The following is a 288,358-nucleotide window of genomic DNA, read 5'->3' as shown; positions in this document are numbered from 1 at the left end:
CAATGTCTGTCAAGTCTTTGTAGAATTCTCACAGTGGTTTCCAAATTTCCCCTCAGTTTGCCCTGTAAAGTCTGAAATGGCACCCTATTCCCTATATAGTGCACTACTCTAGGGATCCCATAGGGCTCTGATTAAAAGTAGTGCACTATGTAGGGAATAGGATGCCATTTAGAACGCAGCCTCTGACTAAAAGCGGAAGTTGACAGAGAACTGACTAAGCACCAAAGTAGCAGTGTCAGTGATGCCTCTGTTGTGGTTATGGCACTAGTACACCACAAAGATACACAACATAGTGTAGAGAACTACCAAAGTATTTACTTTCTATTCTGATCAAAGAGGAAATAGGGACAGGGTATTTCAATCCATCAATACCAGGCTTTCACTTTTCTTTGGGTCATTTAAGGTCATTATTAACAGATGTACTGGAGAGTTGAGTCTGCTGCACTGCAAAATTATTTTTTTTAAACTAGCTGATAATGTTGACAGAAAATAATGACGTGTCGGCTGATAATGTTGACAGAAAATAATGATGCAGAGGGCTGATAATGTTGACAGAAAATCTGTCGCCACCTGAGGCCCCTGCTATTTCTATTTTCACAGAGCAGACTTTCTCTCTGAGACTTTATTTTCTTCTTCTCCTCTCTCTCTCTCTCTCTCTCTCTCTCTCTCTCTCTCTCTCTCTCTCTCTCTCTCTCTCTCTCTCTCTCTCTCTCTCTCTCTCTGTGTCTCTCTCTCTCTCTCTCTCTCTCTCTCTCTGTGTCTCTGTCTCTCTCTCTCTCTCTCTTCATCTCTCTCTCTCTCTCTGTCTCTTTCTCTCTCTCTCTCTATCTCTCTCTCTCTTGTGACACGGGAGGAGCAGTGGGTGGAATCTAGGGTGAGTCAGTCAAGTCTCTGGAGTGTGTGTGTGTGTGTGTGTGTGTGTGTGTGTGTGTGTGTGTGTGTGTGTGTGTGTGTGTGTGTGTGTGTGTGTGTGTGTGTGTGTGTGTGTGTTCATCTGTTGTGATATCTTGTATGCTCTTCTTTCATTTCCAGTTCGTTGTGCTATTCCGAGCCAGGGTCTTCATTACTCATAAGAGTGACTCCCTTTCTTGGGTGGCAAACCATCCCTTTATAAAGTATAAAACCCTTCATTCCATGGTAGTATTATTATCAGAATTGTTAGTTATTGAGAAATTCCCACTATAAACATTGCATTATTAGCTCGGAAGGGGTCAGTTTGAACATATCAAATCAAATCAAATTTTATTTGTCACATACACATAGTTAGCAGATGTTAATGCGAGTGTAGCGAAATGCTTGTGCTTCTAGTTCCGACAATGCAGTAATAACCAACGAGTAATCTAACCTAACAATTTCACAACAACTACCTCATACACACAAGTGTAAAGGGATGAAGAATATGTACATAAAAATATATGAATGAGTTATGGTACAGAACGGCATAGGCAAGTTGCAGTAGATGGTATCGAGTACAGTATATACATATGAGATGAGTAATGTACGGTATGTAAACATATATTAAGTGGCATTGTTTAAAGTGGCTAGTGAATTTTTTTTTTACATACAGTTTTCCATTATTAAAGTGGTTGGAGTTGAGCCAGTATGTTGGCAGCAGCCACTCAATGTTAGTGGTGGCTGTTTAACAGTCTGATGGCCTTGAGATAGAAGCTGTTTTTCAGTCTCTCGGTCCCTGCTTTGATGCACCTGTACTGACCTCGCCTTCTGGATGATAGCGGGGTGAACAGGCAGTGGCTCGGGTGGTTGTTGTCCTTGATGATCTTTATGGCCTTCCTGTGACATCGGGTGGTGTAGGTGTCCTGGAGGGCAGGTAGTTTTCCCCCAGTGATGCGTTGTGCAGACCTCACTACCCTCTGGAGAGCCTTACGGTTGTGGGCGGAGCAGTTGCCGTACCAGGCGGTGATACAGCCTGACAGGATGCTCTCGATTGTTAATCTGTAAAAGTTTGTGAGTGCTTTTGGTGACAAGCAGAATTTCTTCAGCCTCCTGAGGTTGAAGAGGCGCTGCTGCGCCTTCTTCACCACGCCGTCTGTGTGGGTGGACCAATTCAGTTTGTCCGTGATGTGTACGCCGAGGAACTTAAAACTTACTACCCTCTCCACTACTGTCCCGTCGATGTGGATAGGGGGGTGCTCCCTCTGCTGTTTCCTGAAGTCCGCGATCATCTCCTTTGTTTTGTTGACGTTGAGTGTGAGTTATATTGTGCAACAGTCGATGTCTCCATACTAGTTACTGTAGTCATAAAAATGGCTCCCCATTAATCCACATTGTTGGTCACGACCAACCCCTCTTAAAGAATGTATACAAACGTTCCTTGGAACCACTACCAACATTCCTTAGAATAGCTATTGTTAAAGGGCATCCAAATCAAGATAAAGAGAAAATGAGCCGAATTCCTTGGGACCACTGCCAGATTGGGAAGAAATTCTTTGTTATGATTGCGAAATCCCCATCAGCAATACATGACCATTTTTGGAAGGATTCATTTGGGACACACATTGTACAGCAGTCAGTGTCTGCGTCCCCAATTGCACTCTATTCCCTTTTTTGTAAGATTGTATTATTTTTTTATTTTTTTATTTTTTTAAACAATACAAGACATACATACACAAACAACAACGCCATCACACCTGCCCAGACCCACCTCCTCACACCCTCATCTCCAGCGCCCGCATCACTCTCCGCCACATGGCCTCAAACTGCACCATTTTGTTTCTCTCTGTCGCCTCACGTACTTTCAACATCTAGATAATAAAGCATTTGACCTTTCCATAGGGTTAACAATGGAGGATTAGTTGACTTCCTGTTTTTATGTATACGTTTTTTCAAGATGATTGACGAGAAAGGTATCGTCCAACCCATCGGGTATCTCACTGCACTCTCATACACCGTGTCTTGAAAAATGCAGACAGACGCTGGCTTTGTCCCAAATGGCACCCTATTCCCTATGGGCCCTGGTCAAAAGTAGTGCACATTAATGGGAAAAGGGTGCTATTTGGGATGAAGCCATTGTCTTCATAACTGTGGTTGTCCTTAGAGTCACACTCCCTTTGTTCTCTCTTCGTTGTATGTCACTGCCCACTGGGCAAAAACTGGTTGAGTCAACATTGTTTCCACGTCAATTCTCCCGAATCAATGTGGAAATCAAAGGTAACCAATCAGTCATCAACGTGAGGGCATTTCGTCTTTTTTTCACCCAACTTTTACCCTAGGTCTGATGAGACGGTGAAATGTTATGTTGATGTAACGTTGCATTCGAGTTAGTTGACAACAGTGGAGCTAAAGGAGGAGGGGCTTGTTGTAATGGAATAGTATCGATGGAACGGAGTCAAACGTGGTTCCCATATGTTTGATGTTCGATACCGTTCCATTTGTTCCATTACAATTAGCCCTTCCTCCTATAGCGTCTCCCACCAGTAAATCAAAACTAGACGTTGAACTGATGTCTGTGCCCTGTGTGTGACCATTAACCCCCACTGCTAAAGTATGTAACCAACATTCCTCTGAATTACTACCAGTATTCCTGGCAATGAGAAATTGAGATATTGAGAGGAATATAGGTAGACATTCCATAGCCGATAGTGTTATGATTGTGACATGGACGGAATGGGCCAGGAATTGGGCCGGACACTTCTAATACAGCCCCCGCTCAGGGCCCACATTATTAGAGAAATTACAGATGTAGGATCTTAATTTGAGCCAGGGAAATAATCATGCAGCAACAGGAAATGTGAATTATTATGTGGATTATAATTAATGGAAATTCTTTGTAGGGGCTGATACATTTTTCATTAGGGTAAATCAAGTCTGACATTTTAAAGTGGAAACTACAAACTTTAGTAGCCTTATTAAACCTTGAATACACTACAAGTTTTCATTTTCTGCTGTGCAGGAAAATTCTCAGCAACAAAAGAGTGATCAAATTAAAATCCTACATCTGTATGATAGTTTTTTACAAAGAAATCCCACACAGACAGCCCAAATGGACCAGCCCATCTGGCCTTTGCCCAAACTGCCCTATGACCAGTCGGCCCCTGGATTGTGAAATCCCCAACATCAGCAACACATTACCATTTTGGGAACAATCCTTTAGAACACACATTGTCCAACAGTCAGCTGAGGTGAGTAATCGTGTGTTCTTATTGGGGGAAATGGTGTTTTGCCATAGGAATTTGATGGGTTGTCAGAGAACCAGGAAGCACCTGTGTGTTGCACAGGGACCTGTCTATGTGGCGGCCATTGTGTGGGAATCTTTTTATAAACCCCATGATGGAAGTATCTATAGTTCTTCTTGAAAGAGGAAGCCACTGGATGCGTAGGCTACATACCACCACTGTGTATGTAAGTGTGTGAGCGTGTGTGCGTGTGTGTAAATGTATGTGTGTGTGGCTATATTCTTTCAGGAAGTCACTTGATGCGTAGGCTACACATACTACCACTCCAGAGAGAGAAGTGATTGTTTACTCTCCTGTAAATAAATAAACATCCGTAGCTTGAACAAATTCAGAGGAAGAGAGACCATGTGAGACGAATGATTTGGTTACATTGATTGAAATCTCAACCAAGTTACCCAGAAACCCAGTGCATTTTCATGGAATATTGTATGTCGGGACATTGACATGTCATTGAGCCTGTCTGGTGTGACAATGCTCCATGCAGGCATGCCTAATCAAACAAAGCCCAAGTGTTAGAGAAAACAAATACTATTTGAATCAACGTCTGCTTCCCGTATGTCCTGACATATGTGTTGTACATAAGTGAAGTATGTCTTGACATATGTGTTGTACATAAGTGAAGTATGTCTTGACATATGTGTTGTACATAAGTGAAGTATGTCTTGACATATGTGTTGTACATAAGTGAAGTATGTCCTGACATATGTGTTGTACATAAGTGAAGTATGTCCTGTGTTTTGGATTTTGTGTATGTGTGTGCCAGGAGCTGCAGTATGTTTCCAGAAAAATGTCAGCTAAAGGGACAATAAAGTATTCAATCAATAATTACCACTAGGCCTAAACGGTCCTTATCACTGTCAGACTGTCTGTAGCTTCAGTACAGTATATTTAGTGTATCAGTCATTCACAAAAACCTCCCTGTAAGAAGGATTAAGGCCTGCACAGGCTGCAGACAACATCCTAAACATATTAGCTACAACACTGCACTGAGGCATGAACAAAACCAAGGCAATCCATATTAGCTACAGCACGTGCACTGAGGCATGGGTGTGTGTGTGTGTGTGTGTGTGTGTGTGTGTGTGTGTGTGTGTGTGTGTGTGTGTGTGTGTGTGTGTGTGTGTGTGTGTGTGTGTGCCGAAGACTAGAGAAACGGATGGTGGATGGTGTGAGTGCTTCCCACTCTTCAGTAAGTGATGTCATGGCCCCAGATTAAGCAAATACTGCCTTACTGCCTGCGGTCTGTTCTGCTACGAATACTGCCTTACTGCCTGCTGTCTGTTCTGCTACTAATACTGCCTTACTGCCTGCTGTCTGTTCTGCTACTAATACTGCCTTACTGCCTACTGTCTGGTCTGCTACTAATACTGCCTTACTGCCTGCTGTCTGTTTTGCTACTAATACTGCCTTACTGCCTGCTGTCTGGTCTGCTACTAACACTGCCTTACTGCCTGCTGTCTGTTCTGCTACGAATACTGCCTTACTGCCTGCTGTCTGTTCTGCTACTAATACTGCCTTACTGCCTGCTGTCTGTTCTGCTACTAATACTGCCTTACTGCCTACTGTCTGTTCTGCTACTAATACTGCCTTACTGCCTGCTGTCTGTTCTGCTACTAATACTGCCTTACTGCCTGCTGTCTGTTCTGCTACTAATACTGCCTTACTGCCTGCTGTCTGGTCTGCTACTAACACTGCCTTACTGCCTGCTGTCTGTTCTGCTACTAATACTGCCTTACTGCCTGCTGTCTGTTCTGCTACTAATACTGCCTTACTGCCTGCTGTCTGTTCTGCTACTAATACTGCCTTACTGCCTGCTGTCTGTTTTGCTACTAATACTGCCTTACTGCCTGCTGTCTGGTCTGCTACTAATACTGCCTTACTGCCTGCTGTCTGTTCTGCTACTAATACTGCCTTACTGCCTGCTGTCTGTTCTGCTACTAATACTGCCTTACTGCCTGCTGTCTGTTCTGCTACTAATACTGCCTTACTGCCTACTGTCTGTTCTGCTACTAATACTGCCTTACTGCCTGCTGTCTGTTCTGCTACTAATACTGCCTTACTGCCTGCTGTCTGTTCTGCTACTAATACTGCCTTACTGCCTGCTGTCTGTTCTGCTACTAATACTGCCTTACTGCCTACTGTCTGTTCTGCTACTAATACTGCCTTACTGCCTACTGTCTGTTCTGCTACTAATACTGCCTTACTGCCTGCTGTCTGTTCTGCTACTAATACTGCCTTACTGCCTGCTGTCTGTTTTGCTACTAATACTGCCTTACTGCCTACTGTCTGTTCTGCTACTAATACTGCCTTACTGCCTACTGTCTGTTCTGCTACTAATACTGCCTTACTGCCTGCTGTCTGGTCTGCTACTAATACTGCCTTACTGCCTGCTGTCTGTTCTGCTACTAATACTGCCTTACTGCCTGCTGTCTGTTCTGCTACTAATACTGCCTTACTGCCTACTGTCTGTTCTGCTACTAATACTGCCTTACTGCCTGCTGTCTGTTCTGCTACTAATACTGCCTTACTGCCTACTGTCTGTTCTGCTACTAATACTGCCTTACTGCCTGCTGTCTGTTCTGCTACTAATACTACCTTACTGCCTACTGTCTGTTCTGCTACTAATACTGCCTTACTGCCTGCTGTCTGTTCTGCTACTAACACTGCCTTACTGCCTGCTGTCTGTTTTGCTACTAATCCACTGGCATCCACCTTCTTTCCTTCCTGTTATCCTGGCACCATGGATCCCTGTTTCACTTATGTCAAGCTCACATTTTGGACTAGCTAAGGAGCAGAGAAGATTGAAGTATTTTTTTCTCTCATTCTTTCTCTGTTTGTTTTTGTTCATTCTCTCTCTCTCTCTCTCTCTCACTCTGTCTCTGTGTGTGTCTGACAGAGAGAAAAATAGGTAGGCTACAAAGGAAGAGAGAGTAAAAGAGAGAGAGACTCTCGCTGTCTTGCTTATCTTGTAGCATTATTCACATCTATCCATTCCCATTCTAAGACACATACACAATGGCACAGTCTATCTAACTGTTGTCTATAGCCTAACATACAGTATTGCATGAGTCCAGTAGCATAACATTTAAGCCCCATTAGCCCATAATGAGATTACAACCAGCAGATATTGCCTAAAACAGCCGGCTAAACATGGAATAACAGACAGAGTTTACCTTGCTTTAGTCAATAGGCTACATAGTCCAATAGAGTCCTCTCTCTTTCTCAGACTATTCTGTCAATCATTGATTTAGTTTCCTGATTCATCGACCTATAGGCTATCAGTGGGCTGGTGGTGGTGAGGTCAGGTGTATAGAGTATAGAAATCGAATCTAAATTGTATTTCTATTGTATAGAGTCAATAGTCTCTATTGGGGCAGGGGGCATTTCAGATATTGTTAGTTCACGATAACACGGATAATATTCTAATGTCTACTCAGATATGAGAGGCGTTCATAGTATTTCGTTGAAGAATGCTGTTGTTGTGGTTCCTAGAATGGCCAGTATAAACATGAGAGCGAAAGGTTTGAATAGCCATGAGTAATAGTTAAGTCAAACTGAGAGCATAAATTCACTTCACCCCAGACAGAGCGGGGTTAGAACGGTTAGAACGTAGTCAACACTCCGGCGTGGGCAGGCTCTCTTTTGATCATACTTGTCGGTGTCCATATATGGTTCGTGATGTCACGAGCCGGAGGTTCCGTCGATATAAAACCGATCCGACGGTATCCCCTTGGAGGAAATCTAAGCAACTACCAGGTTCACTAGGGCGCGTTCAGTTTATTCGTCTCTGGCGGCCCGTAAACAGTAATTGCTTATAAAATAATTCCCACCGTTAGAGGCAAACATGAAAGTCTCAAGCATAGATTGCCGTCGTCTCAAAAAGATTATCAGGAAGGAATGTGGAACCTCTCTCATTGTGGATTGTCGACCTTATTTTTCGTTCTCGAACTCTAATATCAAAGGCTCTGTCAATGCCAACCTGAACTCGGTTGTTGTCCGGAGATCCAGAGGAGGGCCGGTACCTCTTCAGTTTGTGATCCCGGATGAGAAAGCCCTGTTACGGCTGCGAGAGGGGAGCATATCGGCAGTGGTGGTTCTTGATGACCGAGCTTCTCACTGGCAGAAACTGAAAAAGGACAGTATCGCACAGATAGTGATTAATACGCTCAATAATCTGGCGAGTGGGACAAACATCTGTTTCCTAAAAGGTGAGAATTGTTACAAAATTCTGAAATCATTGGACTATAAAACTCTAAATCCATTATAAGTTTGTCTGGGTAACTTTTTCACTAAGTGTCCAGGGCTATTACTAAGTGTCCACTGTCGGAAGCCACTTGAACACAATGTTTATTACAACCGATTGGCTTCGCTAATAAATTATGCTATTATAAAAACTATATTTTGGAGATAATAACATGAAATGGTTGACATTCAATATGCCTTATAACATCCTCCCCTTTTGTTTAGAAAACTATGTGTGTGACCCATATCCCCATATCTTCAAATCAACACATTTTTTAAAAGGCCTTCGTATAGTTTTCCATGGACTGACCTATGACGCAAAGTCATTGTTTTATTTGACCGTGTTGTAGCAACCCTCCCATTTGAGCATTACACTTCTCAGCTCGAGCTCTCGGTGAGATAAATGTAATGTGTGCGCCAAAGTAGTCCAGATGAGTCAGTGCGCGAAAGGCTTGTGAGAACTCGAGAACGTCATGACTGGTTGTTCTGAGAATGTTCTATGTGTGAAGGTTCACAAGGAAAGCATACATTTTCTATAATTCGTTTCGAACATTTATACCTCTTCCTTTCGACTATGTGTCAGAACCATTCATTTAAAGTCTGTCAGATTGTACTCATAGACCTAAATTGATTATTTTAATTGAAACGCAGATTAATTACTATGTTAGAATAAGGTTATATGACGTTATAATCCATTATAAGCACATCGTTTTCACGGCCTGGTATGAGACCTAAATCTAGTTGGCAAATGCTGACATTCATGACGCACAAATAAACATTTTATCATTTTTTTCAATATTTTATTTAACCTTTATTTAACTAGGCAAGTCAGACAAAGCTGTCTTGGGTGTATAATTTCTTTAAAAATGTCCCCTGGTGGAATACATTCAATTGTAGGCTATTGAATTTCATACAAATATTAAATGTATTGTTCTGTGTATTTACCAGGGGGGTTTGAGAACTTCCATGGCCAGTACCCTGAACTTTGCACTGAGGGCGTGAAGCCCGTCGGCGTCGACCAGAACAACGGAACCGAAACCGGGAAATGCAGGCCGAGTATCGCCCTATGCTGTGAGAAACTGGGCTCCAACCTCAAACCAGATTACGATCAGGTATGGAAACGAAAACAACTTCCTTTTTTAGCCTGCTGCCTATTCTTTCAGGGTTAGGTGGCTAGCCACTTCCCCTAGGTTGGGCTGGGGTTTAGGGTTGAGGCTGTGGCTGCAGGGTTTTTGACTGAGTGGAATATCCCTGTTAGATAAGAATGACTGTTCTGTACTCGGTTTAGTCATACTGTCTTCTTGGCAATTCAAAATAGATTTATATAGCTGAATGTACTGTATGTTCAGAGATATTTGTGGACTTGATAGAGCACATTTAGTTTCATTCAAGGAAAGACATAAAAAAAACAAAAAGCCTACTCATAGGATTATAAAAGGCACATATTGTCTAGCTGATCTTAAATGTACAGCTGTACATTCATAATGATATATTTTGTCTATGGAGTCAGATATGTTACTGACCATTCTCACAACAGTGGCCTCCACCATTCAACATTCTCTCCGACACACGCTTGATATTAGCTTTGACCTTCACTGCATCCCAGTCATCAAGAGAAGATGGCCACTAGTCAGAGACCCCCAGCTGACATCAGAAGTCCTTTTATAACCTTTTCATCCCTGACCTTTTCCCTACCTCTTACACCATCATGATAGGCTAACACAATCTGTTTACAGTACAGAAAATGTACTATTGCGTCTTGCACCGTACATGCCTCTCAGTATCTCCATTGATGTATGTACTAAAGGTGTAGGATCTTAATTTGATCACTCTGTTGCAGAATAGTAGTGTATTTGAGGTTTTAAAAAGGTTTCTGAAGTTTGTAATTTCCACTTTGAAATTTCAAACTTGATTTTCCCTTTTGAAAAATGTATCAACCCCTACAAAAAAGTCAATTTATAATAATCCACATTTCCTGTTGCTGCAGGATTATTTTCCTGCTGTAGAAAACTGGCTCAAATTAAGATCCTACATCTGTATTTGTTCTCTACCCCCTCCCCTACCCATTATTGTGTCTTTAGGGAAACCCTGTGTTTCATGTACTGTATCTCTGCCACACTCTGTCTCTACCGCTCACGGATTTAATATCACTTTGTTGTGTCTCCCCTCTATCTTGGCTCACACACTGTGGTTCTTATGTCTAATATCTCCCCCCTTTATTATCTACCCTCTCTCTTCAGGGCAAGCCGGTGGAGATCCTTCCTTTCCTGTACCTGGGCAGTGCCTACCATGCCTCCAGGCAGGACTATCTGAGTGACCTTGGAGTCACAGCCCTGCTGAACGTCTCCAGGAGGGACACCAGGCCCTCCAAGGGCCACTACGACTACAAGTGGATCCCGGTGGAGGACAACGTCACAGCAGATATCAGCTCACATTTCCAAGAGGCCTTCCAGTTCATTGGTGAGTGTCGTGGTCTGGACATTTTGTTCTCTCTTTTTTCCTGCTCTCTTCTCCTTTTTTTCAGATTTCTTCTCTGCTCTTTTCTTTTCTCTTTTCTTCTTCTCTCATGGAAAAGATAGGATTCCAAGTCCATTAACAAAGGGGATGGGGCAACTCAATTAAAATAGTTAATGGCTTCACCCCCCCCCCCCCCCCACTGCCAATCTAAAAGAAGGACAGGCAACAACCTCTCACTAATCTGTTAGCCTCATCTGCCTTCTCTCTCTCTCTCTCGAAATCCCCAGATTGGCTTCATTCAGAGAACAGCTTCTGTGTGCTCCCTCTCCTCACTCCCTCCCTCCACCTCTCTCTCATCCTCCCCCATTTTAAGTTTAAAAAGAGATTCTCTGCAATGCCGTCATTGCCTCCCGGCTCACAGTTAATCTCGGCTAGTGGCTTATTGCGGGTTATTACCGGGTGTGGTCAGTTCACTCAGTCAGTTTGTCAGTGTGACAAATGTTGTTAGTTAGTTCTACTTACTAATGGTGGGTGGAGGGTTTTTGAAGGAGAGAGGCTGTGTTCACAGACACAAAGGTACACAAAGGTTGTTTAGTTATTGTTTATCTGGGTCATATTCATTAGGGCAAACCGTAGCGAAATGTTTCGCAACAGAAAATGATAACAGGCATTTATTGGTCAACTTCAGGTAGTCACGCCCTCCCTGTTTCAGTCGTTTTTATTCTGTTTGGTACCAAAGTAACTCAACTATGGTGCATGTGTTCAGAGACAGAGCCTTGAGGGAACAGAGAGTGAATGTGTGATAGAAAGAGGCTTGAAGTGTTGGATAATAGCGCTCACAAAGATGTTGAGCAGCCTGCACTTCTATTTATAAATGTAGTATCCAGGCACAGCCGAGGACAAGCTTGAATCTCATTCTCACCCACCATGGAGGCCTCACCTGACCTGTATCAATGGTGGAGCTGTTGCTGTTCTTTGTTTTAAGCCCCCACATTTAAGCACCTTTGCCTAAAGCATGTAAGCATTACGTAAGACAAAGAGGTGTCCTTCTCCGCCCAGGGCTGAATCTTAACAGAGGATGTCTTCTTGAAAAAACATTATCTTCAATTAAATAAAATCCAACTGGATTTATCACATGCGCCAAATACGATTGGTGTATACTGTACGGTGAAATGCTTGCTTTCGAACCTTTCCCAACGACGCAGAGTTTGAAAAATAATTACACAAAATTAAGTAGTAACTAACACAAGAGGAATACAAATAAAATACACAAGAATGGAGCTATATACAGGGAGTGTTCAGATATTCACTCATTGCATCCAAATCTAAAACAATAGGCTTGTTTCTCTTTATGAAGACACATCTCAATTCCCCTAACCTCTGGATGAATTCAATGTGGTGGAGGTAGAATATTATTCTGTCAACCAACCATTTAGCTGGAAATAGAGGATAAAAACAGCAGTCAAAAACATCTTTAGGCACCCTATTCCCTAAATAGTGCACTACATTTAACCAGAGCCATATGGGTTCCAGTCAAAAGTAGTGCAATATGTAGGGAATAGGGTACCATTAGCCAGAGGATGGGTCATTAAAACACCCACAGGCTCTCTAGCTGCCTCTCAGAAAGCCTCCCAGCACTCCAGATGGGAGCAGCTTAATGATTCATTCATTTGGTTTTCACAGGATCGGAGCTGTCAGAAACTATCGCTGGCTGTTCCCCCCTGTGGCTCATACATGTGTGTGTGACACAGATAGAGATAATCTAGGTTTGTGTGTGTCTGTCAGATAGTGTGGAGGAAGTGCATGTAATACTGAAGTAGAATAAGTTCCCTCTCCCAGCCGTGGTGAACTTAGTATAGTACTGCTCAGCTCCCCCACAGGCACGTAGGAGAGAGAGACATGGTCTCGTGTGCAGCTGTGCAGGGTGAGTCAGTCAGCCCTGCCGCAGTGTGTGTTTCTAATGGGAGAGTGGTGACTGAGTGGCAGCAGGGCTCTTATAGGTTCTGTGTGGGCGAGAAGAGAGGAAGAGCGAAGGGGTGGGGAGGCAGGTGATGATTAGACACTGAAGAACGGGATTCAATCTCTGCGTTCACAAACTAAAATAGCTCTGACAGCACTCGTTTCCTGTGAGAATTTAGCCAGAGTGGTTCTATTCTAGGATGCAGTTATCCTATTCAATTCTTCTATATTTGAGTTACACAGTGTAAGTGGCTACGTGGCCATACTCCATTTCTGACCAAATGTAACAATGTATTATAGCTTATGTTTATCATGTCATTAACGTAAATGTTACCGTTTTGTCTCCTCTCCAGATGGTGTGAAGCAGACAGGGGGTAGAGTCTTGGTGCACTGTGAGGCCGGCATCTCCCGCTCCCCGACCATCTGTCTGGCCTATATCATGAGTACCAAGCGGCTACAGCTCGAAGAGGCCTTTGACATCATCAAACAGCGCCGCTCCCTCATCTCGCCCAACTTCAGCTTCATGGGCCAGCTGCTGCAGTTCGAGTCTGAGGTCCTGTCTTCGACACCTATTACCGTGGCAACGACCCCCGAAACCGCCACCGAACCCGCCACGCCCTGTTGCATCGGTAAAGAGACGGTCTCCTTCTTTGGGAGTTCGAAAGAGTACACATTCAACAACAATAACTTTGACTTTGAACCTTCCACAGTTTTCGCCCCCCTCCCTACCTCCTTCCTCACCCCCATGCCTCTTCAGACTCCTCCACTCCGCCATTTTAAATTGAGCCCTATAACTGCACTGCCTTAAGATGTTACTGTTTAGTAGGTCTCAGATTACTTGAAAAATAACAATAACAAAATACAAATAAAATGCTCTATTTGTCTGGTGCTGGCACAAGCCAGTAATGAAGTGGAACGGCTGGCTATACAGAAACAAAGACTGAGAGAAGATATTGCGTTGATCGTCTATATGGGATTTTTCATTCAAGTTGGGAAAAGTCCCTGAAATTCAGACTACAGTCTTTGTTTGAACTTTGAACTGCAGCGTGAAACCACAAAGACTACTGCAATACATGCCTTAGGTTGATAATGTGATGTTTTGCCTATTCACATGCCGCATCGAGGCATTTTAACCTAATTTATTTGATACATCTTGTCCGTCTGATTGTCTGTGTTTTTTCTAAATACAAATGTGGATGCCAATAAATGTTTCCACCAGAAAGTACCTTTGTGTTCATGTTCTCTTTTTCTCAAATATGAACCTTATAATAATAAAATTGTGATATATATATGAGGCCCTATAAAGCCATGTTATATATATATATATATATATAAGACAAGACAGGGAAACATTGGAGGAGGCTGGTGAGAGGAGTTATAGAAGGACAGGCTCATTGTAAAGGATATGGAAACCAGGTTTGACACCGTTCCATTAATTCCATTCCAGCCATTACAATGAGCCTGTCAAATCAAATCAACATTTATTTGTCACGTGCGCCGAATACAACAGGCAGGATACAATGCATAGTCCGGGTAGCCATTTGATTAGCTGTTCAGGAGTCTTATGGCTTGGGGGTAAAAGCTGTTGAGAAGCCTTTTGGTCCTAGACTTGGTGCTCGGATACCGTTTGCCATGCGGTAGCAGAGAGAATTTTTATGGCCTTCCTCTGACACCGCCTGGTATGGAGGTCCTGGATGGCAAGCAACTTAGCCCCAGTAATGTACTGGGCCGTACGCACTACCCTCTGTAGTACCAAGCGGTCGGAGGCTGGGCAGTTGCCGTACCAGGCAGTGATGCAACCAGTCAGGATGCTCTCGATGTTGCAGCTATAGAACTTTTTGAGGATCTGAGGAAACCATGCCAAATCTTTGTAGTTTCCTGAGGGGGAATAGGCTTTGTCGTGCCCTCTTCACAACTGTCTTGGTGTGTTTGGACCATTCTAGTTTGTTGGTGATGTGGACACCAAGGAATTTGAAGCTCTCAACCTGCTCCACTACAGCCTCGTTGATGAGAATGGGGGCATGCTCGGTCCTCCTTTTCCTGTAGTCCACAATCATCTCCTTTGATTACGTTGAGGGATAGGTTGTTATTCTGGCACCACCCGGCCAGTTCTCTGACCTCCTCCCTATAGGCTGTCTCGTCATTGTCAGTGATCAGGCCTACCATCAATCAATCAATCAAGTTTATTTTATATAGCCCTTCGTACATCAGCTAATATCTCGAAGTGCTGTACACTGTTGTGTTGTCTGCAAACTTAATGATGGTGTTGGAGTTGGGCCTGGCCATGCAGTCGTGGGTGAACAGGGAGTACAGGAGGGGACTGAGCACGCACCCCTGAGGGGCTCCAGTGTTGAGGATCAGCGTGGCAGATGTGTTGTTACCTACCCTTACCACCTGGGGGCGGCCCGTCAGGAAGTCCAGGATCCAGTTGCAGAGGGAGGTGTTTAGTCCTCCTATAGCTCCTCCCACAAGCCTCCACAGGGCAACATGTGCTACTACTTACAACTATTAAGCCTTTCTTTGTCCCGGGTGGGACATATAGGCCACAACAATCTTCTGCCACCGGAATCTGTCTTTGGCCACAGCAACATGCACAACACAACATACAACATCAAATATTGCCAATCAATAAACCCTCCCTAGGAGGGGTGCGTCACTTGAGTGGGTTGAGTCACTGACGTGATCTTCCTGTCAGTGACTCAACCCACTCAAGTGACGCACCCCTATACTCGCCCTCGTCTCAGGATGGTAAGTTGGTGGTTGAAGTTTTCCCTCTAGTGGTGTGGGGTCTGTGCTTTGGCACAGTGGGTGGGGTTATATCCTGCCTGTTTGGCCCTGTCCGGGGGTATCGTCGGACGGGGCCACAGTGTCTCCCGACCCCTCCTGTCTCAGCCTCCAGTATTTATGCTGCAGTAGTTTATGTGTCGGAGGGCTAGGGTCAGTCTGTTATATCTGGAGTATTTCTCCTGTCTTATCCAGTGTCCTGTGTGAATTTAAGTATGCTCTCTCTAATTCTCTCTCTCTCTCTCTTTCTCTCTCTTGGAGGACCACCGGACGTGCTACCTGTCCCAGACCTGCTGTTTTCAACTCTCTAGAGACAGCAGGAGCGGTAGAGATACTCTGAATGATTGGCTATGAAAAGCCAACTGACATTTACTCCTGAGGTGCTGACCCGTTGCACCCTCGACAACCACTGTGATTATGATTATTTGACCCTGCTGGTCATCTATGAACATTTGAACTTGGACATGTTCTGTTATAATCTCCACTCAGCACAGCCAGAAGAGGACTGGCCACCCCTCATAGCCTGGTTCCTCTCTAGGTTTCTTCCTAGGTTTTGGCCTTTCTAGGGAGTTTTTCCTAGCCACCGTGCTTCTACACCTGCATTGCTTGCTGTTTGGGGTTTTAGGCTGGGTTTCTGTACAGCACTTTGTGACATCAGCTGATGTAAGAAGGGCTTTATAAATACATTTGATTGATTGATCACAATCATTATTTGAACCGTATTTCAAACACAATAACAAAGTAATCAGTGGAAGTTGGTGGGAGGTGTTATAGGAGCACAGGCTCATTTTAAAGACTGGAATGGAATAAATGGAATCAAACATGTTTGATACCATTCCTTTGATTCCATTCCAGCCATTAAAATGAGCCCATCCTCCTATACCTCCTCATACCAGCCTCTTCTGACACATATGCATAATTAGGATAATGGATACATAACCATACAGTGGTAGGCTAGGCCAAGAGATTAACATTAGGCAACAGTGACACCTGCAGCGAACTAAAAACAGAGAGATCCAAACTAGAACACTCCACTGGCCACTGACTTTGAATGCATGCATGGACACTCCCACAAATGTAGTCTATGATTACTACATTGTAGCAATTTTGAGTTTATTAATGATACAGAAAGAAGCATTATTGACCATGCATGCTTAGACTTGCCTAGTTAAATTAAGGTAAAAAAAAAAAAATTACATAAAAAAATATATATACTCTGAGTGGAAATCATAGAACATCATTCAGTGTCACATTTAGGAAACGATTATAAGAATGGGTGGCCTGTTTCTTCTCTCTCGTGTTTAAATATCCCTCCCTCAGTCCTTCGTTAGGCGAAAAAAATACAGTTTTTCAAAATACAGTATTTCAGTTTTAAATACTGTACCAAAATATACTTTCTCAGTCAGCTCTTTGGCGCCCAACAATCGCACACATGAGGACCATACCAAGTACAAATAATGGGGATGTGATAAAACAGAATACTAATAATAAATATGTTGTATGTACTTGTATGAATCAAGTTCACATTTATACATATCCTTTGTAGATCGATATTTTAACGGGTAAACTAGTAACATTTTATATTTCGATTGTATCTAATATTCATTCATCTAAATATCTATGCTCCCCCTCTTTTCTCATTATTGACTGTTCCATTTCATCCCGCTCGTGACGCCATTTTCCTTGTTGTTTCTCTTTCGCCAGGATATTTCAACAAACTTGGATACATGCATTTTGAACAAATATTCACAATAATCACTTTAAAGGCCCACCTTCCCTTTATTGAAGGAGAAGGGATATTTATTTAAGTTGTTTGTTTCGCTTTCTGAGGAAAGTTCCTGATTAGGCGACCATGTACATCAAACAGGTAAACTAGCGGCGCGAGCTCCATGTCGTCGACCCGCTCTCTGAAAATGATGCTTGCGGCCTAGCCAGATAGCTAGCTTTAGCTAAGAAGTACTGTAAATAAATAAATATTTACATGTAGCTAGCTAGCTGGATATAGTCTACAATACTGCACTTAGAAAAGTAATCTACAAAAATTGTCATGTGCCGGATTGCAAACAATTCTGGACCATGTCTGTCAGTAGGCTAGTTAGCTCAGGTACTAGTAGTAGTGATGCTAGTCGCTAGCTAACGTTATAGTAGCTAGCAATATGTGGTAACTTTCTTCAATCCAGCTAACGTAACTAGTTAGGGCAGCTAACTATCTTGCCAGTTAGCTATCAAGACAAGCCATCCATAAAGTAGTCACATTAGCTAGCTATTAAGATAACGTTGTTTGTTATTAGCTAAGCTAGCTCGGAAGATACTGCCCCATCCAGCTTGCATACCATTAGTTTGCCTATTGACATAGCTAACAAGCTAGCTGGCTAGCAATTGTTGGCAGCTAATTTCAACATCCTGTGAAAATAAACTATTAATGGATGTCTGAATCGTTTATTCAATGCAATGGTGCTGTAACTAGCAAGCTTGGATCATTTCAGATTTGTGATAGCAGTTGCACTTCCCTTCTTATCCTCTCAGGTCATCATCCAGGGGTTCCGAAGTTACAGGGACCAGACTGTGGTGGATCCTTTCAGTCCAAAGTCCAATGTCATCGGTGAGATTCTGCAAAGTTTACTCTCTCCCAAAACCTCTAGCTGTCTTTAGTCATCAACAACACCTCACGATGTAGGTAGAGGAAACAATGGGCTGCTGCCTGTCCATCCATTGATTGATTGATTGATTGATTGATTGACATTTCCCCCCCTGTATGTTGTTTTCTCACAGTGGGAAGAAATGGATCTGGAAAAAGTAACTTTTTCTACGGTACGTGTGCGCTCTCCCCTGTCCTCTTCTGATGTTTTCTACCATATGAAATTAGAAGAATATAAAACATGGTGATGCATTTATTTGCTGTATATAACAAAAACAAATGTTTGTTTTTCTTTCAGCCATTCAGTTTGTGCTCAGCGATGAGTTCAGCCATCTTCGCCCCGAACAGCGCCTGGCCTTGCTCCATGTAAGTAGTGGAAGTTATACTAACAGTAATGGATATTATATAATCCTCAGTCTGTTGTTAACCCCATAACACTGTTATAACAATGTTATTCCCTGTCACTGCAGGAGGGAACTGGTCCTCGTGTCATCTCAGCTTTTGTGGAGATTATATTTGACAATTCTGACAACAGGTTGCCGGTAAGATTCTCACCAAACATGATTGTCACCTTTTTGACTATTTAGTCAGTCATGTTTAGTTTGATATCTCTCCGTTCGTTTGTCAATAAATTCACTCTCCCTCCAGATCGACAAAGAGGAGGTGTCCCTCCGCCGTGTCATCGGCGCCAAGAAGGACCAATACTTCTTAGACAAGAAGATGGTGACGTAAGTGTCTGTTGACTACACGTCTGTTGTGACTGAGCAAAGGTCGAAACTTGCCTCTGTTTGAATATGTAATCATCATGTAATCAGCAGTCATGTATGTTGATTTTGTTCCAGTAAAAATGACGTGATGAACCTCTTGGAGAGTGCTGGTTTCTCCCGTAGTAACCCCTACTACATCGTCAAGCAGGGGAAGGTAAGACGGCACTATGAACGTCTCATACAGTGATATCTTAGATAACATGTTTTTTCTTGTCAGTAATCTGTGTCTAGAACAACCATATAACTTTCTACATAAATTATACAAAGGATACCTTTAATATGTTTCATCTCTCAAATGGCTACCCAGACTATTTGCGCCCCCTCATCTTTATGCTGCTGCTACTCTGTTATTAACTCTACCTACATGTACTTATTACCTCGACTAACTGGTTACCTCGCACATTGATTCCTGTACCGGTACCCCCTGTATATAGCCTCGCTATTGTTATTTTACTGCTGCTCTTTAATTATTTGTTACTTTTATTTCTTATTTTTTGTAGGTTTTTTTCTTAACCTCATTGTTGGTTAAGGCCTTGTAAGTAAGCATTTCACTGTAAGGCCTGTTGTATTCGGCGCATGTGACAAATCAAATTTGATTCAACATGTATTCAGTTCAACCATATAACTATACATAGGATACCTTTCATATGTTTCCTCTCTTTATCCTGTATCCAGATCACTTTATACGTAAGTTATACATGGGTATCGTTCATGTGTGTTTCTTCTCTTTATCATGTATCCAGATTAACCAGATGGCTACAGCCCCTGATTCCCAGCGTCTGAAGCTGCTGCGTGAGGTGGCAGGAACCAGGGTGTACGACGAGCGCAAGGAGGAGTCCATCTCCCTCATGAAGGAAACGGGTACAGTAGAAGAACCAACGTCTCTCTATATGTCTACGGTGACACCATCTAAGACTCTGTTCACATGCATTCAGTCACCAGATCTAAGCAGAGATATTCTGACTCACTACCTAAGATGGGCTTTGATTTAAACAAATTCAAAGCGTGCAGTTATTTACGGAAAAAAACGGTAGACTTTCAAAATAAATGCTACTCTTTCAATTTCCAAATAATTTTCCAAGGAAAAGCTATATAATTTAGTTCCCAGAATAAGCATCTCCCTTTCCTATTACAAATGGCCCTTGGTTGGGCCACCACAGCTGTAGATATAACTGTAGACCTAAATAACATACTGGTGCACTGTTTTTGTGTTTCCCCCAGAGGGTAAGAGAGAGAAGATCAATGAGCTGCTAAAGTACATTGAAGAGCGTCTCCAGACCCTGGAGGATGAGAAGGAGGAGCTGGCTCAGTACCAGAAGTGGGACAAGATGAGGAGGGCTCTGGAGTACACTATCTATAACCAGGAGCTCAACGAGACACGCGCCAAGCTGGATGAGGTAATAAGAATAAAAAAATCAACAAAATGTGTTTATGGAGTTTGGGTCGAGAAATATATATCTATCAAATTGGGCACAGGATGTCTATCAAAAAGTAACTTTCAGTTGGTAAGGGTTTGCTTTTGTGGTCTGGCCTTTCAAATTCTTCCTTTTTTAAATGGCATTTGATTTTTTTGATTGCATAGTTAACTATTCTTTAAATTCTGTTTCCTCTTTCAGTTGTCCTCTAAGAGAGAGACCTGTGGAGACAAGTCCAGACATCTGAGAGATGCCCAGCAGGATGCCAGAGACAAAGTAGAGGTAAGTGATTCTGCATACATTATTTGCACAGAATGGCTTGGAGTGTAAATGGATCTGATCAGCTTTTCACACTACTGAGCCAAGCTGTACTGAGTTGTCCTGGTTACGCATCCATCCACCACAGTTCCTGTAACTGTGCTGAAAAGGACTAGGGGGGGGGTTGGGTTAGGGGAGGGTTTGGCCGGGGGGGGGGGCTCATCGCGCTCTAGCGACTCCTTGTGGCGGGCGCCTGCAGGCTGATTTTGGTCATCAGTTGAATGGTGTTTCCTCCGACACATTGGTGCAACTGGCTTCCGGGTTAAGCGGGCTGGTGTTAAGAAGCGCGGTTTGGCTGGTCATGTTTCAAGGGGGCGCATGAGTTGACCTTCGCCTCTCCCGAGCTCGTTGGGGAGTTGCAGCGACGAGACAAGATTGTAATTGGATCGCAATTGGATATCACGAAATTTAAGAGAAAAAGGGGGTAAAACAAAAAAAGGTTTGTATCTTAGGCTTAGGTTAGGCTCTTGTGTATGCTAACCTGACCAGCTTTTTTTCTATTTCCTCTACAGTCAGTGTCCATCTAGTCTACGTGTTATTACTCTCATTGCCTCCTCTCCTCTTCCTCCCACTGTAGGAGACGGAGCGTGTGGTGCGTGAGAAGAAGTCTAAGATCAGTGCCATGAAGGAGGAGAAGGAGCAGCTGAGCTCAGAGAGACAGGAGCAGATTAAACAGAGGACCAAGCTGGAGCTCAAATCCAAAGACCTGCAGGAGGAGCTGGCCGGCAACAGCGAACAGAAGGTAGGGGAGCACAGTGGATGGGGGGATGAGTGTGTGCGTGTCTGAGATAGAGAGTGGTGTGTGTGTGTAGTTGGCAACAGTGAACCGAAGAAACGGGGCGGTCAGAAACCTCCTCATCTGCGTCACTGTGTGTGGGTTTAGGTGTGTGTGTGAGACCCGCCATCCTTACCTACTACGTACCTACCTCTCCATCCTCAAACAGGAGCCTCTCCATCTGCGTCAGTGATAATCCCCCCCACACCTCCAACACCCCCTACCTCTTCTCCATCCCTCCCTCCCCCTTCTTTTCTCAGAGGGTAAGGACAGAAGCCTCCATCTGCGTCACTGATTCACCACACACCTCCATCCCTCTCCCCCTACTGCTAGTCTTAACCTCTCTTTCTCTCTCTCTGCATCCCTTCATTCTGGGCAGTGGCCCAAGGGAAGAGATCTGGCCCCAATCCCTGTGTGTGTTGCAGATTAGACAGCAGCATCTCAGCGAGGTTGGATTAGGCCCACCTGGCCGGGAGAATGTTGCAACAGCTTTCTTGTTAGCTTTGTTTTGTTGGGATGGATGGAGGGGGGCAGGAAGAGGGAAGTAGGGAGAAAGCGGGTGGGTGTACCTGCGTCATCTGCCTTTCTGACTGCTGTGAGTCACATGATCCTATCTGAGTGATATGGATCAAAGCAGACTTTAGGAAGCTCCCCGGGCGGCGACGACATCGATGAAGGCAGCTCCCGGCACCTCTCTTCTTCAGAGGGGTTGGGTTAAATGCAGAAGACGCATTTCAGTTGAATGCATTTTTGTGCAACTGACTAGGTATCCCCTTTCCCTTATGGTTGACATATCTAGAGTAATCACGTGTGTAGAGAAAAGATTATCTGCTGGCGTTTGAACTTATTTCAGTGATGACCCCACACACATATGAGTATCCTCAAATGCCTCTGAGTGTAACCCGTTGTCACCATTTGTTTCTATTTAATAATAATGAATTCCTCCTCCAGAAACGTCTGCTGAAGGAGCGGCAGAAGCTGCTAGAGAAGATAGAGGAGAAGCAGAAGGAGCTGCAGGAGACTGAGCCCAAGTTCAACACTGTGAAGGAGAGGGAGGAGAGGGGCATCGCCAGGTCTGTAGGAAAACCCTACACTGCTCAAGGCTCAACAATGAATTAATCGTTTAATAGGCAACAACTTTTTAATGTATTAGTGAAAGGATATTTACTCATTCCCCCACCCCCCATGTAATGTTAGTTACACCTGATGTTGAGCCACTAGAAAGTGAATGAAGTTGGTTCTCTCGTAATCCTCATTGGTGAAAGACTGGAGTGTGTCCAACATGGCACCTTATTAGTAGGCCACTAAATAAGGAATAAGCCCCCCCTTCCGAATTTTTTTCTGAACTTCCCTATGTACCTTTTAACACCTCCTGTCATTCCCCAGACTGGCCCAGGCCACCCAGGAGAGAACAGACCTGTACGCCAAGCAGGGCCGTGGCAGCCAGTTTACTTCTAAAGAGGAGAGGGACAAGTGGATCAAGAAGGAACTCAAGTCCCTGGACCAGGCCATCAACGACAAGAAGAGGCAGATTGCTGCCATCCATAAAGACCTGGAGGACACTGAGACCAACAAGGAGAAGAACCTGGAACAGTATAGTGTATGGAGCCTAACTCATGACTCATTATGCTATAGTTCAATTGGAACTATTATGGTTGATTATAATGCCTTATAAGAATGATTTTGTTTAAATAGAATGTTCGATTCTGTTCTAGATTTCACTCTGTTCTATAATTCTTGGGATCAAGTTTCTATCTGACTGGTCTGTTTTCCCCTGTAGAAACTGGACCAAGACCTGAATGAGGTGAAGACCAGGGTGGAAGAGCTGGACAAGAAATACTACGAAGTCAAGAATAAGAAGGACGAGCTGCAGAGCGAGAGAAAGTAAGATCACGATCCATATCTTAATCATTTGTTTGCTCCATCTTGTTTCTTGGGTTGAGTCATTGCACTGCTAGGCAAAGATATTGATTTGAACATGTAAATCTTTACTTCGTCTTCTCGCTTTTCTTTCTTCTTTACTGCTTTTTGGTCAATGTTCGTTGAGTCATCATTTGCGCTTTTATATATTGATTCTAACTTATAAATCGTAACTTTCTTTGCTCTTTTATTTTTTACTCTTTTCTCATTGAGTCATGGTTTGCACTTTAAATATACATCTACTTAGAAAATATGTATTTACTTTGTCTGGAATGCAAGACGAAGGCCTATTAGCCATGACTCGACTTCCACTGTGTTAAAGGTTGGATGGTTGTTCCCCCTTAAGACTTACATTCATCTTCCGCCTGGCAACCTTTATTTCCTTACCAGACTATGGTCTGCTCTGCTGTGAATGTCAGCATGCCTTTCCCCTCTCCTCTCCTTAACAATGGAGAGGTATTTATAACACTGTGAGATGGATGTTGGATGCTGCCTGGAGCTTTGCACTGTGTGCTGTAGAGAAGGGCCTTGAGATACTGAGTTGTGTGAGGAGGGAGAAGAACAGAGACGATGAATAGAATATGACATATGGGCCATTAAAGTTTACAATAGAGCTGCTCTAAAAATTAAGGCATTTTCCTGGAAATGATTCAACAAAATTAGCATCTACAATATTTGCCCTGGCTGCATAATTTGGTACAATGTCTTTTGGACTGAATGACAAGTTAATGCATTAAACTAGCAGTGTGCTTGTCTGTGCGCCTCCACCAGCTATCTGTGGCGGGAGGAGAACGCTGAGCAGCAGGCCCTGGCAGCCAAACGAGAGGAGCTGGAGAAGAAACAACAGCTCCTTAGAGCAGCCACCGGCAAGGTCAGTGTGACTTCCTACCCAACGAAACACACACACACTCGCACCTTAGCATGCATCGTCATATCATGCATATCATCATACTGCCACCGGCAAGGTCAAAATAACCTCCTCCCCCCTATGGTGTTAGATTGACCTATGAGTCATATTAATTATAGAAGACCCACTTTCACCTCTACATGAATGTCTATGTAATCCATATCATCCTACTAGCCTTATGCTAAACCGTGTGTGGAAGTTCCATTTATCTATGAATCAATGCCAGATTAGAAAGGACACACATCTTCCTCTTTACATGTAATCATACTAGCCATGTGGTAAATCTTCTGAGGCAATCATAGATTACAAAGGTCACACCTTTACACACACCCATCCATTTATATACTCCCTGCCCCACGGCCAAGGAGAAAGAATACACACACCTTCACACGGACACACATTTCCACACATTTCCTGTTTACTACCGGTCGTGTCATGGGCCTGGTGTTACAGATGAATTACTAAGTCCACACCATGAAATAAAGGCTGCACACACACGCCGTCACACTACCTACTCAACCGATGGTCGGTGGCTCGGCTTTAGCAACAATGAGTCACTGATGAAAGCAATCCCACCTGAACACTGAAGACTCACTTTGTGACTCCATTATTGGGGAAAGAGAGAGAGGTAGTGATTTTGTGACTCAACCAATTATTAGGGAAAGAAATTGCGTAGAGGTAAAGAGAGTCTAACAAAGAATCAGCCCACCCCTTTCTCCCCACTCTCCTAGAGATCTACAGTGTATGTCTGACTCAGCTGCTTATTACTTTTTCAGTTACACTCTAATCAGTCCTTTCTTCAATCAAATCTCCTCAAAATGACGTTCTATCAAAATTCCAGATGGTTACCTTGGTGATTGCCGTCTTTACTTAGCTTGAGTGGTCCGGTCGAAGCTGACTTATACCCGGGACGTCACAGAGAGAGTACTTATCTTTTGGACTACAGAATGTGGAAAATCACTATTTTCACCTACGTAGACTAGAGATGGGCATTATTATTATAAATATCCAAACGGACGTTAGTTTTCAACGACTTCCGAGAGTACATACAAAGATAGACCATGACGTTTTAATAAAACAACAGTTTGGCCGTTTTTATGACTGGGCCCCATAACAAACAAATAAAAGAGGTGCCGGTAGCCTACACACTTTACACGCATGTGCCTTATTGTGGGTCAATCAAAGCTTCACTACCATCAAAGGCTCCATGTGTAGCAAGTGAAGTGGGACATTTCTAATCCATGCTAAATGGATTTAGAATTACGGAATTAAATTGGCTAAATGATGAGGATTAGGCTACAATGAGCAACCAACAGGTAGGCTGTTTTAATATGAATTGAGTTGTAGACAAGGACGTGGGGATCAAAACAAGTGCTTTCTTTAAAACGCATCTATTTTGACTGTCCAAATATCTGAAAAAAATTCTGGATATTATTTGAAATCTTTTTAAATGCCCATCCCTAAGGAAGACACTTATATGACGCCACAGATAAATAAGCATTTAAAAAGTGTTGAAATGTTAAGGTAAATCTAGCTGTTTTTGTCCCCACTAGGCCATTCTGAACGGTATTGACAGCATCAACAAGGTGCTGGAGCATTTCCGCAGAAAGGGGATCAACCAGCACGTCATCAACGGTTACCATGGCATCGTCATGAACAACTTTGAGTGTGAGCCCGCCTTCTACACCTGTGTGGAGGTCACCGCGGGAACCAGGTGAGTGACGGGCTCTTTTTCAATAGTATTTTTTTGTATTCCTTATGTCGTTTCTTTTCTCCTGGATTGGAGAACACATTCGAGGAGAAGATCTGAGTTTCTTCCTCTCTGACCTCCGGTGTGTTTTGAGAAGGAGATGGGGAGAGGGGACACGGTGAATCGTGGAAAGACCATTGAGAAAGCCAGAGAGAAGCTTGTTTCCTCAATTTAAAAGTAACTGTTACTCAAACTTGTCGGCTCATACTCCTTCATGTCCCCCTTCCGACTAGGTTGTTCTACCACATAGTGGAGACAGACGAGGTGAGCACCAAGATCCTGACGGAGTTCAACAAGATGAACCTGCCTGGAGAGGTCACCTTCCTGCCCCTCAGCAAGCTGGACGTCAGGGACACCGCCTACCCTGAGACCAACGTAAGGGAATATTCTTGAATGGAATCGTCCTAAAAGTGTAACCAAGCAAAAAAATCAAACATACCTCAAATACTGTACTATGTATTTGACCCAGGCCTGCTATGACTTAGGGTCGTCAAAGAGCGTTAAACTGACCTATATTTCCTCTCGCTCTCCTTTAGGATGCCATCCCCATGATCAGCAAGCTGCGCTACAGCCAGCAGTTTGACAAGGCCTTCAAGCACGTGTTTGGAAAGACCCTGATCTGTCGTAGCATGGAGGTGTCCACCCAGCTGGCCAGGGCATTCACCATGGACTGTATAACTCTGGAGGGTAGGTATCGACTTACGTGATCAAGATGACAATTAATGTAAATGACACCAATTCTTGTCTGCCTTTTACAGTCTATGTTCAAGTAACTAGAGGTTTCTTGGTGTAGATATTGAAGTGTTTTGGTTTTTGTTGTTGTGTTTGTGAGTTAAGATCACGGGTGTTTTTCTGCTGGGGAGGTGACCAGCACAGTACCATACCAGTTAGTGTGGTGTGGGACAGTTTAGTTATTTTAATTGTAATTTAATTAGTTATTTTTATATATTTTTTGTAATTGTTTTGTTACTGTGTCTCTCAGGTGACCAGGTGTCCCACCGCGGGGCGCTGACAGGGGGTTACTATGACACCAGGAAGTCACGTCTGGAGCTGCAGAAGGACATGAGGAAGGCTGAGGAGGAGCTGGGAGAACTGGAGGCCAAACTCAACGAGAACCTCCGCAGGAACATCGAACATATCTTTTAACTCCATTGTTACTTTGTTGGTTCATTCATTCACACAGATCTTCCCCTAGTCCTAGAAATTAAACACCCAAACTGTTTTTTTTGTAGGGCCCTATAAAATTAGATTGTTTTTGTCTGATTTCCGTTTTGTTTTTCTCCAAATTCCGTTTTCTCCATTTTGTTTTTCCAGGTTTCTGTTTCCCCCTGTTTCTTCAGGTTTTCGTTCTCAAAATCACACACACACACACACACACACACACACACACACACACACACACACACACAAAAAAGGGAAAAACAACTTAATTGGAAATGTGTATTTTTGGGTGTAGTTACCCTTTTCATTCTAGTGCACACCAAGCACTTGGCTGTTGTTTAAATCAAATCAAATGTTATTAGTCACATGCGCTGAATACAGCAGGTGTAGACCTTACAGTGAAATGCTTACTTACGAGCCCCTAACCAACAACATTTACATTTACATTTAAGTCATTTAGCAGACGCTCTTATCCAGAGCGACTTACAAGTACATACATTCATACTTTTTTGTACTGTCCCCCCGTGGGAAACGAACCCACAACCCTGGCGTTGCAAGCGCCATGCTCTACCAACTGAGCCACACGGGGCCAACAACACTTTAAGAAGTAAAAAAATATATACAGGGGGGTGCCGGTTAGTTGGGGTAGTATGTACATGTAGGTAGAGTTAATTTGTGTTTTTGTAGTGCATGTGATGGTAGAGATTGCAAAACACATACTGATGCAAATAACCATATCATTCTGCCAGGTAAGCATAGGCTACTTTGTAGTTAACATTTAAATGAAAAGGTTTTTGGGAAAGCCTTTCCATCTAACAGAAGACTTTTCATTAGCATCATTGCTAACGGCTACACAAGGTGGTAGACGCGCAGTTTTAGGAAATACGAATAACTGATGCATTCTGTTAATTTATTATGGAAAACTTGGGCAAATTAATATTCAATACATTTAGTTGATTCCCTACTAAGTTCAGTGCGTTTTTATTTATTGTTGAATTCCGTTTTAATATCTGGATTCCATGATTCTGTCCGTGTTTTCCGCATCGGGATTTTATAGGCACTGTTTTTGTTTCTGATTAGTCAGGAATACAGGCATGTATGGATTTGTGATTTGACCCATTTACCATGGTCCTGTCTCAGTCTAGCTTGACGTACACTAACTCAACTCCCTACCCTACAGTGGACCTGAGTCAGACACCAGAGATACTAATATGCCATTTTAGTCCTAAATACAGGGGCTCAGTAGGTGATGGTGTGTTGTCGTCTCTCTTGCGCTAAGTTGGAGGAGACTTCATGTGTAAGAGATGAGCAGGTTTCGTATTGAAATGGATGGGATAGTGTGTGTGGTGTTTCATGTCATTTAGTTGTAAAACATGGGGATTAAGCAGGTAATGGAGTGTGTCATGTTTTCCTCTCCCCGGTTCTCAGGAGGTTGTGTGTGATTGGCTGGTTGGAGGGGATTTCATGCAGCCAGGTTATGTCTTGAACCCAGCAGGAGGGGGGAGGTGTGTGTAGGTGGATGTTGGAGGATTACATGTATAATATGAGTGTGTGTGATGGAGAGCCAAAGAGGATTAGCTAGAGTGTGAGAGAAAGAGGGAAAGCAGGAGCATTGCCCTCAGACCTCTGTCTCTGTGAGTCACTGGTAGCAGGCAGCACCAGTGCGTGTGCATGCTTGAGTTGATTGTTGACATGGCATCACTCCTGTAAGCCCCCAGCAATGAGTCAGGTTCAATCAATGATTTTAAAAGCATGTTTAAAAAAAAATATATATATTTTTTTATCTACACCACCTCTGGCCCTTAGCTAAGCTTGCCATTAGGGAGATGCCTGTCTGCCCCTTTAAAGACTGATTTAAAATAAAACAATCTGTAGTTGCTACATCATTTTTAGACTTAATTATGATATGGACCCATTTGATTCTTGAAGAATCAAATTTAGAAATGCCTGATGAGCTTAGTTCAGCTGTCATACCCCATCATACCCCAAAATATATACGCTTGTTTTACGCCAATGTTTGTAAACAAAGTAAATGTAAACTATATAGACTCAAAACATGGTTAAAACTATAATTTTGATATCATGGACGGTCAGTCCTTCTATGAATTTGAGAGCGGTTACATTTCTCCAGCCCTGTCCCTCAGCTTTTAACCAAAACGGGCAGGGAGTCCAATTTTTTGTTGTTTAAATTGCTGATGGCCACTTCAATTGTATGGAAAACGAAAGCTCTAGTTTTGGATGATTTGAGTTTAACCAATACAATGTTATATGCTTTGAGCCTCTCCAAAGTGTGTTATAAATCCCAAAAACAAACCAACCAATTGAACAATGATATCCATCATGTATGAAGTATGTTCCTTAACCCTCTCCTGTATGTATCAACAATGAGATCTATAGGTTATATAGGTCCTATTTGTTTATAAAGTATGTTCCTTAACCCTGCATCACGTATCAACAATGAGATCGACCAGCTGATGAACCAGATGCAGCAGATTGAGACCCAGCAGAGGAAGTTCAAGGCCTCCAGAGACTCCATCCTGTCTGAGATGAAGATGCTCAAGGAGAAGAGGCAGCAGTCCGAGAAGACTTTCATGCCGAAGGTGAGGTTGAGTTGGACTTCAATGTGTCTCTTGGTTTCTATCGGGCCCTATTCAAGGGAATCATGAATAAAATGTAGCCGTAGTTGACTGAATCAGACCTCGATCCAAAAAATGTCCGATTGTTTTGAGATTCAGAAAAGTACCGTAACATTCAGGAGGATGATAAGAAGGGTGTATTTTTATACCCTACAAACGTCATTATCATGCTACCATGGCAAGCACCCCGCCTTTTTACATTTGAGAAAATGCAGCAGTCTGAGAAGACATTCATGCCTAAGGTAGCCTACAGTTATATAGCTAACTTTATGATTGTTGCTGTCTTCTTCCGTCTAGACTTCTTGAATTATCTTGAACATGTAGTCCACCAGTTGAACACATGAACACATTGCTGCACTGTACTAGCATAAACTGTGCCTGCTGCTTGCAAACCAAATGTCATCTTTTGGGCATTGATTCAAGTAATTTCAACCCATTCAATCTCTCCTCACAGCAACGCTCTCTCCAGTCTCTAGAGGCCAGTCTCCATTCCATGGAGTCTACCCTGTAACTCTTCCTCTCTTAACTATCTCTCCTCCGTTCTCTCCTCACAGCAACGCTCTCTCCAGTCTCTAGAGGCCAGTCTCCATTCCATGGAGTCTACCCTGTAACTCTTCCTCTCTTAACTATCTCTCCTCTGTTCTCTCCTCACAGCAACGTTCACTGCAGTCTCTAGAGGCCAGTCTCCATTCCATGGAGTCTACCCTGTAACTCTTCCTCTCTTAACTATCTCTCCTCCGTTCTCTCCTCACAGCAACGTTCACTGCAGTCTCTAGAGGCCAGTCTCCATGCCATGGAGTCCACCAGGGAGTCTCTGAAGGCTGAGCTGGGGACAGACCTGCTCTCTCAGCTCAGTCTGGAGGACCAGAGACGTGTGGATGACCTCAACGACGAGATCAGACAGCTGCAGCAGGTAAGGAGACAGCTAATGAAAGACTACAGGGGGAACAAGTTTAAACGGGGCTCTGTGTGTGGATGTATGGTTGTATGTGGTGTTTGAATGGCTGGATAGCTGGATGGTTTTACCTGCTGTTAAGACCTTGATGTTGAAATCAGACCGCTCCAACATGTAAACATTACAGCTAGAGACGGGGAACACGTTTAAATGGGGCGCAGATTATATCTAGAATGAATGAATTACATTTTTATTTTTGTGTCAAATCGCTAATTGGCAAACCATTCCTTATGGATTAATTGACACATAAACAAACATTACAATAATTCACTGTGGTATTTCAATGATCATTCTTCTTCTGGTGTTCTGTGCATTGCGCATCGCATAAAGAGTGAAAAGAGATCAATCAATCATACATACAGATAAATAAATACAAAAAAATTAAACAGAAGGCATTTAAATCCAGTCTGGCACAAAGCGAAGATTCGTATGGGAGACAAGACTATACACAATCTATATACACACGTACAATTTACCACATAGAAGGTAAATATTTTTACAATTTAATTATAGGTAGTCCTTTTTCTTTTACTCCAGTCTTTATCTAAATTTTCAGCAAATGGAAATACACAATGGACCAATTTTTTTTTATTTCTCCTCATCGCTCAGCCACTTAATGCCAGGGTATATCTGGTGTGCTTTCTGGAATAAGACCATGCGTATATCGTGGTAGAATGGGCAATAGAGGATAAAATTAGTTTAATTCTCCATTTCTTCAAGGTCATAGTAGTTACATAGTGTTTCCTCTTCCATTTCACCACAATACCGACCTGTTTCAATACGCAGAGGCAATATCGCTGATCTTACCTGTGCACATAGTGAACTCTTGCTTTTAGGTAGGTTATACATAATATATCTCTCTCACACGAATTCACCCTTAATCAAACAAAAGGTTCTCAATTTGGGTTTATGATTCATCTCCACCCATTTTTTTTTTCAAATTGCATCAACAGTTGTTTTTTAATCGTATCTATGTCTCCCTTAATTTGGTTTTCGTACAGATGTTCACAGTCCAACTGTTGAAAAAGGTCGGACATTTCAGTTGCCCAGGCTCCCCCCATGGGTAGATCCCATTAAAAAACTTGACTAGCTATTCTGGCAGTTGGCATATCCAACATTCTATTCCAAAGTCTCAACTCACAGGGTTCCCAGCCCATGTCCACAGTTATTGCAAGTATAGATGAAAACTTGTGGATACCTAATAAGTAACATACTGCTCTGTTATGGACATGTTAGTTTTTAAAATGCCTCTTAGCAACCCACACTCCTGCTGAATAGTCCAGAACAGGACACTGTCTGACACAGTTTGGAATACGTAGCGTAACCAATATCGTTCAGTGGTTTGTTTTTCCTATAACTACCCCAAGAGTTCTACTTGCTGAGTCGGCCAGGGCAGATGTTCTGTATAGAAAGGTAATATGTTCATCAATAAAAATACCCAAATATTTATAATTGCTAGTAAACTCAAGAATGTCTTCACCAAAACTGAAAAACACTTCTCACTTTAGAAAACCAGGTATTATCTGTGTTTTTGTCTGGTTGATCATGAGTCTCCATCTTTTACTCCAATTGACTGCACATAATAACATGTTCTGCAGGTCTTGGTCGGTTTCTGCCATCACAGTAATATCATCAGCATATAAAAGGATACTTAGCATTTCATCATATCTTACTCTAATATTTAACTGTTTTAAATTATTTTGCCAAATAATTTGTAAACAGAGCAAACAAAGTCGGTGATAAGGCGTCTCCTTGTTTTACACCCGAGGGTGTGGGAAACCAATCTGTACCATAACATTTCCCATCAACCTCTGTCTTTAACAAACTATAGGCTAAAAGATCCCTATTTACAAAATCCATTTTTTAATTGTATTTAATCTAACCTTTTATTTAACTAGGCAATACAAAATCAAAAGCTTTCTGGAAATCAATGAAACATGCAATAGTAGGCTTCTCTTCGTGTAATCTATTTCTGATTATTGTACAGACCGAGAAGATATGAACTATACAGGCTGTGGACTTAGAAAACCATTTTGTTCTTCCACAAGAATGTTTTTATCCTCCAAAAAGGTCAATAGCCTATTGTTGAGGATGGATGAATATAATTTATAAACCGTACTTAATAAACTTATGCCTCTATAGTTCAGTGGCACTCTCGGGTAATTTTTTGGAAGATTTGGGGATGGGATTCACTATAGACTTGTATGACAGTATACTGTACCCAAAAACAAATTTGGCGCAAATTATATAGGACTTCAATTAATTATTATAATATATATTTTTTTTTAACCTTTATTTAACTAGGCAAGTCAGTTAAAAACAAATTATTTTTTACAATGACGGCCTACCGTCAATTTATGGTATTTTTAAACTTCATTAGGCCAAACACTTTCACATTTTTTTCAGCGTCAATCACTTTCTTAACTTTTGCAGACAGCTCCTCATTTAAGTACGGGTTACATATATATGAGGGTTCTGACATTTTATTTTCCATTTTAGTTCTCAGGGAACATATGTCTTTATAAAATGATTCCTCAAAATATGCTACATTTTCGATACCTGAGAACAGACTAGCAAACCCCTTCTCCCACTCCTTAAGAACCTGTGTAATATCAGAGTTCAGCCCCCCCCCCCCGCTCTTCCCTGACTTCCATTGGAATTTTCTTATGTCGTTTTGGTAACAACTTGTTTACTTGGCTCAAACTGTTGAGGATGTATTGCCTGTATCCCCTCAAGGTGTAATAACTGCCCTCTCTTATATCTCCGTTTAAATAGGTGCAGTCTTTTATCAAACACATGCTGATTTTTCTTAAATTCCTTCCTAAAATGTTCTCTTGTGTTCCTATCTTTACACTGTAAAAAATAAGTACTCAGCCTTGCGAATTACTGACCATAGATCCTTTAGCTTATCATTCCAATAAGACTTGTTCGGCTTGTAAACTTTCCTGGACTTCTTTATTCGCATTCTTTCTTTCCTATTTCAGAATATATAATATCACAATGTTTCATACCACACATCTAAATCAAATGTTGTTTCTTGGCAAGATATTGATGAGTTCCACCAGAGCTCTACATGCCAGTTCAGAACATAGAAAGTAATTTAGCACATTTATCTTCTTGTAATTAGGCCTGTACGGGGTATGTATCTTCTTGTAATTAGGCCTGTACGGGGTATGTATCTTCTTGTAATGAGGCCTATACGGGGTATGTATCTTCTCCCCCGAATGATGTAATACCTGGTTGAGAAAGTTTGTGGATATTATCAAGAATACAGTTGAGTGAATGAATACCGAAAGTTCACTTGATTCTAATTTATCACCCTGTCCCTGATGATAGAAGAACATTTTGGCTTATGATCATTTCACTGTCTTGTTCCTTCCGTTGTTATATCATACATGGATTGTTAACAGCTTTGTCTTTGCCTTTTTGATAAAAAAAAAACACACAAACACCCTCAGACTCGCAGTCGATTTTTAAGTGGCCTCGATGAGTTGAGCGCTAGCTAGCTGCGGTGGTGTGGGCACTGCATTCACAGCCAACCACACAGACACACTACCAGCTGCTCACAATGACCACCTCAGTAGCCACCTCAGCCGTTCTATCTGCTAACGTTATGCAATCGTCCCCGATCATAGAAATAGACTCATGTTCTGTACAGGAGTAGGTAGACGGGCTGTGACCCTCAGTCTCCTCTCTCTTTCTCTCCCCGCCTGCAGTTCTTTTCATAATTTTTTTTCCTCAATTCATTTTTCTTTCTTATGAAGGCTCCTTTGTTTGGGGTGTGAGTGAGGGGGGGTACGCTCTTTTTCTCTCATCTATTCTATTACGAACAGAGGGAGTCTCTCTGAAATGTGTTCTGTATTTTGTTATGAAAGATGAGGACATGAATGTAGAACAACAAACATGATTGTTGTGTTTGTGTGTGATGTATTGTTGTATGAAAGGAGTAATTCATCATGTTATCTTTGTGTGTAGGACAACAGGCAGCTGCTGAATGAGAGGATCAAGCTGGAGGGGATCATGACCAGGGTGGAGACGTACCTCAACGAGAACCTACGGAAACGCCTAGACCAAGTAGAACAGGTATGGTGTTACACAATGTTCAAACCTCAACCTAGAACAGGTCCGGTTCCACAGTAGAGGTACGGTTCCAGAATTTTCCAAACAGAAACTAGAACCGGTCCGGTTCCAGAATGTCTAGATGGGAACCTAGAACAGTTAGTATTCTAGAATATCACAATATCGACATTTTTATTTATTTATTTAATCTTTAACATTATTTCTGTCAGAATTTATTTCACAATGTCTCTTGACCCCACCCCAAATATTGACACAACCTTAAAATTGCAACATTAACATTTTTACATCAACTAATATCCTTCAATTCATTACATTTTAATCTGTTATCAAAATGAAAAGAAACCATTAAATAATTACTCAATAATTTTTTTTTTTTCCTAAATATCTTTCTCAAAAACATTTGTATGTTGTCCCATACAATAATCTGTACTCTTTATTTTTTGTTCCCGACTTTGAATACCACTGCTGTAGGCGATGTATGAGCTGAGAGAGACAGGGAAGTGCTTGTGAATGTGTTTGTTACTAACTAACTTATTTTCTCCTTGTGATCCTGTAGGAGTTGAATGAGCTGAGAGAGACTGAGGGAGGCACCATGCTCACAGCCACCTCCTCAGAGCTGGAGGGAATCAACAAACGCATCAAAGATACACTGGCACGCTCAGAGGGTAGATCTCGCACGCACACACACACACACACACACACACACACACACACACACACACACACACACACACACACACACACACACACACACACACACACACACACACACACACACATACACAGGCAATAGAAAGAAGGGAGCTCACAGGAAGTATTGTGTTGGTCTCTCTTGAACAGTAGTACGTTATTTGACCTGAATTGATGAAAACCTACACACAATCCTCAATATCAATAGAGGTACAACTCAAGTACAATTGTTACATCTTCAAAGTGCCAATTTTTTTTTTTTATATATAATTAAAAAATAAATAATAAAATGGTAACTGTCCCTGTTCATCCCCCAGACCTGGACGTGTTGATTGATAAGGCGGAGATTGAGGTCAAGGACCACGCCAAGAGCATGGACCGCTGGAAGAACGTAGAGAAGGAACAGAACGACGCCATCAACCATGACACCAAGGAGTTGGAGAAGATGACCAACCGACAGGTCCGCCTTTTGAATCTCCAGCTATATTAGAGTTCAGTGTTTCCATTATTTTGGATAGATTGGGGGTAAGGCCCTGCGATAGACTAGCATCCTGCCCCGTCGGTGTACAGAAACAGGAGGTGGGCTCCTGCTCCTATGAGCCGTTCTGGCTCGCACAAACCAAGGATACTTACTGTACCTGATTAGGATGCCCATTGACTGACGCCATGACAACCGCTAATCTTCCTGCGGTCCATACACATGACTAAAAATACATAAGACATAAGACTTGCCAATTTACATTGAAAGAGGACAGTAGGAGACATGAGAAACATTTGATAAGCAGATATTAGAATAGTTTAAAATACCTGACAGGTAACACCTGTTATTGCTCCTTGCGTCTCTGATCATTGCTGATGCTGTGTGGTAATAAAGTACTGTTACTACTCCTACTACAGGGCATGCTGCTGAAGAAGAAAGAGGAGTGCATGAAGAAGATCAGGGAGCTGGGGTCCTTACCACAGGAGGCCTTCGAGAAGTACCAGACCCTCACACTCAAACAGGTGAATTCTTTCTCTCTCGGGATAAACACACACACACACTCTCTCTCTCTCTAGGAGTACACACACACACTCCCTAGGGATAAACCTGCACACATACTCTGAACACACACTCTATAGGTAAACACACACTCTCTCTCTCTCTGGGCTCCCTGTCCTGTTTTTAACTTTCAGGACTTTGATTAGCAGCCAAAGCCAAACAGTCACGACGACAATAATCTCAGAGAGCCTCCTCAAGCCTCGACCGAGGGGCCAGGGCCTGGTCACATACACACGACTGAGACACCGCCCACCCACTCTCACACTTATGAAAGCAGCAGCAGCCACCTCACTGTGACTCAGACACCTAGTTAGCCGGCTCCCGCCGCCAGACGTCCCTGGGCACCTCGGTGTGTGTCGAGTGGGCTGCTGGCTCATCTCTCATAAGTGTGTGTCTCCTTGACAAGACTAGAAATATCCCATACTTCGTGAGGATGAAGGTTAGCTTCCTTAATCTTTCTCCCCAAGACATTGAGTCTTGATTAGCCGGCCAGGTCAGATAGTGGATTCTAGAAGTGGATGAAGCCAAAGGATGGTAGTCTACCTCTTATACAGCCTCTCTCTTTGATAGGTCTCTTGACTTGACATAGAAACTGAAGATTATTAATAGTTTTGAGTGTTTTGAAGGAATACGTGTCAGAGTTGGGATTATGGTTATTTCAACTCCTCTTCATACTCAAGTGATGATGATTAGAAATATCATCGTTGGCACTTTGCCATCGAGCTTTTCACTTGAAACGTGTATGTCTACAATACAGCATGCGTAGTAACGCGTTACCTCGCCTCTTCATCCAAATGTTCCTCCCCAGAAGTTGTTCTGTAAGCTGAAGAAGTACGGCCACGTGAACAAGACATTTTTAATGTTACCCTAACTCTATCTCTCTTCTTCCCCCTCCCTCTAGCTGTTCCGTAAGCTAGAGCAGTGCAACACAGAGCTGAAGAAGTACAGCCACGTGAACAAGAAGGCCCTGGACCAGTTTGTCAACTTCTCTGAGCAGAAGGAGAAGCTGATCAAGCGCCAGGACGAGCTAGAGCGAGGACACAAGTCCATCATGGAGCTCATGAACGTGCTGGAGCTCAGGAAGTACGAGGCCATCCAGCTCACATTCAAACAGGTACGTTGTCCTCACTGGGCAAGTACCCAACCCCTTCATTAGGTGACCGGTACGCTTCAACCCTTGAATCAAAACCTCAATCGAGTCTCAAAAAGGTCTCTAACAGATAGACTGTGATGCCTTCTGCACATACACCTGTACCTCTGAGCAAGGTCTCAATCAGAGACTTCAACACCCCGAATAAGTCATTATCCTTCAACAGAAATGTTCATGATTTTAACCATATGAAAGTCAAGACCCCAAATGAAGGACATCGTTGTTGTTGAGTTCTGTCAGCATGAGTTCAATCAAGCACATTCACATTGCTGGATTGATAATAGTCGTTTTTACTTACAAGCTCTTTTCATTTTACAGTAATAATCTCTGTTCCAAAGTGACTAACCATATCATGACAAATTCCATCTTTCCTCTCCTCAGGTGTCTAAGAACTTCAGTGAGGTGTTCCAGAAGCTGGTTCCAGGGGGCAAGGCCACCCTGGTGATGAAAAAGGGTGACACGGAGGGGGGTCAGTCCCAGGACGAGGGGGAGGGGGGCACCGACAGCGAGAAGGGCTCAGGCTCTCAGAGCAGTGTGCCCTCTGTAGACCAGTTCACCGGAGTCGGCATCAGGGTAAGAGTGTTTGTGCGGGTGGGTGGACCGGTGTGTGTGTTTGAGAGTGAACCCAAGAACCACGAGAGAGATTTGTGATAGTGAAAATGTCATATAGCTTTTTTAAGATATTTCTTTCTCCCAATTTTACACAAAGTAATCAAAACCCATGCATGGACAAGAAATGATTAGTTTCATTATTGACTCTATCACATTATCCTAGTTTGCTGTTGCTCATGTCACCTTTTCTTCCTAATGTTGAAAAAAGGTACGGTTCTGTCGTATTTCCAGGTTCATGTAGAACAGGGATGGGCAACCCTTTACCATTTTTTTTTTTTTTAAGAACTCAGTTGGGGTCTTAACCTAATGTTGGAAGGTAGAATACACAAGTTGAAATTTCTAAGTGTAGTTGAGCATCGTCTGTGTTTGCGCGCATCACCATATACCGCGGTGGCATCACCTTCATGTATGCGAGACTAGTCAAGTGGGCCATTGCTCAAGGAGAGAGACAGTCGGACATTGCAGCACCAGGTAGGCCTAGCCTATAAAATATGATAGAGAACGGACTAATAACTAGGTAGCCAATTCAAAACATATCTTGTACCCTCTAGTTAACTGTTTAGCTGTTATTAGCATGTGTTAATGTTTTCGGCATGACTCAAAAAAACGTTCCACCGACACAGGCGAATAAGGCCATACAAAGTTTATTGACTTTTTTGAATGATTCATATGATTAATTTAAAAGTTTTTGACAACACTTACGATTCACTTTGCCTTTGTATTAGTTGCGATTCTGTTCAATCGCAGTGAATCAAAATAATAATTTGTGAATCGTAAACAGTTATTTTAGGAAAAATATTTAATTTGCCGTTTCTTTTGGATTATGTGCCTTCAACTTGTTTTGTAGATACTTTCAGTTGATTTGAACATTCACTGTTTGGGACATTGCAACTCAATAGATGCTAGTCTGCCTGCAAAATAACCACTTCTAAAATAAAATGACTAATCTCGAAAAAGTACATTTCCTGAAAAAGATTTGTGGGATTGCTTCAGCTGAATAAAAAGATTTGTAGCCTACCATAGCCAATTGATCTTTTGATATATTGAATGAGCAAATTATTTTAAAAGGCATTAAAAAACGTATTTGCTTATAATGTCGCAATGTTATACATCAAGGGTGGTCAACCATACTCAAGGAGAGCTAATGGGTGTGCAGGCTTTTATTCCAGTCCCCCTCTAACAAACCACATTTTAGAAATGAGCTCCTCAACCGGACCTTGATAAACTGTCTCTGATGTTGGGGCTGCACATCCTGTAGCTCTCCAGACTGAGGGTTGACCACATGTGTTTTATACAGTTGCCTAAGTGCCTTGCACCACGACAGGAGATGTTATATGGGATCAGAGAGCAGTCTCCCAGTGTCGATACCACATTAGGCAGATTTTTTTTTATACGTACATAGAGACGACACCAATTGTTGGTCATGGAAATTTGTTAAAAAGTCATCGAATTCGATATGTCAATGTGTATGTAGAAAGTATTCATACCCACATTTTGTTGTGTTACGTCCTGAATTCAAAATAGATAAACATTTAAATACATATCACCCATCTACACACAATGCCCCATAAGGACAGTGTAAACATGTTTTCAGATTTTTAAAAACTACTTTATAGAACATTTTATACAGAAATATCTAATTTACATAAGTATTCACACCCCTGAGTCAATACATGTTACAATCATCTTTGGCAGTGATTACAGCTGTGAGTGTTTCTGGGTAAGTCTCTTAAGAGATTTGCACACCTGGATTGTATAATATTTGCCCATTATTCTTTTAAAGATTCTTCAAGCTCTGTCAACTGTTGTTGGTCATTGCTAGACAGCCATTTTCAAGTTTTGCAATAGATTTTCAAGCCAATTTAAGTAAAACTGTATTAGTCTTGGTAAGCAACTCCAGTGTATATTTGGCCTTGTATTTTTAGATTATTGTCCTGCTGAAAGGTTAATTTGTCTCTGTCGTTTGGAAAGCAGACTGGACCAGGTTTTCCTCTAAGATTGTGTTTTTAGATTATTGTCCTGCTGAAAGGTTAATTTGTCTCTGTCTTTTGGAAAGCAGACTGAACCAGGTTTTCCTCTAGCTCCATTCCATTTCTTTTTATCCTAAACTCCCTAGTCCTTGCCGACGACAAGCATACCCATTACATGATGCAGCCACCACTATGCTTGAAAATATGAAGAGTTGTACTCAGTGTTGTGTTGTTGGATTTGCCCCAAACATAAAGCTTTGTATTCAGGACAAAGTTCATTTCTTTGCCACATTTTTTACAGTTTTACTTTGGTGCCTTATTGCAAACAGGATGCATGTTTTTTTTCTTTTTTTTCTTACATGCTTGTTTTCACTCTGTCAATAAGGTTAGTATTATGGAGTAACTACAATGTTGTTGATCCATCCTCAGTTTTCTCCTACCACAGCCATTAAACTCTGTAACTGTTTTAAAGTCACCATTGGCCTCATGGTTTCCTTCCTCTCTGACAACTGAGTTAGGAAGGACGCCTGTATCTTTGTAGTGACTGGGTGTATTGATACACCATCCAAAGTGTCATTAATAACTTAGCCAAGCTCAAAGGGATACATTTTTACCCATCTGCCAATGGGTGCCCTTTGCGAGGTATTTGTGGTTGAATCTGTGTTTGCATTTCACTGCTCGACTGAGGGACCTTACAGATAATTGTATGTGTTGGGTACAGAGATGAGGTAGTCATTTATGTTAAACACTATTATTGCACACATAGTGAGTCCATGCAACTTACTTGTTAAGCAAATGTTTAGTCCTTAACATGTTTAGGTTTGCCATAACAAAGGGGTTGAATACTTACTGACTCAAGACATTTCAGCTTTTCATTTTCTATACATTTTTAAAACATAATTCCACTTTGGCATTATGGTGTATTGTGTGTAGGCCAGTGATACAACATCTCAATTGATTCCATTTTAAATTCAGGCAGTAACACAACAAAATGTGGGAAAAGTCAAGGGGTGTGAATTTCTTTTTGAAGGCACTGTATGTGTATATCCTTTTCAATAATATTCCACATTTGTTTCTCTGGTCTTGCCCCGTCCAGGTGTCGTTCACGGGGAAGCAGGGGGAGATGAGGGAGATGCAGCAGCTCTCTGGAGGTCAGAAGTCCCTGGTGGCCCTGGCCCTCATCTTCGCCATCCAGAAGTGTGACCCCGCTCCTTTCTACCTGTTTGATGAGATCGATCAGGCCCTGGACGCACAGCACAGAAAGGCTGTCTCGGGTAATAACACCATTCGTATCAAATAAATATATTATATTTTTATAGCATATTTTATACAACACAACCACTCAGACTGCCTTCCTTGGATAAGAAGAGATGGAATAAGTGTGTTGAATTTACAGCTAGCCTTTCTGTCTTGATTTTCAATGGGTGGCAGGTAGCTTAGCAGTTAAGAGCGTTGGGCCAGTAACTGAAAGGTCACTGTTTCAAATCCCCGAGACAAATCGGTCGATGTGACCTGGAGCAAGGCACTTAACCCTAATTGCTCCTGTTAGTCGCTCTGGAGCGTCTGCTGAATGACAAATGTATCTGTAAAATACATTTTCTGACTTTAATAAGTCTGTTGAATTTACAGCTAGCCTTTCTGTTTTGATTTTCAATGTTCGGTCATCCACAACCCTTGCCTGGCTGCCCGAACTCCTTGCTCCGGCCAAACGCTATGCCCATGGACGTTAGTTTCTTCTTCACAATGAGTTTGGATCTGAGTACCTCCCCAACGATTTCTAGAACACAAACACATTCTGATTGGTCCCAGAAACTGATGGGTTGGGCCAGAGCCTGAACACACATGGGCAAAGCAGCAATTTGAAAATTCTTCATTGGCTTTGATACTCTTGATTGGTTAGAAATGATCCAATCGCTGTTGACTTTGTTTTGTACAGCACCCATCATTTTGACGTCACCACAAACGGCTTAAATGATGGCAGTCTCAGACTGAAGTATATAGAGCAGTGGAAGAATTCAGTTTGAGTCGTCAGGCAACCACAATCCTTCAACATGCATGAAGAAATGTAAGCATTTTAACATATCTATAAATCTCTTATCCTTACCAGTGTGTAATGTGTGTTCCAGATATGATTGTAGAGCTGGCGGGCCATGCCCAGTTTATCACCACTACGTTCAGACCTGAGCTTCTGGAGTCAGCCGACAAGTTCTACGGAGTCAAGTTCAGAAACAAGGTGAAGTTCCTTAAAAGTTTATACGTTGGTCCACATCGGTATGAATGCGTGTGTACTGGTTACTCACTCACTGGCTAGTTTTAGACTAGTTTAATAACCTCTGGCTTTCAGAGATGTGAAAAGTATGTTTCATAAGATGGTTGTCTCAGTGGAACTCAGACACAGGCATTGGTGACTCACTGTGTGTGTTTCCAGGTGAGTCACATTGACGTGATCTCTGCAGAGCAGGCGAAAGACTTTGTGGAGGACGACACTACCCATGGTTAAGAATAAACAACTCTTCATCATCTTCCTCATCCACCTCCGTAGTGCACTGCCTAACTCTGAGCCTTCAGTCCTCTCCACTCCGACAGAACTCAACCAGAACTCTATGGTCAGCCATTATTGGAATCTATTCTCATTCTAGCGTCAGAACTCCCAGGTCCATCGTCTAGCGCTCAGTAGCTCCACCACTGTTCCCTCCTCTATGACATCGTTATGACGACATCCATCATCTAGCGCTCAGTAGCTCCACCACTGTTCCCTCCTCTATGACATCGTTATGACGACATCCATCATCTAGCGCTCAGCTCCACCACTGTTTCCTCCTCTATGACATCGTTATGACGACATCCATCATCTAGCGCTCAGCTCCACCACTGTTTCCTCCTCTATGACATCGTTATGACGACATCCATCATCTAGCGCTCAGCTCCACCACTGTTTCCTCCTCTATGACATCGTTATGACGACATCCATCATCTAGCGCTCAGCTCCACCACTGTTCCCTCCTCTATGACATCGTTATGACGACATCATCGTCTTAGCGGCCGAGGAGGGAAAATACAAGTTCATTTTGTTTTTTTCTGGACTGTTTTTATTTTATTTTTAACAACGTTTTCAAGTGGTCATGTTGATGTTTGAGATGAGGGTTGAATTTCAGTGCTGGCGCAGCCTTTGACCTCATTGTATGTAATGGAAAATTTAGAACTTTTCAGATTCAAATGCATGTTATTTTTTTCATTTGAAACTGTTGGTCTGTGCTGGTGTTGTGCTGATGATTTTTCATCATAAATTGGTTGGTCACTTTGAATCTCAAACTGTGAGGTAAAGTGAAAGACAGAAATAATAACCAGTTTGTCAGAATAATCTTCCATGTTTAAGATATGACATATTATTAACTTGTTGTAACGTCGTTACCAGAAAAATGGTTTGTAACATTCAGATTTTTTTTTAAATTCTTTCTTTTTGTTAACGGCGTCTTGGCATTCCCTGTTGTAGGTCATTGTCTTGTAACCAGTTAGTGCTTCACTGACTGCAGCATTTGAACTAGTTGTTCTCTCCCTGTTACTCTATTAGAAAACAATAAAAATCGTATAAGGACATTTCCTGAAGAGAAGTTGTGTGCATTTGTAGTGAAGTAAGTTGTAGTGTGACATGTGATCTGTATAGCATTATACCACTGGGTGGCGCTAGGTCACAACCTCTTCACCTGAACCATACATCTGTCTGGTAACGACATGGACCACGAATAAGATGAAGTTACACCACGAGGTGTAATGAGGGACCTATAATATACATAGTGAATGTCTAGAGGAGTGGCACAGAGAGTGATTTGAGATCATGACACTTGATATCACCAAATGAGCCTACTGGTGTTTCATACTGGAAGATGTAATATCAGACATGGGGATCATATCAGTGAAGAGGCTAGTTACCAGAAACCCAGTTCAACATTCAACGGCCACCATTGAATGAATTTCAATCTGCCATGTGGGACACCCAGAAGTTAATTGTGATCCTCTCGTCTCCTCACACTTTTTATTTTCTGTCCGATGAAATCCCCATGACCTAGCCTGGCCCAACGTCTGTTTGGGCTGTCTTGCCAGTTACGGTCTCTCTGGGACCAGGGTAACCCAGTGCCCTGTTAGTGAATGTGAAAGGGTGGGCCCCCCCCCCCAGCCCGTGTGCCCACAGTCAGCCAGACATCTGGGATTGATAGTCATATGCTTAATGACCCTACTGACTGTGACTACAGTACACTGATTACTGACCTAACTGACCACCAGACTAGTCTGCCAACAGAACACCTCATACCCCTGTGCCCTGCCAGGCCCAAGCCATTAGCCAGGGAACAGGCAATACTCCATACTCTCACTGTCCCTAGTCAGCTGATCTGAACTCGGTTTTTCATCCAAATGTCAAGTAATTGCTGTCATGATCTGACATCTATCCAAGACTACCCAAGCAATGTTGCCCCTCTCGTCAGCTGAAATGAACTCAGAACCCCTCCTCTTCCTACCATCCATTCCCTCTGCCTTCTCCCTTTCGACTAAACAATATATCTATCATATTAAAATACAGTACTCTTTTCCTGCCCTCCACCCTCACCTCTACAGAACATATAAAATCAAGTTTCCTACATCCCCCCCACTTCCTCTCTTCCTCCCCTGCAGGTTAGTGTTTTTTGTCATGAATCTTGTTCTGGAGGCAGCTCTGCACGGTGGTCACTAGCTGGCACAGCCACAAAGTCATAACATCGGATTTTAAACCTAAGCTTAACCACATTGCTAACCCTAATGCCTAAACCCAACCTTAAATTAAGACTTATATTTTTTTTATACAATAAAGCCAATTTTGACTTTGCAGCTGGCCTATCTAAGGGGAAGACTCATGACAAATGTCAACCTGCTCCTCCCCTCCATGCCCTCCCACTCATCTACCCCTCATATCCTGTGGAATCAGAGCTACATATTCTGCCCCCTATTCCCTTTATTGTGCACTACTTTTGACCAGGGTCCATAGGGCTTGGGTCTAAAGTAGTGCACTATATAGGGAATAAAGTGCCATTTGGGATGCACCCACAGTAATCAACAGATGATCCCAAGCCCATAATCAGGCCAGAGACATAAAGCGAGAGACTAACTTCAATAAACCACAACATAAATCTGTCCGGGATGTACAGCCATTCACAGCAACAAGTTAATTTGTTGTCCGACAGGTGCCGTTATACTGCTGGTACTGTACAAATCAGACCTGGGTTCAAATACTGTTTGGAATATTTCAAATGCCCGATCTGGGCTTGTCAGGTGCAATTGAACCAATAGAATAGCTACAAAATATCAAATCCCACCCATCTGGCACTCCAGGCAGGTTAAAGCAATCGCAAAAGGGATTTGAAATGTTTCTAATACTGTTTGAACCCAGGTCTGATTCTGTGGTGGTGGTGAGGGACCCGTTATTAACACTGGATGCCCTATCCTTGCACTGCGGGGGTCTGGTCTGACAGGATCTGTACAGTGTCACACATCCAATAAACATGTCATGGGGGAGAGGAGACGTCAGGGAGATGAGACAACAGTTGTTAGGCAGGCTACTAGATGAGAGTCATGTTCACAAGGGCACCTCATGTGCAACTCCAGGGTCATGTTCATTAGGGCAGGCAACAGAAAATGCTTTTTATGTTTTGTAATTGCAACAGAAAATGAAAATGAGAATGAGCAGATAGCGATCCCTCCCTGTTAAGTCAGTTTAGTTCCGTTTGGTGCCTAATGAACCCAGGGCTATGATTGTCTGTGTGGAACTGGGGCTGGACGACTGGGGTTGGGGCTGCCCTCCCCGTTGCCCTCGCAGGAGGCCAGTTTAGTGGTTCAGACACCATGGCGCCGGGGTCCCAATGGAGATGAGATGGATTTAACCTCTAATTCAATTACTGTAATATTATATCAGTAGCACTTTATTTGATGGGACTGGTATTAAACTAGTGTTTGTTTGGTAACTAACTACCCAGAACTAAATGGTGTTGGTTTCAATGTAGCCCTTAGAGAGTGAGACATAAAATAAAGCTACAATAAATCAAACTACAGTTTAATAATGGTTTTTTAACAAATGTGTTGAGTGAATGTTGGATTAAGCTACAGTTTAATAATGGTTCTTTAATAAATGTGTTGAGTGAATGTTGGATTAAGCTACAGTTTAATAATGGTTCTTTAATAAATGTGTTGAGTGAATGTTGGATTAAGCTACAGTTTAATAATGGTTCTTTAATAAATGTGTTGAGTGAATGGACCCCTACAAATCAGCCGGGCTCGACAATCTGGACCCTCTTACTAAAATTATCTGCCGAAATTGTTGCAACCCCTATTGTTGCAAGCCTGTTCAACCTCTCTTTCGTATCGTCTGAGATTCCCAAAGATTGGAAAGCTGCCGCGGTCATCCCCCTCTTCGATAGGGGGTGACACTCTAGACCCAAACTGCTACAGACCTATATCTATCCTACCCTGTCTTTCTAAGGTCTTCGAAAGCCAAATTAACAAACAGAATACCGACCATTTCGAATCCCACCGTACCTTCTCCGCTATGCAATCTGGTTTCAGAGCTGGTCATGGGTGCACCTCAGCCACGCTCAAGGTCCTAAACGACATCATAACCGCCATCGATGAGACATTACTGTGCAGCCGTATTCATCGACCTGGCCAAGGCTTCCGACTCTGTCAATCACCACATTCTTATTGGCAGACTCGACAGCCTTGGTTTCTCAAATTATTGCCTTGCTTGGTTTACCAACTACTTCTCTGATAGAGTTCAGTGTGTCAAATCGGAGGGCCTATTGTCCGGACCTCTGGCAGTCTCTATGGGGGTGCCACAGGGTTCAATCCTCGGGCCGACTCTCTTCTCTGTATACATCAATGATGTTGCTCTTGCTGCTGGTGATTCTCTGGTACACCTCTACGCAGACGACACCATTCTGTATACTTCTGGCCCCTCTTTGGACACTGTGTTAACTAACCTCCAGACGAGCTTCAATGCCATACAACTCTCCTTCCGTGGCCTCCAACTGCTCTTAAACGCAAGTTAAACTAAATGCATGCTATTCAACCGATCACTGCCCGCACCTGCTCGCCCGTCCAGCATCACTACTCTGGACGGCTCTGACTTAGAATACGTGGACAACTGCAAATACCTAGGTGTCTGGTTAGACTGTAAACTCTCCTTCCAGACTCACATTAAGCATCTCCAATCCAAAATTAAATCTAGAATTGGCTTCCTATATCGCAACAAAGCATCCTTCACTCATGCTGCCAAACATAACCTCGTAAAACTGACCATCCTACCGATCCTCGACTTTGGTGATGTCATCTATAAAATAGCCTCCAACACTCTACTCAAAAAACTGGATGCAGTCTATCACAGTGCCATCCGTTTTGTCACCAAAGCCCCATACACTACCCATCATTGCGACCTGTACGCTCTCGTTGGTTGGCCCTTGCTTCATACTCGTCGCCAAATCCACTGGCTACAGGTTATCTACAAGTCTCTGCTAGGTAAAGCCCCACCTTATCTCAGCTCACTGGTCACCATAGCAGCACCCACTTGTAGCACGCGCTCCAGCAGGTATATCTCACTGGTCACCCCCAAAGCCAATTCCTCCTTTGGTCGTCTTTCCTTCCAGTTCTCTGCTGCCAATGACTGGAACGAACTGCAAAAATCTCTGAAGCTGGAGACTCATATCTCCCTCACTAGCTTTAAGCACCAGCTGTCAGAGCAGCTCACAGATCACTGCACCTGTACATAGCCCATCTGTAAACAGCCCATCTATCTACCTACCTCATCCCCATACAGTATTTATTTATCTTGCTCCTTTGCACCCCAGTATCTGTACTTGCACATTCATCTTCTGCACATCTACCATTCCAGTGTTTAATTGCTATATTGTAATTACTTCGCCACCATGGTCTATTTTTTTGCCTTATCTTACCTCATTTGCACTCACTGTATATAGACTTTTTGTTTTCTCTTCTACTGTATTACTGACTGTTTTGTTTATTCCATGTGTAACTCTGTGTTGTTGTATGGGTTGAATTGCTATGCTTTATCTTGGTCAGGTCGCAGTTGCAAATGAGAACTTGTTCTCAACTAGCCTACCTGGTTAAATAAAGGTGAAATAAAAATGTTGGATTAAGCTACAGTTTAATAATGGTTATTTAATAAATGTTTTGAGTGAATGTTGTTGGATTAAACTACAGTTTAATAATGCTTCTTTAATACATGTGTTGAGTGAATGTTGTTCGATTCATTTTTGCTGTAGTTGGAAATGTGGTAATATAATTTTAAATCATAGCCAATGACCTATAGTATGTCTATGGGAATACATAACATCCACAGTTAGTAGTTTACAGCTGTTACCCTAGCCTGAACACCCTAACCCTAACCCTCAACTACAACCTAACCCTAGCTTCATGTCCACATCCCGGGTCGACCCTAACCCTAGCCTCAACCTTAACTCTTTACTCAGCATCAAACGTCATTAGAATGTCCATGACATTTGTTTTGCTACTTCAATCTTTTGGTTAGCAACACTAGGCTTGTTTCATCCTGTGCTTTTACAATCCCAACACCTCGTGTTAACTAAGTGTTGGTGTGTGAGTGCTGTTCAATTCCATAAAACGTTCTCAAGTCTTTTTTCACAACCATTTAAAACAGTCCTCTTTGTACCTCTTCCTCAAACCTAAAACCCCACTAATATAGCACAGGAGGCAGTGTATCTGAACCCAGTGCCATGCTCTGTCACTATGTAATTTTAGTTCTCCATAGAAAAAATGCATCTGCCATACCCGTGTGAACAATGGAATTTAGAGCTGTTGTCATCGGCGACGGCCGGTGCCTTCATTCCTTTTTTAAGCCTATTTTATGAGGTCAGGCGTTATCCGCATAGATATGGAGGTAGCAACAGGGACCAACGAACAACGTCCTCTGTGGATTGGGGGGCCGGCTCCAGGCATAAGCGACTTAGAGCCCCAGGCCCCAGTAGGGTTAGAGTGAGCATGAGAGGGAGAGAGAATGAAAGGGCAAGATAATGAGAGAACAGACAAGGCGAAATAGATACCTTCTTCTCACGCCATGGCCTTAGCCACAGCTGACCTGTGTGTGTGTGTGTGTGTGTGTGTGTGTGTGTGTGTGTGTGTGTGTGTGTGTGTGTGTGTGTGTGTGTGTGTGTGTGTGTGTGTGTGCGTGTGTGCGTGTGTGCGTGTGTGCGCGCGCGCATACGTCAAATACCCGCCGTCGAGTCCAAACACAGAGGGTTTAGCATAATCCTCGACTAACCGGTGCCGCTGCACATTGACTCTGTACCGGTACCCCCTGTATATAGCCTTGCTTGTGATTTTACTGCTGCTGTTTAAATTACTTGTTACTTTTATTTTCTACTTATTTATTTTTTCTTAACACTTCTTTTTTTACTTCTTAAAGCGTTGTTGGTTGAGGGCTTGTAAATCAGCATTTCACTGTAAGGTCTACACGGGTTGTATTCGGCGCATGTGACAAATAACATTTGATTTGGTAATGAGATAAAGGTAGCATATTCAAATGGTTTTCATTATAAAGCTAAGCCTAGATAATGACTTCACACATCTGGTTAAATCTCCCGCAAAATCAACATACCCAACCCCTTCATGGGAATGCCCTGCTGCCGTGTTCTGGGGAATGGAATTCTCAGCTGTATCCTCCGTGAACGTTTCTGTTCTGGAAAACTGATCGTATGGAGAGGGAAGGGAGCTGCTCTTAACCAAGCAGGCCCGGGTGGATTGTTATGGTTGTCTGTGTTTTGGTGAATTATTGTGACGAAGTGATGAGACTAAACCATAGTCTGACAGGGACACACAGAGCTTTTCGTTTCACTTTCATTTATTGTTTGTCAAAAATGGTTCCAATCCACAGGTTCCTCCCACCTCTCCCTCTAATCTACTGTTAAAACCAAAAACACACGTGTTGAAAAAAAAGACTGGAAAATGTGTTTATTTAATAAAGATGGGCAACTCTCAGTTTATTAAAAATGATTGGCATCTGTCAGTACTACGGCATGTTTCGTGCCATTTTTTTTATCGCTTTGGTGCAATTTTGTGGTACATTTTCACAACACTTAGTACGAAACTCAAAACACAATCAAAAAGACAGTTGCTTAATAACTCTAAGCACATTTTCAATCGACTAAGTACAACACACAAAATCATACAGTCACTTTTTCACCAAACTTAATCAGTGTTTCATTTAAAATACATGTTTCACATTGCAATATATGTTCATGTAAAGTAATTGCCTTTCGCAACGCCCACGTTACTTTTAATATGATTCTCTTCTCTTTTGTTGGAAGACATTTTACTATTACTTAATCGAACTGCTCTTAAATGATGATCACTTCAATGTTTGGTAAACCTGTACATTTTACATGTCAATTGGTTTGTCTACTACAGATTCTGAGAACTACATAATGATTATGTATGTCTGTAAAGTAGAAACATGAAGCTTATGATATACAGTTCATTCGGAAAGTATTCAGACATCTTGACCTTTTCCACATTTTGTTACGTTACAGCCTTATTCTAAAATGGATTAAATAAATAAAATCCTCATCAATCTACACACAATACCCCATAATGACAAAACGAGAACAGGTTTTTATAAATGTTAGCAAATTTATAACAAATAATAAACAGAAATAAGTTATTTACATAAGTATGAGACTCGAAATTGAGCTCAGGTGCATCTTGTTTCCATTGACCATCCTTGAGATGTTTCTACAACTTCATTGGAGTCCACCTGTGGTAAATTCAATTGATTGGACATGGCAAACTGATCCATCGGGGGAGAAGGGCCTTGGTCAGGGAGGTGACCAAGAACCCGATGGTCACTCTGACAGAGCTCTAGAGTTCCTCTGTGGAGATGGGAGAACCTTCCAGAAGGACAACCATCTCTGCAGCACTCCACCAATCAGCCCTTTATGGTAGAATGGCCTGACTGAAGGCTTCGGGATAAGTCTCTGAATGTTCTTGAGTGGCCCAGCCAGAGCCCGGACTTGAACCCGATCAAACATCTCTGGACAGACCTGAAAATAGCTGTGCAGCAACGCTCCCCATCCAACCTGACAGAGATTGAGAGGATCTGCAGAGAAGAATGGGAGAAATACAGGTGTGTCAAGCTTGTAGCATCATACCCAAGAAGACTCGATGCTGGAATCGCTGCCAAAGGTGCTTCAACAAAGTACTGAGGTAAGGGTCTGAATACTTATGTAAGTGTGATATTTCAGTTTTTTATTTTTTTATAAATTAGCAAACATTTCCAAAAATATTTTTTTGCTTTGTCATTATGGGGTATTGTGTGTAGATTGATGAGGGGAAAAAACGATTTAATATATTTTAGAATAAGGTTGCAACGTAACAAAATGTGGAAAAAGTCTGAATACATTCCGAAGGCAATTGTAACTCAAACGTACTACTATGATGATAACTATTATGATTTTACTTTACAGTCAATTTTTTACAAATCTGATATTGACAAGGTCAGAGATGTACTTTATGTAACAAATAAAATAAAACTTTATTGGTCGCGCATTAACATGTTACAGCAGGTGCAGCAGAATAATTGTGTTTTCTAGCTCTACGGTGCAGTAATACAATATCAATTCAATACGCAAATAATCCAGAAAGTCCAAAACAAGAAAGAAATGCATCCCTTATACAGTAAACATGTATCCAAAAGGAAGTTTCTGGGGTCTTTTTGATTGGTGGGGGTGGGGTCACACTGCTTTACAAAAATTGCATTGGCCAATACAGTACTGTAATACTGTAATATATGCCATTTACGTAGCAGACACTTTGATATAAAGTGACAACAGTCCACACATTTTGGTATGTGACCCCAGTGGGAATCGAACCCACAACTCTAGTGCCATGCTCTTATGAACTGAGCCACGTACAGGACCACTACAAAACATAAGTACAGTACAATACTGTAAAATACAATACATAATTGCAATACAGGTAGAAGATGTATGTTTGCCATCCCTAAGAGCGCACCAACCTCCTTCAGGCCATGGATGAAGCATGCAATGATTTCACTCCAGACATACAGTACCAGTCAAAAGTTTGGACAAACCTAATCATTCAAGGGTTTGTCTTTATTTTTGATATTTTCTTCATTGTAGAATAATAGTGAAGATATCAAAACAATGAAATAACACATATGGAATACTGTAGTAAAAAAGTGTTAAACAAATCAACATATATTTAGATTCTTCAAAGTAGCCACTCTTTGCCTTGATGACAGCTTTGCACACTTTTGGCATTCTCTCAACCAGCTTCACCTGGAATTGAACTCTCAACCACTGAACATTCCGAAATTAAACTTTCGAACACTAAACGTCCTAAAATAGAATTCTCAAACACTGAATATTCTTTTTGAAAGTTTCATTACTCTATTCATCAAGGAACAAGTCAACAGTAAACATGTCGTTTCCCACGAATGATGAGGGACCTATGTAACAAATTTCCCAACTCTTGGTTGAACGGGGTGAGGGCCATGACTTTTCAAAGTTTTCATGTTCAATCTCTTGTTATAGCGCCACCATCATCGACAATCAGTGTAATTTCGTAAATGCCAGATTTCTATGGCAAGATGCACCATTCACTCAAGTTTCGTAAAAATTGGACCAATGGTGTCTGAGATACCGCGTGGGGCGTACGAACGTACAGAGACAGATCCACAGTCCCCTCCCCGATTTCATCGCAGGGGACAAAAAGCACCTTTCTTCCTTCTGTCACAGGCTCAGTACAGTGGTAGTATCTCTCTCGCGGGCCAAAAATACACGCGTGTGTGTGCTCACACGCTTGAGTATGTACATGCCTGCATGCTCCCCCAGAGTTACCGGGGGTTGTCAACAAGAAATCTATCAACTTTGCCATCACTCATCAAAACAGATGATGTGTAGATGTAGAGTTGATGTCTCCTGTCCAGGACACTGGGCCCTGAGTGGCCTGTACTCTCTGCATTATCATGATTTATTTGTCTATCTAGTTAGAAGACATTTGTCTCCCTGTCCGTGGTTCTAGCACATTGGGGAGGCTGATCTGTCATCACACAGTCAAAAGCGTTATGGTTTGATTTAGAGACGTACATGTTTTCAGGGATACAGATGTTGTTACGAACATGACGCCGCTGAGTACACAATGGTTGAATCAACGTTGTCTCCACGTCTTTTCAATGAAATGACGTGGAACCAACGTTGAATAGACGTTCAATTGACGTCTGTGCCCAGTGGGAGATGACACATTTAACGAAGTGTTATACATGTGAGATTGTGAAGTCCATTATGTTCCATCAGTAGGGTTAGGTTACAACTGAATAATAGAAACAAGCTTTTCAGGGAGAAAAACATCCATTGATGAAACAGTGGTCACTACTAGTTTGAGACAGGTGATACATTGTACGGGTAATGCGGAGTCATACATGTGAAATTGTCCGTTATGTTCCATTGGTAGGCCACTATTACATAAGGTGTGTTTTTATTCTGTCTGAATGATGTGGCTATAACATCAAGCCAGCCAGGATTATCAAAGAAAACTGTTGTGCTTTTATACTATATCTGGCAACGAGAAGAGAGGAAATCCCAGCTTAGACAATCCTCTATTCTTGTCCTGTGGAAACAAGCCTAGGGTTGGTTGCCAGACATAATATTATGCCCCCGAATAACCGTTTCTTGAATCAACTCCTCTGTTTAACGTGCATTATTCCACAGTCTGCACTCACCACCATCCTGTCCCTTCAGGCAGTGATACCACAGTCTGCACCCACCACCACCCTGTCCCTTCAGGCAGTGATACCACAGTCTGATCCCACCACCACCCTGTCCCTTCAGGCAGTGATACCACAGTCTGATCCCACCACCACCCTGTCCCTTCAGGCAGTGATACCACATTCTGCACCCACCACCACCCTGTCCCTTCAGGCAGTGATACCACAGTCTGATCCCACCACCACCCTGTCCCTTCAGGCAGTGATACCACAGTCTGATCCCACCACCACCCTGTCCCTTCAGGCAGTGATACCACATTCTGCACCCACCACCACCCTGTCCCTTCAGGCAGTGATACCACAGTCTGCACCCACCACCGCCCTGTCCCTTCAGGCAGTGATACCACAGTCTGCACCCACCACCGCCCTGTCCCTTCAGGCAGTGATACCACAGTCTGCACCCACCACCACCCTGTCCCTTCAGGCAGTGATACCACAGTCTGATCCCACCACCACCCTGTCCCTTCAGGCAGTGATACCACAGTCTGATCCCACCACCACCCTGTCCCTTCAGGCAGTGATACCACATTCTGCACCCACCACCACCCTGTCCCTTCAGGCAGTGATACCACAGTCTGATCCCACCACCACCCTGTCCCTTCAGGCAGTGATACCACAGTCTGATCCCACCACCACCCTGTCCCTTCAGGCAGTGATACCACAGTCTGCACCCACCACCGCCCTGTCCCTTCAGGCAGTGATACCACAGTCTGCACCCACCACCACCCTGTCCCTTCAGGCAGTGATACCACAGTCTGATCCCACCACCACCCTGTCCCTTCAGGCAGTGATACCACAGTCTGATCCCACCACCACCCTGTCCCTTCAGGCAGTGATACCACATTCTGCACCCACCACCACCCTGTCCCTTCAGGCAGTGATACCACAGTCTGATCCCACCACCACCCTGTCCCTTCAGGCAGTGATACCACAGTCTGCACCCACCACCACCCTGTCCCTTCAGGCAGTGATACCACAGTCTGCGCCCACCACCACCCTGTCCCTTCAGGCAGTGATACCACATTCTGCACCCACCACCACCCTGTCCCTTCAGGCAGTGATACCACAGTCTGATCCCACCACCACCCTGTCCCTTCAGGCAGTGATACCACATTCTGCACCCACCACCACCCTGTCCCTTCAGGCAGTGATACCACAGTCTGATCCCACCACCACCCTGTCCCTTCAGGCAGTGATACCACAGTCTGCACCCACCACCACCCTGTCCCTTCAGGCAGTGATACCACATTCTGCACCCACCACCACCCTGTCCCTTCAGGCAGTGATACCACAGTCTGATCCCACCACCACCCTGTCCCTTCAGGCAGTGATACCACAGTCTGCACCCACCACCACCCTGTCCCTTCAGGCAGTGATACCACAGTCTGATCCCACCACCACCCTGTCCCTTCAGGCAGTGATACCACAGTCTGCACCCACCACCACCCTGTCCCTTCAGGCAGTGATACCACAGTCTGCACCCACCACCACCCTGTCCCTTCAGGCAGTGATACCACAGTCTGATCCCACCACCACCCTGTCCCTTCAGGCAGTGATACCACATTCTGCACCCACCACCACCCTGTCCCTTCAGGCAGTGATACCACAGTCTGCACCCACCACCACCCTGTCCCTTCAGGCAGTGATACCACAGTCTGATCCCACCACCACCCTGTCCCTTCAGGCAGTGATACCACAGTCTGCACCCACCACCACCCTGTCCCTTCAGGCAGTGATACCACAGTCTACACCCACCACCACCCTGTCCCTTCAGGCAGTGATACCACAGTCTGCACCCACCACCACCCTGTCCCTTCAGGCAGTGATACCACAGTCTGATCCCACCACCACCCTGTCCCTTCAGGCAGTGATACCACAGTCTGATCCCACCACCACCCTGTCCCTTCAGGCAGTGATACCACAGTCTGATCCCACCACCACCCTGTCCCTTCAGGCAGTGATACCACAGTCTGCACCCACCACCGCCCTGTCCCTTCAGGCAGTGATACCACAGTCTGATCCCACCACCACCCTGTCCCTTCAGGCAGTGATACCACAGTCTGATCCCACCACCACCCTGTCCCTTCAGGCAGTGATACCACAGTCTGATCCCACCACCACCCTGTCCCTTCAGGCAGTGATACCACAGTCTGATCCCACCACCACCCTGTCCCTTCAGGCAGTGATACCACAGTCTGATCCCACCACCACCCTGTCCCTTCAGGCAGTGATACCACAGTCTGCACCCACCACCACCCTGTCCCTTCAGGCAGTGATACCACAGTCTGATCCCACCACCACCCTGTCCCTTCAGGCAGTGATACCACATTCTGCACCCACCACCACCCTGTCCCTTCAGGCAGTGATACCACAGTCTGATCCCACCACCACCCTGTCCCTTCAGGCAGTGATACCACATTCTGCACCCACCACCACCCTGTCCCTTCAGGCAGTGATACCACATTCTGATCCCACCACCACCCTGTCCCTTCAGGCAGTGATACCACAGTCTGATCCCACCACCACCCTGTCCCTTCAGGCAGTGATACCACAGTCTGATCCCACCACCACCCTGTCCCTTCAGGCAGTGATACCACAGTCTGATCCCACCACCATCCTGTCCCTTCAGGCAGTGATACCACAGTCTGATCCCACCACCACCCTGTCCCTTCAGGCAGTGATACCACATTCTGCACCCACCACCACCCTGTCCCTTCAGGCAGTGATACCACAGTCTGATCCCACCACCACCCTGTCCCTTCAGGCAGTGATACCACAGTCTGCACCCACCACCACCCTGTCCCTTCAGGCAGTGATACCACATTCTGATCCCACCACCACCCTGTCCCTTCAGGCAGTGATACCACAGTCTGCACCCACCACCACCCTGTCCCTTCAGGCAGTGATACCACATTCTGCACCCACCACCGCCCTGTCCCTTCAGGCAGTGATACCACAGTCTGCACCCACCACCACCCTGTCCCTTCAGGCAGTGATACCACAGTCTGCACCCACCACCACCCTGTCCCTTCAGGCAGTGATACCACAGTCTGATCCCACCACCACCCTGTCCCTTCAGGCAGTGATACCACAGTCTGATCCCACCACCACCCTGTCCCTTCAGGCAGTGATACCACAGTCTGCACCCACCACCACCCTGTCCCTTCAGGCAGTGATACCACAGTCTGCACCCACCACCGCCCTGTCCCTTCAGGCAGTGATACCACAGTCTGCACCCACCACCACCCTGTCCCTTCAGGCAGTGATACCACAGTCTGCACCCACCACCACCCTGTCCCTTCAGGCAGTGATACCACAGTCTGATCCCACCACCACCCTGTCCCTTCAGGCAGTGATACCACATTCTGCACCCACCACCACCCTGTCCCTTCAGGCAGTGATACCACAGTCTGCACCCACCACCACCCTGTCCCTTCAGGCAGTGATACCACATTCTGCACCCACCACCACCCTGTCCCTTCAGGCAGTGATACCACAGTCTGATCCCACCACCACCCTGTCCCTTCAGGCAGTGATACCACAGTCTGATCCCACCACCACCCTGTCCCTTCAGGCAGTGATACCACAGTCTGCACCCACCACCACCCTGTCCCTTCAGGCAGTGATACCACAGTCTGATCCCACCACCACCCTGTCCCTTCAGGCAGTGATACCACATTCTGCACCCACCACCACCCTGTCCCTTCAGGCAGTGATACCACAGTCTGCACCCACCACCACCCTGTCCCTTCAGGCAGTGATACCACATTCTGCACTTTTAAGGACTTAAGGACACAGTCTGCACATTTAAGGACTGTCTTTTGTGTAAAGTAAGCAAGGGGAAGGGGCTGACACTCTCTCACTCCTCAGTCAGCCAGCACTATTCATCCTTTGGAAACCTGTAGAGAGGGTAGTAGCTGGCTCTTTAAGGGTGAAGTGAACTGGTAGAGAGGGTAGTAGCTGACTCTTTAAGGGTGAAGTGAACTGGTAGAGAGGGTAGTAGCTGACTCTTTAAGGGTGAAGTGAACTGGTAGAGAGGGTAGTAGCTGACTCTTTAAGGGTAAAGTGAACTGGTAGAGAGGGTAGTAGCTGACTCTTTAAGGGTAAAGTGAACTGGTAGAGAGGGTAGTAGCTGACTCTTTAAGGGTGAAGTGAACTGGTAGAGAGGGTAGTAGCTGACTCTTTAGAGGTAAAGTGAACCGGTAGAGAGGGTAGTTGCTAAATCTTCCACTCAGTACTTTTCTTCCCCAGTAGTGATTTATGATTGAAAGGGGTCCCAGGACTTTTGGCTCAGGCACAGATGTGTAACCCCAGACAGACAGGCCACCACAAAATGTGAATAATCTGACACTGTGTCCTAGGGAATTAGGGACTGGGAGCAGCCCCTACACACACGCATGCACACGCACACACGCCTGCATACACACACACTCACACATGCACACACATGTGTGTGCCTGCTTGCATGCGTGTGTGTGTCTGTGTATGTGTGTGTATGTGAGCATGAGGTGATAATCAACAGCGTGGCGTAAGGAGGACTCTTCCCCTGTTGTTACACACACCGTCCGAATATGATGCACACACTACCGCCACCGGGCCAGCAGGCAGGGACTCCCAATTTGGTCAAGAGCCTTTTAACTTACCACCCCCTCCCTCCCTCCCTATCCCTCCAAACCTCCCCACCTCTGTCGTTTCCTCAAACTCTTCATTCAACTGTGGTCGTTTACCTTTGAACACCCACCTCCCCTGGGGTTTTACTTTCTGTCACTGGGGAGAAGAGGAGGACGAGAGAAAGCAGAGAGAGAAGGAGAGAGAAAGCAGAGAGAGAGGGAGAGAGAGCTAAGGCCAGGGGCTTTGCTGACTGCCATTGTCGCTGTCTGTCAGGAGAAGCACTGGGGAGAAAGTGAGAGAGAGGGAAGAGAGAGGAAAAGTTCCTGCTGAGTTAAAGTAGTCCACAGGACCGCGCGTACAGTATTCAACAGCTTCCCTAGGCTATCGGTCGGCCATCGCAAGGGAGAGAGAGAGTTACACCAAAGGATTTTTTATTTATAGCCCCTCCAACGGCGACAGTCAGTAACAACTTTTCTGAGGGGTGTGTGTGGTTGGTTAGTGGAGATAAAGGACTAGTTAGTGATTTTGTTTGGCCATGCAACAGGCCTGGGATAAGGCTCTCTTTGAGGCTCACATCGAAGGTGTCAAGAACGGCCAGACTGGTGAAATGTCGGGGAAAAGCCAAGGAGGATATATGGGAGCCAAGACGTCCAACGAACACTTCCAGAGGTAAGGGAAATATTGCTGCAAATATATGCACATATACCGGTATGCTATGTGCCATAGACCGGCTATGTATGGGAAGACATATATGCCATGACTGTTATCCCAAAGGTATGTATGAAAATGAATTAGTTCCAAGGGGGATTTAGGAGGAATATATCAATTAATAAATGTCTCCTTAGCCGCATTGAGGGAATTCCAACTTCCGAGGAATAGGGATGGAAAATACATTTGTTGAAGGGAGATTTGGCAGGCTGGTATTCATGCATATATCTTTCTCTAACTAGCTACGGATGATGGAATTCAAACTTCTGAACAATAGTCTCAAGGAATACTGTAGTCGGATGGTGGCAGATGAGTTATAGTGTATACACGTTTTGTAAAAGCTGTGGAAAGAGGAAAAAAACACTTCCCAAAGCTCCTCAATGTCATCCCTGTGAGCAAGATGGATGAGGTGGAAGGGGTGGGCTCAATGGCCTACAGTGTTTCTGTACAATCATTTATTTCACTGTGGCTCACTAGTGTTCATTCTCCCATGGAGCGGAGTAGCACGGTCTCAAACAGAGTTTTACAGACAGTCTCACCATGGAAACAATCAGGAAGAGAGGAAAAAGAGAAAACAGAAAATATTAGAACAAAGATCTTTTATAGAAGAGCTGTCTCACTCAGTCTCAAACACACACACACACACTGTATATGTTTATAACAGACAGGAAGGTCTCATATTGAAACACAAGCAGTACTATGCTCTAAGTAAAGTAGGCAGGACGGACTAAAGGCAAAACTGAAAATAATTTTGTTGAAATTAAAATACATTTGCTAGTCATAGTTATATAGAACTTTAGTATGTTGAAGAATGTATTAGTCGTTTCTCATAATATTTGTGTTTCCTAAAACATTCCCTTTGTTTTGATGTTATTATACTTTTATTTGTTTGTTTTTTATTATTTCTACTTTAGAGAATATTAGCACAAAAATCAATTGGGTTCGACTGAAACCCGTGCTTATGTGAGTTGAGGAACTTTAGAAGTAAATGAAAGTATTAGATCTCCCTCTTAAATAATGAATACATCATTGTTTTTGTTAAGTAAATAAGCAATAAACAGCCCAAGAGATTCTACAGACGCCAGTAAATGAACGTGAGCTAAATACTAGACCTTTTATTAACAACTTGTAACAACCGTTATTTGAGACGTTGAATGGAGACCTTGTGATAACAACCTTATTGTTATTTATATAACTATAACGTTATGGAATATTCTGTTCTCAATATAGTGTATAATAAATCTAATATATTTGTTTTTAAGAGAAATCACAAATACAATGTTTACCACTTTTGTTATAGCTTTTAGCTTCTCCTGGGCCAAATTAACTTGCCATTCAAACACATTACACAAGTTGTTGTAAATAGATATTTTATTTATTTCACTAGTTTAAAATACAACAATATGTATTATCGATAATGAAGAGATGAATTGAGTTTATTGAAGACTATCTCATTCTATGAAAAGAAAACTGACAATTTCCTCTAATCCCCCTACAGTGTAGTTAGATATCCACTTCATTTTATTATAATGTCCCATCTTATGCTTACATTGTCAGTGGAACAAATGTCATAGCAACAATAAATCGTTATTTGATATCAGATTCAACATTTAACTTTGTAATCTTATGTAAAAAAGAATATGTAATAAATAATCTTATTTGTACAATGTAATAGCCTTTGGTGTCTTCTTCAAAAAGTACATTGGTGTCATACAATATTTACAGTAATGACACATACGGAATTTCCCAAACCATGATTATTTTCAGGTGTGTAAAGTTTACCAGCGTCAGTGTAATATAACTGATTACCTTTCTTGCATTATGCAACCTTGACCTTGACTTACATGTTGAAAAAAACAGGTATTATCTTATTTGCTAATCATTGACATATTTTCCACTGATTAAATATAACTTTGTGAATGTATATTAAGAAAGCTGTAATTATTGACTGTATTAACATTTTATTCAACATAGGTGTGAATACTTATGCATGGGTAGTTTATACTGGATTTAGTCTGGTTTATAATAGATTATCAATGTTAACTTCTCAATGTTGACTCTCATATAACATTGATTATCAGTGTTAACTTTTACAATAACAAAGTAAGCCTTTGTTTTGCTACTACTTGTAATAATAAAGTTGGCCCAACTGTTTACTGGCCTGAAGCCGCTGTACTGTCCATGTCTTTGTACACCTAGTGTACATGCAAAAGGGTACAAGCAGTATTTTAGTGCACTAATATGTACGATTTGATCATAGAAAACCCCACATTTTACCATGTAAACCAGTGAGCCGTGGTAAAGTAGGCTGTTTGAGGGAGGAATATTGCACAGTTTAAAGGGAGTTTATGGGGACTTATCATGATGGAGTAACTAGAAAAGGGGAGAGATCGTAGTTATGGGGACTTATCATGATGGAGTAACTAGAAAAGGGGAGAGATCGTAGTTATGGGGACTTATCATGATGGAGTAACTAGAAAAGGGGAGAGATCGTAGTTATGGGGACTTATCATGATGGAGTAACTAGAAAAGGGGAGAGATCGTAGTTATGGGGACTTATCATGATGGAGTAACTAGAAAAGGGGAGAGATCATAAGTAATATGTCATATTACATGTCTCGAGGCTTAAAATATATAAGACGTAATTCAGTATAAAAGTGGTGAGAGAAGCGATCTGCTCGATCAAGACAAGAGAATGCAGCACGGCACGGGCTCTTGACGTCTGTTTCTAAATCACTTTTTAAATGTCATTTTACCAACAAATGTACATTTATCGCCCTTATTGCAACCAAAATCTATATTTTTACAGTTACATTTAGAATTATAGCCCAGTGAAATGGCACAGGTAGGCGATTTTTCTTGACGTTTCGATTTTTGATCGTCGTCACAGAATATAATATGAGTCTATGAACTAGGCCTTATGTGTTTGAGTTTGAGACAGTAAATAGTAGAGTAAATATGTGCAATTTACACCCCTGTTTGACACGCCCTCTGATTAACGATAAGGATAAGAGTAAGGATTTGACCGGGGATGGAACGGAACAGAGTTAAATGTGTGTGTGTGTGCACACCCGTGTATGTTTGTGTGTGTATTTGCACACGTGTATGCACGCGTGCGTGTGCAGAGAGGCGTAGGATCAAGCGGCCATGTTTGTGTGTTGCTGAGCTAGAAAGTGAAATGTTAGAGCAGTCCTTATATGGCTTGCCTGCCCACTCATTCTATTTTAAAACAGCAACAATTTCTATATACGCAGACCCCTCACCTGACACACAACATGGTTTATAGCCGTCCATCAATTAGAAGAAGATAGAATGATTAACCTCTCTACACATGATTTATAGCCTACTCACCAGTCCTAACTAATAATACACATTCATTTTGGGTCACAGTACACTTAAAGGGATAGTTCAGGCTATTACAAGTGTAGACATTTGTAGTCTCTCCTTGACCATAAACTGCTTTAAAGATAAGAAAACAAATATGTACATTTGAAATTTGGTTGAACTATCAACTTGCAACCATTTCTTGAAATGTGTGTATTTACATGTCACTACATAGTAACCACAGTAGTAGCTAATTCAATGAAAAATGACCTCGACCAGTGAATTGTAAATAAATCATTGTTTCATGTAGTGAATCTGCTTTAACTGTGGACAGATGTGGAGATAACTGATTATTCGGATTATAGATCAAATGTCTTTTGTTAAAAGGAGAAGTCTTCAGTCGCGGTCTTTGTCAAAAACAATACTCCATTCATTTCTTGTATTTTTCTGGAGAAATTTGTCTAGGTAAAGCCACTGATGGAATTACTTCTACACATCAATATACGCTACTTGTCTGTATACAGTTAAGCAGTAGACCCTTATGTGCTCTCTCTCTCACTACTCTTTGTTGAGTCAGTTAAGTTTTGATGTAACCTAGTCTCAGTCCAGCTTTAGAGCACCTGTCACGCCTGTGTGAGTTATACTTTTACAGGACACAGGTTTTCTATCTTGGCGTAATGGGAATACCAGTTCCTGAGGCATCTTAACATATGTTAAGGCTTCACACAAGTAACCATAACATAACATAGCCCAGTACTGTAGTTTATGTACTATACATTACTACTACCGCAGGTTCTATACATTACGGGAATACCAGGCAGTTCCTCTCTTAGCTGTTCCTGAACCAGGAACCAGGAACCATATGTTAAGGTTTTACACCCAAGTAGCCATAACATAGTACAGTAGGGAAGTTTATGTATCGCCTTACACAGTGCTTCATTTATACTGATACCTCTCTGTCTTACACACTTTCCCCTTTCTCTCTCTCTCCCCCCTTTCTCTCTCTCCACTTTCTCACTCTCTCATCCCTCTTTTTCCCCAGCTGTGTGCTTTCTATCACCCTGCCCAGTTTGTCAGAGAAGGGGAAGTTGCCTCTGACCCCTCTTCTTAGGCAGCACTGATTAGCGCCACAAACACCATTCTAGGCCCACAACTCATCTGCAGCCTGAAGCGCAGGGCTGTTTTTCTTCTGCCATTTAGTTCTCTCTATCTCTCTCGCTCTCACTTCCCCCCTCTCTCTCTTGCTTTCTCCCCCCCCCCCTCACCTACAGCCCCTACAGAAGGCCTGCCTCCTCAGTGAATGTTCCTCTGAGGCTGTAGAACATTTTATTGTTGTGGATTATGTTGTTTTCTTTCTATTCTTCTCTAGCTGTTGTTGTTGTTGTGGATGTTGTTGTAATATTCCTGTTCTTCTCTAGCTGTTGTTGTTGTTATGGATGTTGTTGTAATATTCCTGTTCTTCTCTAGCTGTTGTTGTTGTTGTTATGGATGTTGTTGTAATATTCCTGTTCTTCTCTAGCTGTTGTTGTTGTTATGGATGTTGTTGTAATATTCCTGTTCTTCTCTAGCTGTTGTTGTTGTTATGGATGTTGTTGTTGTTGTTTTTCTATTCTTCTCTTGTTGTGATGTAGTAGTAGTAGTTGTTGCTTCAAACTTGAACGACGTGGTGAGACTCCTATTGCAGACACAGTATGTCCATACTGTAGTATGACTAAGGGTTTAGACTAGCTAGGGGATAGCTGTCCATACTGTAGTATGACTAAGGGTTTAGACTAGCTAGGGGATAGTTGTCCATACTGTAGTATGACTAAGGGTTTAGACTAGCTAGGGGATAGTTGTCCATACTGTAGTATGACTAAGGGTTTAGACTAGCTAGGGGATAGCTGTCCATACTGTAGTATGACTAAGGGTTTAGACTAGCTAGGGGATAGCTGTCCATACTGTAGTATGACTAAGGGTTTAGACTAGCTAGGGGATAGTTGTCCATACTGTAGTATGACTAAGGGTTTAGACTAGCTAGGGGATAGTTGTCCATACTGTAGTATGACTAAGGGTTTAGACTAGCTAGGGGATAGCTGTCCATACTGTAGTATGACTAAGGGTTTAGACTAGCTAGGGGATAGCTGTCCATACTGTAGTATGACTAAGGGTTTAGACTAGCTAGGGGATAGCTGTCCATACTGTAGTAGGACTAAGGGTTCAGCCTAGCTAGGGGATAGTTGTCCATACTGTAGTATGACTAAGGGTTTAGACTAGCTAGGGGATAGCTGTCCATACTGTAGTATGACTAAGGGTTTAGACTAGCTAGGGGATAGTTGTCCATACTGTAGTATGACTAAGGGTTTAGACTAGCTAGGGGATAGCTGTCCATACTGTAGTATGACTAAGGGTTTAGACTAGCTAGGGGATAGCTGTCCATACTGTAGTATGACTAAGGGTTTAGACTAGCTAGGGGATAGTTGTCCATACTGTAGTATGACTAAGGGTTTAGACTAGCGAGGGGATACCTGTCCGTACTGTAGTAGGACTAATGGTTTAGACTAGCGAGGGGATAGTTGTCCATACTGTAGTAGGACTAATGGTTTAGACTAGCTAGGGGATAGTTGTCCATACTGTAGTATGACTAAGGGTTTAGACTAGCTAGGGGATAGCTGTCCATACTGTAGTATGACTAAGGGTTTAGACTAGCTAGGGGATAGTTGTCCATACTGTAGTATGACTAAGGGTTTAGACTAGCTAGGGGATAGTTGTCCATACTGTAGTAGGACTAATGGTTTAGACTAGCGAGGGGATAGTTGTCCATACTGTAGTATGACTAAGGGTTTAGACTAGCTAGGGGATAGTTGTCCATACTGTAGTATGACTAATGGTTTAGCCTAGCTAGGGGATAGCTGTCCATACTGTAGTATGACTAAGGGTTTAGACTAGCTAGGGGATAGTTGTCCATACTGTAGTATGACTAAGGGTTTAGACTAGCTAGGGGATAGTTGTCCATACTGTAGTATGACTAAGGGTTTAGACTAGCGAGGGGATACCTGTCCGTACTGTAGTAGGACTAATGGTTTAGACTAGCGAGGGGATAGTTGTCCATACTGTAGTAGGACTAATGGTTTAGACTAGCTAGGGGATAGTTGTCCATACTGTAGTATGACTAAGGGTTTAGACTAGCTAGGGGATAGCTGTCCATACTGTAGTATGACTAAGGGTTTAGACTAGCTAGGGGATAGCTGTCCATACTGTAGTATGACTAAGGGTTTAGACTAGCTAGGGGATAGCTGTCCATACTGTAGTAGGACTAAGGGTTTAGACTAGCTTGGGGATAGCTGTCCATACTGTAGTATGACTAAGGGTTTAGACTAGCTAGGGGATAGCTGTCCATACTGTAGTAGGACTAAGGGTTTAGACTAGCTTGGGGATAGCTGTCCATACTGTAGTATGACTAAGGGTTTAGACTAGCTAGGGGATAGCTGTCCATACTGTAGTAGGACTTTAAGACTTATGGTTTAGCCTAGCGAGGGGATAGCTGTCCATACTGTAGTATGACTAAGGGTTTAGACTAGCTAGGGGATAGCTGTCCATACTGTAGTAGGACTAAGGGTTTAGACTAGCTAGGGGATAGTTGTCCATACTGTAGTATGACTAAGGGTTTAGACTAGCTAGGGGATAGCTGTCCATACTGTAGTAGGACTAAGGGTTTAGACTAGCTTGGGGATAGCTGTCCATACTGTAGTATGACTAAGGGTTTAGACTAGCTAGGGGATAGTTGTCCATACTGTAGTATGACTAAGGGTTTAGACTAGCTAGGGGATAGCTGTCCATACTGTAGTATGACTAATAGTTTAGCCTAGCTAGGGGATAGCTGTCCATACTGTAGTATGACTAAGGGTTTAGACTAGCTAGGGGATAGGTGTCCATACTGTAGTATGACTAAGGGTTTAGACTAGCTAGGGGATAGTTGTCCATACTGTAGTATGACTAAGGGTTTAGACTAGCTAGGGGATAGCTGTCCATACTGTAGTATGACTAAGGGTTTAGACTAGCTAGGGGATAGCTGTTCATACTGTAGTATGACTAAGGGTTTAGACTAGCTAGGGGATAGCTGTCCATACTGTAGTAGGACTAAGGGTTCAGCCTAGCTAGGGGATAGTTGTCCATACTGTAGTATGACTAAGGGTTTAGACTAGCTAGGGGATAGCTGTCCATACTGTAGTATGACTAAGGGTTTAGACTAGCTAGGGGATAGCTGTCCATACTGTAGTATGACTAAGGGTTTAGACTAGCTAGGGGATAGTTGTCCATACTGTAGTATGACTAAGGGTTTAGACTAGCGAGGGGATACCTGTCCGTACTGTAGTAGGACTAATGGTTTAGACTAGCGAGGGGATAGTTGTCCATACTGTAGTAGGACTAATGGTTTAGACTAGCTAGGGGATAGTTGTCCATACTGTAGTATGACTAAGGGTTTAGACTAGCTAGGGGATAGCTGTCCATACTGTAGTATGACTAAGGGTTTAGACTAGCTAGGGGATAGTTGTCCATACTGTAGTATGACTAAGGGTTTAGACTAGCTAGGGGATAGCTGTCCATACTGTAGTATGACTAAGGGTTTAGACTAGCTAGGGGATAGTTGTCCATACTGTAGTATGACTAATGGTTTAGTCTAGCTAGGGGATAGCTGTCCATACTGTAGTATGACTAAGGGTTTAGACTAGCTAGGGGATAGTTGTCCATACTGTAGTATGACTAAGGGTTTAGACTAGCTAGGGGATAGTTGTCCATACTGTAGTATGACTAAGGGTTTAGACTAGCGAGGGGATACCTGTCCGTACTGTAGTAGGACTAATGGTTTAGACTAGCGAGGGGATAGTTGTCCATACTGTAGTAGGACTAATGGTTTAGACTAGCTAGGGGATAGTTGTCCATACTGTAGTATGACTAAGGGTTTAGACTAGCTAGGGGATAGCTGTCCATACTGTAGTATGACTAAGGGTTTAGACTAGCTAGGGGATAGCTGTCCATACTGTAGTATGACTAAGGGTTTAGACTAGCTAGGGGATAGCTGTCCATACTGTAGTAGGACTAAGGGTTTAGACTAGCTTGGGGATAGCTGTCCATACTGTAGTGTGACTAAGGGTTTAGACTAGCTAGGGGATAGCTGTCCATACTGTAGTAGGACTAAGGGTTTAGACTAGCTTGGGGATAGCTGTCCATACTGTAGTATGACTAAGGGTTTAGACTAGCTAGGGGATAGCTGTCCATACTGTAGTAGGACTTTAAGACTCATGGTTTAGCCTAGCGAGGGGATAGCTGTCCATACTGTAGTATGACTAAGGGTTTAGACTAGCTAGGGGATAGCTGTCCATACTGTAGTAGGACTAAGGGTTTAGACTAGCTAGGGGATAGTTGTCCATACTGTAGTATGACTAAGGGTTTAGACTAGCTAGGGGATAGCTGTCCATACTGTAGTAGGACTAAGGGTTTAGACTAGCTTGGGGATAGCTGTCCATACTGTAGTATGACTAAGGGTTTAGACTAGCTAGGGGATAGCTGTCCATACTGTAGTAGGAATTTAAGACTTATGGTTTAGCCTAGTGAGGGGATAGCTGTCCATACTGTAGTATGACTAAGGGTTTAGACTAGCTAGGGGATAGCTGTCCATACTGTAGTATGACTAAGGGTTTAGACTAGCTAGGGGATAGCTGTCCATACTGTAGTATGACTAAGGGTTTAGACTAGCTAGGGGATAGCTGTCCATACTGTAATATGACTAAGGGTTTAGCCTAGCTAGGGGATAGCTGTCCATACTGTAGTATGACTAAGGGTTTAGACTAGCTAGGGGATAGCTGTCCATACTGTAGTAGGACTAAGGGTTTAGACTAGCTAGGGGATAGCTGTCCATACTGTAGTATGACTAATGGTTTAGCCTAGCTAGGGGATAGTTGTCCATACTGTAGTATGACTAAGGGTTTAGACTAGCTAGGGAATAGCTGTCCATACTGTAGTATGACTAATGGTTTAGACTAGCTAGGGGATAGTTGTCCATACTGTAGTATGACTAAGGGTTTAGCCTAGCGAGGGGATAGCTGTCCATACTGTAGTAGGACTAAGGGTTTAGACTAGCTAGGGGATAGCTGTCCATACTGTAGTATGACTAAGGGTTTAGCCTAGCGAGGGGATAGCTGTCCATACTGTAGTAGGACTTTAGGACTAATGGTTTAGCCTAGCGAGGGGATAGCTGTCCATACTGTAGTAGGACTTCAGGACTAATGGTTTAGCCTAGCGAGGGGATAGCTGTCCATACTGTAGTAGGACTTATGTTTTAGGGGGATAGCTGTCCCCAAAGAATGACTGTAAACATTTCTATTTCTCTGTTAAAGGTTCATAGTGCTGTTAATGCACTCTTAGAAGAAAAAGTGCTTTCTAGAACCTTGAAGGGTTTTTCGACTGTCCTCATAGGAGAAACTTTTGAAGAACTGTTTTTGGTTCCGGGTAAAACCCCTTTGGTTCCAAGTAGAACACTTTTGTGTTCCATGTAGAACGCTTTCCACAGAGGGCTCTACATGGAACCCAAAAGGGTTATACCTGGAACTAAAAAGGCTTGTACCAAGAACCAAAAATGGTTCTCTTATGGCGACAGCCGAAGAACCCTTTTGGAACCTTTTTTCTAAGAGTGTAGCATGCAGGATATGGTACTGGGGTGCAGCTGATGACGGGTAAAGACCTGTGGAAAACATGGAGAACATGTTCTGAATGCTTTTGTTATTTTGTTCTCTAAGCTTTGCTATCTGTCCCATGCCATGATGGTGTAGAGAACAATAGCTCACCATTGATGCTGGTGATCCCGCTGTAGGTCTCAGAAAGACAAATGGTTGAAGGTATGACATTCATGTTCTTTTGCAAAAAGCACTCAACTACTATTACAGCATGTTATTACAACATTGTTACCATAGTAGTTATATTGTTACTACACAAGTATTTGAACAAGATAATACAATAGTCATAAACACCATAAGGACCATAAATGTTAATTGCTGCAGTAAAGTGCTATAAAGTGAAGTAAAGTGCTGCAGTTGATGAGAAAGAAGGTGTCAGTAGGTCTGTCACACTGACCAGACAGATAGGGGGACATTAACCAAAGCTCTCTAATGTGTTTTCCCAGGTCCGACACGGCATAGTACCCCCTGCCAGGCAATAATAATGTCAGCCTTGACATTAATTAGTGGCTAGATGATTGATTAGTGGCTATATTAACTGCTCTGGGATTGTAGACTAACAGTAGAGGGGCTGCTTTGAAATCCCTCAGTTTACTTTAGGGGGACATCAAATTGAAATACCATTACCCAACTTTGTATTTGTTTATTCAGGGAAAGCCAGGTTTATTTATATTTTTATTTATATAACCTTTATTTAACTAGGCAAGTCAGTTAAGAACAAATTCTTATTTACAATGACGGCCTACCCCGGCTAAACCCGGACGACAGGTGCTTGTCCTAATCCTCGTGCCTCTGTGAAAGTAAACAGTTTACCGAGTCAAGCCGGGGCATGGCAGTAAGGAGAGCGATATAAAAACAATACTCCATGTGGCTGTTGCTCCTTATAAATGGATTTAGAAAATACCATTAGAAGGACGTTAGCAACATTAGCATGACACGCTAACTGCCTTGGTGCCAGGGGACAGATCTTACTTGCTCTGCCCAACCACAGTAGGTCAACAGGCTGCAACACACACAGACCACCGACTAAGGCCTATTTGTAGATAGGTGATTTTATTCTGTCATGGTCCCAGATCTGTTTGTCCAGTCTTGCCCATTCCTATGGTCAGCTGCCAGGATAGCACAAACTGATCTGGACAGGGGTCATTTAATTCCTCCCTTGCTACAGAAGTTGTGTATTTGGAGCAACACTCCCCCCCCCCCCCCTCTTCCTCCTCCTCCTCTTCCCCCTCCCCCTCTTCCTCCTCCTCCTCTTCCCTCACCTTCTTCCTCTCCACCCCCCATCTAACCCTGGACCCTGAGCATGTGTTCATTGCTGTGTTGACACATGGCAGCAACTGGGCTAATCCTTATGTTAAATGCCTGACAGGTTTTAGAAAAGTCATGTCAAGCGAAAATATGTTGATATTGGAAAGGTAGGCTTCCCCAGGTCAACCTTTCTAATGTTTGCATAGTGTAACCCAGTGGAATTAGTAGAAGGTGCCAGGCTGTGAGGTTGAGGTTTCTGAGGTCTTTGACACCTGTCTGACTATCTACTGTGTTGTTTCACAAAGTTATCTTCAGAAAAATTATAAACTGATATTGAAAAAGTACTCAGATATTTTGGTTGATAGTTGATACATGTGGAAGACCAAAGTTATCTTCTCTCTTTTGTTCAAATGAAACCCTCTCACAAATCTAGCAAGTGTGCCTGCGTCTGTAAAACAAAATCTACGCTTCTCAGGAATCTTTGTTACATCAGATAAATCATTGTTACTTAAGTTACAAAACTTTATGATTTGATTGGGGAAGTACAAAGTATGTGATGTCATAGAAACATTGCAAAGTAACAAAATATCCGTGGTTCAGAAGAATTAAGGCTGGTGATCCCAATCTAGCAGGGATCTCTCTTACAGGTGCTTGTGCCCAATTATTGATGCCTTACTCAGTTTCCCTATCAAAATCCTTCGAGCTGTACTTTACTGAAAGAGCCTTAAAGCAGCCAGATAGATTAAACATAACCTTTAATTACACCATTGATAATATATTCTCCTATAGTTACTGTTTATGACCCCTATGACACCAGAGCTACCCTACAAGGTACAGATGTAGGATCTTAATTTGATCACCCTTCTGTTGCTGAGAATTCTCCTGCACAGCAGTAAATGCAAACCTGTAGAGTATTTGAGGTTTAAAAAGGCTTCTAAAGTTTTTCATTTCAGACTTGATTTTCCCCTTACGAAAAATCTACAAAAAATGTCCATTAAGTATAATCCACAAAATAATTCACATTTCCTGTTGTGGCAGGATTATTTCCCTGCTGTAGAAAACTGCCTCCTACATCCGTAGACATCAGAGATTAAGAGAGATTTTGTTGGATATGGAAGAGTTTTTTTCCTTACGGCTTCAAGAGAATTCGTGGCCTGGTCCCAAAACTGTTTGTGCTGTTGCCAATGATCAGAGGAGTTGACAAGACACCACAAAATGATCTGCGACCAGGCTAGGAAATCCAGAGCATTTTATCGAAAGCATCTTATGAACAGGAGGGCTGAATAATAACTCCATGGTAAAACAAAACCAGAGTAGAGGTGTGGAGTGTCGACTTAACAGTACTAAGCATCTGGAACTTTGTTCAGAACGAGAGGATTCTGAAGGGGTTTAAACGTCTGTTTGATAAGTCAAGGTTGACAGGCGAGAGTTTAGGCGACTTTAGATAAGCGCTCAATGAAAGATTATCTCTCGGCTTGTTGTTTCTTACACAGCCAAGAGCTTTTCACACACAGAGATGGGAATCAGAGAGATATACTGTGTTCATTTCCACAGATCAGCACATTTTCAGCCTTTGTTGTGGAAGGCTCCTCTCTGGGAATTCTATTCCTTTACTACTACAGATATACGGTGGACATTTAGTGCTGTTTGCAGCTGGAAATATAACTAAATAGCCTATCTCCTTTAAAGTACTCATTTAAGGTATTAGATCATATGTCACCATAATGGGCCCATTTACTGGCAGGTCTTTGTCTTGTACTGTTATTTAGAAGGCCAATCTGGCAACATATAAACGTCCCAGTCAGTGTTAAACAGTATCTAAATGAAGAGCTGTTCATGTAGATCACACTAGGAATGGTCATGATGAATGTGGGACAGGCTGTCAACTTTATACAAAATCAGATATAGCCTTTATTTGACTGTAAAAAGACGCAGTGTACCATGGGTAACATATCAGAAAACATGTGTACTCTTTATGTAAGAGTTTTACATTCAGAGTGTACGTGTGCGTCAGCGAGTGTGTGATCGCGCACGTGTGTGTGTGGGCACTCAGTACTTTGTGTGTGTGTGTGTGTGGGCGGGCCGCAAGTACTGTGTGTTAGTGTGTGCGTGCAGTACTTTGTGTGGGTAAGTGCGCCTGTGTGTGTGTGTGTGTCACACACGTTAGTGAGTGTGTGTTTCAGCCTCAAATCTTTCCATCCTCCCTTAACATCAACACTTGTTGTACTTTATAAACCTTATGAACTTAGACATCTAAACGATGATTGAAAAAGTAATACGACCAGCTCAAGTGTGTGTGTGTGTGTGTGTGTGTGTGTGTGTGTGTGTGTGTGTGTGTGTGTGTGTGTGTGTGTGTGTGTGTGTGTGTGTGTGTGTGTGTGTGTGTGTGTGTGTGTGTGTGTGTGTGTGTGGACAATCCTATAATCCATGGTTTATATCAGAGGTCGTCAGGCTTGCGTAGGCATATCAAAAAAGAAAGGGTTTCTATCGACCGAGCATGTCACCAAAATTCACTTGGTTATTATTAGTGACAAAGAGATCAGGGCTTCAACGAAGTAATGCCTATTGACTTGCTCTCTCTCCGTCTCTCTCTCTCTGTATCGCTCTCTCTTCGTCTCGCTCTCTCTGTATCTCTCTCTCTCCGTCTCGCTCTCTCTGTATCTCTCTCTCTCCGTCTCTCTCTCTCCGTCTCCCTCTCTCTCTCTGTCTCTCTCATTGCCTTCTCTCCCTCAAATACGTACCAACCACCAGACCTGGGTTCAAACATTAGCCTTCCTGGAGTGCCAGATGGGCAGGGTTAACACTCTTGTGACTACTCTATTGATTGCAACAGGCAAGATCAATCAAGCACAGACAAAGTATTTGACAGGATTTCAAAATAGTATTTGAACCCAGGTATGCACCCAACCACGTGTGTGAAATGCTGAGGACATCCCCTGTGTGTTCTAATGTAGAGAATGTACTGTATGCATGTTGCTGCCCAGGTCTACCCAGTGGGGATCCTCCTAGCAGGGGTTAGCCTAGCAGGATAGCCTGTTTTAAAGAAGATAATACCCACCCTGTATGAAGTCCAGAGCCATGCTGTGTGTGTACGCGCGTGTGTTTGTGTGCGCATGCATGCACGTCTGTGTGTGAGCGTGTGCGCATGCGTCTGTTTGTGTGTGAACAGCTGAGGGACTGGTAGAGTGTGCAGCACGTGTGCTCACCCCAAAGGCATCCCTCTGCTTTCATCTACATGGGAACAGAACACAGGAAATCAAATATAAACCCTCACAAGTTTCACAATGGCAGCAGGCTAATGCTAGCAGGCTAATACGTCAACCAGTTGTTCATTGACGAATGGGAACTGCAGGACTGGAAGTGGGGTGCAGACACAAGTCCTACACACTTCTTTCTTCTACACCTATTTGATTGGTCTGCTCAAATGGGTCAAATTCCCATTTGTGGCAACAGTTTGGACTGTATAGAGTACATGTAGGTCTATAGCTGGAACAAACAGCCATAGCTGACTTCAGGAAGCTGGTCAAAATAATGTGCAAAATATCATATCATGTTTATGTAAATGCAGTCCCCCTCTACATACGAATATTAATAGCAGCCCATTCTAATTCAGTTACATCATCTTAGATGTCCTTACCGTGTTTAGGCTACCTCCTTTAGATGGACCTACCCCCTGAGAGCTTCCATTGGTGGGGGTAGTGTTTCTGACAGTGTGAGAGCCCAGAGCAGAATATAGCCTGGCCCCGCGCTCATCTGGCACACGCTATTACTTATAATGAATGTGTGTTATTGTCTAGTGCTAACCCCCTGTTAATACCACATTCTATTTTCAAAAACAGCCGCGTTAGAGAAGCTAATGGGGAGGCGGATGAAACTGGATATCTCACACTTGACAATGCAGACACAACATCACTTTTGAGTCAACGTTACAGTGTTTTAGTGTTCCAAAGTTGTGCTGTTAGTAGATTACGTGACAAAAGAGTGAGTGTTTTGAAGATTACAGAATTAAGGATTCAATTGTTTCATGGTCAGAGCCGTGGTGTGGTGCCCTCATCCTCTCCACAGGTGTCCTGCTATCTATAGCAACCCCTGCTGGCAGTGACACTGGGTTCAGACTTCTTGGCCGTGTAGAAGATTACTGAGGAGGGTGCGTGGATGTTTAGACTCGATGGGGAGCTAAAGATGGCGTGTTAATGAGCTGGTTAATTATTAGTAATCCACCAGATAAATTACAGACAAGTGAAACATGACTCATATTCCTGACGTCAATAGATGTCTAGATTTACGTCTCTAGATTCTAGATGTAACTTAAACTCACCCCATTCCGTACAAATGTGCGCAACCGCAACATTCAAACGAGGCTACAAAGAAAACTAATGGGACTGTAGCGACTGTGTTGACTTCAAAATCGAGTGTGTGAACTACGTTTCTATTCAAGCATTGATGACATGGCAATGGCTCTATAGTATTGGAGAAAAGTTGAAAAAACGGACCCTCCGTTACATCGTGACGTGTCATGTCGTAACGTACAGCACGCATAAAGCAACTATTTCTGTCTTACAATCTCTCTCCACCAGGTGTAGCACTTCTCTCATCGTTTAAAAACAAGAAATTGACAGTGACGGGGTAAGGGGGGGATACCTAGTCATTTTTTGCGTCATCATTGCATGCGATCATCATTCTCAAAGCAGCTGTTTACTTATAAGATCACTTTAGCACCGCTCTAAAAGCCCGATTCAAATTCGACACAAACCTTCAAATAGGTATGTAATGACACATTATATAAACTCTTTATAGTGTTTTATTTACAGGTGATAAGGTGATAAGGTGGACAGATCGAGTGTAATAAAGCAATTTTCCCACACAACATCTCTCCTTCTCACTATCACGCATTAGTTTCGCTTCCCCACCCGCCATTTTTAAAAAGACCCGACGGGGCTCATTGCCTGCTTGAATTATGCAGAAACAGGCAGTGTTTAGGTCATGTAATTGATTGTGTTGGAAAGAGGAGAAATTGTGCTTTACAATGGTATTGACATTACAGTTGATCTGGAAGTATTACGTTTTTGGGGCGCTAAAATAAGGGCAATTGTACGGACCAAGGCGATGTGCGAGTTTACGTGAGTTTACGTTATGTCTCTAGATTTGAGATGTATGTCTCTAGATTCTAGATTTACCTCTCTAGATTCAAGATGTACATCTCTAGATTCTAGATTTACGTTTCTAGATTCTAGATGGACTTAATGTCATTATTGTCATTATTTGATATTAGCCTGTCGTGTGTGTGTGTGTGTGTGTGTGTGTGTGTGTGTGTGTGTGTGTGTGTGTGTGTGTGTGTGTGTGCGTGTGCGTGTGCGTGTGTGTGTGCGTGTGTGTGTGTGTGTGTGCGTGCGTGTGTGTGTGTGTGTGTGTGAGCGTGTGTGTGTGAGCAAGTATGGCTTCTATAAGCTACCCTCGTGCCTTGATATAGTAGATAAAACGTCCTGTGGATCAAGTATAGCTTTATTGAATGTTTAAACTATAAATATGATGACAAGGAAACTCAAATATGATGTCAAGCAACCTCATAACTGTATGAAGCAGTGTTGTTAAGATCTAGGATGCTTTTCAGTGATGGTGTTATGTGTTTTGACATGTGGTGGGGTTCCTTCCTCCTCTGAAGGTTCTGGAATGCCCCAACTCATTAAATGCAAGCTGTAAGATGCGCCAGCCCTTAAATGTACCTTCCTGTGGAATTGTAAGGGCCGAAAAGCAGTTTTGACCCCTTAAGATAGTCGTTTTGACAGATTAGGCTACCTCAACAAAGCAGACAGACATGTTTAAATAAAGTCCTTACTTCCTTCCTGTCCTTTGATTATCTTGATCATATTTCATCATGTTTCAGTTCAATTACATTACTTTCTTCTCTTTTAATACATGCCACGTTATGTTTGGAGGAAAGATGAAGGCTGATACAATACTGGTATTTGACCAGAAGCTAACAGGGCAACGTGTGATGGTAAAACTACAAGGTTAATGGCTATAACAACAGTTCAGATGTAAGTGTAGAACCCAAAGTGCTGAAAGGTTTACAGTTAGACCTTGAATATTCAAGTTACAGTTCTACCCTGAAGATTCAAGTTACAGTTCTACCCTGAAGATTCAGTTCTACCCTGAAGATGAACGTTACAGTTCTACCCTGAAAATGAACGTTGCAGTTCTACCCTGAAGATGAACATTACAGTCCTACCCTGAAGATGAACATTACAGTTCTACCCTAATAATGAACGTTACAGTTCTACCCTGAATATTCAGTTCTACCCTGAAGATGAACGGTACAATTCTACCCTGAAAATGAACGTTACAGTTCTACCCTGAAGATGAATGTTGCAGTTCTACCCTGAAGATTAAAGTTACAGTTCTACCCTGAAGGTTCAGTTCTACCCTGAAGATTCAGTTCTACCCTGAAGATGAACATTACAGTTCTACCCTGAAGATGAAAGTTACAGTTCTACCCTGAAGATGAACGTTACAGTTCTACCCTGAAGATGAACGTTACAGTTCTATCCTGAAGATGAACGTTACAGTTCTACCCTGAAGATGAACGTTACAGTTCTACCCTGAAGATGAACGTTACAGTTCTACCCTGAAGATGAAAGTTACAGTTCTACCCTGAAGATGAACGTTACAGTTCTACCCTGAAGATGAACGTTACAGTTCTACCCTGAAGATTCAGTTCTACCCTAAAGATGAACGTTACAGTTCTACCCTGAAGATGAACGTTACAGTTCTACCCTGAAGATGAACGTTACAGTTCTACCTTGAAGATTCAGGTCTACCCTGAAGATGAAAGTTACAGTTCTACCCTGAAGATGAAAGTTACAGTTCTATCCTGAAGATGAACGTTACAGTTCTACCCTGAAGATGAATGTTACAGTTCTACCCTGAAGATGAACGTTACAGTTCTACCCTGAATATGAATATTACAGTTCTACCCTGAAGATGAACGTTACATTTCTACCCTGAAGATTCAGTTCTACCCTGAATATGAACGTTACAGTTCTACCCTGAAGATGAACGTTACAGTGCTACCCTGAAGATGAACGTTACATTTCTATCCTGAAGATGAACGTTACAGTCTACCTTGAATATTCAAGTTACAGTTCTACCCTGAAGGTTCAGTTCTACCCTGAAGATTCAGTTCTACCCTGAAGATGAACGTTACAGTTCTACCTTGAATATTCAAGTTACAGTTCTACCCTGAAGATGAACGTTACAGTTCTACCTTGAATATTCAAGTTACAGTTCTACCCTGAAGATTCAAGTTACAGTTCTACCCTGAAGATTCAAGTTACAGTTCTACCCTGAAGATGAACGTTACAGTTCTACCCTGAAGATTCAGTTCTACTCTGAAGATTCAGTTCTACCCTGAAGATTCAGTTCTACTCTGAAGATTCAGTTCTACCCTGAAGATTCAGTTCTACCCTGAAGATGAACGTTACAGTTCTACCCTGAAGATGAAAGTTACAGCTCTACCCTGAAGATGAACGTTACAGTTCTACCCTGAAGATGAACGTTACAGTTCTACCCTGAAGACGAACGTTACAGTTCTACCCTGAAGACGAACGTTACAGTTCTACCCTGAAGATGAACGTTACAGTTCTACCCTGAAGATGAACGTTACAGTTCTACCCTGAAGATGAACGTTACAGTTCTACCCTGAAGATGAACGTTAAAGTCCTACTCTGAAGATGAACGTTACAGTTCTACCCTGAAGATGAAAGTTACAGGTCTACCCTGAAGATTCAGTTCCACTCTGAAGATTCAGTTCTACCCTGAAGATTCAGTTCTACCCTGAAGATGAACGTTACAGTTCTACCCTGAATATGAATATTACAGTTCTACCCTGAATATGAATATTAAAGTTCTACCCTGAAGATGAACGTTACAGTTCTACCCTGAAGATTCAAGTTTCAAGTTGTATTAGTCGTATGCACAGGATACACTTTGTATAAATCATCCAACAAAATGCTTACTTGCAGGTTCCTTCTCGACAATGCATCAACAATAATAAATAATAAAAGATAAGAATACGATATAGTTATAGGTAACATTAGGGTTATACGTAACATTAGGGTAACATTAGGGTTACAGGTAACATTAGGGTAACATTAGGGTTATAGGTAACATTAGGGTAACATTAGGGTTATAGGTAACATTAGGGTTATAGGTACCATTAGGGTTATAGGTAACATTAGGGTTATAGATAACATTAGGGTTATATGTAACGTTAGGGTTATAGGCAACATTAGGGTTATATGTAACGTTAGGGTTATAGGTAACATTAGGGTTATAGATAACATTAGGGTAACATTAGGGTTATAGATAACATTAGGGTTATATGTAACGTTAGGGTTATAGGTAACATTAGGGTTATAGATAACATTATGGTAACATTAGGGTTATAGATAACATTAGGGTTATATATAACGTTAGGGTTATAGGTAACGTTAGGGTTATAGGTAACATTATGGTAACATTAGAGTTATAGGTAACATTAGGGTTATAGATAACATTATGGTAACATTAGGGTTATAGATAACATTAGGGTTATATATAACATTAGGGTTATATGTAACGTTAGGGTTATAGGTAACATTATACCCTGACCACACCGTATGCGACGCGAGCGTTGCAAAATACATTTTGGAATCTATGTTATTAAATTATTACACCCACACTGCTCGTGGGCGTCAACGAGCGTCAGCGTTGCCAAGGGCTAAAATAGAATTCCTTTCTATTTCTGACGCAGATCACGCCGCAAATCTTGCCTCTCCTATCTCCTCATTGGTATATAGAAGCATTGGTTATAACCACGTGGGTGATTGAAAGACGAACTGTGTTGCCGGTCGTCGTAGTAATACTATGAAAGTTTTGATGCCAATCACCATATAAGTTCAAAGAGGAGCCTGGAAGGAGGAGAGATGACTAGAAACGATTCGGTTGACCGTTTTAAGTGTGCATTAATTGTCGGAGTAGAGGACCTTGTGCATTTCAGGTAAAATAACAACTCAATGTTTATATCCCAGGACAAATTAGCTAGCAACACAAAGCAAGCTAAATAGGACAAATTAGCTAGCAAGTGCAAGCTAACTAGCTAAATTGCCATAAATGTTTAATGCTTTTCGACCTGTCCCCAAATTAATGTAATTGGTTCAGAGTTTGTTTTGATATTTTGTTTTGCACTTCCTAACCTCCTTCCAAATGTATGACCATATTAGAGACACATATTTCCCTCAGATTACACAGAACCACAAAGAATTCTAAAACAAATCCAATTTTGATAAACTCCCATATCTATTGGATGAAATTCCACAGTGTGCCATCACAGCAGCAATATTTGTGAACTGTTGTCCAAGAAAAGGGAAACCAGTGAAGAACAGACCATTGTAAATACAACCCATATTTATGTTTATTTATTTTCCCTTCTTTACTTGAACTATTTGCACACCGTTACAACACTATATAGAAATAATATGACATTTGAAATGTCTCTATTCCTTTTGGAACTTGTGTGAGTATAATATTTACTCTTCACTTTTTATTGTTTATTTCACTTTTGTTTATCCATTTCACTTGCTTTGGCAATGTAAACATATGTTTCCCATGCCAATAAAGCCCATCGAATTGAATAGAGAGAGAGAGAGAGAGAGAGAGAGAGAGAGAGAGAGAGAGAGAGAGAGAGAGAGAGAGAGAGAGAGAGAGAGAGAGAGAGAGAGAGAGAGAGAGAGAGAGAGAGAGAGAGAGAGAGAGAGAGAGAGAGAGAGAGAGAGAGAGATCGCGTGAGAGAGAGAAAGTATCATCATCCCATGTTCTCTCAGTCTACCCTTCTCTGGCTTCAGTCCCACAAATGGGAACCAACATGGGATTTCTCCCAAAGGAGTTGGGATGAAGGATGGGAATTAAATGGGGAAAGCCAGGTGGCAACAAAAACATTCTCGCTGTCCAATGGACACTGAGGGTTGGGAAAACCGACTCTGGCACAGCTTCGGAGAGAGAGAGAGAGACCCACAAAACACCTGGTGGTGTGTAAGTGATATTGAAAATTCACATGTGGAGCCTGATCACGAGGGGAAAGTGGGTGGAAGGGAGGGAGGAGGGGAGGGAGGGAGGGGTAAAGTGGGTGGAAGGGAGGGAGGAAGGGAGGGGTAAAACGGAGGAGTGTGTAGAGCATTCCTATGGCCTAACCTTTGAAAACTAGTGAAATCAGAGAGCCCTGTATGACACGACCATCGCCCTGTCAGCAGACCAATATGCCTGTCGCTCAGTGTCAATGGAGACAGAATGAGAGGGGGAGGACAATGGCAGGAGATAGGGGAGGAGGGGAAGGGCCTGTATGTGCTGTGTGTCTATCTGAAGAACCACATACAGTAGGTGTGTTTGACAACTTGGTGATCATGTAATCACGTTGGTAACCATGGAATGAAGTTGATAATCATTGTGTTCATTGGACAGGGGAGGTGCCATGTCAGTTTGTATTTTGGATCGTAGGTGAGTAAGTGTCTTGGCGGTGGGTCCAGGTGCTTAATGTTTGAAAGTAGTCCCTGTAGCCTACATGTATCCCATCTACCCAGACCTATGTCTCCCAGGGAGGTGCTGATGCATACCTAAGCGCTTCACTAACTGCATGTTTTTACCTGACACCAATGACACCAGTGACAGTGATTTGTGACGTATTAAGCTACACCAACGACACCAGTGACAGTGATTTGTGACGTATTAAGCTACACCAACGACACACTACAAGGAGATCGGTTGGGGCCTGAATAATGTAGACAGCCTGTCCCAGACCCAGACCTGGGTTCAAATACGTTCAATGTTTGCTGTAGCTTGCCTGGAGGCTGGGTTTCCACTTTCCTTCACTTTTGTACTTTTTCTTCTATTGGGTCCATTGTGGCAGGCAAGCTCATTCGAGCACAGCTGAAGTATTTGAAATGGTTTCGAATAGTATTTGAACCCAAGTCTGGCCTGTCTGAGTATAACACCAGATGGGATGTGTATAAATTATCTGTCACACCGAATCCTCCCCCCTCACACCCCTGTCCCCTCCACTGTGACCCTGATCAGATTGGCCAGCAGGTGTGTTAGAAGAGGGGGGGTAATAGAAAATGTTACACCTTACCATTTTGGTTATTTTAGATATGATACCCACCACCGCATCATAAATGAACAATGTGTGCTATTCGCCATGGAACTCTCCCCGGAGTGTCACAAGACCCGTCTCGGCCAATGAGGTACGTGTGGGTGGTGCTCAGCCAATGGGGGTTGAGTGAGGATCAAGGCCCCGGTGACGTTTTGTGGGACTTGTTGACAGTTGAAAACAGGTCACCATTCGTCTTGTGCCAAGGTGTCTAACAGCCAACACCTACTGTGCATTATGTTAAATAAATAAGGAGGGCTTAGCATGGCAATACTAATATTCTGTAATCCGCTCATTTCGACACTCGGGGGACTCTAATTCTACTGCTGATAGGCGATATAATTCATTTTTCGAAAAATAACTCTTACTATCAAGAAGAAATACAGTACAATTAGTTTGGCTTGGCTGCTTTGACAGGACATCTTAGAAGTCTCACAAAATAGAAAAATCTATTTTTAATTTGATTTATGATACCTTTATGTTTCTTATTGCAAGCAGATGTTAAATCCATGTAGAATCAAAAGCTCATGGCTTTCAGTGAATGTTACAGTATATTCATGGAGCATTAGATGAGTTCATGAGAAGAGGAGGCCTTGCATGGAGGTCTACGTGAACCAGTTATACTGTAGTCCGTATTCTCACACAGAGGAAACCACAGGAGTAGAATTAGAACAATTAGGATCACATGGGAGAAACTAGCTGCTAAAGATAAAGCTGCTACAGTATATCGTGAGAGAGAGAGTTCACTTTTGTTTATTATCGATTTCACTTGCTTTGGCAATGTAAACATATGTTTCCCATGCTAATAAAGCCCATTAAATTGAATTGAAATTGAATTGAGAGCGAGAGAGAGAGAGAGAGAGAGAGAGAGAGAGAGAGAGAGAGAGAGAGAGAGAGAGAGAGAGAGAGAGAGAGAGAGAGAGAGAGAGAGAGAATCATCATCCCATGTCCTCTCAGTCTCCCCCCTCTCTGGCTTCAGTCCCTTTTTGACACCTGGTTCAACACAAATGGGAACCAACATGGGATTTCTCCCAAAGGAGTTGGGATGAAGGATGGTAAGGAAATGGGACAAGCAACAGAAACGTTCACTCTGTCCAATGGATACTGAGGGTCGGGAAAATAGACTCCGGCCCAGCTCCGGAAATCCGACTCTGGCTGGTCAGCATGTCACTGGCACCGGCCAGGCCCTAGCCGTATTATCTTTCCATGTAATCAGAGACTTGGAGGGCCATGCCAAACTCTCCTCCCCTGCTCCACACCATATTAGCAATTTAATTAATGGCCCACACATTTTGTTTTCACAGAAACCTTAAACTGAAGTCATTTCAATGTGGAACAGTTGCATTTGTGCTTTTTCAGTCTATCTAGGTGGGTCCAGATGTGACATACCGTTAGACCCAGAGCCATATACACTCTATATACAAATGAGTGGATTCAGCTATTTTAGCCACACCCGTTGCTGACAGTTGTATAAAATTGAGCACACGGCCATGCAATCTCCATAGACAAACATTGGCATTAAAATGGCCTTACTGAAGAGCTCAGTGACTTTCAACGTGGCACCACCACCTTTCCAACAAGTCCTTTTGTCAAATTTCTACCCTGCTAGAGCTGCTACGGTCAACTGTAAGTGCTGTTATAGGAAACGTCTAGGAGCAACAACGGCTCAGCTGCAAAGTGGTAGGCCACACAAGCTCACAGAACGGGACCGCCGAGTGCTGATCGTCTGTCCTTGGTTGCAACACTCACTACCGAGTTCCAAACTGCCTCTGGAAGCAACAAACTTCCAAACTGCCTCTGGAAGCAACATCAGCACAAAATCTGTTCATAGGGAGCTTCATGAAATGGGTTTCCATGGCCGAGCAGCCGCACATAAGCCTAAGATCACCATGCGCAATGCCAAGCGTCGGCTGGAGTGGTGTAAAGCTCGCCGCCATTGGACTTTGAATCAGTGGAAACACATTCTCTGGTGTGATGAATCACGCTTCACCATCTGATAGTCCGACGGACGAATCTGGGTTTGGCGGATGCCAGGAGAACACTACCTGCTCCAATGCATAGGGGAGGAGGAATAATGGTCTGGGGCTGTGGTTCAGGCTAGGCCCCTTAGTTCCAGTGAAGGGAAATCTTAATGCTACAACAATGGCGGCGAGCTTTACACCACTCCAGCCGACGCTTGTCATTGCGCATAGTGTAGTGAGCGTTGTGAGTGTTGTGTTTAAATCCCATAACGTTCTAGACGATTCTGTGCTTCCAATGTTGTGGCAACAATTACATTTATTTAATTTTTTTACCTTTATTTAACTAGGCAAGTCAGTTAAGAACAAATTCTTATTTTCAATGATGGCCTAGGAACAGTGGGTTAACTGGCTTGTTCAGGGGCAGAACGACAGATTATTACCTTGTCAGCTCGGGGATTCAATCTTGCAACCTTTAGGTTACAAGTCCAACGCTCTAAGCACTAGGCTACCTGCCGCCCCGAGAAGAGAAGGCCCTTTCCTGTTTCAGCATAACAATGCCCCCTTGCACAAAACGAGGTCCATATAGAAATGGTTTGTTGAGATCAGTGTGGAAGAACTTGACTGGTCTGCACAGAGCCCTGACCTCAACCCCATCGAACACCTTTGGGATGAATTGGAACGCCGACTGCAAGCCAGGCCTAATCGCCCAACATCAGTGCCTGACCTCACTAATGCTCTTGTGGCTGAATGGAAGCAAGTCCCCGCAGCAATGTTCCAACATCTAGTGGAAAGCCTTCCCAGAAGAGTGGAGGCTGTTACAGCAGCAAAGGGGGACCAACTCCTTATTAATGCCCATGATTTTGGAATGAAATGTTTGACAGGCAGGTGTCCACATACCTTTGGTCATGTAGTGTATATAGAGAGTTAAGACATTGAGGTTTCTGCATTATGGTGGATTTACATGACACTACATTCCATGGCAGCCATGTTAGCTCTGCATGGGCAATATTGACCAATAGCAGTCCACTGAATTTTCTAAATTTTAAACAATGCTATGTACAAGAGTCAAAACTATCGTCATGAATGGATAAATAGAATGCTCAAAGGCGCTAACATGGCGTCCATTCTAAAAGTTGGCCCAGCTCTCTGGTTAGTTCTATTCACCACCCCATTACACTTTGGGTGTTAAAATCCCACAACTTTTTAACACATGAATCATCATTAGTCATGACCGGAACACGTGAAGACGATAAATATAATATGGTTGCTCATACAGTTAATTACATACATTATTATTTCCCTTGACATGGAGACATTTCTAATCAAATGTTGCTTTCTTCCTCTTCACGGGAGGTTATTAATAACTGAGCCCCTGCAAGTCCCTGGATGTGCCTACACTACCTTGAAACTATTAATTAAGTCAGACGTCGACGATTGTTCCTGATTTTTCCTCCCGAGTTTGATCACAGCAGGTGCAAAGTCAAGTGCAAATAACACTTTTGATATTTTTGTGGCTTCATTAATGTCTTTATTAATATCTTTATTTCATGTATTTATTTAATGTGTACCGTTTGAAATAGCAAGCGGGGGTCTGGAAATGTCACATAGCTGGTGTTGAACAGTGTTAGAGACCTGAGTCTATAGTGACTCATATGACAGGTTGGTTGGTGGGTCTGAGTGAGTCACGACTGACCGTCTATACTCCTACACGTTGCATAACACGCACGCACGCACGCACACACACACACACACACACACACACACACACACACACACACACACACACACACACACACACACACACACACACACACACACACACACACACACACACACACACACACACACACACACACACACACACACACTTTGGTAGTACTTTGATAACTGGTGCACCACTTCTAGGGGGGATGCAATGTGTTAGTTTGAAGCAGCAGGCCTATAGTACGTAAACCATAACAACACTGACTGAAGCCAGAGTCAGCCGTGTGGGTTATGAAATGTGTCACTTTGTGTTGTCGGTTATTAAATGTATTCTGAGGTAACCCAGTTTGGAAAGTTTGGAAATGGAAACGCCTCTATGGCTGTTTGAAGTTCTAAGGTCAGCCACAGGGAGGCTTTTATCTATTGTATGCTTTTGTATGTTGTTTGTCAAGTGTTCTATGCCTCCTCTGAATTGGGTGCTATGGACGAGTCTTTCATAACTTTCATAACTAACAATTCAACGTCTATTCCACGTTGGTTCAACATCATTTCATTGAAATTACGTGGAAACAACGTTGATTCAACCAGTGTGTGCCCAGAGGGAAGTGTCTTCCGGACATGTAGGATACCTTCATTACAGAACATACAGTATGACGTCATTAATCCTTCTCGGCTTAGACCAACTGCTGTGCCACCGGTGGCGTCACTGTGCGTCCCTTAAGCAAGGGCTTAATGAGATATCCTTCTATGAAGTGTCCTCCTCCCCTTGGCTCTAATGACGGCACCTGGCTCTGGAAAAAACTCCCCGGACCTCAGAACGCTATTCCGGACCACTGCTATCACCCCTTCCTCTACAGCTATCTGCTAACACAGACAGACGAGTGTCAGGGACGGACGTGGTGAGAGGGAGAGACAGAAAGATAGAGGCAGAGAGAGAGAGAGGATGGGGAGAGAGGGAGAGAGAGGGGGAGAGCGAGACTGAGAGAGTGAGAGAAAGAGCGACAGATATACACAGAGATAGAGACAGAACGATAGAGCAACAGAGCGTGACAGAGATTTAACATCAGGCATGTTAATGGCCTACCCCAAAACACCCATATAGGACAACAGTGAGGGCCTGGAAAATGTTGGTCTGTCAGTACAAGGTCGTGACTTCAGCTAAAGACTCTCCTGCTTATTAACTCTTAGCTAATCATTGGGCCCACAGGGAGAGGAGTCCAGGGAAGGGACTGGGGGAGGTAGCTGATGGAGACCTGATGATAGCTGCTATTAAGTAATTGGACCCTAGTTGTGAATGTATTCTCACTCTGCAAGACAGAGATGCCAACTTGACAAGTTTGATTGTGTGTGTGAGGAGAGAGAGCGAGAGAGAGAGAAAGAGAGAGAGAGACTTTCCATGGTGAAGATATATAGAGAGAGCGAGAGAGAGGGAGGGGTGGCCGTAACGTTTTAGCCCCTCCTGCAGCTTCCAGGCTAGCCAGCCCCTCATTCCAGGTTGTTAACTGAAGATAATAAACCCATGTTGCTTTAGTTTGAGATGTTCAACTACATCCGAAGTGGGTCAGTTCTTTATTCTGTACTATCCAGACCAGCATACCTGCAGAGTTGATCTGTAGGTTACAGAATGGGAGCTGAAATAAATATCAAGCTCTTGGCCTGTCTTGTTGCCCTCTCATCACCTATGGCTTTAAGCCATACATAGACTGTAGGCCTGGCCTGCACACACCTGGGAAATATTTTTGGTAATGTCTTGGCAACTTTGGAATCTTTTCCGATAACAACGTCTGGGCAACCTTTGGTGAAAAACGTCAGTGACAGTATATTATCTTACACAGGACCCCCTCTGGCATGACAATCATGTACCTGTGAAATATATCTGATCATTTCTGACAGTATATTGTCTTACATGGAACGTGACAATTCCTCACTCATCATCCACTCAAAACAGCAGCCAAGATCCGTTCTGGTAGCACCATCAATAAGCATAGCACCAGCTACCACAGTGACAGGAGAGTAGGAGGGAGGGAGGGGGGGGGGGGGGGGGGGGGGAGAGAGAGAGAGAGAGAGAGAGAGAGAGAGAGAGAGAGAGAGAGAGAGAGAGTGAGTGAGAGAGAGAGTGAAGCACCAGCTACCACAGTGACAGGAGAGTAGGAGGGAGGGAGGGGGAGGAGAGAGAGAGAAAGAGAGAGAGAGAGAGAGTGAGAGAGTGAAGCACCAGCTACCACAGTGACAGGAGAGTAGGAGGGAGGGGGGAGTGAGAGAGAGAGAGAGAGAGAGGGGTGAAGCACCAGCTACCACAGTGACAGGAGAGTAGGAGGGAGGGGGGAGTGAGAGAGAGAGAGAGAAAGAGAGAGCGAGTGAAGCACCAGCTACCACAGTGACAGGAGAGTAGGAGGGAGGGGAGGGAGAGAGAGAGAGAGAGAGAGAGTGAGAGAGTGAAGCACCAGCTACCACAGTGACAGGAGAGTAGGAGGGAGGGGGGAGTGAGAGAGAGAGAGAGAGAGAGAGAGAGAGAGGGTGAAGCACCAGCTACCACAGTGACAGGAGAGTAGGAGGGAGGGGGGAGTGAGAGAGAGAGAGAGAGAGAGAGAGAGAGAGAGAGAGAGAGAAGCACCAGCTACCACAGTGACAGGAGAGTAGGAGGGAGGGGAGAGAGAGAGAGAGAGAGAGAGAGAGAGAGAGAGAGAGAGAGAGAGAGAGAGAGAGAGAGAGAGAGAGAGAGAGAGAGAGAGAGAGAGAGAGAGAGAGAGAGAGTGAAGCACCAGCTACCACAGTGACAGGAGAGTAGGAGGGAGGGGGGAGTGAGAGAGAGAGAGAGAGAGAGAGAGAGAGAGAGAGAGGGTGAAGCACCAGCTACCACAGTGACAGGAGAGTAGGAGGGAGGGAGAGAGAGAGAGAGAGAGAGAGAGAGAGAGAGAGAGAGAGAGAGAGAGAGAGAGAGAGAGAGAGAGAGAGAGAGGGTGAAGCACCAGCTACCACAGTCACAGCGGCATGCTCTCCTGTCGATATAACTGGGGCCGTTCTGATTTGGGATCCAGTTTTGCCTTTTGGATCACAATTAATAAGATTATATGGACAAGGGGAGAACTGATCCTAGATCAGCACTACTCTGAGACTTGGCCGTGGTTGCCATTTTTCTTTGGACTTTGACAAGTTTGCATGTCTTCATCCACAAAGCGCTCTGATTTCCTCAAAGGTCCGTGTAGTGAATGAGGGATCATCACACTACCTTTGGGCCTGCATGGCTTTGATATCCAACTGGGTTCAAATAGTATTTGTTTTCTTTTAAATACTTTCAGCGTTTAATTGAGACTGCCTGGAGTGTGAAAGGAACGGAGTTTGTACTGTTGGGACTATTTAATTTGTTCCATTGCGCCAGGCAAGCTCAATGAAGCAGCAGCTAAATTATTTGAAAGAAAGCAAATACTATTTAAACCCAGGTCTTGATATCCAGCGCTAGATGGTGATTTATATCAGGGCAAATCCAACGCGCTCTGTCCACTGGCTTTCACTGAGCTGGCTTTCTTTCCTGTTGAAGTTCCATGGCAGCTGTTAGCGAGATCGCTTCGTTCTTCTCATTGTTTACGTTCATTTGTGCTAATGGCTATTTGGCTATTTATGTGGCCTGAAAATGATCCCAATGGCTTCTGGGAAGGAGACATATGGGACCACATGGCTTGGCTGTCAAAATCACATCTGCGTGTGTGTGTGTGTGTGTGTGTGTGTGTGTGTGTGTGTGTGTGTGTGTGTGTGTGTGTGTGTGTGTGTGTGTGTGTGTGTGTGTGTGTGTGTGTGTGTGTGTGTGTGTGTGTGTGTGTGTTATGCAAGGTTTTTCCTAAACTGTTTCTCATCCCATCTGTTCCTCTGTCTTAACTAGGAAGCTTAATCGATCTCCATTTCCCCTGTACATTTCCCCTGTATTTCTCCTGTACTGTACTGGCTTACAGTATGTGAAAAATGTACAATTATAACATTTCAATAGCTTTGACTTTCACACATTAGACACCCCATCAATCCACTCTTACTGGTGAGAGAGAGAGAGAGTACATGAGAAGACCACTGTGACTGACCCAAAGCTTTGACTATGTACAGACTCAGTGAGCATAGCCTTGCTATTGAGAAAGGCCGCCGTAGGCAGACCTGGCTCTCAAGAGAAGACAGGCTATGTGCACACTGCCCACAAAATGAGGTGGAAACTGAGCTGCACTTCCTAACCTCCTGCCAAATGTATGACCATATTAGAGACACATATTTCCCTCAGATTACACAGACCAACAAAGATTTCGAAAACGAACCCAATGTGTGCCATCACAGCAGCAATATTTGTGACCTGTTGTCACAAGAAAGGGGCAACCAGTGAAAAACAAACACCATTGTAAATACAACCCATATTTATGTTTACTTATTTTCCCTTTTGTTCTTTAACTATTTGCACATAATATGACATTTGAAATGTCTTTATTCTTTTGGAACTTTTGTAAGTGTAATGTGTACTGTCAATTTGTATTGTTAATTTCACTTTTGTTTATTATCTACTTCACTTGTTTTGGAAATGTAAACATGTGTTTCCGATGCCAATAAAGCCCTTATATTGAAATTGAGTAGACTTTTTTACCTTGCAGCAAGGTAGGGGTAGTTTGGTCTGTCTGTTTTGCCAACTCCTGTGGTCATAGTGTGTTGGCAAGACAACACAAAGAAATCTGGTACCAGGCTACCTCACAGCAGAAGGAATCCAATACAGTTGGAGTCAAATCCATCTCAGAAATATGAGTCATGAATTGAACCACTCCTGTGGAGAACGGCCATGTCTAATCTATCTGACAGAGATGGAAGGAGAGTGCTTATCTTACAACGTAACTTAACTTAAGTAGGCTCAACACTCCCTGTCAGGGTGGATACGAATGAGATGTGAAAAAATTGTCCCACAGGGTAGAGTGAGAGATCTAGAGATGTTTAGGCTATCTCTCTCTCTCTCTCTCTCTCTCTCTCTCTCTCTCTCTCTCTCTCTCTCTCTCTCTCTCTCTCTCTCTCTCCCCCTCTCTCTCCCCCTCTCTCTCTCGTTACCCCACTCTCTTCCCCGTTTGTCCCTTGCCTCAAACTGAATTCTTCCACTGATCTATGTTCCTTCAGTCTGAGACTGCCATCGTTGAAGTCATTTGTGGTGACGTCAAAATGAGGGGTGTTGTACAAAACAAAGACAATGACACATTTTCAAACGCCTCTGTACCCACGTGTGTTCTGACTCTGCTCTGGCCCAACCCATTGGTTTCTGGGACCAATCAGACGGTCTAGAATGGATTTCCATTCTATAAATCGTCTGGGAGGTATTCAGATCCAGACTCATTGCGGAGAAAAAACTAGCATCAGTGGGCGGGGCGTTTGGCCGGAGCAAAGAGTCTGGGTAGACAGGCAAGCCTTTTCCCTTTACTTCATCCTCTCTATACTCTACTTTTTCTTCCCCCTCTCCTTTCTCTCTCTCTCCTTTCTCTCTCTCCTTTCTCTCTCTCTCCTTTCTCTCTCTTCCTCTGCTCTGAACTGATATACACGGACTGCCATGGCAAAGGGATCCTACTCATCTGTGCCCAGGGCACTATCGCTTTCAAGGAGGGCATCTCGTCTTTAGCAATGAGAGTGCAGAGAGGTTTGCAGGCAGGCAGGCATGCAGGCAGGCCAGGGAGAGAGGCATGCAGGCAGGCAGGCATGCAGGCAGGCAGGCCAGGGAGAGAGGCTGGCAGGCAGGCAGGCAGGCATGCAGGCAGGCAGGCAGGCAGGCATGCAGGCAGGCCAGGGAGAGAGGCAGGCAGGCAGGCATGCAGGCAGGCCAGGGAGAGAGGCTGGCAGGCAGGCAGGCAGGCAGGCCAGGGAGAGAGGCAGGCAGGCTGGCAGGCAGGCCAGGGAGAGAGGCTGGCAGGCAGGCAGGCATGCAGGCAGGCCAGGGAGAGAGGCTGGCAGGCAGGCCAGGGAGAGAGGTTTGCAGGCAGGCAGGCTGGCAGGCAGGCCAGGGAGAGAGGCTGGCAGGCAGGCCAGGGAGAGAGGTTTGCAGGCAGGCAGGCTGGCAGGCAGGCCAGGGAGAGAGGCAGGCAGGCAGGCCAGGGAGAGAGGCAGGCAGGCCAGGGAGAGAGGCAGGCAGGCCAGGGAGAGAGGCAGGCAGGCCAGGGAGAGAGGCAGGCAGGCCAGGGAGAGAGGCAGGCAGGCCAGGGAGAGAGGCAGGCAGGCCAGGGAGAGAGGCAGGCAGGCCAGGGAGAGAGGCTGGAGAGGCCTTACCTCGCACCTCCTGTTGTGAGTGGCCATAGTTTTTCATGTGTGGACAGCAGGGGTGGTAGGGGTCAGGGCTGGGAGGGAGGGGGGGTGAGCAGGTGGAGGGGAAACTGCGTTCCGATTGGCTGATGAGGCACACGTTACCAGGGTGTGACAGGGTGTGATTGGCAGTCGCTGGCTGATGGCGCTGACAGATGGTTAAATGTTCCGCTTGCTTTGGATAGAGGGGCGAGGGAGGGAGAGGGAGAAGGAGAGCGATGGAAAGAGAGGGAAAAAGAGGGATGAGGGAGAGAAGGAGAGAGAGGGACAGAGGGGGAGATACGAATACGTCACCCTGTACTCCAAAAAAAGCTCCTGTGTTGCTGTCTGCAGAGAGGGAAGACTCCTGAGTGGCAAGGAGCTGCACTTCATTCTTCAAATTGTCCAAAATGTCAGTGGAACATTGGATTTCACTGTTGTTTTGACTGTGGAATTTCATCAGGAAAAAAGATGGCTTTTTAATCTGTTACAAGAACAGCTCAGCCAATGAAAATGGAGAATTGATTCTCTACAAGGGGACACTAGTAAAGCTATAAATATATTTTACAACAGAACAGGAAAATTGAATGTCAGACAGCTGTTATAGCAATTCTCCCTTGATATTATAGCCAAAACAATTCACTGTCTGCCAAAGAAACTAGTGATTCTCCTGGTGTAGATCTGAAAGCATTGGAGAGGTATGAGAAAATACCTCAATCGGAACTATCCTATCAGAAGCCAAGTTGGATCTACAATTATATTGCTTATACCTGTCCAATTCTTTCCGATCTACACAATTATTTCCGATCTAGTGCTAAATCCAGGAGGTAGGGGTTAGGTTTCGTTTTTGGGCAGGGTTGTAGTGTCGTCGACCTGATAGTGCAGCGAAGAATTGACCTATTGACCTGGAAGTGATCCCTAAGGCCACCCACTATAAGTTAGACATTCTCTGTCTCTCGTCTCCCATCTACAGTTCCTAGGGGGCTCCTGTGTCAATCTGTAGAAGGTCCAACCACCTTAGACACACACATGCAGAGCTCAATGCACACCTCACAACGCAAACCGCAGAGGAGCATTCGATACAGTGGATAAGTACTGACGAACAGTTTCAAAAACATTAGCTGTATTATGAGCTAGCTTCGTGCTCAGAAACACCAGCTGAAGAAATAACGCTCTCCTCAGAGACATTATCTAGCTACTGAAAAACATTAGCCGTAGGAATGTGTTGTATTCTCGCATTACATTTTTAAGTGTTGGTCCATTGAGAATCAATCAATTAGTCGTTTTTCTGAAATATGTTTTGGTTGATATTTTGTCTGGTTGAATTCAGACTATTTTTCTCTTAAATTGCCGTTAAAGTGAGCTTACTACTTACTACTGTATGGTTACAATGATTGATAGTTATAATGAAGGCAATGCTGGGTATAGATGAAGGTAAATCCATTGTTTATAACCTTAACTTCCTGTTTAAATAAATGTTTTACTTATTGCAACAGGTGTCACTGTATTTCCATAGTACTCTAATTCCTCACTTCCACTGGTAGTCAGTGTCAAACACTCATTTAGGTATTTACACTGTGTGTTTTAGCAGGAAGGCACGCACACACACACACACACACACACACACACACACACACACACACACACACACACACACACACACACACACACACACACACACACACACACACACACACACACACACACACACACACACACACACACACACACACACACACACACACACACCGAACAGCAGGAATGAGCACACACACGTATGATCATTTTAGCAGGAATGCTCTTAGTGCTGAAACATAGTTATGGTCCAGCTGTCTTCGACCAGAAGATTCCATTTGACCTGCGTGTTTCTCTGTGACCCCGATATCCTATGTTACACCTTCCTAATAGCTGGTGGCTGAAATAAGAGCTACGGTGTGTGTGTGTGTGAGAGAGAGAGAGAGAGAGAGAGAGAGCGAGAGGATTTGTGAGAGTATGTGTGTTTGCTACCATGTGACTCAACATTTATTTGACAGCAGAGGACAGAGGGGACGTGATGCTTTTAGTGTGTGTTACCCTAAAGTAAATGTTTTTTATTTTACTTAATAAAAACCCCACATTTAACCTGCAACATACATTTCCACCTTTTAAAAACGTCAGGTGGAATGTGCCAATCACTGCCATTATACTTAGACCACACACACACACACACACACACACACACACACACACACACACACACACACACACACACACACACACACACACACACACACACACACACACACACACACACACACACACACACACACACACACACACACACAGCTACCACCCATCAGCCTCATGGAGCTCCAGTCCTCCAGGCTCCTCAGGATCCTGCCCATGTGTCTGTGGCCAGGATTCCTCACCCGTTCCTGGGCAGCTATAAATCAGAGGCTCCCTCAGCTGTGCCATATACCATGTATTTGATCCCCTGGAGCTGCACTCAGGCTCAATCTAGCTGACCCAGACCCCCCGGACTCGTCCATACATACTTTACCCCTAGCCCAGGCCTCACCCCCCTCACCCTAACAAACATGTGGACCACATGATGAGTAATCTAGCTGACCCATCCATCCATAACTCACCCTCCCTCACCTCAGTGAACATGACAACCACGTGATGAGTAAGCAGTCGAGCGTTATGTGATGGATCTGTTGAAAACGTTCATTAGGGTTGTGGAATGTGATTGACTGGTTGTTCCGTATTGGATAAAGTCAAGGGGCACGGTTAGGGTTGATGGACTTGACAACCTGATCCGTGTCTTCTTCATGAGATTGGGGGTTTGGGTGGGTGCGTCACAGGAGGTTGTCGGCACCTTAATTGGGGAGGACAGGCTCGTGGTAATGGCTGGAGCGGAATAGGTGGGATGGTATGAAATACATGGTTTCCAGGATGCTAATTTCCAGACATTATTATAAGCCGTCCTCCCCTCAGCAGCCTCCACTGGTGTGCATTCGGGTGAGACAGACAGCGTAGCGGCGTACACCTGTGTTAGAGAGACGGTCATCATCCTAAATGCATTATTCTTTATTATATTAATTATCAACAGGCAGGTGCTTTTATTTACATGTTAGTCATTTAGCAGACACTCTTATCCAGAGTTACTTACAGTAGTGAGTGGATACATTTTCATACTGGTCCCCTGTGGGAATCAAACCGACAACCCTGGTGTTGCAAGCACCATGCTCTACTAACTGAGCCACACGGGACCATTTTATGACCTACTCTTTATCTTGCATTCTAATACTACTTATGGCTGCAGTTTTGAATAATATAATAACTATCCAAAGCAACTTAAAGTTATGCGCGCATACATTACGTATGGGTGGCCCCAGCTGGAAACATACATTACGTATGGGTGGCCCCAGCCGGAAACATACATTACGTATGGGTGGCCCCAGCCGGAAACATACATTACGTATGGGTGGCCCCAGCCGGAAACATACATTACGTATGGGTGGCCCCAGCTGGAAACATACATTACGTATGGGTGGCCCCAGCTGGAAACATACATTACGTATGGGTGGCCCCAGCTGGAAACATACATTACGTATGGGTGGCCCCAGCCGGAAACATACATTACGTATGGGTGGCCCCAGCCGGAAACATACATTACGTATGGGTGGCCCCAGCCGGAAACAAACCCATGACCCTTGTGTTGCACCATAAGCTACCGACTGAGCCACGTTTCTATCAATAATCGAACTCTTATAAGCGGTGAGGACAGACAGACAGACAGACATGATAGACAGACAGACAGAGACATGATAGACAGACATGACAGAGACATGATAGACAGACAGACAGAGACATGATAGGCAGACAGACAGAGACATGATAGACAGACATGACAGAGACATGATAGACAGACAGACAGAGACATGATAGACAGACAGACAGAGACATGATAGGCAGACAGACAGAGACATGATAGACAGACATGACAGAGACATGATAGACAGACATGACACAGTTTAGATCATAGATCTCCCACCCTGTTCCTGGAGAGCTACCGTCCTGTAGGTTTTCGATCCAACCCTAATATAGCACACCTGATTCTAATAATTAGCTGGTTGATAAACTGAACTAGGTTAGTTACAACTGGGGTTGGAGTGAAAACCTGCAGGAGGGTTTCTCTCTGGGAAAAGGCTTGGAGACCCCAGGTTTAGATTCATCAGAAAGAGAATGGTGCCCTCATATGGTTAAATCACATCTCCACAGGGACTCCTGGAGCCACAGAGCAACGCATTTAGTGCCATCTAGTGGGATTCAATTAGACTAGGTTCATTAAAGATTGTATTCATACAGAGGTGATGGGATGGTGGGGTTGCTTTGATTATGGGGCTTAATTGCTAATCTGTCAATTTCATTCGTGTGAACAGGTTTGTAGGTCATATGCATTAATTCTTCTTGTCAATTTTGCTTGTCACTTTTTTATATTAATGATGATTATTGTGATATTAATGTTGTACTTTTTAGGCAAACGTTCGTCCTCTGCAGGCACATTTCTTGGTAACTCAATATAAAACTTTTATATTGCGCAATCAAATTGATGCTCCCTGAATGATATTTACGGTCAGCGAGGTGGGGAGTTGACCTGTAGGCCACAGGCCTTGTAGGCTGCTGTCCTTAGAGGAACTCGGTGGAAAGAACCGTGTTGCACGGTGCACTGAATTTAGGGCCTAACATTTTGGCCCAGTCATGTCCTGTTCCCCGGACTTTTAAAATAAGTTGGAGATAGGCTCACTAAAAGCAGTTTGTTCTCTCTCTCCACCGGATGGACCGCCCCGAGCTAAACTGCAACAGATGGAGGGGATGTAAATCTGTTGCATTGGCACCTCACAGGGAATAGGATGCCTGGGAGTTTAGGTAAAATGCTTGTCTTTATGAGAGCTGGAAACCAATGCGCAAAAGTGGTGAGATGTCACCAAATTAACACTCCGCATGTTAATAAAGTAGGCCTACAGTTTATTGATTCGAAGTATGGCCCAATCATAATTTTTTATTAATGCATAATAAGGATATATTAACAGGATATTAGACATGGTCACCTTCACCAATTTTCTGGCATGTTAGGAATGTCGTCCGAAGTGGGTAGTGTTTCAAATATCGATCTAATTTAATTTAGATCTTTATGTTGAGTTTTGAGAATTACAGTGTTGACAAACATGAGGTAGAATGATGCTATCTGGTGACTAAAAGGCAGAATACAAATTGTACATTTTTTCTTCAAATAGATGAAAAAGTTGGAGAAAAGTTCATTGATTTAAATAGCCTATATTGTCCGCATTTGCTAACGTTGTATTATACATCTATGTCGTAGGCTTCTTATTAATTCTGTTTAGTCTTCTTCTTTGGTATAATAGCATAGGCTATGCATTTTACACAACAGACGATATCAAACATTATCCAAACATGCCATGAAACTTTACAACTTAACTAAAGTTTATGTAGGCCTATTAATTTACTTTCATTAATTTGTTTGTGGACATTTATCTAAATCTGATAAGCCTAGGAAAATTGATAAATCGAAATATCTTGATAAAACACATTTGAAGATGCAATAATATTCCTTCGTTGTCAAATTAAAATACACAATCTATACGACGTTGTGAACATTCGTTTTTGGGTGCAAACTGATAGATGAAGTAGTCCTATGTAGTTGTTACTAAAGCATTACTACATTGTCAGTAAACATACAGTTTTAACACCTAATAATTCATAAAGCCGCTCGAAATATTTTCTTAATGAAAAGGGGTTATTTGTAAAAAATAATAATAACAATAATAGGTAGAAGAATAGAAAGAAACAATTTATTCAAGCAAATTATCAGCTTACCTGCAGCTGTTTTTAATATGTGTGCAAAGAAAACGTTATGGGGGAAGAAATCTCTCATTACGGTCATTGGCGTGTGTTGCTAGATCCATTTACTTTGTGTTGTTAAACCTGTTGCTAAAAGTTTCCTATTATAAATGTACCATAGGGTAAAATATTAATATAATTCTCAATATAGTTGTCTGTGTGTGTGTGTGTGTGGGTTGAACATATCACCTAATAATTATTTTCATATACGTTATAAAGGTAATGCACCTTTATAAATACCATCTTTATCCGACCGGATATTCCAGCTTCTGTCTAAAATATCTACGTTATGATTTAGAAGAAGACATTTTTGTTTTTGTTTTATGTATTTAGATGTCTTATCGTTAACATTATATTAACTTGCAACAGCCAAGTAATTTAAATATAATTTATTTTAAACCTATAAAATATACATATTGTCTAAATACTGTATTTTTTTGTCATAGTGGAATCCTAGTAGAGTTGACCCTCAAAATGGCCCCCATCTCTCCCAAAACATCTGGTGGTAAATAATAAACCAGGTGGGCTGGGGTACCAGCTCAGGTAAGGAACGAGGGTAGTGGTATAGTGGTAAACTTAGCATGAACAACATTGGACTTGCATATGGGCAGGGGCACTCACATACAGGGACTCACAGGGCAGTGTGTTAGACTATAGCGTCAGTACACTCTCATACAGGGATTCACAGGGCAGTGTGTTAGACTATAGCGTCAGTACACTCTCATACAGGGACTCACAGGGCAGTGTGTTAGACTATAGCGTCAGTACACTCGCAAGGGCAGGGGTGTAGTGGTGGAGTTAACTTTAACTACATAGGAAAGGGTTGGGATGGTGGAGTTGACTTTAACTTCATAGGAAAGGGTTGGGATGGTGGAGTTGACTTTAACTTCATAGGAAAGGGTTGGGGTGGTGGAGTTAACTTTAACTACATAGGAAAGGGTTGGGATGGTGGAGTTGACTTTAACTACATAGGAAAGGGTTGGGGTGGTGGAGTTAACTTTAACTACATAGGAAAGGGTTGGGGTGGTGGAGTTAACTTTAACTACATAGGAAAGGGTTGGGGTGGTGGAGTTGGTGTACAGTTAGTCACAGTGCTAGTAGAGAGACGGGCAGTAAGCAAGTCTCATGCCTCCTCAGCCACTAGACATAGGTCATAACGTAACTACAGTAGCTGCTAGTGGGCTGTAACATAGAGAGGACTCCTACAGTGCAACCGCTGCTCCAGGTTGGTGTGACTTTTCTGTTTATCCGGGGGGGTTTCTAAGACGGGAGATGACTCTGTTGAGTATAGGAGTATAGGAGTATAGGGTCAAGGCTGGGTTGTACAGATTGATAGCTCTCTGTAGGCTCGCTGTGTTGTGCAGATTGATAGCTCTCTGTAGGTTCGCTGTGTTGTGCAGATTGATAGCTCTATGTAGGTTCGCTGTGTTGTACAGATTGATAGCTCACTGTGTTGTGCAGGGGTGTGTAGTGGTGGGTTGTAGCCTACGGCCACCTATAGAGCCATTGGCGTCGGCTAATGGGGATCTTAATTCATCAAATCCAAAAATCTAATTGATATCTCTCTGTAGGCTTGCTGTGTTTGGGCAGTGGTTCTACATCTACTTTGTGCTTCTACGTCTGCATTGTGTGTTTCTACGTCTGCATTGTGTTTCTACGTCTGCATTGTGTTTCTATGTCTGCATTGTGTTTCTATGTCTGCATTGTGCTTCTACATCTGCATTGTGTTTCTACGTCTGCATTGTGTTTCTACGTCTGCATTGTGTTTCTACGTCTGCATTGTGTTTCTACGTCTGCATTGTGTTTCTACGTCTGTATTGTGCTTCTACATCTGCATTGTGTTTCTACGTCTGCATTGTGTTTCTACGTCTGCATTGCTTGCTCTTTGTGGTTTTAGGATGGGTTTCTGTAAAAGCACTTTGTGTCAACTGCTGATGTAAAAAGGGCTTTATAAATACATTTGGTTTGGTTGGGAAAGCATGGGCCGTCTTGTTCCACACACTTTTCACTGTTGAACTGTGCTCCCTAAATTGCTTCACTCACTCGGCACCTTAGGGTCCAGTTAAGTAGTATATTTCCTCTCATAAAGCTAGCGGGACTTGGCCTATTCGGTGTGTAGAACTTTATGATGAAGAGTTCTCTTTGATGTCTTCAGAAGTGTTCTAAGTTCTAAGTGTTGTGTGGAAGGAACTATGGATCTCTACTTGAATGGGACTGGTTGAGTAACCCTGCTTATGTCCAAACAATATGGACTTATATCTGAATATTGGACTTGGTTTTTCCTATGTCTGATGACTTACTGGTAGACACTGGGGGTTTTGGGATTTGTTGGAAAGTGGGAGTGATTTTGAGTTTGTTTCAAATAGGTTTTGACTTTATTTAGCTAGTTTTACTTTTGTCCACAAATAATGTGTTCAAATGATTTAGTTTAGATTTATTCATCAAATTATGTAATTGGTGTCCTTTTTAATTATTCAATGAATCAACATGAAGCTTTATCCCTGGCATTTTCATTGCACTACTAATATAATCATTATTTAATTTGTTTGGACACGATTAATTCATATCATGTCTCCTTCTCCCTAAGTCTGTTCAATTTACCATTTCAGTTCTTACATATTCATTCAAGTTCAAATGCGTGTTAATAGCAGGAACACTCGGGTTACAGACACATCTTTCAGCGTGAGACTAAAATATAGTGTCAATAATATACTGAGCTAATTAATATATACTGTTTCTATTCATTTAGAATATGTATGTGCTATATCGATACTATGTTCCTAGAAATGCAATCCCCAACATGCAGGCTACATATAGTACGTCCGTGTAATGCGCCATACATGCACACACTCCATACATATAGCCATACACATATACTGTATTTACTAGCAATGTACCATATATGCATGTAGTGTAGGTTACAGAGTCCATTATGGAGACATGCTACACAGCTAAGCTACTCTGTCCTCATTTGTTATGGAGTCAACACTCATTGGGCTTTGAGACAGTCACATAACAGAAAAGGGTGATAATGGTTTGTACAGTCATCTATCAGGCTGCAGAGGAGAGGGGGACTGTGTGTTTGAATGTTGGTGAGAAGTCTGATCATGACAAATTGGTTATACACACAGAGGAGAGGGAACCAGCTGCTCCAAATAGTGTCTTGTGTTGCATGCGAGGAAAGAGGGAACAAGGGAGAGAGAGAAGGAAAGTCGGGAGCCGAGATAGAGGGACTTGCTTTTGCTGGATTGTGTTTGTGTTTGTTAATTTAGAATGATTCATTAAGAATTCGTTTGAATTTGTGAGTAGCATTTTTGTATACAGTATCTTTTACACAACAATATGCAATTTTGCTAGTAACACATTTGCTTGAAGCGTTGTTTGGACAAATAATTAGTGTTTCATAATAAACAAATACATTAAAATAATTTGTGTTTCATTATACATAAACTGTTCCTTGTGTAAATGTAAGTCATTGAATTAAGTAGAACCCAACAGTATGTGTGGGAAACATTAATAATCAACCAATTTGAATGCCTTTGCTCCTAGCATGCTTTTGCCCAAAACATATACTATTACAATTATACTTATAACATACACTGTGTAGAAAACATTAAGAACACGTTCCTAATATTGAGTTGCACCCCATTCATTTTGCGCTCAGAACAGCCTCAATCTGTCCGGGCATGGACTCTACAAGGTGTCAAAAGCGTTCCACAGGGAACATGGAAAGCAGGTGCTCCTAATGTTTTGAAACACACAGTGTATGCAGTAAGTATAAGTTAAATACATATAACTTAAGTATATGTTAACAAATGTGGACATATAATTAAATAAAATAGATAATAAAAAATATACTTTTATGTAAACTTTATAAAATGTATAATATTTGTGTCCTAGTAGCAGCACAAATACAAATATGTCTATCGTTCATTTATTTCAATTACTGCCCATTTTCTATTAATAAAATTGTAAACGGAAAATTAGCTAATAAATTATTGTTAGCTTAATTGTTTTCTGTTAGTAAAAGTTAGACAGCAATATGGTCTCTCTCAGCACGTTGAGAGAAACAACCTAATTCAAGTGAATAACAAAATAGTGACTATATTTTTGTTTTTGAACGCATACACTTTAAGGCAATTTGACATCATTAACATTATTAGTATCCTGTTTCTTTAAATGACTGCTTATATGAACTACATTTCCAACGTTTAACATATTATCACATATTACCATATACGTACAGATGTAGGATATTAATTTGATCACTCTTTTGTTGATGAGAATTTTCATGCACCTCAGGAAATGCAGATGAGCTTCATGACTGACATGAATTCACTGAAAACCCGCACCAACACATGGTTGGTTACACTAACAGTATTGCAGATTTCATGTAGCCTAATTTTGGCCAGCTAATAGCCTAACTGTCACGCCCTGACCTTAATTATCTTTGTTTTCTTTATTATTTTGGTTAGGTCATGGTGTGACGAGGGTGGTATGTGTGTTTTTGTCTTGTCTAGGGTTTTTTGTATATCTATGGGGTTTTGGTATTGTCTAGGTAAATGTAGGTCTATGGTGGCCTGAATTGGTTCCCAATCAGAGACAGCTGTTTATCGTTGTCTCTGATTGGGGATCCTATTTAGGTTGCCATTTTCCAGTTTGGTTTGTGGGTTATTGTCTATGTATAGTTGCCTGTTTCAGCACTCGTTGTTTATTTAGCGTTCTGTATAGTTTGTTTCGGTGTTTATTAAAAGAGAATGTATTCATATCACGCTGCGCCTTGGTCTCCTCCTTACGACGAACGTGACACTAACCAACGATCAAGCAACATTACGGACTAAATGTTCAAATTATTTTGCTGCAGGATTATTTTGCTTTGACAATACTGGTGAAATGAAGATCCAACACCTGTATGCAGCATAACAATGCCAGTGAGCTCTCCGCCCTTCCCTGTTAATAATAACTACTAATTAATGAAGCATGTGGCCATACCCACAACACAACACCGTCCCGTCCACATTGTTACACCATTAAAAACAGGAGCATGAAATAGTTTCACACGAGAACATGACAAATACCACAGTTAAAACGAGTCTGATGTGGTTGAATTATATGTATAGGATTGGATATTGCTAAGATTATTTTGGATGATTAATCATTTGTAATGTATTTCTGTATTATATTTATTCACAATGTTGTCTCTGATATAGTGATTTATGAGATCCTAATTCTATTTTAGCTGGTGTACAAATAGACATACCGGTATGTACCTGTTGGAAATATTAGCTCACTCCCTATGTCGTTGTTGTGTTTCTAAAACCGAACACCTCCAACTATACACTCAAGGTTGAACTTGTTGAACCGTGGCGACATAAGCTAAGGCAGCAATGACGTCACCCTGTGTGTGCAAGAGTCTTTTTCTGGCGTATAGGAGACTGGATCCAGCATTTATGACATGGTAAGAGACTCCCAGCAGACAGCAGACACACAATAGGACCTCAGACAAGCATTTGGGCCTAATAGCCTAGTCAGTTACAAGGTCATTAGTAAAACAACAGGGGACTCAGCGTTTTTTTAAAAGCAACAGTTTATTCCTCTGTAATAAACAACATGTTTAACTCAATTGTAATGCAATTACTTAGGTACTATTTCATACAACGTTGTTGCTTTAGTTAATACACAGGTATAAGAGCAAATTACTATATGTAGAGTCATCTTCAGCTGAGGATCGCTCCAGAGAAATTCACAGTGTGACATTCATATTGTCATCAGTCAGTGTAATATACACTGTATCCATCTCTGATTGGTGTAAAGGCCCCCAATCCCTTAGAGCACATCTAATGATCTATTATCAGATCACGCTCCAATACCCCTAACACCTGGTTTGAATGTATTAATGATTGTATGACAGGCAGACACACACACACACACACACATTCTTCGGGGGCCATCTAATGATGGCTTATCAAATCACACTCCAATATCCCACCACCTGATTTTAATTAATTAATTACTGCCCGGGACGACTTGACACCTGCGTTGTTCTTAACGGACTTGCCTAGTTAAATAAAGGTTAAATAAAATAAAATAAATGTAGAAAACTACTTCTGAAGAGGGCCCGTTGTAAAAAGTAGTAGTATATAGAAAATAAAGTGCCATTTGAGATGCATCCATGGATCTATTCCTCTACTACCAAATCTGTTTCGTATTACAAGATGTGAACAGGTCTGAAGTGGCCTGGCTAGCAGCACTCAGCTGTTCAAATAGTACTTTCTGTCTTTAAAATACTTTAGCCGTTTGATTGAGCTTTGCCCTGAATGCCAGGTGGGCGGGGTTTGAAGTTTTGGGACTATTCCATTGGTCCCATTATGCCAGCTCAATCAAGAGCAGCTAAAGTATTTGAAAGAACCAAATACTATTTGGACCCAGGTCTGCTCTACTCAGAGCCAGCTGCCTCAGTAAGAGCCGAGGCCATATTTGTCTATTAAGGGCTGTGTGTCAGAACAGATGAGAGACTAGTATTTTTAGCAGCGAGTCATCGGCTGCGGCTGCGTTTATATGATCCATCAGCGTGCTTGTACTGATAAGAGTGTGTACAACATGCAGCACAGGGGGCTGACCGCCCTGTCAAGTGTCCAAGAGATCTAGTTCAACACTTACTTACGTAGCTTTTAAATAAAGTACATATTGGTATTGGTGCTCAAAGCATCTTGTGGAAAGAAAACAATATGCTGCAAAGTATTTATGTTATTCAATCTTTTTGCTTCCTTGCTTACTTTATAAACCCGTATTCATAAATCACCTCTCATATTGTCCTGTGCTCTAGCACAAGTCACCCTGCTTATCCACCTATACCGTGACAATCACAGTCTTTATCCGTTTACTGGGTGACATGACATAAACAGCTTCATCTGATCTGGGCAGCTAGGCCTATAGTCTGGTCTGTTCTGACTGAGACAGAGGGTATCATTGTGACATTACTGGCACTTCAATCTCAGCTAACAGAAGGACGACGAGGGGCCACCGGGGCAGTTGTTGTTTGTGTGGTTTTACAGCGTGCAGGCCGTAAAGCAGGACTTTTGAAGATGGCTACGTATACTACTACAGAGTTAGCGTGTGGTGGTGTTGCCAGGATGAAAAGACAGACAGGCAATTAAAAGGGCAGCTGCTGTGGGGTCCTAAAGTCTTAGCCTCAGTACAAGCTAGTATGTAATTTAACACGAAGCTCTGGTGCCATGGTGCAAACAAAGTATGATGATGTTATACAGTAACATGTGACCGTAGGACCAAAGTCATAGTGATATGATATACACAGTAATAATGTATGAGGATGTCAATATGAGGTCATCTTGTGACCGTTAAGTCATAGCAGGTAATTGTCCAAGTTTGAATTAGGTCACAGAGGGACATGTGTACTATCAGAAGTGTGTAATACAGTATGCTAATATCAAGATGTCTCTAAAAAATGTAAGTTGCAGGTGCACTATAACTGTGTATGATGTTAGACTATTTTGTAATATAAAGAGTAGCCTAATACTATGGAAAAATATTATTTGAATAATCTATGGAATAATGATGGCATATGATCGTTCAAATGTGATCGGTTGTTAAAATTGTGAAATCTCAATAGCAAAATCCACTCCGTGGTCTATAATATAAATGATGTCTAATTTAGCGACAGCACTGACGTGATGACTTTATGATGTGGAAACGTACCTCTTCGTAAGACCATATCACAACTCTACACGCCAGTAGCGCCACAAACCAAGAGGTGCTAATCCTCACAAAGATTCAGTTGCTTCTCCATGTTCCGAACAAAACCACGAAAATCTAAATATATATATCAATCTCTTGTCCATATTTCACAATTTGAACCCAGCAGACACTAACCCTATGAAGAAGCTGTGTTGTTACGTTTCACAAACAAAATGTCCCTTATGCAGGGCTATAGACCTTCATGTATGTGAGAAAACAACATGGCTGCCGTGTCCATCAATGTCTAAAACAACTTTCTCTTGGGACCTTGCCCACCCCTAATCCAATTGGTCTCTCGCCTTCTAGTTCTAGAGTGTTGGATCGGGGGAGATGGTTGGTCGGGTCGGGCTGTGTCAAGTCATGGGGTTCTATAGATGATAGTGCAAGATACTAAATTTAGCCAGCATGTGAGCACATTCATCAGAACACGAAAGGACAGGGCCCAGTCAAACGCGTTTGCATCCGGGAAGGGTCTGGGGTTGTGTGGTGGGTATGTGGGTATGTGGATAAGTCTTCATGTCTACAGCTGGTTGCAAAACGTTGTTGTCTCGTTTAACCATGTGTGGTGCGAAACAAGCTGTTACTGCTACCGGTTCCTCTATAATGCAATGGTCTATGATCCTGATACGAATTGTAGTTCTTCCACAGAAGCTGAATGTTAAGGCTACATCATGTATTTATTTATTCATTTTAAACAGTGGGAACCAAACCTCTGATTAAAAGCTGTGTTTTATAGCTACGGTTGTTTACATTTTCTCATCCATCTTTTCTCTGTTTGTTTTTAGCACCAGCGTGTCCGACGGCAATGATAACAAGCCCCAGCCAGTGGGTGGTGGCCCGGGCCAGCTGAGTGGTGGGGGTGGGACCCACCAGAACACACAGCTCCTCTTGACACCCGCCAGCATCCAGCTAGCCCAGCTCCAGGCCCAGCTCACCTTCCACCGCCTTAAACTGGCCCAGAGTGCTGTGGGAGGCAACGCAAACTCTGCAAACGTAGCCAGCATCCTCAATCAGGTCTGTTACAGAATTGATTGGTTTGCCTGTATTTCTTTTTGTACTTTGGAATGCAAGCTTTTATTTTGACATACTTACAGTGTCATACAGTTTCCACAATCAGGTCTTTAACAGGGTTGGTTGGTTTTCTTATATTTACATGTCTGGGAATTTTATTCTGAAATGCAAACTTTTATTTTCACACACTTTTCAAATAACTCTCGGCTGTTTTCGAGACTAATGTTTTTTCATCTATCTTCTCCCTCAATCAGGTCCTCGCCAATGTGGCCATGTCCCAGCCCCTCTTCAACCAGCTCCGCGCCTCGGCCATGGTCAGTAATCCCCAAGCAGTTGGTGGTGGTTTCCACTCCAGTGCCCTAGCCTTCCAACTGCCTCCACCACCGCCGCCACCGCCTCCACCGCCGCAACCCCCCAACTCTGCCCTGGGGACTTTGGTAGGGGCCGGATTCAACCAGAATCATGGTAATGTGAGGCTGAACCATTACGGAGGTGGGGGTGTTTCTGGGAACCAACAGCAGCAGCAACAGGCCAACCAGCATGGTGGATCAGACTACGGCAAGAAAGCTTCAGATACGGATAGGCGTCTCCAGTATGGCTTCATAGGGGGGACGTCGGTGGCGTTGAGTGAAGCCGGAGAGGGACAAGGACAGTACGTGCCAATCATGACTCAGGCAAAGAGTACAAACCAAGGCTTTCAGATTGACTTCTATGGTCAGAGTCAACAACAGCAGGCTGGGTTCGGTGTTGGGAATCAATACGGTCAGAACAAGAACGCTTTTAATGAGCAGCAGTGGAAAAGCCCAGCTAACATGAGCCACGCGGGAAAAGGGTTGGACATGGTTTCCAATGCTGCCACAGTATGGATGGGGACTGGGCAGCCATTCTGTGCCAGAGAGGAACTGTACAATCCAGAGGAGCCAACCTCTGACCCCAAGTTAAATTCCGGCGGTGGGGGAGTTACTTCCTCGTTCGGAGCAGGCATGGGTGGCACCAAGGGGTTTGTGGGATACCACAAGCAACCCCTGCAGGGGGGAGAGGAGACCCTGTCTACAGGTGGTTCCGTACAACTCCAACCTCACCAGCTGAATGACTTCCACGCCGTGACGCCATCCCACCTGCCCCACCAGTGCACCATCTGTGAGAAGAAGGTCTATAACCTCAAGGTGGGTGGAGCTCACTGGACGGGGATTATATCATTTCCTGTGGGCAGTATGTTACTTCCTGTGGAGAAACATGTAACTTCCTGTAAAGTCTAGACTAGAGAAATACTTAATTACATTGAACAAGCTTGGTGACACTCCTATTAGAATGTATTGCTCTTTGAATCTGAGATGCAGGCATAGACGATGTGGGATAACATAGGGTTTTATTCTAGTGAACATATATCATCAATGCGTTTCAATTTTCATTTACTGTAGTGTGTGAACCATAGAGATCCTATTAAATTACTAGAGGGGCTATGTCATAAACCCTCAAAGTTCCAGAATGGAGTGAAAATTGCAGCCATATTGGTCAGGGAGAAATCCAAACCAGTCTGATTGGAATGAATGGCAGCAGAGGCATAATCCTGATTTTAATTATGCAGGAAAATAACAGTAAGGCGTGTGATATATCGGAAATTGTGTAATAGAATGATTGTCAACCTAGGATATTGTCATATAATTATAAATACAGTTTATACAGGTTTTATACCAATTTTCTGTATAAATAGCCTCTAAAATGAGCAGGAATCAAGGTAAGACCCAGACTGTCGAGGTAACAATGTTTATTTTCGCTACAGTGGCAGGCAAAGACAGGTCAAGGCACGCAGGGGTCGAAGATCCAGGGTAAGGCCAAGGTACAGGATAGCAGGCGGACTCAGGGTCAGGGACAGGCAGAGTTCAGTAATCAAGAGGTGGAGCAACGGTACAGGACGGCAGGCAGACACAGGGTTCGGGACAGGCAGAGAGATCAGGCAGGCGGGTACAGGGTCAGGACAAGCAGAGATCAAAAACCAGGAGGACGAGGAAAGAGAGGCTGGGAAACGATAGGAGCTGACAGGAAAACGCTGGTTAGCTTGAACGAACAAGATGAACTGGCAACAAACAGACAGAGAACACATGTATAAATACACAGGGGATAATTGGGAAGAGGGGCGACACCTGGAGGAGGGTGGAGACAAGCACGAGGACAGTTGAAGCAGATCATGGCGTGACAAAAATATATGTAAACAGACCATTAATGTCTCAATTTTAGTTTTCTTGGAATGCTATGAGTACTATTATATGATACAATCAGTACTTGTTGCATTTACACCTTGTCTCAGTCCTATCATCAACTGATTTCAGCCAGTGTATGGCTGTGGGTTGACTGCATTGTTTGAATGGAATGTTGACATATTGGCAGTTCATTTGAATATTGGAAATATTCCTCTAAAAATGGCTGGTTAGCTAATAAACACAGTGCAGATGTAGTCTTCAAATTCATTATTTTACACAATATCTTATCACAACTTCCTGACCAAAATGGCTGACCTTTATCCCATCATAAGAAGGTTCATGTAGATTCTAGTATACTAATTCCTAATTCTATGGTGTAAATATTGAACTCAATCCCTTTAGCATCTTGCTCTTTCTAATGTTAAGCTCTGTAATAGATCCTTCGCTCAACAACTACTAGTTCATTAGTGTGTGTGAACTGAACTGTAAATGGCCTCTTCCTTGAATGGAGGTGTGAGGAACAGTTTAGTTTTACTGTGGTGTACAGGCTGTAACATCATTACACCACAGAGCCAACTACAGTTAACCTGGTCCCAGATCTGTTTGTGTGGTCTAGCCAACTCCTTTGGGACTCATATATCCCATTGGCATGACAAGTTGGCTATACAGCACAGACAGATCTGAGACCAGGCTAACTGTAGCTGCTTCAGAAGCATTTGCTTTACGCTCCAAGTCGTTGCCCCTTTAATTATAATCCAGCCACCCATGATCAGGGCCAGACACACAGGGGGGGAATGTTGCTGTGCTCAAAGGGGGTGCACTGAGGTAGGGGTTAGCGTTCCGTGAGTCCGGGTCTATCTATCTGACTGGGTTTGGTTGGATGTGTGTTTTCAGGACTGGGACCAGCACGTGAAAGGTAAACTACACCTGCAGAACCGCTTGCTGTACTCTGAAGGGTGAGTTATAGGGATGAGTTATAGGGAGGTCAAATCGATTAGACAGCACGTTGATATGCTTCTGTGTGATCTAGAAACGGCTTTCTGCTTCCTGTCTAGGAATAGGGAGTGACTGACAACAGATGACTAATGTGTAACGTGCTCCACTCATACCGTGGGTTGTGAAGTACAGTATTGAGGGTGCCTTTCAGTTAGATACAGTATAGGCTAAAACTATTTCTTAAATGTGTTCTGATTTGATCTTGTTTTGACATTATGTGTAACGTGTGCTCCACTGTGGGTTTGAGAAGTATTTTCAGTCAGATATAAGGAAACAACTCTTTACAATAGGGTGCCGTTCATATAGAGTTTTTAAAGGGTTTATAACTACATTAATGCTTATTTAATCATTTGTAAATGCATTATAAATCATTAATAACATAATTAGAAACGCTTTAGAAAGTGTACCTTATTGCAAAGTATTATCAAAAATGTTTCCTAAATGTAGTACATTATTGTGTTGTGTAGCAGTTGTGTAGCATGGGCTTCACTGAAAGTTTGTTCTCAGGGTACTTTTCAGCCAGATATAGGCTACAAAATTGTAATAACTTTCACGATTAAGCCATTATACCTGTTTATACATGCTTTATAAAATGCTTTATAAGTTACTTAATGTATTAGTTTCTGTCCTTGTTTTGTAAGTTTAATTGTCATACTCTTGTGACCATTAAGTCATATCTTCACCTTAATCTGATCTCCTCCGTTATTCCCAAAGTAAATATCCCCAGACAGCCGAGGCATTTGATTTTACACTTGTGTTCCATATACAGCCTTAACGGCTTTTGAATATGAGACTTGAGGTCCCCCGTCACAAGATATAGCAACAGCCCGGCACGGACAGTCGAGGGGAGGGTAGTCAGTCAGTCTGTCAGAAATCTAAAACTAGTCTCGGTAGCGTCCCTGCAGAAGGGGCATAATGCCCAAAACATTGGTGTAATTAATATCCATTAAATCATTGGGATAAACTGTATATAGAGTGCAACATTCTTTATTTAATTTTCTTTCATAAGTTTACTTTTCCGTTAGTCAGCAAGATAGACTAGCCAGGGAGGACAGAGCAGTGCAGGTAGTCAGATCACTCAATCAGTTAGTCAGCAAGATAGACTAGCCAGGGAGGACAGAGCAGTGCAGGTAGTCAGATCACTCAATCAGTTAGTCAGCAAGATAGACTAGCCAGGGAGGACAGAGCAGTGCAGGTAGTCAGATCACTCAATCAGTTAGTCAGCAAGATAGACTAGCCAGGGAGGACAGAGCAGTGCAGGTAGTCAGATCACTCAATCAGTTAGTCAGCAAGATAGACTAGCCAGGGAGGACAGAGCAGTGCAGGTAGTCAGATCACTCAATCAGTTAGTCAGCAAGATAGACTAGCCAGGGAGGACAGAGCAGTGCAGGTAGTCAGATCACTCAATCAGTTAGTCAGCAAGATAGACTAGCCAGGGAGGACAGAGCAGTGCAGGTAGTCAGATCACTCAATCAGTTAGTCAGCAAGATAGACTAGCCAGGGAGGACAGAGCAGTGCAGGTAGTCAGATCACTCAATCAGTTAGTCAGGAAACTAAAACAAGCCTCTCGTGGCGTCCGGTTCTGTCCGCAGTGCTACAATCCCAGCCGGAGCCGTCCACTACGGGCCCGCCGGGTCGTCTGAAGGATGCCTAAACAACGCCGGAGTGAATAACTCCATGGCTTACTCTTCCACCGCCAATCAAGGTAGGTTGGAGTGTGTGTCTGCGTCTCAAAGACTTCGGGTTGGAGGTTGAAGGTCAATGTTGTGGTGTTTTTAAGAGGGGAAATATGTGGTAGATATGCGGTAGATGGGGGTGGAACTGCTGCTATTTTTAGACTGCAGGGTGCGTGGCATGGGTCTCGTTTCGGATTTTTCGATCTAGGGAGTAGGGAGCAGATCGGGCTAACTTGACCGTGCATGTGTTGATATCATCTCAATATAGTACTTATAAAACACGAATAAAACTTGTAATATCGATGTAAATTACTATTACTAATTGTGAAACTTGTATTCTTACACTATTTGTCTGGGGTTTATAGTTTTTTTTCAATAAAGATTACAGTATTTTGAGAGTACAACTTCTTTTTGGGCTCCTGGGTGTTGCAGCGGTCTAAGGCACTGCATCTCAGTCCCTGGTTCGATTCCAGGCTGTATCACATCCGGCCGTGATTGGGAGTCCCATAGGACGGCGCACAATTGGCCCAGCGTCGTCCGGGTTTGGCCGGGGTAGGCCGTCATTGTAAATAAGAATTTGTTCTTAACTGGCTTGCCTAGTTATAGGCAAGGTTAAAGGTTAAATAAAGGTTATATAAAATAATAATAATAATAAAATAATAGAAATGTGGTATTTTCTTATCGGAGCCAATATTTTTTATTTTTTATTTTTAAGGTGAGCTTGTGAAGTAGACTGGTCCTTTAATTTCAAGAACAGCCATGATACAAACATAACAAGCAAAACTAGGATAGCATGACAACACTTTAACATAGGTCATTGTGATTTTCTGGTTTCTTCAGAGTCAAGAATTAACACAACATAAACTTCCCTCGATCCCATGTGTTTCATGGTCCTGTCGTTCATGTTTCCTCCACATCCAGATGTATCATCCGGAGCTAACCTACCCGCTGGAGCCATGAGGACCTATCCCATGTCAGGGGCTGGATTTACCCAACTCCCACCTGGGTCAAAGGTCAGACAAATGTTTTGGCTTTCGCTTATCAAGATTAGGGGATATGTGCTACTGCTGTGTGCGGATGTAAATACGTGTAGGCTACAACGACAGATTGTACCGTTTGGGTTACTTAAACTTGTAAAATGTCAGATAAACATTTGGCTTTCTCTTATCAAGATCCGTTAGAATGCTGCTGTGGAACACAAACTGTAAATCCCCTACTGAATGAGATATAAGGACTGTAGTTTTGGGTAACGCTTTACAATAACTTTCATTAATAAGCATGATTAAACAATTTAAAGGTCAATGTTTTTGCTTTTGTATATCAAGATTAGTGAATACATGCTTTTGTGAAATACATATTGTAAATTTGGGCTGAATGACAGATTGATTTTATGGTAACACTTTATAATAACTTTATAATATAAAATATTACTTTAATTTAACTAGTCAGCATGCATCAACTATTTATACATAGTAAATACACTATCAATAAATTAGTAGTAATAGTGAATTCATAAACATTTATAAGCATTGCAAATTCTAAGCATTATATGCATTACAATCATTTATAAAGCACTAAAAAGCATTTAGTATGGCTTATTAATTAAAGTTTACAGAGTGTGGCTGCAGATCCATGTTTTCTGGAACCCTCTTCCCGACAGCTAAAGGTCTGAAGCTTCTTCGCATATGTGGGATTCTCTACTTTGCGCACAGCAGAGACGGAAGAGGAAGAGAGACATCCCACTCCCTCGTTTTTTCTGTTTCAATGGAAGTCAATGAACTAAGTCGACCAGACCCATGCTATCACAGCTTAAGTAGACAGGAACTGACACTCTTTTTCAATGGTAAATGGCCTGAGTGAAGTATTTTAATTTAACCACCATATTTGGCGCACAGTCTCTGCTCTTAAAGTTATTAATATAATTTAATTGAATGTGTCTATTCCTACATAATTAATCAACGTATATTTAATTTGGTGTGTGATGTGTTGTGTGTCTGTGAGAAAGCTGGTTAGACACGTCACCTTGTTCCACCTACGCCCTGGCTTGCCTCTGTGCCTAGAGAGAGCATGGCAGAGGAAGAGCTCAACACGGGGGCCCAATATGGGGGCACATAGTAGACTGTGTATTTGTGCCAAGGTGTAGTTTTCTTGTTGTATGGCAGTGTTTCTCCAGTCAGTTCTACTTATTTGATGTATTTTTAAATACAGTATATTTTTTATTTCAAGAACTAAAGAACCATATTGACTGAGATGTGCACTCTTGTTTTAGTTTGACCACTGGCTTCCATCCATATCTCTCTGGTTTTGAGCATACGCATTTCAGCTGTGTTTCAGCTATTAGGATCTAAGCTGTGGTGGCGGATGGTGTTGTGTGTTGTGTCAGTGAATAATAACGGACCAGCGAAAGGCCTTGTTGACAGCTGTGGCTCCAGAGAGAAGCTTTTGTCTTTGCTAGACAACTTAACTCCATTTAAACTGATATCTCCGGCAAACTATGTAATTAAATGCCTGGCTAGAAAACGCGTGTGTGAAATGAACAGATTTCAGCTTTCTCTTTAGTGATAAAATGGGTCTAATGGACTTTATCACAACCATATGCGAGGACAACAGTGCTAAGCTGCAAAGAAATACATTGGCTGTGGCAAGATAGATTTTCATAATCACGGTTCATTTTTGTTGCTTTTTCTACTATTTGTTGTTGTTGTGTGTTGATTTGATTTCTAACTGATATATCCTACAAACTATATAATTAAATGCCTGGCTTGTAAACACAGATTTCAGCTTTCTCTTTAGTGATGAAATGGGTCTAACTGATTAAATCGCAACAGTATGCAAAGATGTAGTTACACAGCTACAAAACCCCCGTAGGCTTTGGCCAGATAATAACAGTTTATACATGTAACTGTTGAATTTTTGGTATTCATTTATTTGGAGTATGAATAGATATTTTTACGAGTGTTATTTCATTTTCACTATAGCTTTTTTAAATTATAGATTCATCCTTTTTCACCAATGATCCATTCTATTTTATTCTGTTATATTATATTATTTGTGCCATGTGGTATATGTAAGAAACAGTTGTTACACCCCGTTACAGCATATGACAGGGCACCTTGGCTTGGAGGTGTCACGTGGCCAAGACACCCTCTCCATCAGGAGAGGTGGTGAGGAGAGGGGTGACGTGTGTGCGTGCATCCGTATGTGTGTGTGTCTGTGCGCATCTGTGTGTGTGTGTCTGGCAGCATACTTTTTGATGTGAGGTCTTACTTGGGTTTACTTGAGGTGTAGAGTATCGCCATGACGGCTTGTCGGGCTATTTCAGCGTGACATTTATAGGTGGCCATTTTATCTGTGGAATTAATTGAGGAAACTTTTTTAGATATTTTTTGTCTGAGGTGAAGTATTTTTAAGTTGTTGGATTGAGGATTTGACTGAGTGATAGCCATCTATAGCGAGAAAATATGGAGCTCAAGTCCCATCATGTTTTTTGTGTTGCGTGTCTGCTTTATCACTATTTTGATTCAAACTGACAACTTGGAATAGGCCTCCGTCCCTTTCCACTATAAACATGTTCATATTTCTTCCTTGGAACAACACACTGATACCTATTGCATTGCACCAACAAACATATGTCTCCATTGTCAACTGTTGTTAGGCAACACCTTTTAACATTGTCAACTGTTGTTAGGCAACACCTTTTATCATTGTCAACTGTTGTTAGGCAATACCTTTTATCATTGTCAACTGTTGTTAGGCAACACCTTTTATCATTGTCAACTGTTGTTAGGCAACACCTTTTATCATTGTCAACTGTTGTTAGGCAACACCTTTTATCATTGTCAACTGTTGTTAGGCAACACCTTTTATCATTGTCAACTGTTGTTAGGCAACACCTTTTATCATTGTCAACTGTTGTTAGGCAACACCTTTTATCATTGTCAACTGTTGTTAGGCAACACCTTTTATCATTGTCAACTGTTGTTAGGCAACACCTTTTATCATTGTCAACTGTTGTTAGGCAATACCTTTTATCATTGTCAACTGTTGTTAGGCAACACCTTTTATCATTGTCAACTGTTGTTAGGCAGTACCTTTTATCATTGTCAACTGTTGTTAGGCAATACCTTTTATCATTGTCAACTGTTGTTAGGCAATACCTTTTATCATTGTCAACTGTTGTTAGGCAATACCTTTTATCATTGTCAACTGTTGTTAGGCAATACCTTTTATCATTGTCAACTGTTGTTAGGCAACACCTTTTAACATTGTAAACTGTTGTTAGGCAACAATTTTTATTGGAGATTTAAAAGCGTTTGATGTGAATTGTGGAACTCCTACAAAAAACTAGCCTGGTTCCCGACCTGTCTATTCGGTCTTACCAAGTTGGCAAGCACAAACAGATATGGCACCAGGCTAGAAAGGCTTCCACAGAAACCTATGTATCTGTTTGACACCCTTTTATTTACGAGGCCTTTTATCATATCAGTGGTGTGCTAATGTTAGCCCTGTAAACACTACACCTGTCCCTACTACCAACAACCCAACAGATGGAGGTTGTGTTGTTCCCAGCAAAATACAAGCCTTGCAGGGTAGCCTATAGAAAAATGACTTTGGTGGTCTGTTAAAAAATATATAATAGTCAACAGACACTCTATCAGCTAAACTGTCAACTAGTCTATGGTATGGTTTGAGACTTTTGTGATTTTGTAGTAGTACACTTGAATATCAAGTTCAAAATGATTATAACATAATGATTTGCGTTCATAGCCTAGGTCTTTGCAATTTGTTTTTCTCAAATGTAAAGTACCTGATACAAGCACTGCTGATATCTTCATTTATCTTTAGTAGTAGTACTGATATGCAGAGTCCAATTAAATATAGGGCTGAACTACAATGCATTATACATGAAAACAATATGCAAAAGTGTCTTTCATTTAACGGCCAAATGAAATAACTGAAACAGAATTGAGACCTCAAGCACACACACAGATCCACAGGAGGGCTTGGCGGTGCAGAGAGGTTGAGTTTTAAACCAAGGGGACTCCACGGCGATCCAAGGCGTGGCCTGGGCCCTCTGTTTTAGGAACGCTGGGAGAAACTGAACGTTGTGGTCAGCACCCTGGTCGTACAACGACAAGGATCTAACGTTCATCCAACGTTGGATAAACAAACAGGAGTGCCTCTCGAGGGGAACAGCACGCTGCTAGTCATAACGTTTGGTTGAGAGTGTAAAGTGTATAGTTCCAAATTAAATGTTTGGTTGAGAGTGTAAAGTTTATAGTTCAAAATTAAATGTTTGGTTGAGAGTGTAAAGTGTATAGTTCAAAATTAAAGGTTTGGTTGAGAGTGTAAAGTGTATAGTTCAAAATTAAACGTTGAGAGTGTAAAGTGTATAGTTCAAAATTAAACGTTGAGAGTGTAAAGTGTATAGTTCAAAATTAAACGTTGAGAGTGTAAAGTGTATAGTTCAAAATTAAACGTTGAGAGTGTAAAGTGTATAGTTCAAAATTAAACGTTGAGAGTGTAAAGTGTATAGTTCAAAATTAAACGTTGAGAGTGTAAAGTGTATAGTTCAAAATTAAACATTGAGAGTGTAAAGTGTATAGTTCAAAATTAAACGTTGAGAGTGTAAAGTGTATAGTTCAAAATGAAATGTTTGGTTGAGAGTGTAAAGTATATAGTTCAAAATTAATGGTTTGGTTGAGAGTGTAAAGTGTATAGTTCAAAATTAAATGTTTGGTTGAGAGTGTAAAGTTTATAGTTAAAAATTAAACGTTTGGTTGAGAGTGTAAAGTTTATAGTTCAAAATTAAATGTTTGGTTGAGAGTGTAAAGTGTATAGTTCAAAATTAAATGTTTGGTTGAGAGTGTAAAGTTTATAGTTAAAAATTAAATGTTTGGTTGAGAGTGTAAAGTGTATAGTTCAAAATTAAACGTTTGGTTGAGAGTGTAAAGTGTATAGTTCAAAATTAAATGTTTGGTTGAGAGTGTAAAGTGTATAGTTCAAAATTAAATGTTTGGTTGAGAGTGTAAAGTTTATAGTTCAAAATTAAATGTTTGGTTGAGAGTGTAAAGTTTATAGTTAAAAATTAAACGTTTGGTTGAGAGTGTAAAGTGTATAGTTCAAAATTAAAGGTTTGGTTGAGAGTGTAAAGTGTATAGTTCAAAATTAAACGTTGAGAGTGTAAAGTGTATAGTTCAAAATTAAACGTTGAGAGTGTAAAGTGTATAGTTCAAAATTAAACGTTGAGAGTGTAAAGTGTATAGTTCAAAATTAAACGTTGAGAGTGTAAAGTGTATAGTTCAAAATTAAACGTTGAGAGTGTAAAGTGTATAGTTCAAAATTAAACATTGAGAGTGTAAAGTGTATAGTTCAAAATTAAACGTTGAGAGTGTAAAGTGTAGAGTTCAAAATGAAATGTTTGGTTGAGAGTGTAAAGTATATAGTTCAAAATTAATGGTTTGGTTGAGAGTGTAAAGTGTAGAGTTCAAAATTAAAGGTTTGGTTGAAAGTGTAAAGTGGTCCATTAAATCGCAGTCAGGGTCTGGTGAGCATCATTTAAAAGCTTGGTCTATTGTAAACATGACTAGCTAAGTTATAAAATAGGATCTTACAGTGTAAGACTTTCACAAGGCAATTCAGAGAAGCAGATGGTACATGTGGTGCGCACGGAATAGAGTCATGAGAGCGTTCAGATGTGTGGTACGCGGCACATTGTCTTCACAAGACAACAGACATAGACTCATTGTGTTCAGGACAACCCAGGGTATAAGACCATGTCCTCTTGTAACTGTACATCAGACATGATATGGACATGTGAAGTGCACATTTGGACTGACAGGTGTTTGGCTTGCTTGTATGACATCGGAGCGGTATTTATAATAATCCTCATCGTCTCATCTTTCAAAATACATAGAGTCCTTGTAATTGACAGAATTGACCTCACTCAGACAACCAAACATTTGCTAAAAGTTGCCCAATTAGCGTGAGGGAGGGGGGAGGCAACTTCTTGTCGCTCACGGTGCTCATGTTCAGAATGGTTGTCAGTCAAAACCCATTCATAGCTGTGGAGCGCAAAGCCTGAGCTCTGACGTCATGTATAGCATGTTACTGTACAGCCAATGCGCTCCAATTTAAGTGCTTATTAGTGTCCAAATCTGCCACTTTCAACCCGTATACGGGTATGGGTGTAAAGGGCTGTGTTCTTTATTAGTGGTTTGTCTATGGGGCGGAACTACTGCTGAGACTGCTGAGAGTGAAAGTGGGAATTTGCAAGCATGTTTGGTTGACTCTCGGTAGCAGTATCAAAACATTCACTGGTGCACGAAAACATCTCTCTCTCTCTCGATCTCTCTTTTTCTTATCAGTCTTTCTTGTAATTGATTGCAAAGTCAATGTCAATTGAACACTGACATCAAAGACCATCACATGTAAACCATGTGATAAACATCACAATGTCATATCATTCCAGTCACACGTTTCAAATGTGGTTCACTAGCCACAATGACATTTGCCAGGCCGGGCCTTTGGTAACTTTACTAACTGCCTCATGTATTACAATTGTAACTTCACTTCAGTTCCTGATGAATAGGTCACCAGACCACGGTTCAAATACTATTTGAAATCTTTCAAATACTAATAGAGTTGGCTCTTGAGTGCCAGATGGGCGGGGATTACACTTTTACATCTATTCTATTGGTTCCTTCGCGCTAGGCGAAGCTCAAGTAAGCCCAGATGAAGTAATAGAAATCGTATTTGAACCCAGATCTGTAGGTCAGATAGTGTGTGATTGTAATACAATCTCCCAACTGAAACGCAGCTCCCCGTTCCCCAGTAAACACAATCACGTTTACGAGATGTGTAAATCATCTGCCATTGTCAGCCTCCACACACTAATCGACAGCAACACTCCAGTCCATCCACAGCTGTTGTAGATCAGCTAAATGAATAACATACAACACTAGCAATGTCCAATGTCAACGTAAGGACCAGTGGTTTCTTTTGATCATTTTGGGGATTATGACTTGAAATATATATATATTTTTAAATGTGCAATACACTACAGTACATAGATTTATAGTAAAGAAATTGTCTTTAACCACTGATACAATGTCAGGCTTTTTTTTGTTACACCCTAAAATTGAAACAAGGGGTAATGTCATTGATACTCCAGGTAGCCTAGTGGTTAAAATTGAAGCAAGGGGTAATGTCATTGCTACTGCAGATAGCCTAGTGGTTAAAATTGAAGCAAGGGGTAATGTCATTGCTACTGCAGGTAGCCTAGTGGTTAGAATTGAAGCAAGGGGTAATGTCATTGCTACTGCAGGTAGCCTAGTGGTTAAAATTGAAGCAAGGGGTAATGTCATTGCTACTGCAGGTAGCCTAGTGGTTAAAATTGAAGCAAGGGGTAATGTCATTGCTACTGCAGGTAGCCTAGTGGTTAGAATTGAAGCAAGGGGTAATGTCATTGCTACTGCAGGTAGCCTAGTGGTTAGAATTGAAGCAAGGGGTAATGTCATTGCTACTGCAGGTAGCCTAGTGGTTAAAATTGAAGCAAGGGGTAATGTCATTGCTACTGCAGGTAGCCTAGTGGTTAAAATTGAAGCAAGGGGTAATGTCATTGCTACTGCAGGTAGCCTAGTGGTTAAAATTGAAGCAAGGGGTAATGTCATTGCTACTGCAGGTAGCCTAGTGGTTAAAATTGAAGCAAGGGGTAATGTCATTGCTACTGCAGATAGCCTAGTGGTTAAAATTGAAGCAAGGGGTAATGTCATTGCTACTGCAGATAGCCTAGTGGTTAAAATTGAAGCAAGGGGTAATGTCATTGCTACTGCAGGTAGCCTAGTGGTTAAAATTGAAGCAAGGGGTAATGTCATTGCTACTGCAGGTAGCCTAGTGGTTAAAATTGAAGCAAGGGGTAATGTCATTGCTACTGCAGGTAGCCTAGTGGTTAAATTGAAGCAAGGGGTAATGTCATTGCTACTGCAGGTAGCCTAGTGGTTAAAATTGAAGCAAGGGGTAATGTCATTGCTACTGCAGGTAGCCTAGTGGTTAAAATTGAAGCAAGGGGTAATGTCATTGCTACTGCAGGTAGCCTAGTGGTTAAAATTGAAGCAAGGGGTAATGTCATTGCTACTGCAGGTAGCCTAGTGGTTAAAATTGAAGCAAGGGGTAATGTCATTGCTACTGCAGGTAGCCTAGTGGTTAAAATTGAAGCAAGAGGGTAATGTCATTGCTACTGCAGGTAGCCTAGTGGTTAAATTGAAGCAAGGGGTAATGTCATTGCTACTGCAGGTAGCCTAGTGGTTAAAATTGAAGCAAGGGGTAATGTCATTGCTACTGCAGGTAGCCTAGTGGTTAAAATTGAAGCAAGGGGTAATGTCATTGCTACTGCAGGTAGCCTAGTGGTTAAAATTGAAGCAAGGGGTAATGTCATTGCTACTGCAGGTAGCCTAGTGGTTAAAATTGAAGCAAGGGGTAATGTCATTGCTACTGCAGGTAGCCTAGTGGTTAAAATTGAAGCAAGAGGTAATGTCATTGCTACTGCAGGTAGCCTAGTGGTTAGAATTGAAGCAAGGGGTAATGTCATTGCTACTGCAGGTAGCCTAGTGGTTAAAACTGAAGCAAGGGGTAATGTCATTGCTACTGCAGGTAACCTAGTGGTTAAAATTGAAGCAAGGGGTAATGTCATTGCTACTGCAGGTAGCCTAGTGGTTAAAATTGAAGCAAGGGGTAATGTCATTGCTACTGCAGGTAGCCTAGTGGTTAAAAAGGTAAAAATCTGTTGTTCTGCCACTGAACAAGGCAGTTAACCCACTAGGCTGTCATTGTAAATAAGAATTTGTTCTTAACTGACTTGCCGAGTTAAATAAAGGTAAAATAAAATAATCCTAGAGCTGTGTTTAAAAAGCGTTGACATCTTTCCACAGCCCAAGAACATTTACACCGTATGACCCTCAAGTCAGGGGTAAGGCTTAGGCTGTATAAAAGTATGGACAAGTCTAGCCCTTAACCAGTGATACAAGGTCAGACATTCATCCTCCTAATGGTTTAAGACTAGGGTAATCTGATCCAAGATCTGTGATTTAGAAGCGTCAACATCTTCCCCAAGCCCGGGAAACAGACACTGTTTGACCCTCAATTTATGGATCCAAAGGATGTAAAAGCATGAACAAGTGTCCAGATCGCTGGACCACATATTTCCACTCTGACTGATACAACCCCGACGACCGGCCGGGCCGGTGGCAAGACTCTTGTTCCCTCTTTCACCTCAAGGACATTAACAGCCTGTTGCTGTCTATTTCTGTAGCTGTTTACTGACTGGGCTGCTGTGACCTTTCGTGTGTGTGTGTGTGTGTGTGTGTGTGTGTGTGTGTGTGTGTGTGTGTGTGTGTGTGTGTGTGTGTGTGTGTGTGTGTGTGTGTGTGTGTGCACGTTAGCTAGCTAGCTAGCTTAGCCTAGTGGTAGTTGGCACAGAGCCACAATTAGAATTATCACTCTCGCATCTGAAACCGTTAAAATCAGGTGGCGTGCCAGAGGCAGTTAAACGACAGTTATTTAACCCTGTAGGCAATCAGGGCTTTGGATAGATTAACATTGGGGATAGCGGATTAGTCTAGGGTAGCAGCACAGTAGCAATGTTCTTCACATAAACTACCTACTAATCTTGGGGTGTAACGTTTTGCTTCTAATCTTAGGTTTTATGGGATGAGTCCAGGGTAGCAGCACAGTAGCAATGTTCTTTTCACAAACTGTGTACTAATATTTGGTTGTAACATGTTGGTTCTAATCTTGGGGTGTAACATCTTGGTTCTAATGTTGGGGTGTAACATCTTGGTTCTAATCTTGGGGTGTAACATCTTGGTTCTAATCTCAGGGTGTAACATATTGGTTCTAATCTTGGGGTGTAACATATTGGTTCTAATCTTGGGGTGTAACATCTTGGGGTGTAACATCTTGGTTCTACTCTTGGGTTGAGGGGCGGATTATAGGGTAGCAGCATAGTAGCAATGTTCTTTTAACACAACTTTCCCAACTCATCACATCTACTAGTATATTCTAGTATTCTGTCTACTATCAAATGTAGCAGCATTCCTTATTGGAAATAGGTAGCTATACAGATACGCTGGTAAGAGTTCCCCCATTTTAGCCAGTGACCTGGTGTATAGGGACCATCAAGCACAATGCAAGTTTGATTTTCTTAACAAGACAATCAAGTTAGTTTACAGAAGATCGTTGTGCATTACTCAAACTCGCATCAGGGACGTTACGGGGGGAGGGGGGGCGTGGCAGCGAAAGGAAACTTTAAAAACAGAGCAACATCAGTACTTCAATATCCCTGTCCCCCCATCCTCTCTGACTCTTGTAAAACATCTGTTGGTGCTAGATTTCCTCTGTACAAGTTCCTTCTAAAAACAACGCCGTCCCTGGTCCTGGTCCTGTTACTGACAGGCCCACACCCAGGAGAATCAGACCCCAGATTCAGACCCCAGATTCTCCCACATGTGTGCCTGTCTGTCAGGCAGGCTGGGCGGCACATCCCTGGGGTAGAATCATGGTTCTCTGGGTAGTATCATGGTTAAGGACAGTTTAGGCCCGTCAGGCTTAGGGTTGCAAAACTACCGGTAATTTACAAAAGTTTACAGAACGTTCAGTAATTTTGCTAATTAACAGGTAATCTGTGGCAATCTATGGTAACTTTGGTAATTTATACTTGAATAACTTTTTTTTAAAGTAGTCATTTTTTATGTATGTATCCATATTGTCCAGTTTCAAGAGAGAATAGCCTAATTCATGAAAAAAGCTGCTAATCAACAATGGCATTATTTTCAATTAACTCTGCAACTCTTCCAACTATTGACTTTTTCAAAACTGCCACTAGTTTGGAGCCAAAACATTTACAACAAAGACATATTGGCAGAGTAAAATAAATACCTGTGTAAAAATAAATAAAGGATACTTCATGCTGAAACGCTCCTATTTAACACCAATGGTGTTCACTAAGTTGATGGTTTATATTTAGCATGTTGTAATGCTTTGTCATTCTATTTCTCTGTTTTAAAATCTTTATTTTATGAATTTATATATTTTACATGTGATAACACCACACACGCCAGAGATAATCTTAAATACCTAAAAAGACCACTATAAAATTCCATAAATGCCTTGAAAGTTACCAAAATTCTGGTAGAGTACTGGTAAACTTAGAAAGTTACCACTAATATACCCTCCCTTTGCAACCCTAGTCAGGCTACAGTGTTGTTCTTACATGTAAAGGGAATGTTTTCGGAAGAAATTCAGCACTACCGGACATTTTACAGAAGGCAGAGAGGACAAAGGGTAGAGGTAAGAGGGGGACTGTCTGGCAGGCCAGCTGGGCAGCCCGTCTCTGGGGTAACGTCCTGGTTAAGGACAGATCAGGTCTGATAGGCTGCAGTGTTGTTCTTATCTGATCTGAAGAAATCCAGCACTAACTGACATATTGTACAGTAGAGAGGGCAGAGGTTAGGGGAGAACATGGAGTGATTTATGACCGTCCTGGGTAATACCATGGTCACCCAAACCCCCGGCTGTCAGGGACTGTCTGTCAGTGCTGTTTTATGTGACACATAAACACATTTTGCTTTGAAGTGATCTGAAGGTGAAAGTTAGGGTTAGGAACGATCCCGGTTTGGCCTGGAATTTCCAAATCCAGATCAAATCAAATTGTATTTGTCACATTCTTTGTAAACAACAGGTGTAGTCTAACAGTGAAATACTTAGTTACGGGTCCTTTTTCCAACAATGCAGAATTAAAGATTACAGATACATGAAAAATAAAGATATGTTGAATATCTTCCCGTAAGTGAACATGAAATGTCTGAGTAGTGTACAGTACCATATGTTACTGTATAACCAGTGCTGTATCAGCTGAACATGATGCTGATTCCCATTACATCTGGTGTCGTAGCTATTAGAGAAAAGTGTTGACGCCCTCTTCATTCACTTACTTTGTTGGCCATTAGTCAGTCAGACGAGAGGCCAATGGTTTTTACCTCAGAGCTGAGTGCTGCCCCTGGGTGTAAATTACACCACTCTGAGAGGGAGAGAGAGGGGGGAGGTAGGGAGGAGGTGGGGGGGAGAGGAGCAGAGGGGGTTGCTATACTTGGCAATCCAGAGGGATTAGTGACAAAGATGACTGGGATGTCTGGATCTTTGTGTGTGTGTGTGCTATGTATGTCTGTACCTGGTCAGTTGACATGTTCCCAAATCCAAGCGAGAAAGCTCTCATTATCATTGTCACGGTGACTGTGTCGCTTCACCAGGGATCTATTTATATCAGCGCCACTGAGGTGGAGGGATACGCTCTAAGAGTGGAGGGATACATCACATTCTGTAGCTGAGTGTGAGTGATAATGTTGAAGTGCTTTGACATTAGAGAGGAAATAGTTCCCCACAGTCTAGTCTAGGTCTACAGTCTGTGGCTGAAGTAGGTTCAAATATTTTCATTGACCTTAAAAGTCTTCCAAAAAGAGGGAAGAAGACAGCAACAGCCTAGAATGGACTGCATTTCTGTCTGATCATTTCTCAGATCATTGTGCTGTTTTCTTAAAAGCGGACATGTTTTTTCATATTTGTAATTTTAGATGAGAGCATACCTGTAATTGATTATTTTAATCAGACTTTTACTAGTGTAAATAATACATGAAATACAGTGAAATATTACACAAATCGTTTGATGTTTTAACAGTAATAAACATACTGATGCATTTTTCTTATTTCTCTTTATTTTAGCCATTTCCACCCAGGAAATCAATCACAGGACGGGTCGTCCACATCTGCAACCTCCCCGAGGGCAGCTGCACAGAGAATGATGTCATCAACCTGGGACTGCCCTTCGGGAAAGTCACCAACTACATCCTCATGCGCTCTACCCACCAGGTACAGTACAATGTTATTCTCTTAAAACATGAGTGTACAACTCCAAACACAAGCACACAACTCCAAACACAAGCACACAACTCCAAACACAAGTACACAACTCCAAACACAAGTACACAACTCCAGTCCCTCCAGTCCCAAAAGGGCCAAAAAGTGAGCTCGTTTTTGATCTTACCTGATGATTATTAAAAGGTGAATTAAACGATTAACTTAACGACTGAGGCCTATCCAGACAGACTTCCCACAGTGAGCCCTAGTCGTTGGAAATGCCTCAAAGAACAAACCTGTGGTTTCGCTTAACCCTCACAGCTACTGCCATTAGCCCTGTGGGATATCACTGCAGAACAAATACTCACTAATGTATACAGCTCCGCTAAGGAGTCAAGTCACACTTCAATGAACAAATAACTGCCATGGAGAAACGCAAACCAAAGGGCGTGTGGCCCTTTGCGAACGTCTTGAAATAACTCTCGGTTGCTATGGACCAGATACACCATTTCCCCCCTCACAAACGTCTACTGCTCTACTGTGGAGTTTAGTCACAATATTAGTCACATATATTTGTTGGGAGAAAAGGGTCAATGCCCTTGACAACTGGAGCAGTTCTCTAATGTCTTGAAATACCCCTGTGTTGCTATGGACCAGTACCCCTGTGTTGCTATGGACCAATACCCCTGTATTGCTATGGACCAGTACCCCTGTGTTGCTATGGACCAGATGAATTGTTTCCACTTCATATTATCTTGTAATACGATAAGATGCCTTTTTCTCCTACGGTTTCACGGACCATTTTCTATTGTAATGTGATAATGATGTCTTTTTTTCCTACGGTCCATCCAACCATTTTATCACAGAACATGATGTCTCACTCAGTCTCTAGAATTTCATTGATCAGACACTGTATTAAAATGACTCATTAATGTCACCCACATCACATTCAAGGGGCTCGACTACACTAAAATCATGGGTGTTGGTTACCCAGAAATGTATCTGAGCAGATTGTAACTGTCTTTTTGATTTATGAGGCCAATGAAATATGATAACCTGGCTGGGATATAGAAGATTTGCTCGCACCTTGTTTGACATATGTTATTGCAAAAATGTTATTTGAAAAAAAAGGACGTTAAACTGTCACAAACAGTTGTCTAACATTGGTGTCTTTCTCTCACTCCACTCAACGGCCCTTGAGCAAGGCACTTAAGCCCTAAAATCTGCACGGGGCATTGCAGCCTGCACTGTGAATACCCTCTGCGCAAACATCTCCAACCTGTGTGTGTGTGTTTGCCTGCCTTTAGAAGGGGTTGGGGTAAAATGTAAGACACATTTTCTTGGACTGTAAGGGAAAATGGATCAATAAAGTATTCTTCCTCTTCCTCTTCTTCTTCACTCCACAGGCGTTTGTGGAGATGGCGTACATCGAGGCGGCCCAGGCTATGGTTCAATACTACCAGCTGACTCCAGCCACGATCAACGATCAGCAACTACTGATCAGGATGTCCAAGAGATACAAGGAGCTTCAGCTCAAGGTGAGTTGTATTGGGTTGACATTGTGGAATGTTTATTACAGGTTTTATTTAGCTCACACCAACTGTGTTCTGTATCTACAGTATCATGTTATGGTGTAAAACGCTCTGTTCATACAGAAACCAGGTAAAGACGTTGATTCAATCATCCAGGATATCAACTCTCTGAGGGAAAGGGACGAGATGCAGGAGACTGATCAGTAAGGCGACTTGTTTCATTCTTTCCTTGTACATTTTCTTAGCGGCAATTTTTTGTTGTAATATGCGATTGTCTATGTACGATCGATCCCCTGTAGAAAACAACAAATAATGGATGAAATGATCCAACACTACTTCCTGACTACAAACTGCATATTAATTATATTATTTCCTCCCAGCTACATCCCAGAGAGAGCGCGGTCCCGTAGTCCCATCAGCCGCTCTTTGAGCCCTCGCTCCCACAGCCCCAGCTTTACCTCCTGTAGTTCAGCCCACAGCCGGCAGGGGACACCCTGCCGAGGAGGCCCGGAACAGGGCTCCTGGACCGCCAAACACATGAGAAGGGGGGATGAGGACAGAGAACGAGAGAGGGAAAGGGAGGAGGTGCCATGGAGGAACGGAGGTACAGTGGATGACGACAGGCTGAACGGGAGGATGCAGGATCGACGGAACAAGCCGTACCTGAAACCCTCCGACCGAGACCGGATCAGTCCCAGATCAGCGGACGAAAGAGGAGGAGGAAGAGGGGAGGGGATGAGGGGGGGGAACAGGGGGGGAGACTGGTACCCCCACCCGCGGGGTAGCCCTCAGGGGATGCCCCCCTTCCCTTCGTACAGGAACATGGATGAGGACTCCTACAAAACACAACACGTGTATAAGTCAGAGAAGCCACTGAGGCCACAGTACCAGAGACATGAGGAGGGGAGAGTCAAGTCAAAGAGGAGGGATGGAGGGGACTACCACAGGTCCAGACACTCAGAGTCAGAGCTGGGAGAGGAGTCTCTACCCACCAGGACAGGAGAAGACAGAAGACAGAGAGGAGTGTCCCCGACATGGGGAAGGAGCAAGAAACCAACCATGAGACACGGGACGGAGAAACCGGAAATAGAGATTACTGAAAATAACGTAAGTGATAGGATTTTTTTTAAAGTAAGTAAGATTTATACGTAAATCAGAAGTTGTACATGTACAGTATATCTTATTTACAAACAAATGCCGTATCATTACAGGGAGAAACCGCTGAGGATCAGCGATCCAAAGAGAAGTCTGTTTCTCCTCAACGAAGTGGCAAGCATGAGAGAGAAAAAGACAGCGAGGCGGAGGAGTGGGAGAGTGGGGACGACACGGAGGGTGAGTGCTGGTACCCCAAGAACATGGAGGAGCTGGTCACAGTGGACGAGGTAGGAGAGGACGACTCCATCATCGAACCGGACCTCCCTGAGCTGCAGGAGCACGAGGACGTGTCAGCCTCAGACCTCCACAAGGATCCTACGGAGGAGGAGGAGGAGGGGAAGGCTCCACGATCAACCTCCACCCCCAGTCCCAGGCCCTGCTCTGAGAAGGAGTTAGCCCAGAGAGAGGATACCGAGTTGGGCAGAGGAGGTGGGGTAGGTGGGGTGGTGGATCCTACACCTACAGAGGAGAAAGATGGGGAGATTAGCACAAACCCCAGCCTCACAGACCAGCCACTGCCACTGCCACAGCCACTGCCACAGCCACAGCCACAGCCACAGCCACAGCCACAGCCACAGCCACTGCCACTGCCACAGCCACTGCCACAGCCACAGTCACTGCCACAGCCACAGCCACAGCCACCCATCCCAGCAGCCTCAGAACAGCTCAGTTCAGATCTGGATGATTTCCCCAACCCGGAGTTCAAGGCAGCCCTGGAAGAGACGTGTTTGAACTTGGAAGCTGAAGTACTGAAGAGAGGAGCGCCGACGCAGGAGCTGGCGCTAACCAATCACGCTGGTGCGTGTGAAAGCAGCAAGACCCAGGATGTAATACACAAGATGGAGGACGTGGGGAGGGAAGTAACGGTCATGGAGCCAGACATACAGCAGCACAAGGCTGAGACTCCTAGAGGTACAGAACATTTTCTCTCACTATGAAATAATATGTCCAGTATTTTACTTCCTGATAAAATAAGCCAGTATCGGGATTCTGAATCGTCATCCATGTTTCCTGTTTATTATTGTACAGATGTTATTCTTCTAGATTTTATAGGTAACTTATGTTCACTTCTCATTTACAGTCATCCAGAATTCAACACATGTCCCACGTCCTATAAACCTAATAGACATAGGGGCTCCCTCACCTTCTAGAGGGCAGGAGAAGATTATCGGTGAACACAGCATCCCTCTGGGTAAGGACCAAATTACTTTTATTTACATTAAGTATTGTTGTTTATTTCTTGTTGTATGTATGCTATCTGCAATGTCATTTTAAGCCCAGTAACAATTGCCCCTTGGCCTTGGGGACAAATAAAGCTTATTGAATATAATATGATTATTAATCAACAACCTGTTATACCAATGCTATCTTTTCCTGGAGTGAAAGAGTGCATGTGGTAGCTTCAGCTGGCCACTTGTTGAGAGCAAGGTGTTAAACGCACCCCTGAGATGTGTTTATTTAGGCCTGGAATGACATAGGCACACATGACCTACTGTGCCTCGTTGGTGAACGCTACACATGAGTGGACTATGATGGCCTTCGTGTGTGTGTGTGTGTGTGTGTGTGTGTGTGTGTGTGTGTGTGTGTGTGTGTGTGTGTGTGTGTGTGTGTGTGTGTGTGTGTGTGTGTGTGTGTGTGTGTGTGTGTGTGTGTGTGTGTGTGTGTGTGTGTGTGTGTGTGTTTCACAGCCAAATGCTACAGTCATTGATAGCGTGGCTGAGATAGATTCACAATTGAGTAGTGTCTGGCTGTAGTGTTGTGTTCTCCCATGAGAGAGACAGTGACAGTGCAGCTGATCTAGATCAGCTGGAAGAGTTGACAACTTCCCTCTGTCACACTGACAAGGCTACTGCTGAGGGGTGGAGGGGCCATGCTGCCCACTGACTTTCCTCCTAGCTGCCTTTGAAAACGTGTCTGCTTCAGACCTGGGAGTTAGCCCTGGGTAACCTCTCTAGCCAATCAGTTGCATTGGTAACACTACATTACGTTACTCTAGTCCCTGTGTAGTAACACTCTAATCACATTTGTAACAACTTTTATTAAGAGTTCTAGATGTAACGTTTGTCGTCGGAAGGAGACCATGGTGCAGCGTGGTAGGCGTACATTATTTTATTTAAATGTTTCCACCAAGAAAAAACAATAAACAATACAACGAACGAAAAGCTTCATCGTGCAAACTACATGCACTCAAACAAAGACAAGATCCCACACTGAAGGAGGGAAAAAGGGCTGCCTAAGTATGCTCCCCAATCAGAGACAACGAAAGACAGCTCCCTCTGATTGGGAACCACACTCGGCCAAACACAAAGAAATAGAGAACATAGAATGCCCACCCAAATCACACCCTGACCTAACCAAACATAGAGAATAACAAGGATCTCTAAAGTCAGGGCGTGACACTAGAGGTACATTGGCTGTGTTCTGATTGGTCTGATGCTGTTGTATGGTCGGGGGATTCTCTTCTCTAATTGGTCTGCGGCTGCTGTATGGGGTACATGTTCTATTCTCTGATTGGTTTGTGCTGTTCTAGAGGTGTATTAGCAGTTTTCTGATTGGTGTGTTGCTGTTCTAGGGGTGGAGTTCATCGTGCCCAGTACGGGGTTCTACTGTAAGCTGTGTGGCCTGTTCTACACCAGCGAGGAGACAGCCAAGATCTCTCACTGTCGCAGTACTGTCCACTACAGGAACCTTCAGGTACAGCAACACATTTACTATTAACATAGGTCATTCTAATTAGACATGGTTATGAGGAAGAGGGGAGGAGGAGGAGGAGGAGGAAGAAGAAGAGAAAGAAGGAAGGGGATGAACGATGATGATCATGATGATGACGATTTTGATAGCAGGAAACACTAACCCTCTCCATCGTTAACTTACACTACCCCTTGCAGAAGAGTCATGAACATATGTGTGACATGTATCAGTTATTACGGGGAACGCTTGGAAGCTTATCACTCAGTGACATCATTGTGAGACCAAAGTTCAGAAAAATGTCTTTAGAGTTGAGTTACAGTGTGGCACATGTTACCCAACCATGGGACAGAGCACGAGATATACAGAGATCAGTCACTCACTATCTCTATTACACACACACACACACACACACACACACACACACACACACACACACACACACACACACACACACACACACACACACACACACACACACACACACACACACACACACACACACACGTCAAAACTGGCAGAACAATCCAAAGCTTTTTTCGCTCTCCACCGTGGGTGGTAGAGGGGGGGGGGGGGGGGGGGTGTCAGAAAAGGAGACTTTGGATGACTGAGTAGAGTAGAGGGTGTTAGAGTGGCGCCCATGGGAGTCTATCCATTACTTTACCTCCTAAAGGCTCCCTTCCAATGGGCCCAGCTGTTCTAGTCCTTCCTGGGGACCTACTTTGTATACAGGCAACGTGTAGACTAACTGGCGGATAGAAAGTCCTACATTTGTTAGACCCATTGTGCTCTTCAAGTAAAGTAATAACATTCTGAAGGTTCATTCCCAATAGGCTCTTGGTTCAGCAGGCCAGGGTATTTCTGTGCAGCTGTGAACAGGCAGTGGAAGGGGCAGCCCATTGACTACAGGAAGGCCCCCTCACAGTGTTGAGTACTGGGAGTTGTATTAGGTTACCTATTAGTGCCCAATGCCCATCCAGGCACATCCACACACACACACACTCGCATGCAAACACCCCACACACACGCAAACACCCCACAAACATGCAAAGCTGCACAGCTGAAAGCAGCAAGAAGGGGAAAAGATTTCTTCACATTTGATGGATTACATTGCGAGGGTAAAAAACCTCAAGAACAGTTGCGTTGTCTGTCAAAAGCTGAGTGGTTTTGTGTGTCTGATTGTGTGTGTGGGGGCTCCCTGCTGCTACCCGCTTAGCCGAGAGCGGGCTGGTGATGATGGTTTTGGCCTTTAACAGGACTGGGGAAATACAGTGAATGTAGAAACTAGACAGGTTAATGTCTGTTCAGGAAGCACCTGCTTCTCTCTCAGAACATTCCACTCTCTGAGGTCTCCCTCCTTCACTATTGTATCAAACAGCAGTAGCTCTGGCTGAGGAGTTTCGATGGCGGAATATGCATAAGAAACTCAATAGAGATAAATCAGGTCTCCTTATTTTAAAATTCACAGGAAGTCGGATGGAGTTGTAGTGTATCATAGTGGTAAGCGAAATAACGGTGAAACGTGGATAGCCGTGTTATAGGCTAAGTATTTGAAGGCAGTTGAATATCCCACTTAAAGGGCAACTCTACAACTATGTACACAAAGCTAACTTTTATATTTGTGCTCTTCACAGAAGTACCTGTCTCAGCTGGCAGAGGAGAGTCTACTTGGTGCACTAACTGACCCCTCAGCTACAGAGTGACCTCTGACCTATACTCATCATTCGGTACTGTCAAGTTGATATGGTGGACAGTGTTGCGTGTGTGCTACAGACTGAGTGATCTGAGCTTGCCAAGGACTACTCAACGAAGGAGACATGAATAAATGACATATCGGATGGAAGTCACGGTAAAATGCACTGGACCCGGAGAGAAGAGCTATTCTCTGAGAATTGCTTGGACTAAAACTCATTGCTAAAAATCTAATCAAACCAAATGTTATTGGTCACATGCGCCATATACAACAGGTGTAGACTTTACCGTGAAATGCTTACTTACGAGCCCATTCCCAACCATGCAGAGTTAAAAAGAAAGAAAAATCTTTGCTAAAGAAAATAGTAACACAACAAAATAACAATATCGAGGCTATATACAATATAGCAATATGTTTGATTTTGTACATAGCATAAAAATACTGTAGTTTAAAATGGTTCCAGTGTTAATGTACTACATTTGTGAAAATGAAAACCGGTCACCAAAGATTTGTGTTAAAAAGATATTTATCTATCTTTCACCCTTTGATTTATTTGCAGTAGAGAATAAATGTGTTTGTTTTTCATCACAGGAATAAACACAGCCTTCTTTCTAGAAATGATTGTAGAAGTCAGATTCTGTGATATAGTGAACTGAAACTCATCCATATTAGTATTTGTCCTGGTTCTGGTTACATGTTGTTCTATGTAGCTGTACTCCAAATAGTACTACAATCATTTGATTTAACTTTTAATTTGAGTCTGTAAAGTGTTAGGGATATTACATCATGTGTTTTTAGATGCAAAGTGCCTTAGAACATATCTGCCATTGGTAGATGGAGCAGTGTAGAAGTAATCCTCAGGTTGGTTTAATTTGGATGTTGAATTTTGAATGTAAATTTCATTACACAGTGTTTTTGTGTATAACTGGAGGATATGAAGGCCTACACTTGTTATACCTACTGTGTCTGTTCATTGAGACAAAATGGAATACGGTTCCCGACAGACATGGACAAAGACATATCAGTCTGAAAGATATGTAACTTTCAAAATACAGAAATCATCCCTGTATGATGCATTTTGCATCAATTTTGAAAGTTACATATCTTGAAAACTTAAGTGCTGTAAATGCTTTAGTCCCAAAATTCTGACAAGCAGAACATTTTGGGACGATATCAACAATCGACTAATGAAACAAATACCTAAAGATATTTTTTTTTGTGTGGAATTTTCCTTTAAATTGAGATACAGTTTTGTCAAAGTATCGCCATACGTTTTCTTCAGGTTTTCTTCTATTGTGTTTTGTCCCGTATTTGATTTAATTTAAAAATACTTTGACAACTTTGTGAATTGTAAAGTTTGTCACAATCAGGTTCAATATTTTGCAAATGTCTAAATAATTTATACAGTGCCTTTAAACTGTAGAGAAACTTGAACTGGACCATGTGTGTTATTTAAGAGTTACATTAAGTGTTAAGAGTTAAATTAAGTGTGATGTTAAGTCAGTATAATATATTGTCGAGGCAGGGTTTGAAACTTGCTCTCTCTCTCTGTTTTCTACATTGTGATTGTTGCTCCAAGTTTTAAGATTGTGTTTAAGATTTTGTTGAACTTTTCTTATGGTTATTTTCTGATGCAATCATTTGAATAAAAATGTTAAGAGAGAAAGCTGTTTGTGTATCAGTGGCGGAAGCTGAGGGGAGGACGGCTCATAATAATGGCTGGAATGGCACAAATGAATGACATCAAACACATGGAAAACACGCGTTTGATGTATTTCATGCCATTCCACCTATTCCACTCCAGCCATTACCACGAGCCCGTCCTCCCTAATTAAGGTGCCACCAACCTCCTGTGGTGTGTGTGTTACCAATTTACCAATTTACCAATTTTCTCTATTTTCTCACATTGAATAATGGGATGCAAAATAATGCGTTTAGTTTATTAGACAATTTGGAAAGCCAAACACAGTAAAAGACTATGTGCATAAATAAAATCCTTGAGGATGAGAAAAACGGGTACTTTCATGTGCATGGGGCATTGTGAAGTTCTACTGTTTGAGGGGAGCGCCCCCAGATGTTAAGGTAGGATATTACACTTGTCAGACAAAACTAATTGTACAATGATTATTCCTTTTGATAGCACAGACTTTGTCAAGTCAACTGCATTCTTGGACTTGATCATTGACATTACAAATTACAGTCAAATAAGAAAAAAATATACAATAAATTATCTATCTTTGGACAGTTTCCCAGTAACAACTTGCTATGTATAATCGATTGGACTTTTCTCATTTACAGAACACAATGCTATACGTTTTGAAATGGGGAAAAGTAGTCTAGTAGAGATTAGGGAAATCGTGTATTTGTAACGTCCTGACCAGAGTTCTTATGTGTTTTGCTTGTTTAGTGTTGGTCAGGACGTGAGCTGGGTGGGAATTCTATGTTGTGTGTCTAGTTCGTCTGTTTCTGTGTTCAGCCTAATATGGTTCTCAATCAGAGACAGCTGTCAATCGTTGTCCCTGATTGAGAATCATATATAGGTGGCTTGTTTTGTGTTGGGGATTGTGGGTGGTTGTTTCCTGTCTTTGTGTTTTGTCTGCACCAGCTAGGACTGTGACGGTTATTTTGTATAGTGTCTATGTCTAACGTTAGTAGCTTGTGTATTGCACTTTTGTTTCTAGCTTAACGGTCGTTTGTTGTTTTGTATTAGTTTGTCAGTATCTTGTCTTTGTGTTAATTAAATTCATGGAAAATTACCACGCTGCACATTGGTCCTCCGATCCTTCTCTCCTCTCCTCGTCCGAGGAGGAAGAGCTAGACTGCCGTTACAGTATTACTTAAATATCTACAGTACCAGTCAAAAGTTTGGACACATCACTCATTCAAAGGTTTTTCTTTATTTTTACTATTTTCTAATAATAGTGAAGACATCAAAACTATGAAATAACGCATATAGAACCATGTAACCTAAAAAGTGTTAAACAAATCAAAATATATTTTATATTTGAGATTCTTGAGAGTAGCCACCCTTTGCCTTGATGACAGCCTTGCACACTCTTGGCATTCTCTCAACCATTTCAATGAACAGGTGTGCCTTGTTAAAAGTTCATTTGTGGGATTTCTTTCCTTCTTAATGCGCTTGAGACAATCAGTTGTGTTGTGACAAGGTAGGGGTGGTATACAGAAGATAGCCCTATTTGGTAAAAGACCAAGTCCATATTATGGCAAGAACAGCTCAAATAAGCAAAGAGAAACGACAGTCCATCATTACTTTAAGACATGAAGGTCAGTCAATGCAAAACATTTCAAGAACTTTGAAAGTTTCTTCAAGTGCAGTCGCAAAAACCATCAAGCGCTATGATGAAACTGGCTCTCATGAGGACTGCCACAGGAAAGGAAGACCCAGAGTTACCTCTGCTGCAGAGGATAAGTTCATTAGAGTTACCAGCCTCAGAAATTGCAGCCCAAATAAATGCTTCAGAGTTCAAGTAACAAACACATATTAACATCAACTGTTCAGAGGAGACAGTGTGAATCAGGCCTTCATGGTCGAATTGCTGCAAAGAAACGACTACTAAAGGACACCAATAATAAGACGAGACTTGCTTAGACCAAGAAACACAAGCAAATTTGAGTCCAAATTTGATATTTTTGTTTCCAACCTTTGGTTAAATACTTACCTAGTTAAACACTTGTCTACTTAAGTAAAGGTTAAATTAAAAATAAATTTTAAAAAGATGCAGAGTAGGGGAACGGATGATTTCTGCATGTGTGGTTCCCACCGTGAAGCATGGGGGAGGAGGTGTGATTGTGTGGGGGTGCTTTGCTGGGTTGAGATGGTTTGGGATGAGTTGGACCGCAGAGTGAAGGACAAGCTGCCAACAAGTGCTCAGCATATGTAGGAACTCCTTCAAGACTGTTGGAAAAGCATTCAAGGTGAAGCTGGTTGAGAGAATGCCAAGAGTGTGCAAAGCTGTCATAAAGGCAAAGGGTGGCTACTTTGAAGAAACTAAAATATTTTTTGATTTGTTTAAAACTTTTTTGGTTACTACATGGTTCCATATGTGTTATTTCATAGTTTTGATGTCTTCTATTATTCTACAAAGTAGAAAATAGGAAAAATAAAGAAAAACTCTGGAATGAGTAGGTGTGTCCAAACTTTTGACTGGTACTGTATGTTCTTACCCCTGGGCAACATGGGTAAGCTTGGGAAGCTCACTGTAACGCCCAGGGTGTAGTGGAGGAAGAAGTCAGGCGCAGGAAGCAGAGAGTTCAGGGTAGCGCTACTTTTAATGCACCCCAACGGTGAACAGACGCCAACCCAAACAAATGCCCCGAACACGGGGAACTTAAACAGTCCAGCAAACACACGGACAACCGTGACCTACATCCGTGTACACTGAAATAATCCCGCACAACAGCAGGCGGGCCGGCTGGAAAATAAAGCCCAACCAATTAGCCTAACTAAACACAGGTGCAACTAATAAACAGAAAAGGAGGGAAAAGGAATCAGTGGCAACTAGTAGGCCGGTGACGACGAGCGCCGAGCGCCACCCGAACAGGAAGGGGAGCCACCTTCGGTAGGAGTCGTGACACTCACACGGATATTGGTATCCACACACAGTACCTACTTCACCAATTATATTTCAACTCAATACTTCTTGTATTCCCCCAAATATATATATTTTTACATACATGTGCTGTAATTTAAGCTTCAAAATTGCTAAGTTTTATCTCGGCCTCTTGGCGAAATGTGTAGAATTGCAGGATACTTCAGTCGTGCTAGAATCTTGACTAGAACCCAACAATGTTATCATATTACTCCAGTGCTAGCCTCTCTACACTGGCTTCCTGTTAAGGCTAGGGCTGATTTCAAGGTTTTACTGCTAACCTACAAAGCATTACATGGGCTTGCTTCTACCTATCTTTCCGATTTGGTCCTGCCGTACATACCTACACGTACGCTACGGTCACAAGACGCAGGCCTCCTTATTGTCCCTAGAATTTCTAAGCAAACAGCTGGAGGCAGGGCTTTCTGCTATGGAGCTCCATTTTTATGGAATGGTCTACCTATCCATGTGAGAGACGCAGGCTCGGTCTCGACCTTTAAGTCTTTATTGAAGACTCATCTCTTCAGTAGGTCCTATGATTGAGTGTAGTCTGGCCCAGGGGTGTGAAGGTGAACGGAAAGGCACTGGAGTGACGAAGCGCCCTTGCTGTCTCTGCCTGGCCGGTTCTACTCTCTCCACTGGGATTCTCTGCCTCTAACCCTATTACGGGGGCTGAGTCACTGGCTTACTGGTGCTCTTCCATGCCGTCCCTAGGAGGGGTGCGTCACTTGAGTGAGTTGAGTCACTGACGTGATCTTCCTGTCCGGGTTGGCGCCACCCTCGGGTTCGTGCCGTGGGGGAGATCTTCGTGGGCTATACTCAACCTTGTCTCAGGATGGTAAGTTGGTGGTTGAAGTTATCCCTCTAGTGGTGTGGGGGCTGTGCTTTGGCAAAGTGGGTGGGGTTATATCCTGCCTGGTTGGCCCTGTCCGGGGGTATAGTCAGACGGGGCCACAGTGTCTCCCGACCCCTCCTGTATCAGCCTCCAGTAATTATGCTGCAATAGTTTATGTGTCGGAGGGCAAGGGTCAGTCTGTTATATCTGGAGTATTTCTCCTGTCTTATCCTGTGTGAATTTAAGTATGCTCCCTCTAATTCTCTCTCTCTTTCTCTCTCTCTCTTTCTCTTCTCTCTGAGGACATGAGCCCTAGCAACATGCCTCAGGACTACCTGGCCTGATGACCCTTCCTGTCACCCAGTCCACCTGGTCGTGCTACTGCTCCAGTTTCAACTGTTCTGCCTGCTATGGATCCCTGACCTGTTCACGGGACGTGCTACCTTGTCCTGGACCTGCTGATTTCGACTCTCTCTTTCTACCACACCTGCTGTCTTTAACTCTGAATGACCCCCTATGAAAAGCCAACTGACATTTACTCCTGAGTTGCTGACCTGTTGCACCGTGTACAACCACTGTGATTATTATTATTTGACCATGCAGGTCATCTATGAATGTTTGAACATCTTGGCCATATACTGTTATAATCTCCACCCGGCACAGCCAGAAGAGTACTGGCCACCCCTCAGAGCCTGGTTCCTCTCTAGGTTTCTTCCTAGGTTCCTGCCTTTCTAGGGAGTTTTTCCTAGCCACCGTGCTTCTACATCTGCATTGCTTGCTGTTTGGAGTTTTAGGCTGGGTTTCTGTATAGCACTTTGTGACATCGGCTGATGTAAAAAGGGCTTTATAAATACATTTGATTGATATTAGCTTCAAAGCTGCAACAACAAAAACATCTCTCTGCCCCATAACAGAATGTGCAGAATTGCAGGAAATTTGCTTGAAAACTGCTAAATGTACTTTCCGATGACAAGGTATGGGCCTTTAAAATGTTCCTTCCCAGGGCCGAGATTTGGTTCATCCGGCCATGCACTGCCAGTCATAGTACTCCTTGTATGCTATTTTTTTTTTATCTCACTCGAGTTGTGTTCTGATTATGAGGGGGTCCCTGATGAATTTTATATCACAAAAGGGGTCCCAGGCATCAAAGAGTTTGAGAACCCTTGGCCTACACTATAGTGAACAAAATGTTCTAGCTATTTTAGGGTCTAACATTGCACAATTTAGAACTTATGCTTATTTTGTTGGGTTTCAAATACAACAATGAAAGTTATTTGACCTTTTCTCCAAAACAAAAAATGCTTATTATAAGTCGTTATTATAGCACTAGCGTTATAGCAATAGTGTTGAAAGTTTTACAAAAACGTATTGTTGCTACTCTGCAACCCCAACGATAGGGGGCAGCACTACATCATTAGGAAGTCGACCCTACAGAAAATACGAGAAGCCAGGTCTCATCCGGGATTTTGATTGGTGCCCTCTTTACAACACGTTTGCAAGGTCAGCCAATCGGATATCTCAAACACAATTATATGCCAAGTGTTGCTGGGTATACAACATAAAAACAACAGAATTTAAAACCACATCAACGGCAGACACGGTCAGTGATTTTCCTTTGGACACGCAAGAGGTAGACAGCTAATGTATGACATTATGGAGCAGCTCTTCTAAGCCGACGATAAATGATTTTACCTACTGTAATATAGCTGGCTTTGTTGTTGTCGTGCATTTTCCCGTCGCTTGGGACTTGGGCTGCCAAGTGACAACAACCGAGGCAGCCTTCAACTTTGATAATTACAAAGCTAATGACAATAATCAAATTATCCCTGAAATATGAATTGTATATAGAGTGCATCAACTTTAAGCTGTATTTAACGCTTGTTGTTTCATTGCTTACCATTTTTACCGTGTAATATCTCGTCATTGATTTCTGCACAACGATGCGGGCATTGTTTTGCCTGCGTAGTGGTGCGTCGTCGCAGCAGGAGCTTGCGATTGACTGACAAAAGTGATTTGCTGTGCTGCTGTCCAAAAACATTTTGTTGACAGTCTGGAGATTATCAATGCATGAATTAGGTCAGCTGAGGGGGGGCTTGTCTGGACATGTTGACGTGCCAATGAAATGAATACACATCAAAATGAATTGAAACGTTATTTTATCATTTTAGGTGTCTGCATAATTTTTGTTTTATTCGCACGCATTTCCGCTGCTCCAAATCTCAATTTTTAAACAATGGCAACTGACTGCGAGGCATGGCTGAACGCTAACCCCCTTGGTAAGTTATCTTTACCAGTCTAGTCTGTCTGGACTTTTGATGCGGAAGTAGCTCAGTGATTACTGGTGATTCTAACTTGCAGTGACTGCAGCGTTTTCTGTAACCACTGATCATGATTTGTATTCTGCTGGCCTTACATTTTATATAGTCGAGAATAACAGTTTTAAAGTGATAATGCATTATATTATATACACACTATGTTTATAAGACAATTAGTGCATTGTGAACATCAAATGACCTTATAGTTACCCATAACATCTGCAAATGGTGTTTTCTGGTCAATCAGTCAAACTGCCTTCTTACCTTGTCTTTCACCACCTCTTTCACCCCCCGCCAACAGACGCAGACGATCTGAGTGACTCTTTCCTATCGGGAGAAGAGGAGAATGGCATTATCACCAAAAACATCAAGAACGAAATAAATGGGAACTGGATTTCGGCACCTAACAGTATCCACGAGGCCCGTCTCAAAGCCAAAGCGAAGAGGAGGCTGAGGAAGACTTCTTCTAGAGACTCTGGGAGAGGGGACTCGTTTAGCGATAACGGGGACCCCTCCCGGGGTACTAACGGTACCGTACCCCCCACCAGCCCCAAGAGCAAACTGCTGGACAGGAAGTCTCGGGCAGGGAAGGGACGAGGACTTCCAAAGAAAGGTATGGGGAGTTATGTAGATGTTAAAAACATATCATGTTAGATGGAAGGGAAGAGGACTATCAGAGAAAGGAATGGGAAGTGACTATTTATGTGGTTATGTAATGAAGTGTTGTTAACAGGCCTACTTGTGATCACGTGTAGTCACGGCTAGGGAAGGTAAGGCCATTGAAGCCTACCAAAGACCAGTAATGGGATGTTAACATTTCTAGAATAATGTACCTAACAGGTTTAATACTGTTGCTGCATTACTTGATAAGCAACAAGCCCATCATTGCCTACAGAGTTACAATGTCGTGTGTCCAAGTCTTACGTGACCAGAGATCACACCATATTCTTGTTGGCTGGAATCAAGGCTACACATGATCTATTCCCCAAGAGATCTGTCCCTGTCCCTGCCTCTCCAACTGCCAGCCCAGTAATAAACCAATTAGCATGTTAAAAAAAAAAGTCAAGGTGAGGCTGATCTGGTCACACTCACTTATATTAACATAACTCTTATCTCCTTTTGGCATCCATCTGCTGAAGGCTTTCCCCCCCCCCTAGAAGCTTCCACTAGACCTATGACCTTGAAGGTGACTGACTTTGTAGATGATTTGTGGGTGATGTATGATCCTTCCTGGAGTCAAAGAAAGAAAAATAAGATTTAAATCTTATTGCTTATAGAGGCTCCATAATTCAGCACATTATAATATCTGGTCTAAGAGATTTGGATAACTGAAACAAGATTGAGCATTTGTCCAAAGACATGCAAACTAGGCAATAAAGTAACCTAGATAGCAAGAGCATGGTGGTTTGTTGTAGATAACATCACCTCACCTTCCCATGTTGGCCAACATCTCCAACTAGCCTGGCTTGTTTACCAATAACATGAGTGACTCCTTTTAAGTCTTATAGTTGCCTGCATATTAATCTTCAAGGTGATAAGCTATTTACTACTTTGTAATCACCTTGTACATGCATGACGCTTCACCGGTTATGTATAACTGGAGCGGAAGCTGCTTCTCAGCAGAGTCAAAGTACTTGTTCCAAATGGTACCCTATTCTATATATAGTGCACTACTTTTAGCCAGATCCCTATGGGCCCCGATCAAATGTAGTGCACTACATAGGGAATAGGGTGTCATTTGGGATGTAGTCAGAGTAGCTTGCCATACCCCCAGCTGTTTTACCTCTGGTTCCATATTGACTGTGACTTTCAGAGTAAGAGTGCTGATAAAGGATCAGTTTAGCCTTTTTAGATCTTAATGAATATGATTATGTGGAAAGGTGGGAATCTGATTCTAGATCAGTACTCATGTTCTGAGACACCTTTTGAACTGGTTAGTTCGGTTCTTATCTGATAAAATGAAACCGCAGTATCTTTCTTGGCCTTTGATGTCAGTCCCATTGCCAAAATAACATCTTGCAGCACAGTACAGTTAGTTAGTTTCTGATAGAAAGGAACCATCTTGGCACAGATGTATTTCAGTTATGTAACCAAAGAACTGTGCCATGATGTCAATGTAAATGCCTGGGTTTCTGTCCCAAATGGCAACCTATTCACTATAGTAAAGGGAATAGGGTGCCATTTGGAACACAGTCTAGGTCCCGCTGTGGTTTAGGGGCTCCTGTTAAAGTGGTGTAAGGTTTTGGAAGCGTCACAAACTATTCTATGGGTGGAATCTCTCAGGGCAACAAGGGTAATAGGTACATGATGTTCCGGAATCAGCCATGGCACAAACAACATTCTAAAGGGGCAGAGCTATATACAGGAGGAATGTAACACACATACACACACTGGGTGGGACTTATAGCAGGGTGGGGTGTTTAAAACATGTAGCCTTATGTGGTTTATGTCACCAGTTGAGCCTTTAAAGTGCTATACTGTCTGACAACACACACTATATAGGAAGTGTCATATAGAGGAAGTAAGGGGGTATTTTTGTGCTCACCACTTGTTCCTGTCTAGTTATAGGCCCACCATAGTGGTATGGATAAATAAAAGGTCTGTAGGAAGTATGATTTATTTATCTGTACCCCTGTATAGTTAGGCCAATTTCTGTTTGTAGTAATGTTTCATATTGGTTTCCGCAATCAGTAGTATCTCTGTCTGCCTGTGGTATTTTGTGACACTATGACGTCATATTCTGTCTGTCTTTCTGGAGAAAAGCCTTTTGAACTGAAGGTGGTTTTCAGTGTTTCACTTCAGTTGTATTGGAGACATCCTGTCTCAAGCACAGAATGCTGCTGTGTGTGTGCCATGCTGTATATTGTACATGGGGTACTGTTGACCTTCTTTCCTTTGTCAGCACAGTGGTTGTGTGCCGTTCAAATGTAGGCTGCATTGTAATGTCAACCCACTGCAGGTGACCACATCGGCTACTGGTTAGTAGTATGTTTTTGAAAGCTCTGGGGTGACGCAGATCTAGGATCAGCTTGCCTTCCCTAAATCATAAATGCGAAACTGACCCTAAGACCAATGTCTAGGGATGACTTCACCTTAATCTGGGCAATGCATCAATAGTAGCCCCTTTTTTATAACGCACATTGCTGAAGAAAGGCGCATTCTGTGGCTATTTTTATACTGAACAAATATATAAACAACGATTTTACGAAGTTACAGTTCATATAAGGACATCAGTCAATTGAAATGAATCATTAGGCCCTAATCTATGGATTTTACATGACTGGGCAGGGGTGCAGCCATGGGTGGGCCTGGGAGGGCATAGGCACCCTCACTGGGAAGCCAGGCCCAGCCAATCAGAATGAGTTTTATGCTTAAAAAAACAACAACTTTATTACAGACAAATACTACTCAGTTTCATCAGCTGTCCGGGTGGCTGGTGTCAGACGATCCTTTAGGTGAAGAAGCCGGATGTTGAGCTCCTGGGCTGGCATAGTTACACGTGGTCAGCGGTTGTGAGGCCTGTTGGACGTACTGCCAAATTCTCTAAAATGACATTGGAGGCGGTTTATGGTAGAGAAATGAACATTTAATTCTCTGGCAAGAGATCTGGTGGATATTTTTGCAGTCAGCTTCCCAATTGCACGCTCCCTCAACCTGAGACGTCTGTGGCATTCTGTGTGACAACTGCAAATTTTAGAATGGCCTTTTATTGTCCCCAGTACAAGGTGCATCTGTGTAATCAGCTTCTTGTTATGCCACAACTGTCAGGTGGATGGATTATATTGGCAAAGGAGAAATGCTCACTAACAGGGATGTAAGCAAATTTGTGCACACAATTTGGGAGAATATGCTTGATGTGCGTATGGAAACATGGGACCAACACTTTGCATGTTGCTTTTTATATTTATGTTCAGTATATGTGGCTATTTCTATGCTTCCTGTTAAGTTTTGTTTTTGCAGTTGAAAATACAAAATGTTTGGCTATGGAAAAGACACTTAAGTGGTTTAGATGGTACAATGATTCTCTACACTATACTTGCTTGTTTTGTCGCAAACTCTTTTAGCAACCAGGAAATGGCGGCGCGATTTCTGCATATTGCATCTTTAAATCGCACTGCCAGATTATAATGATTTTTTTCGTTTTGCTACAGATGAAAACTATTTTGCACCATGAAACTGTTTCTGTTTTGAAAACATCACAGGCATTGTTCTTGTTCTTTGTCAGGTGGAGCGGGGGGCAAAGGGGTGTGGGGCCCACCTGGAGAAGTGTACGACCTGGAGGAGGTCGACGTCAAAGACCCCAACTATGACGAAGCTCAGGTATTGGACCATTTTATATTGGACCTATGACCATCTGAGTTAGGTACAGTATGGTTAGGATCCTGAGTTTTACCTGCTCATGAGAACTCAGGGCCTTAAGTATGCTATACAAGTATTTTGGTATCCAGTCTTGATCGGCTTCATTGCTCTGCTTTCTGGTGTCTACAGGAGAACTGTGTGTATGAGACGGTGGTTCCTCCGCTGGAGGAGGGGGACTTTGAGAAGACGCTCACTCCCATCGTGCAGGAGTACTTTGAACACGGCGACACCAATGAAGTAGCGGTAGGTTCATTTCAACGGTTGAGTTTTCTGTAGTGCGAACTAGTGCGTCTAGTGTCCTAAACACTGGTGGACCTGCTTCTGCCTTTTGTCTGACTGTAGACAGCTACGTCCTTCAGAATGAACTCTATGTTCTTCTTCTCTGATTTGACCCTATGAGCCCACTCCCTCTTCTTGGCCAATACCTTCTCTCTCTCCCTCCCCATGACTCTCTTTATTCCATCTGACCAAAATCCATCCCCTCTCTCCCCTCGGTAGGAGCTCCTTGGTGAACTCAACCTGGGCTCCATGTCTAGCGGGGTGCCCATGCTGGCTGTGAGCCTGGCCCTGGAGGCTAAGGCCAGCCACAGAGAGCTGACGTCCAGGCTGTTGACGGACCTGTGTGGCCGCGTGCTGAGCCGTAGAGACGTGGAGAGCTCATTTGACAAGTTACTAAGGGAGCTGCCTGACCTGGTGTTGGACACACCTGGAGCCCCTCAGGTAGTGTGTTTGATATCGCGCCGTCTAAGAATAGAAGTGTTTGGTTGTATCTGTGAACATGTCTAATTGACAGTGGAGTTTGCGTGACTTAGCAGGCGCACTGCAGTGTGTGTATGTGGTGTCTTTTATGCTTGTGTTGTGCTTCTGTGTTCTGCATGCAAACCAGAGCCGTGTATCTCAGAACAGAACGCATATGTTCTGTTTGGAAATTCTATATGCGGGTCATAAAATAAGAGATTTACAGTTACAATAGCCTTCTGACCGTTCCTATCGCTACTGTAAAGTCAACAGACGCACTGTTCAAACATGGTATTTATTAGGGATCACCATTAGCTGTTGCCAAGGCAGCAGCTACTCTTCCTGGGGTCCAAACACATTAAGGCACTTATATCACATATAATACAATACATCATATAACATTATTACACCACTACACATCTACAATACACAATGTATAATACCACCCTACAGCAATATTACACCACTACACATCTACAATACACAATGTATAATACCACCCTACAGCAATATTACACCACTACACATCTACAATACACAATGTATAATGCCACCCTACAGCAATATGCGTTTGTCTGTACCTTTGTCTCTTCACAGTCCCCGCGGTTCCAAAGGGTGTATTTTTTACCCGTTTTAAAAAAAAAAAGTCTGATTCTACTGCTTGCATCAGTTACCTGATGTGGAATAGAGTTCCACGTATTCATGGCTCTATGTAGTACTGTGCGCCTCCCATAGTCTGTTCTGGACTTGGGGACTGTGAAAAGACCTCTGGTGGCATCAAATCTTATTTGTCACATGCGCCGAATACAACAGGTATTTCACCTTTTAGTGAAATGCTTACTTATAAGCCCTTAACCAGCAATGCAGTTTACTTTTTTTTTTTAAAGAAGTTTTTTTACTAAAATATGAGTAACCAATTAAAAGTAACAAAAAATGAAAGACCTGTAGTAAAATAACAATAGCGAGGCTATAGACAGGAGGTACCGGTGCAGGGGCACCGGTTAGTCCAGGTATTTTGTACATGTAGTTAGAGTTATTAAAGTGACTGCATAGATAATAATAGAGTAGCAGCAGTGTAATGTCTTGTGGGGTATGCTTTAGAGGTTGACCGATAATTGGAGGACCAAGAAAATCTGATGCCGATTTATTATTTTTTCAATTGCAATAATGACAATTACAACAATACTCAATGAACCCTTTTATTTTAACTTAATATAATAGATTAATTCTATTTAGTCTCAAATAAATAATGAAACATGTTCAATTTGGTTTAAATAATGCAAAAGTGTTAGAGAAGAAAGTAAGTGCAATATGTGCCATGTAAAAAAAGCTAACGTTTAAGTTCCTTGCTCAGAACGTGAACATATGAAAGCTGGTGGTTCAATATTCCCAGTTAAGAAGTTTTAGGTTCTAGTTATTATAGGAATTATGACGCGTTGACTATTTCTCTCTATACCATTTGTATTTCATATACCTTTGACTATTGGATGTTCTAATAGGCACTTTAGTATTGCCAGCCTAATCTCAGGAGTTGATGGGCTTGAAGTCATACAGCACTGTGCATCAAGCATTGCTAAGAGCTGCTGGCAAATGCAGTAAAGTGCTGTTTGAATGAATGCTTATGAGCCTGCTGCTACCTACCACCGCTCAGTCAGACTGCTCTATCAAATCATAGACTTAATTATAATAAACACACAGAAATATGAGCCTTTGGTCATTAATATGGTCAAATCCAGAAACTATCATTTCGACAATGAAATGTTTATTCTTTCAGTGAAATATGGAACTGTTCCGTATTTTATCGAACGGGTGGCAACCCTAAGTCTAAATATTGCTGTTAAATTGCACAACCTTCAATGTTATATCATAATTATGTACAATTCTGGCAAATGATTTCACTGTTCGCAACGAGCCAGGTGGCCCAAACTGCTGCATATACCCTGACTCTGCTTGCACTGAACACAAGAGAAGTGACACAATTTACCTAGTTAATATTGCCTGCTAACATGAATTTCTTAACTAAATATGCAGGTTTAAAAGAATATACTTCTGTGTATTGATTTTAAGAAAAGCATTGATGGTTAGGTACAATTGTGCTTTTTCCGCGAATGCACTTTTGTTAAATCATCAGCCGTTTGGCAAAGTTGAAGTAGGCTGTGATTCGATGATAAATTAACAGGCACCACATTGATTATATGCAACGCAGGACAAGCTAGTTAACTACAAGTTGATGATATTACTAGGTTAACTAGTGATTCTGTGAAGATTGGTTGTTTTTATTATAAGATAAGTTTAATGCTAGCTAGCAACTTACCTTGGCTCCTTGCAGCCACAAGGTCCTTTTGACACTGCACTCGCGTAACAGGTGGTCAGCCTTCCATGCAGTTTCCTCGTGGATTGCAGCCGTGCTGCCCTGTCAAAAGGCTGATTGTTATGAAAACTTGAAATCGGCCCTGATTAATCGGTCGACCTCTAGTATGCATGGGTGTCCGAGCTGTGTGCTAGTAGTTTAGACACCTCAGTCCATTCAGCTTGTCAACACTTCTTACAAAAACAAGCAGTAATGAAGTCAATCTCTCCTCCACTCTCAGCCATGAGATTTACATGCATATAATTAATGTTAGCTCTCCGTGTACATTTAAGGGCCAGCCGTGCTGCCCTGTTCTGAGCCAATTGTCATTTTCCTGTCCCTCTTTGTGGCACCTGACCAGAAGACTGAACAGTAGTCAAGGTGTGACAACTAGGGCCTGTGGGACCTGCCTTGTTGATAGTGTTAAGACTGCAGAGCAGCGCTTTATTATGGACAGACTTCTCCCCATCTTAGCTACTGTTGTATCAATATGTTTTTACCATAACAGTTAATTCATTACAATATTTGGTGAATGATTTGTCCCAGATACAATGCTTTTTTTGGTGTCACTACTGTGTGGGATGTATGTTGTTGTACTGTACCCTGTGTGCATAACAGAACTGGGTTTAAACAGTATTTGAAATGCTTTCAAATACATTTGCTTTAGAGTGCCAGGTGGACAAGGTTTCCACTTTGTGTGTTCCACTGCGCCAGGCAAGCTCAATCAAGCCCAGTTGAAGTATTGTCTCAACCAGCTTCACCTGGAATGCTTTTCCAGCGATCTTGAAGGAGTTCCCACATATGCTGAGTGCTTTTTTGCTGCTTTAATTCACTCTGCAGTCCACCTCATCCCAAACATCTCAATTTGGTTGAGGTCTGGTGATTGTGGAGGCCAGATCATCTGATGCAGTGCTCCATCACTCTCCTTCTTGGTCAAATAGCCCTTACACAGCCTGGAGGTGTGTTTTTGGGTCATTGTCCTGTTGAAAAACAAATGATAGTCCCACTAAGCGCAAACCAGATGGGATGGCGTATTACTGCAGAATGCTGTGGTAGCCATGCTGGTTAAGTGTGCATTGAATTCTAAATAAATCAGACCGTCACCAGCAAAGCACCCCCACACCATAACACCACCTCCTCCATTCTTCACGGTGGGAACCACACATGCAGAGATCATCTGTTCACCTACTCTGTCTCACAAAGACACGGCAGTTGGAACCAAAAATCTCAAATTTGGACTCATCAGACCCAAGGACAGTTTTCCACCGGTCTAATGTGCATTGCTCGTGTTTCTTGGCCCAAGCAAGTATCTTCTTATTGGTGTCCTTTAGTGGTTTCTTTTCAGCAATTTGACCATGAAGGCATAATTCACACAGTCTCCTCTGAACAGTTGATGTGTCTGTTACTGGTAACTCTAATCAACTTATCCTCTGCATCAGAGGTAATTCTGGGTCGTGCTTTCCTGTGGCGGTCCTCATGAGAGCCAGTTTCATCATAGGGCTTAGTTATTTATTTATTTTATATAACTAGGCAAGCCCAGTTAAGAACAAATTCTTATTTACAATGACTGCACTTGAAGAAATGTTAAAAGTTCTTGAACTTTTCTGTATTGGCTGACCTTCATGTCTTAAAGTAATGATGAACTGTTTTGTCTTTGCTTATTTGAGCTGTTCTTGCCATAATATGGACTTGGTATTTTACCAAATAGGGCTATCTTCTGTATCCTACCTTGTCACAACACAACTGATTGGTTCAAAAGCATTAAGAAGGAAAGAAATTCCACAAATGAACTTTTAACAAGGCACATCTGTTAATTGAAATGCATTCAGGTGACTACCTCATGAAGCTGGTTGAGAGAATGCCAAGAGTGTGAAAAGTTGTCAAGGCAAAGGGGGGCTACTTTGCAGAATCTCAAATATAAAATATATTTTGATTTGTTCACCACTTTTTTTTTGTTACTACATGATTCCATATGTGTTATTTCATAGTTTTGATGTCTTCACTATTCTAAATAGTAAAAATATAGAAAACCCTTGAAAAAGTGGTGAACAAATCAAAATATATGCAAACCTTTCACTGGTACTGTATATATTTACTGATAGCCAGGGGCACACTCAGACATAATTGACAAATTAAGCATTTGTGTTTAGTGAGTCCTCCAGATCAGAGGCAGTAGGAATGACCATGTGTTCTCTTGATAAATGTGTGAATTGGACCATTTTCCTGTCCTGCTAAGCATTCAAAATGTAACGAGTACTTTTGGGTGTCGGGGAAAATGTAAAAAGTACATTATTTTCTTTAGGAATGTAGTGGCGTAAAAGTCGTAAAGTATAAAACTAAAGTATTTTTACTTGTGTAAAGTACCTCACTGAATAACACTGTGGTACTGTTTACTGTAGATGAGACTGTCTGTGAAAGAAAGCGATGGTGAGTTTCAGCTCTTTTCTTTCTGTTCTCCCCGTCCACACAGAGCAGACATGCGATCTCTCGCCTCATTGTCTCGGCAGCGCCAGGCACAAAATGCTAGCTCAGCGTAGGAGGCTGATAAAAGGGTTATTTATCATCCCTCTCTCACACTTTCTCTCTCTCACTTCCTGCAAGGCCACCCTCTCTCTGTTCTTCCCCCTGACTGTGCAGTCTCTTTCTCTCTCATTCCTCTCTTTCCAGACTGGTTCTGGTCAGATGAGTTTGGGGCTCTCTTGTCTGCACAGACACAATGGCTTGTTAGCAACAGGCTTTGTCCAGTTTGTCCTGTCCAGAACAGCAAGGCCAGCTCTTTCTCAGGCTTTTTTTTTCTTCTCCCCCGTCACGCTCTCTCTCTCTGACTCATGTCAACAAACACTGCCACTGTCACCTCATCCCAAACAACACAAGTGTTTATGCATCCATCCAGCCTCTGGTCTCTCCATTCACCTACTTTGATGCTAAATGTAGGTGATTTGTTGTTTATTTGCCTCTGCAGTAATTCATTATCAAATGAGGTTATAAAATATGTGTATTGTACTATAATGGTTTATGGCTATGCAGTTACGCTTACATGTGTTCGTGATGCTTCATTTCCAAACGGATTACATGATGCTGCAGTCAAGATATTTCAGGCCCATGGGCATGCTATTTGGCAACAGTTCAGTCTGTCCTCTTTATTTTGATTTCTCTGTTGGCAGAGCTAACTTCCTGTTCTGTCGTTTTGGGTGGACCAGAGAGAACAGTGTTCGAGACCAGTGTGTGTTAACCGTGTTTTCTTTTTGTCTTTCAGCTCGTCGGCCAATTCATTGCCCGGGCTGTCAAAGACAAGATCCTCTCCAAGAGCTACTTAGACGGCTACAAGGGGAGAGTCGACTGTGTCCATGCAAGGTATATGTTGGTGTCATTATTAAACACGAAACGCCTTCTCGCATTTTTATGTGGTATGATCATGGAGCTGTTGAGGGGGATTACAGTATACCCTTATAGGCACAACAGGGTCTGGGAGGCTCACAGAGATGTACAGTACTCCATCGATGATTCAGTTTTCAATTCAATACCAGTTTTTCAACTCTACTGCAAAATTGCCTGCTTCGTGGTAAAATGTGTGGAGTTTCAGGAAATAGGCTTTACAGTGGCAAAATGTTCTCTCCGATGCAGAGGGGGGGCCTTTAAAATGTTCTCTCCGATGCAGAGGGGGGGCCTTTAATGTTCTTTCCCAGGTCTTGAGACTTAGCATGCACTGCAGCAATCATAGTACTTTTTTTTTTATCACACTCTAAAGTTGGAGTTGTGTTCTGATATTGAGGGGGTCCCTGATGAATTTGCTATCATAAAAGGGGTCCCTGGCCCCAAAAAGTTTGGGAACCCCTGGGTTGTTATGTTTAGTGTTTCAGCTTGTAATTTGGTGGGCGTATTCACAGAGACCAATGAGTGAAGCTTTTGGGGGAGTGTCATACATGGATTACAGAATAGTTGGTGGCTTGTCGCTAGGCAGAGCATACGTAATGAAATGTCTTCATTCTATGAATGCATTGAGAGAACTTATGATGGAAATATAATACATCCCGGGGGATGGTTGATGGGAGTTTGGAATGAGAGGGTATAAACCGGGGCAGAAGAATTAATGACCAATGGAAGGATAATTCCATGAAAGAGGTAGAGATTGATGATTGACTGACTTATGACAGGAGAGTGTCCACACTGACTTGTCGCCGTGTGTTTTTCCATATAGGGCGGCCTTGGACCGGGCGGCGGTGCTGTTGAAGATGGGTATGGGCGGCCTGCGCATCGACAACCTCTGGGGAACAGGTGGGGGTCAGAGACCTGTCACCCAGCTCGTCAGCGAGGTGAGACCTGCTCATTTTATAGAGGACGGAATGAGCTGCTTGTCAAGTGTGTGTTCTCTATGCTCTGTCCTTTATGTATGCCAGCTATTTAAATCCTGTCTATGTTCTGTTCTCCAAATTTAAGTTATTGGAATGTAATTTCATTGAGCTTTCACTATGAAAGGGTGAGGTCATCAAGACCTGCTTTAGAGTTTAACTGATGTCTCCAGTGATCACATGATATCGACACGTCCATTACAGCTACTCGGATGTACAAGCCACCCTTCACGTGAATATCTCAGCCGTTGCTGAACTATGGCTTAGTTTCATGTGTTCTTCCTTTTCCCTATCTGTGAGCAGGCCTTTTTGTTGTCATCGATGAGCCTCCGGTGTACAATGGGCATACATTGACTTTGGATATCCCCTTTTCTCTACTTGTATCAGATGACCCTGTTGCTGAAGGAGTATCTTCTGTCTGGAGACAATAAGGAAGCAGAGAGGTGTCTGAGAGAACTGGAGGTACCTCACTTCCACCATGAGTTTGTCTATGAGGTAACTCACGGCCTCCGTTGTCTAGTTTTTCTTTCCCCAGTTTTCATGTTAACTTATCTTTATATGAACGTATTACCTGTAGGTGCATTGGAAATGTACTCACTGTTGGAGGGTTGTTTTGCTTGAGAATATCAGACTGACATACTGAATTTTCCTTAGTTGATTGTAAGAAAAGTTATTCATCTTTTCTTCCTATTATCAATAGGCCATAGTCATGGTCCTGGAATCCAAAGGGGAGAAAACGTTCAAAATGGTTCTGCAGCTGCTGAAGTTTCTGTGGGTGTCCTCCATCATCACTGTGGACCAAATGAGAAGGGTGAGCTTGGGTGCCACCTGGTGGTAACATTATACTACTGCAGTGCATATGGCGCTACCTGGTGATGAAACTATTGTGGTTCGAGGACCAATGTGATATATAATACTTTTTACCTAAAGATCAACTGCATCTCCTTGTTTACCATTGATTTGATCTATAAAATGTTCCACACTTATTTTTTTAAATTGGAATTACATTGAAAGTCACTGTTTACATGATAATTATCTTGTTTGCAGGGATACGAAAGAGTTTACATGGACATAGCTGAAATCAACATCGACGTCCCTCGTGCGTACTTCATCTTGGAGCAGTTTGTCGACAAGAGTTTCAGTGCTGGCTTCATCTGTGAAAAGCTGAGGGATCTTTGTCCTAGTCGGTAAGTATCTTTTTAATTTGCTATTTTTGTTTCTCTCTCTCACACACATCCATGTTTTATGATTGATGGAGATGTACTGATTTTGGCTATTTTCACAGGGGCCGGAAGAGATTTGTGAGCGAGGGGGACGGCGGTCGCTTCAAATTGGAAAGCTACTAAGAAGCCATTTTGTGCCAGAGATGTTCTGCAAAACTGAAGCTACTTTTTACTATGATCCATATGTTACTTATCGTTTTCCTTAACAGTGAAAGAATGTACATTTAAAAAAATTAAAAAAATGCGTGAAGTGGCACTTTGTTCTTTAGTTGAAGAAAAGTTAGACAATACACCCATTTAAGGTGTTTTGAGTATACATGTATAAGCTAAAAACCCAGAAAGTGCCACACCTCAACGAGTCCATGTTGTTTTTAGATTTTCTCTTTATTCCACTGCCACTCCTTTCTTGTTCTAGATGAAAGTGTTTGTACAAGAATGAAACTGGTTTGTTTATAAAGGTTTTTTAATGAATAGGGGGGCAGATCGTTGGTTCAAAGCAACACATTTCCTCACCAGCTGCTGTCTGTTTCTAGCCTGGTTTCAAGATCTGTTTGTGCTGTTTTACACAACTTCTACCATATGAATTTGGGCAAGATGGCACAAACAGATCTGGGTACCAGACTAGTCTATTTCTATGCTGTGCTTGACTTTTTTTTTTTTTTTTTATTACTCAAAGATGTCATTACTCAAGGCAATTAATAAAGTTAAGCTAATAGATTGGGATCTGGTTTGTGATCATTTCACAACAAAATGGTGTCCAGAATGTTTATTTTTATATTTGGGGAACACTGTTGTGAAATAATGTACCAAGTCTTAATTGCTCCCGGATTGTCAAAAGTTCAATAAATTGCTATACAAAATGTATGTTATTGTCAATGTATTTGTGTGAGTAGATGAAAGATGACCTGAGAATCATGGTACTAGATTTAGATCACACCATCAAAGGGGAAATAAATCTTAGTTTTATTTGAATGTGTTCACAACTAACAGATGTTATATTTACCTAAACACCAATTCAACTTCTCTCAGAAATAAGACTTCCCATATTTACAAGGCTATAATACATTCTCAGCAATCAAAATAATCCATGAGATTGAAGCCAACAGTAATATATTGCAATATTAGGTTGTGACTAGTGTGAACCTCTGCCCTCCATTGTATCCATCTTAACTTCTGGCTGTAGTCCATTTTGTGTCTACTGGTGTAGCTACTGTCCTCCATTGTGGCTCCTGCTGCTCATTCAGTTCCTGTTGCTTGATAATAAAACTACTCTGGCTATTGTACATTTTGTGTCTACTGACTCTACTACTCCTTGGGCTGCCATTGTGTGTCTACTGTCTCCTGCTGCTCTTTCAGTGCAAGATCCTGTTGCTTGATGGCCTCCTGGGCTTCCAGTTGCATCTTCTCCAGTTTCTCCAGGGTGACTGATTTCAGAGGCATCAGCTTGGGCTTACACAGCACCATGGTGGGGATGTCCTCCATGGACAACTGCCCTTTGGATGGTAGCATAACCAAAAGAGAAGTTATAGGCTTGTCTTCTAGTTATCAGAATGCATACAGAAAATAAGACAAACCCAGGTTTCCTGCATGCCACAAGCCTAGGAATTAACCAACTCGTACACTTACCAAGACTGTCTTTCAAGAATAGACTCAATACTATGGTCAATAAAATCAACATGGTATACTCCTGTAGCACTGTGCAGTTTCCACTGAACATACTGTAGTTTTCAGGTAAAAATAAAAAAATAAATGGGCTATGTGTAGGTGTATCTTTTGGGGTCAGTGACCGGTTTCAACAGTAGATGGCAGAGAGGTATTTTCAGTAGGAGTAAAAACGTGAAGGAACATAACATCGGTTCTGAAAGGAATGTGTTTACAGTATTTTAGAGCATCTAACGTTACTGCAGAAGTGAAGGGTGGCTGTGTTGAGTTGTAAGATAGACGAAATTGCTAATTTATACCAGTCTTTATTGATAATGGTCGTTACTCACCTTGTTTGGGCAACACTTCTCTGAACATCGATTTGACTTCAGGCATTATGTATTGTTAGGTCCAGCTGAAATAAAAGCATGAATAATTATAGCTGGCATCTGACAAAATATTAAGGCACGATAAAATGGCTAGCAACTGTAGTTAATGAGCTTAGTTAGCTACTACACGATTTATTTAGTCACTGATAATTCAAAACATATTTATCCATCATTCTTCAATCATATAGGTACGTAATGTTATCTACACGAAAACGTCACGAAATTGATTTATAACCATAACATTACCTCAATTGACAGATTCAGGTTGCCAAACAAACCAATGTATGTCCCTTTCCGGGATTGTCAGCTGGCGTTTTCTTCTGCGGTTTTACGACCCGGTTTAGAAACAGTGTATCGCATTGCAGCCATCTGGTGGGAAGAATTGGAAGTTATTGAGTTCATAACATCTCAAAACACTACACATCATATAAATGTGATAAAGAGATAAATCACGTATTTTCTTTACATAATTTTATTTAAACATATCTCATCTAGCCTAGAGAAAAAATAAGGAGTGAGAAGATATGTAATATGTAGAGGTAGGCAGTGCAGGGCTGCCAACTTTTAAAGCTTGGAGTGAGATTTGCTATGTGAATTGCATTGCCTCCTGGCACAACCCCTAGATGGGAGCTGGGGGTCCACCACCAGTAAAATGTTACAATTTTAAAGCTAATTCTATGTATTTTGACATGGCTTAGGTCAATGGGGGGGTTGGAAAATAAAATAATAAAAACCACAGGAGACTTTGAACATTAAACAAGCTCTCAGAATTCAACGACTTTGTTACTTTGACATTTAAAGTATGCAAATATTTTTGTAAACATATTTTTAAAGTAATTTGACATTTGGTTCAGATAATAATGAAATGAGATAGGGAGACAGGCAAATGCCAGTGGGAAGGTTGGAAGTAGGGATTGATCCCTGTTCTTGGGTGGAAAGTTGTATGTGACATGTGCCAAGTACACGTACCACTACACCAAGGCTCTCCACAGGAAATGTTCATATTAATGGTTCATGGCAGTGGGTAACCAAATTATAGATTGCAGTCTCCTTGTCCATAGACTGCTTTCAAGGTAAGGACACAAAGATTTGTATTTTGTCATTTGGGTGAACTCTCTTTCAAATCAGGCTGGAAGAAAATTCTATTTGCTCTCCAAGAGGGTTGGCCACCCCCGACCCTGTATATTTTCACAGTGCTAGGTGTTTGAAAATGTTCTTGTTATAACAATACATTTTTCAAGATCACCCAACCTTCAAGAAAAATTGAATGAATATCAATATTCAGGTGGTTTATGCCTACTAGTTGAATATCAGTGGCATCATCTTACTCTACATAGACAAAAATATTGTCTATGTACAGTAAGATGATGCCAAGGATCTTCAACTCGTAGGCGTAAATTAATTTGATATGATGCGTTTAGGAGTTGTGAGACCCCCTACCATCTCTGCCTAGCATGCACACCAGTGGCGGATTTAGGCATAGGCGACATGGGCAGCCGCCCAGGGCGGCATCTTGCCGGGCCGGCATGGGGCGCCCACACAATTATAATTTTTTTAAATTAATTTTTAAAAACACAAAGAAACAACAACTATTCCGAATGGTGACATTTGCGCGATCAGTTTTCTAACACTCATTTGCACGTCATGTCAATGATATCATGTCACCATGTGGGACTGTGGGTCAATGAACCTTGTCAGAATGGGTGCCCTGATGCTAGTTTGTGAGCTAGGCAGGCTACTGCCTGGGAAGTTCTCCCACTCAGAAGTACGAGATGGAAGGGGGCGGGGGTAGGTTGACCTCAGGTCTCCCCACTGGAAGCCAGAGGTAGGGGGGCGGGGGTAGGTTGACCTCAGGTCTCCCCACTGGAAGCCAGAGGTAGGGGGGCGGGGGTAGGTTGACCTCAGGTCTCCCCACTGGAAGCCCGAGGTAGGGGGAGCGGGGAATCTATCAAATAGCGCACCTCTAACTTTGTACAGTACTAATGTAATTAGTAATGCAATTAGTTCTGGAATTTAGTTTGTGTTTCTTGTTTGAAGTGCAACAGTGTAATAATCAGGTTCTCTTCTTTATAAGTGTGTTATTCTATTTGTGTATTTGTGTGATATAGGATTTGTATAATTTAGTTTTATTTGTGTGTTTTTTGTTAGCAATAGGGTAATAGTTTAATAATTCAATTCTCTTTTTTATTTTTATTTATAAACTACAATTTGTTTCTATTTGTCTTGGTTACTTCTTTTTGATATTTATGAGTCTTCTTTTTGTATATATATTTATATAGTTTTAAATGTTATGATTATTTATTTCTGTTGTTCCAAATGTCTGAATAAAAATTACTGTTAGTGCAGGGGTTCGTCCAGGGAGCCATACAAGCTAGAACCACCACTGATGCACACAATTCTAAAATGTCAAAAATTATATTTGATTCCTGGAGCATTTAATATCGAATGCTTATTTGTATGACTTATTCAAAACTGTTAATGAACGGCTGAAAAATACATAGCCTCATATAATTTGCACACACTGTATATAGACTTTCTCTTTTTCTATGTGTTATGTTTGTTTATTCCATGTGTAACTCTGTGTTTTTGTTTGTGTCGCACTGCTTTGCTTTATCTTGGCCAGGTCGCAGTTGTAAATGAGAACTTCTTCTCAACTAGCTGACCTGGTTAAATAAAGGTGAAATAAAAAAATAAAAAATCATTTTCAAAGACACAGGTCAGCATATCAGATTTCAAATATTTAAATACACTGGCAAAATTGGGAAGAAGCAGAATGAAAGTGTGGGGAATAACAGTAGTGTTCTTGCTGACAATTTAGCCCAATGTTAAGAATGAGAATTGTTCCACTGATCAGACTAAATAAAGTAAATAGATAATACAATCTCCTGAAAACCACATAAATCTACCCCTTCACCAAAACCAAATAATTGTTCTATTTATTGTCCCTCCTCTTGAATCAAACGTACAGTGTTGGGTTCACAATCTGTTTGACCAAATTATTTGTTATAGTTACAAATTAGGTCACAATAACAAACTTCCCTACTAAAACTGTGTGGGTCTGTCTGCTGCCTGTTCGTTGTCACAGCCTAAATGCCAATCACCAAACGAGGGGACTAATGCAAACGTGGATTAAATCGACATTGGTGCATGCTGTCTAAAGGCTGCATTCTGCAATAGGGACCGGAGTAACAGCAACCTCATTTTCTTGACGACGTTGTACATAAAACTGCGAACTACCGTGGCGCACACACCTCAGCACAGAACGTGGTCTCTCTCTCTCTCTCTATTTAACGCCACTCAAATCTTGAGGGGCGTTTCTTTAAAACATGCCTCCAATCCCCTTGATCTCTTACATAATTAGGCCAATCATATGCTTCAATGTGCCGCTGTTCACTGTGCTGTGGCAAGAGAAGGTTCTGCTCGTGATATTAAATTGCAGGCGCACATGCTCTGATTTCAAAACGATTTGTAGCACAGTTGAAAAGTGAACGCGCTGTCTATACAATGGAATAATTAAACAAATAAAATCAGTACTTTTCAATGCGTGTGATATAAAAGCTGTGCCGTGAGAACATGCGAAGAGAGTCAAATGCGTGTCTCACCGCCAATGCATGAGAGTTGGCAGCTCTGGTAGTGGCTAAAATAGATGCTCATGGAGCAGACCATATCCAACCTCTTCGGATGTGCATTATTATTCTAACTGACTGTTTGAATACGAATATAAACGAATTTATACTAAACCTACTGGCAATATATGCTTGCTTCAAACATTAATTTTCACTCTCAGGAAAAAGCTTTGAGTTATATTCCGGGTTTTCTGACTTTTACGATGACAATAAATATGTCAGGTAGCTAAATTACACATTTTCACCACTTTCACTCACCCAAACACCTTTTTCTGTTCAAGTAAGTCTCGTGATACATTGGTAATGCATGCGTGTGACGCAATTTGGTGGTAGGGAGGGGACCCAAGCAACAGCAGTGGTAGGAAAGAGGAGGAAGCAGGGATGGCAGTGTCACACCTCTGAAGGTAAAACAGTTATATTATTTCATACCTTTCAATATACCTTTAAATCAAGCTGATGTTTTTATAGTAGGCTTCTTAAATGTCCCTTTTGTCATCCGCATAGCTTGGTTGATGACGCAGTACTGCCTTTCCGTAGGCTGAGAACCGCACTCTTTTGTTCAAGCTTCGTTCGGAATGGCCGCTGTTTTGAGAATGTTTTATTTTTTCCTCATTTCACTACGAGAGCGAGAAAAGGGCGCTGCGAAAATGCTTGACGAGAAAACGGCCTTGAATGACCAAGTGTCAATCTGTAAACTAACGAGTTTAACATAATAGTAGTTATTATTTGGGTGTCACTACAGTTGAAGAAGGTAGCTACAGGGTTGAGCAGCGCGATAGTGGGGTTGCGTGCTTGCTTATTTCCCCGTGATAGGCTCACGATTTTCGGGATGGTGTTCCAAGTCTGACAGCTGCTTTGGTGGGGCCTACGGGAACCGCACATTCAGAACGCTCGGGTATGTGAGCTTGGAGGTTAACGTTAGCAATTTCTTTTTATAAATAAGAATGCCATCTAGCTACTGAGACTGATATTTGTTTCCTCTACCAGAATTGTACCTAGATATGACGTTGTCATAGTTGTTTGCTCCTCGGTTTGACTGAATGGTTGCAAAAAAATGTTTGCCAGCCTCACTTAGCTTTTGAAGTTAGCTTGATGTGTTGACGTTTCGTTTTTTGATTTCATGACCAGTTGAAATGATTTAGCAAGTTTGCTTACAGATTTTGTTAGCACGACAAGGGTGACACTAAATTAAGAATAGATAGCTATTTGCGGCTACTTTTCCCAAACAATCAATAGCTAACTAGCTAGTTTATGTTAGCCAGTTCGTAGGCTGGCTAACTAACCAACTTAACGTTAGTATGTTGACAAGAACAGCAGGACCACCCCATCGTTTGCTGCTGTATCATACACACACACAGGCTGGCTTGCGTCTCGTTTTTACGCATATCAATCGTGATCTTGAACGTAACTTGACTTCCACGAACTGTGGCACCGGTTTTATCGATAATCTCTCTTTCCACGGATTTGTCATTGGCACGGTTACATCCTGCTTGTGCTGTGGGCTGGTTATGTAGCTAGTAGCTGCCTGCCACCTCACCAGTGCATCTCTTGCCATCACTGTCAAATGTAGACACACATTACAGGAGCTGCGTAGTATTAGGCCTATTGGTTGTAATCATTTTTGATAGTTAGTGAGAGAGTTGTTAAGCCTACCTAGTTAGCTAAATGCTTTGTAAAATGAAAAAAGATATGCATGGGAAAGAGAGCAGAAATAAACTGACTGACTGTCATTCATTCAGGAGTGGACATGGGGAGATTGTTCCAAAGTCCTTAACCCCCAATCAATCACAAATATGGCAGCTAAATGTATTTGCACAATTGTAGTGATTGTATCATATCAAAGCCTAAACCTATGTGTTATTCCAACATTATTCCTATGATGATGATATATGCGTATACTTATGCAATCCTCAAAGGGAGAGGACAGAGATGAAGAAAATTGGCCAGTCTTGAGCAAACATGACGCAACAACATGGGAAGACTTGGCAGGATTGGTAGTAGTGACTGCTTGCTTTGCCCAAGATGTCCACCAACTGGCTGTAGGCTACATTATACAAGTAGAGGCTTAACAATTGGCACGTGAATTGAGGAAAGCTACAGTGATGGTTATGATGGTGGTGGAGGAAATTAAGGATTTGTTTATGATTTGGCATGAAAACTGTAGGGATTTAAATAGGTTTAGGTTTTAGGTTTTGTTCCAGAACTATGTTTCATTAGCCTGTTTTGTCTGGTACACTGAAAAACCAGGTATGATGATGGGCTCACTCATCCATGCCCATGCTCACAGCAAAATATTTATTTCCAAAATATGGGGGTGCTGCTGGATCATCATAATAATCAGAGGATACTGGTGTCCAGCCTTCTCATTTTATGTATATCATCTATTGCACTGCCTGTCATTCATCCCAAACTTGGTTCCTCTCCTTTTGGTTCCTCTCCATGGAGTGGAATCTGGAATGATACATTTAGTCAGTCAGTGATGGAAAGTTGCTGAACTCCGTGACCCTTGACCTTATGTGCTTTTTCTACAGCATGACTTCGCCCACAAGTAATTTTTCTGGAGTTGGGGGGGGGGAGAGCGAGAGAGTGCTCCTTCGGTTCAGTCACCTGCATATTATTAAACTAGCTCATGTTTGTTTCATAACTTTGGGTACATTTTATGGTTTGAAGAGGAATTAAAAGAATAAACAAACAATGACATCACACCCACTGCTTGTTTAGGTGAGGGCCAGTAGGTTAGTTCTCTTGCTTGCCGTTGCCATGTTTATTGTTGGGATTTTGACACTTGATGCACCCCAGACTATGTCTGGTGACCAATACACATCTCTCTGGCCAAACGCCGCCCATTAAAATGTATTCTCCACAATGAGTCTGCATGTGATCTCCTCCCCGAGGACTTCTCGAATGTGAACACGTTCAAACCGTTATGGTTGGTCCCAGTAACCCATGGGTGTGGCCAGAGCCTGAACACGTGGGTAAAGCGGCGTTTCAGAAATGGTCATTGCTTTTGATACTCTGATTGGTTAGAGACAATCCAATCGCAGATGGCTTGTTTTGTATAACACCCCTCACTTTGACGTCAGTAGAAAGGACTTCTACGATGGCAGTCTGACTGAATGATAGTTAGAGCAGCAAAATTAAATTCAGAATGAGTCGCCAGGCAACCCCAGACCCCACTGCTGTGTTGCCTTTATCCAAGACATGATTGATGTGATAGCCTACTTACTCTATTTTAGGGTTTCCACAAGTTACCAATGCCACAAAGTCAAAATTGTCTGTATCGTAAAAATACTCTACATGAAAACAAAAATTTGCATTTTTGTCTTAAGTTTAGCAGTGACTTTGTGGCACGGGGTTTATGACTTTTTGGCAACTAGTGACAACCCTATTTGAGAGACTATTCCCAAAAGAAAACACAAAGAAGCTGCCTGCTTTGACACAACCAACTATTATTTTATACCGTAATGTATTTTGATATTCAACATCCATCACCTTTCTCTTAGTTCATTATTATCTGGGTTGAGTCAGAGGTCATTCAGTGATTGATGCTTTGCTGTAGGCCTAGTTCACAGTATACAGTCTGTCACATTGTTATTTATGTATCTTTAATATTCACCATCTATTTTCTCATTTTATTACTAGCCTAATATAGAGTTCACAGTTATCCTGTGAAGTCAGTGCTGCTAGATACTTCTCTGTTGAGTCAACATAACTGTTACTTAGAAGAGCAGCACAAAATGTACCTACACAGCAATGTTAAAGACCCTGTGTAGTCAATATTCAGTTTTTCCTGTGTTTTTGTATAATATTGTATAACACTTGATGAAATTCACACTGTAAAAGTGTGAACACATTTGATAATTGTTATTTCCTGATAGTTGCTGGTTGAAAATACAATCTACGCAGGACCTTCTAATCACTTGGTTTTGCATGGGTGGAGTTTCAGCTTGCCTGATGACATCACCAGGGGGAAATTAATTAATAGATAAATAACAAAGAGTTACAAACCTCTGCCAATAACAGCAAGTTTTCAGTTTACCCACTCAGACCACTCCGACAGCCCTAGCAAATTATTGTTTGATTTTTTGCTAATAAAGCAATATTTGTTATTTTTGACCATTTTTAATGGTGAGCTATTACAGAATTGATTTGATATAAAAACAGCAGAAATTGAGCCGTTAAGCTTATCTCTTTGTCATTAAGGGGATCAACAGGACCCCTTTTTACCCCTATAGGTTTTGAGTATTATGCTTTGAAGACCGCTCCCTCCCAAAGATTAGACAGACACAAACACCTACTCTCAGCAGCAGTGCTAACCTTTCCCTTAGCTCTGATCTGTAGCCAAGCCTGCTCTTTTTCTACACACACATACACCTAGAGCATAACAGATAATGACTTTATTAGGCTTTATACTGTAGAATATTACTACATACAAATAACAAATGATGCTACTACTGTACTACAGGCTGTGAGATGGAACCACAGAACTAGAATGAGGGGTAGAGGTTCCAAACCCTTCCTAGATAATCTATTTCTATGGACAGAACAAAGACAGGAACCAAGAGACTTTGGTTTTATATCAATCATTTTGATGTTGAAGCTCTTGACACTTGTTGTCAATTTGTCTTTTATGATCTTTAGGTTAAGTCAGGCCAACCTACTTACCAGGTTTTCTCAACATCACTTGTAGCTATTGTAGTACATTCATTGGCTTACAATGTCATCTCACTTAACCTGTTGAAGTTGCCTATGGCCTAGCTTATTCACTAATATAGCTGGGAATTGCCAGGGACCTCACAATACGATATTATCACGATACTTAGGTGCCGATACGATATGTATTGTGATTCTCACGATTCTATGTGGTTTGATTAGGGCTGTCCCCAAGAAAAACAAATCTATATTGGTCAACCGAGATGTCTGTTCTTTTGACCAATTATTTGGTTGACATTTTATAACGTATTTTTCCATTATGTAGACACATCCTATGTGCTTTAATCAAATCAGATACGCACTGAGCTTGTCTGATGCTTTAAGCAAACTGTTAAATGAAATAATTAAGACACAAATGACTAGAGGCCGATCGCAATCCTCCCTGCTGCAGCGACCACCACAGAACATCAACAGCGTTTAACGTTCTGTCCGTGTGGCTGAAGCGGCAACATACAGCCATTTCTGACTGAAAAGTCGTTGCTGAAATCCTTCATTTGTTTAGGAAAAAAATTCCCTATTCCCTCAATCCTTGCGGTCTTCACATGACACATGTATGCATCGCATGCGCGTGACCAATAGGGCCTGACCTATAGCATATCATAATCACATCAATAATTGGTTATAACAAACTCCGAACACTAACACGTTACAGCAAAATGAATGTAGAGGACGTGACGAACTCAAACGGGGGAATGTTTACTGGTTGCTCAGTAGGTAAAGGGGAAGTCAGATGTGTGGAATGAGTTTGACTAGTTATGGAAAATACTGGAGATCAAGAAAAAGAAATTAAGGAGCAAGCAGTGTGTGCATATTATGTGTGCCAAACAGGGGCTGTTAGATTACAAAAAACAGTTTTCTGACTGTTTGGAAGAATGTAAACAACATAAAATAAATTATAAGCATACCAGAGTTTGTTGTAACGTCCGTGAATGAAATTTCCGAAATGGAACGGTTTTGTTTACGCTAATTATTCAAGGCTCGCTATATTTTATTTTAAAACTAAAATGCTTGATTGCATTTCAGATCATGAATGACCTTGTATGCTGTGATATGAAGGAATTAATGATTTATTGATGCAGTACTGTAGCCTATTGAAATATAGGCCTAAGTAAGTTACGGTATTATGAGTAAACAGGAGGTGCTTTTAGCCCTACAGCTCTTAGGCTTACAGCCTGGGGAGGCAGGTAGCCTCGTGGTTAGAGCGTTAGGCCATTAACCGAAAGGTTGCAAGAACGAATCCCCGAGTTGACAAGCTAAAAATCTGTCGTTCTGCCCCTGAACAAGGCAGTTAACCCACTGTCCCTAGGCCTGTCATTGTAAATAAGAATTTGCTCTTAACTGACTTGCCTAGTTAAATATAGGTTACAAAAAAACAACATATGGCAAATAGAAATCAACCGAATGATGTTCAGAGATAGATGGGAGGGGTTGAGTGGAGCTGAAGGATGGGACTAAAGACAAACAAAATATAACTAATGTAAAATATACTGTCTGTAAAATGTATATAGTACGTATAAGCCGGAAGTAGAAGCCTAAGTGGTGGTGTTCATTAGTTTAATCCAATTACGGGAGGAGTGGTAGGGTTAAAGGAAAATGTATGGGATTTTTTTTACTTATACATGCACAGTACCAGTCAAAAGTTTGGACACGCCTACTCATTCAAGGGTTTTTCTTTATTTTTACTTTTTTCTACATTGTAATAATGAAGACATCATCTATGAAATGACACACATGGATGTATTTTATATTTGAGATTCTGCAAAGTAGCCACCCTTTGCCTTGATGACAGCTTTGCACACTTGGCATTCTCTCAACCAGCTTCACCTGGAATGCTTTTCCAACAGTCTTGAAGGAGTTTCCACATATGCTGAGCACATGTTGGCTGCTTTTCCTTCACTCTGCGGTCCAACTTATCCCAAACCATGTCAATTGGGTTGAGGTCGGGTGATTGTGGATGCCAGGTCATCTGATGCAGCACTTCATCACTGTCCTTCTTGGTCAAATAGCCCTTACACAGCCTGGAGGTGTGTTTTGGGTCATTGTCCTGTTGAAAAACAAATGATAGTCCCACTAAACGCAAACCAGATGGGATGGCGTATTGCTAGAGAATGCTGTGGTAGCCATGCCGGTTAAGTGTGCCTTGCATTCTAAATAAATCACTGACAGTGTCACCAGCAAAGCACCATCTCACCACCACCTCCATGCTTCACGGTGGTAACTACACATGCAGAGATCATCCGTTCACTAACTCTGCGTCTCACAAAGACATGGCGGTTGGAACCAAAAATCACAAATTTGGACTCATCAGACCAAAGGACAGATTTCCAACGGTCTAATGTCCATTGCTTATGTTTCTTGGCCCAAGCAAGTCTCCTCTTCTTATTGGTGTCCTTTAGTAGTGGTTTCTTTGCAGCAATTCGACCATGAAGGCCTGATTCACACAGTCTCCTCTGAACAGTTGATGTTCATGTGTCTGTTACTTGAACTCTGAAGCATTTATTTGGGCTGCAATTTCTGAGGCTGGTAACTCTAATGAACTTATCCTCTGCAGCAGAGGTAACTGGGTTTTCCATTCCTGTGGCGGACCTCATGAGAGCCAGTTTCATCATAGCGCTTAATGGTTTTTGCGACTGTCAAAGTTCTTGACATTTTCCGTATTAACTGACCTTCATGTCTTAAAGTAATGATGGACTGTTGTTACTATTTGCTTATTTGAGCTGTTCTTGCCATAATATGGACTTAGTCTTTTACCAAATAGGGCTATCTTCTGTATACCACCCCTACCTTGTCACAACACAACTGATTGTCTCAAACGCATTAAGAAGGAAGGAAATTCCACAAATGAACTTTTAACAAGGCACACCTGTTCATTGAAATGGTTGAGAGAATGCCAAGAGTGTGCAAGGCTGTCATCAAGGCAAAGGGTGGCTACTTTGAAGAATCTCAAATATAAAATATATTTGATTTGTTTAACACTTTTTTGGTTACATGATTCTATATGCGTTATTTCATAGTTTTGATGTCTTCACTATTATTACAAAATAGTAAAAATAAATAAACCTTTGAATGTGTGTGTCCAAACATTTGAGCTGTTCTTGCCATATTATGGACTTGAGCCCTATTTGGTAAAATATATATTCTGTATACCCCCCTACCTTGTCACAACACAACTGATTGGCTCAAACGCATTAAGGAAGGAAATTCCACAAAATAAAATTTAACATGGCACACCTGTTAATTGAAATGCATTTCAGGTGACTACCTCATGAAGCTGGTTGAGAGAATGCCAAGAGTGTGCAAAGCTGTCATCAAGGCAAAGGGTGGCTATTTTTAAGAATCTCAAATATAAAATATATTTAGATTTGTTTAACACTTTTGGCTACTACATATTCCATATGTTATTTCAGAGTTTTGATGTCTTCACTATTCTATAATGTAGAAAATAGTAAAAAATAAAGAACACCTAGTCATTCAAGGGTTTAAAACTTTTGACCGGTAGTGTATATGGATGATTTATAAAGCCAGCCACATTTAACAGTTAGGTTATTGATTATAGACCTAATTAAGTTGTTTTCCTCTCCTTACTTTTCTTAGATGATTAAGGCAAGGGCTGTTTTCTTGTCTCCTAACTTCGCTGCTGCCTCCAGCATTGTTCTCAACACCAATATGCTGGTTAATGTCTAACACCTCCCAAACCCGGATCCGGGATCCCCCCCATCACAAAAGCTGACTAGCATAGCCTAGCCTAAAGCCACAGGGATATCATATAATAAAATGTTCATGAAATCACAAGTCCAAGACACCAAATGAAAGATACACATCTTGTGAATAAAGCCATCATTTCTGATTTTTAAAATGTTTTACAGGGAAGACAAAATATGTAAATCTATTAGCTAACCACGTTAGCAAAAGACACCACTTCCATACTCCACCATTTTCTTACTGCATCAGTAGCTATCACAAATTCGACCAAATAAAGATATAAATAGCCACTAACCAAGAAACAACCTCATCAGATGACAGTCTGATAACATATTTATTGTATAGCATAGGTTTTGTTAGAAAAATGTGCATATTTCAGGTATAAATCATAGTTTACCATTGCAGCCCCCATCACAACTCTCACTAAAATGACTAGAATAACTACAGAGAGCAACGTGTATTAGCTAATTACTCATCATAAAACATTTCTTAAAAATACACAGCGTACAGCAAATGAAAGACACAGATCTTGTGAATCCAGACAATATTTCAGATTTTTTAAGTGTTTTACAGCGAAAACACAATATAGCGTTATATTAGCTTAGCACAGTAGCAAACCAAACAACAGCATTGATTCCAGCCAAACATAGCGATAACGTATTCACCACCAAAATATATTAATTTTCACTAACCTTCTCAGAATTCTTCAGATGACAGTCCTGTAACATCATATTACACAATGCATATAGAGTTTGTTCGAAAATGTGCATATTTAGCGGCACAAATCGTGCTTATACAATGAGAAAAGTTGCCAAGCTCCCCAGAAAATTTCGGGCGCCATCTTGGAGAGTCACCTAGTCTAATCAATAAATAATCATAAACTTGACTAAAAAATACAGGGTGGACAGCAATTGAAAGACAAATTAGTTCTTAATGCAATCGCTGAATTACATTTTTAAAATTAACCTTACTGCGCAATACTGGGTGCAATACAGGGTGCGATAGCGCAAGGCTACACGGCAAATAATGGCGTCTTATGCATTTTACTTTTTCAACAGAACAACGAATTATCAGCATAAATAGTACTTACTATTAGCTGAACTCCCATCAGAATCTTGGGAAAGGTGTCCGTTGGCCAAAAGAATCGTTGCTGGGTTGGAGAATGTTTCCTTCGACGTTGCAATTAGCAGTACACAATGGCATTCGAGAGAGAGAGACCCAACTCAATACAACGTCAGAAAATGAAATGCCCGAAAATCGCAATATACTGACATAAACTGATATAAATCGGTTTAAAATAACAAGATTATGATGTCTTTAAAGCCTATATCGAATAAAAACAGAGCCGGATATATCTAGTTTCTAAAACCAGAGCTTCTAAAAAGACATTCCAAGACCCTCTCTGCGTCAGCGCGAGGATCCAAAAGGGTGGACACCTCGATTCCAATCAATTTATCAACTTTCTGAACTGCGTAGAGACTCCATTTCAACTCTCCCTATTCGCTAACAACCAGGGGAAGGCGTATGCAGTGCATCTCAACCAATAGAGGACAGGCAAATTAATATACAGGTCTGGGAACAGCCAGAAAAATTCTGCAGTTTGACATACACATAGGAAAATTGCTCTAAGTCGAGTTCTGTTTCACCCACAGATATAATTCAAACGGTTTTAGAAACTAGAGTGTTTTCTATCCAATAGTAATAATAATATGCATATTGTACGAGCAAGAATTGAGTACGAGGCAGTTTAATTTGGATACGAATTTGTGCTATGTCGAAATGGCACCCCCCTAGTGGCAAGAAGTTAACTTCTCTATTATGCACATAGCAACATGGTCTAGGAAAATGTGCCAATTCAACAACGCGCTGATGTGTGTCACAACTGAAGCCAGCGAACACTATCCAATGAAGAAGGCACATTTGTTATAAAATATTATTATTTTTTATTATTGTAGCACCATTGTTCTTACATAATATAACCATATACAATTTCAGTAGCATATGTCTTAGTGATGGACTGTGCCATCCCCACAATGGATCAGTCCACTCAGGTGCCAATCAGACAGGTGTCTTGTACGCCATGATTTATTTTTTGCTACTGCTAGACGAAAAAAATCTTGGTCGACCAAAAGCCAATCAACCAGTCGACTAAATGGGGTCCGCCGTAGATTCGATACTGTGATTTATTGCTCACCTCTGTCTGCTGCAGAGGGACAACAGAGCAATGAGAACGATTTTGATCAGTCATGGAAATAAGTGCTGAAAACAAATTGTCTCCCTATTTAAAAAGATGGAGAGACATTATTGCACTGACTCTATGCACACTCACTGGACTCTACCCACACACTGACTACACTGACGCTCCAACACACACACCCATTATGACACCACACATTCAGTCGCATAGACACACTGTTCACATACGCTGCTGCCTAGTCACTACCTACATGTACATATTACCTCTACTCCTTTTATATAGCCTCGCTATTGTTATTTTATTGTTAGTATTTCATTTTTTTTCTTATTTTCTAATTATTTTTGTGTGTGAAAGGGCTCGTAAGTAAGCATTTCAAGTCTACACCTGTTGTCCTCAGGGCATGTGACAAATATAATTCGATTTGAACAATCTATGAAGGAAAAATACTGTAGTTTTGGTACAGCCAGCTAGCTCAAATAATATTGCAATGTTGTCGATATGATAGGATTTAGAGAGCGACCGATAATCGTCCAAGCCGATGTATCAGGATGATATTGGCCTTTTCTATTCTATCGGCCCCTCTCTATCGGCTTTGCTGATAGTCCCTCTACATGCAAAGCTGCTGCTATGCCAGCCTGAGCCACGAGCACTGCACATAGGGCTGGGCGGTATAGCGTATTTTACTATATACCGGTATTGATCCACGGACCGTTTATTTTTTTAATCTTCTATAACAGTATTTGTATGTTTGGTTTGTAAATGTGATATGGCGTGTGTAACGAAAATATTTATAGTTTACACCTCTACTTGAGTCATCCCCCTCCGCTCTATCATTCCATGCCGCTTACCACACCGACTTAGCCCCGCCCCCTTTCATTCAAGGAGCGCATTTGTTGTTGTTGTTCAGTCTGCATGGTCAATGCAGTACATGCAACAATGTGGATGACAACGATGCTGTTTCATTTGATGACAGCGATACATTTTGCTTAATGTAAATTCTCAAGCGTTCTATAATTACACTATGCGCTTGTCTTTTCTTAGCAAGTTTTAGCCACTAATCGCTAGTTAGCTCGCTAGCTAGCTAATAAATGTACTGAGGCAAAGCTAGGTAATACAGCTTGATAACAGTGATGGTGTAGGCCTAAATCACCATGTTTGCGCAACAGTATCTAAATCAAAGAGGAATAGGCTAAGCATGAATATGTTGGCTACATGAAGGAACTTTTAATGTAAGCAAAGATTATGGGGTCCCCTAGGAAACGCTGACTAACACTTAGGTTCCTACCCCGTCACAATAACTCCTCCCTGGCATTTTCATTTCTTGTCATGTCAAATAACACTGTATTCTAAGTTCCCACATTCTACTTCCATGATTCCAACAGTTCACCCAAGTGTTTTGATCTAAATCACAATTGCAACATTTGGTTAAAAATAAGGCTTAGATGTGTTGCCTGTATTGTGCAGCCCTATGTGGCCGTGTGGAAATTCTCAAATAAGTGCAGGAAATGCAGAAAAAAATGTACTGTGAAAAATACCAGGATATGATAGCCCTAGCTCTAATTGCACAATGCTGAGGAATGTCTAGCTGGGAAAATCAACCACAGCAGCAAGCTGGCTCATACTCCAACAGGAAGGTGCAGTATTGAGAAATGGAGGAATTTACACTATGACCAAAATAAAATATTTGTTTAGTTAATTCACTAATAATAAGGCTTGTGTCAACGTGCCCGGACATGCATGCATGCAGTAAGCAAGCATCGAATAGCCCCTGCGATATGCAACTTTTCAGGGAAGTTAGGAACCAATATACATAGGCAGTTAGGAAAGCAAAGGATAGCTTTTTCAAACAGAGATTTGCATCCTGCAGCACAAACTCCAAAAAGTTCTGGGACAATAAAGTCCATGAGAATAAGAGCACCTTCTCCCAGCTGCCCACTGCACTGAGGCTAGGAAACACTGTCACCACTGATAAATCCACGATAATTGAGAATTTCAGTAAGCATTATTCTATGGCTGGCCATGCTTTCCACCTGGCCACCCCAACCCTGGTCAACAGCCCTGCACCCCCCACAGCAACATGCGAAAGCCTCCCCCATTTCTCCTTCACCCAAATCCAGATAGCTGATGTTCTGAAAGAGCTGCAAAATCTGGAACCCCTACAAATCTGCAGGGCTTGACAATCTGGACCCTCTCTTTCTAAAATTATCAGCCAAAATTGTTGCAACCCCTATTACTAGCCTGTTCAACCTCCTCCTTCGTATCGTCTGAGATCCCCAATGATTGGAAAGCTGACGCGGTCATCCCCCTCTTCAAAGGGGGACACTCTAGACCCAAACTGCTACAGACCTATATCTATCCTACCCTGCCTTTCTAAAGTCTTCGAAAGCCAAGTTAACAAACAGATCACCGACCATTTCGAATCCCACCGTACCTTCTCCGCTATGCAATCTGGTTTCCGAGCTGGTCATGGGTGCACCTCAGCCACGCTCAAGGTCCTAAACAATATCATAACTGCCATCGATAAGAGACAATACTGCAGCTGTATTCATAGACCTGGCCAAGGCTTTCGACTCTGTCAATCACCACATTCTTATTGGCAGACTCAACAGCCTTGGTTTCTAAAATGACTGCCTCGGCCTGGTTCACCAACAATTTCTCAGATAGAGTTCAGTGTGTCAAATCGGAGGGCCTGTTGTCTGGAGCTCTGGCTGTCTCTATGGGGGTGCCACAGGGTTCAATTCTCGGGCTGACTCTTTTCTCTGTATACATCAATGATGTTGCTCTTGCTGCTGGTGATTCTCTGATCCACCTCTACGCAGACGATACCATTCTGTATACTTCTGGCCCTTCTTTGGACACTGTGTTAACTAACCTCCAGACGAGCTTCAATGCCATACAACTCTCCTTCCGTGGCCTCCAACTGCTCTTAAATGCAAGTAAAACTAAATGCATGCTCTCCAACCGACCACTACCAGCACCTGCCTGCCCGTCCAGCATCACTACTCAGGACCGTTCTGACTTAGAAAATGTGGACATCTACAAATACCTAGGTGTGTGGTTAGACTGTAAACTCTCCTTCCAGACTCACATTAAGCATCTCCAGTCCAAAGTTAAATCTAGAATCGGCTTCCTATTTCGCAACAAAGCATCCTTCACTCATGCTGTCAAACATACCCTCGTAAAACTGACTATCCTACCGATCCTTGACTTCGGCAATGTCATTTAGAAAATAGCCTCCAACACTCTACTCGGCAAATTGGATGCAGTCTATCACAGTGCCATCCGTTTTGTCACCAAAGCCCCATACACTACCCACCACTGTGACCTGTATAATCTCGTTGGCTGGCCCTCACTTCATATTCATCGCCAAACCCACTGGCTCCAGGTCATCTATAAGTCTTTGCTAGGTAAAGCCTCATCTCAGCTCACTGGTCACCATAGCAGCACCCACCCGTAGCACGCGCTTCAGCAGGTATATTTCACTGGTCTCCCCCAAAGCCAATTCCTTTTATGGCCGCCTTTCCTTCCAATGACTGGAACGAATTGCAAAAATCACTGAAGCTGGAGACTCATTTCTCCCTCACTAACTTTAAGCACCAGCTGTCAGAGCAGCTCACAGATCACTGCACCTGTACATAGCCCATCTGTAAATAGCCCATCCAACTACCTCATCCCCATACTGTTATTATTTTTTGCTTGTTTGCACCCCAGTATCTCTACTTGCACATTCATCTTCTGCACATCTAGCACTCCAGTGTTTAATTGCTAAATTGTAATTATTTTGCCACTATGGCCTATTTATTGCCTTACCTCTCTTATCTTACCTCATTTGCGCACACTGTATATATACTTTTTTCCTATTGTGTTATTGACTGTATGTTTGTGTAACTCTGTTGTTTGTGTCACACTGCTTTGCTTTATCTTGTCCAGGTCGCAGTTGTAAATGAGAACCTGTTCTCAACTAGCCTACCTGATGAAAAATAAATATGCTAGCTAAGCACATAGCTATGTGACCTGTTAGCAAAGATTACGATTATTAGCCATTTCATCTGTGGTGTTAGCTAGCTATATTAGCTACTATGCTAGCTAGCTGGCTAGATAAGCATGGTCCTAAGATATCAGATAGCTAGCTACGTTGGCTGTTAGCTCCTAACATTAGCTGGTTATCATTTTTACACATGCACCATTTTCGGCAACGAGACATTTCCCCCTACCCTCGTTGTCCTTGTTAGATATTATGTACATTTATGACTTGGTAGCAAATGCCATTGCCATTGAGCTAGTTGTTATAGTAGCAGTACACAGCACCAAGTGATATGAGCGATGGAAAGAGATGTGGAAGTAAACGGAGTTACAGCCTCTCTATCCAATCGTAGCATAGGATACAAGTTAGAACCCGCCCATTTCTTGACAGATGGCTGAACTAGCCAATTGAGTTGTTTTGGATTTTGTCCTGGTAGGTGAGTTGTTTACAGTTGTGTCCTGACAACAGAAAAAACATTTTTCCCGATCACAGAAAATTACAAAAATAAGCATCCTAAGCATTTCAGCGTTTCATAAGCATCCGTGGTCACAAATCATGAAGTTACGTTGGACCCATTTACATTGAATAGATGTTATTTTATATCCTCAAACTAACAGCAGTGCCTACATGCCGGAGTGATGCTTCTATGCAAATGTTGTTGATCAGTAGGCTAATATATTGTATATTCGGACCCCTTGACTTTTTCCAAAAATGTTTTACGTTGCAGCCTGATTATAAAATTGATTCAATCGTTCCCCCCCCCCCCCCCCCCCCCCTCAATCTACACACAATACCCCATAATGACAAAGCAAAAAAAAACTGTATTTAGATTTTTTTGCTAATTTATAAAATAAAACTGATATTTCAGACCCTTTACTCAGTGCTTTGTTAAAGCACCTTTGGCAGAGATTACAGCCGCAAGTCATCTTGGGTATGACGCTAGAAGCTTGGAAGACCTGTATTTGGGGAGTTCCTCCCATTCTTCTCTGCAGATCCTCTCAAGCGCTATCAAGTTGGATGGAGATTTGCACAACTTTTTTCTGGTCTCTCCAGAGATGTTCGATCGGGTTCAAGTCCGGGCTCTGGCTGGGCCACTCAAGGACTTTCAGAGACTTGTCCCGAAGCCACTCCTATGTTGTTTTGGCTGTGTGCTTAGGGTTGTTGTCCTTTTTGGAAGGTGAACCTTCACCCCAGTCTGAGGTCTTGAGCGCTCTGGATCAGGTTTTCATCAAGGATTTCTTGGTACTGTGCTGCAGAGATGGTTGTCCTTCTGGAAGGTTCTCCCATCTCCACAAAGGAACTCTGGAGCTCTGTCAGAGTGACCATCGGGTTCTTGGTTACCTCCCTGACCAAGGCCCTTCTCCCCCGGTTGCTCAGTTTGGCGGGGTGGCCAGCTCTAGGAAGAGTCTTGGTGGTTCCAAACTTCTTCCATTTAAGAATGATGGAGGCCACTGTGTTCTTGGGACCTTCAATGCTGCAGAAATGTTTTGGTACCCTTACCCAGATCTGTGCATCGACACAATCCTGTCTCTGAGCTCTACGAACAATTCCTTCTACCTCATGGTGTGGTTTTTGCTCTGACATGCACTGTCAATTGTGGGGCCTTATGTGTGCCTTTCCAAATCATGTCCAATCAATTGAATTGACCACAGGTGGACTCCAATCAAGTTGTAGAAACATCTCAAGGATCAATGTAAACAGGATGCACCTATGCAAAGGGTCTGAATACTTATGTAAATAAGGTATCTGACTCCACTGATCAGCCAAATCTAGCTCAATAACTCGATGCATGCACACACCCCTATTGAATATGCATTTACTTGTATTGTGAGTAGGCATAGGCCATCTTCATTTACATTTTATCAAGAGATTTACCATTCAAATAAAATTATTACCATTATGTTTTGTAGTTAGATTGGTAAAAGCAAAGTAATGTATTGTTTGATTTTAAAATTGATACATTAATGTGTACATGGCTCTTTGGGGAAATTCTGTTATCAAAATGTTCACATTTTAAAGCGGCAATCGGTAGTAGAAACAATAGTAATGCCTACTCCCCACCCCTGGTTCGGTAAAAAGCTGAGGCATGGGGCTGGAGACATTGAATCACTCTCAAATTCATAGACCGAGCTTTGGATGCAAGGATTGGTCATCCATGATATCAAAATTAGTTTTAACCATGGTTTGAGGCTATATAGTGTTTGTTTACAAACATTGGAGTGAAATAAGCTTATATTTTGGGTTCTGTTGGGGTGTGACAGTTGAATTAAGCTTATGAGGCATTTATACGTTTATATTCATCAAGAATCAATGGGTACATATCATTAGTCCAAAAATGAATGTAGAAACTGCTGATTGCCCCTTTAATGATATTGAATATCGGCCTAAAATATCATCCATCTGCCTCCTTTTTTATAGATATTTTTTACCGCTATTCACTAAGATATCAAATGTGATCTTGACTCGTCATTTCAAATATGATCACGTTGAACAGCCTTTTGACTCATTGTCTATGTTTTATTCAACAGCATTCAAAAAGCCCAAAGGATGAGAACCTCTGACCTTTCTAGTCTGAACTGGCTTCAAACCGAACTGAGGGGAATCGTCTACAGTTCAAACAACTAGGTGGCCCATGGCTGCCACCACCACTCCTGTCAAGTCACAGCTTCAAAGGATTTACTCCCCTATGGCGTTCTGAGAAACGAAAAAGAGAAAAGAAACTGCTTGGATCACAGGGATTTATTTGTGAAGTAAATGTATAGGCCTACACAGGTATGTATCAGCTGGTGTGTTTATAAAGGTCGTCTCCTAATCTTATCCCTCTCCACGCCTACTTGTCGGTTGACTGCTTTTTTGAGGGAAAACTCCAAACGAACCAAGGAGAGTGATAGTTGGGGTGTTGCGGTCCCATGAGAGACTCCGCAGGGGGACCGACAATCACGCCATGAGTAGTACTTTAGGTAACAAAGACAAAGACTGGAAAGAGAAGGACCTGAAAGGAGGTCCGACAGGAGGGAAAGAAAGGGAAAAAGAGGCCAAGGCGGCCCTGGCTGGCTTAGGCGGCAAAGACTGCGGCAAGGATCCCAAGGCCAAAGGGAAAGATGCCAAAGAAGGAAAGAAGGATGCAGGTTCCGCGTCGCCCGCCGTCGCCTTCTCCGTGGACAACACGATAAAGAGGCCCAACCCGGCGCCGGGGACGCGCAAGAAGTCCAGCAACGCCGAGGTATGATGAGATGAAGATACTTTATTATAAAACACACAGCCTAACGTATCATAACGTACACATTATTTGTGGTTGAAAATATATTTTTTATCGAAACGCATATTAATAAGACACATTATTTGTGTTCCTATGTGGTAGTTGGTAGAGCATAGCGCTTGCAATGCTATGGTCAAGGGTTTTGTTTTTGTGAAGTTGCAGATATATATATATATATATATCTCGGCAACTTCACAAAACAAAACCCTTGACCATAGCATTGCAAATATATATATGTATATATATATATATATGTATGTGTGTGTAAATAAATAAACATGTTTTTTTTTGGGGGGGGGGGTAACTGTTTGGACATGGGCAGCCTGAAAAAAGCCCGCCTAGGACTTTTATTTGCAGAAACAAACCTGTAATATATGCCATTTAGAAGACACTTTAACCCAAAGTGACTTAAAGCAGTGCGTGCCATCAGACTGCTGAACAATCTGTCTTATATATATAATACCCCAACTGTTTATATATATATATATGCAACATGTAGTGTTGGTCCCATGTTTCATCAGCTGAAAAAAAAAAAAAGATCCCAGAAATGTTCCTCAGCACCAAAAGAGTATTTATCTCAAATTTTGTGCACAAATTTGTTTACATCGCTGTTAGTGAGCATTTTTTCTTTGCCAAGATAATCCATCCACCTGACAAGTGGGGCATATCAAGAAGCTGACTCAACAGCATGATCATTACACAGGTGCACCTTGTGCTGGGCACAATAAAAGGACACTCTAAAATGTGCAGTTTTGTCACAATGCAATGTTGGCATGCTGACTGCAGGAATGTCCACCAGATCTGTTGCCAGAATTTTAATGTTAATTTCTCTAGCATAAGCTGCCTCCAACGTCATTTTAGAGAATTTGGCAGTACGTCCAACAGGCCTCAAAACCGCGGACCACATGTATGGCGTTGTGTAACTTTCGGATCCAGATGTAAAGTATGTATAAAAGATAATGGACCAATATACTTTTCAATAAGATCATCTTTGAGAACAAATATTCTGTCTAAAATGTATGTTTGAGTCACTCCGATAGCATAAGCCATGGCAAAATGTGTAGAATTGCAGGAAATTAGCTTTAAAATTGCACATTTTCGTCTCCGCTACATGGCAAAATGTGTAGAAATTTCAAAATATTGGGTTGGCGTCTACACCATTGGCGTCCACACCATGGCCACGCCCACCACCTAAGCCCAATTTTGATCCAGAAAAAACCTGTTATTATTATTCTACATCACACAACACAGCGTTTCTCAAACTCAGTCCTGGGGACCCCAAGGGGGGCACATCTTTTTTTAATTCTAGCACAGCACCATTCATTCAAATAATCAAAGCTTGTTGATGAGTCGATTTATTTAAATCAGCTGTGTAGTGCTAAGGCAAACTAACTGTGGGTCCTCAAGACTGAGTTTTGGAAACACGTAACATGTCTTCAATAACATGGACACACAACTTTCCCATTCCCAGGTGATCAAAGAGCTCAACAAGTGCCGTGAGGAGAACTCCATGCGTCTGGACCTGTCCAAGCGTTCCATCCACATGTTACCCACCTCCATCAAGGAACTCACCCAGCTGGCAGAGCTCTACCTGTACAGCAACAAGCTCCAGAGCCTCCCCTCAGAAGTGGGCTGCCTGTCTGGCCTGGCCACCTTAGCCTTGAGTGAGAACTCCCTAACCAGCCTACCAGAGTCCTTGGACTCCCTGAAGAAGTTGAGGATGCTGGACCTGAGGCATAACAAACTGAGGGAGATACCGGCGGTGGTTTACCGGGTGACGTCGCTGACCACACTGTACCTGAGGTTCAACCGGATCACGGCAGTGGAGAGGGACATCCGGAACCTGGCGAAGTTGACCATGCTCAGCATCCGTGAGAACAAGATCAAACAGCTGCCTGCCGAGATAGGTGAGGGAGATGGGGGAGGAGGGAAATAGAGAGATGAGTGGGGGGAGGGAGATGTGAGTGGGGGAAAGAAGTGAGTGGGAGGAGAGCGGGAGGGAGAGTCATCCACGAGCACAAGATCAAACCGATGAGTGTTGAGGAGGAGGAGGGAGGGAGTCGAGGCTGGCAGATTGGGTTCTTGATGACAATGACGATGCATCATCATTTTTGCATAAGCCGGGAGCGTACACACTCTTTTGGCCCTGATTTTAGCTGTCCCAGACAAGTTTGAGATCGGAGACAAAATCCCCATGTCGTTGCGTACTTGGGGCGCATGGCCGTCACCGACGCTCAGTTCAGTGATGCAATACGAGGGCTACCAATCCCATCTTTCAGACGTCCCAATATTTTCAAAATCTCCAATGCTCTTGTAGTGTGAGAGGTGCAATGACACGTTTTGAGAACAGTGATCAGCAATAGCCAATGAGAGCTCGCCAGAGAATAAGCCAGTGAGATGATGATGTTGAATCACATCACCCAGAATGTGTAGACTCTCCAGCAGGAGTGATTACTACTAGTATGTGTTTGTACTTGCCTTTAACCAAAGCCAAAGTATCAAATCGTTACAGCTCTGAAGTTCACTACCAATGTTATTCAATTCCAAATGTATTGGCTAGATATTTCAACACTGTATGGCAAGCGTGAATGTCTGACTGAAAACGTTTGAGGCTTGTTTGAGCCACAGCTTGTTGTAGCTACGTTAACGATCTAATCACATTGTTTTCGCGAGACAGCGTTAAATGTGAGCAGCTCAGCGACGTTAGGATTTTGAAAGTCGTCTAGTGTAAACCCGGCATTACAGAAGACATTGCTGCAGTGTTGTGAATAAGCTAAAGCCATAAGCTAAACCAGTCTTTTAATAACTCTGATTGCGGTTCTTGTCCAGATTAGTCACGTTTGTGTGTTGACTGTTGTATTGGCCCTGCCTCTCTGCAGGGGAGCTCTGTAACCTCATCACCCTGGACGTAGCCCATAACCAGCTGGAACACCTACCCAAGGAGATTGGCAACTGCACCCAGATCACCAACCTGGACCTACAGCACAACGAGCTACTGGACCTACCAGAAACTATAGGTGAGACTGACCGGGACCTCAGCAGTCAGAAATGTTCTCTCCTCAATGCAATTTGGGCAATCATCTGCCTATACTCAGCCTACAGGATACCGATACTGACACAGCTGCACAGTGCACATTCTTAACTGTACATTGTGATGACTAGGATAAACATTTGAGAATTCTCATTAATTGTATAATCTACAGTTTTAGGAACTGCAAGTGCTGGTATTTAAGATAAGATGGTACTTTATTGATCCCCCAGAGGGCAAATATGATTGCACCAGCCAATACATACATACATACATTTCATACATTTGAAACGTTTAACATGATATCTGATATCTGACTTTGTTGATTGTCATTTTTGTATTTAACCTTCTCTCGTTGCAGGTAACTTGTCAAGCATAAACCGCTTGGGTCTGCGGTACAACCGGTTGTCAGCCATCCCCAGGTCGCTAGCCAAGTGCAGAGAACTGGAAGAGCTTAACCTAGAAAACAACAACATCTCCGTGTTACCAGAAGTGAGTGGTGCTTTTAGTGATTACTGCATTTAATGGTATTGTTAGGGGTATAGCAGATCTATCTACCTCCTCCTCTCTATCCCAGGGTCTCCTGTCTAGTCTGGTGAATCTGACCAGTCTAACCCTAGCGAGGAACTGTTTCCAGTCCTACCCGGTGGGAGGACCCTCCCAGTTCTCCACCATCTACTCTCTCAACATGGAGCACAACCGCATCAACAAGATCCCCTTTGGAATCTTCTCCAGGGCCAAAGTCCTCAGCAAACTCAACATGAAGGTAAGGATGCTGTCCACTGTTACGTGTTGTCATCTCCTTCCCTCTTTTTTGATGACTTCTAGTAAAAGAGGACCAAGACGATAGTCCCAGACATTATGTAGGCAGGACAATGTCTCTTTCTTCGGACGTTAAAGGGATAGTTGGTGAATTTGGCAATGAAGCCCTTTATGTACTTCCCAGAGTCGTGGATACCATTTTTATGAATCTGCGTCCAATATGAAAGAAGTTAGTGGTAGTTTCGTGAGCCAATGCTAACTAGCGTTAGTGCAATGACTGGAAGTCTATAGGAACAGTCATTGTGCCAAAACTAGCAATAGCAACTTCCTTCAAACTGCACGCAGAGACAAAAAATGGTATCCACGATTTCATCTGACTCTGGGGAAGTAGATAAAGGGCCTCATTGCCAAAATCCCCAACTATCCCTTTAAGATTGACAATGGTTGGTGATGGTGGTGGCTTAGGTAAAGAGCTGACATGAGCAACACCTTATTGAACAATGTCTTCTTTCTGCTCTGGAATTGTTGTCAATGTCGTTGTTTTTTTTTCAGGACAACCAGTTGACGTCTCTGCCTCTAGACTTTGGCACGTGGACCAGTATGGTGGAGCTCAATCTGGCCACCAATCAGCTGACAAAGATCCCAGAGGACATCTGCGGTCTCGTTTCGCTTGAGGTGAGGACTAGATAGAATTCCCAGATGGGATCTTTCCTGAGAAATGTAGACTTTGTACTTTTCTGATGCCGTCATCAATTCATACATTATTCAACCTGACCAGAAAATCTAAATTATTATCACTCTCCCATTTCAGCATACAGTAGGTGATCAACTATTTAGTTATTTTTAGGTCTGTAACACAAGCTACAGGTTGTGACAGTTCGCTTCAGTGTTCTGAAACGTCTGTTTTGTTCACAGGTCTTGATATTGTCCAACAATCTTCTCAAGAAGTTGCCACATGGTATTGGCAACCTGAGGAAACTACGGGAGCTCGACTTGGAGGAGAACAAGTTGGAATCGCTCCCGAATGAAATCGCTTACCTGAAAGATTTACAGGTTTGATACTATTACGCTGTTTCCCTACACTGTCACGTAAGCATTTAGGCCTACCTTTAACTAAAATGTGTTGAGTTATAAACCATTCAAAGACCACTAACAGATGTAGTAATACTGTAGTGCTGTGATGAGTAATTTCATTGATACAAGTATTCTTTCTTCTACTTTTAAAGGCCCAATGCATAAAAATAAAATACAAAGATTTATATATACAGTTTATAGTGCCTTCGGAAAATATTCAGACCCTTTGACTTTTTCCACATTTTGTTACGTTACAGCCTTATTCTAAAATTGATTAAATAGTTTTTTCCCATCATCAATCTAGACACAATACCCCACAATGACAAAGCGAAAATGTTTTTTTTACGTAAGTATTCAGACCCTTTGCTATGAGACTCAATATTGAGCTCTTGTGCATCCGGTTTCCATTGATCGTCCTTGATGTTACTACTCCTGAGTGGTGCAGTGGTCTCAGGCACCATCTCAGTGCTAGAGGCGTCACTACAGACCCTGTTCGATTCCAGGCTGTATCACAACCGGCCGTGATTGGGAGTCCCATAGGGTGGCGCACAATTGGCCCAGTGTTGTTAGGGTGTGGCCGTGGTAAGCCGTTACTGTAAACAAGAATTTGTTCTTAACTGACTTGCCTAGTTAAATAAAGGTAAAAAGTAAACTACAACTTGATTGTTCAACTCTGGTAAATTCAATTGATTGGACATGATTTGGAAAGGAACATACAAGGCCCCACAGTTGACAGTGCATGTCAGAGCAAAAACCAAGCCATGGGGTCGAATGAATTGTCCGAAGAGCTCAGAGACAGGATTGTGTCGAGGCACAGATCTGGGGAAGGGTACCAAAACAATTCTACAGCATTTGAAGGACCCAAAGAACACAGTGGCCTCCATCATTCTTAAAATGGAAGAAGTTTGGAACCACCAAGACTCTTCCTAGAGCAGGCCGCCCGGCCAAACTAAGCAATCGGGAAGAAAGGACTTGGTCAGGGAGGTGACCAAGAACCCGCTGGTCACTCTGACAGAGCTCTAGAGTTCCTCTGTGGAGATGGGAGAAATCCCAGAAGGACAACAATCTCTGCAGCACTCCACCAATCACACCTTTATGGTAGAGTGGCCAGACGGAAGCCACTCCTCAGTAAAAGGCACATGATAGCCCACTTGGTGTTTGCCAAAAGGCACCTAAAGACTCTCAGACAATGAGAAACAAGATTCTCTGGTCTGATGAAACCAAGATTGAACTCTTTGGACTGAATGCCAAGCGTCACGTCAGGAAGAAACCTGGCACCATCCCTATGGTGAAGCATGGTGGTGGCAGCAGCCTGCTGTGGGGATGTTTTTCATCTGCAGGGGCTGGAAGACTAGTCAGGATCGAGGTAAAGATGAACTGAGCAAAGTACAGAGAGATCCTTGATGAAAACCTGATCCAGAGCGCTCAGGACCTACGACTGGGGCGATGGTTCACCTTCCAAAAGGACAACGACCCTAAGCACACAGCCAAGACGACACAGGAGTGGCATCGGGACAAGTCTCTGAATGTTCTTGAGTGGCCCAGCCAGAGCCTGGACTTGAACCCAATCAAACATCTGGAGAGACCTGAAAATAGCTGTGCAGCAACGCTCCCCATCCAACCTGACAGAGCTTGAGAGGATCTGCAGAGAAGAATGTGAGATACTCCCAAGCTTGTAGCGTCATACCCAAGAAGACTCAAAGCTGTAATTACTGCCAAAGGTGCTTCAACAAAGCACTGAGTAAAGGGTCTGAATACTTATGTAAATGTGATAATTTCTAAAAACCTGTTTTTGCTTTGTCATTATTGGGTATCGTGTGTAGATTGAGGGGGGGAAAAACAATTGAATCAGTTTTAGAATAAGGCTGTAATGTAACAAAATGAAAAAAGTCAAGAGGGCTAAATACTTTCTGAATGCACTGTATATACAGAAGTACATGGACCCCTTCAAATTAGTGGATTTGGCTATTTCAGCCACACCTGTTGATGACTGGTGTATAAAATTGAGCACACAGCCATGCAATCTCCATAGGACAACATTGGCAGTAGAATGGCCTTAGTGTAGAGCTCTGTGACTTTCAACGTGGCACCGTTATAGGATGCCACCTTTCCAACAAGTCATTTCGTAAAATGTCTGCCCTTCTAGAGCTGCTACGGTCAACTGTAAGTGTTATTGTGAAGCGGAAATGTCTAGGAGCAACAACGGCTCAGTCGTGAAGTGGTAGATCACACAAGCTCACAGAACGGGACCGCCAAGTACTGAAGCGTGTAGAGCGTAAAAATAATCTGTCCTCGGTTGCAACACTCACTACTGACTTCCAAACTGCCTCTGGAAGCAGCGTCAGCACAAGACCTGTCGGTCAGGAGTTTCATGAAATGGCTTTCCATGGCCAAGCAGCCGCACGCACACAAGCCTAAAATCACCATGCACAATGCCAAGCACAATGCCAAGCGTCGGCTGGAGTGGTGTAAAGCTCGCCGCCATTGGACTCTGGAGCAGTGGAAATGCATTCTCTGGAGCGATGACTTATGCTTCACCATCTGGCAGTCCCCATCGAACACCTTTGGGACGAATTGGGACGCCGACTGCGAGCCAGGCTTAATCGGTCAACATCAGTGCCTGACCTCACTAATGCTCTTGTGGCTGAATGGAAGCAAGTCCCCACAGCAATGTTCCAACATCTAGTGGAAAGCCTTTCCAGAAGAGTGGAGACTGTTATAGCAGCAAAGGGGATACCAACTCCATATTAAGGCCCATGATTTTGGAATGAGATGTTTGACGTGCAGGTGTCCACATACTTTTCTATTTCCACACTGTAATGTTGGAATAATGCTGTGAAATTGTAAAAATTATGATAATGCTCTTTTAGTGTAAGAGCTGTTTGAAAAGACTGTCTCTAAAATGTAAGCCTGTTTTGGTGGATTGGAATTTTGGCCTGACATCACCAAGTGGTAAATGAGTTAATAGACCAATAAGAAAGAGTCCCAAACCAATAAGAGCTAGTTTTCACTTGTCCCCTCACCACTCCCAGACACTCCTAGCAAAATTCTTGCTGGAGAAATTGCTCTTGGATAATAATCTGTTTTTTCATTTATTTTCAATTGAAAACAATCAAACAATTTATTGATCTGCTGCATTGGACCTTTTTAAATAAACCATTTTATATCTCCAGGGTTTGAACGATGGAGCTCAGAATAATTTATTCACCAACGTTTCGACAGCTAAGCTGTTTTCATCATGTGATATTGACATTCCATTTTTGCTTGTATCCTATCAGAAACTAGTGTTGACCAATAATCAGCTGACCACGTTGCCCCGTGGGATCGGTCACCTCACCAACCTGACCCACCTGGGTCTGGGAGAGAACCTGCTGCAGCACCTGCCAGAGGAGATCGGTAAATACATTTTACCTCATACCACTGGGTACTGGTCTGTTTCTGCTGAGACCACTCCTTGTACTCTGTCATTTGCCAAATATACAGAAAGACTGGTACCCAGGCTACATACAACTCAGACTAGGAGTGAATCTCAAAAGTACTTCCTTGATTCTTTCCATCCTCACCTGAACTCCAAATGTCATTGAGAAACAAGGAGCTTATTGGAGGAGGTCACAAGCTTTCATTTGGATACTTACACTTGACAGAATAGAGAGAACTACATGTGGTCCTTTGTAGGTCAGTTGGTAGACCATGGCGCTTGTAAAGCCAGGGTAGTGGGTTAGATTCTTGGAACCACCAATACTTAAAATGTATGCACGCATGACTAAGTCGCTTTGGATAAAAGCGTCTGCTAGATGGCTTATATTTATATATTACATATAAAACATAACTTCAGCTAAACAATTTAATTAGCATATTTTAGTCCCAGCAATCTACAGCCCATCAATAATTACTGTATGTACCAGCTGATGATCTGTCTGTCTGTGCCTCCAGGTAGAATATAACACTCCTGTATCCTCCACCCCTCCTGTATCCTCCACCCCTCCTATCTCCCTATATCCCTCTCTCCATCCTTTCCTCCCTCCCTCCCTCCTTTCTTTCCATCCTAGGTACACTGGAGAACTTGGAGGAGCTGTACCTCAATGACAACCCCAACCTGCACAGCCTCCCGTTTGAGCTGGCCCTGTGCAGCAAGCTGTCCATCATGAGCATCGAGAACTGTCCTCTCAGCCATCTGCCCCCACAGATCGTCGCCGGGGGCCCCTCCTTCATTATCCAGTTCCTCAAGATGCAGGGGCCCTACCGTGCCATGGTCTGATAGGGCCCGGAGGCCAAGATTGTGGTCTGGGAGCTGATTTGATGGCTGATATACCAGGCCCACGCAAGGCCTGTGATCTGACAACGGACCACGCCCATAATTGGATAGACCACGCCCATATTCTGAAGGCTGACGCCCACCCATTCAGACACCCCACCCAATCCCTTACCTATCCAACTACGTGTGTCATACACTGTAAAAAAACAACAACAACAAAAAACTAAATGTACAAAAAGGGGAGGAAAACATTTTCAGTTCATACATTATCTATCTATATGCGGAAAAAAACGAAACAAGTACATTTATATTGAGACTGTGCTCCAGCGTTTCTGTTGAGGAATCATAGCCATTTAGAAGGCCAACTTCTCTAATATTTTATTCCCGAATCATGTAAGACAAAACTTAAAGGGTCATTACACAACTTATTTATTTTTTTTACATTATATTCATTAACTCCAGCACCATACGATACATAATCTGTTTTCATACATATGAAGACACTGGTATAGTGCTGGAGGTAATGAATAGGAGATTAAAAAGTGGTGGAATTGCCCTTTAATATCTCTACCACGTTTTGCCAAAACGGATCATGTATATTGAGTAACAATGAGCTAAATTGGCTATGATTCTTTTAACATAGAAACCAGATTCCCAATGCCAACATATTTACAGTAATTAGGTATGTATATTAGGAGAGCTTAGGATACAACTATTGTATGCAAAAATAATATTTGAAACTTAAATTTTTACTGCTGCTGCCATTATCAATGTTCATTTTGTCATGTCTTTTTCTTTTTGATGTGTATATATTTTTTTTTTACCACTCGACTAAAGATTTGTTATCGTGAGGTTTGAGGTTAAAGAACAAAGGTCTAATGTTGATGTTTTTAATTTCACATTAATCCGTAAAAAAACAGTGCCTATATGTCCAGGAAGGTCCATTGGTTTTTCTGATGCTCTAAACACAATTGTCCATTATACAAAGGTATCATTTAGTTAAGCAAATTTTCTTTCTAGAATTATGGTTTGTTAAAAAAAAAACGTTTTACATTTCTTTTATATTAGTTCTATCATTGTTGGATGACAATGATTCAAAAAATAAAGAGATAAAAGTATACATTTTAATCAATCGCTTTTGGAGGTTTTAAATTTTAAAAAAAATAAGCAGTAATCCTTAAACAGTAAGCTAGTAATATATAACATTTATGTGAAATCTTTAATGCTTTAAAAAAATGGACTTAGCAAGTTTGACTCAAACCTTTCCAAAATAGGCAGTAATGTTGCCCTCATGTTTTAAGATATTAGATTTGTTTTTGCTTTGAGAAAAAAAGTTAAACTGTAAAAAGAGGTGATTAGATAAGTGATCTGTAGTGATTTTTATATATTCTATAAATACTGATTGTTGCCTTGAGTGCAATTTGAGTCATTGTAATGTTTACTTTTTTGCTATGTCTTCAGTGTTGGGGCTGTCATACAACGTGGAAACGATTGACCAACAACAACATATCAGGAACGTTGAAGGAAAGGTGTCAATATAACTAATGACTGACGTTGCCATGGTTACCGTCGTTAAGGTATGCCAAAAACATGAATCAAAACCCATAATTGTCATTTTACATCCAGTTTCTTTGACTGCTTTTTTAATACGCCTCTTCACGAGATCTGAAAGTTTTACTTGGCTTCCTTTTTTTTGTCCCACACTGTCCCAGCAATGATGCTGTTCTTATGCACTTTCTAAATGACATTGGCATCATCCTCTTTTAACAATGACAATATCCTTATCTCCATGGTTACGTTTAACTGGGGCATTTTTGTTTCACAGTGAAGTATTTTATCTCTTTGAACAGTTTATCATGTACATTTTATAATGGTGTCAAATGAATATTAAGGATGAGATGACAAGCTCAAAATAAATCTAAACTAGTAAGTATGTGGAGCGTCGAATTCAGACGTTTTGGCTTTCGTCCTATCAATCTTGATGGAAAATATTAGCTTGAACTGTATGTCCAATAAGGGTCTTATTGATATGTTTAAAGATGTATTAAAGTACCCCATATCTTGCTCATATGTACTACAAGCAAAATGTTTTATGTCAAATTATTGCAATTCATTGAGATCCACATTGTAAAATGTAAATCATTTTCTGTTACTATAATTTTTTTGACACTGTATTGGGTTAGTATTATATCACGTGACTGTACATTAAAATCCCAACTAAGGTAGATCAAACCAAAAGCTTTTTTGGTTTTGGAAATGAACGTGTTGCGTCCAAGCTTTGTACTCAATCATCTTTTAGTATTTATTTTCAATCAAGTGTGGGTCTAGTTTTTTGGCAGCAGCTTACGATTACAGTTTCGATGTGGGTTGTGGACTGCTAAGAAAAAACGAGGCCTGGGCAGAGCACACACCCAGACAAAATGTATTGCTGCTTCTAATCCTACCAGCAGAACCTGTTGCTGCTTGAAAAATATGCTGTAAACGATTGATGGGGCGGGAAAAGTGAGCTCTATCCTAAACAAAATCAACATCGATACACAAGACTCGTACAGTAGCCTGGCTGGGAAGATTGACCTCTGCCCTTGACCTCTGAGTTTGGGGTCACATGAGGTCTGTTGGTTTTCAAACAGATCAAATTGTTTGGACCGACGTACAACGAGGAAAAACCAAGGTGCATATTTGAGCCTATAACGACGCAGTTACAACACAATACTTTTTTTGAAAAGACAAAATGTAAAAAGGGCTTTCTTCTCGTTCACGCTCAAAGAATACCACCAGAGGCATTGCATTCCTGGTTTTATATTTAAAAAAAGCTTCGGAAGAAATGAAAAATAAAAAAATATGTAAATTGTTTTGGGGGATTGGTTGTGTATTTACATTTTAGCTATAAACAAAATGTTATTATGTGAAAATGCCTTCAGTGTAAGTACTTAAGTGAGATGTGCATTAGGGTATGCAGCGAGAGAAAAGCTGTTATCCCGTATAATGTTGAGTCTGTTTTTGTTCATATTTGTATCTATGAGCCATTTGCAAGGTGGGGTGGATGACTGACGTATATGTAGAGAACCTGAGACATAATCGTCATTATTCAGAAAAGCATTTATCAAAACAAGGAATGTAAGTTAACATGCTTTTTGGAAAAGAAATGTGTTACTTAGTCTAGGTTTGGGGGTTGTCATATTTTGGATTCTTGTATCTGAGGTTGATGACGAAGAGGTATTGTTCTGATGCATCCTAATGATTTGGAGGCGACTAGGTGGTGTTTATTATTCAATCGTCTATTTTTGAGTCATAGAAAGTGTAATCATGGCCATTTTGTTCCTTTTTTTTATTGTAGCAAAATGTATTTTGTGTCTCAATCCTTTTTCTTGCCTGGCTATGTTGTGTAGGAAACCAAGCATGTTGAAAAATGTTTTTTTGTCTGGGTCAGAACTACGTTGGGGTGGCGATTCGTTGTATATAGAAGACCCGATAATGTTGCTACTATTTGGTATTTGCAAAAATGTTTCCTGTAGATTTTTTCGTACATTTCACAGTATTTGAAACATTGTACAGCCAGCAATGCTTTACCTACCTATTCTTTATCAAGCAGCCTTAACTGTTAAAAACATTTTTGTCATTAATCCTTCTTTGTGTCTGTGGCTGTAGTAGGTCACTTTCATTTTCTGTTCTTTCTTCCTTTCTAGCTCTGTGCATGCATATTTTAACCTGACCTGATGATTGATTGACAGTTCACATAAGCACTCTCCAAACTGAATTCTGTGTTCAGTTTCATTATTCTGGAACACTAGTGAGCAATAGTGAAACAACACAATTCAGTTCAGATTCCATGCTAGCTACAGGCCACCCCAAACAATCCCTATACCAGTGGTCGCCAACCCTGTTCCTGCAGTGCTACTGTCCTGTAGGTTTTTGCTCCAACCTAAACTAACGCACCTGATTCTAATAATTAGCTGGTTGATAAACTGAATCAGTTTAGTTACAACTGAGGTTGGAGCAAAAACCAACATTCATTTGACTGCCTTAAGTCGTGCACCAAGCATCCCCTCTCCCTCAACTTTCACCCAGTCAGACCTTCAGTCACTTGACTATTTTTAATCATGTATGACAGAAAATATGTTTGATATAAATAGGGGAAAATGTTTTCCCAACCTTTGTGACCAGTCACCTGACCAGAAAAAACTAAGGCTGAGCGTTATAGCCAATAATAACTATATGGCCCAGGAACCCCCCCCCCCCTTCTCAGGTCACAGCAGGGTTAGGAATAACTCCTGGCCCTAGGCCTATACATAACAAGTGAGTTGACTGTTTAATGGTCAGAAATGAGATTGAGCAACTATGTTCCAGAACTAGTACACCAAGTTATTTTTTAAAGGTTCTATTTTCTGTCTACCAATATGGGTACAGTATATGCAGATGTGACTAACTGACTACGGTGGCCACCATGGTCCAAGTTGAGGAGTATGTAAGAGAATTGGAAAAATGGTGACATGACACATTTATTTTACCTTAACATCCAACTGTTTAGTACCGAGAGACATGCCTTTACTAAAAATTACTTGGCAAATGAAATTAGAAAAAGGATTTGTTTGCTTGGTTGTAAATGACACAATTATTAATCAAAGCTGACCCATTGTAATGAAAATTATTCAGACTCCTAAGTTTGCAAAATGGGTGAAAAACTGCAATGTTTGGTGACGTTCTGCATGTACATACATAAATCGTTTTAATTAATATACCTATAAACATTTACAAATTGGAAAAAAAAGTGACTTGTAATTTTTTTTTTTAATGGTTTCACCAAAAAGTACTGCAAAATGAACATGGTTGGTTGTTTGCCGGTCACATTGAGAGAGCAGAACAGAGCTGCCTATGTCCTCAAGTAATTCCTATTTTTGTCTTTGTTCTTTTTTTCCCTTCTTCTCTGTAACTGAATTTGTATTTCTTTTCAAAACACATGAAGCAGCATTTAAGCCAAGAGTCCTGCACAGTATATGACCTTTTAGCAATGATTTGCACAAGCACAGCAAGGGCACAATTTCAAAATCCCAATCATACAGAAGAGAATGGCACTTAGACTGTTTACACAGGCAGCCCAATTCTGATCTTTTTTCCCACTAATTGGTCTTTTGACCAATCACACAAGAGTTTTTCACATCAGCTCTTTTTCAGAGCTAATCTGATTGGTCAAAAGACCAATTAGTGAAAAAAGATCAGAATTGGGCTTCCTGTCTAAACGCAGCCCAAGTGTCTGTCTCAAAGTAAGAGTGCTGATGTAGGATCCGTTTCGTCTTTTAGATCATATTGAATAAGATGATATGGACAGGTGGAGACCTGATCCTAGATCAGCACTCCTACTGTGAGATGCTTTTTGAACACTGGCCCAGGGTCCCACCTGTCCATGTAATCTTATTCAGTATGATCTAAAGGGCAAAATTGATCCTAGATCAGCAGCACACCTACTCTGGAACACTTGATATGTAGGGTGCCCAAACTTGTTGCCTGAAGCTAAATGAAAAACTAAACTCATATAGGCTTTGGATTGTTGCTATACCGTCTAGGCCCAGAATGTTTTTGGGCTACGTAGATTCTAGATATCTACATTATCCGGCCCTAGCTACATTGTCTGGCCCTTTTGCTAAAGGTAAAAATTAGTTCAGTATATATCTTTGGTAGTGAAGTGCATTCAATATCTCTCTGTCTATTATAGACAGCAGTATCAGCTGGAGACATTTGAACAGTATATTGTATGTTAGTCAGCAGGGATCCATTTCAATTTGGTTAATTCCTGATGTTTGCTGAAATTACATAGAGGAGCATTGAGGGAAATTGGAATTTGATTTTGTTGTACTTCTTGACTGAATTTAAAATGGAATTGACTCTTATCCTGTTCGTCAGTTAACCCCCCCCAAAAAAAAGCAGTTGAAATGTTTCCCACATTTCAAAAAGAGACAGTATTGTGCCTTTTTTAATATGTTCAGGACTGGGCTGTTCTCTCTCAAATGTCTCTTTTGTACCTAGAAAAACGTGTCATTTGTTGTCATTCGAGTGTACAAACTTTATCATTTCAGAATGTTCTGATGTTTGTATAATACTCTTGTCATGCCTGCACAATGCTTTGGTTTTCATTTTTTATTTTGGAGGTTTTCCCACTATTTGTCAAATTGTGGAATTTAAGCTCTGAAAAAAACGGATAAATGTACTTTTAATCCAATTAATTGTAATGTGCAGTTTGTTACTTCTTCAATATAAAGAAAACGGTTACCCTGTCTTGAATTTATAAATGATGTTGTATGGATGTGTTGTTCTTTCAAATGAGAAAATATAACTGACCACTATATCAGGGACTGTGACGCAGTTTCCCGGCCAAAGATTAAGCCTGGTCGTGGACTAAAAACAAACTCAATTAGGCTTAATTAGTGTGTGGGAAACTGCCCCTATATTGTCCAATTGGATAAAGCGATAACAAATTCATAGATGGGTAAAGTTGTAAATACTGGTAGTGTCTTGCTGTTTCAATACAGTCTTACATTAGTTAAATATCTTCCTCTTTACTTCACTTATGGCACATGACTGTTTATCCCAAATGGCACCCAATACAGTGCACTGCACTACTTTTGACCAGGGTCCCTAGGATTACGGTCAAAAGTAGTGCACTATATTGGGAAAAGCGTGCCATTTGGGATACACACCTATAGTAAGGTTACGTCAGACTGACCAATGAAAGGTCTAAACCGCAATCGAAGAGCAATAACAGGCACGTAGAATATCTGAATGACTAACTTTGTGTAGAGCTGTAGTCGAGTGGTAACATTCATGGCACATGTACAACTCCCCACTGTTCAATCTCATATCCACTCATTCTTCTGTACTGCTGCTTCCCTGCCTCCAACTCTGTTTCCAAACGGTCTAAATAAAAACGATATATACATAATTACACTTTCTATTTATATGGATGGGTTACGTCTGACTTTGATTCAATATTACGGTTGATGAATTATGAATAAGTAGATGGATATGGTCTGTGTAATAAAACTGGAACTTGTACTTCTCAATCGCGACACGTTGTTCCATTCTATTGCACCTGTACCCAGAGAGATGTATAAACGGCCCTGCCTGTCCCAATACAAGAGCGCCCCCTACTGGATCATTGAAAACATGGTCCCCCACATCTCGACTCCAGTCAACATCAATTACCTTCACCCTTCAACTTCTAAATGTATTTGAATTCTAGTCAGATTGAGGTTTTTGACTGGGGTTTCAGAATACATTACATTAGACATATTACAAGTGAGGTACGTTTTTTTTCTCTTCTGTCTTGTCGTTTCCCATTTAAGCCACCACGAGAAAATGGAGAGACAGAGGAGTTTGGACGTTTTTCAACAACTGGTAAAGTATCACAATACTTCATGTGTCATCTGACCTGGCAGTTTAAATTTGGACTGCACGTGATGATGTTGCATCGGAGTACATTACAATTTAGTGCATTAACCAAATACCTTGCCTAAAGATTTACCTGGGATAGTCCTGTCTTAACCTATTTAAATTATGTCAAATATGTGACGCTTTCGCATTTTTAAAAATGTTTTATGGGAGAACAGAAGTTGGAAGCACCTATGGTCTTATTAGAAAAAGTTAAAACGCATAATAGTTCATATTGTTTTCAGTAAAAGCATAGAGTACTATGTGGTATCATTCGATACTTAACGGTAGGTTTTACCATCCTGAATGTCACATAGCATCAGTGGTGATGGCGCGCCTCAGGCTATTTCTTGCAAAGCGAATCCGAGAGACCGACGCCGGGCGCGGAAGCTTTTTCAGAAGACGACAGGTGTCACTGTATCCTCGCGCTCCATCCGCGCACTGACGCATGATAACTAGCAGTGATGTTTACTCAAAACACAGAAGTCCGCTGTCATATGATATCACACTAACAACATCTTCCTCCATTCCCCAAACACACATGATATGGTAGAAAAGCTTTATACTGATAGAAGGCTATGTTATTGAAAGCACCTGTTCTAAAATGAAAGAGTGGCTAAATTGGGCATAGACTGCCTCTTGGTGTTATCACTCTTCAAGTTGATCCAATGCGGTCTGTCTCAATAACATATGTTACAATATGCAGAAATCGCTCTGCCATTTCCTGGTTGATAAAATTCTTATAGCCTAATTTCAGTTTGTGACAAAACAAGCAATTGTATCATCTAAACTGCTATGAAATATGTTTTCAATAACCACAAATATTGTTTTTTCACCTGTTTGAAGCGGGTGTGCAAAACCGAAAATAAAATACACAAAAACTAAATTTAAGAACAGGAAGCATAGAAGTAGCGCACATGGAACAGATCTATCGCTTCTTAGACTTGCTTTCAATGAAAATGACAGATCTGTAACTCACATTTCACGGTCGTCCAAAAAGTTACATATTGCAGCATTAAACAATGGAGACACATAAAACGCCCATGATTAGGATATAGACTACTTTTATGCAGTGACCAAATAATATGTTTTTACATGTTTTGTGCACACGTAGGAAAGTATTAGACCATTTAAATAATGTGATGTTCTATGCAAGAGCCTTTGCAAATGCTTAATAAATATTGATCCATCAATGAGCATCACATGGGCTGACATTGGTTATTTTACCCTATAGGCTAACTATTAAGCTTAGGCTAAAGCCAATGTTGACTGGTCAATAGTTTACTGCTTAGTAGGCCTAGCCTATAATTATCTTACTATTGACTATGAACCCCAGCCCCTTTAGTTTTTTTCTATATCATTTTAACAGTTTTAGAATGGTTGGTGTGACAATAAATGGTGCTTCAATTGGGTTGGTTCGTGAACGGAATAGAGTTAGCGCGCGCCAAGTAAATAAAAAGTCTGTGTTTAATTTCCACGTGGTGTAGGCTACGGGTGCTGCTATAGCAACGCAGTTCTGGGAGGTTGGGGTTATAAATAGAGGGCGTGGCGGAACTGAGCTTGGAGCGGCCAACAGTAGCATAGTAGGGCGATAGTCTCCACTCATAGAACCGACGGCAGCAGCAGCAGGAGCAGCAGCCACAGGATAACGTGATTACTGCTCTATTAGCTCTCCGCTAGTGAGACAGACTTAGATACGGAGCGGATCATTCTGTGGAGAGGAAAGCTGACTGTGAAACCTTAGCTCGCGCTCTTCCATGGAACACAGAAGAGATGCGCGAGAAGCCAGCTGATTCGGGTAACTGACCTGCATGAAGTTGCTCACTGTCCATTCTATTGTCGGCCACTCAAAAGGACCCAAGTGACACAGAACAATGCTTGAGGTATGAGTTGTATTTAGTGTGTACCTGCTATATTCTTGGAAAGTATAACTAGAGAGTTATGTTGTATTTGTGTAAATTGACAGTTAAGGCATCTCCAGTTCCTGCTTTTTAAAATTCTTACTTCTGCACCTCCTATTTTTCAGATGAAGTGACAATCAGCTGTATTCAACCTAAACTGTTCTTGATCGACCAACATGCAATGGAGCGAAAAATAACTACAAAAAAAACACTGAAGAGTCCCACTCCCTCACTTTCCAGTCTTCCAGTTGCAAAGTACATGGTCTCCTGGATGACATTTGCTGACCTTACATGATTGGATCCCTGAGGATCTAAGGAGAATCAATGGCGGGGTGGGATAACATGACGAACGTGACCAATGAGACTCTTACAAGCACGACCATCATGAGCAACATGACCAATGAGACCATCCTTTGGGGTCCGCCCTATAGCCTCCAGATCTCGTTGCCTCTAACGATCCTGGTCGGGATGCTCATCCTATTGACAGTCTTCGGCAACGTCTTAGTGGTCATCGCTGTGTTTACTAGCCGGGCCCTGAAGGCCCCTCAGAACCTCTTCCTGGTTTCGTTGGCGTCGGCGGACATTTTGGTTGCGACCCTGGTCATGCCCTTCTCCCTGGCCAACGAACTCATGGGCTACTGGTACTTTGGTAAAGTCTGGTGCGAGATCTACCTTGCACTGGACGTTCTCTTCTGTACGGCATCTATCGCCCATCTGTGCGCCATTAGTCTGGACAGGTACTGGTCAATCACCAAGGCCATCGAGTACAACCTGAAACGGACACCGAGCAGGATCAAGTGCATCATCGTCATCGTGTGGGTCATCGCCGCGGTGATCTCGTTCCCGCCCCTCATCACCATGGAGAAGGAGAGCGATAAAGAGGAGGGGCCGGTGTGTAAGATCAACGAAGACAAGTGGTACATGATCTCGTCCAGTATCGGCTCGTTCTTTGTGCCCTGCGTCATCATGATCCTCGTTTACATCCGGATCTATCAGATCGCTAAGAAACGGACACGGGTACCACCGGGCGACCGGAAACCCAAAATGGCGGCCACTGTGTCGCCGGTGACGAGCAAGAAGGAGAACGGAGCTGGGGGAGTCGGAGGTGACCAACACGCTTGTCATGAGAAGCTCAACGGAGAGCAAGGAGACAGAGAGGGGGATGAACACAGAGGAGAGGACGAGAAAGAAGGGGAGATAAACGGCGTGGACATGGAGGACTCCTCATCGTCTGACCACCAGGTCAACAACCCCTGTTCTATCAAGAAGAAGAAGAAACACACAGCTAAAACCAAACTGAGCCAGATCAAACCAGGAGTGGACCACCCGGCGCTGCCCAAACTGGTGATGAGACAGAGCTCTAAGGGGAGTCGATGGAAGGGGAGACAGAACAGGGAGAAACGTTTCACCTTCGTCTTGGCTGTGGTCATTGGAGTTTTTGTCGTTTGCTGGTTCCCCTTCTTCTTTACCTACACTCTGACGGCGCTCTGTGACTCGTGTTACATACCTGACACACTGTTTAAATTCTTCTTCTGGTTCGGCTACTGTAACAGTTCAGCCAATCCCATTATCTATACAATCTTCAACAATGACTTCCGAAGGTCTTTTAAAAAGATTCTCTGCAGGGATAACCAGAGAATGCTATGATTAGACTTGGGACTTTTAAGTTGTTTGTATGTTGTTTTTTTTAATAAATTGTTATCGTGCATGGTCGGATCCGTGGCTTTAAACAAATAATGTACCTACCTGTGACAAAACATCTACATGTATTATGTTGCAAAGGCTTTTGGGGGAAAGACTAAAACCTACTACAGTACGTGCAGTAAAAGCATCAAAATGTTGTTTTTCCAAAAGTTCGGCAGCACTACGCCACACCACAGCTTGGAAACAAACTATCCTGTGAATACAGACTTTAAAAAAGCTCAACCATTCCAGCCACGTTCATCCAACATTCAACCAATGTTTTTCTACAGTTTTGTGAATGTTTGAATCACAACATTGGATAAACGTGGTCCGGAGTATGATAATATATGTAGTATTTTATGATGTTATGTTGATATGATGTTGAAATAATTGTCTCTTTCTGAGCCACCTTGTTGTGTTCTATTCATTGTTATTGAAACACACTGCCATTTTATATGATATCAAGTTACAACTGGGAGAATGGGTTACCATAGTTATGTTAAAGAATAAACATCTCTCAATGGCCATTCAGTCATGGTTTCTGAACTCTTATATGAAGGTCAACTCTGAGATGACAGCATCACAATAGTATGTTAGTATTGTTCTGTTTGCTCTTTCTCAATAACACACACACACACACACACACACACACACACACACACACACACACACACACACACAAACAGCAGTGTTACTTCTGATAATAATAATGCCTTAAGTTCATGTCTAGGGAGAGAACACAGACAATGGGATAGGGAGAAAGAAGTGAGATGGATCATTGTTCATGAATGTGCTTCAGGCACTGCGTCACTGTGAGGACAGGGAATATAGTGTGTCATTTCAGAAGTAGCACACTGTATAAGGAATAGCGTTCCATTTTGAACATAGCCTAGGAGCTGTAATCAAAGGAACAATGTTAATTCCCAGTCTGTTCAGACTGACACACACACACACACACACACACACACACTGGTAGTTAGGCAGTTATGAGAGCAGGTCTCATCCATGTTGCAGAGTAACGTATCACTTAGAGTTCCACGTACCGCCGCCTCACGCATCATTAAACCCAGGATGTGGATCTAGCTGGCTCATCAAACCAGAACCTGATAGACTGGTCATGTGCAGAACACACACACACACACTCACAAACAAACACACACTCTCTCTCTAACTACTGAGCTCACATTTAAAGAAGACATCAAATGAATGTTAGTCTAGCCCTAGCTATGAATGTTAGTCTAGCCCTAGCTATGAATGTTAGTCTAGCCCTAGCTAAGAATGTTAGTCTAACCCTAGCTATGAATGTTAGTCTAACCCTAGCTATGAATGTTAGTCTAACCCTAGCTATGAATGTTAGTCTAGCCCTAGCTATGCATGTTAGTCTAACCCTAGCTATGAATGTTAGTCTAACCCTAGCTAAGAATGTTAGTCTAACCCTAGCTATGAATGTTAGTCTAACCCTAGCTATGCATGTTAGTCTAACCCTAGCTATGAATGTTAGTCTAGCCCTAGCTATGCATGTTAGTCTAACCCTAGCTAAGAATGTTAGTCTAACCCTAGCTATGAATGTTAGTCTAACCCTAGCTATGAATGTTAGTCTAACCCTAGCTATAAATGTTAGTCTAGCCCTAGCTATGAATGTTAGTCTAACCCTAGCTATGAATGTTAGTCTAACCCTAGCTATGCATGTTAGTCTAACCCTAGCTATGAATGTTAGTCTAGCCCTAGTTATAAATGTTAGTTTAACCCTAGCTATGAATGTTAGTTTAGCCCTAGTTATAAATGTTAGTCTAGCCCTAGCTATGAATGTTAGTCTAGCCCTAGCTATGAATGTTAGTCTAGCCCTAGCTAGGAATGTTAGTCTAGCCCTAGTTATAAATGTTAGTTTAGCCCTAGCTCACAGAGGAGCACAGCATGGTTTTTAAATGCCAATATCGTCTGTGTGAAGATATTGGCTACGTTCCCTCATTTTCAGGCAGAGAAAAAGACCATCGACTTTTTTTGTAGATTTTTTACTCCAAACAAACCACCACGCTCTGTGTTCGTTCACTTGGGCCACATAACAAGAACTTCATATGAATCAGCTCAACTAACAGGCCTGCTGGTAAGTCTACAGCCCTCCCTTCACACACACGCACACACACACACACACAAACGCACACACACACACACATCCCTCATGGTAATAGATCAACAAACCTGAGTGCTCATTTGTCACCAAGAGGGCCCAACCAATCAAAATACATGAATAAATGTCACCCTCTTTCCTGCCATCTCGGACATATCAATTGAAGTTAGGAGGAGATGCTGTCGAGCTGGAATCACATTTGACTTGACTGCCTCACTGGTGATGTCATAATACCGTATATTGGAGTAGGGAAATGATGATGAGTCCAACACACCTGCGTAATATTCCGACCTCCAGTGCACTTTCAGCAAAAAACATCTGCTTTTTCAAGGGGCCTACACAAACATACCAAACAATATCATCGTGGCAGAATAGGGCAATATGATTATGGGCATTGGTGTGATGACGAATTGTACAAAGCTGAAGAACATGCGCACATCCAGGTACTTTCAGCAGGTGCTGGAGTTGTAGGCATCTCATGGAAAACAGACAGGAAAACGCTGCATACTGCTGCTCATGCTCCCAGGTGATATTTATTAACAACAACGTTTCGACCCTTAGGTCTTCATCGGGCATCCGTATCCCAGGTGGGGGTGGAAGGTCCTATATATAGGGGCAGTACTCAGTGACATCACTTCCTGAAACAGGAGGTAAAAGAAATTCTAACATGGTTTCCCAATATTAACATTCAATGTATCAAAATATATGATCATACACAGGGAATGTGATCAATATTTACAGTAATATACAGACAAATAAAATATTCAATTAGGATGAAAAAAAACACAGTTTAGACATATTGAAACTATAAAAACGGTTTCAAGTCAAACTCCTCATTAAGGCCAAGAGTAGTGTGTTCAGCCTGTGGATCCAGAAAGACTCCCTTTGAAGACGTTTCCTCTCAATGTCCCCTCCCCTGCGTGACATCTTGACCATTTCTATTCCACTCTATCTCAGAGAACTAATAGGATGTCCAGCTTGTACAAAATGAGCAGCAACCAGATTTTTTGTCTCACCTGTCCGTATGTTGCTGCGGTGCTCACTGATCCGTGTCTTAAGGCTTCTACGGGTTTTCCCTGTGTAAGACAGACCACAAGGACATTTCAACATGTAAATAACATTGGTAGACATGCAGGTAATCAGGCCATTGATCTGAAATCTTTGTCCTGTACGGGGGGGGGGGTAAATGAGTTGCATTTGTACGTAAAGCTGCATTGAGCATGTTGGCCACATTTGTAATTACCCTCTGGAACCTTGTCCAAAAAAGTTTCCCTTTTCTCTGGTGGGTAATCAGATTTAACCACAGTATCTCTCACGTTTGGGGGGTCTTTTAAAAACCATACGTGGGGGATATTTAAAAATGTGTTTCAAATGTGGGTCAGTATCAATAATGTACCAGTGCTTCCTGATAATGTCCTTAAATGCCTTCCCCAATGGTGAGTATTGGGTAAAGCATGAATTTACTTATAGAGAGACTTTTAATAAGTGGACGTGGATGAAATCTGTCACCTCTAAGGAGGGTATTCCTGTCTGTAGGTTTCCTATAGAGATCTGTAGAGAGGGAGGTTTTGTCCTTAATAACCATCACATCAAAAAACCGGATTTGCGATAGGTCATAGTTAGTACTGAAGTGAAGGTGTTCATTCATAGAGTTTAGCTAAGCATGGAATTCCAAGAGTTCTTCCTGGGTGCCGTTATGTTTGGAGGAAAAATGGGGGAGGCTTGCAAGCCAAAGAACACCATCCCAACCGTGAAAAACAGGGGTGGCAGCATCATGTTGTGGGGGTGCTTTGCTGCAGGAGGGACTGGTGCACTTCACAAAATAGATGGCAAAATGAGGGAGGAAAATTATGTGGATATATTGAAGCAACGTCAAGACATCAGTCAGGAAGTTAAAGATTGGTCACAAATGGGTCTTCCAATTGGACGATGACCCCAAGCATATTTCCAAAGTTGTGGCAAAATGGCTTAAGGACAACAAAGTCAAGGTATTGGAGTGGCCATCACAAAGGCCTGACCTCAATTCCATAGAAAATTTGTGGGCAGAACTGAAAACGCGTGTGCAAGCAAGGAGGCCTACAAACCTGACTCAGTTACACTAGCTCTGTCAGGAGGAATGGGCCAAAATTCACCCAACTTATTGTGGGAAGCTTGTGGAAGGCTACCCGAAATGTTTGACTCAAGTTAAAACATTTAAAGGCAATGCTACCAAATACTAATTGAGTGTATGTAAACTTCTGACCCACTGGGAATGTGATGAAAGAAATAAAAGCTGAAATAAATCATTCTCTCTACTATTATTCTGACATTTCACATTCTTAAAATAAAGTGGTGATCGTAACTGACCTAAGACAGGGAATGTTTACTCGGATTAAATGTCAGGAATTGTGAAAAACTGAGTTTAAATGTATTTGGCGACGGTGTCTAAACTTCTGACTTCAACTGTATATGGTCCACGGATTTAAAAAAATTGACACGCGTGTGTGTGTGCATTGGTGTGCCAGTGTGTGTGTGTGTGTGTCAGTCAGTCAGTCACCAGATCTCAACCCAATTGAACACTTATGGGAGATTCTGGAGCGGCACCTGAGACAGCGTTTTCCACTAAATGATGGAATTTCTCGTGGGAGAATGGTGTTGCATCCCTCCAAGAGTTCCAGACACTTCTAGAATCTATGGTGCATTGAAGCTGTTCTGGCGGCTCGTGGTGGCCCAACTCCATATTAAGACACTTTATGTTGGTGTTTCCTTTATGTTGTCAGTTACCATAGAATGATAGTACCATAGAAAAATAATGAATATCTATTTTAAATGAATAGATCTATCTTTCTATGGATAGTACTGTATTAGGCTGGGTGTATTGTATACCAGGATGCCAAATTCCCTAAACACAGATTTCCCAGAAAACTATTTGGGTAGACAATCTATTCTCCAGAGCTCATTATTACCGAACACAATTATCTCTCATCCTCTCACAGACAAACAGAGGACATTTGGGGATTTGATTATTGAACCTTCCTGCCATTCTGAAACACACACAGGCGCACATGCACGCATGCATACACACACAGACACAAACTCTAAACAGACACACATACACACACATACTCAGCCGTGTCAGGCTCTCTCATTTTCTCTCTCTCTCTCTCTCTCTCTCTCTCTCTCTCTCTCTCTCTCTCTCTCTCTCTCTCTCTCTCTCTCTCTCTCTCTCTCTCTCTCTCAGTGCCATCGATGGAAACAGGAAGATTTCCTGTTCACTCTGATAAGAGACATAAAATTTATGTTTTCAGTCGCTCACAGTTGCATTAATGAGGCTTTAACAGAATACAGCAAAGACACACACACACACACACACACACACACACACACACACACACACACACACACACACACACACACACACACACACACACACACACACACACACACACACACACACACACACACACACACACAAAATCATAAAGGAAATTCTTCCCATGAACAAACGTCAATCATGGATATTACTGTAGAGTATATTATATTATCGGGTGTAATTCTGATATAATCATGATAGACGATTCTAACAGTTATATTAAGACCCAGTCCTATTGGTGCTCTCTGATCCAGTGTTCCGGGTGTTCCAATGTTCATTTCTCACTGTGTGAGGGCGAACAGTATAAAGACTGTTGTAAAGGAGGGACAGAGCTTCACTGTGTTCTCAAATTCATGTTCAGGGAGAGATATTATTATTTTAATCTAAAGTCACATTGATGTGTGTGTGTGTGTGTATGTGTGACTACACATGAAATTGTGATGCTGTCATCTCACAGAGTTGACATTCATAAAAGAGTTCAGAAATCAGAACAATGTCCATTGAGTCCATTAATCCAATGTCCATATTCCCTGTAACTTGATATCAGGAGGGACAGAGCTTCACCATAATCAACACAGTGTCTCTCTCTCTCTCTCTCTCTCAAGATTGATAAAAGCGTCCAACTGAACCTATTTGCCACCCATTTTCCAGATCAAATAAACGTACAGTATAAACACAGAGAGAGAGAGAGAGCTCTAATCTTCTATCCAGTGGGTGGTGATGGACAGCTTGTGGGTGTCTGATGGAGATTAGACCTAAGTACTCTCCTATTTGGCAGTCTGTAATGGCCTTAAACATAAACTGACATTTGTTAGTCGTAAACCCATGTCCTCATAGTCTTGTACAAAGGAGACGTTTTGATTTTCAAACTTGATTCTCAAGCAATGATAGAGTAGTTTGGGTGTTCTCAATAAAATCTTTTTTATGAAAGCAGGGTGTGATGGTTTAATACAAGTAAGCCATTATCCTTGAAGTCTTGTATGAGCAGTCTGATAGCTTGATGGTGTAAATGGCCATTTTGATAGCAGTGTGATGTCGTGCAACATCATAGTCGTGTACAAAGGTGTTTTGGGTATTTTCTATGAAAGCATCTCTAATATGTTTGTAGTAGAAATGAGAGTAATGATCAGTGTCAGTCTGGCTGAAAAGAGGCCGTTATGCCTCCATCCACAGGAACAGGCCCATATCCACAAAGCAGCCCAGAATAGGAGTGCTGATCTAGGTTCTGTCCATATAATATTATTCAACATGATCTAAAAGTCAAAACTGATCCTAGATCAGCACACCTACTCTGAGACATTATGGATAGCCCCTGATATGGTTGTCTAATGAACACAGAGGTGGTGAACAGTAGGAGGTAAAGGCTCTCTGATTAACAATGAGACTGAACAAATACACTGACAGGAAGCAGTGTTGCCAAACATAACTAGTGACCTTAATTCATCATTAGGGCTAGACTGACATTCATAGCTAGGGCTAGACTGACATTCATAGCTAGGTCTAGATGGACATTCTTAGCTAAGGTTAGACTAACATTCATAGCTAGGGCTAGACTAACATTCCTAGCTAGGGCTAGACTAACATTCATAGCTAGGGCTAGACTAACATTCATAGCTAGGGCTAGACTAACAACCCAAAAGGCAGACTTATGTGTCAGCCATCTACTACGGTGGGAAATGAAGACAGCAGCTGACAACTTATGATAAGGCTGAGAACTGCTGGCAGAGTTAGCGAGACAGAGGAAATGACTATTCACTAGTTAAAGGACCAGTTTAGAATATTTATTGAGGAAACAGAATGGATGTGATAATGAAGATTCAGGAAGTCAATGAGAATGGAACGAAGGATCCAGATGAAGGATCCAGGATCCAGATGAAGGATCCAGAGGGTTGACTCTGTAGAGTTTGACTTGGAGTCTCAGGTAGACGTCACCGTCAGGCTGTGGTAGTAAGGCTGCTGTGGTGATGACAACCCCCTCAAGAGATCCTCGGAAGAACTTTATAGATACTAGCTAGACGGATGCAAAACCTTGATCAGGCTCGTAACATGCAGTGTCATTCAACGCAACATGCACTACAGACCAAGAGGAGGAATGTTAGTTTGGTCAGGTTTAAGTAGGGTGGCAGTGGTGATTAAGGAGAGTGAGGACAAGGGTGGAGGCTGATTAGACATGAGTTACAGCTGATGCTTGTTGAGGAGCCGCATTCAAGGCAACTAGTTAAAGTGATGCAAACAGGCATGGAGACTGATTGGCAATTAGTAGCAGCTGTTGCTTGTTGAGTTGCTAGGGAGCTGCGTTCAAGGCAACTAGTTAAAGTGATGCAAACAGGCATGGAGACTGATTGGCAATTAGTAGCAGCTGTTGCTTGTTGAGTTGCTAGGGAGCTGCGTTCAAGGCAACTAGTTAAAGTGTTCCATTCAAGTCTGGTCCTTTCGCCTGAATTTTTGTTCATTCTTAACACCATATAGAGCAGAGGTGTCAAACTCATTCCACGGAAAGCCGAGTGTCTGCCGGTTTTTGGTTGTCCTTTCAATTAAGACCTAGACAACCAGGTGAGGGGAGTTCCTTATTAATTAGTGACCTTAATTCATCATCAAGTACAAGGATGGAGCAAAAACCCACAGACACTCTGCCCTCCGTGGAATGGCTTTGACACGCGATAAAGAGCAATGATTATACCCTATAAGGTCCAGAGCCTGCTCGTTTTCTGTTCTACCTAATAATTATAACTAACAGTTATAGCTAGGGCTAGACTAACATAACTAGGGCTAGACTAACATTTATAGCTAGGGCTAGACTAACATTCATAGCTAGGGCTAGACTAACATTCATAGCTAGACTAACATTCATAGCTAGGGCTAGAATAACATTCATAGCTAGACTAACATTTGTAGCTAGGGCTAGACTAACATTTATAGCTAGGGCTAGACTAACATTCATAGCTAGGGCTAGACTAACATTTGTAGCTAGGGCTAGACTAACATTTATAGCTAGGGCTAGACTAACATTCATAGCTAGGGCTAGACTAACATTTATAGCTAGGGCTAGACTAACATTCATAGCTAGGGTTAGACTAACATTTATAGCTAGGGCTAGACTAACATTCATAGCTAGGGATACATTCATAGCTAGGGCTAGGGCTAGGGTGTGTGTGTGTGTGTGTCTATAAGTGTGCTTGCGTTGTGATGAAATTCCTGGCTATCCCCGTCCACAACACCCTAGCAAAACTAAAACCTACTTGAAGGTAACAGCGCTCACTGTTGCCTCTAGTGGCTGATTTCCACGTAATCTCCTGACGTCCTCAGATGGATGGACGTCGAATACTGACTTGTATCGTGGGCTACCGGGCTGGAACAGATACCTACAGAAAACATCTCTGTGTAATTTTATTGGGATTAAATGTAATGGTGTTATCTGTCATATTGGAACCCGACACCTTGATTCTGTATCTGTTATGTTGTTAGAGGAAAGTTTCCTATCAAAGATACGTCTCTTATACTTCCTACTGAGATGCATTGTGATCATAACTCATTTCAATCTCCTGTTACACACACACACACACACACACACACACACACACACACACACACACACACACACACACACAACTCGCATTTCCTGACTTATAGCTGAACACTCCTGTCCGGTGACACAGTTGACACAGTCCGTCTCTGTCCTATTCAGACACAGTCGGCAAATTTACCACGGTAACTCTTCCTCTCTGTCCGTTGGTTTATAATGAAACTATACACCAGCCTAGCGCTCCAGTCTCCAGCAGAAACAGACCGGCCGTAGAGCAGTTCGGCAAATGCCAGATGGGCTGGTCCATTGTTAGCTGAGTGGGCCTGTCTAAATAGTTTTTTCTTGAGCAGAATTATCATTATTTGGCTAATACTGGGGGCCTTGAAGAAAACAACGGGCCAGTGTGGGGGCCTTGAAGAAAACAATGGGCCAGTGTGGGGGCCTTGAAGAAAACAATGGGCCAGTGTGGGGGCCTTGAAGAAAACAATGGGCCATTGTGGGGGCCTTGAAGAAAACAATGGGCCAGTGTGGGGGCCTTGAAGAAAACAATGGGCCAGTGTGGGGGCCTTGAAGAAAACAATGGGCCAGTGTGGGGGCCTTGAAGAAAACAATGGGCCAGTGTGGGGGCCTCAAGGAAAACCGGTGTGTTAGAAATGCCCAGGCCGATTTCTGGTCCCACTCCGTCTCTGGTCTCCAGCCCATACAGCATTATATTAGATTAGATTATATCATACAAATCTCTCCTGTCATTCTCTCTCCGCAGTCTCTATGGGGTTTTTTCATTACTGGTACCTACTAAACGAGAATGCTAGAAATTAATGGAATGTCTTCTCATCCTATTAGAACCCAATGGCCTGTGGAAAGTATTGGGGGCACACACACACACACCACTTCCCTCTGTCATCGCAATGCGTCATTAGAAGTTTTGTACATTTTTGCATTTCTAGAAAAAAATCATGCCGGTGATTCATAAATGCAGCTTTTTTTATACAACTGCATTTTTCTATGAGTATCTCGTTGTAGCTGTAACCTGATGCACCTGAGGGAGGGATGTGTGTGTTAATGTGTGTGATGAACAACAATCAGCCAGGAGCAGAGAGCTCTTACTGGGATGACATGAATGAAACAGATATTGTGAAGTGACAAACAGATATTGAAGAGGGCCAAGCGTGTCATGATGAATGTATTATTTGACAAGTTAGATATTTTCACTCATCTTTGGTATAAAAAAAAAAGTTTTAAAACATTGTTCCATTTCAACTGACACTGTATTTTTTGCGCACGTTATGGGGAATAGGGTGCATTATATAGGGAATAGGGTGCATTATATAGGGAATAGGGCGTTATTTGGGGTGCTTCCTAGAATGAAATTCAGGCCCCTAGTCTAGGTCAATATATAGTAGGAGGAAGATAGCCTTACTGTCATAGTCCGACTTACTTCCTGTATGTCAGTTGGGATAGTGCATTGAGTGCAGGATGGGCCCTATCCTGTCAGAGATGTCTTCATGGGTCTGTTCACAGTACCACAGTGTAGGAGGAGGATACTAGAGGATAACCTTCCTGTCACAGCCTGTGATTTACTACCTATCTGTCTGAAGGGGGGCTCCAGTCTCTCACTCATTCAATTACCACTGTTTTATGACTCGCAGACCATACACAGAGCACACACACGCACACGCACACACACACACACACACACACACACACACACACACACACACACACACACACACACACACACACACACACACACACACACACACACACACACACACACACACACAGCATCCCCCAGAGTAAACACAGTAATCTCTGCTCAATCAAATACAGCCAGAGGGCCTCATCCAGATCGGATAACTCACAGTCCTGAAGATGCCAGTCCCTACTCCCCACCTTTATTGGTTTGTTTGTGCTTTTACAGCAAATAGCTAATAACTGAGTCTGTCTGGTCTCTCTACCCACTGCTGCCACAACACATCACAACACAATACAAAGAATTGGTCTGTTTTTTTACACTCATTTTCTCCTGGCTGTCACTGAGGGAAAGAGCTGTTCGGTTGTTCACCGATAATCAATATGTTTCCAAGCCCACAACCAAACATAGCATCATGTAATGTTCTACCGTCTATGTCGGAGATGAGGACAAAACAACAATCGTGATATTGATGATTTCTCAGACATTTTATTTTTATTTCCTGGCTGTCACTGTAGAAAGAGCTGGTTGTCTGTCCTTCGATAAACTCGACAAAACTTGCTACCGTTAGTCCAAGTAATCACACATTACAAACATCTCGTAGACCATCTATGTTGGAGATTAGAGCAAAACAACAATTATCACTGTCTAGGCTTCTCCTTATTGGTTCAATGAATCTCAATCACATGCTGGTAATGATCATAACACTCTCCTTCCACACCTTGCAATAACCCTGATGTAATGGCGCGCTGAGACTTCCTCCTCCGGGAGTCTCTGCAAACCTAAGAAGGATGCCGGCAATTGAACCTCTGTCGGTTGCCTGACTGCCTCTAATTTCAACCATTTGAAGCATATCTGTAATCTTTTCCTGCTGCATTACCTTCGGGGTGTGTGTGTCTCTCCAAGGATGAGGAGCTTCTGAAAGAACAGATACTCGTTATCGCTTATCTCCTCAAGCGCTGCCGCGCCGACACCAGCCGGTGACGACGGTGGCAGGCATGTATAGCCTACAGTACAGCCTTGAGTCCCACTCTCTCTTCCATGTTTGTGTGGTTTTATTGGACGATAGGACAGTGAAAAGAAGACAATAAAGGTATGAGTGTGAGACAGAAGGGTACTGGGTGGAGTTTGAACCCATGCCAAATCAGGCCAATCAGCGTTCTGTCCAGGGAGTGTACTTATACATCAAATTGCCTCAAGTTACAACAAGAGATAAGTTCCTGACCAATGGGTTGTTCTGGCTCCTGCCCTATGGGCCGTCCTGGCTCCTGCCCTATGGGCCGTCCTGGCTCCTGCCCTATGGGCCATTCTGGCTCCTGCCCTATGGGCCATTCTGGCTCCTGCCCTATGGGCCGTCCTGGCTCCTGCCCTATGGGCCGTCCTGGCTCCTGCCCTATGGGCCGTCCTGGCTCCTGCCCTATGGGCCGTTCTCAAGCGAGGCTACTTACTTTACTTACTACAACTCAGGCTGCTACGTGTTGTTTTCATATTTCAGCTGAGAGTTCCCACTTAGCCACTTAGCAGGGGGGAGGAGAGGTCCCCAGATGTGAGAGCAATGGAGGGAGGGATGGTGGAGCTGGAGAACGACTGGGGGGGAGAAGAGGGAGAGGGGTTTGTTAGTAAGAGGGACCAGAATAAGCTGTCTGTTTGTTATGTTGGCCCCCCAGGGACCCTGAGGATAGACTCCTAGGGAACTCTGGACAGGCTCCATCTGGCTCCATGCTGAGTGGGTCAGAGAGATAACACACACACACACTCTGGACCAATCACTGGGGGATGACAGATCCAGAAAAACGTTCCTCTCTCTAGGATCACATCCTTAAAGTGGGCTATGGGGTAATGTTTCTGTTTATATATATCTCAAATTGGGATCAGCACTTTTCCTTGACCCATGAGACCTGAGATCAAGAAAATACTCCAGTTATAAGAGAACTAAAAGTGTGTGAATGTTTAAATGAGGCCTCTGACTGGACATCATACTGTACCACAAAGTAGTTCATGAAAAATGGAATACCACAGGCTATCTGCTGCTTTTTGGGGTCATTTTTCATGTCGTGAAAGATTCGATCTCACTATTTTGCTGAGAAAATCCCCCATGGTCTGAGTAATTCCTCATGAAACAAACAAAACTACCAACATGTGAGCAGAGAAAGAGAGAGAAAGAGAACGAGAAGAGAGAGTTTAGAGAGTAGAGCAGAGCAGATGGTTTCCCTCCTCTCCACTTTTCCTGCCGCTGCTCGGATGGACAGATCTGCCTGTTGTGAGGAAAGAAGGATCAAATGATTACTTCATCAGAATTCCAAGCAGCAACTCATACGGACAACTGATTCTCTCACTCCTCTCCCTGTACATGGCCCCGTACACACTCAGGTTGTACAACTGACGTACAACACATTTGACACAACTGTTTTAATACAGCAGAGAGTTTGTCTGCACAATTTTACTTAAACAAAGGTTGTCAAGAATCCTCACAATGGTTGTGTAAACGTTTTTGTGCAGTGAAGCTCTCCGTTGTCCCACAACAATACCAGTTGTAACACAACCGTTGTGTCAAATAACATGTGCATCAGTTGTACAACCTGAGTGTATACAGGGCCCCTGATTAGCATTTGACCTGCTTTGTGTCTTATTTTTTATATTCCCCACATCCATCCATCCACCCATCCTTGCTGACCACCCACCCTTGCTGACCACCTTCCACTAACTAGAAGCACTAGCATTTCACTACACTCGCATTAACAGCTGCTAACCATGTGTATGTGACCAATAAAATCTGATTTGATTTGACCCATCCGTCTCCCCACCCACCCATCCATCCACCCATCCTTCCATCTTTCCTTCCATCCACCCACCCATCCTTCCATCCACCCATCCTTCCATCCACTAACCACAAACTCTAAGGATATAAGGCTTCTTTGTAAATCAAAAACATGAGGCATATTTCTGCCTTTTTCTCAGCGATTGTTGATGTAGAAGATGTATTTAAAAACTTCCCATTTGTCTTTCCCTGTGGGAAGGGATTGAGGGAAGGGTGAGAGGATGGAAGGATGAGAGGATAGAGGGCAGATGTGGTTGGAGCGGTAGAGGAGAGGAGAGAGAGAGCATGGAGTTGCTTCAGGGGCCAAGGCTTACTTCTAAAATGCACTCTTTGTTTCTCTCTCTCACACACACACACACGCACACGCACGCGCGCACACGCACACGCACACGCACACGCACACACACACACACACACAACTGTATTGATTAACAATGTGTTGCTCAAAGAGAGATACAAACAAAGTGACTCCCTGCAGACTCTCTACAAGAGCTTCTCTTTACTATGACCTTTGCTGTGCTGCCATACAACCAATTCAGTGGCATAGTTTAAAAGCCTTTTCTTCACAAATAGTAAATAAATACATGGGCTCACAAGTGGGATGGAGTACAGTTTTCCACAAGCTGTCAGAAGTATTTGAATATTTTATTTTTATTTTTAATGTATCCTTTATTTAACTAGGCAAGTCAGTTAAGAACAAATTCTTATTTATTTTACAATGACGGCCTACCCCGGCCAAACCCGGACGACGCTGGGCCAATTGTACGGCGCCCTATGGGACTCCCAATCACAGCCGGATGTGATGCAGCCTGGCTGATAGTAATGGATGGATAGGTTCTGAAAAGAAGTTGAGCTATCAAGTGGAATAGAATAATCAAATGACACTAGCTGTGAACAAGTCTATCTGAAGAATAGAACAAAGCCCGTGCTTTTGAAAAAGAAGTGAGAGATTGTTTCATTATGGTTGTGTCTAGTAGGCTTAGAGTTAAGTTAATAGACTATGTAGTTACTGTGGATCAGCTATCTCAGAGCATATGATAATCTCCTGTTTATGACAATTGATTATTATTTGATGTGGATTAGGTCCTATTAAACAGTAGCCAACTGTCATTGTTAATTCAATCTAAAGATTGATAAAAGCGTCCAACTGAACCTATTTGCCACCCATTTCCCAGATCAAATAAATGTACAGTATAAACAGAGAGAGAGAGAGAGAGAGAGAGAGACACACACAGTCTTGTAACAAATATACATTTGCTAATGCACCTGTTTTTCGTTTTAAGTGCCACGCGACAAGGCTCATTCCCAGCTTAAATATTTGCTCGTCATGTAGGTTTAACATCCGCATTGTTCTTCTAGCTCTCCGAGGTGCATTAAATAACATGTACGAGTAACCACCTCTCTTAGATTACGTCCCAAATGGAAACCACTGCGTCCCAAATGGCCAATAGGGCTCTGGTCAAAAGAAGTGCACTATGTAGGGAATAGGGTGCGGTTTGGGAAGCATCCCTTTCAAGCTCTCTCATGTAGCGCAGCATAAACAGCACTCCAAAAACCAGCCCAAATACAACACCCCTCACTGTTTATATCCTCTCCTTCTTTGATAGATAGGAACATGAAGTTTGTATACGATAAAGAATATACTAATGCTCAATTTTACATCCTATTCATTTATGTTTTGTGTTTTTTTATATATTGTTGTCTACATTTACCCTTTTGTGGATCAGTGAAGTAATTTAAGATCAATCTTATGTTACATGTCTGTCTGGTATACTCATAACAGCAATGACATTTATATTGTGTGTTTTCCTTTAATCCTGTAACAGCAATGACACACAGCCTGGTATGTGACTGGTATCAACGTGAAACATGGTCAGTTGCTTTTTTTTCCAGGAAATACAATTATTTAGATGATGTACACAGTGTGTGTGTGCCACAGGAGGCTGCTGAGGGGAGGAAAGCTCGTAATAATGGCTGGAATGGAGTCAATGGAATGGCATCAACACATGGAAATCACAGGTTTAATGTATCTGATACCATTCCACCTATTCTGCTCCAGCCATTACCACGAGCCCATCCTCCTCAATTAAGGTGCCACCAACCAAATCAATTTAGAGTTTTCCTCTTTCTCAATATAAATTATTATAAAAACTTATTGCAAACAATAGAATGGTATATACAGTATATGGGGATACAACAATCCCAGCTCTGCAGATTTTGCCGCGACGAGACAGAATCATTAGATCTGTTTTGATACTGTCCATATGTAGCTTGTTTTTGGTTGCAGGTCCAGGAACGGATGAAGAATTGCAACATGTACCTGGAGTTAACTCTGGAGATAGGGTGATCTGAAAAGTCCTAGTCAATCGATCAATAATATAATAATACTCTAAGAAGAAATGTTTTTCTTTCATTTATAATTTATAGAAACTATGAGAATAGAAAGGTTCAGAACTTTTATGAAACGGCACAGGTGGAAAAATATATGGCAAATCAAAACTGGATGGTGTTCAGAGATAGATGGGAGGGAATGAGTGGAGCTGAAGGATGGGACTAAAAGCAAACAAAATATAACTAATGTAAAATATACTGTGTCTGTAAAATGTATATAGTATGTATAAGCTGGAAGTAGAAGCCTAAGTGTTGTTGTTCATTAGTTTACTTGTCACGCCCTGGCCTTAGTTATCTTTGTTTTCTTTATTATTTTAGTTAGGCCAGGGTGTGACATGGGGGATGTATGTGTTTTGTATTGTCTAGGGTTTTTTGTATGTTTATGGGGCAGTGTTTAGTCTAGGTGTATGTATGTCTATGGTTGCCTAGATTGGTTCTCAATTAGAGACAGCTGTCTATCGTTGTCTCTGATTGGGAGCCATATTTAGGCAGCCATAGTCATTAGGTAGGTTGTGGGTGATTGTCTATGTCTATGTCTATGTCGCCAGTGTCTGCATTTATCGTTTGTATAGCTTCACGGTCGTCGGTTTGTTGTTTTTGTTTAGTGTGTAAAGTGTTGTTTGTTTCGTCTTCATTAAAAAGAAGATGTATAGTTATCACGCTGCGCCTTGGTCCTCTTCTCTTCCACGTTACGACGATCGTGACATTACTCCAATTACGGGAGGGGTGTTAGGGTTAGGGGAAAATAATAAAGGAAAATATATATAAATAAATTATAATATATCTATATTTTTAACATAATATATACACTATATTTATACACTACCGGTCAAAAGTTTTAGAACACCTACTCATTCAAGGGTTTTTCTTTATCTTTTACTATTTTCTACATTGTAGAATAATAGTGAAGACATTAAAACTATGAAATAACACATATGGAATCATGTAGAAACCAAAAAAGTGTTAAACAAATCAAAATATATTTTATATTTGAGATTCTTCAAATAGCCACCCTTTGCCTTGATGACAACTTTGCACACTCTTGGCATTCTCTCAACCAACTTCACATGGAATGCTTTTCCAACAGTCTTGAAGGAGTTCCCGCATATGCTGAGCACTTGTTGGCTGCTTTTCCTTGACTCTACGGTCCGACTCATCCCAAACCATCTCAATTTGGTTGAGGTCGGGGGATTGTGGAGGCCAGGTCATCTGATGCAGCACTCCATCACTCTCCTTCTTGGTAAAATTGTCCTTACACAGCCTGGAGGTGTGTTGGGTCATTGTCGTGTTGAAAAACAAATCATAGTCCAAATCAAGCCCAAACCAGATGGGATGGCGTATCGCTACAGAATGCTGTGGTAGCCATGCTGGTTAAGTGTGCCTTGAATTCTAAATAAATCACAGACAGTGTCACCAACAAAGCACCCCCACACCATCACACCTCCTCCTCCATGCTTTACAGTGGGAAATACACATACATACACATACACAGATTCTGGGTTCGAGCCCAGGCTCTGTCGCAGCCGGCCGTGACCGTGAGGGCCACGGGCGGCGCACTATTGGCCCAGCGTCGTCCGGGTTAGGGAGGGTTTGGCCGGCAGGGATATCCTTGTCTCATCGCACATTAGCAACTCCTGTGGCGGGGCGGGCGCAGTGCACGCTGACACGGTCGCCAGGTGTACGGTGTTTCCTCTGACACATTGGTGCGGCTGGCTTCCGGGTTGGATGGGCATTGTGTCAAGAAGCAGTGCGGCTTGATTGGGTTGTGCTTCAGAGGACGCATGGCTCTCGACCTTCGCCTCTCCCGAGTCCGTACGGGAGTTGCAGCGACGAGACAAGACTGTAACTACTACCAATTGGATACCACGAAATTGGGGAGAAAAAAGGGGTGAAAAATCTAAAAAAATCTATTAAAAAATACACCGGCATAATGTCCATTGCTCGTGTTTCTTGGCCCAAGCAAGTCTCTTCTTCTTATTGGTGTCCTTTAGTAGTGGTTTCTTTGCAGTAATTCGATCATGAAGGCCTAATTCACAGTCTCCTCTGAACAGTTGATGTTGAGATGTGTCTGTTACTTGAACTCTGTGAAGCATTTATTTGGGCTGCAATTTCTGAGGCTGGTAATGAACTTATCCTCTGCAGCAGAAGTAACTCTGGGTCTTCCTTTCCTGTGGCAGTCCTCATGAGAGCCAGTTTCATCATAGCGCTTGATGGTTTTTGCGACTGCACTTGAATAAACTTTAAAAGTTCTTGAAATTTTCCGTATTGACTGACCTTCAAGTTTTAAAGTAATAATGAACTGTTGTTTTATTTGCTTATTTGAGCTGTTCTTGCCATAATATGGACTTGGTCTTTTATCAAATATGGCTATCTTCTGTATATCCCCCTACCTTGTCACAACACAACTGATTGACTCAAATGCATTAAGAAGGAAATAAATTCCACAAATTAACTTTTAAGAAGGCAAACCTGTTAATTGAAATGCATTCCAGGTGACTACCTCATGAAGCTGGTTGAGAGAACACCAAGAGTGTGCAAAGCTGTCATTAAGGCAAAGGGAGGCTACTTTGAAGAATCTCAAATATAAATATACTTGGATTTATTTAACACTTTTTTGGTTACTACATGATTCCATATGCGTTATTTCATTGTTTTTATGTCTTCACTATTATTCTACAATGTAGAAAATAGTACAAATAAAGAAATACACTTGAATGAGTAGGTGTTCTAAAACTTTTGACCGGTAGTGTATATGGGGGATTGGAAATGATGGAGACAATTAAATCTATCTGCAATATTAAAGCTGATCCACCCCCTAAAAATAAATGAAAAAATAAATCATTAAAATAAAGTGCCACCAACCTCCTGTGGTGTGTGTCTTTGCATCTCTCTCTCTCTCTCTCTCTCTCTCTCTCTCTAACACATACAGATGCACGTAAACACACACACACACACACACACACACACACACACACACACACACACACACACACACACACACACACACACACACACACACACACACACAGTGTCACAGGTTGTCGAACAGAGAGTGAGAATAGAGCGTGAGAAAGAGAGAGAGAGAGAGTGAGAGAGACAGAGACAGAGAGAGAGAGGGGAAACAACCCTTACAGAAAAAAACATTTCGAATTTCACTTGATCACATGTGAAGTGTTCCAAAAACACATTTTCATGTGATCACGTGGTCTTATGTAAAGTTTATATGATAATGTGACAACATGTAAACCAACGTGATAACATGGAACTATACGTGTTAATACATGTGATCACATGTGAAGTGTTCCAAATGAACATTTTCACATGATTTCACATGTGAAATTTCATGTGAAATCGTGTGATTTTCCACATGTGAAATTATGTTTTTTCTGTAAGGGAACTTGATGAATACTATAACATGAAGCTTAAATAACGCTGAAATGCACGTTCCTGACCTGTTTTCCTTTTTCTTGTATTTATTTAGTTGGTCAGGGCGTGAGTTGGGTGGGTTTGTCTATGTGTGATTTTCTATGTTGGGATGTTTGTGTTCGGCCGGGTATGATTCTCAATCAGAGACAGCTGTCAATCGTTGTCCCTGATTGAGAATCATACTTAGGCAGCCTGGGTTTCACGTGTGTTTTGTGGGTGTTTGTTTCCGTGTCTGTGTTTGTTGCACCACACGGTACTGTATCGGTTTATGCACTTCGTTTATTTGTTTAGTAATTCAGTATTCAGTTTCGTTTTAATAAATCATTATGAACACTAACCACTCTGCGTATTGGTCTGATCCGTCTCGCCTCTCCTCGTCTGAGGAGGAGAAAGAATATGACGATAGCTGTTACAGGTTGGATGTTTTTCTATTCAACTCCATTCTCATTGTCCCATGAGGGGGTGGCTAAATTAATATTGTCTTAACAACAGTACACACACACTCACACACACATACAGTACACTAGTTGCGGTCGGTGCCGTTTAAGATAAGGGAGGAAGATAATTGTTTTTATGAGCATGGCCTTATTTCCATTACAGCATATTGGATGACTGCCAGTCACATTCCATTCACCCACCTCAATGTAACATCGATAGGTTTAGGCTACTACATGATACATTTTCTCTATACCCATCATGAGGTTGCTACAACCTAGCCTATGAATGAAAGTTTACGACGTAGGTGCACAGGTCGAGAGAAACATTTGAGTAATCAAAGTGACAGACAGTGACACATTCAATATCACCTTGCACACACTTGCATGCATCTAGCGTGTAATCATTAGCCCAACAGTTCCAAACTATAGTTTCTATTGGAGAAATTCAGGTATGATTATCCCTGTTTCATTCCTTTTGCTTCCGTTTAAGAAACGTTTTCCAACCGAATTTGCGGAATGAATACACCCCTGATCACACGCAGACACGGTTCACTTTCATAGCAGCCACATACAAACAGCATGATCACTTTGCACGTGGTATAATTCCTTCTTGCATCTACGCACTCTCCTCCTCTCGCCCTTTGCTTGTGGACTTCAGTGCACAAAACATCAGCTGGTTGTGGCCATGCGGAAAAAAACTTTCCAAACCAAATCTTTATATCATAACCGCTAACCGCTACACACAGCCTAGATTGTTGCCACCTAATTAGCTAACATCATATTAGTCAACATAGCTATTGGAACTAACACATTAGTAAACTCACTACAATCATGCAGTACAGTGTAGTCAGCAAGCAGTTTAGCAGTTACACCGGCGGGCCCTGTTGGCAATAAATTAATAAAACCAAAAGCTTACCTTAACTTGGAAGAGTTCCAATGTTGGATAGCCATAGCCAGCTAGCTAACATAGCATCCCTTTTGGTTTGAGTAGGCTAAACTAGCTAGCTGCATTCTCTAGCTAAGTGAAAGTTAAAAAAAATAAAACGACATAGCTAGCTCTCTCTACTGCTTCTCATTCATTTTTAAATAAATACATTTGTTCAAAACTGTTCAACTATTGTCTTTCTCGCTTGGTTTCCTATTCCCTATGGGACCTTGTCAAAAGTAGTGCACTATATAGGGAAAGGTTGCAATTTGGGATGCAAACAATGTTCCTTTTTGGAAAAATAAATGTTCCTTTTTGAAAGAAAAGGTAATTTTCGATGTAATTACTCTTATTAAGCCATTTGGTTGGTCGGTCATGGACGACCCGAACCAACATTGGAGGATTTTACAGTTTTTTTTGTTACACTTATTGAAAACCCACACTGGTATTTGAGCATGAAGACATTAAAACACATGATCTACGACCCAAATGGCACCCCATTTCATTTTTAGTACCTTACATTTGACCAGGGCCCATAGGGCCTCCAGGCACAATATTGGCTGCTGTTTGGGATGCAGCCATTATCGTTGGCCACAGAAGGTTTTGTTCTCGCTTTTACAAAGGTCATACACTCCTACAGTACCAACATTCCAATGTAATTTACGCTAAACGTACCACTCCATAAGCCATTAGACCGATCACAGCCTGCACTTTCACACTACGTGAGTTATCAGAAGGGCTGGGATGTGCGTCTGTGTGTGTGTGTGAGACTTGTTTCCTCTACCTTCTTGCTTGTATCCGACTATGGTGATACCTTGTACATGTATGCCCCTGTTGCGTCATTACGTATGCTTGACACTGTGTATCATGGGACACTGAGGTTTATTACGAACACCAAAACCCTCACTCATCACTGTACCCTCTATATGACAATGGCTGGCCTTCCTTAGCTCTTCAGGGAGACAGAGACTATGTCATTGCTATGTTTTTATTTATAAGGCCATACTGAGACAGCTCCCATTTTACCTGTGAATCTACATTGTCCAGCAGGCTAATGGCAATTATCTCGTACGCTCACAGGAATGTATCTAAGGCCCGTACAGAGCTAGGTAAAAAAGCATTCCAGTAGCCCCCTCTGCCCCCTCTACTAGGAACGAGATACAAAAATACTTGAAAGTACAGGAGCTCGTCTCCTCAAATGATTTTACAGCTAGGGTAAAATCTGTTGTGGGAAATGATTTAGCGGGCTCTCAATGTTTTGACCCCTTATTTGAACCCCTCCTCCCAAACCCTATGTGTCTGTTCAATGTGTAAACTGATGTTTTTCAACTGTAGTGCTTTGTGTTGCTTTTTTGGCCAGGTCTCTCTTGGAAAACATATGTTTAATCTCAATGAGCCTAACCTGGTAAAATAAAGGTAAAATTATAAATTATATATATCTTTTTTTCATGTATTGTTCTGTTTGCTCTTTCTCAATAACACACACACACACACACAATACCTCAATATTTAACATTGCATTCACCGTTGACACATGCAAGAACTCCGAGTACAGTGCAAAAACAACAGAATTAGTCAGTCAGGTAAATGAAGACACATTTCAGTTGAATGAATTCAGTTGTGCAACTGACTAGGTATCCCCTTTCCCTTCCCTACTCCTATTCTCACGTTAGACAGCCACGCTTCACACTATCTGCCAACACTGTGTGTGTGTGTGTGTGTGTGTGTGTGTGTGTGTGTGTGTGTGTGTGTGTGTGTGTGTGTGTGTGTGTGTGTGTGTGTGTGTGTGTGTGTGTGTGTGTGTGTGTGTGATATGGTCACGCTTCATAGACCACTATAAGCCAAGCATGGGCAGTGTTCACACAGTTGTGTGTGTTGATTTATTACTGCTTGTTCAGTCTATTTAATCATCACAAAGTGCTACAGATCCTGCTCTATGTCCGGATAGGTTTAGAGTTTATCACGCCAACCTTATCAACTATGTACAGTTGAAGTCAGAAGTTTACATACACCTCAGCCAAATACATTTAAACTCAGTTTTTCACAATTCCTGACATTTAATCCTAGTAAAAATTCCCTGTCTTAGGTCAGTTAGGATCACCACTTTATTTTAAGAATGTGAAATGTCAGAATAATAGTAGAGAGAATGATTTATTTCAGCTTTTATTTCTTTCATCACATTCCCAGTGGGTCAGAAGTTTACATACACTCAATTAGTATTTGGTAGCATTGCCTTTAAATTGTTTAAGTTGGGTCAAACATTTTGGGTAGCCTTCCACAAGCTTCCCACAATAAGTTGGGTGAATTTTGGCCCATTCCTCCTGACAGAGCTGGTGTAACTGAGTCAGGTTTGTAGGCTTCCTTGCTCGCACACGGGTTTTCAGTTCTGCCCACAAATTTTCTATAGGATTGAGGTCAGGGCTTTGTGATGGCCACTCCAATACCTTGACTTTGTTGCCCTTAAGCCATTTTGCCACACCTTTGGAAGTATGCTTGGGGTCATCGTCCATTTGGAAGACCCATTTGCGACCAAGCTTTAACTTCCTGACTGATGTCTTGAGATGTTGCTTCAATATATCCACATAGTTTTCATTTCTCATGGTCATCTATTTTGTGAAGTGCAGCAGTCCCTCCCTGCAGCAAAGCACCCCCACAACATGATGCTGTCACCCCTGTGCTTCACAGTTGGGATGGTTTTCTTCGGCTTGCAAGCCTCCCCCTTTTTCCTCCAAACATAATGATGGTCATTATGACCAAACAGTTCTATTTTTGTTTCATCAGACCGGAGGACATTTCTCCAAAAAGTACGATCTTTGTACACATATGCAGTTGCAAACCATAGGCTGGCTTTTTTATGGCGGTTTTGGAGTAGTGGCTTCCTCCGTGCTGAGCGGCCTTTCAGGTTATATCGATATAGGACTAGTTTTATTGTGGATATAGATAATTTTGTACCTGTTTCCTCCAGCATCTTCACAAGGTCATTTGCTGTTGTTCTGGGATTGATTTGCACTTTTCGCACCAAAGTACGTTCATCTCTAGGAGACAGAACGGGTCTCCTTCCTGAGCGGTATGACGGCTGCGTGGTCCCATGGTGTTTATACTTGCGCATTATTGTTTGTACAGATGAACGTGGTACCTTCAGGCGTTTGTAAATTGCTCCCAAGGATGAACCAGACTTGTGGAGGTCTACAATTTTTTTCTGAGGTCTTGGCTGATTTATTTAGATTTTCCCATGACGTCATGCGAAGAGGCACTGTGTTGGTAGGCCTTGAAATGCATCCACAGATACACCTCCAATTGACTCAAATTATGTCAATTAGCCTATCGGAAGCTTCTAAAGCCATGACATCATTTTCTGGAATTTTCCAAGCTGTTTAAAGGCACAGTCAACTTAGTGTATGTAAACTTCTGACCAATTGGAATTGTGATACAGTGAATTATAAGTGAAATAATCTGTCTGTAAACAATTGTTGGAAAAATTACTTGTGTCATGCACAAAATAGATGTCCTAACCGACTTGCCAAAAATATAGTTTGTTAACATGAAATTTGTGGAGTGGTTGAAAAACGTGTTTTAATGACTCCAACCTAAGTGTACGTAAACTTCCGACTTCAACTGTATGTGTCATATGAGGACAGGATGGGCTGTGTGTGTGTGTGTGTGTGTGTGTGTGTGTGTGTGTGTGTGTGTGTGTGTGTGTGTGTGTGTGTGTGTGTGTGTGTGTGTGTGTGTGTGTGTGTGTGTGTGTGTGTGTGTGTGTGTGTGTGTGTGGTGTGTGAGTGTGCAGCGGACTAAAATCACTAATGGAACTCAAAGAAGAGAACTTTCCCCTTGAGTCGATTGACTCTAATCTAATTAGCTTAATACAAATAATCCTCATCAAAATCCATCCGTTTTAGATAGAGATATCTGTTTCTGCATGGGCTACTGTCCGCAGACCGTCAGCCTTCCATCTGCGGTGGAAGCTGGTAGAGCTACACCAGGAGACATCCCGGAAGTCTGTCTTCTCATGTAAATGTCTGTAGCGACCAAACAGTATGCGCTACAAACTAATATGACCCCACTGTAGAAAGAGGAGACTCTCACGAACGCCAAATGTAATGTTTCATCAAATTATTATTTTTGTTGGGTCCTAAAATTAAAACAATTCCTTGGTATGACCATCTTAAAACAATTACATATGTTAGCTTATTGGAAACCCAGCCCCGGGCCCTTAGACTCTCAGGGGTTTAACGGGAAAGAGCACGCCGCAAAGAACCAACAGCAGTGCCAGTAACAATAAACCATGTCTACAGGATGAAGCTGCCCCCACTGAGACAACCTCTGCAGGTCACCGATTGGCCTATTCAACCATCTCCAGACCAATAGCAAGCCAGACCCACACCACAACCCGAACACAGTATACTTGGAAGGAATCACACTGGACTAAGAGGGATACCAAAGGAAGGTGTGTGATTATGCACATCCACATGTGTGTGTGTGTGTGTGTGTGTGTGTGTGTGTGTGTGTGTGTGTGTGTGTGTGTGTGTGTGTGTGTGTGTGTGTGTGTGTGTGTGTGTGTGTGTGTGTGTGTGTGTGTGTGTGTGTGTGTGTGTGTGTGTGTAAAGGGCTTAATACGTAGACAGATTAGCTGTACATGTCAGCTTACTCTGAATTTCATGAAAACATGGTACTGAGTGTGCTAACAGGGTTTAAATTTGTCACGTTTTACTCAGTGGATACATTATATTTGCATACTCTCTACATGACATTTTTGCATAATTATTTCAAATGGGTAAAATGCTCCACAGCTCCAAGATGAAGGAACCCTTTGATTCTAACACAGCCGTGACGTACTATGTTCTTTGTGTACGTGACAGGAATGTGACAAACGTACAGTCACTGAACTCGACAACGCCATAAAGTACTCGAGGTTTCATTCTCAACTTCAAATGCGACGACTGTAAAGTTCAGGAATATGATCCGTTGAATGTTGGTTGAGTCCAAAACAACAGTCGTTCTTAACTGTGCTTCATACACCTATATTAAATAATAGGAATTTCAGTCTCAGTTACGTGTCGAACACATACATCTTGTTGAAAACAACATCTATTACACTGACTTATGCAAGTCCTTGACTCTACAGGACACAAAAATACTCATTTCCATCTTAAATTCAGCCTGACAACCAAACACACGTACACTCACTGAACTTGTACATAATCCATTAAACGCCAAGTCTAATTCATCAGTCTAAAACAACAGCCATTATGGTGATTCATATCAACACACAACACTGAGGGGGAGAACCAACCATCCATCCATAATGGAGTGGACCTGTAGCTGGCCCATTATCCCCACATTAGAACTTGGAGAAATGCCTTATTTGTCATGGTTACGTTTCCTGTCTGTCAGCGTGTTCTAGAACACGCAGCTCCAAATTACCCATGAGAGGGATACTTGGAGGGGTGTAATCACCCAGGTGCTACGACCTCCATTAGGTTCGCTAGTACACACACACACACAAGCGCATACGTGCACCGTGCATACAGAACACGTGCGCGAACACACAAGCAGGCATGTACACATATTTCTCTCTCTCTCGTGTACAGTATGTTCCATACTTGAGATATGAGATGACAGTGTGTGTGTGTGTGTGTGTGTGTGTGTGTGTGTGTGTGTGTGTGTGTGTGTGTGTGTGTGTGTGTGTGTGTGTGTGTGTGTGTGTGTGTGTGTGTGTAATAGTTGTGTTATGTTCAGCTAAGCCTTCCAGCCATTATGTTCAGTAAAGGGAAGGGTGAGGTACATTAGAAGGAGAGGTGACAGATGATTCCGACATCAGCGGCTGATTTGCGATGGACCTTTGTCAGACTCTTGGACTTCATCCACCTTTATCATCCTCCTCCACTAATGCTAGAGAGGGTTGAAAGGTCACTCGTTCACTGTTGTTGGCATTAGATCATCTACTATTATATTTTCACATTGTTTGTCAGTTGATGTAAAATGTATGGACCTGGTTGGTCATTTGAGCTCGTGGTGTGGTTATGAAATATGGACCCACCTGATGGAATTGTATCATCTATTAAAAAAAATGCGTTGTTTATTAGTTGTTATATGTGTATCTATGGACCCCGATGACCAGCTGCATTTGATCATATACTATAGATTTTAAGGAAACTAATCCTGAAAATCAAATTACAACCTTGTATGGCAGAAGAAGATTTGTACAAAAATCGAATAAGTATCTGGTAAGATGTTGAATGGTTTTCCTGATACAAGTGCCTTCGGAAAGTATTCAGACCCCTTGACTTTTTCCACATTTTGTTAAGTTACAGCCTTATTCTAAAATTGATTAAATTATTTTTTCCCCCTTATCAATCAACACACAATACCCCATAATGACAAAGCAAAAACTGTTTATCAAATTTAGGAAATGAAAAAAAAAAAGAAAAGGAAATTCAACATTAACGTAAGTATTCAGACCCTTTACTCAGTACTTTGTTGAAGCACCTTTGGCAGCAATTACAGCCTTGAGTCTTCTTGGGTATGACGCTACAAGCTTGGCACACCTGTATTTGGGGAGTTTCTCCCATTCTTCTCTGCAGATCCTCTCAAGCTCTGTCAGGTTGGATGGGGAGCGTTGCTGCACAGCTATTTTTAGGTCTCTCCAGAGACATTCGATCTGGTCCAAGTCCAGGGTCTGGCTAGGCCACTCAAGGACATTCAGATACTTGTCCCGAAGCCACTCCTGCATTGTCTTGGCTGTGTGCTTTGGCTCATTGTCCTGTTGGAAGGTGAACCTTCGCCCCAGTCTGAGGTCCTGAGCACTCTGGAGCAGGTTTTCATCAAGGATCTCTCTGTACTTTGCTCAGTTCATCTTTGCCTCAATCCTGATAAGTCTCCCAGTCCCTGCCACTGAAAAACATTCCCACAGCATGATGCTGCCACCACCATGCTTCACCGTAGGGATGGTGCCAGGTTTCCTCCAGACGTGACGTGTGGCATTCAGGCCAAAGAGTTCAATCTTGGTTTCATCAGACCAGAGAATCTTGTTTCTCATTGTCTGAGAGTCTTTAGGTGCCTTTTAGCAAACTCCAAGCAGGCTGTCATGTGCCTTTTACTGAGTAGTGGCCTCCATCTGGCCACTCTACCATTAAGGCCTGATTGGTGAAGTGCTGCAGAGATGGTTGTCCTTCTGGAAGGTTCTCCCATCTCCACAGAGGAATTCTAGAGCTCTGTCAGAGTAACCATCGGGTTCTTGGTCACCTCCCTGACCAAGGCCCTTCTCCCCCGATTGCTCAGTTTGGCCGGGCGGGCAGCTCTAGGAAGAGGATTGGTGGTTCGAAACTTCTACCATTTAGAAATTATGGAGGCCCCTGTGTTTTGGGGGACCTTCAATGCTGCAGAAATATTTTGGTACCCTTCCCCAGATCTGTGCCAAGAACAATTCCTTCGACCTCACGGCTTGGTTTTTGCTCTGACATGCACTGTCAACTGTGGGACCTTATATACACAGGTGTGTGCCTTTCCAAATCATGTCAAATCAATTGAATTTACCACAGGTGGACTCCAATCAAGTTGTAGAAACGTCTCAAGGATGATCAATGGACACACGATGCACCTGAGCTCAATTTCGAGTCCCATAGCAAATTGTCTGAATACTTATGTAAATCAAATATTTCTGGTTTTTGCTTTTAATAAATTTGCCAACATTTTTAAAAACCTGTTTTCGCTTTGTCTTCGTGGGGTATTGTGTGTAGATTGCTGAGGAAATTGTTTTATTTAATCAATTTAAGAATAAGGCTGTAACGTATCAAAATGTGGAAAAAGTCAAGGGGTCTGAATACTTTCTGAAGGCACTGTATGTCAGTGATGTAGTTGTTAACGTGTTAACTTATATGCCTTAAATGACGTACACAATTGATTACATGATTGAGGTGAATTTCCTACATAAACATGGTATGACATATTTGAGACAAAATATATTAATTACAGGAGTCATCTATGAATATTATAATATAATTGTATGTTCTGACAATGTCAATTCCACAAAATAAATGCTTTCCTTATAGGTTTCACGTTGTTTTTATAAGTTAACATATAAAAAACTATAAGAAAATTCCAATATTTGTATATACACTGAGTGTACAAAACATTAGGATCGTTGGGGCATGGACTCTACAAGGTGTCGAAAGCGTTCCACAGGGATGCTGGTCCATGTTGACTCCAGTGTTCCTCAGGGATGCTGGTCCATGTTGACTCCAATGCTTCCCACAGTTGTGTGAAGTTGACTGGATGTCTTTTGGGTGGTGGACCATCTTGATACACTCAGGAAACTGTTGAGCGTGAAAAACCCAGCAGTGTTTTAGTTCTTGATACACTCAAACCGGTGCTCCTGGCACCTACTACCATACCCTGTTCAGAGGCCCTTAAATCATTTGTCTTACGCCTTCCCCCTCTGAATGGCACACATACACAATTGTCTCAAGGCTTAAAAATCCTTCTTTAACCTGTTTCCCCCCTTCATCTATACTAACTGAAGTGGATTTAACAAGTGACATTTCTAAGGGATCATAGCTTTCACCTGGATTCACCTGGTCAGTCTGTCATAGAAAGAGCAGGTGTTCCTAATGTTTTGTACACTCAGTGTACATTTTCAGAGATGCGTTTCCATGGTTAAGGCTGGGCAACACCTCCTACTGGACAGTTAATGTATCTACGGTCTCCCTAACCTAGCCCTGCTTAGCTTTGATATTTGTCATTGTCGCTGACCAATGTGCTATCATGAGAATGATTGTTGAGAGATCTCCACTAAATAGAAATAGATTCACTGCTGCTATGAAAGTCATTCCTCCTCTTCTCCCTCCTCCTTCTACTTTCCCCCTTCCTCCTCCTGCTTCTCCTCCTTTTTCCTGCTCCTTCTCTTCCTCCTCCTTTCTTCAATACATCAGACAGTGTCCCATGTATGTGAGACCGTAGAAGGCTTAGCTTACACGTCTCTTGTATGTTTATATACAATACATGCAGCATTTTGTAAAGTATACATTTTATCTACTCATATAAGTGTATATTACAAGAACATTCTATGAACCTTGCATGTGTATTTGCTGCCATATGTACAAGTTTCAGGAAAACATAAGAATCTTGTTAAATTCACTTTTCCATATGGGCTGGCAGGTTGCATTTGGACAGCGTTTTTTATATTCACAGTGTATCTTGTCACTTTTCCATATGGGCTGGCAGGTTGCATTTGGACAGCGTTCTTTATATTCACAGTGTATCTTGTCACTTTTCCATATGGGCTGGCAGGTTGCATTTGGACAGCGTTTTTTATATTCACAGTGTATCTTGTCACTTTTCCATATGGGCTGGCAGGTTGCATTTGGACAGCGTTTTTTATATTCACAGTGTATCTTGTCACTTTTCCATATGGGCTGGCAGGTTGCATTTGGACAGCGTTTTTTATATTCACAGTGTATCTTGTCACTTTTCCATATGGGCTGGCAGGTTGCATTTGGACAGCGTTTTTTATATTCACAGTGTATCTTGTCACTTTTCCATATGGGCTGGCAGGTTGCATTTGGACAGCGTTTTTTATATTCACAGTGTATCTTGTCACTTTTCCATATGGGCTGGCAGGTTGCATTTGGACAGCGTTCTTTATATTCACAGTGTATCTTGTCACTTTTCCATATGGGCTGGCAGGTTGCATTTGGACAGCGTTCTTTATATTCACAGTGTATCTTGTCACTTTTCCATATGGGCTGGCAGGTTGCATTTGGACAGCGTTTTTTATATTCACAGTGTATCTTGTCACTTTTCCATATGGGCTGGCAGGTTGCATTTGGACAGCGTTTTTTATATTCACAGTGTATCTTGTCACTTTTCCATATGGGCTGGCAGGTTGCATTTGGACAGCGTTTTTTATATTCACAGTGTATCTTGTCACTTTTCCATATGGGCTGGCAGGTTGCATTTGGACAGCGTTCTTTATATTCACAGTGTATCTTGTCACTTTTCCATATGGGCTGGCAGGTTGCATTTGGACAGCGTTCTTTATATTCACAGTGTATCTTGTCACTTTTCCATATGGGCTGGCAGGTTGCATTTGGACAGCGTTCTTTATATTCACAGTGTATCTTGTCACTTTTCCATATGGGCTGGCAGGTTGCATTTGGACAGCGTTCTTTATATTCACAGTGTATCTTGTCACTTTTCCATATGGGCTGGCAGGTTGCATTTGGACAGCGTTCTTTATATTCACAGTGTATCTTGTCACTTTTCCATATGGGCTGGCAGGTTGCATTTGGACAGCGTTCTTTATATTCACAGTGTATCTTGTCACTTTTCCATATGGGCTGGCAGGTTGCATTTGGACAGCGTTCTTTATATTCACAGTGTATCTTGTCACTTTTCCATATGGGCTGGCAGGTTGCATTTGGACAGCGTTCTTTATATTCACAGTGTATCTTGTCACTTTTCCTTATTCCCATGCCCAGGATCTACCAGTGGAGGCAGGTGGGAAGAAATATAGGAGGACGGGCTCATTGGAGTGGAATAAATGGAACGGAGTCAAACATGTGGTTTTCATATGTTTGATGTTTGATACCGTTCCGTTGATTCCATTCCAGCCATTTCAATGAGCCCGTCCCTCTATAGCTCCTCCCACCAGCCTCCACTGGAATCTACCCACGACCCAAACCACCTCGAATTCCCAGTAACGTTATGCAGCAACGGCTCTTGGCCTCATCAATTGGGTTCAATCATCCAGCAATACTGGTCTTATACCCAAACACAGGCACGCAGGCATGCACTCACAGGCACTCATTCTCACACACACACACACACTAACATCCCCAAGCATAAGAAACAGGCAAACAACTCGACAAAAGAGATGAGGGAAGTTGAATGTGAATATGAATATGTCAATAAGTAGTTCTCATTAACTTAAGTTAATTAATTATTAATTATGATTACCATACATTTTCATCACATTCGGTAGGTAGACTACTTGACCTCAAATAGGTAAATACTTTTTTTGGGGGGAAAGGTGTATTGTGCCTATTAGAAAATACCGCTGGTCATTAGATCACTGTACCAGACAGAACATTTAGAATGTTACATTTCCTCTTCTCCCCTCTCCCCTCCTCCCTTTATCTCTCCCCTCCTCTCCGTCGCCTATGCTGTCCTGTCCTCATCTCCCTCGCCTCTCCTAAATTATTGATCTTCCTGGCAGCAATACTGAGAGAGGAGATGTATTGGGTCTATGGGTGAAGGTTAGAATGTGCAAATGAGGTGCGATGCGAGTCGTTAACAGAAGGGTGTGTGTGTGTGTGTGTGTGTGTGTATGTGTGTGTGTATGTCAATGCCAATAAATTTGTCTGGATGGTACATTGGGTTCTTTAGTTTGTTCTCTGGACTGACATGAAAGAGCACAGAATATGTTATCATAAATATCCATGTGTCTTTATGCTACTGGAAATATCATCCACGTTTTGGCACGCCTGCCTTCTCCATGAAATGACTAAACAACAGTTGAAGAATATCTGATCTGTCTGCACAGACAGATCATACAGGCTATTCTGTGTCTCTCTGCAAACTCTCTTTCTCCCATAAACTGTTTTCAAAAATGATCTCAAAGTGATGGTGCTATTTCCTGTGTTTGCGCCGGCTCACGCACAGCATCGCAAGAAACCCACAGCGGAATCACAATTCTCCACAACCTCCAATTTCATGTAAACGGTAACCAAGCAACCCACGGAAACACAATTATCATTCATGCGGGTTGAGCATTCACTTTTTATACCATTTTCCTTTCCTCCCTTGCTCCCCCCACTCAATTTACAGAGTTAGCATCCCAAATGGCACCCTATTGCCTATATAGTGCACTACTTTTGACCAGAACCCTATGGGCCCTAGTGCACCATATAGTGAATAGGTGACCATTTGGGACGAAGGCGAACATAAAAGCGGTATTTGAATAAAGGGAGAGGTATTGTCAATACCCGTGGGGAAATGGCGGTAAATGTAATTTCCTGCAATTTACACCTAGCAGCATCAAACAGACAGATAGTCCTACCTGTCTGTCTTGTTCTGAAAGGGGGGTGGAATCAACAATGTTCTATGGTGAAGCAGGTGACAGGAGACACTTGTCCACAGATTTGAAAGACACATTACAAAGTCTATATTGGAGAGAAAGACAACGAGAGAAGGGGAGGGTAAAATAGAGAGAAAGATGGATGGGGAAGGAGGATAAGAGAGAGACTGAGGTAGAGAAAGAAAGAGATGGGTAGAGAAAGAAAGAGAGAGAGATACAATAGAGAAAATATAGCAAGAGAACAAAAATGGGCGAGAATGTAAGGGGAACCCCCCCCCCCCCCGTAGCATTGTTAGCGCGGCTCATATAGATTAGCCTGATTCTGCTGGCTCATTTGGCAGCTCTAGTAGGTCTAGTACACGTTGTACACACACACATACACACTGCTTCATTTGGCAGCTCTAGAAGGTACTCTGTACTCCTGTTCTTCTGGGTCTGGTTCATTATGCATCAAATGTTTCAACAACAAAAAAACAGACTGAAATGGAAGGTCTTTACCTGAACTTGTCCAATAAGAAATGCTCGTTTTAGTTTCCGGTTGCAAAACATTTTGCTACAGTGTGCCAAATGAATATGAACCTGTACTCCTGTCCCCATCCCCAGTCCCAATCCGTGGGTGGACACTTCCTGATTAAACAGATTGGGTAAACACTGGCGAGCTAGGAGGCAGGCGGCTGACTCCCAATTGGCACCCTATTCACTATACAGGCCCATGGGGCTCTGGTCAAAGGAAGTGCACGATATAGGGAATAGGGTGTCATTTGGGATGCAACCCCTGCTCCATGAATAGGGTTAGGATGTCCTGTACATAACGTGACACATGGTGAAGAGTTTAGAAAAGAGTAGGGCGTCTAGACAGCTCGCTCTCTCTTTCCCTCTCCCTTTCTTTTGCTCACTCACTCTACCACTTTCTGTCGCTCCACCTCTTGCTTTCTAAAACCAACAACATAGTTTGTAAGGGAGGAGACTTGGGCATTAGACCAATTTTAGAATCAGAGGAGGGGTGGTAGGAATATCTTTTTGTTTGGGGAGCTATCTACAGTATCACAGTGACATGGAAGGAGCAGCTTGTTCTGGCCTTGTGAGTGGTGTTACAGACAGAAAGAGCAAGAGAGAGAGGGAGAGAGAGAAAGAGGTACTGGGACTCACAAACAAAAACAGACCCCACAAAGCCCCAGGACTGCAATACAATTAGACCCAACCAAATCATGAGAAAACAAAAAGATAATTACTTGACACAAAAACTGAGCAAACTGGAAAGCAATTTGGCACTAAACAGAGAGTAGACAGTAGCAGAATTCCTGACAACTGTGACTGACCCAAAATTAAGAAAAGCTTGACTTTGTACAGACTCTGTCACACCCTGATCTGTTCCACCTGTCTCGTGCTTGTCTCCACCCCCGACCAGGTGTCTCCTATTTTCCCCATTATCCCTTGTGTATTTATACCTGCGTTTTCTGTCGGTCTTGTCTCGTCAAGTAGTCCCAGCGTGTTTTTCCTTCTCTCTGGTCTTTACGGTTCCCTTTCATCACATTTCCAGTGGGTCAGAAGTTTACATACACTCAATTAGTATTTGGTAGCATTGCCTTTAAATTGTTTCATTTCGGTTAGCCTTCCACAAGCTTCCCACAATAAGTTGGGTGAATTTTGTCCCATTCCTCCTGACAGAGCTGGTGTAACTGAGTCAGGTTTGTAGGCCTCCTTGCTCGCACACGCGTTTTCAGTTCTGCCCACAAATTTTCTATAGGATTGAGGTCAGGGCTTTGTGATGGCCACTCCAATAGCTTGACTTTGTTGTCCTTAAGCCATTTTGCCACACCTTTGGAAGTATGCTTGGGGTCATTGTCCATTTGGAAGACCCATTTGTGACCAAGCTTTAACTTCCTGACTGATGTCTTGAGATGTTGCTTCAATATATCCACATAATTTTCTTCCCTCATGATGCCATCTATTTTGTGAAGTGCAGCAGTCCTTCCTGCAGCAAAGCACCACCACAACATGATGCTGCCAACCACGTGCTTCACAGTTGGGATGGTGTTCTTCGGCTTGCAAGCCTCCCCCTTTTTCCTCCAAACATAACGATGGTCATTATAGCCAAACAGTTATATTTTTGTTTCATCAGACCAGAGGATATTTCTCCAAAAAGTACAATCTTTGTCCCCATGTGCAGTTGCAAACCGTAGTCTGGCTTTTTTATGGCGGTTTTGGAGCAGTGGCTTCTTCCTTGCTGAGCGGCCTTTCAGGTTATGTCGATATAGGACTAGTTTTACTGTGGATATAGATACTTTTGTACCTGTTTCCTCCAGCATCTTCACAAGGTCCTTTGCTGCTGTTCTGGGATTGATTTGCACTTTTCGCACCAAACTATGTTCATCTCTAGGAGACAGAAAGTGTCTCCTTCCTGAGTGGTGTGACGGCTGCGTGGTCCCATGGTGTTTATACTTGCGTACTATTGTTTGTACAGATGAACGTGGTACCTTCAGGCGTTTGGAAATTGCTCCCAAGGATGAACCAGACTTGTGGAGGTCTACAAAAAAAATTCTGAGGTCTTGGCTGATTTATTTTGATTTTCCCATGATGTCAAGCAAAGAGGCACTGAGTTTGAAGGTAGGCCTTGAAATACATCCACAGGTACAACTCCAATTGACTCAAATGATGTCAATTAGAAGCTTCTAAAGCCATGACATCATTTTCTGGAATTTTCCAAGCTGTTTAAATATGTATGTATGTAAACATCTGACCAACTGGAATTGTGATACAGTGAATGATAAGTGAAATAATCTTTCTGTAAACAATTGTTGGAAAAATGACTTGTGTCATGCACAAAGTAGATGTCCTAACCGACTTGCCAAAACTATAGTTTGTTAACAAGAAATTTGTGGAGTGGTTGAAAAACGTGTTTTAATGACTCCAACCTAAGTGTACGTAAACTTCCGACTTCAACTGTATCTAATACCTCTGAGACTCGAACCATCTGCCTCCTGTGTCTGCATCTGGGTCTCATCCTGTGTCTGCATCTGGGTCTCATCCTGTGTCTGCATCTGGGTCTCATCCTGTGTCTGCATCTGGGTCTCATCCTGTGTCTGCATCTGGGTCTCATCCTGTGTCTGCATCTGGGTCTCATCCTGTGTCTGCATCTGGATCTCATCATGTGTCGTTGTAGACTCAGTGAGCATAGCCTTCTTATTGATAGAGGCCGCTGTAGGCAGACCTGGCTCTCAAGAGAAGACAGACTATGTGCACAAATGAGATGAAATCTAAGCTGCACTTCCTAACCTCCTGCCAAATGGATGACCATATTAGAGACAGATATTTCCCTCAGATTACACAGACCCAGAAAGAATTTGAAAACAAATCCAATTTTGATAAACTCCCATATCTATTAGGTGTGCAACCACAGCAGCAAGATTTGTGACCTGTTGCCACAAGTAAAGGGCAACCAGTGGAGCACAAACACCACTGTAATTACAACCTATTTATATCGGTTTATTCATTTTCCCTTTCGTACTTCAACTATTTGCACATTGTTACAACACTGCACATAGCCAATAATGTCATTTGAAATGTCTATATTATTTCAAAACTTTTGTGAGGGTAATGTTATCTATTCATTTCTGATGGTTTATTTTCCTTTTGTTCATTATCCATTTCACTTGCCATGGTAATGTAAACATATGTTTCCTATGCCTGTAAAGCCCTTTGAATCAAATTGAATTAAAGGACAGTGTGTGTAAGAGAGATAAAGACAGTGTGAGAGAGAGAAATCCATGTACACAAACAACAAGTGTGCAGTTAAAATTGGCAAAAAACACACATTTCTTCCCACAGGGCCGTGGGGTGACACAGGGATGCAGCTTAAGCCCCACCCTCTTCAACATATATATCAACAAATTGGCGAGGGCACTAGAACAGTATGCAGCACCCGGCCTCACCCTACTAGAATCTGAAGTCAAAGGGTCGACTGTTTGATGATGATCTGGTGCTTCTGTCACCAACCAAGGAGGGTCTACAGCAGCACCTAGATCTTCTGCACAGATTCTGACAGACCTGGGCCCTGACAGTAAATCTCAGTAAGACAAAAATAATGGTGTTCCAAAAAAGGTCCAGTCGCCAGGACCACAAATACAAATTCCATCTCGACACCGTTGCCCTAGAGCACACAAAAAACTATACATACCTTGACCTAAACATCAGCGCCACAGGTAACTTCCACAAAGCTGTGAACGACCTGAGAGACAAGGCAAGAAGGGCCTTCTATGCCATCAAAAGGAACATAAAATGTGACATAACAATTAGGATCTGGCTAAAAATACTTGAATCGCTTATAGAACCCATTGCCCTTTATGGTTGTGAGGTCTGGGGTCCGCTCACCAACCAAGAATTCACAAAATGGGACAAATACCAAATTGAGACTCTGCATGCAGAATTCTGCAAAAATATCCTCAGTGTATAACGTAAAACACCAAATAATGCATGCAGAGCAGAATTAACCCGATAATTATCAAAATACTGGGAAAAAAACGTTAAATTCTACAACCACCTAAAAGGAGTCGACTCCCAAATCTTCCATAACAATGCCAATACCTACAGAGAGATGAACCTGGAGAAGAGTCCCCTAAGCAAGTTGGTCGTGGGGCTCCGTTCACAAACACAAACAGACCCCACAGAGCCCCAGGACAGCATCACAATTAGACCCAACCAAATCATGAGAAAACAAAAAGATAATTACTTGACACATTAGAAAGAATTAACAGAAAAACTGCGCAAACTAGAATGTTATTTGGCCTTAAACAGAGAGTAGACAGTGGCAAAATACCTGACCACTGACTGATCCAAACTTAAGGAAAGCTTTGCCTATGTAGAGACTCAGTGAGCATAGCCTTGCTATTGAGAAAGGCCACAGTAGGCAGACCTGGCTCTCAAGAGAAGACAGGCTATGTGCACACTGCCAACAAAATGAGGTGGAAACTGAGCTGCACTTCCTAACCTCCTGCCAAATGTATGACCATATTAGAGACACATATTTCCCTCAGATTACACAGATCCACAAAGAATTTGAAAATAAACCCAATTTTGATAAACTCCCATATCTATTGGGTGAAATACCACAGTGTGCCATCACAGCAGCAAGATTTGTGCTCTGTTGCCACAAGAAAAGGGCAACCAGTGAAGAACAAACACCATTGTAAAAACAACCCATATTTATGTTTATTTATTTTCCTTTTTGTACCTTAACCATTTGCACATCGTTACAACACTGTATATACACATAATATGACACTGTAATGTCTTTATTCTTTTGGAACTTCTGTGAGTAAAATGTTTACTGTTCATTTTTATTGTTTATTTCACTTTTGTAAATTATCTACTTCACTTGCTTTGGCAATGTTAACATATGTTTCCCATGCCAATAAAGCAGAGATAGTTAGTGTGAGAGAGAGAGAGAGAGAGAGAGTCAGCCCAAATGACCACTTCTACTGTAGTCTTCCCAGGGGTTTCCAGGCTAACCAAGAGAGTAAGGATTTTGTGGTTTCCCTTTGTCATCAAGGGTTCAAGATCTGCCAACTGCTCACATGGACACTAGAATGCTATCCGCTCGAAGGCCGTCCCATGATCTACTGTCCCAACAATGTTGTGAATCTCTAGTTTACACTGAGTGTCTGTGAATCCCATCAGCACAGTCTTCTTCTCCTCATTTCTCTCTTTCACCTTCATCCCCAGAAGGGAGGAGCAGCGTATTGATTTCTGCAGGTCAGACCCTGCCAGACACACCTTCTGTACAGGATCATTGGGAGGCTGTTCTTTGTCCACCAGGTAGAAGCGATAACCTCCTGGGGCCTCAGCCAGATAGAGGCCCTTTCCAACCTGAGTGAGGGGCCAACCAAGCCGCTTAGCATTGCTGACAGCCTGGCTAGACTGCAGAGTCAAACCGAGGAAGTCGTTGCCTAGGCGATATCCTCCCACTCCATAATTGTAGATCAGTTCAGCCACGAAGTCATCATCCTCTGGCCCAAAGCCGACCATTGTCTTGGTCCATTTTCCATCATAAGGGCCCTTACAAGTTGCCTTCTTTAAACTCTTTGTGACGCAAATATTGTGACGCAAAATCTTCATGCCGAGCACATCTCGGTAAAAAGGTGGCCGTTTTGCTTCTGTCACCCACTTTGAAAATGAAATGCAAGGCTCGCCTCAAAGCCAATGTAATCCAAGTGAGTTTGCTGTGTATTGTACGATTATATATCACGCTCAGTTTGTCTACGTTGATTGAGGATCCTTGCAATTGATTGCCGTATAGAAAAGAGAAAGGAAAAAACAGAAGAAACCACAGAGAACTGAGAGAAAAAACACCCTATGAGGCATGATCATCATCATTGTTTTAATTTTCTCTTAACCGTGCCACGTTTCCCACTACCTTTTTCTGCCATGACAGCAGTAACACATTTCCTCAAGCGGAACCGCTTCTTCTCACTCAGCTGGTCTAACCCCACCGTCTCCTGTAACACCACAACTGACCTCACAAACTTATCAACATCAAAGAAATCTGCCAATTTGACAGATTTCCCAAAAGTCTGATCCAGGAACCCATTTACATCCGCTAAATTGTAAATTGAGTCGTCACCAGCTGCTATCATATCAACAGAGATGTCCATATCCTTCTCCTGATTCTCCTCAACTGAGGCCACAGACCCCTGACTCCCCTCAGCCACATCCCTCTGAACACTCCCCACTTGCACCCCATCACTCGTACCGGGCATCTCCTCTACTACCTGGGAAACTGGCCCCACCTGAACCCCATTACCCGTAGTGGACATCTCCTCCACTACCTGGGAGACTAGCTCCACCTTAACCCCATCACTCGTACCGGGCATCTCCTCCACTACCTGGGAGACTGGCCCCACCTGAACCCCATTACCCGTAGTGGACATCTCCTCCACTACCTGGGAGACTAGCTCCACCTTAACCCCATCACTCGTACTGGGCATCTCCTCACCAGTCTGGGGAATTGCCTCCCCAAATCCATCCTTACCTCCTACAACAATATTTTTCTGCTGCATAACACACGCTATGTTCCCCTCTGGTACAAGCTGCAACTCCGTACCCTCAACACGGACAGCTTGTTCCTCAGCAACAGGTGCTTGTGACTGCTCTATCACTGTCGGACCACCTCTCTCTACATCAGTGGGCCCAGGCATTACGAGGACCACCTGCACCCCTCCCTCTGCCTTCTCCCTTTTTGGGCAAGCATGTCGCTTATGGCCAACATCCCCACACTCAAAACATCGTTGACTAGCATAAGCCATACACAGTCTGCTGTCATACTTTAAAACAATAACTCCAAAGTCTGCTCTGGTGAGTCCAAAAACAAAAACCTGTTGCCGAAACGACATAACCTGTTTCAGAGCCGGGTGTTTGAAACGACATAACCTGTTTCAGAGCCGGGTGTTTGAAACAACATAACTTGTTTCAGAGCCGGGTGTTTGAAACAACATAACTTGTTTCAGAGCCGGGTGTTTGAAACGACATAACCTGTTTCAGAGCTGGGTGTTTGAAACGACATAACCTGTTTCAGAGCTGGGTGTTTGAAACGACATAACCTGTTTCAGCGCCGGGTGTTTGAAACAACATAACCTGTTTCAGAGCCGGGTGTTTGAAACGACATAACCTGTTTCAGAGCCGGGTGTTTGAAACGACATAACCTGTTTCAGAGCCGGGTGTTTGAAACGACATAACCTGTTTCAGAGCCGGGTGTTTGAAACGACATAACCTGTTTCAGCGCCGGGTGTTTGAAACAACATAACCTGTTTCAGAGCCGGGTGTTTGAAACGACATAACCTGTTTCAGAGCCGGGTGTTTGAAACGACATAACTTGTTTCAGAGCCGGGTGTTTGAAACAACATAACCTGTTTCAGAGCCGGGTGTTTGAAACGACATAACCTGTTTCAGAGCCGGGTGTTTGAAACGACATAACCTGTTTCAGAGCCGGGTGTTTGAAACGACATAACTTGTTTCAGAGCCGGGTGTTTGAAACAACATAACCTGTTTCAGAGCCGGGTGTTTGAAACGACATAACCTGTTTCAGAGCCGGGTGTTTGAAACGACATAACCTGTTTCAGAGCCGGGTGTTTGCAACAACATAACCTGTTTCAGAGCCGGGTGTTTGAAACGACATAACCTGTTTCAGAGCCGGGTGTTTGAAACGACATAACCTGTTTCAGAGCCGGGTGTTTGAAACGACATAACCTGTTTCAGAGCCGGGTGTTTGAAACTACATAACCTGTTTCAGAGCCAGGTGTTTGAAACGACATAACCTGTTTCAGAGCTGGGTGTTTGAAACGACATAACCTGTTTCAGAGCCGGGTGTTTGAAACGACATAACCTGTTTCAGAGCCGGGTGTTTGAAACGACATAACCTGTTTCAGAGCCGGGTGTTTGAAACGACATAACCTGTTTCAGAGCCGGGTGTTTGAAACGACATAACCTGTTTCAGAGCCGGGTGTTTGAAACGACATAACCTGTTTCAGAGCCGGGTGTTTGAAACAACATAACCTGTTTCAGAGCCGGGTGTTTGCAACCCAACGGGACAATTTTAATTGAACTTGCAAACTTCCCAAAATGCAATAACTTTTTAAAGTAATGATAACCTTAATCATGCCTAGAAAAAGGAAAACCACCAAGAAAATGAAAAAAATTAAGTAAACACAGGCGATGTAACTCCACACCAAACACTCAGAATCCCCAAAAACTCCCAGCATGCACAGAGAGAGAGAGTTAGAGAGATATAGTTACAGAGAGATAGTTAGAGAGAGAGAGATAATTAGAGAGAGAGTTACATATAGTTAGAGAGAGAGAGAGAGACAGGGCAACCAGTGAAGAACAAACACCAGTGTAAATACATATTTATTTTCCCTTTTGTACTTTAACAATTTGCACATAATTACAACACTGTATATAGACATAATGATATTTGAAATGTCTTTATTCTTTTGGAACTTGTGTAAGTGCAATGTTTATTTTTGTACTGTTTATCCATTTCACTTGCTTTGGCAATGTAAACATATGTTTCCCATGCCAATAAAGCCCTGAAATTGAATTGAGAGGGAGACAGAGAGAGAGACAGAAATAGTTAGAGAGAGAGTGAGAGAGAGAGTTAGTGAGAGAGAATGTGAGACAGAGACAGAGTGTGAGAGACAGAGCCTGAGAGAAAGAGAGAGAGAGAAAGAGACAGTTAGAGAGAGAGACAGAGATAGTTAGAGAAAGATGAGGTGGAAACTGAGCTGCACTTCCTAACCTCCTGCCAAATGTACGACCATATTTCCCTCAGATTACACAGATCCACAAATAATTAGAAAACAAATCCAATTTTGATAAACTCCCATATCTATTGGGTGAAACACCACAGTGTGCCATCACAGCAGCAAGATTTGTGACCTGTTGCCACAAGAAAAGGGCAACCAGTGAAGAACAAACACCATTGGATAAAGAGAAAGAGAAGCAGAGAGAGAGTCAGACAAAGAGAGAGACAGGTAGGTAGAGCGAGAGACAGGTAGGTAGAGAGAGAGACAGGTAGGTAGAGCGAGAGACAGGTAGGTAGAGAGAGAGACAGGTAGGTAGAGAGAGAGACAGGTAGGTAGAGCGAGAGAGAGGTAGAGAGAGACAGGTAGGTAGAGAGAGAGACAGGTAGGTAGAGCGAGAGAGAGTCAGACAAAGAGAGAGACAAGTAGGTAGAGCGAGAGACAGGTAGGTAGAGTGAGAGAGAGGTAGAGAGAGAGAGACAGGTAGGTAGAGAGAGAGACAGGTAGGTAGAGAGAGAGACAGGTAGGTAGAGAGAGAGACAGGTAGGTAGAGAGCGGTAGAGAGGTAGAGAGAGGTAGAGAGAGAGACAGGTAGGTAGAGAGAGAGACAGGTAGGTAGAGAGAGGTAGATAGAGGTAGAGAGAGAGACAAGTAGGTAGAGCGAGAGACAGGTAGGTAGAGAGAGAGACAGGTAGGTAGAGAGAGGTAGAGAGAGGTAGAGAGAGAGACAAGTAGGTAGAGCGAGAGACAGGTAGGTAGAGTGAGAGAGAGGTAGAGAGAGAGAGACAGGTAGGTAGAGAGAGAGACAGGTAGGTAGAGAGAGGTAGAGAGAGAGACAGGTAGGTAGAGAGAGAGAGACAGGTAGGTAGAGAGCGGTAGAGAGAGGTAGAGAGAGAGACAGGTAGGTAGAGAGAGAGACAGGTAGGTAGAGAGAGGTAGAGAGAGAGACAGGTAGGTAGAGAGAGAGACAGGTAGGTAGAGAGAGGTAGAGAGAGAGACAGGTAGGTAGAGAGAGAGACAGGTAGGTAGAGAGAGGTAGATAGAGGTAGAGAGAGAGAATGTGGGGCATTCTTGAGTAAAACACTTTCCATCCATCCAAGAACAGTCGTGCCAAGCTTGTAAATAATGAGCTAAAGCAATGCGGTAGAGACCCGAGCACTAACGTCTTAAATTCGTTATTGATTTGGACGGATCGGCCAGAGCTGCCTCCCGACTCTGTCAAAACCAGAGAGTTGTTGTTTTTATATATATATATATATGTATTGACATTTTTTCAATTTCCAGAAGAACACATTTTATTACACTTCAACAGAGTGAGAGAATAAACATAATAATAAAATGTAGGCATATAGGTGTAATATAATGTATTTATGATTCAGAACATTTCATAAACTCTGGGGGTTGGCGTTTGTGTACTATATCATGGTGGCTGGACTTGTGACAGTCATTATTATTTATTTAGTAAAAAAATGTGTCACATCCCACACACTTGCATGCTTATGGGTAGGCACAATAGGCACACTCTCACACACACACCCCTCACTGTCCCGTCCCGTCCCCCCACCACACGCTCCACTATACGACATCACACACTGCAACAAGAGCAACCAGAAAAATGATGCCATTGTCCCTGCAACACAAACATTAATAACGTTTTCATTGACACCGTCGCCAGCCATGACCGCCCGCCAGGCCACACACACACACACACACACACACACACACACACACACACACACACACACACACACACACACACACACACACACACACACACACGCACACACGCACACACGCACACACGCACACACGCACACACACATCCATCTAACACGGATGGTGTAGTGAGCCATTTTGCACCATTTATCTTGGTGCCTGTTTACTTTGGGTATATCACTCACACAGTGCAGCTGTTGGGAGGGTTAATGACATCTCACAACCCCCTGCCTGGCCACATCACACAAGTGTGTGTGTGTGTGTGGCTGACCCGTATTGTGTGGCTAATGTGGTTGTGGTGGCCATTAGCCCAGGGCATGACCTCTCACTCTTTTTCTCTCACCCTCATTTTTTACTATTTTTTCTCTCTCTCTCTCCCTTTTTCTCTCTCCTTCGCTTGCTCTCTCGCGCTCTCGCTCTCTAGCTTTGTCAGGATTTCTATCAATCTTCGGTCTTTCTCTTGATCTATCTATCTCTATCTCTTTCTTGCTCTGTTTCTCTGTCTCCTTCCCTCTCACTCATTTTCTTTTTCTCATAGACACTTTCTATATTTTCCTCTTTCATATTCCCTCACCCCTCCTCTCATCAGAACCCTTTTACAGAGCTCACCAACAACATCTCACGGTTTGACTTCAGTATTCGACGTTTGTCAAGGAGGAGGGGATAAACGTCACATTTTGACGGTTAAGTTTAGGCATTCATTCTGAATGGATGAGTTAAGGGTTAAGGTGTGGGATAGGGTTCAATAAGTGCCTAGCACTGGGACCCTCGGAGCCCCGAGCTCGCAGCTTATCCGCCATCCCCATCCACATCGCCCTTGCCGCAAGCCTACTTGATGGTAATGGAGCTCAACGTTGCCTCTAGTGGCCGGTTTTGAAGGCATCTCCTGGCATCCTGGGGACATGGATGAACGTCGAATATCGCCTTGGATCTCGAGTGACCTGACTGCCCTCACACTCCGTCTCTCCTCAGAACCCTTTTTTCCAGATCACAGGGCTTTAGATGGATTTCGTTCTCCTTTCATCTCTCCCTCTCTTTCTTCCTTTAACTCTCCCTCTCTCTTTCCCTTTCTTTCTCTATAGACGTGTGTACACCCGCGGTGTGGAAGGCTTTGCGGAAAAGAAACCTATTTTCACTCCATATTGTTTTTCTCAATACCCAGACTTACTTAGCCCTAAAGGTCCACATATCTATTACCAAGAAGGGAGAGAAGCCTAGTGCTCAAAGTGGGATTACAACCCTGAGTCAGAACAATAATAAAGTCTCAAAGTTTGAGAAATAAATGTCAACTTTGGTTCAAGAGCATAGATGCATGTGTTAGCATAGCTGCTCAATCAAGTAGAAATCGTAATGTCTTAAAAATACCATTATATTCTCTTCTCTCTACGGACGTGTTTTTATATTTCACCCTCTGTTGCTACCTACCAGAGCGATTGAGTGGAATTCATTCATAATGGGTAGGGTTGCAAAGCTACTGGCAATTTAGCAAAGTTACCGGAATCTTCAGTAATTTTGGTAATTCACAGAAAATCTATGGCAATCTATCATCATTTTGGTCATTTATACTTGAATAACAAAAAAATATATATTCATATTTAGTATTAATTTATTATATCTGTGTCCATATTATCCATGATTATCTAGTACATAGATCATATTGTTCAAGAGAAAATAGATGATTCTTTTCATTAATGATGCTAATCAACAATGACATTATTGTCAATTAACTCTGTCTCTTTTTTTCACAACTGCCACCAGTTTGAAACCAAACCATTTACAACAAATACATATTGATATAGTAAAAAAGTTTGTGAACAAAATATTTAGGGATATTTCATACTGAAATCCTCAAATTCAACACCAATCGTCACTAAGTTGATGGTTTATATTTCAGATAACGTTTTACAGCTTCGTCATTAAAAAAAAAATCTTATTCAATTATTTGATATATTTTACATGTGATAAGGCCACACATATTTACATAGCTGTGACAATGTGAAGTACTCTAAAGGGCCACTGGATGTGACAGATTAGATCAAATCCTTGTAGTTTAGTGCTAAACTTGGAAGGTTTCCAGTAATACACCCTCCTTTTGAAATCCTAGTTATGGGTCTCTGGGATATTGCGGCTGAAATATTGTCACATTAAGCCTCCTCTTCCTCGTCGCAGTATCCCATCACCATGGAAACCATCTCCCAGAAGTCCCCTCTCTGTACAGAGAGAAGAATGATAATTGTGAGCTAGACTCAGCTGGAAGGAAATAACACCCCTCTCCATGTTTCCCAGACTCATAAAACTAACTTCAAGGTTTCATTTGATTAGGTGAGTAGTGTTGTCTTTTGTCAACATTATTCCCCAGTGTGATTATCCATAGGCTACAATGACTGTGGGGACTTTATGCTGTTTCGCTTCCTCTATCTACACTACCATTCAAAAGTTTGGGGTCACTTAGAAATGTTCTTGTTTTTGAAAGAAAAGCACTTTTTTTTGTCCATTAAAATAACATCAAATGGATCAGAAATACAGTGTAGACATTGTTAATGTTGTAAATGACTATTGTAGCTGGAAACGGCAAACTGTTTATGGAATATCTACATAGGCGTACAGAGGCCCATTATCAGCAACCATCACTCCTGTGTTCCAATGGCACGTTGTGTTAGCTAATCCAAGTTTATCATTTTAAAAGGCTAATTTATCATTAGAAAACCCTTTTGCAATTATGTTAGCACAGCTGAAAACTGTTCTTCTGATTAAAGAAGCAATAAAACTGGCCTTCTTTAGACTAGTGAGTATCTGGAGCATCAGCATTTGTGGGTTCGATTACAGGTTTAAAATGGCCAGAAACAAAGAACTTTCTTCTGAAACTCGTCAGTCTATTCTTGTTCTGAAAAATGAAGGCTATTCCATGCAAGAAATTGCCAAGAAACTGAAGATCTCGTACAACACTGTGTACTACTCCCTTCACAGAACAGCGCAAACTGGCTCTGACCAGAATAGAAAGAGGAATGGGAGGCCTCGATGCACAGCTGAGCAAGAGGACAAGTACATTAGATTGTCTAGTTTGAGAAACAGTCCTCAACTGGCAGCTTCATTAAATAGTACCCGCAAAACACCAGTCTCAACGCCAAGAGTGACGAGGCGACTCCGGGATGCTGGCCTTCTAGGCAGAGTTGCAAAGAAAAAGCCCTATCTCAGACTGGCCAATAAAAATAAAAGATTAAGATGGGCAAAAGAATACAGACACTGGACAGAGGAAGATTGGAATATAGTGTGATGGACAGACTAATATAAGTTTGAGGTATTCGGATCACAAAGAAGAACATTCGTGAGAAGCAGAAAAAATGAAAAGATGCTGGAGGAGTGCTTGACGCCATCTGTCAAGCATGGTGATGGTTATGATGGTCTGGGGGTGCTTTGGTGGTGGTAAAGTGGGAGATGTGTACATGGTAAAGGGATCTTGAAGAAGGAAGGCTATCACTCCATTTTGCAACGCCATGTCATACCCTGTGGACGGTGCTTAATTGGAGCCAAATTCCTCCTACAACAGGACAATGACCTAAAGCACAGCTCCAAACTATGCAAGAACTATTTAGGGAAGAAGCAGTCAGCTGGTATTCTGTCTATAACAGAGTGGCCTGCACAGTCACCGGATCTCAACCCTATTGAGCTGTTGTGGGAGCAGCTTGACCGTATGGTACGTAAGAAGTGCCCATCAAGCCAATCCAACTTGTGGGAGGATGCTTCAGGAAGCATGGGGTGGAATCTCTTCAGATTACCTCAACAAATCAACAACTAGAATGCCAAAGGTCTGCAAAGCTGCAATTGCTGCAAATGTAGGATTCTTTGACGAAAGCAAAGTTTGAAGGACACAATTATTATTTCAATTAAAAATGATTATTTATAACCTTGTCAACGTCTTGACTATATTTCCTATTCATTTTGCAACTAATGTCATGTACGTTTTCATGGAAAACAAGGACATTTCTAAGTGACCCCAAAATCTATCTATCTATAGCATGACAGCAAATAATGAAAAAGAAATGGCATAAAAACAGCAAGCTGGCTGTTTAGACAGCAACCCCACAGATAGTAACTTATGTTCATAGGTCCTTCGAGGTGAATGCTGCCTATCGTGGTCCTTTATGATGCTAGTTGAGAAACATATGGCCTTCATAAAGATATTCCTGCTACGAAAATGCACTCACTTTTGGGTTAAAGCATCTGCTTAAATGGCATATATTATCTTCCCTTCCCTGAAGTAGCTATGTTGAAGTAGGAAGCACGCAGAGTTAAAAGCATAACTGACTGGTATATCTTCACTTAAATGTTGACTGATGCCTTTTGCACATTCTGTCACTACCCGGGACATCATGAAATATAACTCATATTCATCACTACTATGAACCTTTCGCCTTTCCTACTGGTGTTGGATCTTAATGTGATCACCCTGTTGCAGGAGAACGTTCCTGTATTGCAGGACATTTAAAACTTGTAGTGTATTTGAGGTTTAAGAAGGCTTCTGAAGTTTGTAATTTCCACTTTGAAATTTCAGACTTCATTTTCCGTTAAGAAAAATATATCAACCCCTACTGAAATGTCCATTAATTATAATCCACATAATAATTCACATTTCCTGTTGCTGTGGAAATATTTTCCTGTTGTAGCAAACTGGATAAAATTAAGATCCTACATTTGAATGGAACCACTTTACATGTAAATGTATATTGCTTCTATAGGTGTTGGGCAAGGTTTAGCATCGTGACTTTAGTGATTTGGCCCGGCATTATGAAGGAATATTATCAATACATGTGAGCTTGGGCTTTTCTGCACATGGCCCTCTGGAGAACAAATTAACACTGTGTGTGTGTGTGTGTGTGTGTGTGTGTGTGTGTGTGTGTGTGTGTGTGTGTGTGTGTGTGTGTGTGTGTGTGTGTGTGTGTGTGTGTGTGTGTGTGTGTGTGTGTGTGTGTGTGCATGAGTGTGTGGGTGTCACACAGCTATCAGTCAATCTCTTAGATTATTATCACTAATGACCTTAATAATAAAAGAGAAACGGAATCATAGAATCATAGAACATGCAAATGACTCACAGTGGAGAGAATAGCAATGAAGAGGTCAACTCTACCCCTCTCTCTCTCCCCCATCTCTCTCTCACTCTCTCTCTCTCTCCCCCATCTCTCTCCCTCTCTCAGTAATGACGGGGAAAACAGGCCTTAGAAAAACAGTCAAATGTTTTAGAGAACATTTTTAATTTAGTTTAGTTATAATCACATTTCGTAAGATCGCACCAGTGACCACGTGTCGCTAATGGCAACCAACTGGTACCCAAGGGAGTTGGGAATAGCAAAAACCTTATTCGAATGATGTAGAGTCATATTTATAAGCCATTAGCACTCCCTACTAGGGAGAACATTTGAGAAAATGAACACCAAATACAAGGCAACAGATTTCAGTACCTGTGGAGCCTTTCGGGAGTTTTATTCAGCATTTAATTTATTGGTGAATCGCCCAATCATTCAGGCTCGGCCTTCAGTTAAACATACTGTACTGGTAGTAGGCAAGTCATTTTTAATATACACTACCCATGTTTTTGAAATAAATAAAAAAGTACATTAAAATTACATCAAATTGATCAGAAATACACTATAGACATTGTTAATGTTGTAAATGACTATTGTAGCTGGAAACGGCTGATTATTTATGGAATATCTACATAGGCGTACAGAGGCCCATTATCAGCAACCATCACTCCTGTGTTCCAATGGCACGTTGTGTTACCTAATCCAAGTTTATCATTTTAAAAGGCTAATTGATCATTAGAAAACCCTTTTGCAATTATGTTAGCACAGCTGAAAACTGTTGTGCTGATTAAAGAAGCAATAAAACTGGCCTTCTTTAGACTAGTTGAGTATCTGGAGCATCAGCATTTGTGGGTTCGATTACAGGCTCAAAATGGCCCGAAACAAAGATACTTTCTTCTGAAACTCGTCAGTCTATTCTTGTTCTGAGAAATTAAGGCTATTCCATGCGAGAAATTGTCAAGAAACTGAAGATCTTATTCAACGCTGTGTACTACTCCATTCAGAGAATAGCGCAAACTGTCTCTAACCAGAATAGAAAGAGGAGTGGGAGGCCCCGGTGCAAAACTGAGCAAGAAGACAAGTACATTAGAGTGTCTAGTTTGAGAAACTGATGTCTCACAAGTCCTCAACTGGCAGCTTCATTAAATAGTACCCGCAAAACACCAGTCTCAACGTCAAGAGTGAAGAGGCGACTCTAGGATGCTGGCCTTCTAGGCAGAGTTCCTCTGTCCAGTGTCTGTGTTCTTTTGCCCATCTTAATCTTTTATTTTTATTGTCCAGTCTGAAATATGGCTTTCAGACCCCTTGACTTTTCAACATTTTGTTAAGTTACAGCCTTATTCTGAAATTGATTAAATTTTATTTTTTCCTTATCAATCGACACACAATACCCTATAATGACAAAGCAAAAATGAGGTAGAAAGAAAATCCTGAACTATCACATTTACATAAGTTTTCAGACCCTTTACATAGTACTTTGTTGAAGCACCTTTGGCAGCAAGTACAGCCTCGAGTCTTCTTGGGTATGACGCTACAAGCTTGTATTTGGGGAGTTTCTCCCATTCTTCTCTGCAGATCCTCTCAAGCTCTGTCTGGTTGAATGGTTGGATGGGGAGCGTCACTGCTCTGGGTGGGCGAGTCTGAGGTCCTGAGCGCTCTGGAGCAGGTTTTCATCAAGGATCTCTCTGTACTTTGCTCCGTTCATATTTCCCTCGATCCTGAGTAATCTCCCAGTCCCTGCCATTGAAAAACATACCCACAGCATGATTCTGCCACAACCATGCTTCACTGTAGGGATGGTGCCAGGTTTCCTCCAGATGTGGCACTTGGCATTCAGGCCAAAGAGTTCAATCTTGGTTTAATTAGACCAGAGAATCTTGTTTCTCATGGTCTGAGAGTCTTTAGGTGACTTTTGGCAAACTCCAAGTGGGCTGTCATGTGCCTTTTACTGAGGAGTGGCTTCCATCTTGCCAATCTTGCTCTGACATGCACTGTCAACTGTGGGACTTTATATAGACAGGTGTGTGCATTTCCAAATCATGTCCAATCAATTGAATTTACCACAGGTGGACTCCAATCAAGTTGTAGAAACATCTCAAGGATGATCAATGGAAACAGGATTCACCTGAGCTCAATTTTGAGTCTCATAGCAAAGGGTCTGAATATTTATGTAAATAAGGTATTTCTGTTTTTTATGTTTTATACATTTGCAAACACTTCTGAAAACCTGTTTTCACTTCATCATTATTGGGTATTGTGTGTAGATTGCTGAGGATTTTTATTTAATCCATTTTAGAATAAGGCTGTAATGTAACAAAATGGGGGAAAAGTCAAGGGGTCTGAATACTTTCCGAAGGCACTGTATATATATATATTTTTATTGGCCTTCAGTTAATAAAAAAGTAAGTAGGTCAAATAAAATATTCACAGTGGAATATGTAGCTTATTCAAGGGCACTCATCCAAATGTATAAAAGATATCTAGACATTATGGTTAAATTATTTAAGTTGCCTTGTACCACCTGAATTCAAATCGCTATCAAGCTCTGTAACTGAAGTTGGAATGTAGATTATCGAACTGTTGACTGTTCAGTGAAAGTTATAAATGAATCCTTTATGGTGGAACAGCACACACACACACACAGAGAGAGAGAGAGACTTTGATACTGGTAGTGACAGCTCAGGGATTCTTATATCTCTCTTTTCGGTTTCCAGGTTGAGGTTTGGGGTTGGGTGGGAGACTATGGTGGAGGGACATTGTAGTTCACCTTTACTTGTTGTTCTCAACTTGACTTTTATTAAAACAAAATGTATTGGGTTTAAAAGGTGTAAAGAATAATGAAGATATTGACATAAAATTGAGGGTAAGGTTGTGTTGGGTATAGGATACAAACTAGGTTTAGGGTTTAGGTTTAGTGTTGGGTACATGATATGAACCCAGTTTAGAGAAAGGGTAAAGGTTTAGGGGTAGTGTTGGGTACAGGATACGAACCCAGTTTAGGGAAAGGGTAAAGGTTTGGAGGTAGGGTTGGGTATAGCATATTAACCCGGTTTAAGGTAAGGGTAAAGGTTTGGAGGTAGGGTTGGGTATAGCATATTAACCCGGTTTAAGGTAAGGGTAAAGGTTTGGAGGTAGGGTTGGGTATAGCATATTATCCCAGTTTATGGTAAGGGTAAAGGTTTGGAGGTAGGGTTGGGTATAGCATATTAACCCGGTTTAAGGTAAGGGTAAAGGTTTGGAGGTAGGGTTGGGTATAGCATATTAACCCGGTTTAAGGTAAGGGTAAAGGTTTGGAGGTAGGGTTGGGTATAGCATATTAACCCAGTTTAAGGTAAGGGTAAAAGGTTTGGGGGAAGGGTTGGGTACAGGATACGGAACCGGTTTAGGGTAAGGGGTTTGGGTTGGGGGGAGGTGATAGTTAACTTTTTCTTTTAAGGAGTAGAGAAGAAGTAGATTCATGTAGATCCCCCATACATGTCTATTCTCTATCAAGTCCATGTCCCACTGTTCTATGCATTATTGAAAATATTACAGGACCACAAATGCACATCATTCTAACCACTGGGAGAATAAAGCATTGTTGGTGGCTCTGTGAATAGATATCCACCTGAAGTGTGTGTGTGTGTGTGTGTGTGTGTGTGTGTGTGTGTGTGTGTGTGTGTGTGTGTGTGTGTGTGTGTGTGTGTGTGTGTGTGTGTGTGTGTGTGTGTGTGTGTGTGTGTGTGTGTGTGTGTGTGTGTGTGAGTGTGTGTGTGTGTGTGTATGTGTACAGTGCCTTGCAAAAGTATTCACCCCCTTATCATTTTTCCTATTTTGTTACATTACAACCTGTAATTTAAATTGATCTTTATTTGGATTTCATGTACTGGACATACACAAAATTGTCAAAATTGGTGAAGTGAAACGAAAAAAAAGAACTTGTTTAAAAATGCATATGTATTCACCCTCTTTGCTATGAAGCCCCTAAATAAGATCTGGTGCAACCAATTACCTTCAGAAATCACATGATTACTTAAATAAAGTCCACCTGTGTGCAATCTAAGTGTCACATGATCTCAGTATATATATATATATATATATATACATCAGTATATATATATATATCAAATACTTGTTCTCCCCACTATATATATATATATAGTGGGGAGAACAACTTACAAAGCATGTAGAGGTCTGTCATTTTTTATCATAGGTACACTTCAACTGTGAGAGACGGAATCTAAAACAAAAATCCAGAAAATCACATTGTATGATTTTTAAGTAATTAATTTGCATTTTATTGCATGACATAAGTATTTGATCACCTACCAACCAGTAAGAATTCCGGCTCTCACAGACCTGTTAGTTTTTCTTTAAGAAGCCATCCTGTTCTCCACTCATTACCTGTATTAACTGCACCTGTTTGAACTCGTTACCTGTATAAAAGACACCTGTCCACACACTCAATCAAACAGACTCCAACCTCTCCACAATGGCCAAGACCAGGGAGCTGTGTAAGGACATCAGGGATAAAATTGTAGACCTGCACAAGGCTGGGATGGGCTACAGGACAATAGGCAAGCGGCTTGGTGAGAAGGCAACAACTGTTGGCGCAATTATTCGAAAATGGAAGAAGTTCAAGATGACGGTCAATCATCCTCGGTCTGGGGCTCCATGCAAGATCTCACCTCGTGGGGCATCAATGATCATGAGGAAGGTGAGGGATCAGCCCAGAACTACACGGCAGGACCTGGTCAATGACCTGAAGAAAGCTGGGACCACAGTCTCAAAGAAAACCATTAGTAACACACTACGCCGTCATGGATTAAAATCCTGCAGCGCACGCAAGGTCCCCCTGCTCAAGCCAGCGCATGTCCAGGCCCGTCTGAAGTTTGCCAATGACCATCTGGATGATCCAGAGGAGGAATGGGAGAAGGTCATGTGGTCTGATGAGACAAAAATAGAGCTTTTTGGTCTAAACTCCACTCGCCGTGTTTGGAGGAAGAAGGATGAGTACAACCCCAAGAACACCATCCCAACCCTGAAGCATGGAGGTGGAAACATCATTCTTTGGGGATGCTTTTCTGCAAAGGGGACAGGACGACTGCACCGTATTGAGGGGAGGATGGATGGGGCCATGTATCGCGAGATCTTGGCCAACAACCTCCTTCCCTCAGTAAGAGCATTGAAGATGGGTCGTGGCTGGGTCTTCCAGCATGACAATGACCCGAAACACACAGCCAGGGCAACTAAGGAGTGGCTCTGTCATGTTTTGTCATTGATTATCATGTCTTGTCCCTGTGCTTCCCTTCTATTCGTTTCCCTCTGCTGGTCTTATTAGGTTCTTTCCCTCTTTCTATCCCTCTCTCTCCCCCTCCCTCTCTCCCTCTCTCGCTCTCTCTCTCTATCGTTCCGTTCCTGCTCCCAGCTGTTCCTCATTCTCCTAACTACCTCATTTACTCTTTCACACCTGTCCCCTATTTTGCCCTCTGATTAGAGTCCCTATTTCTCCCTCTGTTTTCCGCTTCTGTCCTTGTCGGATCCTTGTTTGATGTTTGCTGTTCTGTGTCCTTGTTCCGCCCTGTCGTGTTTTTGCCTTCTTCAGATGCTGCGTGTGAGCAGGTGTCTATGTCAGCTACGGCCTGTGCCTTCCCGAAGCGACCTGCAGTCTGTGGTCGCGTCTCCAGTCGTTCCTCTCTACTGACGAGAGGATTTCAGTTTTCCTGTTTTGTATTTACCTAAGATAATATCCAGGAGTATCGTTTGTTGTTTAAGACTGGAATAAAGACTCTGTTTCTGTTAAGTCGCTTTTGGGTCCTCATTCACCAGCATAACAGAAGGATCCGACCAGTAATGGACCCAGCGACTACGGATTCTCGCAACACTGCCATCGAGATCCAGGGAGCAATGCTCGGCAGACACGAGCAGGAATTGTCTGCTGCTCGTCATGCCGTTGAGACCCTGGCCGCTCAGGTCTCCAACCTCTCAGGACAGTTTCAGAGTCTTCGTCTCGTGCCACCTGCTACTTCCTGGTCTTCCGAGTCTCCGGAACCTAGGGTTAATAACCCACCATGTTACTCTGGGCAACCCACTGAGTGCCGCTCCTTTCTCACCCAGTGTGATATTGTGTTCTCTCTCCAGCCCAACACATACTCAAGAGAGAGAGCTCGGATCGCCTACGTCATATCACTCCTTACTGGTCGGGCTCGGGAGTGGGGCACAGCTATCTGGGAGGCAAGGGCTGAGTGTACTAACTGATTATCAGAACTTTAAAGAGGAGATGATACGGGTTTTTGATCGTTCAGTTTTTGGGAAGGAGGCTTCCAGGGCCCTGGCTTCCCTATGTCAAGGTGATCGATCCATAACGGATTACTCTATAGAGTTTCGCACTCTTGCTGCCTCCAGTGACTGGAACGAGCCGGCGTTGCTCGCTCGTTTTCTGGAGGGACTCCACGCTGAGGTTAAAGATGAGATTCTCTCCCGGGAGGTTCCTTCCAGCGTGGACTCTTTGATTGCACTCGCCATCCGCATAGAACGACGGGTAGATCTTCGTCACCGAGCTCGTGGAGGAGAGCTCGCGTTAACGGTGTTCCCCCTCTCCGCATCTCAACCATCTCCTCCCACCGGCTCAGAGACTGAGCCCATGCAGCTGGGAGGTATTCGCATCTCGACTAAGGAGAGGGAACGGAGAATCACCAACCGCCTTTGCCTCTATTGCGGTTCTGCTGGACATTTTGTTATTTCATGTCCAGTAAAAGCCAGAGCTCATCAGTAAGCGGAGGGCTACTGGTGAGCGCTACTACTCAGGTCTCTCCATCAAGATCCTGTACTACCTTGTTGGTCCATCTACGCTGGTCTGGTTCGGCTGCTTCCTGCAGTGCCTTGATAGACTCTGGGGCTGAGGGTTGTTTTATGGACGAAGCATGGGCTCGGAAGCATGACATTCCTCTCAGACAGTTAGGGAAGCCCACGCCCATGTTCGCCTTAGATGGTAGTCTTCTCCCCAGTATCAGATGTGAGACACTACCTTTAACCCTCACAGTATCTGGTAACCACAGTGAGACCATTTCCTTTTTGATTTTTCGTTCACCTTTTACACCTGTTGTTTTGGGTCATCCCTGGCTAGTATGTCATAATCCTTCTATTAATTGGTCTAGTAATTCTATCCTATCCTGGAACGTTTCTTGTCATGTGAAGTGTTTAATGTCTGCTATCCCTCCTGTTTCTTCTGTCCCCTCTTCTCAGGAGGAACCTGGTGATTTGACAGGAGTGCCGGAGGAATATCATGATCTGCGCACGGTCTTCAGTCGGTCCAGAGCCAACTCCCTTCCTCCTCACCGGTCGTATGATTGTTGTATTGATCTCCTTCCGGGAACCGCCCCCCCTCGGGGTAGACTATACTCTCTGTCGGCTCCCGAACGTAAGGCTCTCGAGGATTATCTGTCTGTTTCTCTCGACGCCGGTACCGTGGTGCCTTCTTCCTCTCCCGCCGGAGCGGGGGTTTTTTTTGTTAAGAAGAAGGACGGTACTCTGCGCCCCTGCGTGGATTATCGAGGGCTGAATGACATAACGGTTAAGAATCGTTATCCGCTTCCCCTTATGTCGTCAGCCTTCGAGATTCTGCAGGGAGCCAGGTTCTTTACTAAGTTGGACCTTCGTAACGCTTACCATCTCGTGCGCATCAGAGAGGGGGACGAGTGGAAAACGGCGTTTAACACTCCGTTAGGGCATTTTGAATACCGGGTTCTGCCGTTCGGTCTCGCTAATGCTCCAGCTGTCTTTCAGGCATTAGTTAATGATGTACTGAGAGACATGCTGAACATCTTTGTTTTCGTTTACCTTGACGATATCCTGATTTTTTCACCGTCACTCGAGATTCATGTTCAGCACGTTCGACGTGTACTCCAGCGCCTTTTAGAGAATTGTCTCTACGTGAAGGCTGAGAAGTGCGCCTTTCATGTCTCCTCTGTCACATTTCTCGGTTCTGTTATTTCCGCTGAGGGCATTCAGATGGATCCCGCTAAGGTCCAGGCTGTCAGCGATTGGCCCGTTCCTAAGTCACGTGTCGAGTTGCAGCGCTTTCTCGGTTTCGCTAATTTCTATCGGCGTTTCATTCGTAATTTCGGTCAAGTGGCTGCTCCTCTCACAGCTCTGACTTCTGTCAAGACGTGCTTTAAGTGGTCCGGTTCCGCCCAGGGAGCTTTTGATCTCCTCAAGAAGCGTTTTACATCCGCTCCTATCCTTGTTACTCCTGACGTCACTAAACAATTTATTGTCGAGGTTGACGCTTCAGAGGTGGGCGTGGGAGCCATTCTGTCCCAGCGCTTCCATTCTGACGATAAGGTCCATCCTTGCGCTTATTTTTCTCATCGCCTGTCGCCATCGGAACGCAACTATGATGTGGGTAACCGCGAACTGCTCGCCATCCGCTTAGCCCTAGGCGAATGGCGACAGTGGTTGGAGGGGGCGACCGTCCCTTTTGTCGTTTGGACTGACCATAAGAACCTTGAGTACATCCGTTCTGCCAAACGACTTAATGCACGTCAAGCTCGTTGGGCGTTGTTTTTCGCTCGTTTCGAGTTCGTGATTTCTTATCGCCCGGGAAATAAGAACACCAAGCCTGATGCCTTATCCCGTCTCTTTGGTTCTTCTGTGGCTTCTACCGACCCCGAGGGGATTCTCCCTGAGGGGCGTGTTGTCGGGTTGACTGTCTGGGGAATTGAGAGACAGGTAAAGCAAGCACTCACTCACACTGCGTCGCCGCGCGCTTGTCCTAGTAACCTTCTGTTCGTTCCTGTCTCTACTCGTCTGGCTGTTCTTCAGTGGGCTCACTCTGCCAAGTTAGCTGGCCACCCCGGCGTTCGGGGTACGCTTGCTTCTATTCGCCAGCGGTTTTGGTGGCCTACTCAGGAGCGTGACACGCGCCGTTTCGTGGCTGCTTGTTCGGACTGCGCGCAGACTAAGTCAGGTAACTCTCCTCCTGCCGGTCGTCTCAGACCGCTTCCCATTCCTTCTCGACCATGGTCTCACATCGCCTTAGACTTTATTACCGGTCTGCCTTCGTCTGCGGGGAAGACTGTGATTCTTACGGTTGTCGATAGGTTCTCTAAGGCGGCACATTTCATTCCCCTCGCTAAGCTTCCTTCCGCTAAGGAGACGGCACAAATCATCATTGAGAATGTGTTCAGAATTCATGGCCTCCCGTTAGACGCCGTTTCAGACAGAGGCCCGCAATTCACGTCACAGTTTTGGAGGGAGTTCTGTCGTTTGATTGGTGCTTCCGTCAGTCTCTCTTCCGGGTTTCATCCCCAGTCTAACGGTCAAGCAGAAAGGGCCAATCAGACGATTGGTCGCATATTACGCAGCCTATCTTTTCGTAACCCTGCGTCTTGGGCAGAACAGCTCCCCTGGGCAGAATACGCTCACAACTCGCTTCCTTCGTCTGCTACCGGGCTATCTCCGTTTCAGAGTAGTCTTGGGTACCAGCCTCCTCTGTTCTCGTCCCAGCTCGCCGAGTCCAGCGTTCCCTCCGCTCAGGTTTTTGTCCAACGTTGTGAGCGCACCTGGAGGAGGGTCAGGTCTGCACTTTGCCGTTACAGGGCGCAGACTGTGAGAGCCGCCAATAAACGTAGGATTAAGAGTCCTAGGTATTGTCGCGGTCAGAGAGTGTGGCTTTCCACTCGTAACCTTCCCCTTACGACAGCTTCTCGCAAGTTGACTCCGCGGTTCATTGGTCCGTTCCGTGTCTCTCAGGTCGTCAATCCTGTCGCTGTGCGACTGCTTCTTCCGCGACATCTTCGTCGCGTCCACCCTGTCTTCCATGTCTCCTGTGTCAAGCCTTTTCTTCGCGCCCCCGTTCGTCTTCCCCCCCCCCCCCCCGTCCTTGTCGAGGGCGCACCTATTTACAAGGTACGGAGGATCATGGACATGCGTTCTCGGGGACGTGGTCACCAGTACTTAGTGGATTGGGAGGGTTACGGTCCTGAGGAGAGGAGTTGGGTTCCATCTCGGGACGTGCTGGACCGTTCGTTGATTGATGATTTCCTCCGTTGCCGCCAGGGTTCCTCCTCGAGTGCGCCAGGAGGCGCTCGGTGAGTGGGGGGGTACTGTCATGTTTTGTCATTGATTATCATGTCTTGTCCCTGTGCTTCCCTTCTATTCGTTTCCCTCTGCTGGTCTTATTAGGTTCTTTCCCTCTTTCTATCCCTCTCTCTCCCCCTCCCTCTCTCCCTCTCTCGCTCTCTCTCTCTATCGTTCCGTTCCTGCTCCCAGCTGTTCCTCATTCTCCTAACTACCTCATTTACTCTTTCACACCTGTCCCCTATTTTGCCCTCTGATTAGAGTCCCTATTTCTCCCTCTGTTTTCCGCTTCTGTCCTTGTCGGATCCTTGTTTGATGTTTGCTGTTCTGTGTCCTTGTTCCGCCCTGTCGTGTTTTTGCCTTCTTCAGATGCTGCGTGTGAGCAGGTGTCTATGTCAGCTACGGCCTGTGCCTTCCCGAAGCGACCTGCAGTCTGTGGTCGCGTCTCCAGTCGTTCCTCTCTACTGACGAGAGGATTTCAGTTTTCCTGTTTTGTATTTACCTAAGATAATATCCAGGAGTATCGTTTGTTGTTTAAGACTGGAATAAAGACTCTGTTTCTGTTAAGTCGCTTTTGGGTCCTCATTCACCAGCATAACAGGCTCCGTAAGAAGCATCTCAAGGTCCTGGAGTGGCCTAGCCAGTCTCCAGACCTGAACCCAATAGAAAATCTTTGGAGGGAGCTGAAAGTCCGTATTGCCCAGCGACAGCCCTGAAACCTGAAGGATCTGGAGAAGGTCTGTATGGAGGAGTGGGCCAAAATCCCTGCTGCAGTGTGTGCAAACCTGGTCAAGAACTACAGGAAACGTATGATCTCTGTAATTGCAAACAAAGGTTTCTGTACCAAATATTAAGTTCTGCTTCTCTGATGTATCAAATACTTATGTCATGCAATAAAATGCAAATTAATTATTTAAAAATCATACAATGTGATTTTCTGGATTTTTGTTTTAGATTCCGTCTCTCACAGTTGAAGTGTACCTATGGTAAAAACTACAGACCTCTACATGCTTTGTAAGTAGGAAAACCTGCAAAAATCGGCAGTGTATCAAATACTTGTTCTCCCCACTGTATATATATATATATATATATATATATACACACACACACCTGTTCTGAAAGGCCCCAGAATCTGCAACACCACTAAGCAAGGGGCACCACCAAGCAAGCGGCACCATGAAGACCAAGGAGCTCTCCAAACAGGTCAGGGACAAAGTTGTGGAGAAGTACAGATCAGGGTTGGGTTACAAAAAAATATCAGAAACTTTGAACATAAAAAATGGAAAGAATATGGCACCACATCAAACTTGCCAAGAGAGGGCGGCCCACCAAAACTGACACACCAAGCAAGGAGGGCATTAATCAGAGAGGCAACAAAGAGAACAAAGATAACCCTGAAGGAGCTGCAAAGCTCCACAGCAGAGATTGGAGTATCTGTCTATAGGACCACTTTAAGCCATACACTCTACAGAGCTGGGCTTTACGGAAGAGTGGCCAGAAAAAAGCCATTGTTTAATGAAAAAAATAAGCAAAAACGTTTGGTGTTCGCTAAAAGGCATGTGGGAGACTCCCCAAACATATGGAAGAAGGTACTCTTTGTTAGATGAGACTAAAATGTAGCTTTTTGGCCCTCAAGGAAAATGCTATGTCTGGCGCAAACCCAAAACCTCTCATCACCCCGAGAGCACCATCCCGATAATGAAGCATGGTGTCTGGCAGCATCATGCTGTGGCTATGTTTTTCCATCGGCAGGGACTGGGAAACTGGTCAGAATTTAAAGAATGATGGATGGCGCTAAATACAGGGAAATTCTTGAGGGAAACCTGTTTCAGTGTTCCAGAGATTTGAGACTGGGACGGAGGTTCACCTTCCAGCAGGACAATAACCCTAAGCATACTGCTGAAGCAACACTCGAGTGGTTTAAGGGGAAACATTTAAATGTCTTGGAATGGCTTAGTCAAAGCCCAGACCTCAATCCAATTGAGAATCTGTGGTATGACTTAAAGATTTCTGTATACCAGCGGAACCCATCCAACATGAAGAAGCTGGAGCAGTTTTGTCTTGAAGAATGGGCAAAAATCCAAGTGGCTAGATGTGCCAAGCTTATAGAGACATACCCCAAGAGACTTGCAGCTGTAATTGCTGCAAAGGTGGCTCTACAAAGTATTGACTTTGGGGGGGGGGGAATAGTTATGCACGCTCAAGTTTTCAGCTTTTCTGTTTTATTTCTTGTTTGTTTCACAAGAATTTTTTTTTTGCATCTTCAAAGTGGTAGGCAGGTTATGTAAATCAAATTATACAAGCCCCCCAAAAATCTATTTTAATTCAAGGTTGTAAGGCATCAAAATAGTAAAAATGCCAAGGGGGTTGAATACTTTCGCAAGCCACTGTATATATAGGTGTGCATTTATATCTGCCTGGAGTGGAAGTCTCTGTTGCCTAGACAAAGAGAGAAGTATTGCACTGAATGTATTTCCCTATGACATATCCCTGAAGAGGTTACAAGAGGTGTAGTGGAGAAGACAATGGCTGCATCTTAAATGGCACCCTATTCCCTACATAGTGCACTACTTTTGACCAGGACCCATAGGGTGCCATTCGGGCCACACTCTGCCATCCTCAAATATCTTCACACCTCTGCCATCCTCAAATACTACACAGCTGGTGGTGTTCCCACATACACACGCGTGTTTGTCTTTGTTATCCACCCGGTGAACTACAGCTGGACGCTTCACATCATGGAATGTCAAGTGATGATGAGGTGTTTAGAGGGAGAAAAGAGAAAATATGGTGTGTGTGTGTGTGTGTGTGTGTGTGTGCGTGTGTTCGTGTGTGTGTGGGGTCTTGTTGTTGTTTTCTTGTGTCTCTGAACTACGGGTTAAACTTGGAAACAGATCAAGTAAGATAAGCATGATGGATGTTAGATCGTGACACATTCAAACCCAACCCAGCGGGTAATTCACAAGAACAGAACAGCCCGCTAGAACTGCCTGTTCAATTCCTAGAACTTTTGCTCAACCCCCCCGCTGATCCCCTATATGGTGCACCCTGTGTGTGTGTGTGTACGCATGTGTTAGTGTGTGTGCACCCTGTGTGTGTGTGTGTACGCATGTGTTAGTGTGTGTGTACGCATGTGTTAGTGTGTGTGTACGCATGTGTTAGTGTGTGTGTACGCATGTGTTAGTGTGTGTGTACGCATGTGTTAGTGTGTGTGTACGCATGTGTTAGTGTGTGTGTACGCATGTGTTAGTGTGTGTGTACGCATGTGTTAATGTGTGTGTACGCATGTGTTAGTGTGTGTGTACGCATGTGTTAGTGTGTGTGTACGCATGTGTTAGTGTGTGTGTACGCATGTGTTAGTGTGTGTGTACGCATGTGTTAGTGTGTGTGTACGCATGTGTTAGTGTGTGTGTACGCATGTGTTAGTGTGTGTGTACGCATGTGTTAGTGTGTGTGTACGCATGTGTTAGTGTGTGTGTACGCATGTGTTAGTGTGTGTGTACGCATGTGTTAGTGTGTGTGTACGCATGTGTTAGTGTGTGTGTACGCATGTGTTAGTGTGTGTGTACGCATGTGTTAGTGTGTGTGTACGCATGTGTTAGTGTGTGTGCGCATTACAACAGTCTCTTCAATTCAATTCCTCCTACAAGAAGAGCCTCAGCTCAACCCCCACTGATCCACCTTGATGGTGTCCTCCCCTGCTAATCACCACAACAACAAATATCGGCAGATAGTGCTACCAGACAATAACCAGCAGATAATGCTACCTTCAGGGCCATTTGATGCTTGAAAAGCCCAGCTAGACATGAGGGGACACGAATGGGGAGGTTTTTTGAAAATGCATTAGAACTCATGAAACAAAGATGCACCGGCGAACCGGTGACCTCGACCCCCTCCGTTCATCCATCCCCCTCCTGATCGATTTGAGACACACACATGCCCGCCTGCATGCACATAATCTCTCTCTCTCTCTCAAACACACACACACACACACACACACACACACACACACACACACACACACACACACACACACACGCACACGCACACGCACACCAGGTTGCCCATCCACTCTCCGATCTCAGCAGGGTACATACTCCAGCCGTCTAGCATAACATTTTAAAAAAGGTTGTCTGATTGCATTTATATCATGGATAGTGGATACAGGGCTACTTAATGGCTGAATCCCTATGGGCCAGGTCAAAGCTAGTGCACTTATAGGGAACAGGGTGCCATTTGGGACGTAAACAATGTCTATTCTGTTTGTTTCAGACTTTGCACTAATGTCATAGCATTAACAAAGGTCCAACTTTGCGTAAATACAGATACCTAAAGACTGATATTCCCCATCGGCTAAACCCACAGCAGACATTGTTATTTTCTGTTTTGTTTACTCATTGAAAGTGAGTGCATGTCATAGCATTAGTAAAAGGTTACGCTACTCGAAACCTGATATGTTAATTTCAAACTATCCACTAATGTCATAGCATTAGTAGCAAATGTTCTACTTCGACCGAAACAGCCTATGCTCTGACACTCCCCATGGGTTAAAAGCACAGCACTGTTATTTTCTCTTACCGCTTGATGGAAGTCGATGTGTTTTTAAATGTATTTATTTCACAGAGGCAGAATTATTGAAGCACCCATGCACCTGCTTTGAATGCATATTTCAATGGTGATATACACTACACAGCCAAAAGTATGTGGACACGTGCTTGTCAATCATCACATTCCAAAACCATGGGCATTGATATGGAGTTGGTCCCCCCTTTTGCAGCTACAACAGCCTCCACTCTTCTGGGAAGGCTTTCCACTAGATGTTGGAACATTGTTGCAGGGACTTGCTTCCATTCAGCCACAAGAGCATTAGTGAGGTTGAGCACTGATTGGCTCGCAGTCGGCGTTCCAATTCATCCCAAAGGTGTTCGATGGGGTTGAAGTCAGGGCTCTGTGCAGGCCAGTCAAGTTCTTCCACACCGTTCTAGACAAACCATTTCTGTATGGACCTCACTTTGTGCACGGGGGCATTGTCAGGCTGAAACAGGAAAGGGCCTTCCTCAAACTGTTGCCACAAAGTTGGAAACATAGAATTATCTAGAATGTCATTGTATATTGTAGCGTTAAGATTTCCCTTCACTTGAACTAAGGAGCCTAGCCCAAACCGTGAAAAACAGCCCCAGACCATTATTCCTCCTCCACTAAACTTTACAGTTGGCACTATGCATTGGGGCAGGTAGCGTTCTCCTGGCATCCTCCAAACCCAGATTAGTCCGTCTCACTGCCCGATTGAGAAGCGTGATTCATCACTCCAGAGAACGCGTTTTTCACTGCTCCAGAGTCCAATGGCGGTGAACTTTACACCACTCCAGTCGACGCTTGTCATTGCGCATGGTGATCTTAGGCTTGTGTGCAGCTGCTCGGCCATGGAAACCCATTTCATAAAGCTCCCGACTAACAGTTCTTGTGCTGACATTGCTTGCAGAGGCAGTGTGGAACTCGGTAGTGTGTGTTGCAACCAAGGACAACGCTTAAGCACTCGGCGGTCCCCTTCTGTAAGCTTGTGTGGCCTACCACTTTACAGCTGAGCTGTTGTTGCTCCTAGATGTTTCCGCTTCACAATAACAGCACTTACAGTTGACCAGGGCAGCTCTAGCAGGGCAGACATTTGACGAAAGGTGGCATCCTTCTGTATGATGGTGCCACATTGAAAGTCACTGAGTTCTTCAGTAAGGCCATTCTAATGCCAATGTTTGTCTGTGGAGATTGCATGGCTGTGCACTCGATTTTATACAACTGTCAGCAACGGGTGTGGCTAAAATAGCCGAATTCACTAATTTTAAGGGACGTCCACATACTTTTGGCCATGTGTGTATTTCCACATTGTAATTTTCAGATTCTTTACTTGTCTCCAGTATATTTATTTGCTTCATCTTATTTGATTGATTTTTGCTAACCATGGAGTTTATGGCATAGATGAAACTATGAAGTCATGAAAAATGAACATTTTATTTACTTTCATCTGAGCCTGAAATCAGATCCGGGTTCAAATAGTGTTTGAAACTATTTCACTTGATCGATCGAACTTGCTTGGCGCAATGGAACCAATGGAAGTCGCAAAAAATCACACCCAAGGTCATCTGGCACTCCAGGCAGGCTAAAACAACTGCAAAAAGTTTTGAACCCAGGTCTGCCTCAAATACAGATTAGGTTTGTTTAGTGACATAGCAGTGTAATGTTCAAATGAAATAAATGAACATGTGAACACCTATTTACACCATTCACGTTTCTCAGAGGGCTGAGAAACATATGACGCATGTTATGTATCTTGGTCAAACATTTAATAATAAGCAGACAGCTAGCAGAGCGAGGGGAGGTACAAAGGTTGGTTTGTTGACACGGTGCAACAGGAAGTAGACTGTCTGTCTACTGACCAGACATTGGTAAAGACGGTTGGCCAAAGACCTCCATAAGTGGAGAGCCTTTGTTGCTGCCTTATTTTTTTCATGTATTTATTTAACCTTTATTTTGACAGGGAGACATGCTGAGACCAAGGTCTCTTTTACAGATGAGCCCTGAATATACATCAATACATATCAATATTCACATCAATACACAAAGCAAAATACAGTCATAGGAAACAAACACATTCTTCAGTAAAAAGGTTTTCAATCAGCCTTTTGAATTGCCCTAGAGACCAATTCATCCAATTTCAGAGCGAGTCTGAGATTATTCCAGTAAGGTGAAAGAAAACTAAAAGGAGATTTACCTAACTCAGTTTCGATTGAAGGGATCTCCATACATGTACAGTTGAAGTCGGAGGTTTAGAAGCACTTAGGTTGGAGTCATTAAAACTCGTTTTTCAACCACTCCACAAATTTCTTGTTAACAAACTATAGTTTTGGCAAGTCGGTTAGGACATCTCTACTACTATTTTTTCCAACAATTGTTTACAGACAAAGATTATTTCACTTATAATTCACTGTATCACAATTCCAGTGGGTCAGAAGTTTATATACACTAAGTTGACTGTGCCTTTAAACAGCTTGGAAAATTCCAGAAAATAATGTCATGGCTTTAGAAGCTTCTGATAGGCTAATTGACATCATTTGAGTCAATTGGAGGTGTACCTGTGGATGTATTTCAAGGCCTACCTTCAAACTCAGTGCCTCTTTGCCTGACATCATGGGAAAATCAAAAGAAATCAGCCAAGACCTCAGAAAAACAAATTGTAGACCTCCACAAGTCTGGTTCATCCTTGGGAGCAATTTACAAACGCCTGAAGGTACCACGTTCATCTGTACAAACAATAGTACACAAGTATAAACACCATGGGACCACGCAGCCATCATACCGCTCAGGAAGGAGACGCGTTCTGTCTCCAAGAGATGAACGTACTTTGGTGAGAAAAGTGCAAATCAATCCCAGAACAGCAGCAAAGGACCTTGTGAGGATGCTGGAGGAAACAGGTACAAAAGTATCTATATCCACAGTAAAACAAGTCCTATATCGACATAACCTGAAAGGCCGCTCAGCAAGGAGGAAGCCACTGCTCCAAAAACACCATAAAAAAGCTATACTACGGTTTGCAACTGCACATGGGGACAAAGATCGTACTTTTTGGAGAAATGTCCTAGTCTGATGAAACAAAAATAGAACTGTTTGGCCAGAATGACCATCGTTATGTTTGGAGGAAAAGAGGGATACTTGCAAGCTGAAGAACACCATCCCAACCGTGAAGGGACAGGTGCACTTCACAAAATAGATGGCATCATGAGGGAGGAAAATTATGTGGATATATTGAAGCAACATCTCAAGACATCAGTCAGGAAGTTAAAGCTTGGTCGCAAATGGGTCTTCCAAATGGACAATGACCCCAAGCATACTTCCAAAGTTGTGGCAAAATGGCTTAAGGACAACAAAGTCAAGGTATTGGAGTGGCCATCATAAAGCTCTGACCTCAATCCTATAGAAAATTTGTGGGCAGAACTGAAAAAGCATGTGCTAGCAAGGAGGCCTAAAAAACCTGACTCAGTTTCACCAGCTATGTCAGGAGGAATGGGCCAAAATTCACCCAACTTATAGTGGAAGGCTCCCCAAAACGTTTGACCCATGTTAAAAAGATTTAAGGCAATGCTACCAAATACTAATTGAGTGTATGTGAACTTCTGGCCCACTGGGAATGTGATGAAAGAAATAAAAGCTGAAATAAATCATTCTCTCTCTTATTACTCTGACATTTCACATTCTTAAAATAAAGTGGTGATCCTAACTGACCTAAAACAGGGAATTTTTACTTGGATTAAATGTCAGGAATTGTGAAAAACTGAGTTTAAATATATTTGGTGTATGTAAACTCCCGACTTCAACTGTATGTACATATAACTACGAATAAGTGACATTTCGTAAACAGTAGCAGCAGCGTCATGTGATGAGTCAGAAAAGTTTGTGCAAAAAGGATCAATGCAGACAGTCCAGGTAGCTATTTGGTTAACTATTTAGCAGTCTTATGGCTCGGGGGTATAAGCTGTTCAGGTTCCTGTTGGCTACAGACTTGGTGCATTGGTACCGCTTGCCATGCGGTAGCAGAAAGAATAGCCTATGACTTGGGTGGCTGGAGACTGACATTTTTTAGGGCCTTCCTCTGAGGTCCTGGATACCAGGGAGCTCGTCCCCAGTGATGTACTGTTGTTAAATAGACATATTTTAGGAAAAAGACTTTAAACACGGCAGAGATTTTAAATGTTAAATTCATATGCAGTCAAAATGACTGCCTTGGCACTTCTAGTGTTAAATATTCAGAAATAGTAACAACAGCATCCGCCAGTGGGGGGGGGGGGCAGTAATTCCCCTATGCCACAGCCAGGAGGGGGGCACTAATTCCCCTATGCCACAGCCAGGAGGGGGACAGTAATTCCCCTATGCAACAGGCAAGAGGGAGACAGTGAATCCACCATTGCCACAGCCAGGAGGGGGACAGTAAATCCCCTATGCCACAGGGGGGCAGCTTGCCGTTTTAAGATGGGCAGTAAATCTCCTATACCACAGCCGGCGCTAAGATGAGTGATAAGCCTTTTGGAGCTGTCAGTGTGGGAGCTTGAGGGTAATTAGACGAATATTGGGAAATACAGAGAAAAGAAATAGGCCTACACATACAGTACCAGTCAAAAGTTTGGACACACCTAGAAATACCTTATTTAGGCTGAGCACTTGTGGACTGCATTTCGTTCACTCTGCGGTCCAACTCATCCCAAACCATTGCAATTGGGTTGCGGTCGGCTGATTGTGGAGGCCAGGTCATCTGATGCAGCACTCCATTATTCTCCATCTTGGTCAAATAGCCCTTACACAGCCTGGAGGTGTGTTGGGTCATTGTCATGTTTAAAAACAAATGATAGTCCCACCAAGTGCAAATCAGATGGGATGACGTATCGCTGCAGAATGCTGTGGTAGCCATGCTGGTTAAGTGTGCCTTGAATTCTAAATAAATCCCTGTCAGTGTCACCAGCAAAGAACCCCCACACCATCACACCTCCTCCATGCTTCATGGTGGGAACCACACATGCGGAGATCATCCGTTCATCTACTCTGCGTCTCACAAAGACACGGCGGTTGGAACCAAAAATCTCAAATTTGGACTCAAACTACAAAGACAGATTTCACCAGTCTAATGTCCATTGCTCAAGTTTCTTGGCCCAAGCAAGTCTCTTCTTATTATTGGTGTCCTTTAGTAGTGGTTTCTTTGCAGCAATTCCACCATGAAGGCCTGATTCACGCAGTCTCTTCTGAACAGTTGATGTTGAGATGTTTCTGTTAATTGAACTCTGTGAAGCATTTATTTGGGCTGCAATTTCGGAGGCTGGTAACTCTAATGAACTTTACCACTGCAGCCAGTTTCATCATAGCACTTGATGGTTTTTGCGACTGCACTTGAAGAAATTTTCCATATTGACTGACCTTCATGTCTTAAAGTAATGATGGACTGTCGTTTCTCTTTGCTTATTTGAGCTGTTCTTGCCATAATATGGACTTGGCCTTTTACCAAATAGGGCTATCTTCTGTATACCACCCCTACCTTGTCACAACACAACTGATTGGCTCAAACGCATTAAGAAGGAAATAAATTCCACAAATGAACTTTTAACAATACACACCTGTTAATTGAAATGCATTCCAGGTGACTAACTCATGAAGCTGGTGGAGAGAATGCCAACAGTGTGCAAAGCTGTCATCAAGACAAAGGGTGGCTACTTTTAAGAATCTAAAATATGTTTTCACTGTCTTCACTACTATTCTACAATGTAGAAAATAGTAAAAATAAAGAAAAACCTGTGAATGAGTAGGTCTGTCCGTTTGACTGGTACTGCACTGTACGGCAGGTAGCCTAGTGGTCAGAGCATTGGGCCAGCAACCAGAAGGTTGCTAGTTTGAATCCCCCAAGCTGACAATGTATAATTCTGTCGTTCTGCACCTGAACAAGGCAGTTGTTCCTAGGCCGTCATTGAAAATAAGAATTTATTTTTAACTGACTTGCCTAGTTAAATAAAGGTTAAATAAAAAATGTCAGGTAGACATACAGTATGTCACACACTTTGTCTGTATTGCTTACTTGAAATATTTCCCTGAATTTCTGACCGCCACACTATATTGGAAACCATTTCTTCAATTGTAAAAAAAAAAACTAAAGTAGAGTACAGTAGAGCACAGTACAGTAGTAGAGCACAGTACAGTAGTAGAGCACAGTACAGTAGTAGAGCACAGTACAGTACAGTAGTAGAGCACAGTACAGTAGTAGAGCACAGTACAGTAGTAGAGCACAGTACAGTACAGTAGCAGAGCAGAGTACAGTACAGTAGTAGAGCACAGTACAGTAGTAGAGCACAGCACAGTAGTAGAGCACAGTACAGTAGTAGAGCACAGTACAGTAGTAGAGCACAGTACAGTAGTAGAGCACAGTACAGTACAGTAGTAGAGCACAGTACAGTAGTAGAGCACAGTACAGTAGTAGAGCACAGTACAGTACAGTAGTAGAGCACAGTACAGTACAGTAGTAGAGCACAGTACAGTAGTAGAGCACAGTACAGTAGTAGAGCACAGTACAGTACAGTAGTAGAGCACAGTACAGTAGTAGAGCACAGTACAGTAGTAGAGCACAGTACAGTACAGTAGTAGAGCACAGTACAGTAGTAGAGCACAGCACAGTAGTAGAGCACAGTACAGTAGTAGAGCACAGTACAGTAGTAGAGCACAGTACAGTAGTAGAGCACAGTACAGTACAGTAGTAGAGCACAGTACAGTACAGTAGTAGAGCACAGTACAGTACAGTAGTAGAGCACAGTACAGTACAGTAGTAGAGCACAGTACAGTAGTAGAGCACAGTACAGTAGTAGAGCACAGTACAGTACAGTAGTAGAGCACAGTACAGTACAGTAGTAGAGCACAGCACAGTAGTAGAGCACAGTACAGTAGTAGAGCACAGTACAGTACAGTAGTAGAGCACAGTACAGTAGTAGAGCACAGAGTAGTAGAGCACAGCACAGTAGTAGAGCACAGTACAGTAGTAGAGCACAGAGTAGTAGAGCACAGCACAGTAGTAGAGCACAGTACAGTAGTAGAGCACAGTACAGTAGTAGAGCACAGAGTAGTAGAGCACAGCACAGTAGTAGAGCACAGTACAGTAGTAGAGCACAGTACAGTACAGTAGTAGAGCACAGTACAGTAGTAGAGCACAGTACAGTAGTAGAGCACAGAGTAGTAGAGCACAGTACAGTAGTAGAGCACAGTACAGTAGTAGAGCACAGTACAGTACAGTAGTAGAGCACAGCACAGTAGTAGAGCACAGTACAGTAGTAGAGCACAGTACAGTACAGTAGTAGAGCACAGTACAGTAGTAGAGCACAGTACAGTAGTAGAGCACAGAGTAGTAGAGCACAGCACAGTAGTAGAGCACAGTACAGTAGTAGAGCACAGTACAGTAGTAGAGCACAGTACAGTAGTAGAGCACAGTACAGTACAGTACAGTAGTAGAGCACAGTACAGTAGTAGAGCACAGTACAGTACAGTACAGTAGTAGAGCACAGTACAGTACAGTACAGTAGTAGAGCACAGTACAGTAGTAGAGCACAGAGTAGTAGAGTACAGTACAGTACAGCACAGTAGTAGAGCACAGTACAGTAGTAGAGCACAGTACAGTACAGTAGTAGAGCACAGTACAGTAGTAGAGCACAGTACAGTAGTAGAGCACAGAGTAGTAGAGTACAGTACAGTAGTAGAGCACAGTACAGTAGTAGAGCACAGTACAGTACAGTAGTAGAGCACAGCACAGTAGTAGAGCACAGTACAGTAGTAGAGCACAGTACAGTACAGTAGTAGAGCACAGTACAGTAGTAGAGCACAGTACAGTAGTAGAGCACAGAGTAGTAGAGCACAGCACAGTAGTAGAGCACAGTACAGTAGTAGAGCACAGTACAGTAGTAGAGCACAGTACAGTAGTAGAGCACAGTACAGTACAGTACAGTAGTAGAGCACAGTACAGTAGTAGAGCACAGTACAGTACAGTACAGTAGTAGAGCACAGTACAGTACAGTACAGTAGTAGAGCACAGTACAGTAGTAGAGCACAGAGTAGTAGAGCACAGCACAGTAGTAGAGTACAGTACAGTAGTAGAGCACAGTACAGTAGTAGAGCACAGTACAGTAGTAGAGCACAGTACAGTACAGTACAGTAGTAGAGCACAGTACAGTAGTAGAGCACAGTACAGTAGTAGAGCACAGTACAGTAGTAGAGCACAGTACAGTACAGTACAGTAGTAGAGCACAGTACAGTAGTAGAGCACAGTACAGTACAGTACAGTAGTAGAGCACAGTACAGTAGTAGAGCACAGTACAGTACAGTACAGTAGTAGAGCACAGTACAGTAGTAGAGCACAGTACAGTACAGTACAGTAGTAGAGCACAGTACAGTAGTAGAGCACAGTACAGTAGTAGAGCACAGTACAGTAGTAGAGCACAGTACAGTACAGTAGTAGAGCACAGTACAGTACAGTAGTAGAGCACAGTACAGTACAGTACAGTAGTAGAGCACAGTAGTAGAGCACAGTACAGTAGTAGAGCACAGTACAGTAGTAGAGCACAGTACAGTACAGTAGTAGAGCACAGTACAGTAGTAGAGCACAGTACAGTAGTAGAGCACAGAGTAGTAGAGCACAGCACAGTAGTAGAGTACAGTACAGTAGTAGAGCACAGTACAGTAGTAGAGCACAGTACAGTAGTAGAGCACAGTACAGTACAGTACAGTAGTAGAGCACAGTACAGTAGTAGAGCACAGTACAGTAGTAGAGCACAGTACAGTAGTAGAGCACAGTACAGTACAGTACAGTAGTAGAGCACAGTACAGTAGTAGAGCACAGTACAGTACAGTACAGTAGTAGAGCACAGTACAGTAGTAGAGCACAGTACAGTACAGTACAGTAGTAGAGCACAGTACAGTAGTAGAGCACAGTACAGTACAGTACAGTAGTAGAGCACAGTACAGTAGTAGAGCACAGTACAGTAGTAGAGCACAGTACAGTAGTAGAGCACAGTACAGTAGTAGAGCACAGTACAGTACAGTAGTAGAGCACAGTACAGTACAGTAGTAGAGCACAGTACAGTACAGTACAGTAGTAGAGCACAGTAGTAGAGCACAGTACAGTAGTAGAGCACAGTACAGTAGTAGAGCACAGTACAGTACAGTAGTAGAGCACAGTACAGTAGTAGAGCACAGTACAGTAGCAGAGCACAGTACAGTAGTAGAGCACAGTACAGTACAGTAGTAGAGCACAGTACAGTAGTAGAGCACAGTACAGTACAGTAGTAGAGCACAGTACAGTAGTAGAGCACAGTACAGTAGTAGAGCACAGTACAGTAGTAGAGCACAGTACAGTAGAGCATAGTAGAGTAGTATAGTACAGTACAGTAGTAGAGCACAGTACAGTACAGTAGTAGAGCACAGTACAGTACAGTAGTAGAGCACAGTACAGTAGAGCATAGTAGAGTAGTATAGTACAGTACAGTAGTAGAGCACAGTACAGTAGTAGAGCACAGTACAGTACAGTAGTAGAGCACAGTACAGTAGAGCATAGTAGAGTAGTATAGTACAGTACAGTAGAGCATAGTAGAGTAGTATAGCACAGTACAGTAGTAGAGCACAGTACAGTAGAGCATAGTAGAGTAGTATAGTACAGTACAGTAGTAGAGCACAGTACAGTACAGTAGTAGCGCACAGTACAGTAGTAGAGCACAGTACAGTAGTAGAGCACAGTACAGTAGAGCATAGTAGAGTAGTATAGCACAGTACAGTAGTATAGCACAGTACAGTAGTATAGTACAGTACAGTAGTAGAGCACAGTACAGTAGTAGAGCACAGTACAGTACAGTAGTAGAGCACAGTACAGTACAGTAGTAGAGCACAGTACAGTAGTAGAGCACAGTACAGTAGTAGAGCACAGTACAGTAGTAGAGCACAGTACAGTACAGTAGTAGAGCACAGTACAGTAGTAGAGCACAGTACAGTACAGTAGTAGAGCACAGTACAGTAGTAGAGCACAGTACAGTAGTAGAGCACAGTACAGTACAGTAGTAGAGCACAGTACAGTAGTAGAGTACAGTACAGTAGTAGAGCACAGTACAGTAGTAGAGCACAGTACAGTAGTAGAGCACAGTACAGTACAGTAGTAGAGCACAGTACAGTAGTAGAGCACAGTACAGCACAGTAGAGTACAGTAGAGTAGTAGAGCACAGTACAGTTGGAGCCTTCCTGCTGGCTATGCATACTTTGCACATTTTCCTGTAGTGTGCACTTGTCCACTACCCACATGGTGGTCCTCTGTAGCTCATTTGATAGAGCATGGCACATGAAACTTTAAAATGGAGATAGTCTCAATGGGACCTCATCTATCTATATATAAATACAGTGGGGAGAACAAGTATTTGATACACTGCCGATTTTGCAAGTTTTCCTACTTACAAAGCATGTAGAGGTCTGTAATTTTTATCATAGGTACACTTCAACTGTGAGAGACGGAATCTAAAACAAAAATCCAGAAAATCACATTGTATGATTTTTAAGTAATTAATTTGCATTTTATTGCATGCCATAAGTATTTGATACATCAGAAAAGCAGAACTTAATATTTGGTACAGAAACCTTTGTTTGCAATTACAGAGATCATACGTTTCCTGTAGTTCTTGACCAGGTTCGCACACACTGCAGCAGGGATTTTGGCCCACTCCTCCATACAGACCTTCTCCAGATCCTTCAGGTTTCGGGGCTGTCGCTGGGCAATACGGACTTTCAGCTCCCTCCAAATATTTTCTATTGGGTTCAGGTCTGGAGACTGGCTAGGCCACTCCAGGACCTTGAGATGCTTCTTACGGAGCCACTCCTTAGTTGCTCTGGCTGTGTGTTTCGGGTCGTTGTCATGCTGGAAGACCCAGCCACGACCCATCTTCAATGCTCTTACTGAGGGAAGGAGGTTGTTGGCCAAGATCTCGCGATACATGGCCCCATCCATCCTCCCCTCAATACGGTGCAGTCGTCCTGTCCCCTTTGCAGAAAAGCATCCCCAAAGAATGATGTTTCCACCTCCATGCTTCAGGGTTGGGATGGTGTTCTTGGGGTTGTACTCATCCTTCTTCTTCCTCCAAACACGGCGAGTGGAGTTTAGACCAAAAAGCTCTATTTTTGTCTCATCAGACCACATGACCTTCTCCCATTCCTCCTCTGGATCATCCAGATGGTCATTGGCAAACTTCAGACGGGCCTGGACATGCGCTGGCTTGAGCAGGGGGACCTTGCGTGCGCTGCAGGATTTTAATCCATGACGGCGTAGTGTGTTACTAATGGTTTTCTTTGAGACTGTGGTCCCAGCTCTCTTCAGGTCATTGACCAGGTCCTGCCGTGTAGTTCTGGGCTGATCCCTCACCTTCCTCATGATCATTGATGCTCCACGAGGTGAGATCTTGCATGGAGCCCCAGACCGAGGGTGATTGACCGTCATCTTGAACTTCTTCCATTTTCTAATAATGTAATAATACAACAACTCAAGATGTTCTATTGAAATAATAGAGTTACGTTTTTTGGTTTTACAAAAAACATGAATTACTTTACAACACAAAGTTTAGGAGTGAGGGTTTGGGACAGCCAACTCTCAGTAAAATAGGTGTCTAAACAATAACTTTGTACTACTATATTAATTCACCAATATGTTTGTAATTGCCTTAGAACACATCGTGATGTAAATAAATGTCCTAAGTTTGGAGACTTAAACATGCACTATGCAGAAATCGCTCTGCTATTTCCTGGTTGTTAAAATTCTAATAGTTCGCCTAATTTCAGTTTGTGACAAAACAAGCAAGTATAGTGTAGATAATCATTATACCATCTAAACCACTGCTAAATATATTTTCCATAACCAAAAATATTGTATTTTCAGCTGTTTGAAGCTGGTGTACAAAACCGAAACTAAAAGACGCAAAAACAAAACTTAAAAACGAAAAGCATAGAAATAGCCCACATAGAACAGATATATCGCTTCTTAGAGACTTGCTTTCAACGAGAATGACAGATCTATAACTCACATTTCTATGTTAATTCTGTCAGGTTGCTCACAAAGTTACATATTGCTGCTTTAACAGTTTAAAAAAAAATTGTATGGGTGGGAAAGCAATTTTTGCCACTTATGCAGAATCATCATATACGGCCTGTCTTATATAAAAAATAATTTCACAAAAGTAGTCCTCGACTCACACTGCATAATTCAATATACTTGGAATCAGGGTCGGCAGCTCTGTGAAATAATAGAGGCGAAACAATGATGGTGGGTGTTGGACAAGGTTAATGTTTCAGGTGTTTTCTCCCCAATTTTGAGAGCTCTTGGCTGTGAGAGATAAATATTGACATCAATTTGGTAGAACACACACACACACACACAGGTTGAAGTACAACAAGATCTCTGTTTGTTTGGAGCAGAAGCGTTACAAAAAAAACTAAATTGCTGAATTAGCTTGGTGCCCTTGGATAAACTTTTCAGAATCCGTTATCGGTCTTCCCCCGATGTGGAGAACAACACACACGCACCCACACCCACACCCACACCCACACACACACACACACACACACACACACACACACACACACACACACACACCTCTCTGTACATTGCTCTGTTCATCTTTCCCTCGATCCTGAGTATTCTCCCAGTCCCACTATTTTCCCATTGTCTGAGAGTCCTTCAGGTGCCTTTTGGCAAACTCCAAGCGGGCTGTCATGTGCCTTTTACTGAGGAGTGGCTTCCGTCTGGCCATTCTACCATAAAGGGCTGATTGGTGGAGTGCTGCAGAGATGGTTGTCCTTCTAGAAGGTTCTCCCATCTCCACAGAGGAACTCTGGAGCTCTGTCAGAGAGACCATCGGGTTCTTGGTCACCTCCCTGACCAAGGCCCTACTCCCCCGATTGCTCAGTTTCTCCCGGGCGGCCAGCTCTAGGAAGAGTCTTGGTGGTTCCAAACTTCTTCCATTTAAGAATGATGGAGGCCACTGTGTTCTTGTGGACCTTCAAGGCTGCAGACATTTTTTGGGACCCTTCCCTAGATCTGTGCCTCGACACAATCCTGTCTCGGTGCTATACGGACAATTCCTTCTACCTCATGGCTTGGTTTTATCTCTGACATGCATTGTCAACTGTGGGACTTAAATATAGACAGGTGTGTGCCTTTCCAAATCATGTCAAATCAATTGAATTTACCACAAGTGAACTCCAATCAATTGCTAGAAACATCTCAAGGATGATCAATGGAAACAGGATGCACCTGATCTCAATTTCGAGTCTCATTGCAAAGTATCTGAATACTAATAAGGTATTTCTAAAAACCTGTTTTCCCTTTGTCATTATGGGGTATTGTGTGTAGATTGATGAGGATTTGTATTTATTTAATACATTTTAGAATAAGGCTGGAACGTAACAAAATGTTGAAAATGTCAAGGGGGTCTGAATACTTGCGGAATCAACTGTACAGGAATCAACTGTACAGGAATCAACAGTACAGGAATCAACTGTATAGGAATCAACAGTACAGGAATCAACGGTATAGGGAATCAACTACAGGAATCAACTGTATAGGGAATCAACTACAGGAATCAACAGTATCATTGTGCTGTTTGGGTTGCAGATGGTGTGATAGTACAGGTGCATGTTTTGACATACAGTCCAGTATGTGTGAATGAATGTGTATACTGTATATGCATATATTTAACTCTGCACCTGTTTGAGGATTTGAGACATTTGTACTGATACCATTTGGAATTTGAAAGGCTTCTGGAATGTTTCCATATTTTTTATGAGCTCTGTTGTTTTGTTCGCTCTAGGAAAAGAAACAAATTAGCTTTGTTTATTGGCTCCTTTATGAGGAAAAGAAACACAGACACGAAAGCTGCAGCTTCCTACCAGTTCGAAGCCTATTATTCTCTCAGAAAGCTGTTCCCAAATGATAGTTTATCAAATGATTGTTTATCAAATTAGCTCTGTTTCTCGCTGAGTCTCTAACCTGGCAAGCAAGGTAGGCTACGGAAAATTAATTGTCCACACACACGCACGCCCGCAGCGTACGCAGCACACAGACTGTAGACACATAGTCCCTGATCGCATATAGTGCAGCTGGTGAAAATGAATTCTTTCTCTCTCTCTCTCTCTCTCTCTCTCTCTCTCTCTCTCTAACGCTCTCTCTCTCTCTCTCTCTCTCTCTCTCTCTAACGCTCTCTCTCTCTCTCTCTCTCTAACGCTCTCTCTCTCTCTCTCTCAATTCAATTTAAGGGGCTTTATTGGAATGGGAAACGTGTGTACATTGCCAAAGAAAGTGAAGTAGATAATAAACAAAATTTAAATAAACAAACAAATTTACAGTAAACATTACACTCGCTCTCTCTCGCTCTCTCTCCCCCTCTCTAGCTCTCTCTCTTTCTTACATTCCTCCCCTCTCTGTCTCACCATCTCCCTCTCTCTCTGTTAACTTGCCTTGTTATTCAGTGTGAAGGAGGCTACCATTTTGCCAACTAAACAGATGCTTCTAAACTGGGTTCAAATACTATTCAAAATCATTTCTAATACTTTATCTGTGCTTGATTGTGCTTGCCTGTAGAAATGGAACCAATTACAAAGCCTCACATGTGCAGACCCCACCCACCTGGCACTTGAGGGCAGACTAAAGCAAAAGCTCAAAGTATTTGAATGATTTCTAATCGTATTTAAACCCAGGTCTGAGTCACTGAGCCCCAATCCTCTTGCTTCTTGCCTTCATTAATTTGACTAAATGTCAATGACTGCTGGCGATTAAAGACGGCGATCATTTACCGGTCATGATTTTGATAAGGGCAATTAGCCCACAAGCTGCTGGAGAAAATCAATGTGGAAAGTAAAGGCAAGAAAGAGAAGCCAGGATGAGGAGAGGAGAGGCAGGATGAGAAGAGGCAGGATGAGAAGAAAGGAGACACAGGAGAGGAGAGGAAAGGAGACACAGGATGAGGAGAGGCAGGATGAGAAGAAAGGAGACACAGGATGAGGAGAGGCAGGATGAGAAGAAAGGAGACACAGGATGAGGAGAGGCAGGATGAGAAGAAAGGAGACACAGGATGAGGAGAGGCAGGATGAGAAGAAAGGAGACGCAGGATGAGGAGAGGCAGGATGAGAAGAAAGGAGACACAGGATGAGGAGAGGAGAGGCAGGATGAGAAGAAAGGAGACACAGGATGAGGAGAGGCAGGATGAGAAGAAAGGAGACACAGGATGAGGAGAGGCAGGATGAGAAGAAAGGAGACACAGGATGAGGAGAGGAGAGGCAGGATGAGAAGAAAGGAGACACAGGATGAGGAGAGGAGAGGCAGGATGAGGAGAGGCAGGATGAGGAGAGGAGAGGCAGGATGAGGAGAGGAGAGGCAGGATGAAGAGAGAGGAGAGGCAGGATGAGGAGAGGCAGGATGAGGCGAGGAGAGGCAGGATGAAGAGAGAGGTGAGGCAGGACGAGGAGAGGCAGGATGAAGAGATAGGAGAGGCAGGACGAGGAGAGGCAGGATGAGGAGAGGAGAGGCAGGATTAGGAGAGAGAGGAGAGGCAGGACTAGAGAGGAGAGTCAGGGTGAGGAGAGAGGCGGGATGAGGAGAGAGGCAGGATGAGGAGGAGAGGCAGGAGGAGAGAGGAGAGGCAGGATGAGGAGGAGAGAGGAGAGGCAGGATGAGGAGAAGAGATGCAGGATGAGGAGTGGTGACAGGATGAGGATTGGAGTGGCAGGATGAGGAGTGGAGAGACAGGATGAGGAGAGGCAGGGTGGACAGCAGAAGAGCAGCACACTCCTGGATGGCCTGACTGCCAACACTAACGCCACATACTGTACATAACAAGCTTATTGGGATATTTCTACAAAATAGAAGAAAGACATAGGGCTAGATACTATTTGTATGTCTGCACTGTCTTTATGATATAGGCAAATCAATGTGTCAAGGATGAGAAGGCAAGGTAGCACAGTAGACTCCCGATCTGACTAGAAACTCCTATTCCAAGGCATATAGTGTGAAAGAGGCTGGGGATTTTCTACAACAAAGACACAGCTATATGTGATTTCTAGGGGGTTCTGGGTTTTTATGGCCATAGCCGACTTGTTTCTATCTGATTAAATCAATATGGGAAGTCAGGGGAGGCAACACAGCAGCGTACTCCTGGGTTGACTGGAAACCCCCAAAACCGACTACCTACAGGCCACACAGATAATCAGGCCACACAGATAATACTCTATATAAAAAGTTCTGATTAGTTTATTAGGATCCCCATTAGCATGCAGCAGCTACTCTTCCTGGGGTCCACATAAAATACAAATACATGACATTAAGTTCCCAAAATAATATAAATAAAAACATACACACACAGTATATAGACACCAAGAGACAGCATAAATGCTATTTACACACCATTCATACAGTATTTACATATTATTATATACAGTAGTTTAATTAGATCTTTAGAAAGAGAAGAGGATACATTGTGTTTTTTAAATATTTTTCAAGTTAAACTTGTTGCCTGAGTAACCTCTGGTGGCAGAGTATTCCATGATGACATGGCTCTATACATAAAATATTTTTATTTAACTAGGCAAGTCAGTTAAGAACAAATTCTTATTTACAATGACGGCCTACTCCGGCCAAACCTGGACGACGCTGGGCCAATTGTGCACCGCCCTATGGGGCTCCCAATCACAGCTGGATGTGATTCGAACCAGGGACTGTAGTGACGCCTCTTGCACTGAGATGCAGTGCCTCAGACCACCACGCCACATAACTGAGCAACACATGAAATGTGTTTTTGGTTTGGGTACCGTGAAGAAACCCATAGTGGTGTGTCTGGTAGGGTGTATATGTCTTTCTGAAAGTCTAGCATTGGAGAGATTTTAGATTTTAACTATGGTTTTGTACTGTATGCCATTGCTTTCTTTGGGAATCAGTGTGGAAGGCAGGGCAGGCAGCACAATTTGGGTCTGGAAACCCGTAACAAGAATGCCAAGTGGCAACACACATCAGATGTGTGTGTGTAATTTTGGATTTACACAATACAATATATAGTTTTCCATCTTGTATCTATCTGTTTTATGTCCCTGGAATCCCTCAATACTGACAACTTAAGACACCCCCAAGTGTAAGGTGTCAAGTATTGTACCGTGTTAGTACTGCTAACCTTGGCCATACAGCATACACAAGCCTTCTGTGAAAGATCTCTACAGAGTACAATAAATAGACAATAGCTGAGGTCTGTGTGACTTCTAAGTGTTTTATTATTATATTTTATTAACTTTATTTAACCGGGGGAACCCATTGAGACCAGGGACTAATTTCCAATGATGCCCTGAGAACAACAGTTCAAGCAATGTAAGCAACAAATAATCACGTTTTAGAGGGACCTGTAGGTAATTCCAGGACTGAGGGGCATAGTAACTGAAAGCAGTTTTTCCCTAACTCAGAGGAGACCCGTGGAACCTCTAGAACCATCCAGTCTAGAGAGTCTAATAGTTACTAGATTTCCCATTTAGAAGTGAGGTGAGGTAGTATGGGAGTTTCCGGAGAAGTGCTTTATATACGATAATAGCCAATGTCGGGGCCCTTCTGGCCGTCTGAGACTCCCAGCCAACAGAACTATTTAAGAGACAGTGATGCGTACAGAAATTATCACCAGTGATAAAACGCAAGGCTGAGTGGTAGACTGAATCTAGAGGTTTTAACACAGAGGCTGAGTGGTAGACTGAATCTAGAGGTTTTAACACGGAGGCTAAGTGGTAGACTGAATCTAGAGGTTTTAACACAGAGGCTGAGTGGTAGACTGAATCTAGAGGTTTTAACACGGAGGCTGAGTGGTAGACTGAATCTAGAGGTTTTAACACAGAGGCTGAGTGGTAGACTGAATCTAGAGGTTTTAACACAGAGGCTGAGTGGTAGACTGAATATAGAGGTTTTAACACAGAGGCTGAGTGGTAGACTGAATATAGAGGTTTTAACACAGAGGCTGAGTGGTAGACTGAATATAGAGGTTTTAACACAGAGGCTGAGTGGTAGACTGAATATAGAGGTTTTAACACAGAGGCTGAGTGGTAGACTGAATCCAGAGGTTTTAACACAGAGGCTGAGTGGTAGACTGAATCCAGAGGTTTTAACACAGAGGCTAAGTGGTAGACTGAATCCAGAGGTTTTAACACAGAGGCTGCATGTAGATTGAGTCGCCATAGTCAATTACTAAGAGGAGTGTTGCTTGAACAATCTTCCTCCTATTTTCAAAAGTGAGACAGGACTTATTTCCCTACAAGAAACCCATCTTTACTCACCACTGTTAGTCAGCTCATCAATGTGTGTTTTAAAGGACAGCTTATCAATGTGTGTTTTAAAGGACAGCTCATCAATGTGTGTTTTAAAGGACAGCTCATCAATGTGTGTTTTAAAGGACAGCTCATCAATGTGTGTTTTAAAGGACAGCTCATCAATGTGTGTTTTAAAGGACAGCTCATCAATGTGTGTTTTAAAGGACAGCTCATCAATGTGTGTTTTAAAGGACAGCTCATCAATGTGTGTTTTAAAGGACAGCTCATCAATGTCTGTTTTAAAGGACAGCTCATCAATGTGTGTTTTAAAGGACAGCTCATCAATGTGTGTTTTAAAGGACAGCTCATCAATGTGTGTTTTAAAGGACAGCTCATCAATGTGTGTTTTAAAGGACAGCTCATCAATGTGTGTTTTAAAGGACAGCTTATCAATGTGTGTTTTAAAGGACAGCTCATCAATGTGTGTTTTAAAGGACAGCTCATCAATGTGTGTTTTAAAGGACAGCTCATCAATGTGTGTTTTAAAGGACAGCTTATCAATGTGTGTTTTAAAGGACAGCTCATCAATGTGTGTTTTAAAGGACAGCTCATCAATGTGTGTTTTAAAGGACAGCTCATCAATGTGTGTTTTAAAGGACAGCTTATCATCATTCCAAATACCTAGATGCTTATAATGGGGGACCAGCTCAATTTGGGCTCTACTCAAGGTACAGATAGGCAGGTATTTAGTATAAAAACATATACTATTATATCATAGTATATAAACATAGTATATCAACATTTAGCACTAATTTAAGATCGGTGATCAATTCTTGAATTGATTCAAAGCCAAGCTGAAGGTTGTGATGGACCTTATCTGCAATATACACTGAGTATACAAAACATTAGGAACACCTTCCTTAATATTCAGTTGCACCCCCCTCCCCCTTTAGCCCTGAGAACAGCCTCAATTCATCCAGGCATGGACTCTACAAGGTGTTGAAAGCGTTCCACAGGGATGCTGGCCTATGTTGACTTCAATGCTTCCCACAGTTGTGTTAAGTTGGGTGGTGGGAATTCTTGATGCACACTGGAAACTGTTGAGTGTGAAAAACCCAGCAAAGTTGCAGTTCTTTTTTTTTCAGTTCTTGACACACCTACTACCATACCCCGTTCAAATGCACTTAAATCTTTTGTCTTGCCCATTCACCCTCTGAATGGCACACACACAAACCATGTCTCAATTGTCTCAAGGCTTAACAGTCCTTCTTTAACCTGTCTCCTCGCTTTCATCTACACTGATTGAAGTGGATTAAACAAGTGACATCAATAAGAGATCACAGCTTTCACCTGGATTCATCTGGTCAGTCTGTCATAGATAGAGCATGTGTTCTTAATGTTGTGTATACTCAGTATATGTCTAAACATTCTTCAACTGTTGTCATCTTGTATCCGTTTCCGAGTCAACCTTGTGAGCAGTGGACACAATGGGAATGTAACAGTGCCCTATAGTATCTCACAGGATATTGTGAAGTTGTTTTCAGAATTGAATATTGGCATCAACAGACATTTCTGTAACATAGTAGTGGGGATAGTTGACATATAGGCCTACATGATCTAAAGTAGACAGTTAAATAATTCGTCTTTGAGGCTTTCAAACGTTTTCTTTTTATAAAAAATTGCGCTCAAGCCATACTTTTGTTTGTCGCAATCTTATCATCATCTCCTAATTATTTGAGTTAGATTTCCAAAGAGATAAAAACACACAGTAAGTAATCATGGTCTGGTTCCTATCCACCATCCACCCCTTTTTAAACATGTTTCTCCATATCATTACAATTGGTTTTGTGTCTGACTGTAGTTACATGAAACAAGAACTGTTTCACTGTTCTGGTTTTATTTCGACAATTAAACCATTAATTTCAGAGCTGACTTCCAGTCATCTACTATCCAACTGCCATCATCCCCCTTTCATTCCTTCATCATCCCTTCTTTCCCTCATCACCCCCCTTTCTTTCCATCATCATCCCTTCTTTCTTTCCCTCATCATCCCTTCTTTCTTTCCCTCATCAGCCTCCTTTTCCCCCTCATCATCCCCCTTTCTTTCCCTCATCATCTTCCTTTCTTTCCCTCATCATCCCCCTTTCTTTCCCTCATCATCCCCCTTTCTTTCCCTCATCATCTTCCTTTCTTTCCCTCATCATCCCCCTTTCTTTCCCTCATCATCTTCCTTTCTTTCCCTCATCATCCCCCTTTCTTTCCCTCATCATTTTCCTTTCTTTCCCTCATCATCCCCCTTTCTTTCCCTCATCATTTTCCTTTCTTTCCCTCATCATCCTCCCTTTTCCCCTCATCATCCCTTCTTTCTGCTTTTATATCTCCATCATAAGGATTATCTGAGTGCAGCTGCCTAATTATATGAAACAATAGCTATTTCATTTTTCTGGATTTGTTTCAACAATAAAAAAATAATCATACTTTCAAAGCTCACTTCCATCCACCCCCTCCCAGTCTTCTGCCTATCATTATGACTACCTCTGTGTGTGACTGCCCAAAACACAGACACACACTCACACATACAATGCACGCACGCACACACACACAACCTCTCCTCACCCCACCACACACATATACCCCCCATACACACCTGCCAACCCCCCCACACACAACATTCTAAATATGTATCAATGTGATTGCTTCTCTCTGAGTGACTGATTCACATCAGTGATTCACAGAGCTGAACCCAGCCCAGGATAATGAAATACTCACCGGCTGACAAATGACATTTTTCACACAGCAGCCCTTATTCGATTTGGCCCCCTATTAAATGTCTTCCACTCTCTGTGGCTTGTGTTGGTTTGGTTCACTCCTGCTGTTGTTGTGTGTCTCATATGCCTCAACTATATAATAAGGTTTCAGAAATGATTAACTGGTCTTGATTGACATTTTGCTTGGTCCTGCATGCTCATCACACATTTTCTGGATAAGATTTGGCCCACTCTTAAATGTCTCCTCCTCTCTGAGGATTGGCTTTAGCCTGGTTAAACCAACGTGAAGGATGTTCTCATAATGGTGAACACGGCATTCTGTTTGGTTTAGGCTAGCTTGGCTCAGCCTTACGTTTTCCACTGCTGTTCAGACAGATTTGGTCTCCCTGTTTAAATGGCTTCTCCTGTGTTTGTGTTTGGCTAAGACTCAGGTTTAAGACCCATATCAACCCACAGGCCTCTCTGTCTTTTTATTAAGGTTTACAGGGAGGGGGAAAGGAATTAAATCAACAATCTGGAGTTGAATTGCAGGGGTATCTTACTGTATTTTCACCAGCAGGAAACATCCCTGTTACTTTAATGGGAGTAAAAAGGTTAATGGTACCAATCTACACAAGTCGTTCCAAATTTCACTCATTTATGGATAAAGACTTTAATCCAGTTAAACTTTGTGAAAGTCACCCTCTGTGGGAACATACAGCCCAAGCTCAAATCTGTTCTGTTCCGCAGTGTGGTGCATGGTGGGTATTTTTCTCTGATAATTCCAGGAAAAGAGCACAGTGTTTCCACCCAGGAATTGCTTTCTCTCACCTTTTGTACCCACTAGCCAGCAGCACTGACATATAGGCACTGATTTGCAGATGGTAGCTATTTTGCAGAAAGTTTTACTTGCAATGATTGTGGCATGTGGTTATACTACCATATGTGGTTATACTACCTATAGTTGAATGCACTGATTGTCAGTAGTTCTGGATAAGAGCATCTGCTAAAGGACTAACAAATAACTGTAATGACTTGCCTAAGGAATGCCTCTGTAAGAGCTAAGTGACAATCAAGGGAAAAGTGTGTTTTTTTGTATTCTGTCCATGTGCTACTTGGTTCTACTTAATAGTCACCTGACACAGTAGCAGCAGTACAACTTAATGTACTACACACAGACATGTACACAAACACCAGTGGAGGCTGCTGAGGGGAGGACGGCTCATAATAGTGGTTGGAATGGAGCAAATGGAATGGCATCAAGCCACGTGTTTGATGTATTTGAAACCATTACACTCTATTCCGCTCCAGCCATTACCACGAGCCTGTCCTCCCCAATTAAGGTGCCACCAACCTCCTGTGACACACAAACAAACACACTAATGTACAGTGTGTACCGTAGGCACTCCCTCACGTAAGGTGGAAGAGGGGAGAAAGAGATGTCTGCCCTTGGTAAGGTGGAAGAGAGGAGAAAGAGATGTCTGCCCTTGGTAAGGTGGAAGAGAGGAGAAAGAGATGTCTGCCCTTGGTAAGGTGGAAGAGAGGAGAAAAAGATCTCTGCCCTTGGTAAGGTGGAAGAGAGGAGAAAGAGATGTCTGCCCTTGGTAAGGTGGAAGAGAGGAGAAAGAGATGTCTGCCCTTGGTAAGGTGGAAGAGAGGAGAAAGAGATGTCTGCCCTTGGTAAGGTGGAAGAGAGGAGAAAGAGATGTCTGCCCTTGGTAAGGTGGAAGAGCGGAGAAAGAGATGTCTGCCCTTGGTAAGGTGGAAGAGATGAGAAAGAGATGTCTGCCCTTGGTAAGGTGGAAGAGAGGAGAAAGAGATGTCTGCCCTTGGTAAGGTGGAAGAGAGGAGAAAGAGATGTCTGCCCTTGGTAAGGTGGAAGAGAGGAGAAAGAGATGTCTGCCCTTGGTAAGGTGGAAGAGAGGAGAAAGAGATGTCTGCCCTTGGTTAGGTGGAAGAGAGGAGAAAGAGATGTCTGCCCTTGGTAAGGTGGAAGAGAGGAGAAAGAGATGTATGCCCTTGGTTAGGTGGAAGAGAGAAGAAAGAGATGTCTGCCCTTGGTAAGGTGGAAGAGAGGAGAAAGAGATGTCTGCCCTTGGTAAGGTGGAAGAGAGGAGAAAGAGATGTCTGCCCTTGGTAAGGTGGAAGAGAGGAGAAAGAGATGTCTGCCCTTGGTAAGGTGAAAGAGAGGAGAAAGAGATATCTGCCCTTGGTAAGGTGAAAGAGAGGAGAAAGAAATGTCTGCCCTTGGTAAGGTGGAAGAGAGGAGAAAGAGATGTCTGCCCTTGGTTAGGTGGAAGAGAGGAGAAAGAGATGTCTGCCCTTGGTAAGGTGGAAGAGAGGAGAAAGAGATGTCTGCCCTTGGTAAGGTGGAAGAGAGGAGAAAGAGATGTCTGCCCTTGGTTAGGTGGAAGAGAGGAGAAAGAGATGTCTGCCCTTGGTAAGGTGGAAGAGAGGAGAAAGAGATGTCTGCCCTTGGTAAGGTGGAAGAGAGGAGAAAGAGATGTCTGCCCTTGGTAAGGTGAAAGAGAGGAGAAAGAGATGTCTGCCCTTGGTAAGGTGAAAGAGAGGAGAAAGAAATGTCTGCCCTTGGTAAGGTGGAAGAGAGGAGAAAGAGATGTCTGCCCTTGGTTAGGTGGAAGAGAGGAGAAAGAGATGTCTGCCCTTGGTAAGGTGGAAGAGAGGAGAAAGAGATGTCTGCCCTTGGTAAGGTGGAAGAGAGGAGAAAGAGATGTCTGCCCTTGGTTAGGTGGAAGAGAGGAGAAAGAGATGTCTGCCCTTGGTAAGGTGGAAGAGAGGAGAAAGAGATGTCTGCCCTTGGTAAGGTGGAAGAGAGGAGAAAGAGATGTCTGCCCTTGGTAAGGTGGAAGAGAGGAGAAAGAGATGTCTGCCCTTGGTAAGGTGGAAGAGAGGAGAAAGAGATGTCTGCCCTTGGTTAGGTGGAAGAGAGGAGAAAGAGATGTCTGCCCTTGGTAAGATGGAAGAGAGGTGAAAGAGATGTCTGCCCTTGGTAAGGTGGAAGAGAGGAGAAAGAGATGTCTGAACTTGGTAAGATGGAAGAGAAGTGAAAGAGATGTCCTTGGTATGTAAATAAAATGATGACCGTGCGCTATTTACACACTGACGAAGATGTAGTGTGTTTATGTGAGCATGAGGGTATACGTTTGAGCGTGTGTCTCCGCGTGCGTACGTCTGTGTCACATAGGCCGAGCCACTCAGCAACCTGATGAGGCGTGCTACTGCCCATTAGCTTGTTTTTTTACCTCCCTTGCTGAGTAGCGAAGTCATTTTCCCCCGCACGTCGCCTGGGATTACGACATCCCCTCAGCAGGTGCTCGTCTACATTACAGGAACCCGACAGCGAGGCCTTCAAAAAGAGCAGCATTGCATTAGTGGAAACAAAGACTGTTCTCAGGGCAGGCCTGGTTGTAGCTAGATATGTTAAATTTTAGTATTTTAACTAACCCTTTTCCTAACCTTAACCTAATTATCTTAACCGGCCACGTTAATTGTCCTAACCTGCCACGTTAATTGTCCTAACCTGCCACGTTAATTGTCCTAACCTGCAATGAAAAGTCACTTCTGCTAATCAAAACCGGCAGACCTGCCCTGAGAACAGTCTTGGTTTTCACTAATGCGATACAGCTCAAAAAGGGAGGGGGGAGAGGGGCCACTAGAGAGTGAGTGCACCTGACCCTCGAGAGGGGGAGAGGAGGGAGGGGGAGGGAAGACGGTCCACTTAGTAGGGGTGTCACCCCCTCCAGCCCTCCTTCTTAGTTCCATACACACAGTGGTCAATTACAAAGGGATGGGGGGGTGGGGGGTGGAACTAGAGAGATAACAGGGGGAAGAGAAGAGTGGGACTGAGGTAGAGGTAGAGGTAGAGGTAGAGGTAGAGGCAGAGGCAGAGGCAGAGGCAGAGGCAGAGGCAGAGGCGAGAGAGAGAGAGAGAGAGAGAGAGAGAGAGAGAGAGAGAGAGAGAGAGAGAGAGAGAGAGAGAGAGAGAGAGAGAGAGAGAGAACAAAAAAAGAGAGACACACAGAAGGAAAACAACACCTCTGGTTTGTCTAAGAGGGTGATTGGTCTACAAACCATTATCAGAGAGGACCAGAAAGACTACACACACACACACACACACACACACGCACCATACACACACACACACACGTCCATCATCTAGGAGGATCAGAGGTCAACATGACTAACAACGCTAATGCTCCATGAGTACGTCCTCACGGTCACCACCGCTCTCTCTCTCTCTCTCACACACATACACACACACACACACACAGAACACTAGGCAGCTAGCCGCGCGCTAACCACTGCTAACTAATTAGCACCCATTGAGGGGGACTTGTCGTTCCGTTGGATGAAATTGGAACGTTCAAGTGGGAACAACAAATGAATGTAGGTTAATAAATGATATCAGTCATCATGGTGGTTGGTGTAATTAGGAGAGGGTTAATAGTTTGACATGTTGTACTATCAGAGTGAGAAGAGAGAAAACATGAAAAGAGACTTGAGAAGAAGTGTGTTCTTTCAGAGGTGACATCCTGTGACATGGTTATAACCACTCACATATCTGCAGGTAAATTAGGCTACATTAAATCTAGATGTCACCGCGTAATCCTGACAGCGAGGCCATCAAGAGGGAGGGGGAGGTGGGAGAGGAGGAGGGAAAGGGACCACTTAGGAAAGGCCGTGTTTTTTGTTGTTGTACCATGTTAACATTCGCTTGAATACCAACCTAAGTGATTCGGGCATGTGTACGTACCTACAATGGGATTTATTTTTTGTGTGAAATATTTGTTGTTCACAGGGGCCGACGTGTGCGAACACACACTAACCATCTCGTTCAACAGAGTGACATTGTTGTTGTCACTCATGTTCAAGTTTCAGGTTTTATTTGTCACATGTACAAGTAGGGAAATGCTTAATTAACATGCAAGCCCTTGAGTTAGACCAGTAAGATGGAAGACTGTTGCTGCCATCCTCCGAGTGTAGAGGTACTGCACTAAAAGAATAGGCATACAACCCAGGGATACAGTGGATGGGACTACAAATCCCACGAAGCCCCGCATGAGGGTCACGTCAGAGATTCCGCGCCAAAATTGACTGACCACCAGACAGTAACATCAACAACACACGGGGTGAGTGGGAGTTTTATGTGCTTATCTTTCCTTTTCATTTGCTAAACGGCGTGCATTATTCAACTCAACGCAAGTAAGAAACTAGAATGTTTCTAACATGCATTAAACAAACTGCTTAGCTAGACAGTTTGCCTTAGATCACGAGTCTCAGTTCCATTACTAGTACACAAGTCATTTGACGAAGGCGTCTTCTGTATGGGGTGAGGTATATATTCAATAAACAATATATTTCCAGGTGTTTGAAGCTGGTGCACAAAACCGAAAGTAAAAAAACGAAACTCAAGCACGGGAAGCATAGAAATCGAGCACATAACAGGTCTACCGCTAATTTGACTTGCTTTAATGAAAGTGGCAGATCTATAACTTACATTTCTATGTGAATCTGGGTCACCCAAAAAGTTACATAATGATGCTTTAAAAGGTGCACTATCGCCCTGCCATTTCCTCGTTGCTAGAATTAATGGTTTGCATTGTTTGTTTGTGACAACACAAGCAAGTATAGTGCAGAGAATCAATGTACCTTCTAAACTGCTGTAAAATATATTTTCCATAACCAAAAATAATGTATTTTCAACTGTTTGAAGCAGGTGTACAAAACCAAAAGTACGATGCATAAACGAAACTTAAGAACGCGAGGCATAGAAATAGCGCACATAGAACGGATCTGTCGCTTACTAGACTAACTTTCAATGAGTGACATCTCTAACTCACATTTCTGTGAATTTGGTCGGGTCGCCTAAAAAGTGACATATTGTAGTTTTAAGAGCCACGATGCTTGGTCTGAACATTAACATGCATCGCTTGAGGTACGGTTTTGGAATCATAAGGACTTTGTCTTTCTTACCAGCGAGAAATCATTTTCAAAAAACGAAAAGTTGAATTGATATGACATTTTATAGGGTTAATGTTCCCACAAGGCCACATCTCCATGTTACAGCGCTTGTTGATGGGAAATGTATGGAAGTCAGAGGCGACCACCTGTGTCAATTCGCTATCTAGCATGCTCAGAACCCCTGTGTGTAACCGTAACTCGGGAAGTGTAGTTTCTTTGGATGGAGGCATCCATAGCTGTATGGATCTGTGCAAAACTGCTACAGTAAGTGTATTTTTTTTTCTTTGAAATATTCTTTATTGCTGATGAAAAATAAGGGTAGGGTGTCTGTCCACCCACGAGGTTTGGTGATGAAATGTCACTTATTTATGGTATAAAATACATTTTACCAAGACACATATGATTATTCATGTTCTGAATCGTCCAGTGGGGTCTTTCTTTACCATACCATTAATATTATATCCAAAAAGTCCGATTTCGTAACCTAATACATCCGATAATAAGCACCGAGCTCTGTTAGAGCCGTGCAGCTTTCTCGCAGCGATTTTTAGAGGATTTACATGTTGTTGTGGTATTCTGCAAAGTTGTTTCCACTGGTCACAAAAAGCTAAATTAACATGACACGGGCGGAATTATGTCAAAGGCTTTGAAAATTAAAAGCTTGCGGTGCTCCGTTGACATTTCAGAGATACGCTTGTTTTTGTGAAAAATCTTAGAAAAATTGAATTTCGCATTAATATGAAAAGCGTTTACTAAAATATAAAAATAATGCATGTCCTCTTAAAATCGATATCTATCTTACCTCTATATTGTTTTATGTCACCCGGATTTGAGAAGAAGGATGACTAGTTCAACGGTGAGCCTGTCAGTTAGCCTTAATTCTCGCACAGCATCCAGCCTA

The 288,358-nt window shown here is 42.6% G+C and overlaps 9 protein-coding genes, 1 non-coding gene and 1 pseudogene across 15 annotated transcripts in view; 9 read left to right on the top strand and 2 right to left on the bottom strand.

Moving 5' to 3' along the window:
- Window positions 1–7,914: 7,914 nt before the first annotated feature.
- On the top strand, window positions 7,915–14,073 carry dusp5 (dual specificity phosphatase 5). The gene is made up of 4 exons (XM_038979137.1): window positions 7,915–8,398; window positions 9,381–9,544; window positions 10,673–10,892; window positions 13,202–14,073. The coding sequence occupies exons 1-4, from the start codon at window positions 8,035–8,037 to the stop codon at window positions 13,654–13,656; spliced, it is 1,203 nt and encodes a 400-aa protein (XP_038835065.1). The 5' UTR covers window positions 7,915–8,034; the 3' UTR covers window positions 13,657–14,073.
- Window positions 14,074–17,306: 3,233 nt separating this feature from the next.
- smc3 (structural maintenance of chromosomes 3) lies at window positions 17,307–44,021 on the top strand. Its single transcript, XM_038979135.1, has 30 exons — window positions 17,307–17,499; window positions 18,159–18,234; window positions 18,405–18,443; window positions 18,569–18,636; window positions 18,741–18,812; window positions 18,919–18,998; window positions 19,113–19,191; window positions 19,781–19,898; window positions 20,259–20,434; window positions 20,654–20,734; window positions 21,348–21,512; window positions 22,497–22,618; window positions 22,932–23,145; window positions 23,326–23,429; window positions 24,237–24,336; window positions 25,926–26,086; window positions 26,356–26,497; window positions 26,659–26,809; window positions 27,105–27,257; window positions 29,732–29,883; window positions 30,674–30,832; window positions 34,850–34,957; window positions 35,511–35,619; window positions 35,962–36,104; window positions 36,542–36,646; window positions 37,585–37,797; window positions 38,215–38,406; window positions 41,512–41,689; window positions 42,542–42,648; window positions 42,844–44,021. The coding sequence occupies exons 1-30, from the start codon at window positions 17,485–17,487 to the stop codon at window positions 42,913–42,915; spliced, it is 3,654 nt and encodes a 1,217-aa protein (XP_038835063.1). The 5' UTR covers window positions 17,307–17,484; the 3' UTR covers window positions 42,916–44,021.
- A 5,323-nt stretch (window positions 44,022–49,344) lies between these two features.
- LOC120032478 (mucin-2-like) lies at window positions 49,345–58,042 on the top strand. Its single transcript, XM_038978583.1, has 2 exons — window positions 49,345–49,434; window positions 54,197–58,042. Exons 1-2 carry the CDS (start codon window positions 49,345–49,347, stop codon window positions 58,040–58,042), a joined length of 3,936 nt encoding a protein of 1,311 aa, XP_038834511.1.
- A 1,356-nt stretch (window positions 58,043–59,398) lies between these two features.
- Window positions 59,399–132,505, top strand: rbm20 (RNA binding motif protein 20). The gene is made up of 15 exons (XM_038978582.1): window positions 59,399–59,532; window positions 106,421–106,649; window positions 106,901–107,812; window positions 109,742–109,803; window positions 111,436–111,548; window positions 112,441–112,532; window positions 125,293–125,439; window positions 126,834–126,965; window positions 127,083–127,162; window positions 127,340–128,066; window positions 128,171–128,600; window positions 128,769–129,026; window positions 129,196–129,306; window positions 130,687–130,808; window positions 132,437–132,505. Exons 1-15 carry the CDS (start codon window positions 59,399–59,401, stop codon window positions 132,503–132,505), a joined length of 3,618 nt encoding a protein of 1,205 aa, XP_038834510.1.
- Window positions 125,656–125,789, top strand: LOC120033079. The gene has a single exon (XR_005473916.1). It is a non-coding gene; the product is annotated as a small nucleolar RNA SNORA18 (small nucleolar RNA).
- A 6,917-nt stretch (window positions 132,506–139,422) lies between the features above and the next one.
- On the top strand, window positions 139,423–153,537 carry pdcd4b (programmed cell death 4b). Of its 3 annotated transcripts, none has more exons than XM_038979283.1 (12): window positions 139,423–139,540; window positions 140,109–140,216; window positions 140,557–140,868; window positions 144,481–144,575; window positions 144,744–144,857; window positions 145,113–145,334; window positions 150,959–151,056; window positions 151,901–152,015; window positions 152,439–152,546; window positions 152,752–152,862; window positions 153,099–153,238; window positions 153,337–153,537. In XM_038979283.1, the coding sequence occupies exons 2-12, from the start codon at window positions 140,174–140,176 to the stop codon at window positions 153,395–153,397; spliced, it is 1,419 nt and encodes a 472-aa protein (XP_038835211.1). In that variant the 5' UTR covers window positions 139,423–139,540; window positions 140,109–140,173; the 3' UTR covers window positions 153,398–153,537. The 3 variants fall into 3 exon arrangements, with proteins under 3 accessions (XP_038835211.1, XP_038835210.1, XP_038835212.1); XM_038979282.1 differs by having other exon boundaries at window positions 139,441–139,570; XM_038979284.1 differs by having other exon boundaries at window positions 139,481–139,583.
- Window positions 153,538–154,186: 649 nt separating this feature from the next.
- Window positions 154,187–155,662, bottom strand: bbip1 (BBSome interacting protein 1). Its single transcript, XM_038979285.1, has 3 exons — window positions 155,551–155,662; window positions 155,266–155,330; window positions 154,187–154,767 (listed from the first exon to the last, which is right to left on the bottom strand). Exons 2-3 carry the CDS (start codon window positions 155,309–155,311, stop codon window positions 154,580–154,582), a joined length of 234 nt encoding a protein of 77 aa, XP_038835213.1. The 5' UTR covers window positions 155,312–155,330; window positions 155,551–155,662; the 3' UTR covers window positions 154,187–154,579.
- Window positions 155,663–159,260: 3,598 nt separating this feature from the next.
- shoc2 (SHOC2 leucine rich repeat scaffold protein) lies at window positions 159,261–192,158 on the top strand. Its single transcript, XM_038979225.1, has 10 exons — window positions 159,261–159,334; window positions 176,095–176,789; window positions 178,297–178,732; window positions 179,705–179,842; window positions 180,215–180,345; window positions 180,431–180,619; window positions 181,168–181,290; window positions 181,531–181,668; window positions 184,968–185,085; window positions 185,739–192,158. The coding sequence occupies exons 2-10, from the start codon at window positions 176,511–176,513 to the stop codon at window positions 185,945–185,947; spliced, it is 1,761 nt and encodes a 586-aa protein (XP_038835153.1). The 5' UTR covers window positions 159,261–159,334; window positions 176,095–176,510; the 3' UTR covers window positions 185,948–192,158.
- Window positions 192,159–194,981: 2,823 nt separating this feature from the next.
- adra2a (adrenoceptor alpha 2A) lies at window positions 194,982–197,481 on the top strand. The gene is made up of 2 exons (XM_038978996.1): window positions 194,982–195,249; window positions 195,393–197,481. Exon 2 carries the CDS (start codon window positions 195,592–195,594, stop codon window positions 196,912–196,914), a length of 1,323 nt encoding a protein of 440 aa, XP_038834924.1. The 5' UTR covers window positions 194,982–195,249; window positions 195,393–195,591; the 3' UTR covers window positions 196,915–197,481.
- An 11,674-nt stretch (window positions 197,482–209,155) lies between these two features.
- Window positions 209,156–236,912, bottom strand: LOC120032476 (annotated as a pseudogene).
- A 49,637-nt stretch (window positions 236,913–286,549) lies between these two features.
- rnaseh2a (ribonuclease H2, subunit A) overlaps window positions 286,550–288,358 on the top strand; it is a 9,770-nt gene continuing 7,961 nt past the window's right edge. The window contains exon 1 of one of the 4 annotated variants that reach the window (XM_038978742.1): window positions 286,550–286,625. The gene's annotated coding sequence lies outside the window, so the exon portion shown is untranslated. Of the gene's footprint in view, window positions 286,626–286,673; window positions 286,699–286,774; window positions 286,826–288,358 lie in introns of those variants that run through there. The other 3 variants (XM_038978743.1, XM_038978745.1, XM_038978744.1) reach the window with 3 other exon arrangements.

The sequence above is a fragment of the Salvelinus namaycush genome, chromosome 39 (assembly GCF_016432855.1).
Source record: "Salvelinus namaycush isolate Seneca chromosome 39, SaNama_1.0, whole genome shotgun sequence".
Classification (NCBI taxonomy): Eukaryota; Metazoa; Chordata; class Actinopteri; order Salmoniformes; family Salmonidae; genus Salvelinus; species Salvelinus namaycush.
Note: the sequence above shows the minus strand (reverse complement) of the source record. Positions and strands in the feature narration are given on the sequence as shown.

What these genes read in the sequence shown, in the direction of transcription:
- pdcd4b (XM_038979283.1), top strand. Translation starts at nt 140,174, where the DNA reads ATGGCAACTGACTGCGAGGCATGGCTGAACGCTAACCCCCTTG. An exon ending in CCAACTATGACGAAGCTCAG is followed by an intron (nt 144,576 to 144,743) that starts GTATTGGACCAT and finishes TGGTGTCTACAG; the next exon opens with GAGAACTGTGTGTATGAGAC. An exon ending in TCACCCAGCTCGTCAGCGAG is followed by an intron (nt 152,016 to 152,438) that starts GTGAGACCTGCT and finishes TACTTGTATCAG; the next exon opens with ATGACCCTGTTGCTGAAGGA.
- shoc2 (XM_038979225.1), top strand. Translation starts at nt 176,511, where the DNA reads ATGAGTAGTACTTTAGGTAACAAAGACAAAGACTGGAAAGAGAAGGAC. An exon ending in ACAGCTGCCTGCCGAGATAG is followed by an intron (nt 178,733 to 179,704) that starts GTGAGGGAGATG and finishes GCCTCTCTGCAG; the next exon opens with GGGAGCTCTGTAACCTCATC. An exon ending in GGACCTACCAGAAACTATAG is followed by an intron (nt 179,843 to 180,214) that starts GTGAGACTGACC and finishes CTCTCGTTGCAG; the next exon opens with GTAACTTGTCAAGCATAAAC.
- bbip1 (XM_038979285.1), bottom strand. Translation starts at nt 155,311, where the DNA reads ATGCCTGAAGTCAAATCGATGTTCAGAGAAGTGTTGCCCAAACAAG. An exon ending in AGAAGTGTTGCCCAAACAAG is followed by an intron (nt 154,768 to 155,265) that starts GTGAGTAACGAC and finishes TACCATCCAAAG; the next exon opens with GGCAGTTGTCCATGGAGGAC.
- dusp5 (XM_038979137.1), top strand. Translation starts at nt 8,035, where the DNA reads ATGAAAGTCTCAAGCATAGATTGCCGTCGTCTCAAAAAGATTATCAGG. An exon ending in AAACATCTGTTTCCTAAAAG is followed by an intron (nt 8,399 to 9,380) that starts GTGAGAATTGTT and finishes TGTATTTACCAG; the next exon opens with GGGGGTTTGAGAACTTCCAT. An exon ending in TCAAACCAGATTACGATCAG is followed by an intron (nt 9,545 to 10,672) that starts GTATGGAAACGA and finishes CTCTCTCTTCAG; the next exon opens with GGCAAGCCGGTGGAGATCCT.
- adra2a (XM_038978996.1), top strand. Translation starts at nt 195,592, where the DNA reads ATGGCGGGGTGGGATAACATGACGAACGTGACCAATGAGACTCTTACA.
- smc3 (XM_038979135.1), top strand. An exon ending in TCCAAAGTCCAATGTCATCG is followed by an intron (nt 18,235 to 18,404) that starts GTGAGATTCTGC and finishes GTTTTCTCACAG; the next exon opens with TGGGAAGAAATGGATCTGGA. An exon ending in AGAAGACTTTCATGCCGAAG is followed by an intron (nt 29,884 to 30,673) that starts GTGAGGTTGAGT and finishes CTCTCCTCACAG; the next exon opens with CAACGTTCACTGCAGTCTCT.
- rbm20 (XM_038978582.1), top strand. Translation starts at nt 59,399, where the DNA reads ATGCAACAGGCCTGGGATAAGGCTCTCTTTGAGGCTCACATCGAAGGT. An exon ending in AGAAGGTCTATAACCTCAAG is followed by an intron (nt 107,813 to 109,741) that starts GTGGGTGGAGCT and finishes GTGTGTTTTCAG; the next exon opens with GACTGGGACCAGCACGTGAA. An exon ending in CTCTTCCACCGCCAATCAAG is followed by an intron (nt 111,549 to 112,440) that starts GTAGGTTGGAGT and finishes CTCCACATCCAG; the next exon opens with ATGTATCATCCGGAGCTAAC.
- LOC120032478 (XM_038978583.1), top strand. Translation starts at nt 49,345, where the DNA reads ATGGAGGTAGCAACAGGGACCAACGAACAACGTCCTCTGTGGATTGGG. An exon ending in ACTTAGAGCCCCAGGCCCCA is followed by an intron (nt 49,435 to 54,196) that starts GTAGGGTTAGAG and finishes ATTATTCCACAG; the next exon opens with TCTGCACTCACCACCATCCT.